General features: G+C 43.8%; 6 protein-coding genes and 1 non-coding gene across 22 annotated transcripts; 4 read left to right on the top strand and 3 right to left on the bottom strand.

Annotated features, from left to right (window-relative positions):
* Window positions 1–794: 794 nt before the first annotated feature.
* ZHX1 (zinc fingers and homeoboxes 1) lies at window positions 795–28940 on the top strand. 5 transcript variants are annotated; one of them, XR_012631326.1, is made up of 4 exons: window positions 795–1058; window positions 2003–2113; window positions 18244–21614; window positions 28076–28940. XR_012631326.1 is itself a non-coding variant. In XM_074887365.1 (3 exons), exon 3 carries the CDS (start codon window positions 18461–18463, stop codon window positions 21083–21085), a length of 2625 nt encoding a protein of 874 aa, XP_074743466.1. In that variant the 5' UTR covers window positions 795–1058; window positions 2003–2113; window positions 18244–18460; the 3' UTR covers window positions 21086–28940. The 5 variants fall into 5 exon arrangements, 3 of the variants coding, with proteins under 3 accessions (XP_074743466.1, XP_074743481.1, XP_074743472.1); XR_012631325.1 differs by having other exon boundaries at window positions 27479–28940; XM_074887365.1 differs by having other exon boundaries at window positions 18244–28940.
* A 7521-nt stretch (window positions 28941–36461) lies between these two features.
* Window positions 36462–44904, top strand: C1H8orf76 (chromosome 1 C8orf76 homolog). 2 transcript variants are annotated; one of them, XM_074887397.1, is made up of 6 exons: window positions 36463–36741; window positions 36843–36938; window positions 39529–39672; window positions 40453–40970; window positions 43277–43409; window positions 44564–44904. In XM_074887397.1, exons 1-6 carry the CDS (start codon window positions 36478–36480, stop codon window positions 44768–44770), a joined length of 1362 nt encoding a protein of 453 aa, XP_074743498.1. In that variant the 5' UTR covers window positions 36463–36477; the 3' UTR covers window positions 44771–44904. The 2 variants fall into 2 exon arrangements, with proteins under 2 accessions (XP_074743506.1, XP_074743498.1); XM_074887405.1 differs by lacking the exon at window positions 39529–39672 and having other exon boundaries at window positions 36462–36741.
* A 6297-nt stretch (window positions 44905–51201) lies between these two features.
* FAM83A (family with sequence similarity 83 member A) lies at window positions 51202–63925 on the bottom strand. The gene is made up of 4 exons (XM_074894482.1): window positions 63239–63925; window positions 60168–60335; window positions 58552–58676; window positions 51202–53521 (listed from the first exon to the last, which is right to left on the bottom strand). Exons 1-4 carry the CDS (start codon window positions 63812–63814, stop codon window positions 52975–52977), a joined length of 1416 nt encoding a protein of 471 aa, XP_074750583.1. The 5' UTR covers window positions 63815–63925; the 3' UTR covers window positions 51202–52974.
* Window positions 63926–66022: 2097 nt separating this feature from the next.
* Window positions 66023–66095, top strand: TRNAM-CAU (transfer RNA methionine (anticodon CAU)). Its single transcript has one exon. It is a non-coding gene; the product is annotated as a tRNA-Met (tRNA).
* Window positions 66096–66754: 659 nt separating this feature from the next.
* TBC1D31 (TBC1 domain family member 31) lies at window positions 66755–90811 on the bottom strand. Of its 6 annotated transcripts, XM_074887299.1 has the most exons (22): window positions 90581–90811; window positions 88533–88679; window positions 87848–87963; window positions 85809–85987; window positions 82684–82835; window positions 82090–82249; window positions 81653–81853; window positions 80276–80452; window positions 79344–79423; window positions 79095–79241; window positions 78691–78824; window positions 77553–77686; window positions 76815–76994; window positions 75578–75810; window positions 74804–74956; window positions 73555–73690; window positions 72536–72628; window positions 70664–70804; window positions 69438–69632; window positions 68870–69020; window positions 67840–67956; window positions 66755–67120 (listed from the first exon to the last, which is right to left on the bottom strand). In XM_074887299.1, exons 1-22 carry the CDS (start codon window positions 90742–90744, stop codon window positions 66975–66977), a joined length of 3336 nt encoding a protein of 1111 aa, XP_074743400.1. In that variant the 5' UTR covers window positions 90745–90811; the 3' UTR covers window positions 66755–66974. The 6 variants fall into 6 exon arrangements, 5 of the variants coding, with proteins under 5 accessions (XP_074743400.1, XP_074743410.1, XP_074743417.1 ...); XM_074887309.1 differs by lacking the exon at window positions 70664–70804; XM_074887316.1 differs by lacking the exon at window positions 79095–79241.
* Window positions 90812–91065: 254 nt separating this feature from the next.
* DERL1 (derlin 1) lies at window positions 91066–108983 on the top strand. Of its 4 annotated transcripts, XR_012631316.1 has the most exons (10): window positions 91078–91577; window positions 93223–93334; window positions 96597–96661; window positions 98867–98893; window positions 100915–101010; window positions 101706–101758; window positions 102934–103044; window positions 104368–105491; window positions 107083–107192; window positions 107421–108983. XR_012631316.1 is itself a non-coding variant. In XM_074887341.1 (8 exons), exons 1-8 carry the CDS (start codon window positions 91425–91427, stop codon window positions 104504–104506), a joined length of 756 nt encoding a protein of 251 aa, XP_074743442.1. In that variant the 5' UTR covers window positions 91078–91424; the 3' UTR covers window positions 104507–107049. The 4 variants fall into 4 exon arrangements, 2 of the variants coding, with proteins under 2 accessions (XP_074743457.1, XP_074743442.1); XR_012631314.1 differs by having other exon boundaries at window positions 107083–108983; XM_074887341.1 differs by lacking the exons at window positions 107083–107192; window positions 107421–108983 and having other exon boundaries at window positions 104368–107049.
* Window positions 108984–121559: 12576 nt separating this feature from the next.
* Window positions 121560–199974, bottom strand: ZHX2 (zinc fingers and homeoboxes 2). 3 transcript variants are annotated; one of them, XM_074887278.1, is made up of 4 exons: window positions 199641–199974; window positions 164625–164696; window positions 128164–130855; window positions 121560–122835 (listed from the first exon to the last, which is right to left on the bottom strand). In XM_074887278.1, exon 3 carries the CDS (start codon window positions 130664–130666, stop codon window positions 128168–128170), a length of 2499 nt encoding a protein of 832 aa, XP_074743379.1. In that variant the 5' UTR covers window positions 130667–130855; window positions 164625–164696; window positions 199641–199974; the 3' UTR covers window positions 121560–122835; window positions 128164–128167. The 3 variants fall into 3 exon arrangements, with proteins under 3 accessions (XP_074743379.1, XP_074743370.1, XP_074743388.1); XM_074887269.1 differs by lacking the exon at window positions 199641–199974 and adding an exon at window positions 198657–198768; XM_074887287.1 differs by lacking the exons at window positions 164625–164696; window positions 199641–199974 and adding an exon at window positions 198657–198771.
* Between the last annotated feature and the right edge of the window lie 37621 nt (window positions 199975–237595).

The following is a 237595-nucleotide window of genomic DNA, read 5'->3' as shown; positions in this document are numbered from 1 at the left end:
CGAAGCTTTGATCAAACTCCTTCCTGTCACTAGCCTCAACAGGATACTGTACCTATGCAGTTTTGTAAAAACATTGTAATTGTGTAAATTTTGATCTTCCATGACCAACTGTTAACTCGTTAACAGTTCCCATAAGCCACCTTCTTTTCTTTCTCAGGGAAACAATCATATTTTAGTGTCTGAACTAAAAAGGCAAAGAGCGATGAAAGAAAGAGTATGTAGAAACGCAACATTTTTGAGAAGCAGGCACTGGGAGTTACCTAAATATTGAGTAAAATATCTAGGTATGTACTAAAGGAACAGGTCCCCTTTCTCCAAGTTCTGTAACAAAGCAAAAAAAAAAAAAAGGTAGGTGGTGTTTTTTTCCTCAGAGCCGTTACTTCTGCGCTCCTCGCCCCTGTGGAGCCTGTGGCAACGTTCTCCCTCAGCGATAGCTCGGGGCGCCTGAGGGACCCTCGGGGCTGGTGGCGGGAGGGTGCCAGCGCGGAGCCGAAGTTTGTCGGCGGAGGAGCGGGCTGTGAGGGCGCCGCTGCCACCCGGCAACTGCCGGCCTGTCGCCCCCGTTCCTCCCCGCCGCAGCCGCTGCGCGTCGGCACCTCGCCGGGCCGAAGGGCGAGGAGACGCCGGTGGCCCCCCGGGCTGCGGCGCTGCGGCGCCGGGGCAGGCCCCCCGCGCCCGGCCGCTGCCTCGGCGGGGCCGGGCCGCCCTCCGGCGGGTGTCCGCCGCCTGACGGGCGGGGCGGCGGCGGAGCGGCTCCGCCCCCGCTCCCTGCCAGGGAGGCTGAGGCACCGGCCGCCGCTGCCCGGCCTCCCCGCGCACCCGCCCCGGGGCAGCGAGGCGCCGGGAGGATGCGAGTGGGTGCCGCGGGCGGCGGCGAGGCGAGGGCCCGGGCGCCGGCGGCGTTGGGAGTTCCCCGCTCACCCGCCGCCCCCCCGCCCCAAAAGAAGTGCAGTAGTTTGTGAAACGCAAGATGGCGGCGCGGCCGTGAGCGAAGGCGGCAGGCGGGCAGGCAGGCGGGCGGCGCGGGCTGAGGGGGCGAGGCGGAGCGGCGCCGTCAGGTAGGGGCTCGCGTCTCCCGCCGCCGCTGGCGCGGGCAGAGAGGGGGCTCTTGTCGCCGGGAGGCGGGAGGGCGACCCCCGCCCCCCCGCCCGGGGAGGCGTGCCCCCCGCACGCCCCCGCTTCCTCGGGGAGCGGGCCAGGTGCTCTCCCGGCGGCGACGGGGCAGCGCCAGCGCGCCCGCCGCCCCGCGCCTCCCTGGGGCAACGGCGGCTCCTGGCCGGCGGGGGCGGGCGGGCCGAGCCGGGCCCGGCGGGGGCGGCCGCCCCGCTGCCGCCCGCGGGGTGGGCGCGGTGGGCCGGCAGCGCCCCGCCCGCCTCCCTATTGTCTGGCGGCGGCGGGCGAGCGGCCGGCGCTGTCCCCGCGGCCGGGGGGGGTGTCGCCTGCCGGGGGCGGCGGGCTCCAGGCTGCCTGCGGGAGGCAGAGCGGGGGGGAGAGCCGGGGCGTAACTTCGCAGCGGAGCGCTCCGTGCCCTCCCCCGCCCCGGCCCGCAGGGGGATTAAAGCCCTTCGAGCCCGACGACGGTCTCCTCTCCCCGCGCTTCCCTTCTCCGCCCTGTGCCAGCTGCGAAGCCCGGAGCCTGCGCGTGGCTTTGCTCGCCGCAGGGCGGAGGAAGATTCGTCTGACTCGTCCGTCAGAAAGGAGAGTCAAGAAGTTAAATCCCGGGGCGCCCGGAGGAGCTGGCGAGTTCCCGCCCGGTGTCACCGGGCTGCGCGCACCCCCGCTGGCGCTCGGGCTGACGGACTGACTGACAGACTGACAGCAGCCGACGAGCCATGAAGTTCTGGCTCCGGAGTTGTCTCGCATCCCGTGGCGTTGCAGAGCGGGGGCGAGTGTGGAGGAATAGTGCGGTGTATGTGCAGGCCAAGTTGGGGAAGATGTCTGGTTTACGCCTCTGGGGGTGTCTGGGTTTTGGGGCGCCTTCTGACGCTCGGCTCTCCCCTAGATCAGGATGTGCAGCACGACAGATCAACACCGACTTCAGTAAACCATGTAATGGAGGCAGTTCTGGATCTCTGAAAGGGCTCAGAGTGTCTGCAGTAGTGAACGTTATCTGGTAGGTACTTGTGCTTGATTTCCGAGCTGGTTGGACTTTCTGGTAGGTTAAAGTTTACTTTGCATCGCATCATGTGAAATAGTGAAGGCTGAGATGTCCCTTGGTCTGCAAGCTGGAATAGGTGCCACTTTTACACTAGAGAAGTAGGGAGAGTGTATTGGGCGTGTCAAAGTGCATATAAACATTGTATAAATAAAAAGTGGATTTTGTTATGAAATTTGTTATGTGAAAACAAATACTCCATTAAAGGTAGGAGTGAAAGAGGAATTTTAAAAGCTGTGCTCTTGGTTTTGACCAGCAGTCTGGTTTTTGTTTGGTTTTGCTTAGAAGGATTTCACACAAAAAAAGAAACCTTGTGAGTACTCACAGAAGCCCTGTTTAAAGCAACCTGCGTGACGCAAGCTAGGGGACTGCCCTGAATTGGGACCTCTTTGAGTGAGTGCACATCACTTAGAAAACCCTTTTGTTACTGTCTTTAGACATTGCCAGCAAGGCAGTCTATTTCACTTGTATTGTTAAATGAATTCCCCTGAGCCGATTAGAAGTAAATGCTGGTTTTTATAACTGAAATGATTTGCTTTTAACTTTGGACTAGTGGTTCTTGTGTCTTTGCTAGACTGAAAAGCCCTCTGTTACCACATTTGGGTAATGTGTCTGTATACTCTTGATTGTCCCCAGACTTGTCTTTGTAAAACATAGCAGTTTGAGGTAGAGCTTTTCTTTGTGAGGCTCTCTCTCTTTCTACTCTCTTCATGTTTCTTATGACTCTCTTCTGGATTATTTCCTCTCTTGCAACACCCTTGATGACCAGTGCGTGCTTTAGCTGGATCCAGTGGCCTGGTGCCTAGCCTTGATTGCTGTCCTTCATCGCTGTTGGTTATTATCTGCACAGACAGTATTTATCACTGCATACCAATATAGCACTGGAGACTGTTAGAGCTGTGTATCGAACAGTTCTGCCTTTTGTAGATTTCTCAGTACTGAAGAATTTCTATCAAATAATGGACTTCGTGTTATCGTTAGGTTTCCTTTTGTTCCTGATGTACTGCAAAGACTGTTTCTTGTGTCTTTTGCTTCACTGAGCAGTCTATAGCACTTCACTTAAGCTTATTGCTGTGGCTGAGCTTTCCCCTGGTTTTTTGCCCCATTTGTTTACAGGTAGTCTGAGGGAAAGGATTAAATTTTGGTTAGCTTCTTCATCTAGTTATTAACACTGGTGACCCTTTTGTTTGGATGTGACTTTAGAAGAGTCTTATTTCAAAAACAGTCATCTATCTTTGAAGTCGGATTCTTTCCTCAAGTCTGAATTCAGGATTTTTTCCAGCTTAATGGAACTGGAACTTTTAAAGCACCCAGTACATATAAACTGGGTTTTATTCTGTTTGCACATAATAAATATCACCAGGGCACAATCACTTGTAGCTAAGCTATGGCTAATCTTTATTTTGGTGATCGGTTTCTCTTTACCTGGCAAGCAGAGGTCTAGTCAAGAGTTCCATGGTGTCAAATTCAGTATTTTTATGTTTTCTAATTTTTAGAAATCCTGAGCCTGTTGCAAAATTTACAGAATGATCTTTTCAGTGTCTGATTATTAAATTAAAGTCCTGTGTGATAACAGTTTTGGGGTCATGGCATGAGGGAAGGTTCTGAACATTTCTGAGTGCATGGACGTGCTGTTCTCTTCTGGGTATTAACGGTCAATATTCCCTCTCCTTGTGCTTTAGATGTGGGGTCAGTGATCCACAAATGTCCAAGATGGTTCACCTCCGAGTTGTCAGTGACTTGTTTACAAGTGTTGCAGTTTTCAGTATAGTACCATTTCTCCTTTTTCTTTTGTTTACTTGGTATTTCCTAAATAGGCAGCAATGTTGATCTTCGTGTTCTACTCCTGTATCTCCCCACTGCGTGTCAGTAGCATCACCTTTGTGAATACATATCTGTAAGAATACGATTTTCTGTTGTTATTTTTTTAAGTTTCTGATATTGTCAAATTAGGCATTAAAGCAGCTTCTTTTCTCAGGCTATCAAAGGGATGTGATTACTTATGTTTTCAGCATTATTAGAATCATTATTATTAATTCCAATTTATTGTCTTTATTCTGATTCATCTTCGCTCCTTTTTTCTCTCTTATTTTTTAAATTTTTTGTGGCTAGTTCAGTACCTTTCCAAACATTCAACGCCCTTTGCTGCATAAACAGTTGTTTCTTTTTCTGTGGAGGTGGAAGCCACCAAAAATGATACATTTCCTTATCCTGTACCAGCCAGATGGCATTTCACAATTCTGTGCCTTGCATCGCTTTAACTGATGGTTCATTTCCAGTTCTGTTGCCTTTCTGTCAAGGAACTGGAAGGAACTTCGGAAGGTCCACTCAAGTCTTTTCCATATCTTCAGAGTTCAATGAACTGTAACGTATTTCATAAAACTGTGTCTCTACTACCAGTGGATCCTTTCAAACCAGCTTCAGAAAACGGCCTAAATTGAGCACAAGTCTGCTGCTGTTGCTTGTGGGAAGATGTGTACCACGCTTTTATCCTTAAGAGCTTTGAGATCATAGTAGACGTTAAAGTGCAATAGAATGAAGTGAAAAGAGTATGATCTAAAGGGGCAAGAACTGGAATGTAGAGTAGCGCATGCATTTATATTGTTAAAAATATAAAAAGGGCAGTATCACGCTAAAGCACAGCAACTAGGAAAATTGCTGATGACTAAAAGAGGAATGAATGCGGCTAGATGGGAGAATGTTTAGGAAAAATGGTGAAGCACTTTCAATATGCTACTTTCTGCACTCCTTAAATGATGTCAAAGATAGCAAAGAACTTAATGTTGCAAAAATCCTTTAGCAGCTTGACCTCTGCTTATGCCTAGCAAGTATAAAGGAGCTCAGTACATTCTACTTCCAAAGAACCAGCTTCAACTTGTGTTTGGAGCCATTTAAGAAAGTGAGTTTGGTATTTTAGGTTCACTCCATGCAACTTGGCCTTCCCCGGTGACATTTTGCAATCTGCTGCTCACCCTCCTTATCCATCAGTCTCACTAGGAGTTGAAGGAATTTAACGTGCTGCCAGGGGACCCACAATTTGAAGTCATTGCTCAAGCAAGCCTTGAAGGCTGGCTGTTTTGTTTAAACAGTGGGCAGACAGGACTGTGTCATGAGGCATGCATAACACCTGTCCTTGCTCTTTGGCAAGGCCAGCATCGTTCTGTGAGCTCCAAATTCACCCCACCAGACAGAAGGACAGAAATGAGCTTTTGAACTTTCTAATGGTTATGATAAAAGTTCCATACATCCAGCACTCTGAATCTTCAAAGCGTCTTATGAACCACATATGTGTGCCCAGGTGGCCAAGAAGGCCAGTAGCATCCTGGCTTGTATCAGAAATAGTGTGGCCAGCAGGACTAGGGAAGTGATCATCTCCCTGTACTCGACACTGGTGAGGCTTCATCTTGACTACTGTGTTCAGTTCTGGGCCCCTCGCTACACGAAGGACATTGAGGTTCTGGAGCGAGTCCAAAGAAGGGCAACGATGCTGGTGAAGGGTCTAGAGCACAAGTCCTGTGAGGAGCAGCTGAGGGAACTGGGGATATGTAGCCTGGAGAAAAGGAGGCTCAGGGGAGACCTTATCGCTCTCTACGTGAAAGGAGGTTGTAGCAAGGTGGGTGTTGGCCTTTTCTTCCAGGTAACAAGTGATAGGATGAGAGGAAACGGCCTCACGTTGCACCAGGAGAGGTATAGATTGGATATTAGGAAAAATTTCTTCACTGAAAGGGTTGTCAAGCACTGGGACAGGCTGCCCAGGGAAGTGGTTGAGTCACCATCCCTGGAGGCGTTTAAAAGATGTGTAGATGTGGTGCTTAGGGACCTGATTTAGCAGTGGGCTTGGCAGTGTTAGGTTAACGGTTGGACTTGATGATCTTAAAGGTCTTTTCCAACCTAAATGATTCTATGATTCTATGTATTGGATAGGAAATCGCTTACAATGTGAATTAGGCAATCGTGTAGGTTTCAAGGGCTGATTCCTTGTTTATAGGTGAGGAGTGCGCTTATTTTAGCATTGTCTTACCTTACAAAGGTGCTAAGAACTTCATAGATGGAAATGCATGTTTGTATAGTCGGAGGCAGTCTTGGTAGAGGTCTCTAAGCTTGGCTTTCCTAAAAATTGAGATATATTAGCCTAAGCAAAACATGGTACTAACATGATTGCCTTCCTCCCTGTTTTATAATGGAAGGTCATGCTTCCTATGTCAAAGTGCTGTTGATTTTAAGCCTCTGCTATTGGCTCTGTGCATTGGTGTAAGGCTCTGTTTTGGTAATTAAGTCAAAATGAGATCTAGGAATATTGTATGCCCTAAAAAGAGGGGACACAATGGTGAAGGAGTCAGGAAAGAACAATTGTTACTACCTGGACTGTAGAAGACTGGTAGTTAAACCTTAGGTACAGCTGTGTGCTTCTTGAAAAAGTCCAGATTCCTGTTTAATCTTTAGAGTACTTTCAAAGTAGAATACTGCCTTTTTATCCCTAGCTCAGCTGCCTTCAGCAACATCAGTTGGAGCTGAGGGTGCTCTGCCAATCAGAGCTGTATCAGGAGTAGTTAGGCACCTGGCAGCAGTTGCCACCTAACTAGGTGGAGCACGTGTGAAAACTCAGGGGTTTCTGTTTCTCAGTAGGATTCTCAGCAATGTGAAACACATTTGTAGCTTCGGTGGAATTTTTGGAGCATTCAGCACTGCACAGTGTCCAGCCTTGTTTGCAGTGAGAATACTTACGGCTCTCTGTCCTCCAGACTTCTCAGTGGGGGTCCGGACTGACAAAAGGTTCATCATACCTGGAGCATCATATCAGTTCAAGTTTTTTGTGCACGGATCACTTTGAGGAATTGGTGCCCGTACAAGATCCCTGCCGGCACTGTAGCTATCTGTTAAAATATGATGCAAACCCACACAACTTTACTCCTTGTATCTTATGAGTGTTTTTCAAATTTGGCTTCTTAATAAGTTTTCCTTAAATTTGTTGCAGTTTGTGGGTAAGTAAAGAACTATTTTTTCTATTTCATTAAAAGAAATAATTTAAGATAGACTTTTTTTGTGAAATGATTGCAGCTTTGGGTGTTTTATCTTACAGTCCACAAACATTAACTTTAAATCTAATTCTTGACAAGTAGCACTTTTTTTTTAATTCTCTAATTTGTGGGTTCCTGCAGGGGAAAAATAAGGCCTTGTTAATATCAGCTGTTTGTTCCTTTCAGCGAAAGGAGGGAAGAGGTGAGAAAAAAGAGTAATATTGAAGTAAAGTAAGTTTACTCTTTCCATATATAGTAGAGAATTAGTCACATGCGCACATCTTTAGAAATACGTATATTAATCATTGTATATAATGTTCAGAGAGGGAGAAGTTTTATGTTTCTGAATACACTGAAATTTTACTTCAGAATCCTTTGCTTTGAAAGCTTTCCAGTATATTAATATTTGTGTGGATGATGACGGTGCAAACACCACACTCTGTGGTCACATGTGCTTACTGACAAAGAGTGAGCCATACTTTCACTGCAGTTCAGGCCAGATGCATATGGGCATGAGCTGGTTCTAAGGGCAGAATTTGTGGATATATGCTCCTTTATATGAGTGAATATCCTATTTTGGGATGTAATCCTCATGAAGTTACTATCTGTGAATTAGTGAACAGGAGCCCTCTTCCTTACCAGGCAATGTTTAATTCCGGATGCTGCAGAGAGCTGACTTGGGAGAGATGGACTGAAGGTGTGAGCTTGCTGGGGGGTTGGAATTGAAGACTGCTTTGTACCAGAGCAGCTTCTCTGCACTACCTTGTGTGGAAAGATTCAGCCATTTCCACCCAAAACAACGAAATGAAAAGCTCAGTCAGCCATTTCATCTTGACATACCCCGCCCTCCAAAACAAATACTAAAAAGAAAATGTAGGTTTTGGCCCATGCATATCCCAGTAATTTCCACTGATTAAATTGATGCTTGTAATTGGGATCTAGACAGGCCATGTTTTGCAAAATACCTTTTTTCATCTCAGTAGAGGAAGTTACAAGATTTATATAGTCCCTTTGATATTTTATTTAACCAGTAACTGGTTGGGAAGGAAAGAGTGTGTTTAGTTTACCTTTGTCCTAGATTCAGTTTTAATATCTAATGTTTAAATGAAGGGGGGGGGTTGATCTTTATTCTTAATGATTCATGCTGCCTCAAAGCACAGTGGTTTCTAGTTGTGTGCTGCCTTTCCCACTGGGGGATGCAAACAAAAGAACAATAATTTCAGACTCCTCCTTCAGTTTCCAAGAGAACCTTAGCTGCTCAGGGATAGCTTTGAATTTTAAAAGCATTTTTCTTCCAAATTATGTATTGATTGCACACAAAATAGCAGTGCTGTAATATGCAATTTGAAACAAATGCATGATGGTGCTCATTTGCTTTTAATACTGCTTTTTCCAGCAGAAAAACAAAAAGTGGATTCAGTTCCCATAAACCAGTCTTGCAAAATCCTCTCAAACATTTATTAGTCTAGACACAAAATATTCTCACCCGGCCTCAGCTTGACGATGGCAAAAAAAAAAAAAAAAAAAAGGCAAGCTAATATTGTACTTGGCTGTCAAAAAAGGGAAAGGGGGAAAAAAAAAAGCTTGCCCCAGGCTAGTGAACCAGTAACATTTTGCTGGGGCCGCCTACAACAACAGATGCATCTTATTCCCATGGGGTTTCCAGGCCTGCCTATTCTCTTATGCTAAACTTGGACACTCTCATAAACATTCTCTTTGAGTACCACACCCCAGTCATCGTATCCTGGGCTCTTCTAATTTGGTTGATTCAAGAATGACACTAATCATGTTCGTCTTGCCTCTCCTTACCAATCTTTGTATTCTCCCATCTCCCCCCAGTTATCACTGAACTAATGCATTAACTCAAAACCAATCCTAATATATGGGAACTGGCATAATTGATAGAACTCAAAATGGTTTAAAATAGGTGATTTAATCACAATTTAAATCTGCATGTAGAGATCCTTGATTTAAATTATTTCTTCTAATCTTGATTTGCATATGCGCTTTTGATGACTTTCATAAATGGTGAATGATTCTCATTGTTTGATACTGTGGTGGTCTGCAAAATTTTGTTTTGCGAAGGGAGAAATTGTATTGGTAAGTGTTTATTTCATCTGTCCTTAACGTACATTCAGAGTATTAATTTTTACTTTTTGCCAGTTTCTTATAAAACAGGGAATTATGCATATCTTCTTCTTCAGATAATGGTTAGTTCATGTAATTCTCAATTTATGTCAAACTGCATTTGGTTGGAAATGAAAATTTAGTTAAGAATTCCCCTAAACAGCATAACATGTCTGTATTATTAATTAAGCTTCTATAAGTATGTAGAATATCAAAGAATACATTTATTTAAACGTGACTATTTTTTTAATGAGACAAAATATGATACTTTTTCATACTTACTAGTTGAAATGTATTGTTTCTGTGATGTTGTATCCATGTCTGTTAAGGTTTTAGCCCTGGCAAAGCTCATGCTCAAACCTGAATTAGAGATTTTACACAGAAAACAACCTGTCCTGCTTTTTCAGCTTTGAGGCAGGACACTTCTGTCATTCAGAAAATAATTCGTATCTTCGCTCAGTGTGGATGTCTACAAAGTGAATGTCTGTCTGTAAGGTTAGTCCTTGACTGTCACTAATTCAGTGTTTTCACTAAGAATTTCCAACGAAGACAACTTGCTTCTAAAAAAAAATTTATATGAACTACAACTGTCCATTTTAATACTGATTTTTTTTTTTTCTCAGTGCTTTTATCCCATTAATAAAGACTTACCTCTTTACAGTTAGAACAGGACTTCAGGCAGTCATTGGTGCTCTTAATGAGGATAACTGGTTTAATGTTGGTAAATTAGGTAGGTGTTACTCATAGCAGGGAACGTGTTCAGTGTGTTCTTGACACGTTAGTGTAAATTAACAAAGTGTTTCTAACTAAAACTGATTTTGATTTTCCTACTCTAAATAATAGGAGGTTTAAACATAATACTGATTTTTCTCTGCCTTCACCCCCAACTCTGATGCTGTCCTGTTTGGTGCTGTGTAATTTTTTTTTAGGCTTTTCTGTTGCTTCTTAAATGTGTTTTTATTAACACATACAGTATTTTGAAATAAAATTCTACTGCCCATTCTCACTTAAGTCAGTGAGAGTATGATTTTGACCCTAGGATATTTATGCAGCTTTGAACGACCTCTATATTTTAAAACAGAACTAATCTGATTTTTTGATGGTGTTTAAATCAAATGCAAAAAAAAAAAAAAAAAGGCAAGCAGCCCCACAGCTATTAATTTTAAGCACAGTGTTTTAGTTAGCTACATACTTTCCACTTAAATCCTGTTGTGCTAATTTTCCACCATTATACTAGCATGTGAGAGACAAAAAGTGAAACTGGGTAGTCTGTTTTCGGTGATCCTCTCTGTCACTTCCCAGCCAGGACTGAACATGGGAGGTTTGTGTTTCTCCTGCAGAGTTGCTCACATGACAGGCAGCTCCAGCAGAACAGGGCAAAAGGTGCAGCCTCTGGCTTGCCTCAGCCAGTGGCTCCCAAACTGGGGGTTGTCCTCCTCAGCAGGGCTCTGAGCAGTTAGGAGAGGGGTCCCACGTCTGGTGGAAAGTAAGTCACGGAGGTGAGATTCACAGTCAAAGTTTGGGGCGTCAGCCTGGATAACAATGAAGTGGGGAACCAGTCTGGTGAAAGACTTGATTCTTACTGAGTTTCTTTGCTGCTGCATTGAAGGCCTTCGTTTAGGTGAGCCCGGAGCAGTGGGGGACAGCGTTACTGCTGGGCTCTTAATCCAACAGTGCTTGTGAAGCAGAACATGTGAAACACAGTAACTGCAAACCTCCGGCTCCCTGTGCCCTGGGCTGAGGTTGTTCTGGTCTGCTGACTCTTTAAGACCCTTCATTACTCTGTGGTAACTTGAGTACACAGTTACCTCTCTGACTTCTGCGGGTGACCATACTTCAAGATGCAGCTTTTTTTTTTTTCATGTGTTATAGTTGGAAGGCTCTGTAGCCCCCTGTCTTTTACTCTTTTTGTCACTGGGCTGATTGGCAGTAAACACTGTTTATCCACTCTGTGAATGCGTGATGGCGGGGGGGAGAGGGGGGATCCGTCTTTGTCGCACACAGAATAAGACATTATCTCCCACAGAAATCAGTGGGAGCATCTACGGAGTACAGTACAGAACTCAGCAGGGGGGGTGGAGTCAGGTCACTGTTGCAAATAAAAATGCTTTGCTTTTCAAAAAGGTTAGCTTGGTACACAGTGGTATTTTACTAGATAGATGAGACCTGCAGAGAGTGTTTATGTAGGCAGCTTGAGCTACCCTCCTTCCTTTTAGTTATAAGCTGAAACATCCAGAAATGGTGAGGAGAAAAATTAAGAGTAGAAGGGACTTCTGGAGATCATCTAGTCCATCCTCCTGCTCAAAGCAGAGTTAACTGTGAAGATAGAGTTGTTCGGGGTCTTACCAAGTCTTGAAAATTTCCAAGGATGGAAATTCCTTAAAAGTTCCCAGCAGATCTCCACAACCTCTCCAGACAACAAAGTTACATAAATTACGGGTCTGTATCCTGGTGTACACAAGTCTGTGTGTACATGTGGAGCATGTAGCAGTGCGTATTAGTGTCACCTGGTGAGTCCATTGTAAGTCCTTGTTTTCAGTTTCTTATGACCATTGAAATGAGAATTTCTCACACCATTTCTGTTTGGAGACTGCTTTTGTTTTCTGTTCATTGAGCTTTGGGGGAACATTCAACTGGTTTAAGAGCAAAATCAACTTCAAGGAGTGAAGCAAGGAAAGGCAATCTCAGTGTAAAAGCAGTATTACCATTCTTTTTCTGAACAGCTCTGTGTCTCAGGGACAGAGGAACTTGACATAGGAACTTGAAATTTGGCAAGGATCTAGCCCTGAGGTCTAAGAAATGCATTCCACAGTTTAAAAAAAAAATAAATAAAATGGCAGAATTATGGGTCATAATGTATCACTACCTTTTTGTATCCAAGGTAGAATTCACAGGATCTTTTGTTACCTGCTTTTGATCATGCCTTTATGCCTGTCATGCACACTTGCAAATGCCACTGGTCTAGCAGCAAGGTATAAAAGTGTTGGGAGTTGCTAATCCCTGAGACCTAGTCCCACTTGTTTAAGGGTAGAGTGCTCCCAACACTTTAATTACTGTTGAGAAGATACCATTTTGCTATGATGACAGGCAAATATTAGTGAAAGTAGATAGCAGCCGATTTGAAATCTGGTTTCCAATGTGAGAAGGGCGCATGTGGTTAGTTGCAATCAGTGGAGGAGGGGGAGAGGAGAGGGAGACAGTTTGTGCTGAGCTGTGTCACCTTCAAAAGCGCGGGGGTTCCTGTGTAGCACGAGGGATGATTAGAGAATGAGTAGGGCTGTCTAGCAAAGGAGACCATCTGTAGGACTGCTGCTTTGGTCTGTGAAGAAGCTGAAAGGTGTCTGGGGACATAAACTCTGGGAAGTAAAAGGAAGATCTTGTATTTCCAGCACTAGACTAGGGCCTGGGAAAACGAAGGTCTCTAGAAATTTTTTGTCTGGGAAAAAAAAATGCAGATTCAAGTTGAAAGGAACATTTTGTGAAATCATGTCTGTGCCAGATCATTTCATTTTAAAGAAGAAAATCCCGGGAGAATAAAACCTTTTGTTTTGATGTTTTAAGGATAAACTTTTTTGATAAACAATTCCTAAAATGAATAATTTTTTTAGTGCTCTATTTTTTTAAAGCCAATATGAAACATTTTCTGGGTTGAATTAAATGTTTATTCAACCCAAAACACATTTAAAAATCTTTTCATGTCAGTAATTTTATTTCTTCCTCCTTTCCTTTTTCTATGTAACAGCACAGCAAGCAAAACAAAACAGAGCTGTAACTATGCAAAAAAAGTATTCCTAACTCTGCTGCCATTTTGTTAAGTATGATAAGCAGTCTGATACTCGCTTTCAAGAATAATTGTACAGACATGTCTGATGTTAAAAGTACCGAGTGCTCACAATTTGAATTGAACACTTCAGTGGTAAAAAAAAAAAACCCCAAAACCTGCTTATATGAGGTTTAGCTACCAAGGTGACCAGATCATGTGAAAAATAAATGTTTATGTGACTGAGGAGCAGAGACTCACACCATATATGTTAAAGGTACTTCTTCATCGGTGCACCCATGATTGTTAAGTACTTGTCACGTTTGATCAGTAGCTTTTATGTGATCAAACATAAAAACTGGTTATGGCTTTGTGTGTCAAAAGCGGTGGTACAAGTTACTGTGCTCGCTGAGAGATACCTGGGGGATATTTTGTAACAGAGAAAGACAATCTAGGTCATTTAGTGGTCACTTCTGGCCTGAAATTCTGAAAGTTACTTCGGTGGAACCTGCTCATTACCCGTTAAAACCAGTGGCGATAGGGGGAATCCAAGAAAACCTAGGCGCAGGTCCTGTGGCAGACTGCTTTCAGCCTCTGTTGGGCTTTGTGTTGTCTTCCCAGTGCTCCAGCATGGGTCTGGCTGTGGCATACCCTGAAACTGTGCGTGAGCAAGCAGTACAGTCGCTTTTGTGACGTGCCTCCCTCATTACAAATTGTAATGTGACAAGGACCCTAAGCATGCCCTTATCTTTGTAGCACACATGAAGTCCTGCTGAAATCAGTTTGACAAGTTTTGCTCCCATGTTGAATTAGAACTGGAACTAATTTTAAAACAGGGATCAGATGTGAATATTGCAGGGTTTAGGTAGAGATTTGCCTTTATTTTGGAGTCATAAGCAGTAATGTCCCCTGATCTTCGCAGATAATGAACAACTGAAGAAAAAGGCACTATAAAATGTAGTCCTTCACCCATCTCGCTGAGAGGCAGTACAGATCAGAGCAGATTAGCCTACACTGGGCTTTGTGCAGAATAGCTTTTGACGTGGATATATCTACTCTGAATAAATGGTAATAGTTAGAAGGAGACTAAACAAAGGATCAACAATTGCATGTTGTCATGGATTAATCAGATGCTATAAGAAGAAGACAAAATGTTTTCTGTGTTGAGAGAGATTGTAGGCAATTTGTAATCTAGGTGATTTCAAAAGTTAGAAACAGTTTCTATTGCTTCATCTTCTCCTGAGCCACTCTGTGCATATTCTTAAAATGACATTATTTGGGTTTGGATTTTTTGTTGGCACACTTTTCCTGCACGCTGGATGGAAGTGTCATACAGCAAGCAGGGAGAAGTGCCTTTTCATAAAGCATACAACCTGAACACACAGTGAACACTTTCTGTAATCTCATTTGTTTTCTTGCTGCATCGGCTACTCCTGTTTGGGAGAAGGAAGAGGTAGGTAAAAAATTTGTGCTAGAAACAGATTCTTTTATGTGTGTTTTCTGCTGTCAACCCTTTGTCTTTTCCTTCTCAAACTATAATCAAAAGGGGCAGAAGGTTTCTGCCTGTGTTTAGAATATTTATATAAATCTTTATCCAAATCTGTTATAGAGACAACTTTAAATGTTGAATTCCACTGTGGAGAATAAATCTATTTTGATCTTGAGAGATCAAGAATGCAACTAATTGACAGTTTTGCCTCAGATTCTTTCACTGAAAAATTATGCTTCTAATGTAAAGCAAACACCTGGAATATTTCATTACAAACCAAATTGCACAATATAATGTCAATATTAACAGCGAGGGATAAAAATACAGTCCAGATGAAAATAGAAAATCTTAATCAATATTTAGTCATGTGTTTGACCCTAAAGTATGTAAGGGACGAGCCAAAGCAGTCTCTGACCCATTAGTGATGATCTTCAGGAATTCATAGAGGATGGGGAAAGGTCTCAGAGGACTTGAGACAGACAAACGTAGTACCTAGTCTTAAATGAGGGAGAGGCATGAGCAGAGGAGCAGAACATGTAGGGAAGCACAGATCAGTTAACGGGATCTTCATTCCCAGCACAATACAGGAAGAATTTACTAAAAATCAGTGTGTAAGATTGTAGAGAATTGTGATAACGTTCTTAAAAAGGTGGATTTGTCAAAACCAGACTATGTCAAGCCAATCTGGTTTCATTTTTTGCTGGAGTAATTAGCCTACTGGAACAGGATGTTGCAGACCTTACTGAAGTCAGGATAGATGGCAAGGTCCCACATGGCATTCTTGTGAGCAGTACAGGAGAGGTGTTCTAGAGGAAGTACAAGGCTGATGCATAATTGATTTGATAAACTACTTGAGTGCGAGTTTTCATAATCCCCTGGTAAACTGAGAGAACATGTTGAGCAGGGTGGTACAGATGGAATAATCCCATTAGCGCGCCAAGGAGAAGAGAACGGAGGTTTCTGTAAAGTCTGTGGAGGAAAGAAGGCTGGGAGGGTTGCAAGCATCTCGCTTTGAGGTTTCAGTGAATGCTGTTGTAGCTCTTCATTAAGCTCTGAATTAAACAGGGTTTTGAAATCACAACATCCTTTTAAAAAAAAATCTTACATAGCATAGTCAGAAGAGCATAGATGCAGCTTTCTTTTTCTGAGATGTGCTTGTATCAAAGAAACGTGTTTCTCTGTTGGTAAACAGTGGAGGGATAGGATAATCTGCCTGTGCACGATGAGCACAACTGAACCACAGCAGATAGGTGGTACAGAGGTTTAGCTGGACGGCTGCAAGTGCTGCAATTGCATATGGACCTGTAGGCTTGGAGGCTCTGTGAATGCTATTGGGTAAATGAGGGGACTGGAGAAAAACACTTATTATTGATTTGTTGGACAAGTTTCCCATTTTATTTATCTCCATCCTTATCTTGAACGTGCTTCAACACTGCATGTCAGGTCAAATGTTGCTTTCACTTGTGCTCTGTGCCATCCCAGAACAGGACCCTTAGCAAGCCCTTATGATCACTCATGCTGACCTGCATGTAGATCCTACGTGCTGCGCTAGGGATGAGGCACTGCAGAGTATTGCAGTCACTTTTCAGACTTCAACTTCAGTCAGCAAAACTAGCTGTTAAGTAGCTTTTGAAAACAGGCATTTCTGGCATTTTTAAAATTTTACTCAAGATCACAGAAAGATTAGGTAATACCACCCAGTTCTTCCCCAAGAGCATTGCTCAACATTGAGTCTTGGCAGTTGTCTTTCTTTTGTCAAGAGCCCTCTAGCCCCATAAAAAAGCAGTACGGTTAGTAATGCTCTACCTCTTGTCCCTCAGGACACTGAGACAAATGGATCCATTTAGCTTTGCTTCATGGTTCTTTCACTGCAAAGATAAATGAGATGGTGTGCAATACATACTTTGTATATACAGTAAAATAAATATCTTTTACACTTCTGTGCAGTTTTACAGACTGTCAGCATTAACTTGTGGAAGAAGGGTATCTTTCAACTTCAGTACTATTAAATAATTGCCATCCTGGAATGATGATTACCCGCAATTTATTGAGCATTGTCGGTGTCCTTAATGCCATGTAACCATATCCTTGGCATAAAAAGCCTATCATGTCAGACTGTGCACTTTGGATGTAAGCACAGAAATAGTGCAGAGGGTGACTGTCAAAAACATTTGGGAGGGATTTTTATGAAAAAGTGAGGTGAGGCATACAGTTTCAAAAACACAGCTTATGGAACAGCACTGAGTGGCAGCTGTGGATGAACAGTTTTGTCTTTTGCCTAAAGAAAAAATGGGAAGCTAAGAATTATTTATCTTCTTTCCTACCCACAAGTTCTGCCCTCCTATAATCAAAAAGAAAGAATCATCTTACTGTACAGTGAAAACAGTGTTTCTTTTCCCCTTCCCATTTCTTGTAACTGCATTTCTTCCTTTTTACACTGTTCTTTTTCCTTTAAGACTTTGTCATGAACAAAGCTGGCCTTCTGTTTTTAGCCTGTTACATGCTGTTCCCTTTCTAAACCTTCTGAAACAGCTACTGAGTATTCCCCTTGAAGTTGAGCATGCCCCCACTTCGGGAAGTAGATGATGTTCCACTGTCTAAAAATTCATGTACCTATGGGATTACTGTTATGAGAAATCAGTGTCTGATTTTATTTCAAGAAGAAAACTACTACAGAATTTATAACCCTCTGCAGAAGTTTGTGCATCATTTCCAACAGACTAGTTCTGGTCCCTGTGGGATAAAATTCTCTCAAGTCTATGCTATTTAAGATTACATTTATTCTCTGAATTTCTATAGGCCTCAAATTTATTTGGTGGTACTTTCGATTTCTTAGAAATGGACAAGGAATTCTAAACATAATTTTGTTTGGCTTCTGCTTGCTATATCAGTCTTTAATGCTTTTTTCCTCTGGTACAGTTCACACAATCAATCATGTCCCTGTTAATGCATAGAAGCATGAAAACAGATTTCAGTTAATTGCCATGTGCTAGCAATCAACTTTTATTGGTTTGGGATTGGTCTTCAATTGGAGAATGACATTTGGGGAGCTAGGAAGAAAGGATAGTCATCTTTTGTCTGTCAAAGTGCCTTAAAAAGGCATTGTTCTGCCTGTTTTCAGTCTTGGGAGAAAGGCCCTGCACTTGCTTATGTTTGCATATATAATGCAATAGAAAAACACTCTTAAGCCTGCCTTTTCTGGGACCCTTCACAACCTCTGACATGAAGGACATGACAGAGTCAGTAGTAGAGATGTCATACTAGGGTTGAGTTTGTGATAGGAAGGACTTGAGTTCACAGGGCAGTCGAGAAATGTTGTCATAGTTTAGGCAAAGCAGTTCAAAGGCAAGACTGCAAAAGTTATATAGGACAACTAACCTCAACATGCCAAGAAAAAGGCTTCTGAAGAAAGGGAAACAGTCAGAAAGTTACCTGTTTTACACCATCCTGTGTTTTATGCCTTTCAGTGCATTGACACGCACTAAAACAAATTTCAGCCTGTAATAAGTGGATTGGATTTTGCCTTTCTTAACTAGCTTCAAGTAACTCTTTTTGGAATGGGTCTGCTGTTTTCAGGGGATGAACAGTGGCAGATTGAACCACAAAGGACCGAATTACCTTAAGCTAAAATACGTAGCAGAATAGAAATTACTCTTTAAATTGAACTAATTCCACTGTCTCTTCTTTGCTACAGGTGGTGGATGTGGACTTTAAAACAGTGTCTCTCAACATTTCATCCTCAACTATCTATTTTTAAACTGATTGCACTACAAAAGGAAAGCTGCTAATGGGATAAATGTTGAGACTTTACAAGAACTGACTTGAAGTACCAAAAGCCATTATTATTAATCAAGAAGAGCTTGAAGCTAGGTCTGTACCTGACCAGTCAGTATCATTCTCACATAACAGGCATGGCAAGTAAACGAAAATCAACAACACCGTGCATGGTCTTAGCCAACGAGCAGGATCCGGATCTAGAAATGGTATCAGACTTGGAGGAAGGACCACCTCTACTCACGCCAGCAGATAACCCTACAGCAGAGAGCGTAACAAGTGACGAGGATGTTCATGAGTATGTGGATTCAGACAATCAGAAAAATACAAATAAAGTAGAAGGTGGTTACGAGTGTAAATACTGTACTTTTCAAACTCCAGATCTCAATATGTTTACTTTTCACGTGGATTCAGAACATCCCAACGTAGTATTAAATTCATCCTATGTTTGTGTAGAATGCAATTTTCTTACCAAAAGATATGATGCTCTCTCAGAACATAATTTGAAGTACCATCCTGGAGAAGAGAATTTTAAATTGACCATGGTGAAACGTAATAATCAGACAATCTTTGAACAAACAGTGAACGATCTCACTTTTGATGGGAGTTTTGTTAGAGAAGAAAACGCTGAACAGGCCGACTCTTCTGAGGTCCCCTCATCGGGGATCTCAATTAGCAAAACTCCTATTATGAAAATGATGAAAAACAAAACTGAGACTAAACGTATCGCTGTTTTCCACAATGTAGTTGATGACATTGCTGGTGAAGAAAAGGGAACTGAAAATGAGCCAAACTCTGAAGAAGTAGTAGAAAACCCACCACCGGCAGTTTCTGAGTCAAAAGCGAGCCATTCGGTTGTTTGCAGTGCAGCAGATGTGGCTAGTGCAGTGGTGACTCCAGCACCAGTGCTTCAGCCTGGGGTGGCACAGGTTATAACAGCTGTTACAGCTCCACAGAACTCCAACCTGATTCCAAAAGTCCTAATACCTGTAAATAGCATTCCAGCCTATAATACTGCTTTGGATAACAATCCTCTTTTGCTTAACACCTACAACAAATTCCCATATCCAACCATGTCAGAAATCACTGTTCTTTCCACTCAAGCTAAGTACACAGAGGAACAGATTAAAATATGGTTTTCTGCGCAGCGTCTGAAACACGGTGTGAGCTGGACGCCAGAGGAAGTGGAGGAAGCAAGGAGGAAACAATTTAATGGCACAGTGCATACTGTGCCACAGACAATTACTGTTATTCCAGCACACATTTCTGCCGCTAGCAATGGTTTACCTTCAATTTTACAGACATGCCAAATAGTTGGTCAGCCAGGACTTGTTCTCACCCAAGTTGCAGGTGCAAATACATTACCAGTAACAGCCCCAATAGCTTTGACTGTAGCAGGAGTCCCAAACCAAACACAGTTACAGAAGAGTCAGATTCACACTGCTCAGCCTGTTGCAGAAACCAAACAAGTAGCTGCTGTTCCAGCCCCTCAGCCTATCAAAAATGAATGCGCGCTGATGAATCCTGACTCCTTTGGAATCCGAGCAAAAAAAACTAAGGAACAGCTGGCAGAATTGAAAGTCAGCTACCTTAAAAATCAGTTTCCTCAAGATTCAGAAATTGTAAGACTTATGAAAATAACGGGCCTGACTAAAGGAGAGATCAAAAAGTGGTTCAGCGATACACGCTACAATCAGAGAAACTCAAAGAATAATCATGGGATTCATCTCAACAGTGATTCGTGTGCCACCATTGTTATTGACTCAAGCGATGAAATGAATGAGTCCCCAACGGGAGTCACTCCACAGAACAAGTCATCATGGAGCGCTTTTCCTGATTTCAACCCGCAGAAATTCAAAGAGAAGACTGCTGAACAGCTGCAAGTCCTCCAAGCAAGTTTTCTTAATAACCCTGTCCTTACTGATGAAGAGATGAATAGGTTAAGAGCCCAAACCAAACTGACCAGGAGAGAGATTGATGCCTGGTTTACAGAAAGAAGGAAATCAAATGTCTTGAAGGAAGAGGGAGCTGACTTGAATGAGAGCAATGCTGGCAGCTCAAAAGAAGAGACTGGAGAAACATCTGTGGGAGATGGAGCAGCAGGAACCAAATCAGTGTGTTCCACTTCAAGCAAAATAGGCAAAAAATCACCAGAGCAGTTGCACATGCTTAAAAGTTCCTTTGTCCGTACTCAGTGGCCATCTCCACAAGAATACAACAAGCTGGCAGAAGAAACTGGGCTCCCAAGATCAGAAATTGTGAGCTGGTTTGGAGATACTCGCTATGCTTGGAAAAATGGAGGATTGAAATGGTATTATTATTACCAGAGCGCCAATGCAAACAGTCTGAACGGCCAAGGCTTTGCGAGAAAGAGAGGAAGAGGAAGACCAAAGGGGAGGGGGAGAGGGAGGCCTCGGGGGAGACCTCGAGGAAGCAAGAGGTTAAATTGCTGGGACAGAGGTGTGTCTGTCATAAAATTCAAAACTGGAACCGCAATCCTAAAGGACTACTATATGAAGCACAAATTCCTTAATGAGCAAGACCTCGATGAACTGGTAGCCAAATCTCACATGGGATATGAGCAGGTCAGAGAGTGGTTTGCAGAAAGGCAAAGAAGATTAGAACTTGGAATAGAGCTGTTTGATGAGAACGAGGAGGAAGATGAAATGCTGGAAGATCAGGAAGATGAGGAAGAAACAGATGATAGTGATACTTGGGAACCCCCCCGACATGTTAAGCGTAAACTTTCAAAATCAGATTGACATGCGATTTGGGGGCCAAAACCCAATGAATTAGGTTTGATGTTATGGTGAAGAGCCAGATGATTTTCCATGGCCTTCAATTTAGCAAGCACCTGCTTAGCATTTTCCTTCTACATAAAAGAACATGGGCAAGATGCTACCTGTGCAGGCAACAACTGTTTGCTTCCTTGCTACAAGCGATGGACATCCTTAGGCCTAGCCTAGGACATGGGGTTATAAATCAGATTCAGTTCAGCTCCTCCTCTTCCACATTACCAGTCGGAAGGTTCATGTTCATCATTCATGTGACTGCTTCTCAATATTTAATTGCCTTATGTTGTTTAATTCCAAAAAAACACAGACATGTTTTTCGTTGATGTAGGAGAACATTGCCTGCTCATGAAGGAGGAAAATACAAAAACCTAAGATGTCTTTTTGCAAACATCGCTTCACCTGAAAGGTTTCAAGGCCTGGGTTTATTTCTTAAGGAAAGAGTTCAAAACAAAAGAGAAGGGGAAAAGTGTGACAAAGGAATCAAATGAACCTAGGGGTGAGGATTGCTTGGTTTAAGAAAATGAGGTGATATTGGCACCTTTTGTGTATCTTCAGAGTGTTTTGGGTTTACAGAACTTGTGCTGAAATGTTCCTTGTTGATAATTATTTAGACTGAATGAGTCTAATGCTAGAAGATGCTTTTTGTTACATTTAATCAGTGTATCCTACATCAATTTAATTTAAATGCCTGACAGACTTGATGCAGTTGATAGTAACATTTGGTTTTAGCTTGTGCATTCTTTCCTTTGTTGGAAATGGTAAGAAAAGTACGTATATTTCTAGCTGAAAAGAATAATTTCTTGAAATCTTACACTGAATTTTAAGGTAAACGTGAGGCGGAAACTGCCTAAAAGCTGTTCAGAGTTGCTTGGGGTTCTGTAAGAATACACAGATACAGAGACGAAAAGCGTCTTCGGGTGCTAGTAAGAAAGATTTTCAAGTTGTGGCTATGACATGATGTTTAATTCTCAAAAAAAATGAGGTTATATGGCTTTTAGATTCTTACAAATGATAAACACGCTTGTGTTTACTTGTTCTTCAGTGATAGCCCAGTTGAATGATTTGTGTGCATGTTTAACCTAAATTCATCCTAATGGATTGAGCTCACCACTATGCTGATTGTTCTTAGGGCTGCTGGGGAAACACACATTTTTAGAGGTGGTTTGATCTACCTGAACTGAACGCCAGAAGTAGTTTAATCTGATACAGAACATCTACATCTTGAACAAGTGTCTTTAAAACAGAGGGAGGGGGGAAAAAAAAGCCATTTAGTCTCAAGACATAGAACTCTGAGTTTGAATTAGCAACTTAAAAACAATGGGCCAAATTCACAGGAGTTAGTTTAGGCAGATGTCTGGCGTCCTAGGAACTGCCACTCTGAGGACAAGTAGATTGTGTTCTTGCTACGATCAGTCTGTATTTTTTAGGGATAAGTTACTTTATACTTGGATGTCAAAAGATAATGATGATGAATTGGTGCTGCTGTTATTGCCAGCATTGTCTGCTTTTACATTGGCACTAACAGAAAGGATACTAGCAACCTCCTTTTGCACATCTGTCAGCATCTCCTCTGTAGGCTTCTGCATCTGATGACCAATGAGAGACAGATTAGTGTAGAGAAAATACGTCCTAATGTTTCCACATTTCCAAGAACCTAATCTGGAATTACTCTTTCTTCCTCACAGTGATAACTGTCAAAAGACCAAGAAAGGCCTTTTAGTCATGATATTCTGAAACAGAGGAGCCCATGTTAGATCTGTTTTTCATGCCTGATAGTGGGTGAAACCCAGGTCAAAGCAAGAAACATCTGATGAAAAAAATATTAACTCGCCTTTCTCTCTGGACACTTGTAGCAGTCCGTCTGCTCCAAGGTTGAACAGGCTGCCTGAGTTACAGGAGGATGTTGTATGTGAAAGCCATTTACTGGGGTGAGCTCTTCTGACTATTTGAGATTGCTGGAAAGAAAAAGGCCATGGCTTTTGGTGTGTGTCACGAATTTGATGATAAAACTATTGCCTGGCTTCCAAGACTCAAATTGGTGAGGCACAAAGTGGCCAGTGGTGCTGGAGAGGACTAGCCAAGAATCCCTTGGTTTAACTTTGGAATGGGGGAGGAGAAAAAACATGTTGTCAGCATATTTCATTGGACTCCTTATGACTGGATGTGAGATGCTGTAAGAGAGATCAGGGTCTGGCCCTTTCAGCATCGACTGCTACGTGTGGTTGGGAGGTATTCGTGTTTGGCTGGTAATGGTATGGATGAGGCTGTTGTAGATGCCAGCAGATCGAAGAAAGACTTACATTAGCTTCAAGCTCCGCTGGGAATATGGGGTCAAAAATCAGTGGTTGCTGAGTGGGAAAGGACAAAGCTAGTAGGGAGAGAGATGCTATTTTTAAGTTTCCAAAAATACTAAAGCAGATCATTAAAATCCTTGGGAATATGCCTCTAGCAAGCAAAATCTGGAGTGCCTTAATCCTTAAGGTTGACCCAGAATTAATTTTCTTTTTAAAAAAACAAAACTAAAACCCACCCAAGCAACCTGTCCATAATATCTCCATTTTTTGTTAGCAGAGACTGCGTTTATGTTAGCATTAAATCCAACCTTCTTTAAAAGATGGGAAAAAATAAAGATCCAAGTTAATGATCTGATTAAACTGGGAAATTTTCCATTTTGGCAGTGTTCTGTTAAATAACACTCGGCTACAATGGTAGGCCTTAGCACATCTGGTCTGAAAAACACAGGAAGAGGAAATACATTGTTTATCAGACTAAATATAGTTGGATTGGATGTCTTCTTTCAGTAAAATGGTCAGAGATGGTGACTGATGTATACTGGGCCAGATTTTCGGTTGCTGTAAATATTACAGTTCCATGTATTCCAGTAGTTAGAATAGTATTTACAGCCCATTGAGGATCATCATCTCTTTGCAGAGTATAAAATTTAAATTAAACCATGTGCTGTGGATCAGCTAATGAGAGATGCAGAGTGTCCACATTTCCTTTGGGCTACATGCACGTTGTAAGCCTTTCAGTTGTGCCAAGGATGAGAAAAATCTGGGTGAGTTCAGCCTAAAGAAAGCAGTTGAATGCATTCATTATTGCTCATAATCTCTCTGTTATTTCTGTTTGAACAAACAGAGTCCATCAATTACCAGTTTATTTCATGTTTACAGCATGTGTATATTTGCACTGTGTACTGGGAGAGAGGGAAGCTCCTTCCGGAGACCTCCTGCGTCAGGACTGACAGGAGAGAAGCATTGGAAAGAGCTATCAGCATGCTGGTCTCTGTGAATTGTGGTTGTGGCTGGTGGGAACTCAAAGCTGCTGGTAACAGTAGTTTAGCTCAGATTCATCTCGGCCAACCTTAGGCTGCTGTGCTCCTTGCCTAGGTGCCCAAGGCACACTGTATAGTCACTTGAGAGGAAAGAAATCGCCTGGTGGGTGGAGAGGATACGGCACCTTCTCATTCTACCAGTTACATACAGGAAACTTCCTGAACTTTTAAGCACATCGGCAAGTGTCTTTGCGATGAACCTGAGCACTGCTGTGCTCATCAGCAGCACGCCCCTGCAGCCTGGCTCCCTCCTGTAGCTTATGCACACCCGCAGGGTGTTTTGGAAGCCAGTTGGACTGAGCTATGTTGACAGTGGGGAGGGAAGGGGCAAGAAAGTATGTCTACCCTGGGGTGAGTGTCCAGTGTGGGGTTTTGTGTATTTCCCTGCTCAGTGAAGAACTGTGTGTAGATGAGCCTGTGGTATGTTCTCTGTATTTGTGTGGAGCTTCACCTCTTAGGTTTGAGCTAGTTATGAACCAGGCTTCAGTGATTGTCATTGATGGTGAGATGAAGAAACTCTGATCTTGCTCAGACCTTACCTCTGGTTTGTTGTCAGTCTTCGTTGGGAGCACTGTTTCAGAGTTCAGCTGTGAGCACCAGTTCCTTTAGAGCTAAGGTAGAGCTTTTCTCTCCATCTGCTGTTTCTGCCAGGAGTACCTGATCTGATGACGCTAGTTACTGCCGTCTTTGGAATTCAGCTAAAGGGAGAATAAAGATAATCCTGTGCCAGAATGGAAAGAAAGAAGGGTTAAAAGAAAGCAAGCAGTGTCACAACCGGGTGAGGCATCCACCATCACTGTATCACGCTGCTTCATGGCATGTTTTGCTCTTGCTTCTGAGTACAATGAAAGAGCACAGTTCCATCTTAAACAGTGCTGTCTTCCCAGTACCAACCTCTCACTGACCCCATGGTTAGTGTTTGTTGTAAAAAGAAAGACCTATTCCTCCCTGGAGGCTTGAATGAACTAACAGAGTGCTGGCTTGTAAGAAGTGGAAAGAAGGGAAGATGCAGAAGCTTGAAGGCTCTTAACTTTTGCTTGCCCTGCTGAATTCAGTTACCTAGAAGTTGATAAGAAAAGCAAATTTTACTCTTGTTCTGACAGAACAAGTAAAGTATTGCAATCACTCATTTTTAACACATAGAAATCTCTGCCTTGTTTTGAAAGCAAAGGAGAGGAAAGATATCTAGTACCTCATGATTAGAATTTAGTGGATTATCTCTAATACAGTATAGTAAATGAGGCCATTCCCTTTTTTAACCTTGTCCAGTACCATTTTAAAAACTGTTTTTTTCATGCCATTATATGCAATATGGTGTCTGGCTGTAACTTTGATTGTTGGGAAGGAAACTTGCAATGTCCTCACATGACATGAAATAATTTTTCTAATGCATGATTTGCTGACTTTGGGCAAAAGCCTATTTTCTTCCTGCTCGCCAAGGAACTGTTGAGGCAGGCAAATGCACTCCCTTCTCCTCAGAGCAGAGAAAGCATTTCTGGAGCCCATACAAAGTGATTCATGGCCTTATGCAGTCCCCGTAGGCCAGAAAGCCCAAAGATGCAGACACTTTTCCTCCTCCGTTTTCCTCTGAAATGAGAGCACGGCAGTAACTCTGACAACTAGTCTCTGGCTGCTGAGTAACCAAGCTGTAGTTTAAGGTGGGGAGCATCTTCCCTTTTGCACTTAACGGAGTACTGTGTATCCAGGCTGGATTTCAGTATTTGCTTCTGTAAATATGACAGTATCGATTTGCATCCCCGACCTGAATCCTGTATCTGTCTATATTCATATCTCCCAAGGAGAGAAGATAATCTTTAAGCTTCTGTAATATTAAATATCCCTGCCCTAACCTGAATGCACAAAAATAGAGTGCAATGACATATAGCTACTTTCTTTGATTTAATTTATTTTTTTCTTGGAAAATAATTTTGTCTACATTTAGTAGTAATGAAAAGATGGTATCAATGATTAGAGAGCAGTGAAACTATTGAGAGTTGTTCATGATGCCTGGGATGCTCGTGTAAACTAGAGATGGGAAGGGCTAGTAGAGGGCTTGGTTCCCTGCACTGAACAGTGCTGGATTACACCTGTACTCTCCATCAAACTTGTAATTTAGATTTAGCAAGTAGCATGACACAAACTTACCAGGTCAAGTTACTTGAGGTTTGGTGATGTATTGAAATCCTGTAGGAAAAGATTTTAAAATGAAAGTTGTAGCAAGGTGAAAAATCCCCTCAATAGCTACGTGTACACACTCAATAGCTCAAATTTTTGTATTGTTTTCTCACTTTTAAAAAGGGAGATTCTGAAGCACAGGCAGGTAACATCCAGTATTTTCAAGTTTAATGGTTGGAGCTCTTGGGAGTTTTTCTCCTTCAGTGGTGAAGAGCATCTGCACTTTTTCAGTGGATAGTCATTGCAAAACTGACTTACATGACATTGTAAAATGTAGAGTGATAACTGAGGATCCCGTAGCACTTTTCATGAATTAAGGTGGGATTCGTCTGCATCTGAGCAAGACACCATAGCTAGTCAGTATACCTAACAAATGCAAGCCTGCTTATCCTACATGCCTGGAGTTGGTCAGATGAACTGCACCCTGAACTCCGTTGACTCTTAACACGTGGCTTGCAGGCAGACAGAGACACTACAGACATCTGAAATTAGGTGAGGTGAATCTTCACCTGGGAGTGTGCTGGCTGGATTGCAGCACTTTGTGTTGTGGTTAGCAATGGTACTTACCTCTGCTTCTGACTTGATGCTTGTTGGGAAGTGTGAGGCCTTTTTGGTTTTTTCTTTTTTGCTTTTTTTTTTTTTCCTGGAGCAGGTAGCACTACAGTGGTGAATAAAGTAACTGATCCTTGGTTATAATACTGTGGCCTAAAAATGATCTGGGGTTTCTCAAGTATTTTAGAGATAAGGTTACTATATGAACATTGGACGGTGCATAACTTAGAATGTGTTAAGACACATAATATTTGTGTCCCAGCTGATGAAAGTATTTCCTTATGCTTATCCAATACTAGATACCTATCATGAAACTTTCCCTAAAGAATCTGCTAGAATGACAGAAGATTCAAGTCTTCATCTGGGATATGAAATGATCAACTGCAAGAGCTCCATTATGATTTCAAAATGTTCCCCCGCCTCCAGTTCCAACTTACAAAAGTGTTTCCTATTTTGCATAGTTGGCTATCTGCATGTATGCTTACAGTCTGTACAGAAATGCACTAAAATGAGTTGCCCTACCTGGGAAGGCTTTATATTGTATAGAAAATGTGGCACTAGGTACTGCTCTTCATGTGCACAGGAGAGTTAACAGGTGTCGATCTCGTTTACAGAAATGATGGCGCTTTGCAATTTTCTATAATATATTGCAATATATTTAAATGTCCTGTTTGACATGTGAAATGAAATTAAGTTAATGCATTGTTATGTATTTGAAGTACGAGGAAGACGATTCACTAACGACCAGCAAGGTTTTTAGAAGGTGTCCAGTATGTAGCCCTCTGTGTGATCTGTCTGGTGTATGTGATGTTAAAGGAAGCAACAATACTGTCACTGTTTAGAATGAAGAGTTTCTTTTGAATGATGCAATAGCTTACAGTGTCTTTCCTTTGTAGCTGCCCAGTGTGGTGAAGGGGAAGCAATTCTTGAAAAAGTTCAAGATAACTGGTTAACTGTGAATGGGCCTAATCTTTCGTGAAACCAAGAAAATTTTTGGACACACACAGGACTTGAATACTCAAAAGGATTGGAACTTAGTGTTGTGCCAAAGTTAAACTACTGCAGTTGGCAGAAGTTCTGCACTGTAAATAGAAGACTGATTAAAAGCTTGTAAAAAAAAAAAAAAATCAAATTTTAATACAGTACATTTTTATTCTGATACATGATGGAAACATTCTGTTTTAGACCTTTTTTGAAGAGGCTTCAGTGACCACTAGATTTTGTCCTCTTATATTTTGTTTGGCCTAATACTATATGTTCTAGTAAGATGGGCTTTATTGCCTGTGTTCTTTGATATGTGATTAAGCTTATAGCTTTGAGTGACCAAACATTTTACAGAGTAAAAGTTCTTAGAAACAGTATAACATAACTGATATTTCTGTGTCTTATTTATCAGGCTCTGCACAAACTTGGAAAGTTGTGCTGGACTTGTACAACTCATATATGGGAACGCAGCATACTTCTGGATATTACAAACCTAAGCCTTTGTGGCAGTATGGATCTTGTCTTTGGATTTATTTTTGTTATTTTCTTGAGGCAAAGAGACAAATGGATGCTGCTGTAAAATATTTGTAATATTTGCCATTATTGCTTTCTGTAGCAATTACTGCTTTTGCTTCAACAGATAAAGAAAATAAATCGGAGATAGAAAAATCCTGAAAGACGCTGGTAGAAGAAAGGATCATGTGGGAACTTCTGAAAATAAACTTTGTACCAAAAATTTGAAAAAAGAAATAATGGAATAAATGTCTCTTTACTGAGTGCGTGTGGTTTTAAGAGGTGATGTGGAAACCAGGAACCATGTCGGTATGAAAATGTCACAAACCAGATCTTCTCAAATGTCTTTTTTCCTGTTTCACAAAACTGAATTTCCCTGATTCCTCAGATGCATTGAATTTGGAGAACTGGCTTGGCTGAACAGCCAGCGTGAGGTCAGCTTCATGTGCGAGACAGTACAGCTGCTTGTTGCTGAACTGTTCTGCTGTGTCAGCAGGCCAGGGACTTCCACGTGATTTTTCTCATTAAGGCAGATGCTCTTTATCGCATTTAAAATATTTGGGGGAGGGAAGAGTAGGGGCGAGTAGGAACCACCTCCCTGCTGAAGTCCCTGTCAGGTGGACATCATGCTTCATGGCTGTTTTTAACATTAACATGTGCCTTTTCCTCAGAGAAGAAGGGTCTGAGAGGAGCACTTTCTGTTGAGCTCTGCATCTCTGGTGAGCCTGAGTTGCTGTCACCCACAGAAGCTCCCCACCAGTGGCAGTACTTGTATCTTGCATCAGCATGACTCATCACACCTGTCTACTTCAACTGTTGGGCTGCAACTGGAGGGCTCAAGACCCAGTCTTCCCTGCAGGACCCGGCATTGTGCCTGCAGACCTATCCCCGCCTGAGAAAAAGATATTTAAGGCGATAGAATCATTCCTGTGCTGTAGCTCATGTCAGTCCTGAAAAATTACATCCCTAGCTGAAGTAGCGACCTATGCACAGGCCTGGAGATGAGCACTAGCAGCCAGTACAGCTTGGTGTTTGGCCAAATAGTTTTACTCGATTTGGTGGAAAAAAAAAAAGGGGGGGGGGGGGAGAAAGAATGCTTATTCAAGAATCCGTCAGCTAATGAGGGAGTTATGAAAAGCCCTGGATTATGCACACAGTCACCTTTTTTTAAACAGTTACCTTTTTTGTTTACAGTGTTATCAGCAATTCCAAAATGCTGCAATTCAGTCGATATTTTCACAAGAGACCAGCTGGCTTTGTGGGTTGTTTCCCCTCTCCCAGCCTCCTCTTCCCAGCCCCTTCCATCTTCCATTTGTTTTCATAACAATACTGTCAACTACTATTTTTAAGAATTTAAAATACCAAGCCACTTTGTGCACTGCCTTATTTTTCTTTTTATGCCAGAAAGTCCCCTCTAGAATGATGTTAAACTGCTCCCTGTGGTCTTGGCGTTGCTTTGAAATGCTGCTGGTGGTGGTCTTCAGTCTGTTGGATGGTGGTTTCTAACATCTTTGGTTGTTAAATGACTTGCTGCACTTCATATACTGTAAAATGAAACCTTTGAATATTATATGTTTCTACTGCTATAATGTTGAATTATTAGCATTGTGACTAATTCCTCTCCCATGTGTGTTTCTTTACAGGCTCAGTGCTGAGCTGATGTTCGTTACCTTAAAATACTTATTTGGTAGAAGGAAGAAAAGATAGAAAAAGGGAATGAAAGTGTGTGTCACACCTAGTTGATTTGTGTCTTTGGGTGAAAATAAAGGTCAGTGTTGGCAGTAATTCTCCTCTTAGTGATTTTCAGTTTTCCTAAATGAAAGCCAAATAGGAAAAAACATAATTGCAGTGAAGCCTGTCTTAAGTGACTAACATGGAAGAGGGCCCACAAAATAGACTCTAATAATGACGTGTTCTGAACTGAAGGACATGGTACAAATAATACTGCAGTAGTAACTGCTCTCAATCTTGCAGTTTCTTTCCAGCAGCTGGCCAGAGCCTCCAGGTGAAGTCCAGCTGCAAGGATTTCTGTGCAAGCATCGCACCCAGCACCCACAAAGTGCAGAAGCAGAGGCCCACGGAAGCCCTGCAATGGAAGTGGCTCATCATTTTTCTTAGTGACAGCATGAAGTTAAAAACGGCATCACTGATGTATGTTTTGTGGTGTTCTTTGCTCTAAATTCATTTCACTTGCAATGATTTGGGGAAGGGATCAATTGTGGGCAAAGTCCATTCTTGATTTCTACATTTTGTTTGCATTTGCTCATTGAGTAGTGCTTCCCCTCTGCTTCGCCTCACAGTTTCTGCGGGACTGATACTTGTACAAGGCAAATATGAAGCCATAGAAGCTAAATTTAATAGCAGTTTCCACTGGTCCTTTCCAACAGTGCAAAAGCTGCATGGGAAACAAGGCACCGGAGAATCAACAAACAGTTTGGTTGTTTCCCTTGTGGAGGCAGCCTCCCCTGCCAGCCAGCGTATGGAAAAGGAGAGCAGGACTGGAAAAGCCCACAAGTTGTGCGGGTCACTCAAGGGCAGTCCTGAAGCCGTGGGTATATTTCTTCAACGTAGCGTATTTTTGTCTAACTCTTTAGATTTCTTTCACTTTGTTCCTGCAAGACAGCAATATTGTAGTAAGTCAGCTCAGTTTAATGGTTGTTATTACAGTAGAGGTCTACAGCAGCCAAGGCTGCTTAAGTGGTGTCCTATAGGAGTTGCCACCTGTGTTACTTAGTTCTGCCCAGTCCTGAAAACCACAGCAGTGAAGTTTTAACCTAGAGAGGTAACGAATCCACTGTGGTTTCCACAGCCTGGTTTCATCATGAGTAGCAATTAAGCAACAGGCGTAACTGTGGCCATGGGAAGTTAATGAGTTTTCAGAAAAAATGATAAAACTGAAAAAAGGGCATAGAAGGAGGCATGCAGACTTTACTGTGCCTAACAGTGAGTCTGTTGGGTTTTTTTACAGTTAGAGCAGTAGATTGGAGATACCACCCTTTGCCATGACTTCTGCATCCAGCTTGTATCTGCAGACCATCAAGGTACAACCTTGGTGCTTGTACTGCATGGCTGAGTGAAGAGGTTCAGACACGTGATTCGCATCAGTACTGGAAATGTGCAGGCTTGCACGGGAAGATCGTTGCTTTAGAATTCTCCCTGGCATCTGATCACCTTCTTCCTGACTCTCCAAAAAGTTTTTTTCCTATTCTCTTTTCAACAGCATTCTGGTCAAACCCAAGGGTGTGCTCATTTTGTTCATCATTTGTCTTGCCAGACAGAAAATAGTTGCAAAACCCATTAATAGCTGAACACATCTGTGCGTAGTGCACCCTCTTGGCAATAATGACTTTACTGGGTTTTGTGAGGCCTGAGGGGGAAGGATTATGGCCTAGTTAATATGGCTTGCCAGGGGTTTGAAAGGTTGCACTGTTTTAAGGTAGAGCAGGCAAATGAATCATCTTTTGGGGGATGTATCTTCTCCTGTCTGTCGTAAGGACCCCTAAAAAGCTTTTGGCTTCTGTTAACAACAAACAATTCTTGCTCTTTGATTTCCATGATCCATGACCCTTCATCTCCCCACTCATTTTCGTTGTGTCTTACTAGAACTGTGGGGTGACTTGATAACTTCTAAAGAAACCAGATTCCATGGCTCTGCTCTTCTGGAGAGATGAGAAAGCAAAAGGACATTCCCTGCCCAGTGAACTCAGTGCCTCTCTGGAGCAGTGCTGGCTGTCTTCACCTCCCTGGTCACCTCTTTCTGCCTGGTTTCTTGCCTGATGCCCTTCTTCTGCTCAGCCCCTGGCCTCTGTGCTCTCATGTTAATACTACCCTAGTTTCAATGTACTCTTCTCCTTCCACAGTGTGTGAGGGTGCCAGAGCACTTTTCCCCTTCAAGAGTAAGGAGTCATTTTAGTTCTGCATTTGCCTTTGCTCAGTCCTGTTTTACCTTCCTCAAGGACAGATCTGGATTAGCAAATGTAGCTTCTTGCTCACATTTGGCTGAACTGGTTTCTCAGCTAGCTTGAGATGGATGTTCATCCTGATCTACCAGCACTTCTTTAAAGATGTACTGAGTTTGAGACAAGTATTCTTTTTCTGAAATTTGGGTCAGTAGCTTCTGGGAGCTTTGGCTCAGGGGGTCAGTCTTTTGTCACCCTCAGTGTGACCACTTACTGTTCTAGGAGGATTGCTCTTGAGCTCTGCAGTTGCATCTCATACCATCATAGTAAGATATGCCAGAGCTCATCTGAGCTTGTCAGAGCTTTAACTGCAGTTTTGTTTGCAGTTTGTAGTAGTGGTAACCTCTGTATGCCCCTAGCCATTAAATGTTACTTGTATTACCCTCCCGAGTTAGTCATGGACAATATCCCCTTATGTGTGACACTATGCTAAGAGGATGAAAGATGGTCTCTGCTGTAAAGAGCTTGCAATCTAAATAAAAAGCAAGAGACAAGGACACAGTGAGACAATGTCAGCAAATAAAGAGCTGCTCCCCTCTTTTCATGAACATGTTTAGGGAGAAGCCTGTATTATGACTGTCAAGAAAACTAATCTTCCCTCAAGGTATGAATATTTCACAGTGTCTGGAAGAATCCACTTAAGATTCAGGAGACACCCATCCTTTGAGGAATGCTCCCTGTGGGCCTTACTGCCCTCTTCACTGCAGACGGCTCTCTTGCTTTGAGGAGGGAACTAGTCTCTCTTTTGCTTTCTTCCAAGAGCAGCTACTTTCCAGCATATTTTAATAAAGCTCTAAACCATGTGAGAGCTGCATTATTCCTTGGTCAATGTGTGTGGGTAATGCCTACCAAGATAGGGCCCTAGTTGCTGACCGAGGTTTCTTGTTTCTACTGTGCTTGATGGTCTCTGAAAACTTTGTGGTGCACATTCTCCTGGCACAAGAGTGGCTGGACTGTGGTGAGGACCCATGGAGGCTATCACAATACAAAAATAAGAACATCAGTAATTAAAGAAGCACTGGGGGAGAATTCTTCTGAATTAATTTTGCCTCAGAGTAGACTGGGAAACAAGGAGAAGAAGGGCTGTCGGGATCTAGACAAGCTCCATCTGCCATGCTGTATTTTCTTTTCTTGGCCAAAAGGCTCAGGCAATAGGGCAGCGTGACAAATTCCTGCCTATTGCTTGAGTTGTCTTCACTGCCCAGGCTGTGGGCTCTGGGCTCACCCTGACTGCAAGATGAAGCACGCTAGCCTGCCCCCAGTTCACCGAGGTTGAAGCTGGGTTACAGCACCTCAGCACCAACATAACGAAGCACGCTCGTGTGAACAGCTACAATAGCTTTGCTGATGCGCAGGAACTTGCTCATCAACCACAACTTACTGGAGCCCATTTGTTCTCTTGGTCCGATGTTCATGTGCAGAGCGGGTGGTTTAGGCTGATGGTGGAGTAATACCTTGGCTGCCTTTAGGAAGAGATTCATCTATGGCTTCTTTTTATCCCTGAAACTGCCTACACACAGCAGCTGCAGCCATGCAGGCTGTCATAGGGCTCCTGTATCTCTGAGCCCCCTCAAAGCTGCCTCTTCCAGAGATGTTTTCTCCTGCGTGAAGCCAGGGCTAACAGCACCGTGGCAAATCATGCCGTGCAGACTCAGGCAAACAGCTTTACTTAAGTACAGTGGGAATTTGTATTCTGGCAGCTACACTGATGACTCGGGTCTTAGGGGAGAAATTGAGCAAATCTCCAGTGCTGACAAGGCACAGGAATTTCCTAAAGTTGCATTTTTTTATTTCTGTAACTAATACATGAGGAGCCTTTTAAATGTCTGAGGGGAGGCAGGGGGAGAGCCAGGCAAGGGAGGAAGGAGGAAGAGAAGCAATTTTATGCCCGTGATTTATGACTGAAACCATGCAGTCAGCTGCTAGGCCCCCTGTGTGGTGCTCAGGAATCACTGCTCTCCTATCGCTGATTTACCAGACAAAGGCATTCTCTGCATTGCAACACAGAGCCTCTGCAGACCACGTTGGTATCCTCAGAGGCCACGATGGCTGAAACCCCCAGCCCTGGAGGACTCCGCAATCCAAGCTGGCAGCCAACCGGCTGCTCTGGGACTTGCCCCTGGGAGTGCCTTGCTCTTTGTGTTTTACTTTGAGCTGGGGCCACATTTCACTTTGATTACTCATGTTTCTTTTTTGGTTTTTCTTCTTTTTGATTTGCTCTTAACTGTCTTGCTGGATTTTCGTGCTTTGCTCATTAGACTGGTGTGTTGCAGCGTGACCAGCAGTCCTGGAGGAGTGGGAAGGGAATGTGTGTGTCCAGTGTCCATGAGACGTGCAGACACTGTAACTGTTTAGACACTAATGCTGACCGCTGCAGGCTGACTCCTGTGCGCTCTGCCTGTCCTGCAGCAGCTCATCACACAGGTCTGTGGACAGGAGGAAGCTAAATGGTTTTGGTGTGCTCATACAAGCAGCTCTGACCATGCTTGCCTACCTTGATGCTTGTAATAAAGACTGAAGCATGTCGAGCAAACTCCTGATTCCCTCCAGACTTACTTGCTAAGCCATTTCCTATGTTCAGGAGGACTTGTTTGCCAAACAGCAAGTTTAAAAGCAAAAGAAACCTCAATCCCCTTTTATTTTTCTGATCAAATCTACCTGCCAAAGTTGAGTTTCTACCCAGGGATTTATGCCAGCTGGTGCTACATCCAGTCATAGATATGCTGGTATGGAAGGATATTTTGGGCATGTATCCACTTAGAACAACAAAAAAGCAAACCCAGAACCTGTATTTTACATGTCTGCTAGAAAGGAAACCTTTTAAAATTATGCATACAAGCAGTGCTTTGGCCTCAAAAGCTGTTCTGGTATAGCCAGCTTCATTAGTCCATTTTGCAGGTTAAGGGAGTACAAGGATGACTTTTCAAGCTCACCCTCTCCAAACCTGCATGGTGATTAGATGGGACAAAATGGACCTTCCTGGATGGATGGCCTGGCAAGGTGGAAACAGCATTGCAGTACACTTAAAACACACACTCTGTGCATGGTAGTATCGTGAGGCAGGGCAGACAGCTGAGGTAGCTACAACTTCACCTAGGTGCTGTTAATGAGGAATGGTGTGCCTGAGAATCTTTGTCTTGAAGAAGCTCTAGGATCAGTCTTCACTTTGTTGTGTCCCCATTTCCCATAGCACTGTAGGGGGCTTTGGGAAACCCTGTCTCAAAACCCCTGAGATTTCACAAGTTCCCCCTTCTGCTTTGGGGCAGAACTGAAATCAAATGGAAAAGTTACCAAAATACACTCCCACCCACCCCCACGTAGGCCCTGGGCCAAGATACTAACAGAACAACTCTACAATTATGCAATTAATTTATCAAAGCACTTTGGTTCACCTATTTGTTACAAGATCTTACATTTCCATTACAGTGACTTGTGACCAAACTCTTCGCCAGTGCCGGGGAGGTGCCACGGCCCTGCTGCCTGTCCAGGAGCGCAAACCGCCCCCGTTTACCGCCCCCCTCCTAACACCAACGGGCAAATGCCAGAAACCGGGAGTCAGCCACACGCTGCCCTGAGGCCGGGCCTTCCTCTGCTCTTGCTTAGCTCGGCAGGCTCGCCCCTGGCAAGGCCGGCGGCGCCCGGGCTGCCACCGCTCCCGTTTCCAGCCAGTGCCCCGGCCGGCTCTCACCTCCAGCCCGTGCGGCGGGGGAGGACACGAGGCCTCCTCGGGACGCTTGTCCCGGGCACACCGCGGGCGGGGCCGGAGGGAGCCGGGCACGGCGGGCGGGACTACAGCTCCCGGCGGGCCGCGCGCCTCAGCCCCTCACACCGCGCTGCCTAAGATGGCCGCCACGCCCGCGGCCCGCGCCGCCCCTCACTCGGTGCTTCCCGGCGGCTCGACTCGGCCGCGCCGCCGACCTCGGCGGACCTCCCGGCGCGGCGGCCCGGCAGGGGGCGCGCTGCGCGGGCTTCGGCCCGAGCGGAGCGCGGCGATGGAGCCGGTGCTGGGCTGGCAGTTCGAGGAGTCCCTCTTCGGCCCGAGCCGGGAGCGCGGCCCGGGCGGCGGGGCCGAGCCGCCCTGCGGCGCCAAGCACTGCGAGCCCCTTGTGAGGAGCCGGGGGCGGCGGGCGGGCCTGGCGGGAGCGGCCGGAGTGGCGGCCTGGGGGCGGCCTCAGCCCCCCCTGACGGGTTTGTGCTGTGCCCGCAGTGGTTTCGCAGCGAGGCGGACGGCGGGGAAGGCGCCGGCGAGCTAACGGTCAGCAAGTTCCGGGCGGACTGGGCCTACCGGCAGCAGGAGTTTGAGGTATTTCCAGGGCTCTCACACGGCCTGGGGTCTGGGTCGAGCCTGTGCCCTGGTGGGTGGAAGCTGTGGGGATATAAACTGGGCTGAGCCTGTAGTCCCCGGTGTGCTGAGGAAATGTGTATGTCTATATAAAAGCCTCCCAGCTGAGCCATGGCCTGAAGGTGCTAGAGTCAGTGGCAGGGTTACATCCAGCTTGATGGCTCCTCGTTTGTGCTGAAAGCATGACTGGCCCACGGGCAGGTGTGGTGACCTGGTGAAGAGCTGTCCTGCTGGCTGAGCTGCAGCCAGGCCACGATGGGCAACAGTGTTCTGGCAGGCTCCCCCAGCCAGATGTCATCTTCCCAGGAGTCAGTGTGAAGTCAATGTAAACTGGCCAGAAATGCTGTTCTGCACCTGGAGCTGATCCAGATCAGGCTTGCCCATCTGAGCAGTTCAGTGGTGAGCAGAGCTGGTGTTTGTGGCCATGAAAGTCATAGTCAGCCAGAGGTAAGCGTGTGGATTTCTCTGCTCCTGGGGATAATACCATGTCCCACAAAGACCGTCGTATCTCTTGTCAACCACCTGGCTGCCGCTCACCTTTCTCAGAGCTCCCCCTGGTGTCAGGTGAAAGCTGACTGTAGTTGTCAAGCTCCTGACAATTGGCTTATGAGCCGCCTCATGAATTGCCCCACCGCTCTGTTGCCTCCCCTCGCTCTGGATGGCTGGTTGTGCCTTTGGGGTGCGTTTACGTTTCTGTTTCTGCTCTTGCCTGATGTAGTCCTAGATCCTGTCCTCACTGTCTACTTCCTGAGCCTCATTTCTGATCACCGATGCTCTCCTGCCTCTATAGTCCTAGTTGCAGGATCCAGTCTTTTGTTACCTTGTTTCCTGGTGGAAACCAGCCACTTCTGCCCTTGTTTCAACTGTAATAGCTTCTTGTTCCAGGCTATATGGTTTGCATTACAGGCTCCCTGATTTCAAAGCCCTCAGGCGAACTACTGACTCCACTCCTTCTGCCTTGCCTGTTGGATTTGTGGATCTTTTTGTGTCTCAGCTGGCACTGACTTCTGCTTTTTAATGTTATACGAGTGCTACTGCTGCCTTGTCTATACACGACAGATGCTTATCAGTCTCAGTTGAGACACCCTGAATGGATTCATTAAAGTGTGCTGAGAAGAAAGATGCCTCAGACTGTGGTCAGACATGGCTGCTGATCCTCAGGAAGAGCAGATTACTCCTTGCTGTGTGCTGTGGTGTCCTCTCAGGGGAGAATGACACCCCCTCAGATCTCCTAGTGGAACAGACCGTTGGTTCCTAACCCATTTCTGTCATGATGATCCATGTTAAAAATGTCTAGTCTTCAGTCTTATTGCTAGCCTGGACCACTGTGACAGGTCCAGAACTAGATTGCACATAAAATTACAGATTTGAGAGCACTGACCTTAGAAAGGGGACTGGAAATAAGTAAATGGGGGTAGTAATCTCTTCACTTGTGAATACTTTTTTATGTCAGCCTAGGCCCCGTGATAGGAAATGCCACGGACAGCAGTGATCTAAGCTGTGCCCATTTTTAAGATACAGGTTCCTGTAGAATCTACTTGGGATTCGTAATGCCTGATTCTTGCCAGGTTATATCACTTTGTCACATTAGAAGGCAAACAGGGGTGTCTTGCAATCCTCCTGTGATCCATTTTCACCAGTGGCTGCTGGACTCTCTGGGCAGAAGGGAGCTCTCTCTTTTGGTCGAGAAGGAATGCAAGCTTAACACCAGGGAAGAAAAATATTTCAGCCATTTTGCTAGGAAGTATTTAGGGTACGTCGCCTGGAAGCTCTTTGTGTTAGAACCATTCAAGTTTGCAAGGAATAATTAAATATTCATTGTGAGAGATGGGAGAATAAGCACTGCTCTTTAGTCTTCTGGTCTGAGCACTCACATGAAGGGGGAGGAACCAAGATTCCAGTCTTAGCTTCACTGAATATGTAATTTAATGTATTTAAATGTTAATTGGAGTCCTGGTGAGCGCCCTGAGCATTAAGCTACTGTCTTTTTCCTTAACCCAATTAATATTTAATTATTTCGTGCAAATTAGAGCCATGCTACAGGAATGATGGAGATTCACCTTCCTTGCGGTATTCTCCAACTTGCTGATTATTAATGTGAGGTGAGGTACCTGCAGGTTCAAACCTTCCTGTGGACAATGTGATGGATTTGAAACAAGGTCTTCCAAATTTAGGTTGAGTGCTCTGATCATTGAGTTGGTGGCTGGGGGAAATATGTCTTGTGTCACATATTGCCCAGGTCGGTAGATGATCCCTTTTGGATCAGGCCTGGTGAGGGAGAGGTGGACTGGTGTGTAGTAAATCCTGCCAGGCTTAAACACGAGTTAGGATTGAGGTTGCTCATCACTGTCTAGATTTGGCTGTGTAGTACCCGGGCCCTCGTCTGTTGCTGGCATAGGTGATAGCTGAGTCTGGAGAAATGAAAATGTGGACTTCAGCTCCTGAATTCCCTTTGTGACTGTAGTCATAAACAAAACATACTGTCAGGCTTGCCTTTAAATGAAAATCTCTCACTGTTTTGTTTGGCTTTTCTTTTTGTCGACACTACTAGAAAGCCCTGTGTGAATACTCAAACTGCTTACTACTCTTACCTCCCAGTAACATTGCAATGAGACGAGATGTCCAAGAGGGCCAGGCCCGGTGTTTATCTCGCTTAGGAAGGCACAAGGAGGCTCTGGATATTGCAGAAAAAATGGTAAATAATGCAATCCTTCTTTTAGGTTTTGAACATGAAAATATTGCCAGTAGTTCTTTTATATGGACCATTTTCTGGAAAAATAATCTTCATGTGTATAATCCTTCAGGATGTTCAGTGCTCAGAGTATTTGGTAAACAGAGGGTAACTGTCACTGCAGATATAATCACTCTTTAGAAATCAGAACACCCTGTACCACAATGAGCTCCCTGTGCAGGGAGGCTGCTAGTCCTGGAAGGGACTAAATATCATGCTCTGCCAGGCAGAATTAATGTAATGTAATAGGAATTATAAGAAAGGGGATAAATGAATGCTTAAATCTTTCCACTATGAAAGTGACAGTTCAAAACTCCCTTTTATTTCCATATACTCGCTGCCAAACTCTCACCAAGAAGAGCATCTAACCACAAACTGGGTTTTTCCCATAAAGGAAAAAGACCAGAGGCTCTGAAGTCTGCTAGAGTTTTACTGCTGCTGTTTATTTTATATAAAAGGTGTTTATACTACAAAGAAGGGTAGCTGTATAAAACTCTGAAGGCAAATAAACAAATGACAGCATTTGGGCCTTGCCTTTCAGACTGGGACAGGGCAGCTAGAGGGAATGCTGTCAGCTTGATCGTGCATGATCTCTATCATGTTGTATCATTTAAAATTAGGAGCACAATTGAACAATTACCTTTAGTGATATATGTGTGTCATTATTCAGGGAGACATTTTCTTAGGCTCTGAAGGATGATTCTGTTCTACTCCTGGTTTTAATCTATTATCTTTTGTTTCTAGAGAAACAGTGCTACTAACACAGATCACTTAACGACGGTTCTCAACCTGCAGTTTGCCGTTTACCAGGGTCTGGAAAATGTAGAAAAAAAGATCACATGTCTGCAGCAACTGATCTGCTTACATCCTTTCAACCCTTGGTACTGGAAGTTACTTGCTGAAGTTTATATGAGCCTTTTACAGAGCTTGTCTCCATTAGTTATTCCAGAAACAAATCTAAATCAGTCTGAAGAGGTTAGTGTAAGGGCTGGTAGTTTCAAAACATCAAATGGAAGAGAGATTAATTTGCAGCCTCACAGATCAGACAGCCAGAAAGAAGGCCCTTGGTCCGTCCTTGCTACAGAAACCAAGAGCGAGAATACAGTGACTTGTAGCAGCAGCCAAGCTGTAAAAGAATTCCTCTGCACTTCAGAAGAACTGGAAAGGACGGACGAAGGGAAACACACAGCCTCTGAGTCCTGGGAGCAGAACATGTTGAAGAAAGTTGGGATAAAGGCATGTGCCTCGTTTATTAGAGCAAGGTAACTAAATGTATTATTGGAATAATGTTAACTTCACCCGATTGAGAACAATTTAAAGCATATTCTTCCCAGCCTTAATATTTTCAGTTTACATTTTCAATTAAATGTTTATTTTGGCATTGGCAACGCTAACTTAGAAGCACTCTGCTATTGCTTCAGATCTAAAAAACAAAATCCACAGCATGCTAGCTGTGAACAACCTCAATCTGAGTGAAAAGAGTAAACCAGTGTCACGTGCTGTTGAGAAGTAAAGCATTTTTTAATGACCTTATTATATGAATCTTTTCAAGTGATTATATACAAAAGGGCTTGTTCTTCAACAAATGCTTCTGTTAGAGCATGGCTGTTTCCTGGTTTGGTATTAAAGATGCAGCAGCAGAAGTGCCCCAAAGGGAAGGCTAGCTAGTCTTCCTTCTGCGAGTGCCACCTGTCTTATTTGCTTGAAGCCTCATGCTTGAGCGAAAATGTATTTTATAATAATACCCCAATCTGCATAATGGATGAGGTTGAAAAATGAACTCTGTGACAGCTGATTGACAGGGCTGCATTAAAATGCTCTTTCCTTTTCTTCCCTCTCTTCCTAAAACTCTTGCACACAACAAAAATCCCCAAACCATAATCTTTCAAAGAGATAATTAGGAACTGGTTTTGTTAAAACAGTCTTGGATTTTTTCCCCCCTCTTGCCTCTCAGTAATGTATTAGTCACTGAGCGTATTTAAAGCCATTTTATGAACTTCCACAAATGTTGACAGAGAACACCTGTTAGGGCAAGATTTAAGAAATGTAAAAAAAAGATATAGTAGCTTCTAACTGTACTCAGGCTAAGAGATGGTGGCTGTAATTGCTACTTGGGAGAAGTTAATAAATTTAGTACTGATATTGAATATTAAAGCTACATTCATATTAAAATAATCTGTGTTGCTTGTTTCGGTGTGTATAGTTCAGCATTGAGACAGTTAAAAATTGTGGTATTTGCTTGCTTGGCTGCACAGTTTCACAAAATGTTATTGTGGTTTATATTTGCAGATACGCTTGTCCAGGGTAAACTTCTCCCCTGCTCAGGGCTTATGCATTAAATAGGTTGTCTAATATTTTCAGGTCTGTTGGATTTTAAGTGAGTTGTGAATGTTGCATAAACATGTACAGGGTAAATTGCACCTGGAAAAGGGATGTTGGTATTGCTTTTTGTAGGAAATAAGGTTCTGTGTTAAAGCATCATGAACTCTTCTAGTTTTGTCAATCAAAAAAAAAATTGGAGAAATGGTTTTGTTTAATTTTCATTCTTTTTTACATTATGTTGATGCAAATTTTGAAACAAAAATGCTTTACAAATTAAAAATACTTTCCATTTTTACTTTGAATTTCCCAGTCAAAACTTCATTGAATTTACAAATGGTTTGTTGGCTCAGACTTATAAATTTTGATGTTTATAATGTTCAAATGAAAACTTTAATCTAAGATCTTCTCTTCATAAAAATACACTCCTTTATTGTAACACCTGCTTCATTTAACTTTGGTAAATGTGATAAAATTTGTTGTCCTTTATGCATAAAGCTTGAGTTAAACATAGTTTCAGTAACGATACTGCTAAGTTCTAGTGGTCTCTTGGTTGAATATACTTAGATATTTCCTCTGCTGATGTGTTTTACAGTCCTTGTGTGAGGAGGATTCTGGAAACTGCCACTGCTCTCTCTTCTCTGGTTGAGCAGTTGGGGATGGGGTCCTTCTGTGACATGAAGCCATGTTGTGAGCACAGTGTCTTAACCTTCACCAAATCATGGTGGTGACTTCTGGGGCACTGCCTTGAACATAAAACTGTGGTGAGAGCTGTTAGAAAATATTCCAGGGTCGGCCTTTGTGGGGAGGATGTTTAAGATTTGTCTAAAACCCCAGAATTTGTAGCTTTTCAGGTTACAATCACTGCCATAAGCAAAAATGCACTGCTGTCTTGTTAGGCCTTAATAAGGATGTGGGACACCTGATGTACTGGAGTTAATGCTAGCAGATCCAAGCTTCACTTTTAAATTGTGTGATGAATACATGGAGAGAAAAATGTTTGCACAGAGCAACCAGAGATACTTGACACGTTGTTTTTCAAAAGTACTTCTCAGTACTTCTGCTGTAGCATGGGTATACCATACCCATAGTAGATTGATACAGATGTATTCACTTCTTTGCAGTTTTTGCAGTTGGCAAAAGTCAGGTAGAAAAGCTGGTTTTAAGTATTACATTTTGGTTGGTTTTAGGTTTGCTGACTTACTCTTTTGCCAGCTGTGCCTTTTTTGAACTACCTTTTTTGTTTCAGGCTTTTACTTCAGCTTACCCAATTACAACAGTCGTCCTTTGCGCTAGAAAATAACATACAAGGTCAAAAAGAGATTGATGACAAAGTGGCACGACTTGGTTTCAATGAAAACTCCTTGCTGTTGATGACCAAGGTAAGGGGATGTTTCACAGTGTGCAAGTTCTCAGGTATACGTAGGCTGGTTGAGGTACCTGAGCCAGTTCAGGCACAAAGTCCTGTCTGTAAGGGTGACACTCCCCTCAGCTAATTAACTGTGCCAGGAAACAAGATAAATTAGCTGGGGCCAGTTGCCCTCGTAGTGCATTATCTGGAACTGACCGTGATAGCTATATAGCACTGGCTGTGTCATGCAGGTGTATTTCTGTTCTGCTGAGATTCTCCTTTCGGGAATGTTCAGGGTTGTTAAGTTTCTCACTGGACGTGTATTTGCAGATGCATCATCACTGTGCGTTTCCTGGGATGCAGATTTTTATCTCAGGAATTTTAGATGCCACAAAGTGAATCACAAGTATGAAATAGAAGTGGAGATTACTTTGATGGCCACAGCAGTATAAAACGCTTCCAGAAAAAGTATTGAACATTTTCAGAAAAAGCCAGAGATGTCCTTTTACATGATTTCTTTGTCCTGTTTGATGTACTGGATTCTATTTTTAAAGAAATACAAAGGAGGAGAGTAACATTGCATGACTTGATTCATAGAGATTAAACATTTTTAGTGCTATTTATAGAGTTTCTGACTTTTATTTTAAGGAATAAAAGGAAGCTAGCGAGATTCTAACTTCCGCCGTCAGTATTACAGCTTTAAGTTAGTGAGCGCCACGCCGTTGCCAGGGCGGCGGGCAGTCGTGTGGGATTTCACCCGTAAGAGGGCAGCAGCATGCAGACTATCTCAGGTTTTGGGAAGCTTGGAAAAGAAACTTCTCTCCTTGCTTCCCTTGGTCCGACACTCCCCAGGAGTTCGGCGTTGGTGCCTTTGCAAGGTGAGCACTGAATGCAGACTTGGTGTTGAGAGTTCCGCTGGCACTCAGAGAGTAAAAATCCCCCTGCACAAGCGTAGCCAGAAGCTGGGCGGGGTTGTGCAGCTCTGAAGGTTGGGCACTCGGTGTTCTGTGGTTATTGAAGAGTGCAACAGGCAGGCAACTTGATCGTGACTTGGAAGCTTCTCCTGGATGGCATGTGGTTCATGTGTCAAGGGCTTTTCTTGTAAAAATCTGTTATTAATGTCATATTTGCTGTTTTCTCTGCAAGTTATTTTCTCGTTTCTCATCTTTCTTACTGTGTTTGCAGGTTATGGGGCAGGATCTCATACCAGAAAAACTAAAAGAGGAATTTCAGGGCGAGGTAAAATGCATAGGCCCTTCAGCGCTGTCATCAGTGGTAACTGCGTCAGCCACAGAATTTGAAATCAAATGGTTTGGTAATCTCCAAGATGATTTATGTCACTTGGATAGACAATTCTGTTCAGATATATATCTCCTACCTTTGGCAACTTAAAGGTTTTGTTGTATTTATTCTCATATCTCCAAATGATTATGGAATTATATATGCAATAAAGTTCATATTACATTTTTAAAGAATTCTTATTGTATGTATTTTAAGAATATATATAAATGTCTGCATTTAAACTCTTAACATCTCATAATTTTCTTTGATTTGTTTGTATTAAAATAATAATGAATCCAGTATAAAATCGAGCTTTCAGTACAACTTTCAGAGGTAGCTTTCCATCATAAACCTCACCATGTTGTGCTTGAAGCGCCTGTGATTTTTTTGAGGCGTGCGATGTTGGTGGGATGGAAGGCTTCCTTTATGATGTCCGGTTTGAAAGTTTCTTGGTATCAAATTCTACGTTGTTGCATTTAGAACCGTGGAATTAGCAGTTTTTTAAATTATTTTTAAAAATATTTCTTGATTAATTGATGTTATGGTGATTTCCTGTTCAGAGATGGATAGTTAGAGATCTTAAATATATTTATCCTGGAAAATTGTCAATAATTCTATATGTTTTAGGAAAAAAATATCAGTGGTAAATATTTAACTTAAAACTGGAAGGAGATTTTCTTTCTTCAAAGGTAAGTGTTTTTCTCAGGCATAGAACTAGCTATAGTCTTGTCTGCTCCCTCGCTAAGCGCACTGGAGAAAAACTGTCAAGGTTGTTTATATGTACTGAAGAGTGTTTAGTCAGATCACATCCTTTGTAAAACCCTGCAAGGAAGAAAATCTTTGCTGTGAAAGCTGGCAGTGCTGTTTCTGCATCATACAGCTCCTTATGTTATGCTTTCAGTTGATAATGACACCACTTTGCTTTATTTTCTGAAGCATTGATGCTCTGAGCTTTGGGCTTCTACAGAAGAAGGCAGATATTATCCTGCAGTTTCTTTTGCTTGAAATAATTTGCATTTGAGGCAAACAAGGTGTGTTCTTCCCACATCTTCTCTTAAACTGTGAGACTTAAATTCTTTGTAGCTTTTTGTAAAAGTGTTCTTTAATGGATATCGTTTAAAACCAGGAATCTCTTAGACATAATTTGCTGTGACTTTTCTTCATGTTTTCCTGTGTTTTCTTTCTGAAGTACTAAAGAGTGCTGAAACTTTAAATAACTCACAATTGAATGGTATTTCACCATATGTGAATTACATTTGTATCTGCAACTTTTAGGTGAATTTTAAAGCTTTAAGATACTGGCTAGGGAACCTGTCACTAACCCTTGGTGTGGTGTAGCACTCTGCTAAGTTGACTGTGAAACCTCTCGGAAAAATGGAATATTGCCTTCAGCCATGTCAAATTATCTTTGATCGTTTGGTGACTTAATGCGATTAAACCACATCCTGGTCAGCTTGTTACGAAAGATGATGACTTGGCAAGTATACTTGGGTAAGCATTAATGTACTAGAATATTTGGTTTAGTCATGCGTGTGCTTTGCTAGGTGGAAATTTTTGTGTACGTGTGTAGAGCACTATATTCGGATGGCAGTGAAACCCGCCTGAAGGGCTGAGGATACTTTTAAGACTAACTGGTGTCATAAGTTTTCAGTAGAGACTGTCCACAATGTGCTGTAAATTAATTACAATGTTGGCATCAACAGTAGGATGTCTTATAGCAAAGACATAGCAAACGTGGAAAGCTTAATGCCAAATATGTCAGCAAAAAACTGGAACAGGGACTTCTCCTGGTTTCTCCTTAAACTTACAGTCATGAGTAGGCACACGCAAAAGCTGTAATTTGTTCTGCCACAACTCTCAAGTAGGTTCAGTAGTTAGGACACCAGAACACAGTTCTGTGGAACCAGGTCTGCATAGGTATTTCATGGGAACTTGCCAGATGATTTGGCTCCACAGTTTAAAAGGTAGAAAGAACTTTGGAGCTGTTTTAGCAGCGAATTAAATGTTTGCCAAATGTTGTCATTTTGTGACTGAGATGTCCGAAATACACAGCAGCTAGCTGAGGTGATTTGGGGACTTTGGCGTGTGTGCAGATTGTTTGACTCGAGGTTGTCTCTTAGACTGGAAGCACAACAGTTAACTCCCCACTGGCTCCAGGAGTGGAAGGCAAATTGCAGTTCTTAAGAACAGGCAGTATTTTCTCAAACATAACAATAAAGCAAAAATGTTGCTTTTAACTACTCAGAGGAAACAACATGAATGTTGTTCTGAACATGTCGCATAGTTACTGTTCCAAATACCCAGTGTTTATTTCACTGAGGCTATGAAATATTCCTTTGTCCCACTTGTGCCTGGCTATCTCTCATCTCAGCTACTTCAATTCCTCCTTTTTTGGCCTGCGTCTCACTTTTTTGGCATGGTGCTTCTAACTTCAATTTTCTGTTTCTGATCATATTTCACAAGGGGTTTTGCATTTCCATCTTGCATTTGAATGCCACATCGTTGCTTCTATGTTCTGCACAATTCTACATCTGTCTGTAATAGATTTCTTCATGTTTCGGCTCTTACGATATTATTATTGGTATTAGCACATGCACCAGTACTCCATGCTGAGTTAAATAGCAAATTTTAGTATTGCAAACTGCAAGTGAGAATCCATTAACAGTTACTGAGGTTTGATTTTGTTATTTTAACACTTGCTCATGTTACAGACGCTTTGGGAAGGACCCTCTGACCCTGGTTCTGATGCTTCTGAAATGATTGCTGTGTACAAACATGATCTAATTGTGTGTCTTGCTATCGAGTGTTTGAATACAGCTGGCTTTGAGGTGAGGGAACGTGTTAGTGCTGTAACTAGCAACATTAACACAGTTTTCTCCATCACAGAATCGTAGAATGGTTTGGGTTGGAAGGGACCTTCAAAGATCATCTAGTCCAACCCCTCTGCCATGGGCGGGGACATCTTGCACTAGATCAGGTTGGTCAAAGCCCCGTCCAACCTAATGATGAACACTGCCAATGATGGGGCATCCACAGCTTCTCTGGGCAACCTGTTCCAGAGCCTCACCACCCTCACAGTGAAAAATTTCTTCCTTATCTCCAATCTAAATCTACCTGCTGTGCAGTGGTCCAGGAAGGAGGAATGCCTGGGTGCTCTTTATTTTCTAAGAGGAACAACAAGGGCAGACCTGGGTTCTCTCTTTTAAAAAAAAAAAAAAAAAAAAAAGTAGCCTGTGGAAGAAACAGCAAACTGGTAGCAATGGATGATGAGAAAGCTGAGCTACTCAACTCTTTTGCCTCGGTCTTTACTGGCAACCTTTCTTCCCACACCTCTCAAGTCAGGGGCTGGGGGAGCAAAGTCCATCCCACTGTATGAGAAGATCAGGTTCATGACCACCTGAGGAACCCGAACATACATAAGTCTGTGGGACCTGATGAGATATGTGCCAGAGTCCTGGCACATCCTTGGTGACGTGGTTGCCAAGCCACTCTCCATGATACTTGAAAAGTTACGGCAGTCAGGTGAAGTCCCTAGTGACTGGGAGCAGCCTGTGGAAGAAGCAATCAGTGAAACACTCCCAAGGAGCACAAGCAGCAAGCACAGGGGACGTCCTTGAGCCCATGCTTCTCTGGGTGCTTTCTGTGTGGGCAGCAATTGCACACACACCCCTGTGCACATGCGGTGTGCTCCAGTAGCAGGCACACGGCCAGGCATCAGGCTTCACAGTCAAGTGCTTTAATGGGCAACACTCGCAGGACGCCAGCAGCAGAAGCATCACTGAGCCAAAAGACCTGCAGGGCTGGTTTGGGCTGGGGAAGGGACATGGGGACGCTCTGGAAAGCCTGGCCAAGCCCAGCCTATTCATTCAGCTTGCTTCCAGGGTGCGAACGCAGGGGCAGCAGTGGGTTCGAGGTGCCTGCAAACACATCCTGGTGTGTGAGCAATGCCTACAGATGGTCCCTTGGGCACTTGCTGTTTTGCTTCTTTCTGCTCCCCACGGTGAAGACATGCACAGCAACCAGCCCTGAGAGGAGGGTCCCCACTGCTGCTAACAGCAGTGGTGCTCTAATGGCAGAGCTGCTGCCTGGAAAGCCCCGGGGCCTTTGCTGTGCTCTGCAGGGACCCATTTGGGGCCCTAATTACCCTCCAGAGTACCCCAGGGCCTTACCCAGGCTCTGCAGGGGCCTGTGCAGGGCCCAAATGACCCTCCAGAGCGCCCCAGGACAATAGCTGGGCTCAGCAGGGAGCTTTGCAGCCCTAATTACCCTCCAGACTGCCCCGGAGCCTCATCTGGGCTTTGCTGGGGCCTGCTGGAGGCCCCTGCTGCCCTCCAGAGGTCCCCCCTTCCACAAAATTTAGAAGTCTACAAAAAAAACACTTTTAAATACAAATTCACTTCTGTAAATATTCTGGAGGTTGATATGGGCTACATTTATTTATGCTTTTTAGCCCCCACCACCCACATCTTGATCCTCTTCGTCTTCCTCCAAAATAGGCAAGAGACCAAACGTGTAATAACGAGGATCATTCCAGTTCTTGTTTTGCAGGTCGACATCTGAATCTTCTTCAGCAAAAGTAGAGGGGATGAATCCTCTTGTGCTGTCCACCAGCTCTCCCACAGAGCAACCATCTTCATCCACCTGCTCAAGGACATAAACAGCTTGTCCAGCAGTTAGAGGAAGCTCTAGTTCAGGCTGCTCACTGCAGCCATCAAAAGGATTGTAGCTGTACTGAGCTATGAATGCTTGAAGCTTTCCTGGTTCTTGTCCCAGAGCCTGCAGGATGACAGACTGTTTGTCTGCTACTGGTTCTTCTGTCTCACTTACGGGGTCCTCCTCTGAAAGAAGGCAAGACCCAGGACTGTGCTCTGCCCAAGCTGACTCTGAGGGGCCTTGAAACCAATTCTCTGGTTCACTCACTTGGGCTCGAAACAGTTGCCTGGCTTCTCCGTGGTCCCTTTTTACTTCTCTCTGAGCACTTTCTGCCACATCTCAGGGCTTTCAGTCTGTGCTCTGCAGCTTCCCAGCAGGCTTGCAGATGGCGGATGGCTCAGTTGGCAGCATTTCCCTCCTCTGCCACTCACGTCTGTTCAGGTCAGTGTTTTCAGCTTGAACCTTTTCTGCCCAGAGCATCTGCCCACAGAGGTGAGAATTTTCTTCAGCCAGTCTGGTGTTTTCATCCGTCATCTCCAGAAGCTGCACCTCTAGCTCCTCACACCTTTGGCTGAGGCTGCTCACATAATATGAGCCCTCGTCGTCTGCAGCCAGTTGGGCCTGGAGCTCCTCAGCCACCTTTGGCACGACTTCATTCTGCTGGTCCTGTGCCAGCAAAGCTCCGGCAGACTCTCTCCTTTCTCCAGCCCTCTGCTGAGGAAATGATTTCATGCCTGGTTCCTCAGCGGAGCTTTGGCTGGGCAGTGGCACTGGAGTGTGCATCAGGTGCCTGATGGTCGCCTGCAGCTGCCTGCATCTTTCTTTCAGCCACTTGGTGAGGGCAGCTAGCTGAGCATTTTTCTGCTGGAACCTCTCTGCCTCCTTGCACGCTTCTGGAGAGCTTCTCTTTCTCAGGAGGTCTTCTCCCATCTCCAGGGCCCCAGGTTGCCTCTCCAGGTCTTTCAGGGCCTGCTGCCAGCAGGCGCTCTGCTCCAGCAGCTGGCTGCAGGTGCTGCCAGGAAGCACCAAGTCTTGGTCTTTCCAGTTGGTGCTATAGAAGAGGCCACCTGAAAGCCACAGTGCTGGGCAGCAGATGGCACCATGTGGCAGGTGCTCTTCCCCAGGGGCCAGAGCCTGCAGGGCAAGGATTTGTGTTCTCTGGCAGTGCCAGAAGGAGGAAATGGATGATGGGGTGATTCCAGCCTGTCCAGGTCCCTCTGGACAGCATCCCTCCCCCCAGTGAATCAACGGCACCACTCAGCTCGGTGTCACCCACAGACTTGCTGAGGGGGCACTGTATGGTAGCAGTGTTTATTCAAGCCCTTCCCTCGCAGCAGATGGATGAGGTATGTCAGCATCCTGCCGTGACCTTCCTGACAGGTAGTTTCTGCAGCTGCCTGTAACCACACGTTCCCCTCATCACTGAGTGATCAAGCTGTTAGGATTTTTGGCATAACTCATTGCTGAAATTTTAAACTGTTTGTTTTCCGTCAAAACTGAAATTCCATTCATTTGCTGTTCAAGTGCAGCAGTCGTCTGAACTAGCACAACCTGTATCCCTGATCCAGGGCTGAAATCAGCTCTTCTTAACTCGTGGGTTACTAGCTTGTGCCTTATCTCCCTTTCATTAGGTGTGTTTTCCAAAATTTCTGTAGGCAAACTATCTTGCCACACAGAGATGAGAAGAGCTTCTTCATGGATTTCATGGGTCATGGCCTGAGGAAACGAAGGCTTCAGAGGTAGTGGTCTACAGATTTCTCCCCATAACCCCCCCTGTGCCACCCCCAGTTGGGGCACAACGCGATCAGGGAACTGAACCAAATTTAGAAGAAAAATCTTAATTAGGCTGGGGGACACACATATGTTTATTTCTGTTCCTGTTGATTTCAGAAGAAAAAAAAATGTTTCCTTTTCACCTGAGCTCTGACTATGGAACTCATTTAGCTTTTGGAAGAGAAGAGAGTAAGGTGCACAAGTCAAGAGAATATGAAGAAACAAAATGACTCTCAAAAGGATTTTAATGAAATTCATCTCTTTTATTTGAGTGGTTGCCATATTTAGATAATTTAAGTAGAATTGTCACAGGAATGAAAATCAGCTTTCCCCTCTTCCCAAGAAAACCGAAGAATGTTGCTATGTACAGAATTTACAATTATATGCAATAATTTATTGTTATTCTGGACTCCAAAATGTGGTATCACAGGTAAAAACGCCCACACTGAAGCTAGAGCAGGATGTGTCCATCCTGTACCTTTCATAATGTTCTGTAAACTTTACCAGTAGTCTTTCAAAATGATTGCATTTCCAAGGATGAGAAACTTTCCTCACTTAAGATCTTGCTGCTGCATACAGTTTTCATCATTGACAGCCTAAATAATTAAATTATATTCCTTTTTGAGCAGGTGAGAAGTCAGGCAAAATGGGCCAGATGTGCAAATGTTTTTAGGTTTGCTGTTGGAGTCAGATGAAAGATGATATAAAGCAGGTGTAAAAAAATAATGTACTGATAAATCAACAGATGTTAGGCATCTAGTGACTTTGGGATTTGGATGGAAATCCTTTGTTTCATGTGTTTTCTTACTATTTTTTGCTTTCCACTTACAGAAGCTTCCTTCATTTTCACGGATTATTTGGCAGAAAGTTTTTCTGGTTTGGTTCAAGCTGATGAACCTCTGTAACTCCCTCTAACTCGGTGGGCACTACAGACACCCAGTTTCTCTTTAAAAATTAGAAACCTTGAAGAACTCTGAAATAAAACGTTACCTCTAACTTAATGTTTAATCAAATGACTGCTCAGAGGATTTCTAAGACCCACATGCTATTAAATGAATTGGAACTCAGTCCTGGTGTGTTAATAGTAGGACTCTGCTTCTTCACTCAGCTTCATTTTCCAATCTGAATCTACAGAGCTGCTCTGCAATAAGGAAAATTGCTCTGAGCCGGTGGGATTGGAGGTTTGTAACAAAGTGTGCTGGAAGGCACCTGAGTTGCTAATGAGTGGAAGCGAGCATACGGTGGCTGCAAGATGTCCTCTGTAACCGGAACTGTCGGTCTCGGTCCATGTCACAGTTAGCAGGCCCCTTCCTAGAAACCCTGCGAGCAGACGTCCTTGCTGTGCATTTAAGCAGACAGCTCAGCGGCAGTGCAGTGATAGAAACTGTGCTTCCCTGTCAGCCCTAAAGGAGTCCTCTGAAATCAAGATTAAGGTGCAACAACAGCACAAAGATAGACTGCTTCTGCCAACGTCGCCTCAGTTTGGCACTTAAAAAGCGGCCTTCTGTCTCCTTATGCGAGTGCATAAAACGTAGAGTAACAAACTGTGTTTTCCCCACTTTCAGGTGCCTGCCGTATGAAAAACAGTAACCACCTAAATCTACTGCTACACAGATATGCTACCAAGGGCAGGTGACAGGCAGCAGCAGTGCTGCACTGTGGGCAGCATTGTTTAGATGTGTTCTTCCTGGGATCGTGAAGCACCCAAGGTTTACATGGTAGCAGGTTTGGCTTTTTAATTAGGGAAATGAAGCATCCATAAGCAGCAAAACAAAACAAGAGGCTTGAAATCATCCTCATTTTGTATTATACAGAATTTCTATATTCATCAGTACACAAGTGATTGCTAAACAGGTCCTCACTACATGCAATTCAAAACAAGGTGGTTATTATGCAAACAGGTTAGCTTTGTGGAGGCATCTCCAGGGTGAGCTTAACCCTGTCCTGTTTGGTTCCTCTTGCCTAAGTCTTATAGGTCTGTAAATGTTCATGTTGTTATATAGAACTGCGGAGTTATCGGCCCCGTAGTGCGGCTGATAGTAGTTAGCCTGGATGGCCGCCTGTGGTGGGGAGGGTGTGAATGAGACATAGCTGTGGAAGGAATTAACTCTGTGGAGAGGTGACTGTGGGGTGAAGTTGCTGCTGAATATGAGAGTTCTTGGGGTTTGCTGGGCCTGGTGGGTGCTGCCAGCTGAGAGGCTGCTGAAGGGATCAGAAAGAGTGTTAGCGCTTCCCTCGTCGCTGTAGGGGAGGCTGCGCTGGGGGGCCCAGCTCTTGCTGAAGAGGAAGGGCATGGTGCGTGGTGGAGACTTCGGTCCCCTCACTGGCTTGGACAGCGCGTAAAGGTGTCGGAACTCTTCATCAAACAGCTCCACAACTTGACCCGTGAACTTGGAGAGGAGGTTGCGGTGAACCTGGCCACATAACCATGTGAAGCTGGGAGGAGAGACAAGGTAAGGGTTAGCGTTAACATCAGCCCTTAGGAACTGGAGATCCCTGCAGGGGTGGTGCGAAAGGCAAATGTGTTTTACTGCTGAAGCTTCTTGTCTAAACACAGGATGAAGATGGTGTTGCAGTTGAATTTCAGGTCAGTTCACATCAGTGCTCTTTGACTTGGATCAAACTTTGTTATTGCAGCTGCCTCTAAAACCTTCAAGAGAAACCTTGTAAAGTTATACAACCTCCTACAGGGAGTGGCGATCCGCATCCACTGCAGCACTGCATGTCAGGTACAAGACCCAAGGTTTGTGCGTCTGTTCCACAGGAAGGAGTTTAGAGCCCTCTTTTGGGTACCTCTCTTCCATGCGCAGTGCTTAAATCCAGGTCTTAACCATGTCTTGTCTGCACACACACAAACTGTGCCTTCCCTCAGAATGCCGTGCCAGCTGCTAACTCTCAAAACTGACATTAAAAAGACTCGTGAAAAATAACCACCCTTTGTTTTCATTTTGCCATACTTTTTCTGCATTGGTCAAGAGAAACACATAAAAACCCAACCTCCCTGTCATATCCCATTCCCACAAAACAAACTGCCACACCTGACAAATGCTTATTCACTACAGAGAAAATGGAATTATAAATATTTCCTACAGCCTTTCAAAAAAAACCCACCTACTTTCCTATAAAGTAAGGGAGAAACACCACACTAGTTTTCATTCTGGTAGTCCAGAGACACACCTTAGGACACCCCATAGCTTTTAAATGATTTTTCTTTTATGTGCTTCCCTGATCCTCCTGGCAAACATAGATCTGTGCTCTTTTACAAAACCACAAGCCAGCTTGATTGTGCTGTGCAGGCTGCCTTGTCTGAGCAGCAGCAGCACCAATAAAACGAGCATGGCTGAGAGAATGAAATGTAATTACTCTCTGAGCTGACCGGGGCTCGAGGTGTGCAGCAGAGGATACAGGGCAGCATTGGATTTGAACCCGATGTTATTCTGTGTTGGCAAAACTCTGCCCTGGTTATTCCTGCGTGACTTTATTAGCTACGCTGGATTTGCACAAGGATTGCTGAGAGCCAGATTTGGCTGTAGGTGTGTGCACTTTAAATCTTGTTCTTGTCATGTTTTGACAAAACTCCTGTGAAACTCAGTGGGACTGACAGCCTGAGCTGACGCTAAGGGAATAAAGACAGACGATTTACATCTACCCGTCCAGAGCATTCTTAAAGAGGGTTGGGTTTGGGGCATACAGTGGTTTTGTACTGTTGCTTCAGGAGCAAGGGGAGGCGTGAAGAAATCACTAGTTCAATCCCACCGGACAGCCCTACAACATACATTTTATGATTGGATGTGAAAATATGCAGTAAGTTACTAGAACAGAGGTACTGCTCATCCACTTTGTTCAAATCACTCTAAATATGGACAAAACTTTGGGAGCTGAGGTAAACAGCACAGCAAGCAAACTCCCTGCTGTGGGGGTAACATCTGCTCTGCTAGCTCAACATTGCCTTTATTCAGTAAGAAGCACTGTCTAAACCTTTGCATGTCCTTCGTCTAACTGTTAAGGAGATAATAAGCCAGGAACAAATATAAAAACACACGCAATTAGTCTGGGAAATCTATGCTGAAGGTTACATACTCATGAAAGGGCTGAGGTGGGGAGTGGCAGGTTTATACTTTATGTGCTAGAGATACATCTAGTTTATAAAAGAAAGAGAGAAATAAAAATCAACTACACTTATAAATGGCTTTTTAAAACCCAACAAAATCAGAGCAAAAAACTTTTGTGCCCAATTCTGATAATTTAACATGTAACTTCCTGGAGTACCTGATGGACAGATACTCATTTGTGGCTCAGCGGTCTTATCTGTAACCCTCGGTCTTATCTGTAACCCTTGTTAGCACAGAAAGTTGGATCCAATTAATAGCCCAAAGATTCTCCATGGACTGATGGCAAATGGGTCAGCTGTAAAGTAACAAGGTGAGACCTGTGTGATTTTAGAGAAACGTTTGTGGACTTCGTGTAGTGAGTCACAGCAATTTACATTCTGTGCACTTTGCTGAAGAACAAAGCAAAACTTGACATAAAGACTTAACAGGTTTTCATTGGCTTCATTCTAAGAGGAAATGAATTGTTTAGGTTTTAGGCCCTGTTTTGCTCCTTAGTTTACAATTCCAAGTGTTCTTTTGGGAAAGGCTCAGAGAAGTCTGCTATCATCACTATCTGTCCAGAAGGATCATTTTTCTACCAGGCCTCTTTGAGTGAAGCACATCAGAAGGAAGAGAAAGCACAAAGTAGTACTGCCTAGCTTGGGGCCAAAGCTGTATCACAAATTCAGACAATAAGATACTTCGCAGCTGTCTTTCCAGGGCTTTGTCCCAAAACCTATGTCCTGTTCTGGATCGTCTCACTTATGATTGTCTGAATGAAAACCACCTCTCCTGTCCAGTCCTCATTTGCCCTGGACTTGTGTTTTTCTGAGCCTACCCTCTGCATTACTGCAGCTGCAGTTCATTAGGGATGCTCTCATCCCTTGTGTTCACAGCGCTACAGTAACACGCAGCATTACACACATTTAATCTGAAACCCAAGGACTGGGTTTTTCAGCTGAGCTCAGGTTTGAATTAACATACACGTTAGTGCTGCCTGCTGGTGGGATAACCTCTGTATGAGAAGCCTGCCCCACCCGAACTGATGCTCTTGGCAAAGCACTCCAGTGCCAGATACTGGCTCTGAAGAGGCCAGTGGCTTTCAGCGTGGCAGCCGGGGAGGTATTCAGGTGCCCCTGAGGATCAAGGTCTATGCTCTCTGCTGTTTTCATTTTGCCTTCTTTAGGAGCAGAGTTCATGCACTAGCTAACTTCAAATTAATTTAAAAAAAAAAGGAATAACATAGTTATCACAGGATGGGGCAGCGTAACACAGAGACAGCAAAAAGAAATACTGCATCCTAACCCTACACCATAGACATTGGCAATAAAAATTGAGAGGAAAACTGTAACTTAAAACACTTACTCATGCCTGCACTTGTGCAGACACATGGCTGGAACAGCCTTCAGGGTCTGGTCTGCCCTGTGCGGCAGGACCATGCTTACCCACACTGACCCAAACAATGGTTCTTTAACGTGGTTTTAAAAACCACTTCAGAGCAGAAGATGCCACAGTCTGGGTGGCGGTTCCTTTGCCTCTAACCAGCTGTCAGCTTCAGTCCTCTTTATTGTCCATTAGGCAAATGTGTCCCCAAACACTCTGGGTAGAAACAGTGAGCCAGGGTCCCTTTTAGAGCAGCATGTCCTGAAGGGCTATTTTATTTCTTCAGCCTGTTCCCCCCACTGCTATTACAAAGCCATGCAGAGCACAGCACTTAGATGGAATTTGCTGTTGCATTAGTTTTAAGATCTGTATTAGTTTTAAGATCTATTCCAACCTGATTTCCAATAAATGCATTGCAGAAGAGTTTGAGTCTGTTTTACACATCATTCTTGTTTATACCCACAGAGGTTGGTGGTTACGGTTTAGAGATAACAGAAAACTTTCAGATTAATAAAGTGAGAGCTAGCAAGCCTGCATAAATGCCGTGCACTGATAGCAAGCTATAACCCATGTGAATCTGCAAACTGGTGCTGAGCATGCTGAAGTTAAGCAGTGTATAGATTTGTTCCTCACCACCCTCCCTGCTTGCTTGCTGGGTAGGGGATTATGCAGTTTGACAAGGCTCTTGAGGTTACAAGATACTGCAACAGCAGTAGAGAATGACAGAAGTGACTCTGCACAGGACTTTGAGGGTTTTTATTCTTTTTAGTACTGAAAAGAGAAACCAAAAGGAAGCTTCTTGGCTAGAGAAAATAGATCTTGTTCTGTCCCTCTTCTCCCACACATCCTTCACTTCTACTCTATATATAAATCTGCTGTTGCATTTCTACACATCTTTGGTGATGGATTAAAAAAACCCTGAAAGATCAAGAAAACCACAGAGCAGCCAATAAAAAAAACCACTGATCGATCACTCATTTTTGTCTGATGGTTGATTTGGAAACTGAACAAAAGCTGGATGCTTGCCTCTGTGGGCAGCTGAGCCCCTGTAGCCTACGCTAACCCTACGTATTCACCTTTACCTTCGTTACTATAGCTATGTAATCTTCCTGATGACACAGTTTTATCAGACTAGAGGCATTTAAGCTTCCAAATCATAAACTGGGATTAAGAAAAACAATCTCATCATTTTAATTAAATAATCACCTCTTGTCTTTTTGCATCTGGATTTCTAGGATACACTCGGTCATTTGTGAAGCTTATCTATGTAGCCATGAGGCTTAGGAACTTCATTTATTTGATGCAAGCTCAGAGTCTCCTGAAATTCCATGACTGGAGGATCTTGGATCTTAATTAAAAACCTAGTTGTTGAAATCCTACATCCTCTACCTGAAATAATTATAGCAGCACAAAAGTGGAGAGTTAACAGACTCAGCTCACAAAAAAAAAAAAAAAAAAAAAAAAAAAAGGGAAGGTACAACAGTCGCGTAGATACATACTGCCTACCTGTTAATGAAACACAAGAAAAAACAGTAAGTCTCTGAAGTGTTTCTGTTTTACCTTTAATCACTAAACTTGTCATACGGAGAACAAATCCTCAGATAAGCTGAGTGACATATGCTACATTAAAGGATCCTGAGGGAGATGGAAATGTATCATGTCTCATGATCACAGCATCTGAGGACCCAAACAATGAGGAAAGCATAATATTAAGCTATACACATTTCTAGTTTTCCAGGGCTATACCAGCAAAGTTGTTTACATTAGTTTCTGAACATTTAAATTAAACACCACGCTCCATAAAGGACCAACATCAGCTTTAAAACAAGTTTAAATGGATTATTGAAAAATAGCACATATTTGAAAACATGAGGGTTTTTTGTTCAAAAAAACCTTCTCACCCATACAAAAATTTCTATGGCACTTTTTTGTGAAGTAATATTAAAAACCACAAAAGAGCACCTAGACATGAACTGCAATGGCTTATCTCACCTGTAAGATCCAGAGAGCACATATCTCCAGTCACAGATAAGAAATTTTTCTTGTATTTGTCCTGAAAATTTCCTGCCTGATTTGGCACAGTAAACCTCTCCAGTAACACTGCGGACTGAAATATTCTGTAAAGGAAAAAAAAAAAGGAGTAAATGACATTTTTCTAAAATTAAAAATCAGAAGGGCCCTTTCCTCCCACTGCCTTTAGCTCTTCACTTCCCCAGCGTCTGTTATGATTTCTTCATGGACTCTCCAGTGTTACATTTGAAGGTCTGGGGCTAGAGGAAACCTAGCCAAGCTCTCTCACCTGCCGCAGGGTTGTTTCAGTGGGGATATAAACCTGCATGGAACTTGACGCAGACGGAGCTGTGCTGCTACCCCAACCAAAATGTTGTACGAGATGTGTCCATAGCTGAGAGCAGTCTGTTACTTCCACTGACAGCCCAGCAACAATTTGCTCCTGCTTTCTTGTTTTACATTGGCTGTGGCACAATACAGCAGGGCAAAACCTTTGCTTTTCCAATCCATCTGGGCCTGCCAGGAATACACGCTGCTCTTCTGGTGCTGCCCAGACGAACGCTGCCCTGCAGGATCGGACGTGAGTACACGTGTGAGTGGAGAAGTGGGTCAGTTTGGCCCACACGATGCTCTGCACTGTCCCTGTACCTGAGCAAGTGCGTTTCAGGCAGGCCAGGCACCCAGACCTGACCCTGCTGTCTGTGCGCACACTTTGCAGAATCAAGACCTCAGTAAATGAGTGGCACCAAGGATTTGGCTCACACATTGTTGAAGCCTGTGTATTGTAGCAGCATACTTAAATAAACAGCACGGGCTTGTTCTTCCTAAGCAGTGGGGCTTTACAGACATGCAAACACTGTTATAAGCATGTTTTATTAATTTCAGTTTCTTTGTACATTTGGGGTGGAATTCAGCTGTTGAAACACAGGTGTCTGGTGCACGTAAGATGCCCTCAGGTCTCCTGCCTGCCCTCCAGCTGCCGTTCCAGAAGACTGTTGCCTCCACAGTATCAGCCATCCCCACGAAGATGCTCCAGGTGCCCTACAGCATCTCAGACAACAACTGAAATGGTCCCTTGGAGGTTATTTTTAAGCTCAGTTTGCTCTAGCAGAGATGAAGGTGGACTAAGCTAACAGCCTGCTAAATTTGAGCCATTATCTTTAAAACAGAGCTTTAACATCAGAAACCACCTATCAGAAACCACCTAGTGCAACCAAAGTATTGCCATGCAGAAGAGTTTTGTGTGCCTGCTACCCGTGGCTGCCAGACCACAGCTGCTGCAGAGTTACTAAAGAGAAGCAGTTGTAATGCTTCTGTTAGATAACTCTACTAAGTGACTTAAGCTCTTTTTTAAGACTTCAGGACCCAGATTCATTTCATCTAAGGCCCTAATGGAAATGCCTTAATTTCCTATAACATCCATGGGAAAATGTACACATCTTCAGAGAGGAATTACGTGCACTAATGTTCCTCTGGAAATCTCTTGCTCCCTTTTAATTACAAGGTGGACTGACCCTAGCATAACCATGCCTCTAGCTCGGAGTGCCCGAAGTTAGGCAGACAAATCTGAGCCTAAGAGCTTCACAGAGCCACAGTACCTTGAAGAGATCCTCAGCAATTTGCAACTTGTCACACATCTCCGAGAAGAGATTTATATTGCCATGATCAAGCAACAGGTAGACAAACACCATGCGCTTGTTAGCTGCCTCCAGGAGGTCACAGAGAATCTCAGTGTCTGTGAACACATCCATCACAATAGCTAGCACCTAGGGGAAAAAAGCATAGGCATTAGCAGAGTCAGTTTACATGATTTAAGGTTGCCTGTGAGGCCACTGAAATGTAGTTTATCTGTTTTTAAAAAATATTCCAACAAACACAAATCTTCAGAGATACATGTGGATATTTCCTCTGGTTTTCTCCCTAAGTTCCTGAATCAGTGAATCAATGAGACATGTTGCTTCATTGTTTTATTGCTCATAAAAAGCCAATATAACACGCAACATACGCACTTCAGTTAAGCTCTTTTAATAAACACAAGATGACCCACGAATTTGTAGGTGAGATTTCAGCACTAGGAAGTACATTGAAGTCCTAATCGGAGAATAATAAGGATGCAGCTAAAATAAGAGACTGCAGCCCTTGCCAAATGGCTGACTAACTTTCTTAAGTCACATGCATTTAGCAAGAATCACTGGATGACGCTTTCTCTGTTATGACTTACACCTGGAACGGTCCTGGCTTTAAATTCTCACTCTGTTGGTGGTGGTGGGGCGGCAGACTGAAACAGCTCCATCTGTTTTGGTTTTTTTAATACTGATTTATAAACTTAACTGTTTCAATTTAACCATACATCCATGCTTTTCCATTCACAGCTGGCAGGACAGTGTGTAAAAGTCTCAGGACTGGGCACAGAAGCCCAGACAGCTACTTAAATGCACAGCCTCCAGCCAGTGTGGATCAATGTAACTGTAAATGTGATATAAAACCACTTCTGTACTCTAGCCCTTACGCTCAGTGTTGGGCACGGGCTCCTGAAGGCGCTGGTCTTCACTGATCTCTGCTATTTTCACGGAAAAGGTCATCTCCCCAGGGCAATTCTGCCCAGCTAATACCTGACTTGTCTTCAGAAGGTGCCTGTTTCTCCATTGACTAGAGAAGGAACCCCTGATAGTTGCACTCTGGATATCATCTTCAACCAAAACAAACTTTACAGTATCTCTGCAGATCTGTCTTACTAATTGCTTCCAACTTGCACTGAATCTTACTCCAAATCCTGTTCCCACACTTGCCAGTGAGTTTATTCCCTTCGCCCCCACGAGAAAATCCCACAAGACTAAGCACATCCTGCGTGGCCAGCATCCTGTTCAGGCAAGCCAAATTATTTGCAGAGCAGCAAGGATCCCACACCTTCCTTCTGCTGCTAAAGCATGGTGCTTCAGGAAGGGCCTTGCCAGTGCTAGGTAACTGGCACAATTATGTCCAATATCTCATATCCACACTTACTGTTAACTCACCTTGCCTTTTTCAAATGGCACAATATGCATCCAGCCTCACTGTAGCTCCAGACCCCTCTCTCTAGTACTGCTTTTTCACCAGCTGTTCCTGGTTTGTATTTCTGCACCTGACTTTACTCTCTTACTTGCAGTACTTCTCGCTTCTTTTGCCCAAATTTCATTTTATGATTTGTGCCTATTCTGCAGATGTGTTAAGATTATAGTACTACTCGCCAATCATTTGCAGTTTGATGTCATCCACAAACATAGTCTTTACTCTGTTGTTTAAGTTGGCAATGGATATATCAAATACTAGGTTATCCAGGATGGGTCCTTATCAAATACCAAATAATAAATGCTGCCATTGAAAAGCTGTACTCAAAAAGCAGTTGTCAAATGTATACTGTGTGTAAGTGTTGCCCCAGCACCCTCTTCTAATGTAAATTAGACGGTTAAGAAGGTCATGTGAACCATGGGTTTATATTACATTTCCCACTTTTTACCTTGCAAGTTTTCTCCTCTTGAGACAGAAAGTTGGCCTAGGTTGATACTTCACTGATGCTTATTTTGCTATTCCAGAGACATTTCTTCTATTGCTGTATCTTTCTGATGCCGCTAACTTAAAATGACTGATCTGTAATTCCCCTGATGTGCTGTAAACAGGGCAGTTGCCAGCGGGGATTCTTCTCCCCTGCCATTACACTCAGCATTGTCAAACCCAGCACTTGTCCCTGCAGAATAATAAAGCCAAAGTCGGCAGCGCCAGTGGGCTCGGCGGCCTGTGCCCGGTAGCAGGCACCGCAGCCTGGTTTTGCTCCTGACCGTGCCCCTGTGAAACTGCTGGTGGTGTCTCGAGTTTATACAAGGGGAAAGCTCCTGGATGATGGTAAACACAGCCCTGAAATGTCAAATAGTTTTTTTCCCAGGAAAACAGGAGAGCTGTCAGAACACACATGAGAGAGGCTTTTTGTGCCCCTCCAGCTGCTCAGCTTCTGGTTTCCCAGCACGTGGGCAGCCTGGTTTGTGGCTGGCACCTCTCTGCAGCCCCCCCATCACTTTGTCTGTTATCAGGGGCATCATCCGCACCTTTCCCATGTGCCAAGTTACGCTGCAGAGTCTCCGTATGGAGCCCACATGGCATTTTTAGTGACACTGACAACATATTAGGGATGAAAGGTCTTTTTTCTGAATAATTTCCTTCTTCTGGGGATGGCTGCTGGCACACCAGACACACATGCCCTTCTCTGGGCTCCCCTTCACACACATCTCCCATGAATCCCCTGAAACAATCGCTAACGGCTCAGAGCTCACTTTAGCTTAATTCTCATTACTGGTGAAATGGTCTGAACAGAGCAAACCATCCTGTTGGTGATGCACTAGAAGGAACAGAGCCCAGCTGCCCTTTCTATGGCACATTTGCTCCGCTGAGTTAATGGGAGTTTAAAAGAAGAGGGAATGTTTCTTTTTTCAATTCACCAACATAAAAAGGTGTTGGTGTGAGGAAAAAAAAAAAAAAAGCACTGCCTCTGCTCAACAATGGGATCTTTACAGCCACTTTCTAAAGAAAAGCTACACTGCAAGGCACAAGCCTGGCTCAGATCAAACACTACATTTACCTGATCTTTTTAAGAGCAGAAAGACAGAGTGCAGAGGGAACAGCAATTCTCTTCCCATACCTGAGTGGTTTTGTTGATGTACCGGCGTATGATGTCTCTAATGTTGCTGTTCTTCTCTGTTTGGAAATACACAGTGGCAGTGGATTTTTCCTTTAAATAAGGCTTCTCTGCTGTAATCCATGTGTGCAGCAGAGCTGGCTCACTGCTGTCAGAAATGGTGGGGAAGTAGGTCCCTGAAGGGAGCGACCCAGCATCGTTCTGCTTTGGTGCAGCCGCCCCGTCGGCAGCCACGGACTCCTGTGCATAATAAGACTCCCTGGCATTATCCTTGATGTACTGAGCTTCCACTGAGGAGAGGAAATCCACCTCACCCTCTTTGCTTAAAGTTTCGAGGTAGGAGTCTGTCCCACCATCCAAGAAGGCATCGGTGGCCAACCTTATACTTTCGTTGTGGCTGAAATCCGCTTTTGTCAACTTCGGGCACTGGTTCTTGATCTCTTCCAGCCTTTTCCTTATCTTGCCCATGTGTCTGGAGTGGCTCATGGCTCTTTGTCGCAGCAGTCGATCTGCCAGGCAGGCACCATGCATATGCGCGGCACAGGGAGTGCAATCGTCCTTCTTGTTTGGAGACTGCATTCTGGCATGAAATCGCCTCGGCTGAATGAATTAACTATGAATAAAAATAAAGAGATCTTATTACCTCAGGCAAATTCACACTCCCTGATTTCGTTGGTACAATTATCTTAAAAAAAAACCTGAAGCTTGCTTCTCAGGTGGTGGTGTACTTCGGCAACAATCTGTTTCCAGATGGGACACAAGTGCAAAGCTGATTAGATTGCTTATCTGAGAGGCACCCACCTCACCCCCAGGGCATATGAAGGATTTGAGTCCAATTACCAGGGCCGTCCGATTCGGTTGTATTTCCCTTCCTGTCGCATCCTGTGAAATGTGAGTGAGGAAAGCACTCAAGCAAAAGCAGGTAGGCTTCCAAGCATCGTTGCACAATCTTCAAAACAGCTTGAGGCTTCTCTGTCTTCCCATAGTACTCGTTGGGGAGCAAAAACAACTCTGACGTTGAACTGGGACAGAGACATCAGCCATATCCATAGCTTCAGAACAGCAGAAAGGGTCGCAGACTCTTGTCTGCACCTACATGCTACCAGGCAGGCTTAAAAATAGACTTGAACTTCGTCACTGTGCCCCGTTCGTAGTATGTTGCTATTACCATGGACGATTCACTCATTTATTTCCTTAAAGCTTTGTGACTACGCCATCCTATTAAAAGAAAAATACCCCTTCCCAAACATCCTGAATATTATGTGGAGGGAGGGTTGTGAGCTGGCCTCAAAGCATCAGAAATACGAACACTCATCACTTGATTGTGCACATTTAGGGCTGTTTGGTTGGTTTCTTTTTTTTTTTTTTCCAGGCAGCAGCTTCTGGAGTCACGTTGTCCCGTGGCAGCTCGGCTGCTGTGTCATTAGCAGGACGGAGGCGCAGGTTCGCAGCGGGGTGAGAGGTGCAGTGCCTCTGGGGAGCCAGGCCGACTGGTATGACTGCGCGGGGGCGAGGAGAGGCAGGGTGGGAAGGCACCCTGCCTGAGGTACGCCATAAATACCTGTGTGCATGCTTTTATGCAGAGGCACGTGTGACACAGTTTTCTCACGCAGGTTGGGTTTTCCCTCACCCTGTGTAGCTCTGTGTCTGTGCACCGGTGTCCCACGGCTCTGGAGGGGAGCACAGGATCGAGGGGACATGCCAGTCTGGGCTCTTGCACGGGGGTATGGGCTGCTGAGGGCATGTCTGACTGGGGGAAACGTCCTGCTGCTCTGACCAGCATGCTCGGGAGCACGGATGTCTTCCGGGCCACTGAGTGTGACACAGGCCCAGTTTTTCCATGGTAGCTTCCCAGATTCTGTGTCTGTGTCTATGTCAGATGCCTTATGGGGGAAAAAAAGAGTAATTATACATGATGATGACACAAACATATATCTATATGAAAAGAGGAAAGGGTATGAAGCAGTTCAGATTTTAATCCCGGAGAGATGGAGGGCAGGAAACACCCACTTAGGGTCTGAGTAGAGATGGTGGTGGGGCCCATCCCTGAGCTCCTGGTGTGATTTTAAAAATTATCCTGTCCCTCCCCCCACCCCCAACATCCACCCGCAGCTGTCTGACGCGGACGAAAGTCACTAATTATCTACTGACCTGTTCTGCGCAATTATGCTGAAAATGATGCCACCTAATTAACCTGACATGCAAGATCGCGCCCTGTCAACACCTATCAGGGCCTCCCCGTGCCCAGTCCCGGCCCCCCTCCCCGGCCAGGGCCAGCGCTGTCACCGCCGGTCCCACATGGTTACCCAGCGTCCCGCATGGTCACCCCAACGTCCCCCACAGTCACCCTGGTCCCCACATGGTCACAACAGGGCCCCACACAGGCCACCCAAGGCTGTCACCATGGGGCTTCACCCTGTCACCCCAGGGAAGCCCTGCTGTCACTCTGGGGTCCCACATGGTCACTCCCATGGCCCACACGGCCACCACAGGATCCCACACCTGGAGCTTCACAGACACCCCAAAGCCCGTTGCCACAGGGCCCCACTCAGCCACCGTGGGGTCCCACACGTTCACTCCGAGGCTCCACCCGGTCACTGCAGGGCCCTCGGGCACGGAGCCCGCTCTAGCACTCGGAGGAAGGGACAGGCCGTCCCCGCGCCCCTTGGCCACCCGCGGCGCGGGCTGAGGCAGCGGCCGGGCCCTGAGCGGCTCTGGCGGGCAGAGGCCGCCGGGGCGGGGCCGCGGGCGACGCCGAGAGCCAGCGCGGGGAAGGTGTTCGCAGCCGCCTCGTTAGCGCAGTAGGTAGCGCGTCAGTCTCATAATCTGAAGGTCGTGAGTTCGAGCCTCACACGGGGCAAAGGCGGGCTGATCTTTTCTTCCTGTGGCGCGAGGAGCCTCTTCTGCCGGGACCGGCGCAGCCCCGGGGCCCGCGCAGTGCTGCGCCGCCGCGCTTTTAGCTGCCACAAAACCGCGCAAAACTGCTGTCTAACCCCTCGGCCTTGCCGTGGCCGTCGTCATTTGTGAAGCTGAAGTGCCAGGCCAGGGCCTGCGTCTCCATGTTGTGGGCTCACGAAAATAATTTCCACAACGTGCATCGTTCAAAACCTCAGTTTTCTGCAGCCGAGCTGCCTGCCAGCACCGCTCGCGGTGGGCCGAGGGGTCCCGCAGCCCCGAGCGGCACGACGGGGCACGTTTACAGCTGTATCGTTTTTACAAACCCTAAATGTGTACACAAGTGGCCCAAGGTGCTAGCCAAAAACGTTGTGGGTTTATTTTTTCCCCTTTAAATACAGAAATAATCCTATGTAAACTCCAAGGCAGTCACCAGAAAAAGGCAGTTTTCTCATGTACTCCTTCTGCCTCCCAGAGATGACCCTTGCCTGTTGGAGTTTTCTGCCTTTGAAAAGGAACGATGGAAAGTTCCCTGCTGCAACTTCTAGAATCCGCTTACACAGCACTGACAAAACCAACGTTTTAACAGTGCTTTGTTTCTTCCACCAGAACAAAGTATACAAATACTGCAAGTAGTGAGTTTATTTTAGAAAATAGCATTATAGTTACTAAGAAAATAATTAGATGATTACAAACACACATCTAACTAGCATTTTTATATAAAAATATTTCCAAAGGCCTTTATAATAAAGAATCTATGATCAGTCCTTAATCACACTATCCATATTTAGCATTTCACTGATTAATAATTTTAAAGTACAGCTGAAGTCCAGAGCAAACCATCTCAAGGTGTCCACTTTGTAGCTTGGAAACGACTTGGAGGACGTCTAGTCTGAGCCTGTGAGGTAAGCTTTTGTCTGAGCCGTCTGACTTCTGCCATCAGCTCCTGTTCTTGGCATGCCAGTTCTTCTCGTCTTCTGTCTAAAGACACTTGAGTGCAAGAAACTCAGACTTAATATTGCACCTAATGGTTTTCCACAAATAGTATGAATGCTTATTGGAAAACAGATCTCTCTGCCATAGAAAGGCTATTTTTTATTAGTACCGCTGTACACGAGGCAGCCCTAAGACCTGTAAAGCAAGTTCTTAGAAAGTGGTGCCTATGTTTTGTTACAAAAACATCAGATGCTGCTGGGTTGCTATGGCAGGTCCATAAATAGGTGTCTCCCATTGCATGCAGAGTTTTGTACATAAGGTGCCTGTGATTTTAAATTGTGCTTTCACTGGCCATAGTGGCTAGGACAGCCCAGAGGAAATGATTACAGACTAATTCCTGACTGTAACTCTCAGTAAGATTTTGATGAAAGGCAGTTCTACATCTTCTCAACATCCCCAAATCACACGTAACAATGAAGACAGAAAAAGCATGGGTAAAATGGTGAGGTCACAATGGGATTAAACTAGGCTGAGGTTTAATAGGATCACTCTCGTAATGTGACACACTCCAGGCACTTCCTACCTGTGCTGCCCCTGGTAGCAAAGACATTTCTTTGAGGTGTGAAACTGAACACGGCAATAAGCCGGTTTACTATCCACTAAACACCTCCACAACTAATAATGACTCAATCGCACAATGAGGTGTTCCAGTAATGCTTCTGAAATTAAACGTGAAAGAAAGCTGGGAGCTGGGTCCTAACTTAGAAACTTACTGTGTGATGATGACTCTGATGCAGATAAATCATTCAGACAGATGTTTCCAGACCTTGGCACCCGCTGGAGTTCCACCCCTCTCTCTGTACGTCTGGCCTTTAAATCACGCAGTCTCTCTGAGGGAAATGGAGAGGAGGATTCTTTTTAAAGTGTGTTTAAATTTCTAGTGAATTTTTCTAGCTTGAGGTGAAACAGTTTTCCTCCAGGAAGCAAAACTGGAACAATCACTCACTCCAGCTAATGACAAGTACAATTTGCTCAGAATTAGAGCAGAAACATTCTGCTCTATGGGTCAAAGCTATGCATCATTGCATTTCATTTTAAGAAATTACAGCTCTGCATGTGCTGTTTCTTCCTATATAATTAATCTTCTGACAAATGGGCCACTAAGATCATGCGGAATATGGCTACTTGTACTTGCAGTTTTAGAAGGAGACGCCCATTTTAATAATTTGCAGTTGTAAATTGCTCCATATTAAAAACATTATGTAAATAAGGGCAAAGTCTGAAAAAGTTTGCCCAAAGCAACACTAATCACCTAATCTTAATACTAATCACTAATCTTGTGTGAGCTGTGCAGAGATGGGTGAACAGGAGAAATATCTGCAAAACCAGAAATGCAGCATTTGAGAAGGATATACTGGCCAATTCTGGAAATGTGTGTTTTTTCCTGTGAACAAACATTTGGCAAAGTCACTTGTTGGTATAATACTGTATGTCATCACAGCACAAGGTTATCTGACAGAGGATTTCTAAGGGATGCAATCTTACCATTGGTTTAAGCTGAGCTAAACCTGTGCTCCTACCAAAAGTCTCATTTATATTGCTGCATCTGATAGATACCAAACTGAGATTCCTTTCCAAGTCTGGCCTGATATATTGGTTTCATGAAAGAATACTGCCAAAAAGTACTTATGTAGAAGAATTAAGCTTAAGTTTATTCCTAATATTGGACACTTGGTTTGTATTCAGTTGCTGAGTGCTTCATGCCAACATGACACAGGAGAACTGCATTATCTATACGCTTACCAAAGTAGCCATCTTCTCTTTGCAGCTTTTCAGCCAATTCTAACGCATCATTTATTTTGTCTTCTAAAAACTGCTTCCTGTGTTCATCTGCAGCAGCAGCAGCCTTCTGCTCTTCCTCCAGTTGAGCTTTTTTCTGTATAACCTCTTCCCACTGTACAACAGAGATATTAAATGTATCTTCAACAGATGTGTTGCAAGGAAAACGCAACAAGTAAAACCATCCAAATTATTACAGATTACACTTCACCCTTAAATCAAAATATATGTTATTAAGCTGAGTGAATGTTTCTTTTTGAAAAATTTCTCATTCAAACACCTGGAGAAAGGTAAAAATCTTGGGTCAGATTAAAAAAAAATGAGAGGAACTTACAGAATTAAGAATATGCATTCTTAAGCCTAAAATATCCTCACCAATTTGCTCTAGTGCTTCCAGAAACTTCCAGTCAAAACAGGAAAGGTGATTCCTAACAAAATATTTCTTCAATATCTTTCAGTTTGATGCTCTAGCATGTTATGAGCAAAAGACAGTTAGATTTGTGCCAGTCCCACTTAGAAATAATGCAGATACCTTTTTTTCTTCTGCTTCTCTCATGGTCTTCAGCAGTTCAGCTTCTTTCACCCTGTTGTCATGCAGGATCTTGGCTATCTCTTCGTAATGCTTCTCACGGTTCTGATCATCACGCCTTAGTTTATGCAATGCTTGCAACCTCCAGTCGGTGTCAAAGCGTTTCTGCTCTGCTTTGGTTAAATTTTCTTCAGCCACCTAATAAAACATCTTTCTTATCAGCAATCCATTTAGTCTATTTCAAGTACACAGCCTTACATATAGATAAGGTAAGATAAACGAAGTGTTCTACAGTATCACTGTTAGATGTCCCTGCTGGGAGACTGCACCTGCAGTGCTACTCCTCCATTCGTTACAGCAGGCTGTCTCCTCTATCAGGGCTTTCTTCTACTTCTTCATCCTTCTTATTCTCTTACTGAGGGTCTTTGTTTTGTTTTGTGGTGTTTCATTTTTTTTAATCTTTTGGAATGAGGCATCAACTCTCTGCATAATTTTGGGGATTTTGCTTTCCTAGCATAGATTAATATGATTTACAGGTGCAATTAACATAAGATTGATACCTGGATGCCAATATTTCCACCCACATCCATCTGCTTCCAAAAATTGAAGGCTGTTTACAAAAATTCAGACCCATATGTTTATTTCTAGACAAAATATAAATGCAGATGCCAAGCATATGGGCGGTGGGTTAGCTGCAACTATTTTTCCAACTGTGCGGTTACAAGTTCTGAGCTTGACAATCTGAAAATCTGAACAATTCCTAATGTCAAGCTACACACATTCATTACTGTGATCTAGAAGACAGCTTCTACAGCTGAATTTCCTGCCAAGTACTACCAACTGAAAGTTCCTTTGAGGCTTACTTTTGTTTTATTACGGTTACAAATAAACCACGTTCCTTAACAGGAGGATGACTTCTTCTGAAAAGCACTTTTGAGTCTTACATGCCTTCTGAATTCTGAGAAGAAAAGTTAATATTCATGTCAGGCCCAGAGAATTTCAATATTATATAGCTGTTTGGACACTTCAGTCAGATTTTTGAAAACCTCAAAACTTTAAACACACCGTCATAATCTATTAATATAGGTATCTAGAAATGAGATTTCTTTAGAAAATATCATCATATTAAATTGAACTAGTTAATTGCAATTAAAATACTATTAACTAGTACTACTTCTATTACTTAGCATACTAACTCCCCAAACTATGTTAAGATCCAATCAGCTTACTATCTGAGCTTTCTGTTTTTCTTCTCTCTCTATTTCCATCAATCTCTGAACAAGATGATCTTCCAGATCCACTTTTCTTTGATGGGCATCCACCTCTTCTTTCATTTCCTTTGTAACTGCCTCTTGATCTTTGATTAGATGCTGCCAAACACAGAAACATATTGTTGCTAAGCTACTAACCTACATTTGTAATTCTGTCTCTTTAACTTTTATTAAAATTTCATTAAATTAATATTTGAATATATCCACACATCTCATCCCACTACATAACTGTCCAAGGAAGTGATAGTCCATGCAGTTTTATCCACTTGGAATTACACTAAGCCTGAGTAATCACAATGGTCTTGCAGGTTGATACTGATGTAATTCCATTCTCTGTATCACAGTGGAGCATAAAAGCAGGATTCCCACTTAGATTTATCATAAAAATATTCTGCACTTTTATGGCACATTTTAGCCAAAACCTCAAAATGTTTCACAAATATAAATTGTGTTTCACGGCACAGGGACTTACAATACACACATCTGCAGCCTGAACGCAGAGATGATTTGCCAAAGTAGCACAAACCAGCAGTAGATCTAGAAATAGAATTTTATCTCTCACCACCTTTTCTTCACATTCATCAGGGCACATCTACACAGTTTCCTGGAGAAAGCATAACTCTTTCCCAGGCCTGTGGGAATCTGTGTCAGCAGTGTACTGAAGCAAAGTTAACACAGACGGCTTCCTAAGCTTGAATATAGCCCCTCAATGACGGCAGTGAAACAGTCAGTTTGGGGGATGGCAGGAAAAGTCTTGTCTACACAGACTCTTGTGGGCATACCTATATCCTCAGTTAAATAATTGCTACCTTTCTAGGCTAAAGAGGATGATCACCGTAGAATTAGTTCCCTTAAACAGCTGACTTTACATGTACTGGAACGCAAATGAGCCTACCCTGGTTTGCGTTACGTAGCCGCAAAACAGCTGGCTGTCTAATAACTAAATGCTAAAAGAAATTTAGTCCAGTTATACTCAGCATGGGTTATAAAAAGTCTATGGCCAAAAGCTTTAAAAAGCCAAATATAAGCAGACACATGCTTCAAAATATGGGTTAGCTATCTGGATGTCCACTTCTGCTTGCATTCCATCGGATCTACACATATGCAAGATGGGCACATGTAGCTGTGATTTCTAAACACTTAACTTACTATTTCTAACCAAAATGGACATTACTAAAGCCTTCCATTGGCAGCCTTGCTTTTCAGTCATTTGTAATAATTATTTATAATAATTAACTCATGTTTAACTTTAAACAGTATTATTGATAAAAACCCTTTATTACTGAACAGTGATCTTTCTGAATTATAAGTCAGTCATTTGAGAAAGGAACTGCACATTCTCCACTAACCATCTATTCCTTTTTGCTTAATGATGTTGGCAATTAGACATTTTTTCATCAACTACATCAATCTGCTATACTGTTCTCTCCAGAAGACGTAGATATATCTGGATATCACAGATGAAAAGGTGGGAGTTTCTGAGATGAGGAACATATTGTTATAGACTTATTTCTTATTTACACATTCCTTGTTTCTTTCAACCAGCTGAGCACACAGCTAAACCCTGCAGCAACCAAATGATACCTCTGCACGGGAAAAGAATAAAATGGGTACAATACAGGTATTTTCTCCCAGAAAAACAGATAACAGTGAGTTTTACTAATGCTTTTATTAACAGAGGATTTATTCTAAAAAAAGGTATCAGAGAGGGGAAAAAAAAAAGGCCCCCTTTTTCCTCACAAAGTCTGGCCGAATGAACAAAACTGAATCTGAGAACTGCAAAGGAAGAACCATTAAATATAAACATCTGTATACTTCCTTAATAATTACCTGTTCGAAAAGCTGTCTTTGTGACTCAAGTTCCAACCGTTGTACTTCAACATCTTGAACAGTAGCTGCTGTTTCCTGCTCTCTCATGGATGCCTTGAGGAGAAAACACATGAAAATACAGTAAAGGAGAAATTCTTCTCCCTTAGAAAAACCAAGATCGAGAAGAATGTCCAAAACCCCAAGCCACACCCTACTTCTAAGTTCTAGTTAACTTTCTGTCATGCCATGAGTAACAGAAAATACTGCGTATCAAAAGTAAAGGGCAAGGTGGAGAAGAGGCACAGGAGTAGTTTTGCATCCAGCCAAGCACGTTAGGGAAATGTCAGGCTTGACCTAGTGCTAATAACCTCCCAGATACAGCTCTGAATCAAATAAGGAGTCTCTGAACCCTGCACGCTACAGAGGACAGTACACAGATAGGGATGTGCCCACTTTGCACCTGGCAAAACCTGTGCTAAGCTGGAGCTAACAAATCTTAAAGTGCCCTGACCATGGAAACAAACATGCAGCTGCCCTGTTCTCTGCAAAGTGTGGAATGACATGAGGAATGGCCCTGAAAAGACTCAATTCATGCCGATGAGGTTCAAAAGCTTCCATTCTCAGCATTTGCATGCCACAGTGCTCAAGCTAGTAACACAGAAGCAGAGCCAGGCCTGGCCAGAGGCCACTGTGGAGCCTCTCAATCAATGGCAGAGTTAATTTGCAATCTGGACATACAGCCCACAGACAGCTGAGAATTCACTAGTCCTTTAAGAAGCTCATTACATTTTTCAACACTGCCAATATACCAATGAATCTGGCTTTTCTCAGAAATTTTGCCAGTTAAAGCAAGCCAGTGGACCATAGCAAGTGCCAAATAAAACTGTGCATTTAACACTTAAAGCAGTCCATCTCATGCTAAATACACCTCTGGGCTCACAACTCACAGTATATCAACCAAAATTTTAGTTACGCATTTTTTCCTTGTTTATTTTTACTAATAAACCTTCGAGAAAAGAATTGCTTGAACAACACTCAGCCTTTCTCGCAATTTCATCATCAAGACGTTTCAGTTCCATTTGACGCTGATCTTGCTGGTATTTCAGAAAACGCCTTCTCGAAGCATCTAGAAATTGTAGTTCCTTTACCTTCAGTTCTCTTTTCACAGCAGCTAGTCTTCAAAACCAAAACAAAGAAACAAGGGAACTTGTATATACAAGAGGTCAGTACCAAAGAGCACAAATCTGCACTGCAGTTATCCACTAGTTACTATGAGCTCATCTCTAATTTATAAAGCTTAGGACTGTTGCTTTCATTCTTGCAAATTGTCCAGTTTTCATTTACAAGACAAAATTAAATTCACAGACACACAGAAATCCTCTAATGGCAACGTCCCCAATTAAGCTTTGAAGTCCTGTGCTCTGATTTGGTTCTACTTTTGCAATGATCCAGAACTGGAAACTATTCCTTAGAATAACTGCCTGTGTCCTGGTACCTCTTTCTGCACAAAATTAGTCCTAAATTTATTTGGAAAATATCAAACTCTTTCAAGGAACAAAACCACAAACTCAGGAATTAGTTTGTAAAGAAAGGCCCACGGCCCTTTTTAAAAAACCCCAACTTGCTCAGTAGGTTACAGAGGTTTAAGAGAAGCACCTGTAGATGTGGCGCTTAGGGACGTGATTTAGTGGTAGACTTGGTAGTGAACTTAATGATTCCAACCTAAATGATTCTATGATTACTTGTAGTTGATATAAAAAAACTATGGAGATGTTGAAATTATCTTAAACCTTTGCAACTGCAAAATGTACAAACTAACTGTTCAGCTTCAGTGCTATCACAACTCTTTGCTAAGCAACTGATATATAAAGCAGTCTTTTTTCTAAATCCACTAGAACTACAAGAATGTGTACAGTCACTGATGCTGTAAGTGATGCCTATATTTGCAGTGTGAGTCTGCCCACAGTGCAAGTCTGAAGTCCCAGTGTGCAAACACATAGCAATTGACTGCTTAAAAGCATTTGCAATCCGAAGAGACCAGACAAAAGGCTGGGAGCTGAGACAAAAGTATGAAGTGACTTGGCCTCTAATCTGCTGTATTCCCTCAGGCAAGGCACTAATACAACCCAGATCACTTCATTCCCACACCAAAATCTGACCCACCAGACCACACTGTTCTCCCACATTACAATTGATACAAATTAGTGGTTATTTCTCCTTTACTCATGGTTAAAAACATAATAGCAGGATACAGTAGCCAGTCCCCTAATGCTTCTAATATTGTAATACCTCTGCTTCTGTTCTGCCAGCTTCTTTTCTTCTTCCAGTAGAATTTTTCGCCTCTGTTCTTCAGCTTCTCGAAGTAATTCCTGCTTTCGATACCAGGCTTCATCTTCTGCTTTCCGTTCCTGTGCTTTAGCTTCTAATTCATGTGCTAATTGTCTAAATGGAAGGAGAGCACACGTTAATAATTCAAGCCAAGTATCAAGAAATTTCTTGATTACTTAGAAATTGATGACTGTAGTAGCAAAGACCTGCTGAAATGCAATGTCATGAAAGAGTATGGCATCCCCTTTATGTACTGATAAAGTACATGAGGAAGGGTTACAATACTGACTGTTACAGGCAACAGGGCATTTCAGATGGGTGCAGATATTTTCTCCCACATATTCTTAACAAAAACTAGTTTCTAAAGGTGCCTTTGCATCACGGTACCCACTGATTTCAATAGCAAGCTGAGAACTCCTGGCCCTTCACAAAGTTGGGCTCTACAAGGTCAACAGAGGTTTAGACTCTGACTTACAAGCTTTCAAGTTTGAAGATTTGCGGCCCAATGTTTTCTGCAAATTAACAAACATTTTTTTCTTTAAGATAATACTACTGATTTAACTTAAAAAATGTGTTAAACCAAGTAACTCTTAACCTGTAGCAGCTATTTAATGTCATCTTCCTGAATTTTCTTAATTGTCTCTCCTGTCAAGCCCACACATTACAACAGAAAAAGGCAACTGTGTCCACCTGTCCCTCCCAGTCTGATACTCTCTTCAACTTTCCCATTAATACCTTTCTCGTAAGTATTCAATTTCATCCTGTCTGATCCTCTCCCGTTCCTGAGTTTGATAATCCACAATGAACGTGGGATATTTATTGAATACAGGGTACTGTCCTTTTGTAAGTGGTATGAAGTCATCAAGCATACGCTGTGGATGGATATCTAGTGGTGTAGCCTCCATAAGATGATAAGCTTCCTTAATCACAACATTAATGTCCAGGTTGTTACGATGATGAAAGAAATACTGTAAGAGACATGCTTCCATTTACATTCTACAAAAGATTAAGCAAGCTTTTAATATACCTATTTGGGAATAATTAGGTAAATTAGCAAGATCAATATTCCAGAAGTTGATTTAAAAAGGGATTATTAACTTAGCCCTACTGATTAGTAAAATATCACCAGCTCAAATGACTTGGCCCAAACTCTTCAAGTTGTAAAATTATGCTCTGGTTCATTTCCTTCTCTTCAAATGCAGTTGCATAAGGGATTTGGAAAGCTAGGTGTGAATTTAGAGCATCCAACTGCCCACAGAGACACTCCTACCACTGGATAAACCTCCCTTGACTTCTGGTGTTCAATCATGAAGCTTCGAAGTTCCTCTTCTCGAAGGACTATTCTTCCTGTCAAAGATCTTCTTCATCAAGAAAATCTTTAAATTGGTTATTATTAAACGTAGTAATAATGTTGTCTGTTTGGTGTCTGTCAAACTGACTGCTCACAAGCACATTTTTGAGGTGGAACCCTTTGTTTGCCTACAGAGATGTTTTCATATGAAAAAACCTCCTCCTCCCATGGAAGGCTAAACCTAAAGCAACTTTTTCATTTAGCTTCAGAACACATGAAGTAATACTGCCTAATTTTGCAAATCTGAAAGCAGAATAATGAAACATGACAGAATGACTGTGTCTTGTCTCCACAGGCAGAAGTCCATATTAGATCCCCAAAAAAGAAGCAGAATTATTTTGTGGTTGATGAACTACTGAAGTTTACAAAATGGCTTTCAGTGGCATTAGAGCTTATGAAAGCTTTTAAACATCTTGTTGCATGAAACTGCAGGAAAGTGCTCAGTATTTTACTCATTTATTGTGTATTTGTCAGGTACTAGATAATGTTGTTCAGAAACATGTAATATATTAATGTGGAAATGAAACATCACCTTCTAACCTCTGTAACAACAGAAACAATGTTTTATACATCTCTGTAGGTACACTTTCATATGACTGAATTAAATATGAAGATGTTTACCTCAAAGTCTGCTGTTTGATTACAGTGAAGCAAGGGAGCTCTGGAACATATAATATAGGCAACAGCAATCATTAGAAAGTATGAAGGATGGTTGGAGAAGATATTGTCAAAGACTTTCAGCCATTCTTCTCTTGTTAGAACCTCAGAGAAAAGTGTTTCTAGAAGAGGCCATGCATAAACCTACATTATTTGGGAAAATTGACAAAATAATCCATTAGTACAATTTTACCATTCCTTTTAAAGAAATAATATGAAAATTTTCTTGCCTTATACCAAGAATCTATTGATTTATGAAAGAAACAGGAACTAAACCAGAATATTTGAAGATAAGTTTTATCGCACTGTAAACATTTAAAATTAATAAGGGGTAATTATAAATAAATTTCTTATTTCACTGGATGTCTAAATCTTCTAAATCTTAGGGATTACAAAATTAATTCATCACACCTATGTCCACTTCAAAAAAAAAAAAAGTACATTTATAATTTGATGAGTAGATTTTCAAGCAATGTGGACTTGAAAGCAAAGGGCTTCTAAGAACTACAGTAGCATGTGAGATTTATGATCATGGAAAAGGAAAAGCTGCAGGAAAGCAATGATACATTCTTCACACTCCCATATCATTCACTGTTACTTAATGAAAACTCCCTCAAAAAAGAATTATGTCAAAATAAAAGATTAATGCATGATCATTCACTGCAGTGATGTTTTATATACAAAACTTGGCTAGAATATTACCTGTGAAGTCACACTGTATTTTATTAAATGCTGAAGTAGTTCTTTGTCATGATGTGCCAAAACGTTTTCCATCATACTAAGGACATTAACTGGAGGATTGGGAAAATACTCAAACCAGTGCTGACAAAAATTAACTGAAAGAGGAAAAAAAAAAAAAAAGCCCAACAAAATCCACTGTAATCCAGAGTGAAAGACTCTTGACAACCTTAAGGTCTGGATACAAAGGCTGCGAATTTAAGAAGTAGATTTAGGCAGCAAAACCTATTTAAGATATTCCCATCTCTCCTAGCATTTATTCCTAACCCATTCCCACAGTACACTGCTCCTCCAGCTGCACTGGCATGAGTGTTCGTGTCAGTACACTGTGAACTGGACTGGGGAACTAATCTGGCTCAAAAATAAAATGAAAAAAAGTCTGTGTGCTGTGGGACTAAGTGGTTGGAGAAAGACGGGAATACTTAAACTGGTATTTCTGCCTCATGAAACTACAGCCTGTATCAAGTAATTTTTAACATACTAAGAATAATTTCCATAAACCTGGATACTTATTCACTAACAGCATGTGTTTGCAAAGTGGGTATGTATGCTTGGCAGCACATATCTTCTGTAGACTTAGCAGCAGCTGCAACAACTAATTTAAGTGTAAAGCACTTTAATTTAGTGTTTCTCCAGAAGACAGCCATAGCCAGCTTTCAGCCAAATGTCTAATTTCGAGTTACCACATGCTTAGGACAACTAAACACAGTAAAACCTTAAAAGAGATCATTCCCTTTTGACTGGGAGTGGGTGAGGGGGTGGGTGGGTGTGACTACTTTTCCCATGTCTCAGAGATTTTTGTTATTAAGATACAATTATGCCAGATACATTTGTTTTTGCTGATTAGACTTTATGAGTACTGTTAAACTGCTAACTTTTTGCTAGAAACACTGCAAAAGGAAGTCTAATATCTTGTTTTATTTACAAGCAGGCTTTTGTTTTAAGCATACAGTTGCTACATATTAATTCCTGGCAACACCTTTAGAAGAGAGCCTGGTGACCTCTTGGGAAATATCTCATTTATTTCATCAGGAAAAGCTCTTTTGCATGGGAAGGCTTAAACACGTTGCAGCATATTTGAGTTTTTAAAATCATTGCTTACCTACTACTGTAGCAACAACTTCAAAGCAGATCAGCTGGTTGTTCTGGAATAATTTTACAAATGGGAATGCTAGCAAAGGAATATAAGGTGTCTCAGCAAAGATAGCAGACCAGTGTGCTAGAGCTGATAAGGTCCTATACGCAAAGGCAAACAAAGGAGCAGGAAACATTGATCCAAAGCCAAACAAAAATATAATATGCATTTTAGAACCACAACATAGAAAGATTGTAAACTTCAAAACAGATGCAAGATTATGAGAGTTATAAAAACAAAACTGCATGAGGGCACTACTGTTTCATTTTAGAATTTTCCTTACAGCTGATTCCAGCTATTGGATACATTTCAGATCCCTATATGAAAATAAAAATCTAAAATATTTAAATAAATATAAATATATATTTTACCTCTGTAAAACTCTCAGCAGTTTCCTACTTTTGATGGGATACGCATTTTGAATGTTCACAAACGCACTGTGGGTACCCTTATCTATTAGGCTACTGAATGCTAAGTGGTTTTCAGGAAGTTGTAATAAGGAACGCCAAACAAACATCCTGCAATTAAAATGCGGACTTAGTCAAGCAAGTTCTCTTTCATAGACCAGTAAGCACAAGCAATTGTATTTGGTGCCAGCATGAACATGCACACAAACGTACCTGTACTTTGCTGGATATTCTCCAAATCCTTTCAGTAAGGCCTGCAGACGTTTCTTGTTTAATCCACCTGGCAATTCGTTCTACAAAATAGAGGATCAACAATAAATGTAAGTATTTCTCTTTCATAATCTCTTTCCTTGCACTCTAATTGATGTTAGTAGCTAAATACTGAAGTTCCTAACACATTATTAAAAAAAAAAAAGCTTACTGCTATCTTTTATATAATCCTAGGTATTTCAACAACAAAAAAGATAATTCAAAAGATCATTCATCCAATTGAACTCAAAGAACAGCTGCCATTGATTTCACTCAGAAGCAAATCAGACCCTCACTGACTAAACTATATATAATTAAATGATGGATATAGCCAAACCATAAAGAATATTGACATAAGGAATAGATCATATTGTGACGAATGTCACAGGGGAATATATATGTAGGTACAGATATGTATATATACACATCTGTGTGTGTCTGTATATATATGTGAGAATATATATACATATGAGATGCAACATAAAGACAGAGAAGATGGCACAGTAATGACAGAAGGGAAATAAATGTAACAGTAATGCATCTTCTAAATAATTCATAAAAAATGAAATGGCTTCTAGGCAGACATTTTAGAGGTGCCAGTTTGCTAGCAGGGAAGTAGATCAGATCTAGCAAATATCCACATGTGTCACAAGTTGCTTGAGCAACTTCAGAGATACCCCAAGCTGACTGGAGGCAGCTCTGGCTGTCACATAATAGAGGACTATGGGCTAAACAGAGGAAATTGTACTAAAACTCCCTTAATACCCTCTCTACTCAAACATCCAAGTGATAAGTGCCTCAACTTATTCTTTAATGAATAAGTGGCTAAATATTTTTTTGCAACAAAATTTAAATGCTTCAGACTGGAGAACAAAATACTTGCAACTTCTTCCTACCTCTTTGTTTTCAAATGATGAGTTCACTTGCAGTTTTAGCAATCTGGTTTGAATTTTACTTCCTTTGGATTTCCAAGGCCACTCTGACCTTCCTGAAGTCACTCTCATTGCCTGTTTATTTGCCTCTGATGTGCACTTGGACCAATCTTTTACTACTTTGAACATGGGTGGTGGAGGCTAATATTAAGTGAAAAATCCTCGGTTAAAATTTTGTAAGACAAATTAAATAATACTATAGTTTGATGTTTACCCAATTTTATATGCCATATTTTTGAGCTTGATGGCCATAGCAAGAATAGAGACATGTTTATACCATAAATAAATATATATGGACTGTATACTCCCAAATAAGTATGCCAGTGAATAAAACTGCTGTAATAAACTAGAAAGACTGTGAGAAGGTTTATGTAGCTTCCAAACTAACTCAAACATCATGTTATTTCCTTGCTTAGCAAACACTAAAGTATAATTGGGATAGCATAAATGTGTATCATGTACTGTTCAGGTTATTTACTTTAGTGTGTTTCTCAATGTCACTAAAATAGTTTGCATTTCTATAGCACTAGTTAAGAACAATACAAAAGACCTTTACAAAGGTCTTAATTAGTTTTCAGTGTCAGGGAGGTATTAATTCAATGTTGGAGATTGGGAAAGCAAGTAACAAAGTGGATATCCCAGTTCATGTCAAACCGGCAGCAAAAGTGCAAATGGAATGCATGTGTGACATCTTTACACATCCGTCCTCAGCTCCAACTCCATCATTATCCGAAGCTGGTTACTGTTTACTTCAAAGACATGGTGATTAAAGATATATGGAATTCTGGATTTAGAAACCTGACTCCCATTAATAAATTACTTTAATAAAATAGGAACTGGTATTTAGAATGTTTGTTGTTTAGGAAGGATTAGGAGTATGATTGTGCCATAATGATGGATGCTGGTACCCAGTAATACAGTAAGAAGAACAAAATCACAGTAACAAAAACACCATTCACGCCCGCAGTTTAAGAGAGCATTAGTTGCAAAACATTTCCTATAGGAAACGGAACAGAATGAGCACAATTATGCTGTTTCCATCTCCCCAAAACGTCATTACAAAGAGAAATCGGTCTGTACAAATTGCTGTAGAAAGAAATACCATCTCCCGCTCCTCCCAAGACCAGAAACACAGTGATATATATACTTTAAAAACATCGTACTACCGGACAGACTAGAATAACTATGAAGGGACTCTACAAACCATTTTTTCTTTATTTGTGGTGTTAAATATGGCACTCTAAGACATGTCTGCAAACTACTGCTGATACAAAAGTTATGTAGACAAGTATCAACTTTTATGGGATTTACTGCTGCTTTAAGAAATGTAAAACACTCTACCTTATTTCCTTCTTGATCCAAAGCTTGGACACTGTATAAATTAAGGCTACCATTTTCCATTACTGATGCAATATACCGTCCATTGGGGCTAACCGCTGCTGTACTAATTCCCTCTTCATGACTCCCAATGTCAAAAAGAAGTTTGCATGTTTCTATATTGATAAATCTCATAATATTATCTTGACTTAACACTCCAAGGACCTGTAAGTTAAAAAGATTCATCAATTAATATTGTCAATGTAAACCAGAGAAGAATACTCAATTCAGCAATGACATTCCATTAAGCTAAAAGAGCAACTGAGCAAACATTTAGCACAGTAACTTTCCTTTTGTATGGTATGGGCCCATATCCCCGGTGTTCCCCAACAGTTCTCAAAGTCTATGTGTTGAATCAACTAACCAAATACTCCAGTCTCAAGTTTTGTGAAGAAACTGACCTGATTGGAGCCCCCATCAAAACTGTCAGGGAGGAATTCTAGATGACGGACAGCTCGTACTTTTGCAGGCATCTGGATTATTCTTATCAACTGCTTTGATTGTAAACACCATAAGTGAAGATGATTTGATTTTCCACCAGCTACAAAAATCCGGCCATCTCTGGATCACAGATGAGGTAAAGTGGTAAAGTTTCTGTCAGAATACTATAATTTATGTTAGTATTAGCTGAAAAGAGAGAGATGACACATTTCCTTGTATGCCCTCAAATCACTTTTGAATCTGCAATTATTCCTGTCATACTCTCCTGAAAGAGCAAAACAACTCCTGAATAATAAAATTTGCTTTTGTAAAGGACAGTTTAAACCTTATTTTAGTGGTCATTAAAAATCAACTTACTTTATTTCAATTGCTATGGGACTGTAATAAAAACTGCTATTGATTCTTGCTGAAAGTATCAGTCACAGCCAAGTTCAAAGGCTTACCATAGTATATAGCTCAATACTTCCATAAAACATTACCAGTAAGGAAAGAAAACCTGTTTAAATATGACAATTTTTTAGTCTGCCTTTAAAATGTTTAAAAGAGAAATTTACCTGGTAACTGCAAAGACCTTATAAAGTAATACAGAACCTTCTACAGGAGTTGGCAACCGGTATTTACAGTGAAGAGTATCAAATTCCCATGCAAAAACAGAATTATCTTTGAAACAGCTGAGGATGGTGTTACTCAATGGAAGAAAAAAAACCTGCAAGAACATGGAAAAGAAAAAAAATGGAATATGTTGTTAAGGAAGTACCCTTTAAACGGGACCAAAGTGCACCGCAAAATAAAATACAGGAAGAAAGCATGACAGTATGGCTATTACTCTAATAGCGTAATGCAGCGGCAATGCAAGGCTTCGCTCCCACAGGCAGCGGGTCCCCTTCCCCTCTTACAGCCTAGGCAGGCCCGCTCTCCCTTGCACTGGTTCAGAACTTGTTGTACCCTTTTGCTAAACCAGATTAACTCACCAAAATAACACAAACCTTTATCTGTGTTATTCTTGTAACTGTTAAACTGCCTTGTGGAGGTTTCTGATGAGTGACAGAGAGGATGGAATATAAATGGTAGAAACATGAACCCAGGAGCCAGAGGGGATGAGAGACATGAGCCAGAACTGCTCACTGAGCAACTGCTTGTTACATCTTCTACAAACTAGCTTCAGCATTCAAATAGTACCAAGAACCTACAAATGCACTCTATGAAGCACTCATCTTCAAACTTAAACTCCTTAGTTTTATGTAAAATAAAAGTAAAAAATACTGTAGAAAGTTTAGCAATGTATTCTCCAACAATGAAATGCAGATTTTACTGTGAGGATGAACGAAGATAAAACCAAAAAGCTTGTAAATGTATTTTTCAATTATTCTGAACATGTTTATTGTTTACGTGTAATGTCTTTTGGTAAGAAAAAAACCTGGATTATTTATATTTTTGGATTTCATCAGATACATTCTTCCATAATGATAAATTATTGGTTTAGATCAGAGGTTCTATTTTGGCAGCATCACATGCAGCTCCAGCAAATTCCCTGTACCTATAATTTTGAAGGTTAAACTGAAAATGTCTTCTGGTATCTGAGCATTGAGGGACTACCTGGAGTACTCACTGGCTGAGATCAATAGTAAGTACTACGAAGTTCAGAGTTTTGGTCTGAATGGTCTCCCACAGCCTTGAAAATCTGAAAATCTGGATACATGGGATGGGATTCATCTTGCTGAATGTTAGTGACTGAAAGTTGGATATTCAGGCCAAATTCGTCACTTGACAGTGAGCAAAAGTTATGTGGGGAAAGAGTCACCTCACCTACCAGTCATTTATCTTCAGACAGACTGAGCTGCCTGTCCTCCTTCAGGGACCCTGAGGAAGTCTAGACAATGAATTGAGAGCAGATGCCTATCAAGCAGATGGATGAAGTTTAAATTTTAGTAAACTGGAGTACTGAACAATTCCTCATTTTCTGCTTTGCCCTAGAAAATTACCACAAGATAGTCACAAGCAACTGCTGAATAAGCAGTGATGCTTTGAAAACAGTCATTATAGATGTCTTCTCTTAGCTCTTCTTTCTCATTTTTTTTTCACCTGCTATTCTTACAGTGTGCAGCTCAGTCTCTGTCTTTTTAAATGAACTTTGCTCCATAGCAACTTAACAGAAAGTGTATGTTGGAGTGCAGCTGAGCTTAAGTAAAGAGGCACCAAGAAGTACACGGCAGAGATTGGTGTGACACTACTACGATGGCTCAGATAGCAAGCAAGAATCCAACTTTGGACAGTGAGTGTCAGGGCTGTGGTCTAATAATAAATCTGTTCTTTATCAAAGCACTTTGTATGTCTTAAATCACGGCATGGGAGTAAGTATCATCTCTATTTTAAAGACAGGAAAATGAATTCTGGATAAATTGGATTATTTGCATAACGTCCTATCAGAAATGGTAGAGCCAAACCAAAGTTTGATTCCCAAACAGTGATTTTTTTCATTCAACCACACTCACTACTGTTTGCATTTAAATGTTGCTTCCATACTGTAACATCCTGATCCTACCAAATTCCAAGAGCCATTTATCAGTAAGAAGCCTCTACACAGAGCCTACACAAAAAAAAAGATACTGAACACTAGTAAAATCTCATCCACTAAAGAAATGCAGTCATCTTTGGAGAGAAGACATGATAATTATTTTAGCAACATGCACTGCACAACAGTTTTAATAAAACAAACAAACAAACAAAAATTTATGCATGATTTTCCACAGTAATTGCTATGTGACAAAATTTCTGCCTGACCTAGAACACGATGAAGACACTTAAATGAATAGCCTTCCTCTCTGCAAAATCAGCATGGCATTTTAGTGACCAGCCTGACGAGAACTTCAGTTTGAAGTGGTATTTGTAAGACTATTCACTGCAGGGCAGCACGTGTGTAAGCAATGATCAGGCACTGCATCAGTACTTTCTGTAGTATTTGCCAAAGTTTGACATTTGGTGGCGCAGGCAGACCTGTTTAAAGCAGCATAACGCTAAGAAAGACCTATTTAAACCACTCCCTGACACAAACAGGCCATCCTTCTCCTCCCCTGTGTTGTTCCAGCATAAGTGTCTGTGCAGCAAATTGAAGCAAAGAAACCACTAGGCTGAAAAGCAGCAATTTCTTTTTACTGAGTTACTTTTCAGCTTTGTTTGTTCCCACATTCAGTGCTTAATGTGCATAGAAGGAAGTAGCAGCTTTGGAATAAGCAGCTGAATGGGGCAGGTGGTGGCGACTGTCTGAAGTTACCGTTATGATGCCAAAACTGTTTTTTTAGCAACACCCTTAAATCCCAGTGTCATTCAAGTTGTAATCAATCTCCAGAGGTCCTCTAAGCCCACCCCCAGGTCAAAGCAGGGTCAATCTAGAACACAGCTCCAACTTCCTTGGGTTAGCCAAAACTCAAGTTTTGAGTATCTCTAAAGACGGAGGTTTCTTAAAAGTTCCCAGCAGATCTCTGGGATCTGTCATGATCCAGTCATGATTCCAGTGGTCTGGGTGACGTGATAGGATGACAGTTAAGGAGATATTCCCAGAGAACATAGAAAAGATTCAGTTGTATTTTAAAAACTATTTTCAAGTACTGTGATTTTAACACGCGGTGTTACTCCTACTGAGGTATGCTTGTTCACCCTTTAGCAATTGCTCTTTACTCACCTTCTGTATACCCACAGACTGACGAACATTCAGCTTTCTTTTTCTTTGAAAGGTGTCCAAGTCCCACAGCTGTGCTGTATCAGTGGATGTAGTGATGGCATACCTGCCTGAGCCATGGACAGAGATAGAAGACACTGAAGAATCATGTCCCCTCATCCAACTAACTAGCTCCTTGGTTTCTGCAGGAGTTGATGAAAAAAATGAAGAGGATATGAAAGTCATTCAAAGTGAAACAACTACTACTTTACTCTTTATTGCCAACACTATGCTGTGAAAGAGACTTTTAAGCATACCTAGTATATGACCATTTACCATCACAGCCCAGCAAACACGGAACAAAGGTACCAGTCTTCATACAGCTATTATACCTTAGAGAAACGTAACCATATCCTCATCTTCAAGTAACAGATTTCATAAGTTATTCTCAGTTCTACACAGAAAGCCAACTTGCACAGACTTGTTCAATTTAGCCTAAGAATCAATCTTAAAAAGTAATGAACACAGTGATCAGGTTAAGTTCAGCGTGCCTCACTGGCAGATTATCCGATGTGAACACCCACAGTAATCTCTAGAAGTTGAGACTGAATGCTCTACTTAGAACTCTCCACTTGTTTCTACTTGTGGACAGTATGTATGAACGATTATGCAGCTATTTACAGGTGCAAGGAAGAAAGGTTTAATGAGAACAGGCTATGACTATAGAAAGGCACAGTCAGAAAGTAACACCTCATTAATTCTTTTAGAGTCCAAAACATTTTTATGCTGTGTATACTAAGGAAATGGTTCCTCTGACTACATTGTCTCCCACTTGTGATGGCATGACCACTAATCTTCCCACAGCAACCAAACTGTATTTGTGGCAATTACACTATTTACCTTGGGTAGTTTGCCTGACAGCCCATGGGGTGGTTCCAGCTGACCTACTGCTGTGGTGGCATCAAAGATGGGAAATGGCTATAAAGCAGCTTATAAAGCCTAACAGTCAAACTTTCTGCTGTACTTAAGAGTCAATTGAGTGCTTAAAGCTATTGTCACCTGGGAGGATGACATGGGATTACAGAGTATGACTTCTAAAGAAGGGGATGCAACCTGCCAACTAAGTACTATCTAATACACCTCTAAGGATAGTTCACCAAATACTGACTTATGTGAACAACATTTATATTTTTAAACATTCTTCAGTATCTGGAAACAGCACCATATAAATATGCAGGACTCTGGAATAATGAAGATTTTTCTAAGTGCATCCAAAATCTAAGTTTGGTTTTACTGTGGTTGACAGGAGGAGAAAAAGCATAGAGGATTTCAGACCTTAACTCTCACTCTTCCTCTATTTTGGGAAACAGTGTGTTACATCAAAATCTTCACTGATAATATCAGACTCAAACCCTCAAATTGCAGATGAGTGATTCCCATGGCTTTTTAAAAAGATTTAAATCCAGATGTTATGAGACACTACAACTTGCACTTTTTGATAGGTTAAGATTCATTTACAAAGAATGAATTAACAATGCCTTTCACCATTTAACTTATCAACATAGAGACACACAGCTGGCCTGTGACTTTAATATTAAATATGGCTTTTGAACAAGGATACACATCTACTTGTATACTCAAAAGTGTTGACAGTTCTTTTAGTGTATATTGTCACTTTGTTCAAATATTTTACTGTAACTATAGTTAATAAGTGGTTCAGTTTCAAACTAACATACTGTCAGCTGATTTTGGTTTGATTTTACATAGAGTACCTCATTCTAAGCAAACATAAACAGAATTGCTTAAAAAAGGTAACACACATAATTGCAATTCTATGCTAGACTTCAGTTAAGCAGACACCTGTATGACTCCGTGGGAACAAGAAACTTTGACAAAAGAAAGGGTTCATTTACTCACAGGATTATAACCCAGACGGGCCCAAACTTTTCTTTTTGGCATGAAATACACAGTAAGATTTCCATCAAAAAAACTTACAAAAAACTTGAGATCAAAATTAAAAATATATAGGTTTTCACAGCAATCCAGATAGCAATTCTCCTTACCTGTATCAAAGCACTTAACGGAATAATCTGCCAAAGCCACCAGGAATTCTGTCTTTCTGCGAAGATTAAATGCCAAAGCAGTGCAAGCCTGCATTGTTCGCTGAACAAGGTTGAACCTATTTAAAAATACACATTCTCATTGTGTTAGGAAACTTTTGGTCATAACGTCAAGTGAAGTAATAACTTAATTAGTTTCAATATATTTCACTGAGACAATAAAATAAATTAACTCAAAAGGAGGGAGCAAATAATATCTAATAATAAACCAAAAATCAGTGTTAATATTTTAAAATTCAGTAGTGTGAAATTGAAAAGACTGATTAATCTATTTCTGCAAATGACAATACAACGTCTAGTTTATTGTAATTCATGGTTCATATTAATTGATGGTTATCATCCAAAGAATAACTTCCTGTAGTAGTATTTAAGTTCTATGACATTGTTGTCTGTTCAGTTGAGTTACAAACTTCTGATCTTTTGGAGCAGCTAAACTAATAAAATAATATTTAGGGAGAACACATGAGAGCTTGTAGTTTCAGCTCTGAGCAAACTAGCATCTATTTCCACATTCATGGAAAACGGAGGGTTAAAACCAGACCTGTGGTATGCTGTCCAGGCAAGTTCCATATCCCTGAATGTTACAGACGACAAGACAATTAAAATGCCTTGATACAAATATTCTTACCTGTTTCCATTCAAGTCAAAAACATATATATTCCCTTGGTGGTCTCCAGCGAGTAGAGAATCTCCAGAACTGTCAAAAGCCACATTCAGAAAGCGTATTGTCTTTGAATGGTATCCTTTGACACTATGAATTATGTTTACTATAACTCTGTGAAGAAAGCAAGCAAAACAACCGTGCTTAGAATTGCTTTATCAACATGTATTTCTCCAAGACCTAGGATTAAAATGTTCCTAGCTTATGGTTTTACAATTCTAATTATTCATAGTGTTCTATGAAAAATCTTCTTCCATGAAAGACACATATTTCTAATATAAGAAATATACTAAACAAAGGAGTTTGTTCACTATGTTGGAGACATGTAAAGAAGACAGGGGAGATCAACCATTCACCATCCTTTTATGTGACTTCTGTTACCTGATTTTCATTTATATTATTAATGAATAACACTAATGTATATGCTGATGGCTCATCTACTAATGTATCTGAAAGCCTAATTCCGCACTCAGCAAGGAAATTGCTCTTCGTTATCACTGTAAAGAAACACACTAAGAAAGTGAGAAGCTATGAATTACTATAAGAAACCACTTGGATTAGATGTGGAGGGAAGTAAGTTTTAATGCCACTTCTTTCCAGTGTTCAAAAGCATGAAGAAAGCCATTGTTACCATTATTCATCTGAGATATTATGGAACAAAGTTGATGTTTTTTCACATTTTATCCTTGTACCATGCTGTCAGCAGAAAATAGAGCCAGATGCAGAACCAAAGACCATGTGCAGACCATGCACTAAGCTGTAAGAAGGTTTTTCCCAGAAGGAGGGCATTCAGATTTGGGAGATCTGCTACTCCTGGATTTTTTGGCTAACACTGTGCAAACTAATTACTTTCTATCATCACTTGGATGTAAATTCAGAGTCAAACTAAATATCTAAAACCGTACAGGATATTGGCAGGCTCTTTAAAGACTGCAGGGCACTTGCTGAATACTCTGACCATGGTTATATGAGATGCTGACCTGAGACACCAGTTTCTAAGAGCATGGAATATGCAACCCAGCACTTGCATGCAACTGTTGGCGTACATTACAAAGTGTGAGTGAATATTTTAAGAAGGGCCATGCAGCCATGGTACAGACTAGAGACAAAAATAACTGCACCTTAAGCCCAATTTTTACTGCAATAAAAGGGCCATAAAAATGAAATTAGAAAAATGTTAAGCTATTTTAAATTATAATTAAAATTTAGTGATGTTAAGGTCTTTAATGTCACAAAAAAACCCCACAAGCAAAGTATGACTTCTGATTCTAAGAACACCCTGAAATGTAAGCACTTATCAGTGTAGTTACAACATCTTCCTCAACACTGCTCTCTGCCTTTCAAAAGTTCCTTTGCCACTAAACTAACCCAGGAGAATAATTCAGAGCTCACGGAGCTGCATCCAGATTCCTCAGGTCAAACACCACAGAGGTACTCCAAAACAGCATTCATACTGCTGCTCTTCAGCTTGGGCCTGACAGTATTTTCATAGTATTTCATGTTCTAATTAAACTCTGAGAATTCACCCATGGGATTTTGTTCAGCACATTTAAAACCCAAAACCCTAAACTGGGATAAGTGCCTAGCCCTTGCCCAGCCAGGCTGTGAGCACCTCTGAGCACGGAGGTTTCACAGCCTTCCTGGGGATCTGCTTCACCTTCAACAGGAAGGTTTTTCCCCGTTATCTAACCGGGCACCCCCGGGCCCGCAGAAGCTCAGGTGGGCTCTGGCTAGTCCTGCCCCCTCCACCCCCTCCCCTCGGGCGCGGCGGGCAGCGCGGTGCTCTCGGGCTGCCCACTCTCTCGGGCTGCCCACTCCCTCGGGCTGCCCACTCCCTCGGGCTGCCCACTCCCTCGGGCTGCCCACTCCCTCGGGCTCTCCTCCGCGGCGCAGCGCCGGGAACAGCCACGGCTGCCGCTGGTCCGGCACCGAGTCCCAGCTGCGAGCTGAGGCGGCAGCGCTACGCGGAATCGACCCTGCCCCGCCGCCGTCCCCCGCCCCGCGGCGGCCGTTACCCCTGCCGCGCCGCCGGGCTGGGCTTGCGGTGCCAGATGGGGCCCTGCTGGCGGCTGCCCAGGTCGGAGCTCTCCATCCTCGGCCCCGCGCCGCCGCTCCCGCGCTCGTCCTCTTCCCTGAGGGCTGCTCCAACGGCCGCCGTAGCGGGGGGCGCCGCAGCCATGGTACAGCCCGCTCCCGCTTCCCCAAGCGCGAGCAGCAGGGAGGCGGCAGGACCTTCCCCCCCTCGATATCGGCCTGCGGGGAATGGAACGGCCCCGCGCGGGGCCCCGCGGCCTGCCGGGAGTTGTAGTTCCCTCCCGCAGGGAGGGAAGAGGGGAGCGGAGCGCGGCCAGAGTCGGTAATAAATAAAGTGGAGGCCACGTCTGGTAAAACCGCATATTTTTATAATATAACGTCGCGTCCTGTGAGGCACATAGTTTTATAACATAATACAATGGGACATTTAGCAAGTTTTTTTAGGCTTTCGCAAGCGCAGGATTTATTGCCGGTTCAATCTCGTTACCCACGCCCTCGCGTTACTGAACACAGCCGCGGGAAAGGGGCCGTTGCAGGCCCAGCCCGCGGGCACGGCGGCACCGTCACCCGGCAACTGCGGGTCGCGCCCCGTTTCCCGCCGCGGAGGCGGGACTTCCGGCGCTGCCGTTGCCCCGGCAGCCGAGGGGGCGGGGCCGGAAGTCGCGGCGACTCGGCCGAATTCGGCGGCGCCACGTCTGGCTCGGGGTTCCCCTCCCTGCCCAGGGCGGCGGCGGGAGCAGCGGGTGGAGCGCGGCCGGACTCTCGCCTCTCCCTCGGTCGGCGGTTCGTAGCGAGGCCTCGGCGGCCGGGGGCGGCAGCGGCGACATGTCGGACCTGGGAGACTGGTTCCGGAGCATCCCGCTGATCACCCGCTACTGGTTCGCCGGCTCCATCGCGGTGCCGCTTATCGGCAAGCTGGGCCTCGTCAGCCCCGTCTACCTCTTCCTCTGGCCCGACGCCTTTATCAACCGCTTCCAGGTACGGGCCGCACTACCAGTCCCGGCGTGCCCTGCGGCGTCCGCGCCGTGGGCGAGCCCGGTCCGGGTGCGCTTGGCATTCTGGGAGTTGTAGTGAGCGGCTGGCCGGGCTGCGGGTGGGGGCTGCTCCCTCCCCCGGCCTCCGCCGCCGCGCTGGGAGGGAATCGCGCACCGAGGCAGCCCCGAGGAGTAACGCAGATCATGTCCACCGGGAAGCCGGGCCTACTTTCCTACTTAACCTAGATAAGGCCTGCGAGCTTGGGCCCGGGTTTAGCTAGTGCTCTGCTTCTGCAGGCCCCGGGCTCCTCAGCAAGGTGACACGGGGCCCCTGGGTGAGCCAAGGAGGGCTGTGGCCCTTGACAGGCCCTGTAGTTCGTCTTGTGTCTCATTCTGGTGCCTTTTTTGCCTCAGTTTTTGCGGGGAATTGTTCTGTCTGGCACTGGTGGTTGTGCCAGGACACTCTGTAATCATAAAACCTGTGGCAGTGACTTCAGGTGACTTGCCTGGTCTCTGTTGTGTGATTGTGTGGGCATGAATTTGGGAACAGGGGTTACAGGCAGGTGTGCAACTGTCCTCAACTGCAAGTGACTCTGGAGATACTAAGGCAGAGCTAAAGATGAGTGTCTTTTGCATCTTCTTGCTTGGAATTTGGAAAAGCTTGTGTTTGGGATTGTCAACTTCCGTGCCTAGGTACGTTTGACATAAAATTTAACGACTGAAGTCCTGAGGTTTCAGATGTACAGTATCTGTTGCTGGATGCATTAGCAATATCAAAAGTGGTCACAAACTGAACATAGTCTTTTTCCTTGCACTGGGAGATTACAGGTTCAGTGTTTTGGTATGCAGGTGTGTAGGGGGAGAGCTCTCATGAGATGGACTGAAAATGAACCTGAAGGAAGAGAAGAGATCCCAACCTTTCAATTTCTATGTGCTCATTATATCTTCAGTGTAAAAGACCGCGTGCAAAAAAAGGAAAAGATAGCTCTATCTGTAGTTTGTTTCATGTATTGTCTCCAAAATGTAGTAGCTTAAAACAACTGCTTTTTGCTCTAGTTCTGTTATTCCTTCTGGAACTATGATGTTCAGGACCCAAATACTCTGTTTGGAAATGTTGCTGGTTAAAGAGCTCATTCATAAATGGCCAGACATTTTCTGTCCTTGCTACATGCTGCCATGCAGTTGGCTGTGCCCAATATTGATAGTTGGGAGACTCTAAAGCAGGTGCAGAATTCTCAGAATAGCATGTGCTGTCTGGAATGGCACACTAAAGGCCATTGTGTGAATTCCTTGGCCTCTGTACAACAGGTAAGAATGGATTCTGTATGGATGCTTTTAAAATAGGGTAGCATCCTTGCAAGCATTTTCCTTTTGCGCTGCACTAAAGATTCAGTACTGTGAAGATGTGATGGAAATGATCTGGGAAGTTGTGTGTGATTTCTTTTGTAATCCTAACAGCTTTGCTTATCAGATTTTAAAAAAAAAAAGCAACTGTAAAAGCTGCTGAAGCAGCAGTAACTGATCCTTGGGCTGTTTTTAATCTCCTTCTTGATCTTCCAAGTAATTGATAACAAGTGAAAAGAAAAAACCTGTGCATATGAGTTCACTCTACAGTATATAAATATATCTTTCTCTTTTGATTTGGGCAGATCTGGCGGCCGATAACTGCAACTTTCTTCTTCCCAGTGGGACCGGGAACGGGATTTCTCTACTTGGTGAATTTGTATTTCTTGTATCAATATTCATCACGATTAGAAACAGGTATGTTATCCACTAAATTGTATGCACATGGTGAACTCTTGATAGAGGCAAAGCATTGTCAGATAGAGCTTCTGTTAGGAATGTTTGTGGCAATGGGGTTCTGGCCGTTTCAGACAGAATCATGAGAAAGATGCCTCATCTCTGTGCCCGCTTATGTTGGTCAATGGGAGACTGCTCTGGAAATGGGTTTTCTGTGACTGGCTCCTTCCCTTTGGCAGGGAGCCTTTTCGTTTTGGATCTGCACTTGATACTTCTTTCAGTAGGAGGGCCTGGTGCTTTTAGTTGTTGGATTTCAGAAAATGAGTGATAGAGACTGAAAGATGATACATCTGTTTTCTTGTGTCTGATGTCCTTTTACAGGGAAAGATGGTAGAGCATATGTGATAATGAGTATATCCACCTTCAGAAAATAACAATGTCAGTTTTTCCTTTTTTTAAAAGACAATGATGCTTACCATTGTTATTCTGTCCGTTATGTTGAATTGAGAGTTACCTTGTACAAATGAAGTGTACCCCTCTGTCAAATAGAAATGTGAAAAAGTTAAGGAACTAGTTGGATTTTCAGTTGGGGGGAAAAATTAAGAGTGGAAGAAAGGAGATTGGGTAATGGATTATTTATCTCAGAAGAGAGATTGTTGTTACAAGGTAGCTTCAAAACTGGTTTCATTTTGCATTGCGCCGTTCATTAAAGCTAGACAAAATTTTTTTCAATTGAAATGAATAATTAAAGTATTTGCAAAGCCAAGCTCCTCCTGAAAGTCTTTGTGAACAAGAATTTCAGTGTAGTCCTAATGGAGTTTTAGAACTGATGGTATAAGTGGAAATGCATTGCAAGGTGATGTTTGAGAAGTCCCATGACAAAGAGATCCCCGGTAAACCTGTCATCCAGAAAGTGTTGTGGAATCCCTTTTAAGTCATAAGAAGAGTAGCAGCGAAAGGGAGGAGTGGTGCCAGATTGTATTTGATTATTTTCTTAGTGAAATTTAGTAGTAGTTTAATAGCTAGGAATGATTCCTCCTCTTTGTGACTTTCTGCAGTAGATGAGGAACACCTGAGAGTACTAGCAGTTATGGTGTTCTACTGTGCAAAGCTGTGTGTAGTAAGGGTTCCTGATTAATATACGCAAATTATAAGACATCACTGCTTGTACCATATACTTACAAAATGCTCTAGTTGTCTATGTGGTGGCATAAGTCTCATGCAAGAAAGTCAATTGTTTCGGCAGTAAATTTACATTCCTGCTGTGCACACATCTGGATTTTGAAACTGGGAGATTAGCTGTGTTGTGTGAATCAATGCATTTCTTTTATATTACAGTCATTTTTCTGGCTACAAATGAAATTCTTGGTTGGGTTGGTCCTTCCTCTATGAAAAAGGCTGCGAGTGGGAGGTGTAGAAGTTGCTGATATGTTTACAGGTGGAAATCAGTGTAGGTCTAGGCCTCCTTTTGTCTGTGAAACTGAGGAAGTGAAGCATCTATTTTGGGGGCTGTACATGGCTTTTGAGCATACACTGGTGTTACATGCTAGCTTCAAATTTAGCTGTCAAAAGTATACATACGGTTTTTTACTGTGTTTGTGCTTTCCTCACAAGCTGACCTCTAGCTTCCTGATGAAAAGGAGATTGATATGTTTTTGTTTTGTTTATGTTGGAGAAGAACACAACAAATACCAACAGAGAAAGCAGAACATGCAGAGTTCGCTCCCCAGCAGTACGAATCATGAGATTATGAGTCTGCAGCTCTTCTCTGATGACTGGATTATACCCTGTGCCCTACTGTGGGCTAGAGCTCACCTCGATGCTGTGCTGAGCTTTTTGGCAGTCTGTAGCTTAGTTTTCTTAGATATTTGTGGAAAGTCAACTTAAGTTGTCTAATATTATTGTTAGTAATCTCTTAGATAATGAGAAGTGAAAAACTTTAAGGGAGTAATATCTGCTTTGTTTTCTTCCTATTCTGGAGGAATTCCTTTGCTGGAGTTTCTACAGGGTTGGTCAGCTTCCCCTCTTTATTTGTGTTAATTTTTTGTATGGCAGCAATAAGGAGAAAACTCCAGTTTATGTAGTTCTTCAACTTTAAACCTTTCCAAAAGATTTTTCAAAGTTTTTTTTTTTCCTCCATGTCATGTAACTTGCATGGCTGAACTTAAATAATAAACTTGAAATGACTAAAATACAATTTTGTTTTACATAGGCTGAGTTACTCTAGCTATTCTAGAAAGATAATGCTTAAAAGTAGATTTTCTTTCTTTAAATTTCTGGGGACATGTGAAGTAATTGTAGGGAGCCAAAGAGTGCTAACATTAAGCAGTGGCCTTCTTTCTAGGCATTTTGATGTTATTAGCATGTAATTGAGCTTGTTCATGATGAGCTGTGTTTGTCACTGTGTGGTTTGGGTCTGTTTCAGCAGTGTTCTCAGGCTTTCCTTGCCTGCATGGAGCTATATGAAAGTTGACAGGAGTCTTGCTCAAGTGCTGAGGTCTGTGCCAGCCTTTTGCCACTGTCTGCAAGAGCGAGAGCTCACAATTTTTATGTTTGTAAGGAATTGTTGGGGTTTTGTTTTTTAACCCTTCTGTCTGCCAGGTCCCAAACTTAACTGGGCATCTAAAGATAATTTCATTTAGTATGACCTGCAGGGAATGTTACTCTATTTTTTTTGTTTCCACTGTCCTTTAAAAATTTGACACATATTTGAAATGGGACATTAGGCAAGCAGTTCAGCTTAGAAGAAGGAACAGAATGCGCTGCGCATGTGTGTCATGTATGTTAATTTTTCTGGAGTGTAAAAACTGTTGTATCTCTTGAGTCTGACTCGATGATGCAAAGAGGATGCAATTTGCCTAAGTAAGGACTGGTTTTCACATGACTCGATCATTAAACTTGGTGTCTCTGCTTTTGCTGTGCAAGTGTGTTTCCTTATTGTGTGCTTCTAACTGACAGCCTCTTATGAAGGATGGGGTCCAACTCCATTTTGAAGTCTTATGAAGTTAAAACTACTTATTTGCAGAGTTAAAGTGTGTTCTTTTTTAAGTAGAGATGCAGTTTGTGCACTTAATGCCTTAATGGCTGAATGTCTTATTTTTCTGTCTGTAGGTTGTTCTGTTACAAAGCTTTTTAAAATTAAAAAAATAAAAATCATAAATAGTAGACTGCATGTAAGTCGTCTGTTAATAGCTTTTTTTTAGACTCCCCAAAATAAAAAAAAATAATCTTAATTTCTTATGAAGATTTCAGTACCTTTCCTAATAATTCTTTTTATTTACAGGGGCTTTTGATGGAAGGCCAGCAGATTACATGTTCATGCTCCTGTTTAACTGGATCTGCATTGTCGTATCCTTCTCATCATCAAACTTTTAGTATGTTTTGGTTCTTCTATTTCTGCCTGAAATATGTTCAAAGACCAGGTTTTAGTAACAAACAGTTTTAAAATGCAGCAAATGTTCACAGGTGAGTTCTTAATCTTCCTGGAAAGGTAGCGAGTGGCTTGCAGGGAGAATAAATGTGCTAATACAAGTATGTAATCTGGGGACTAGAGTTCTGCTTACATAAAGCTCAGCTCGTGCTGCATGAGTGGCTGTGGTGTTTGCTGTATTATTTCACGTAGTCACTTTTGTGGATTGCTGCGTGGGCTAAGAGTGAATTTAGTGTGTTTAAGATGCCGTGTGCAAATAGGTCTGATCTCTGCCATTCCCTGACTTGAAAATTCAGGTACCTCGTGGAGAGATCCTTTACCTGCTGGGTACAAGTCAGCTTGACTTTCACTGCTGTGAAAGCAGTGTTGCGATATCTGCACTGAGCCAGCTTCCTGAAGAAGCTGGGCTTGTTGGTTTGAGAATGTTGGGAAACAGTTTTTCCATGAGCTGTGCTGTTCTGCCTGCATTTTCTTTTAGGTCTTGGATACAAAACTTGGAGGAGTTGTTGATAGACCACATGGTTGTGCTACCATTCAGAGGGATCTTGAGAGGCTGGAGAAATGGGCTGGTCAGGAATCTCATGAAGTTCAGCAAAGGGCTTGGGGGTCCTGCTGGACACCAAATTGGCCATGAGCCAGCAATGTGCCTTTGTGGCAAAGGTGGCCACGTCTGCCGGCAGGTTGACGGAGGTGATTACTCCTGTCTGCTCAGCCCTTGTGAGACATATGGGGGCTGCATCTAGCTCCAGGGTCCCAAGTGTGAGAGAGACATGGACATACTGGAGTGAATCCAGTGAAGGGTCATGATGATGATTAAAGGGTTGGAGCATCTGTCACATGAGGAGAGGCTGAGAGAGCTGGGATTGTGCAGCCTGCAGAACAGGAGGCTCAGGGGTGTCTTACACATGTGGATAAATACCTGGGGGAGGGAGTAAAGGAAATGGAGCCAGACTTCTCTCAGTGGGACAAGAGAGAACAGGCACAAAATGAAGCACAGAAAATTCCATTTAAATGTAATAAAGATTCTTTACTGTAAGGGCAGTCAAACATGCACAGGTTGCCAAGAGAGGTGGTGGAACCTTCGTCCTTGGAGATGCTCCCATTCTGTCTGGGCTGTTGCTACCCCCTCCTAGCAATTTGCAGTGGCACAGCATGTGGAAAAAAGGGAGCAGTGACATCAGTGTGAACCAGATACAGCCAGGAAAGCTAGTGTGTAGAAATGCTGTCACCTGTATCAATAGATTAACTTACCTCTAGTCGCATTCCACTGTATGGAGGGATTTACTTTTCCTGCTAGTCCTGTTGAGCCACAGCAGTAACTGGGAAAACAACCTGGATTTAATGATGCTGTTAAGAAAACCATTCATTGTGTTTGCAAGCTGTTGGCTCTGAGCTATTAGATGAATCTGATTGTGACTTGATTTTCAAACTGGTCATTTAAAAGCTTCCAGTTGCTTGTTCCCTATATGATGTAAGGAACAACCTGGATGCATGATCTGGGAAAATGCTTGGTGCCGTTTTATACACATTCATGAACTGTGAAAAGCATTCTGATCACAGCAAAATTCTTCAGCAATTGTTTCTACCTAGCATTTACTACAGTGAGTAGATTCTTTGGGTTCCAAAGTAGGAGAGTAGTATTAAAAGCCTGTATTGATGCATTTCAAGAAATTATTTATTTTCTATGACTCAGTGGCAATATATTGATTTTTTTTTTATGATCTGATATTTGTTTAGTGAGAAAACCAAAATTTTAGTCTTAAAAACTAATGAAAGAATCCAGCTGTTAAACTTGTAACGTGCTTTTATGCAAGGACTGATTGAGTTTGTAGTTAGTTTCATCATGGAGGGGAGGCCAGTGCATCCATCAGCCCTCGGGGTAATGTCTTGGGGTGGTAGCTTGAGAGGCTACTGAAAAGCAGTTATTGAAGCTAAGTGTGTAAGTCTCTAGATCATTGGAGATTTTTCATTTTTTCCAGTGGTTAACTTAATGCTACACAGGAACGCTTTTTTAATTTTTAACATTAAAGGCCTTTGCATGTGCGTTCAGTGTGTGTGCAGCTTCATTTTGTTGTTCAAGTCTATCAGGTTTTGCTGTGTTTTCCTTAGTGGTGCAATGACAGATAACTGGCTTGGCAATGGACATGCAGGTAAGTGAGATGCAGTTTCTTAAATAATAATTTTATGGAACGTACTGACTACTTAATGACTTTATAGAGAGCATTTATCAACATAACTGCAGAACATAGTTAGGCTAGGCTGGTTTAGTTTATCTCAAAATGGACTGCTGTGTGTGTATTGTTAGTTTTTTTAGTTTGGGTTAGCCTCAGCTAACATCACAAGCCTGTATCTGACTGTGCCACTCCTAACCTAATTAAGGAGTCAAGGAGTGAAAACTGACTCTCCGTGCAGTCAGGAAGTGTTCAGGCCTTTACTAAACTGGACACAAGATGTCACCTATGCACTGTTTCTTATAATGAAAGTGGATCTGCATTCTTTTTATCTAAAAATGATTCTTGGGTTCATTAGTCTTCTCAATTTTAGTGTGCCTTTTACTTGCCAGCAGAAGATCTTTTTGTGAAAACTGCAGCTTCAGCTTCAAATCAGAACTGTGAAGTGTAAAATCCTCACAAGAATGATTAAAATAGTGGTCTAAAGAACCAGTTTCAATGAGGTAGTTCTTATTTCCCCAAATATTAAGGGGGGGGAATGGGGGAGTGTTTCTTGGACGCAACAGAGTACCAGATAACTGCATGTCTTCAGCCTGCCTCTGCAGTTCTCATCATACTCTGTCCCTGTCACCCAAAGTCTACACCAATATCTCTTATATTCCATACAGTATTGTCTTAGCATTTATTAGATGACCTATCAGGCTCCCCTGGTAGACAAAAGTAGTGATAATGCATCTGCAGTCAGGACCAAGTTCTGTTAAGGGCTGTCCATAAGTTTGTACTTAAACGTTTTTTGATGTGAAGACACCACAAAATTCTTCAAAAGCATGCTGAAATCACCCATACATTGTATGAATTTTAGACTGATTGTGTGGATCTGTATCCTTTTAAAAAGGTACTTTAAATGGTTTTATATCTGCATACAAAGTATTGCTTAAAAGAGATCACTTGTTTGATGTACAGTTGTGTTTTTCTTAGAAATAAGGTTTTTTTGCTTGTGCTGAGTGGTTTGCTTGAAAGTGAGAAGATAAAGTAGGATAGCTGGGCCTCTATTCCCATGTCAAATACTTCCATAAATTAGATATTATTTTGTTTTTCCAGTAAAATAAAAATGATTTTAATAAAGATGCTAAGGTTTTTGTGTGACGAGTCAGACTGCTGGTGCACTGTAGGGCTCGGGGAAGGCTGGACTGATGCTGGTGTGCCAGCTTTAACGTGGAACCTGTTGAATAGTGGCACCCTTGAAGGTATAAGTTTTAACCTCTCTTCCAAACATGAGCTGGCTCATAGTGTTAAACCAGTTCATGGAAGTGTTGCTGGCACAGTCTGTCTTCAGTTCAGAAATCAGCAGATAGCTAAAACAGTGCTTTATATTTGTTTCACTAGGAATAGTCCAATTAGCTAATACACAGTCACAGTAAGGAGATACTTGAAACAGTTTCATCTCCTGGCATGGAGCAGGGATAAAATCTGAGCTCTACCAAGGTGTCTTTGCCAAGGCTGGCTGTGGTAGTCTGAAATAGTGATTTACTCTGTGGTGCTCTGAGGGGGACGTACCTGGCAATTCCATGTAGTAACGCTTCACCTGGCATATTAGTTTAGCCCCAGATGAGTGTATTTGGATTATTCAATGGAAATTATTGTGTCACAAATACGTCGCTGACTCTGCTGTAGGTGTGCTACCAAGCAGCTGGGAGCAGAGGAGTTTGCCACACAGCTGCTCTTTCACTTGTTGCAAGTTGGAGCCCTTTGCTTTCGTATGGTCTTGAAAAAGAGAATGACCAAGTAGGTTCTGTGCTTAGCTTTCTCAATAGCTTTTGAACAGTTCCATGACACATGATGGCAAAGATTGTGGGGCAGTCTTTAAAGATTTTGCTGATGTATCATGCTTACAAGTAATTTTTGAAGCTTATAGCTCCTGCTGCCTATTTAAGTTTCTTGGGCTTCTATGAAAGTGACGGTAACTTTTTGCCTTTTTTTTTTTTTTTTTAACATTGCAGCTGCTGATGATTCCGCTCATCATGTCAGTACTTTATGTGTGGGCCCAGCTGAACAGAGACATGATTGTATCGTTTTGGTTTGGAACAAGATTTAAGGTATGTCAGATGGGATATTGGAAAGGTTTCTGCTCAGAAGATGCACATGAAGGGAGTGAGAGGAAAAATATAAATATTCTGTCTTATTAAAGGTGTCCCATGCTTTCACATAGCTATATACTCCTTGAGATGCAACAAAGACAAATTTCTTCATGATCTTCTATGTGATGTCACTCAGTGTGTCTTTACTGAAAAGATGTCCTACAACTGAAATTCATTGATCTGAAAAGAGGAAAAAAATTCCTGATAAACATTAACCTGGATAAAAGTTGAATGTAGTAACACCATAGTGACAAAATGATGGTATTTTAAATTGTTCTTTCCTTGCAACCTTGTCTGTTTCTGCCAGATCTTGTAGTGAAAACTCTTTTCATCGTTGTTTCCAGACCTTTTCAAAATCAGAAATGCTAGGGCTTTGTTTCAGATTTAAGCTTGCTGTGGAACACAGAGTAAAAAAGACACGTGTACTTGTAACGTTTAAATGAGTGTGATTTGTCTAAAAATGTTAGTGGCGGCTCAGTTTGGAGTATCCTATTTCATTAGGTAGAATCTGCTTAAGTTAATATATCAGGATTTGTGTAATGCCTAAAACATTGAGATTATAATCATGCTTATTAGTGCAGTGGGAAGTTGAGCAGGTTTATATCCTTAACTTACACTTACATCTTCTTTGTCTTCATTGCGTTCTTTTTCAGGCCTGTTACCTTCCATGGGTTATTCTGGGATTCAACTACATCATTGGTGGATCGTATGTATTTACTTATATGGCCAATTTGAAGTTATAAAAGCTTTTATGGCTGTTTAATTTACTGCTGAATTTAGAAGCAATATTAAAATAAGAGGCTTAAAGCTGTATAATCTGACTGATAATGCTCAGTGTCATATGGTGGTCATTTAAGATAAAAGCAAAGAGATGTGCATGTGAGAACTAGAGAATGTAGGTGAGGGGAAAGTAATAAGAATTTGGTTTATCTTCTAGCAAATCTGTGCATTAGACCTTTTCCTTACCAAGAGTAATGCAGAGTGAGGAAAGATGTCATACCGTATGACCAGTCATCATTACTGGTTTTAGAAACAAATTTAGCTTTACTCTGATAGTACTGTTACTACTTTCCCTTACAGTCTTGCCCTACATGATCTTTTTTTTTTTTTCCATCTTGTGGAACAAGGGAAAATGGCAATAACAAGCCCACAGAGTGCCATATGGGCACCTGCCGAATTTGTTGATCTGTCTTGGGTTTCTTTGATTAAACTCTGTAATGCAGAAATCCCCTCTGTGCATGGTCTTTCTCATTGCTGCCCTGCGTTGGCTGGGGCCTCTTGGTGCCGCTGTAACATCATTAGTGACAATAACAAGTTCTGTGCTTGATTTATAAAAGGCAGAGATAGTACAGCAAAACCAAATTCCCTTTTCTGGCTGTGCTTCCTACTGACTCATCCGTCACTTGAGAAAACTGCTTGCTGTTAGATACCTGCTGTTTCTGTGCATGACAGAAGATACTCAGGGGCCTCCATTCAGCAGTGTTTTTGCAAAATTGGGAACAAAACAGTTCAGTACAGCAGGAGACAGGTTGTCCAGCGAAAACAGCAGTAACTTCTCAAGCTCTGCAGACTATTATTTTAGACACTAAGAGCTGTACGGTCTAATTCCCTGATGTAAACAAGTATTTAATTGCATTTTCAGTACAGACTGTAGAGAAGGCTTGGAAGGGAAGGTGGAACAACCTGTTGATGTGTTGGCACTGAAGGTTGGCCCTTCTAAAGAAGTGGTTGCAAAGTGCTGAGGGAAGGAAAATTTTCTGTGGCTCACAGCCCCAACAATGCCTGTGGCAGGTGAACAGTAGTAACTGGCAGAAGATGGTCACTCCTTTATTTTCAGAGAAGACAGCAAGTGAAACAATTTTTTTTTCTTTTGCCTTTCAGAGTCATCAATGAGCTGATAGGAAATCTGGTTGGACACCTGTATTTCTTCTTAATGTTTAAATATCCAATGGATTTGGGAGGAAGAAATTTTCTGTCCACTCCTCAATTCCTGTAAGCTGACTTTATTCTTTAGCTCACTCACTGTTTGGTCTAATTTTCTGTATTGTTCATCAGATATGTATTTGCTGGGATTGTAAGGTGTAAAATACTTTGCTAAATCAACCTGCTTCAGACTATCATATTGACTGTGCTGCTGAGTTGTCAAAAATGTTGAGTTTCTTGTAAATGGCCAATGTGAGAGTTCTTTGTTACGCTGATGGATGGCTTGTGTCCTTCGCCCATTCTTAAGAGTGAGAGTAGAAGTCATAGTTCTGCTAGTGAATTGAGCTGTGGTAAAGAGAACTCCCTAACAATTAACACATGGTATAAAAAAAATTGTTTTCTCCTGTAAATGATCTTTTACCTGTATTTGCATGTATCATTACACTAACTACCAGTTCAGCAACCTGTAACAATAATAGGAGTCAGTTGTAGACTTGCTCAGGACTACAATATGTATTCTGCTTTGCAGTCTGTACCAGTCACCTTGACTGCGACTGCAGGTCTTGTTTTCTGAAGTGCTTTTTCTTTTGATCTGTTCATTGTTTTGGCACTGAAATACTACAATCAGAAGCCAAAGTTTGTAGCTTCAGTTGCCCTTGCCCTCATCCTTTTGGGTTGTAAATCCTTTTGATTGGACTAGATGATCTTCAGGGTCTTCTCCAACCTTGATGATTCTGTGAGTGTGTGATATTGTAGAGCTGAAATGACTCTGCATTGATGGCATCCCTTGCAAAATGAGAAGGCTGTATTTTAGAACACTCTACTTACATGGTAGCCTAAGTTGGATGATAAAGTCTTGCAGCTCTGATTTGCTCTGGCCAGGTCACTTGAGCTTTGGTTTCAGACAAGCCAGTTGCTTGATTCTGTTTCACGTAGTCTGTTTGGTCCTCAGTTCCTCAGGAATGTTCACTTGGGGAGCAGCGAGATGATTAGATGCTGTGGTAACAGGAGCTTTGCAACTATTGGAGAGAGAGATATGCTCAGAAGTGGTTTGGATTTTTTTATTATTTCCCCTGGAAAAAAAGGGAGAGAAGCTAGGGGAATTAAGTTTGTATCACAGCATTTTGTCTCAACAATGAGACTCCCTTATGTGGGTTTTTTCCCTGTGTTTGGATTATTGTATCTAATCGTATCCCAGAGATGGAAGTTCCCCTGAATTCCCATTTCACAATGTGCTGAGGGTTTAGATTTGGAAAGAATTCTGTGAAGTACTGTTGTGAAAAGCCAGTTTTAATGCAAAGTCTAGCAGCTAAAAGGAATTGCATGGAAAAGTAGTCTGGCATTTACCCCAAAGGTACAGCTGTTTCTCAAACTCTCTCCTTCTTGTCCTAGGTATCGCTGGCTGCCAAATAGGAGAGGAGGAGTGTCAGGGTTTGGTGTCCCACCCGCTAGCATGAGAAGAGCTGCAGAAGATCAGCAGGGTGGTGGAAGACACAACTGGGGCCAAGGTTTCCGGCTAGGTGACCAGTGAAGAACTCCTGCCCTTGGAAAACAGCAACTCTTCGGTTTTAATTGGATGTAGAACCGATCTTCCTGGTGCAGAGAATGCTTAAGAACTGAGCTCTCTGTAGTACTGTTGGATATAACTGATTAGAAAGAGTGGTTCAAGAGAAAATTAAAAACTCCAGAAGGGAAAAATGTAGATCTTTCTCCAGGTTAGCCAGTAGTGTCCCAATTTGATTCTGCCATTAAAAAAAGCCTTCTTTATACAGTATTGTCTGTCTGTCACAACAGGCATCCATTATGCCATCTTGTTCCGTGATGTGATGGAACAGGCTAATGGTGTTCTGTCTCTCCTGGTACGTTAAAAGCTTTGTTGACTGTGGTAAGGTAGGAATTCTTTGTGAGGCAGATGGATCAAACTAACCCCAAGTTTAGGAAGCTGACTTTTTCCATAGCTGTGCTTAAGTCCCAGGGTCTTTGGAAACATTTAAGTGATATCTCTGATGCATTCATAAAGCAAAGTGCAAATGTTTGATTTCCATTATTAAGCAGTGTTTGAGGGGAGTTTTTTCTTGCTGTGCAGCATTTGTCCTACCTTCTACAGCATGGGCTGGGCAAGGCTAAGGATAAGAGGGCTTTCATTTGAAATGGCAATAACAGATATTCACAGAATTGAAATCTCTGAACTCTTTGTGGCATGTTACAAGGCTTGCTCTGTTTAAACTGAAGTTGTCTGGCTTGTTTTTTTCCCTGAGATCTGTGAATTCTTGGCTTCAAGGTTTCTATTTTGATTGCAAAATTGGGTAGCACAAATACTACTTAAACTAGAAAATGAAACATATCATTGTGGTTAATGTAAAGGGTACTGACTGCAGCATTCTGTTTGTTAACTGAATCTTCAACTTTCTCTTAAAAGCTTTAAGACATCGAAGAATCAAAGCTGGAAATAAACTTTTCCAGGGTCAAGACACAATAGAACAGATTGCTTTACTACAGGACTCTTTCATTGTCAAGTAAGAAATTATGTACACTGTTTTAGTATCTGTACCTTTTTGGTAAAACTTTTTGATGTGGAAAAGGGAATGATTCTGTACAGTAGTTTTTCCTTGTACTGGGTTCCCGTGGGCAGAGCACAGGGCTAAGATGCAGGAAGCTGTAATGCTAGCTTGTTACTGACTCACCGCATGGACTTGAGCAAACTTCTTACTTACTTCAGTTTTCCCAGCTGTAAGGAGGACTCATGCATCTCTCATAGCATTCTTAAAACGTAGCTGTCCCCCACTCCCCTAGGTGGGAGCTGCTAGTGAGCAGTGTAAGGGTTAGGTTCACATAAATGACAATGCTTAGGCTAGGAACAGAATTACTCTTAAGCTTAACCAAGACTTCTGAGTTGGAATGTTGTTGCTCACTGTTTGCTTTATAGTTGGAGGAAGAAGAGCATCGTCACTAGGATGAGATTCAGGTCTCTGACTGAATTTCCCTTTAGCATTCGTCTGTCTTTTTACTGGGTAGGTAGGGCACAGAAAGCTGTTCTGCCCCAACTTAGGTATCTCAGGTATCTATAAGTAGGTGAAGTGAATCTGGGCCAAAACATTTTTCTTTGTTTCTTCATGAAACCTGGGTTCTGAAGGTTTAAAAACTTGTAAATAGTACATGATGTGAAACTGAGTGAAAAATAAGCAGACTGGAAGTTTTCGGCTGGCTTGAAAAAAATGCATGCTCCATTTCTTCACTGCAACTCAATTTTGTTGATTTGGCTTGTGGGAAAGTGTGAAAAACTGGTAATGATCATATTGTGTGCTTAGGTTTTACAGGAACTTGGAGTTCAGAAATCACCTGCCATTTTTGTCAATTCAGTGATGGCTTTTAAAGATGCTCTTGTCTCATTCTTTTTATAAAATGGTAGGTAGAAAAGAGGACTGCAGTGCTGTAAATACTAATCTATCATTGACCGACAGCTGTTATTTGATGCTAACTTGAAAAGTCCAAGAACCATCATTTTTATAGGAGTCATGATGCAGCTGGTCTTTTTAGTCATAGTAATATCACTGTCTCCAAAGCATTCGTCTTCATTTTGAGTCAGGACCTAACTGTTAAGTGAAGATGCAATTGTTTGTGACTCAGCTAAAACTCTGGCACAGTCAAATTGCAGATCATCTTTGTAAAGAAGGCCAGAAGGAAGGCTTGAGTGGGAGGAAGCATGGCAAAAGTCATTGTCCTGGCTCAGTGCACTGTGCTGGGTCTTGCTTTCTAGTACATCCTCCTTCTCTAAATTAAGAGGAAAAGGTTTGCAAGGAAAATAGAATTCTGATAAGTCTTGATTAGCTTTTGAGCTGCTTCAGGTCAATTTACCTCGGTTTATGGAAAATTCATTTCAGAATTCCATATTACGAGCTCAGTTTGTTCGTTTCTCACTTGTCACTTGACCTGAAGCACTGTTTGTCCTCCAGTGTACACTGACAATGGCAGTCTCTTGTTAAATGAGTACCTTCTTTCTTATTTTGTACAGATAATTTCCCTTTTGTAATCAATTTTTGTTGGCAAAGTTTTAAATTAAAGTTTTAATCTCTGTTACTGTCTCTGTTTCGCTAAATCATATTTCAGCTTAAGACAAGCCTTGTGATCTGCACGTCTCCAGGAAATGTCTGACAGCTGCAGTGTGACACCACCTCCTGCTGTTGATAAAAGTACTCAAGAAAATGACCTGCTTTTGGGTGGGAGTCTTGTCTTCTTTGATCAGTTGCAAAATCGTAAAGGCATTTTCTTTGTCTCTGTTTATCACCATGAGTTTTGACAGTCTGTGTCCTTCCTGGGCTATTACCATTTTACAGCTTTTTTTGTATACTTGATCATTCATCCTTTATTGTCCTCTGGGAGGAAGTATCCTTCTACTCACGCTCCAACTTTGTGGAACTGATAAGAGATCACTTACTTTTCCACAGGTAGGCTTGGTATTCTGCAATACCCTCTCTGTCCAGCCAAATGTGCACAGTTGCCAGAATCCGTTTGAGGGTTTTATCTCAACTGATTTGGAAACACATTGAGCATCCTCGGAATGACTCTTCTGGACCTCATCGTTCATCTGACTGCACTTTTCCTGTTTGTTAGGATAGAGGCACCAGAGAAGATCATGGACTTCATAAGGCACTGTGTGAATTTGTTGTGGTCATTGAACCTGGGAAGGCTTGGTCCATACTAAGTACACCAGATAGAACAGCGTGACAAGTGTCTGCCTTTCAGTTTTGCTTCAGCTGCGTAAAGAGTCAGCAGAAGAGCCAGGAATATGAAATCAAATGCTTCTAAAGTGCTTCATCTTTCATTGCTATCTCTTTGTCTTGGCGACAGCTCCTCCCTCAACACAACTCAGTAATGTGGTGTTTCCAGTGACTTAATGAGAAACTGGACCTGTTGCTTCATTCCGTCATCTAATTGTTGCATTAAGAAAACGAAGAAGCTTTAATTTTCAGAATAGCATATTGTTTGCAATACTACATAAGATTCTTTCTCTGTTTATATATCACTATGTACCTTATCAGGGAGGAAGACTGCTTTGCCTTGATGGTTAAGGTAGTGAACTGGAGAGATACTAATTTACAGTCTGAAGCTCCTGATATAACAAGTCACCTAATGGCTTTGTAATCCTGTTTTGCATCCATAAAATGAAGGTGCTTGATATTCTCCTCTGTCTGTGCAAGGCTTGGGATGATGGATCAATTTGTACTTGCTGTAGTATGGGAGAGCACTAATTTTGGTGAAGATGTTCTTGGCATTGCCATCACCTGCAGTAGTAAATGGCTTTTCTTGTTCTGTGCATCGCTAGATTCTTATTTTGCTATGGATGATCGTAACAGTGTGACTGGAAATTCAGAATTGAGTCTATTGTCATGATTTTATTAAGTTAAATATGTAATATGTGCATAGTAAGCAGAAGTACTTATGTCTAAAAGGTGATGTACTGTTTCCTAGGACTGAAAAGATGACAACACTTCAACTGCTTGTATTTTTCAAGCACACTTTTTTGGTGATGAAGGGAGTTCTGTTCGCAGCAGTGGCTCACCCTTTTATCATCTGGAACATGATCTAGGAGGAGTGATTACAACACTTGTGAGCAAAAGTTGCATAAAGGAAGCTGTAACTGTGGGATGTTGGCAAGGCCTTTGCAGAATCTTGTTGATGTTGGAGGGGAGAAAAAGTCATGATGAAACCTTAATTCTGGTGCCTGGAGGTGGTTTGGGTTTTTGTTTTGTTCCCTCCCCCCAGAGACAGAGCCCCAGCAAAATGCCATTAGACCTCAAATCAGCTCTTAAGGCCAAGTTTCTCTAGACTACTGACCAACCATAAGTCTCATGTGATGAAGACCATGGCAACTGGGAGTCAGTGTTTAAAATCAAAACCACCACAAAGCAGTCTTCTTGCATCTGAATGTTTACATTTATTTGTTGAAAGAGATGTGTGTTTAGTCCTGGACTCACCATGGATTAAAAGACAGTGGGTGGATGCCTGTATTAATGATTTCATTGACTTGTCATTGTAACTGGAGGTGTGAGGATGCTGCCTGGGCCAAGGCTTGCCGAGCTGTCTGGTTAATCTCTTCATGCTACAGAGTTCAGGTCACTTTGCGGTGGCTAGTTAAATGTAGAAAGTTTCTTTTCAGTAATCTTTCCCTTTGCTTTCAAGTTAGTGTATTGGTTAGCTGTACTTAACCCTAACAGACCCCTCAGCCTCTTTTAAAATCAGAATGCCTACTCCTAACTGGAAAGGTTTTTTGTTGCACTTGTCTTCATTAAGACTTACTTGACTGGCACTGCTCAGTGTTAGTGCTGTAAAAACTCTAGCAGGCAATCAGGTACAAAGTTTATTCACAGTCACAAGAGAAGACTGAAGGGTCTTCCTATTGCCCATCCCTCCCTGTGCAGTGGGGTGGTGTGCTTCTCCTCTTGTATGAGACCGGAGGGGCTATTGCCCTCTTTTGTGGTCCATGTTGTGCCCCTCCTGCATAGTGCTGTTCCTATACAGAGGAGAGGGTCTCTGATCAGTGCAATCAAAACTGTTTAGGTTGCCTGATGCTTGGACAGTGGTGTGTGCTCATAGCCCCAGGCTGTTGGGAGCAAATACTGTGACAGAGGAATGCAACTTGGGTTATGTCATTGCTTCTTTTTTTTTTTATGAAAATACAATTTATGTATGGTGTTGGTGGATGTATGAGGTAGAGAAGCCTAAAGTACTGATTTTTTGAATAAAAAAATACTTAAAATCACTCAGGAAGGGATCTAAAGATGCTGAGAAGTTGATTTTTAACTGTACTTCAGAATAGGAAGAAAAAAATTTATCAAGGCTTGTATTCATTGTCTGATCAAAGAATGTTTTTCAGAGTGCTTTTTTTCCCAAATATGGGCTCAGAAATTGGCAGTCTCTTTGTTTAGGCTGCAAAGAAAAGCAACACCTGTCTCTGTCGTCATCTACTGAATCCTTAACCCCACAGTGGGTGGAGGGGCAAGATGAGACACTAGTTAGTATTTGTACCTGTAACTGGACTCAGCGGAGAAGCCTTTTGCTAGAAGGAAGCCTTGAGCACATGCCTGTAACACTGCTTTACCTGTTCGCTGACTCTCAACTGCCCGTGCTTATTGCTGTTACAAGTTTAAGCAATTGCAAAAAGAAAATGGCAATGTGTGTGCCTTGGGTATTGGCCTTGTTTGTTTTAGGGGCTCAGGCTAAGGAGTTAACTGTAACTGATGTTAATGTTTCAGTATTTTCACTTAGGAGCTTTTACGTACAGATTAATTTTCTTAAAAGCTGATTCAAATTCCAGATGCTAGAGAGTTTGGGTTTTTTAGTGTATAGATGAATAGGAAAGTTAGTTTTGTCCTGTTCTCTGTTCTGTCTTGCCCTTCTTCCCCAAGGTATGTAATTTAAGGTAAAAATCCAATTAATGTTGAAAAAGTATGCAAATATTCTGGGGCAGCATCAAGAAGTTTGAACGCCCCGAAGCTTTATGCAACTGATGGCATAAAGAGCTTTTACTGTTATTTCAGCCTTTGTGTTGTGTAAATTCAGAAAATCTTGCAGAGACTGATAATCTTAGAGGATCCTGGTCAGGATCTATGATCAGGAGAGCAAAAATTTTGCAAGAGTTCAAACTTTTGCTGAAATTAGAAGTGCTCTGGATGATGCAGTACAGCAATATTTACTTTTTTTTTTTCTACTCTACAGCTCTGACTTCAAACCTAAACGCAGTCTTCACTTGTTCACAGGGACAGATGGGTTCCTCTCTAGCTATGTCAACATCTGGTTTGGCTTCAGTAGTCCAAGGTGCATGTAGCTAGGGGCGGGGGCTTCCCAGGGAGACCAGCACACCTAAACACAAGAAAAATAATCTGTGGCGACTGAGTCAAGAGGAAGGAGAAGACTCTCAGGCATGACCTGACAGTCAGCTTTCTTTGACTTTCCTTAGTTGGCTGTGTTGAGCTGGTAGAGTTGCACAACCCAGAAGGGAGTAGGACAGACAAGGATGAAGATGTTGCCGAATAGTTTTGAGGAGGCCCTGGTTTGGCATCTCTTGGGTACAGCCTTTCCCAAGGAGTTTCAGGGAAGCCTCTTGGGATGTTAACTGCTGTTCCTGTAGGCTGTAGAGGGGAAGGTAGCTCCTGATCTGCAAATAAAGGGGCAAAACCTTGGTGTGTGCAGAGGGAAGGTTCCTAGCTAGAGAGCAGACTTGTGTGTGCTTGCAGCATGTGGAAGTTTCACTGGAATAGTATCAGAAAGAAATTGTGTGTGTGTAGGGGGAGTTCTTGCAACATGAGAATATTTCATTTGGATGATGCTGATGAGGATGAAATGTTTCAGGTTTTTATTTCTAAAATGACTTTTCAGCTAGGTTAGAATATATGATAGGTTTCTGTTTGCTTATAGAGCTCAAATCAACCCTTAAAAGCTGAAATTGGAACCTACTGTTTTGATTGGAGCAAATCACTTCTGCAGCCTTTGTTTCCACAAATGTTGTGGTGGTTTTTTACTGCAACAAGTTAAAAGAAATTGGTATTTGTGACTCTTGCCTGAGATGGGACTTGCATGTTGGAAAAAGGCCTAACTTGGATCATTGTCAACAGCTTTCTGTGAGCAGGGAGTACCTCGAGAGGTTGAAGAACCTATAGCTTCTGGGTGGAGAGTTTCTGCATTCCTGGTGAAAGCTTCCTAGCGTGTCTGCTGCTCTCACTGTGGTAGTTACAATCCAATTTTTAGTTTTCCTGTATATTTCAGTTGGAGCAGTATTATTTCATTTAAAGCTCCCTTCCCTCTTTTTGGTCTGAAACTGCACTCTAAGAATTAGGGCCAAATTTAATGTTTCACAATAGCACAGGAGGAAGAAGAGAGGGGTATTCTCAGCTCTACTGCATTGTACCCGCACCCGCTGCCTGTGTTCTGCAGAGGCAGGGAAGACTTACAGGAATGATCAGATGCACCTGCAAAATGTAAATCCTCATCAATTTAGAAAGCCTGAGCAGGCTGTAACAGGGACTCTATCCGTTGCCTGCCTTGACACCCATCATGTACAAAGAGCTCCAAACCATTTTCAGAAGTTGAGTCTTGATACTTAAAATCATGTGCCCAGTAGCAATATTGGTTTTATAGCAATTTATAATCTTTTTTTGCCTCCTCTGTTGGCTGTCATAGAGGCAGTAAATTACCAATCTCTCTTTTTTTTTTTTTTTCATCCCCTGTAGGTGATAACTAGTTTAATACCTCTTCCCTTGCTTACATCCATCTCTGTTTTCCAGATAGCAGCCACTTGTTCTCTCAGATGGTCTGATGAATGTAACTAGTTAAACTCAGAGTAATTGCCCTCAAATGCCACACTGGCTTTTGGAGCCTGCTGCTGCTATTTCAGAAGAAGAGCATTTGTGCTTTCAGTCTTACCCATTTTTTTTCTAGCTGTATTAATTGAGTGTCTAATGAATTCTCCAAACATCCTCATTTCTACTCTTCAGAGCCACCCCATGAAGACATACATGGGCTGTTTTGGGAGCAGAGGGGAGTGTGAAGGGCCACAGCAATGGCATGTCACTGCAGAGATACCACTCTTCCCAAGCAGAGGGAAAGCTATCATTAACCAAATGGTGAGCTCGGCTTGCTTCTCACCTGGACTGTCTGGCACTGGGAGATCTCACCAGGGTGGAGTCCTTGGACAGACCATTGCCTTCACAAGAGATGGATTTTTGGGGTTCATACAGCCACCTGTTAAGAAACAGCTTTTCTCATCTCTAACAATGCATTTTCCCTCTCTCTTGCACCCATCACTCTCTCCTTTTCAAATTATGAATTGTGCTGTATAATGTATTTTTTAAGAAAGGAGAAAAAGCAAGGGCAATGATACAAGTTGATGGTATTTAACCTTCCTGGGCAAGGTGATAGTATCATTGAAGGAAAAAAATCCTCTATCAATCAGAGATGTACGTGGTGTGGTGATATTGCACTTGAAGGTCTAGTAAATCTCTTAAGAACTGTATCAGTCTAATTTCTTTAAAGCAGACAGATAACAATAGGCCCTACAGCTGTATTATTTGGTTGAGTAGCTAAGTGGATAGGGGAACGTTTTAGCTGGATGCAGTCCCTGTGCTGAAGGATCTCAGATAGCTCTGTAGCTGCTATTAGAGCACAGCTCACCGAGACCAAGTAATTACTGTATAATTTAATGCCAATACAAACAACATAAGCTAATGCATTCGCTCCCCTATAGAAATGCTTTGTCCTCTAAATCTGCTCCTGCCAGTTCCTCAAAGTCATCCTACAGCTTTTCGTGTCCCCTCGTGCATCTTAAATGAGATCAATAACTTCCTAGGCTGGCTCTAGTGGAGTGGCTCACTCCACAGAGCTGCTCTGTGAAGCCGAAAGCAATGCAATCCTAAGGAAATCCTGCTGAGTAAGGAGAGTTTCTGTTCATGTGTAATCGAGTCGTGATAAGGCCAGCTAATAAAGATAAGGTTCTCAACAAGTGGCACGGGACAATGAGCAGGGAAATGAAGTATGGAAAACTCTGTGATTAATCATGACCCCTGGCTGCATTGTTCAAAGAAAAAAACACCCAAAGAGATGTGTGGGCATGTTAGTGAAGGGGAGGGAAAGCTGGAGGAATCTAGGGGAAAGAGTAGCAAGCAGGAAAGTATCTACCTCTGTGACCATGAAGGCAGCACCCTGACCCTGTGTCTAAGAATAGTTTAGTCTTGATGGCTCCGTAGCTGAAAGGCAAGAGGGAATTCAATCCCACTTGTATGGGTTGGTTTGTTTTTTAATTCGTGGAGAATATGGGCTTGTTCCTGCTCATTCTCTGGAGGGGCTTTGGTGGAATGCAAAGGGCCGGGCAGTAGAGGAGGTCAGGAGGAGCACCCTGCCCTGGAAGAGCCCATCTGCAGGGGCTGGAGCGGCAGGGCAGGGCTGTGCGTCTCCAGCCAGCCAGAGCGCGGAGCAGGACAGCACATGGCATCTCCTTTATATTTGGTGATCTTTAACTCAGCGCTGTTGCCGCTGCCAAGATCGCTCATGCTGGATACGTATCTTACTGTATTTCTGCTGTTTTTTTGACCCAAGATGTAACTTAATCTGTGGGCCAAATCACTTGCCTGTAAAGCTTTGATCTTTTCCCCTTTCAGAGGAGTACCTTAAAATTGCAAGCTGTGTTAAAGTAAATGCTAAAAGGTAAGCTTACTTTTAGATGTTCCTGCTGGGCAGAGAGCAATTGTAAACCATACATTGCCCAAAGGAGGGCAATTCTGTGGATTTGCATTCATTTCTGAGTATGCCACTGTGTGTCAGGCTTCAGCTTTGCTACGTTTGCCAGAAAACAGCCACTGACTGATACTTCAACCCCAGTAAAGAGCTGGTGAGCACGGGTGGGAAAGGAGAAGGTTGGAAGAAAGAAGTATATTGGTGTCCTGCTCTGCAAGCCCTCTGTCTGAATAGCAGCTGCAACAGATAGGATATGGGCATAATTTTTTTTTTCCCCACCCCTGTACATCTGTCTTGCAGCCTGAACAGTGATGGCTTTAAGAAGCTGGTAGTCTGGGTCATATTTGAAGCATTGATCTAGTGTTGAACAAGCATAACTGTCAGTTAAGAAATTGCTGTCTGCACATGATAATTCAGGAAGAACATAATTCTAAAGAAGTGCTGATCTTTCTTGTCCAAGAGTTTGTTTCTTGGCTTGCTTAGGTGCTGGTGGCTGTGATTCAGGAGTAGCGAATTAAAATCAGTTATGCAAGACATGGGAAGTAGGGCAGTTCTAGCCTTGCATCAAGAAATGGATGGTAAAAGCCTGATAAGCTCTGAGTAACTTATATTTAGTCTCATGCTTGTTACATTTTTTAAAAAAAAAGTTATTGATGCTGTGAAGATGAATTAACTTCAATGTACAGGATGCTGAGGAGACATCAGTTTTGGCTCTACCATCGGAGAACTGGGATGAGGCTCGCTGAGTATTGCTGGAAGAGTCTGTTAACGGGCCAGCAGGACCTGTTCATGTCAAAACTGCCCCATGCCTGTGTCCTTCAGTTCTTTTGCAACTGTTCAGGTAAATCAGCAGCTTTTGTCAGAAAGTTGGGGTTAGGAGGAGAGCTAGGAGTTATGACTCTGGCAGGATGAGGCTGCGGATGGCCACATACAGTGGCTCTGGGAGAGGTGGGAATTGCTCTTTTTCAGAAGGGGCATCAACACCATGGTGAAAATTTAAACACCGTGGGATTTTGCTTGTTGAAGGTCAGTGTGGCAGCATCTGCAGCTATCCTGAATTGGTGGGTGGTGCTTTCACTGAGTGAAACCATTTCTCTCCTGCCAAGGGCCACCTGGAAGTTATTTGTGAGCACAGGAGGAAGGCTCTAGCAACCTGTTTGACTTCAGTTCCCAAGTCACTTGTATGAAGGAAAAAAAAAAAAATCTCCTTTTAAACAAATAAGGGTGTGTAAGAGACTCAAGAAAACAATTCAACCCTCTGGAAGGCCAAACACATCATCAATAAGCCTGTTCTGCAGTATGACTTGCTGCTGCCCAGCTGAGGACGAAGCACTAAAGACATCCTTCAGTGCCACCTCCCCACCGCCTGCTCGCTCAGAGAGAGGCGTACTTCATCTTTGTTTAGATGCTGAAATGCCCTTGAAAGCAAAATCCCCCAAGAGGAGGTGTTTTGGAGATAAATTTGCATTTGGCAAAACCTTGTCTGTGCCGCGGGGCTGCAATGTGCTGTGACAATGGTACCCAGCACTCTGGGATGGCGCTTAACGCAATTACACTGCGGCGCTTCATGGCCAACACTGATGCTCGGTCCAGTGTCCTTCCCTCAGATGGCATAAAATTGGTGTCTGTGAGTCTGAAAAGAGAGTGGCACTGCCCAGGTTCAAGCGTAGGCCAAGTATGAAGAAAACAAAACAAAAACTCAGCAGCCTCCTGTGATTTAGATGGGCAAAACTCATGTGCCGGAGGACAAAACTGTGCTCTTTGGATAAGCGCTTATCGTTCTTGAAGCTGGCACAGCAGAGCAGAGCAGCCCATGCTTCAAAAAGCAAAGTAATTAATTCTTCTTGCTCCCAGCCGCAGCAGTCTCTGTTGTGCAATGCTACACCGCAACCAGGCATGGAGAAACTTTCTTTCCAATCAAAAGAAGTATTCATTTTTTTGCTCTGACACAGCAGGGCTGGTCTTCCTTTTAGTATTACTGAAGACAATGTCTGCCTTGCCTTTCCATGACCTTCAGCATGTGGCTTCATGCTTAAAATTTCCATCCCCCCACATTCAAACACTGGCATTAAAGAGAGAAAAAAAAAAAAGATTAAAATTCCTTTTGTTTAAATCCCTAATAGGGAGCCTTAGAGCATGCTGCCCTTCAGACACAGGGATAGGGCTTGGGTTGTGCTCCTGGGCTCTGTTGGCATCGTGGAAAGCAGGTCAAACCCCAGCCCCCTTCCCTGACCCAGGTGCTCTCTGTTTGCTGTTTGCCTAGCTGTGGTTGAAACCTGGTGGTAGCTGAATTAGGGCTGGAGAAAAGGTTTGGAGCTGTGCTTCCCTGTCTGGGGTACTTCTGCTCTCCCTCTGTATAATGGGGCTAATGATGCCAAAACCACTGGCATCCTATTTGTCACAGCTGCTCCAGATGTGTCCCTCATTCTTAGCATGAGCAGTGCCTCTATCTCCAAATGTGTCACAAGCAATAACAACAACATCAGTTGATCAAATTTAGTGCGGATTTAAATTCCTGGCTGCAGGGAGCTGCCCTGGCTTTTCAGAGCCAGCTCCCCTGCTGAACATCATCCCCTCACCTGGGGACAATTTTGGGGGAGAGCATGGGGGTAACATGGCCCTTCAGGTGAGGCAGCAGCTGATGGGGCTCAATGATTGAAGCTATGGCCAACCCAAGTGAAGGTAAATGTTCCAAAGTGCCTTGGGAGGACCCGGAGCAGACTTGTAGGCAACAGACCATCAGAGAGCAGCCAAATAAGCCTGAATTTGTGTGAAACCCTGGCTATAATGAATAGGCGCTGGGGAAGATCCCTTTATGAAGAGGTTTATCAGTCGGGTGATAAGACATGATGCTGCTGTGTCTTGGGAGCGCGTCGAGGCAGGAGGCAAAGTGAAGTATTTCCACCTTGCTGGAGAACCTCATGGTCATTTACCAGCATTAGCTGATGGCCCCAGCACTGAGATGAGAGGGGCTGCTGGGGTTAGAGGATGACAAAACCCCAAAAGATGTCAGATTGGAACATTTAGGTACAGAGGTATGTTAAATGCCACCATGTGGTAAAATGCCTTTTGGTATTAGTGACTTCAAGTGAGCAGTTTGGAGAGGCCAAAGAGGCTCAATGGCTCTGTTGCTGTCAAGCTGAGGAGAGAGCAATGCTCTTAATACTGAGAGGGATTTAATCACACATGCATGCTAATGTGTTATAAAGCACCCTGGGGCATGCTATGAGCTCCTGCTTTAAAGGGAGGAGAAATTCCCCCTCTGTGGGAATAAAAGAGCAGCTGCAGCAGTGGCCATAAATGCCAGCCAGGCTGGGGAGAGCACTCAGCACCTTCTGCGGCACCCCCCCAAAACAAGGGTCGTGGGAAATGGGAGACAGGGAAGGTGTTTAGGGAGAGACTTAAAAGTGGAGGGAATTAAGGCAGGAAGATGAAAGCTGCTCCTGGAGAACTGGTGGGGGGAAGAGGGATGTCCTGGTGAGATCATGCAGGATGTGGGTCCCTGAGGAGCCCCAGTCCTGGCTCACTCATTTCTGTCCTTGTGTCTTTGCCTCTTGGAAAGGGAAAGGCTTTGAGTGAAAGAATAAGAAACACAGATGAAACGGCAATGATTTGATGCAAATCTAAAATGAAGCTTCCTTGCTGGAAGTCAAGACAAGGCCAAGCTGAACTCCAGCTCTTGCCTTTAGCACGTTTATTCTGCAGTCTTGTGAATAACTACGTATGTGTTTCAGTTTCTCTGTCCATAAACTCGGGTTAGTGGTATTATTCCTTTAACTATCTCATAGATGTGTTACAAAACCAATGATTTTTTAGATTAAGATTGCTGCATGCTAAATTTTACATGATATATTGCACTGGGATGATCTAGACTTTTAAGAAAGAAAAATAAAAGACTAGGGAGAGGATGAGTTTGTGTACCAAAGAAGCTTCATAGATGTCCCACTTACTGTGCCTGAGCCAGTTCGCTGGCTGTGTGGTTCTCACAGTACACTTAAATTGTAAGAATTGTAATACAATTAGAACTATCATTTTGGAGCATCAGGTCTGATTGAAATAATACAATGGAAAAACCCTGCTTTTGCTTACTGCACTCTAGATGTGTGCTGTGTGATTAGGTCTGACAATTACCCGGTCACTCAGCTCTTACCTCCATCCTCGCTAGAGCTTGCAATAATCTGATTGGGATATGGTTCAACTACATAACACTCGAGAAACCCTGCCTTGTTTTTTTATGCTACTTTTTCATTCCTTTGCCATGTATCTCATATTCTCTTGCTCTTGATGCATTCACTTTTCCTCCTGTACTCTGAATATTTTCAGAATTATGTTCAAGAGTCATAACCACTTTCCCTTAGTTACTGATCAAACGAGTACAGAAGTCCTCACTTTTGCTGATCTAAATGGTCTCAGGTCTCTCTTTTTCCTCAGGAGATTATTTTAAAAGTTCCTTTCCATCACTGGGTGCTCTTTCCTTGCTATCAGGATGTCAAATGGATTTCCTAAAATATTGCCTTATATGCCTTTGTAATTAATTCTTTTTCCCCCTTCTGTAAGCTAGTAAGATTTCAGGATGTGTCTTTTTGCTACCTAACAATATCTGAGGGCTACAAGAAGATAGGGAAAGTTTCAGTGATTAGATTTCAGCTAAAGATGAATATAATGCGTAATTATTACTTAGCTTGGTTGCTGTTTTCCTTGTGTATTTCTCTAGATTTTAAGTTATCACCACATAATTATCATTATGGTAAATGGTCACAAAGATTTCTTGCATAACCCAGCACTTCCCCCTCCAGCCTGTGATGGTCTGTGTGGTGCTGGGACACCCCTTCTTCTGAGAATCATCCCTGCAGCTGCTGGGCTTCACCCTGCAGATGCAGACTCCCTGCACCACTCACTGGCTGACTTTCAAAGTGTTGCATTAAATGAAATTCCTAAAGGTCAACATCAGAGATTTGAGGTAAGAAATGGTGCCACTGCAGCAATGTGGTTGAAAAGTGAAGCGGTTTTGGTTTTTTCTTTAAGAAAAGGGGGGGGGGGTGTGAAAAATGAATCATTTCAGCTGCAGAGAGGTTCATAAACACTGAAGTTTCTGCCCCAAAACTTCACAGTCAGGTTGGATGGGGCTTTGAGCAACCTGATCTAGAGAAAGATGTCCCTGCCCATGGCATTGGATGAGATGATCTTTGAAGGTTCCTTCTGACCAAAACCATTCCGTGATGCTGTTATTTTCTGCTGTCCGAGTGGTCTTTCACCGTGACCACATTTAATAAGGTTTCTGTCTGACCTGTCCTAAATTGTGTATCTGTGTTGTTATTCACTTGGAGTGCCCTGACAGCAATAAGGAGCTAATGGCAGCTCATTCACTGAGCAGCACCCTTTCCAGCATTTTATGGACCAGGCAGGAGAAGTAATGCGGGTGTATAATGGAAACCCATCCTCTTGTCAGCATGCAAGCAGACTAAATTAAGACCGTAGAGGCCACCTAATTCAAGTTGTTCCTGGCTTCTAAGCGATGGAATTTTCTACAAGACACATTTAAAAAAAAAAAAAAAAAGCAAAAATCTGATTGTTTTAGTTTTTCTGTGGTTTTGTGTTAACTGGCTTTCTTCTAATCAGAACATTTCAAGAGATGGTGCTGGGTTTGTGTGTGTGGCGGTGGCCACACACAGGACACAAACTTAGGTTGAAACACATTGTGCAAGATGTCAGTCAAAACGTGAGCATCAGGGACTGCTGTTCCTGGGAACCCTGCCTGAGAAAGGCTGTCCCAAGACACCCCCTCGCTGCCGGGCTTTGCGGGCCCTGCTCCCAGCGCACAGTCCTGCTCTCAGCCACGCACCGTGGTGCAAATGCCAGGCTCCTGTGCCAGGGAGGCAAGGCTGGGCGGGAGGAATCTCAGTGTCAGCAGCCTATTTTCATCCGTGTGCAATGAAACCCCACAGATAAGGCCATCCTTAATGGCTGCCACGCACAATGTCCTGATTGTGCCTCACCACTTGCACTCTCCTAGAAATGCAGTCACTGCGTCGGTATTAATTAAAAACAAAGCCTGCTTGCAATGCCCAGTTTGTGAACCTGTTCTGGCAGCCACACTGAAGCAATCCCTGTGGGGACCTGGGTTGCTTTAAGCTAAAGAAAAGGGGCCACCGGATCAGCTTTCCCTGACAAAACCTGGCGCCTGAAGGTTTGATATCACACCCCAACCTGCCTGCACAAAGCTACCCAGTGCTGTCGTTCTGGCGATGCTGGCAAAGGCTGTGCCAGTCTTTTGCAAGCCTGTTTGTTTGCTGTGGAAGAGCTTCAGCTTTATTATCTGTGCAATGACAGACTCCAGGGCTGCTGCTATTGTTTTATTTCAATTGCAGAGATCTTAAATTGCCCCAGTCCTGGCCCCTAACGCCACTGTGTCTGGGGCTGTACAAATACAGAAAACCCAGGTGGGTCTTGTTCTTCCTAAACCTCCTGCTGAGCTCCCTGGGAGTGCTGCTGGTTAAGCAAAGTAGGTCAGCGCTCCAGACACACAGGCATACACACACATCAGAAAGGAGAGATGCAAACTGGAATATTAAGCTGCCAAGTGGCTGTTAAAAACTGTGCACAAGGGCAATTAAAATATTAGCATCATTTCATGTAAGCAAAACAGACAGAAGTGGCAATTAGTTTCAGTTACAACTCTGGAGTCCTGTCCTCTGAGGCATTTTCTTTTTGGCCACCTGGCACTTGCATCCATCGATGTGACAACCCACACGGGTGTATGGACGTGACTGCATGGGCATCCGCCTCCACGCACGCAGGAGTACGATGCACAGTGTTGCATGTGATGGGACATGTGCACATTGTCAGGCAGGAGCAGAGGCAGCCTCCCCACCTCTTGGCATTGGCCTGTGACATGAAAACACAGCAAGCACTGCCCCATCCAGTCACTCCTCTTCAGAAATGAATTAGACAATTTTATTGAAAGTTGCTGAGCCCTTGCCCCCACCCACTGGAAACCTCCCTCAACACTTAAATGTGCTGATGATTATTAAAAATAACTCCATACAGCTGGGTTATGGGGACAGTCCCTTTCATTCATTCAGGTTGTGACTGTAACCAAAAGCCCTGTTCCCAAGTGGTATCTGACCCCCATGCACAGGGAAGAGCTAACACTAGGAAAATAAACATCAGTAGTTCACCAAGTTCACTTTAATCTGTTTAGTGTTGGCCAAGCTGATTACTGCACAACCACTTAAAACCCTAATCAGGGCTTGGAAGACACTGAGCTCTTGTGCATCAGGGAGAGCTGGTGGGGGTCAAGTTTGGGTTTTAAATGGAATTAAAAAAAAAAAAAAAAAAAAAAAGAGACACAAAAAAAGTTACCAAAATGTTTAGCCTTTGTTTTATTGAGTTACAACAAATGAGCAACAAGTTAGAAAAGTTGGATTTATTCAAACTCCCTAGCATCCTCTGTGCAGCGTACTGAAAGGTGGGTAAATTTTTCAAACCCAGCTTGTCAGAGGAATGCACTGGACAGCTCTTGCACCCGCTCGCCTACACACCCACGCTCCTGCTCTCCTTCCTCCTCCTCACACGTGCATGGACAGACACCCCCACACAAATCCAAATTAGCAGTATTTGGAAAAAAGTGCACCTGGGAACCTAGGATTGATCTAGAAATTTAGTGGCAAGGGTTAATCAGAAATTTCTGTTGTGCGCTACAACATCTAAAGCTGGAGGGCAGACTGTTGGTTATGGTGTCCATCCTTATACCAGCCCAAGAAACACAAGTTCGGATTATGAAGCATCTTAATTTCCTCACTCTAACCCCTCTGGGGGTTGTACTGCATGTTTAAACAAAAAGTGCTAAAAAAAGAAACCAAACAAAAAAGGCATTCTAGCCAAATCTTCAGAGACGCACAGCTGGGACTGGCTTGTGAAAAGTAAAGTACAGGAGCTGGAGAAGACTTGTCTTGTAGGAGCACAGAAAAGCAGAGATTTAAATACTTCAACCGGTAGCAGGTGGCCATAAAACAAAACAAAAAAATCAAAACAACAAGGAAAAAACCAAACCCCAACCACTCCAGAACAACCCTCCCCAATCCCGTAATGTGTTTAAGTGGGCCAAAATGTAAACCAGGGTCGGGATCTGGGCTCAGATGTTGATCCGCACCAACAAGACTCCAAAAGACTGCAGATCTGTCTTAAAATGCTTCAGAAAAAATTCTACCTCCCCCACAAAAGACACTTCCCTCCCCAAAACCAACCCCCAAATTTTGCAATGGCATTATATGCAAGAATAACTTGCACCTATCAAAAAGTTAACAAAATTTCCACATTGTACAAATCTGTTCCAGTAGAGGAAGAGGCTGGGCAGGAAAGTGGGTGGGAGAGAAGCTAAGGAGAAACCTATGTACAAGGACCCTTTTCTTTCTTTCTTTCTTTCTTTTTTAATGCAGTAGTAGAACTTTGGCACTATAAACGATCCTGTGATGATGCTCCACGAAAGTATTTCTTGCTGTGCCTCTGCAAGCGCAGTTTGAGACTTGGGAGTCACAACACGCTATCTCACCCCAGGCAGGAAAATAGAGGTTTCTTCTATTTTCAGACAGCATTTCCCCTTCAACATCAGGGCAGTGCAGCTGAGGAGTACCCCTGCAAAAATTATAAAAGCAGCGTATTATTTTTGAAGGCACTATGAACAACTATTTGAACTGTCAACTGTGTCCACCTGCACATGCAGTAGCACTGCATTTTGTATTAACCGTACCCTGAAGCCTATCCCTATCACAGCCTGATGCTGTGGTAGCGTACCAGATTTTTGCTGTATGTAACACCCAGCTAATAACTCCCTACAGATTTCTAACAGGGACATACAGCCCAGCCTCGACTCTGCTGATCTCTCCCTACTATACACCGCAGGCAGATCCTCACACTGGCTGAAAGACCATGTGCACATGCGTTGGGGGCAGCTACTTTGTGGCACAGGACAGGTGGTGCTAAAGACAAGACGACTTCAGGTCTCTCTCCCCCCGTAAATCCTCTCATTAAATACTTTTTTTTTGCATGACTTTAGAAAATAATTATACAAACTGCAAGGCAACAGAAAAAATTGCACATGCCTGTGCTCTGCAGAGCAGCTCCCTGGCTCTGCTGCAACTCCTGTACCTACATAAAGACTGCACCATGGACCAGAGATTAAAAAATAACCCCCCAAAAAACAACCTTCAAATACTCACCTGCCTACACATATCCCCAGTTCCCAGCACAGAGCAAGGGCTCTATGATAAGGATTATGTTCAGCATATTTTTCCCTATTGAGGTGTGTGTGCAAGAAGTGCAAGCACCCACTCAGGCTGGAGCTGCACGCAGCAGCACAAGGCAGATTTTCTGCGCCATCCTCCTCACCCATACTGCAGCAGTGCTTACCAAAACCTGAGCTAACCCGTTACTTCATACCTTTTATGAATGTTACTACTAGGTCTGCTTTTTCCCCCAAAGCAGTGAGCTCTGTCTGGCATCTGCAATGCAGAAAGCAATGTGGTCAAGCCCAGTAAAAGGCCATGGGCTTGCAGCAACACAAAAGGCAAAAGTCCTCCCCATCCTTGTGACCTTCCCTCAGACAGGCCCCTGCTCCTCCTAACTCACTGGAAGATTTTAACTGCTGCTCTTAAGTCCTTCATTGCATTACAGGTTGGTTCTCTGACATGCCTCACTGGTTTGGGGGGAAATGGCAAGTCCTCTGTGCTTTGGCCTCACTCCCTGAAATGCTTTAGGGTGACCTGAGTTCTGCAAACCCACTGATCAATCCTACACTGACTTCAGGATGGAGCCTTGGAGCCCAACACCAGTAACGCGCATTATATTTAGCATTATGGATGAAACCCTAAACCACAGGGAAAATGAGAACTTAGACAGAAAGGGAGGGAAACCCCAGTGCTGTTCATTTTTACGAGTTCTAGACACCAGGAATGCACTGGGCCACCAGCAACTGAGTGATCTCAGCTCCTGCAGTGGTGCAAAAGGGGTTGGAGACACCAAGAAGACCCAGATCACCTCTGATGCCCAGTACGATGCATACAGCAGAAGCAAGGGTTGACTTCCTTCAGACTTTTTTTTTTTTTTCCTCTGGTGTGCAACTCCCAGACATGGTTTTCCTTTGGCACATCTCCACAGAGCAGTGGTCACAGCCATCGAGAGCCAGGGCACACATCTTTTGGGGTGTCCACCTACCTTGCTCCCACCATGAGCCATAGATGTTGGTGCCTACATCTTGCAGGATTTGGGCTTAAAATGGAGGTCATGAGATAACTAAAAAAGAAAGTTTACGGTAGAGAAGGTGGTGGTGGGGAAAAAAAAGTATGCTTCTGAGAAAAAAACCAAAAGCTCTGGGCTGAGGAAATACTGATCTTGGGAAAACCCCATGGGGAGACAATGCTGTGAAGAAAGCCAGCGGTAGCTGCCAACCACTCTGGCACGCTCTGGTCCCGCTCTCATGTCTGAGCTGCGATTTGCTGTATTTAATTTAGGACCAGTTTCTGTTTGTCAGGCTTGCGCAAATGGGAACAACAGACCTAATTTTGACCTGTGCTGTGGGAAGGCAGGAATATCTCTACTGATGAAGCTAAAGCACTCTCTTGATAGAGCAGTTGGGCCCTGTTACATGAGGGATATGGGGCTTCATTGTGCAGCATCTGGAGCATTTTCAGTGATGGCTTTAGTGCACCCTACAGGACCCACCCAACATCTTGAAGGCTCCAGCACCCTACGGGGACAGGTTTCCCAGCCTCGCTGTTCAGGAAACCTGACCTGTTCCATGGAATAAACCCAATTTTGCCAAAAGCTTCAGATATGGAGTTAGTAATGGAGCTTTTTCTTAGTCCAGGCATGGTATTTCAGAGCCTGGCATGAACCCTGCTCTCACTGAGGCCAGGAGTTCATGAAACTCCCACTAGCTGCAGCAGCATCTGCCAAACACCAATCAGTTTTGAAAAACTCAGTTTTTTAAGGTGTAAAGTCTGTCTAGGCTGTAACACAAATACTCCCTAATAGTTTCAGAAACTCCTAAAGCTACACACCAAGAGCAGAGAGTGACTGAGATGGTCTGGAAGAGCTCAGGTTTTACAGAAGCTGCACACAAATTCAGCCAACAACAGGAGTATGGAGATCAATCGTCGAAAAACTTTAAACTATGTACATCAAGCTGAGAAAACAGCAACACCATGAATATCAAAGGAGCATGCTTCTGTCCAATGTAGGGTTCAGCAGTGAAGGTTTCACCTAATGACTATGGCTGTGTGAGAGTCAAGAGAAGGAGAAGTCCCTTGTCAGCTCTTCTGTCCACCTCTTACGTGTGGACAGGACCTCTAAGCTACCAAGGAGTATGATGTCAGGAAAAATCAGACTTTCATATGACAACAGGCAGAAACAAGCTCTCCATCAGGTCTTACGCAGTCTTTGCTTCTGTATCATAACCTGGATGTCACCTAAGATAACATCTTGTTAATTTAACACCAAAGTTTTAGTTAAAAATTATGTAAGATGGGCTTCACAAAGGTAAGAGTGAAAGTTTATCCTGAAGGAAAAAGGAGCCAGTAGCTGGAATTTTTTCACAGGTCCTGTCAGTGTGGGTTATAAAGCTTCCAGCTTTTGAGTCACAATGCCTGTGACAATGCCTCCATGTGGGCACCAGAGAGCAGGCACTTAGTATCTGGGCTAAGACTTACAGGAAGAGTAAAGGAAAATGAAAAAGACTTTGGGCTTTTGTCAAATCCCCAGGCCAGCATGCTGAGAAACGGGCAAAGAGCAGAGGACAAAATGGTCCTCTGATCTTACTGCATGGTCTTCGCAGTGGAAGTCCTGCTCCAGTGCATCTCTTCCCAGTAGGTGCATTTTACAACCAACCACAGGAAAGCTCCTCATCAAAAGGATAACCTAGCGAAAGTTTAACTGAGATCAAAGTTCTTACTAAAATTCCTCTCTGGTAACACTCGAGTACCTCTACAGCCCTGGAGCTTTATGGTCAGCATCTGTGCCAGGGCACAAAGGCCGGAGGTTCACCCCAACGTACCCTACGCTGCCTCGCAATCACAAAAATGCAGGCACCAAACTCACACTTCTGGAAGGGGGCTGTTGCAGAGCTTGGTTTCATGGTACAAGAGGTTTGTAAGAAATAGTGGTTTCAGGCAACCCCCTGCTCTCCTGCCCTCCTTCCCATTCCCTCTGCCAGCCCTTGGTCTGCTCCCTCAGTACGAACATTTATAGCTGGAAGGGGGAAGCGATCTGGAATAACTACCCTGAAAAAAACAAAATCCCACAATGCATTTATTCATCGTGCATTTGATTTTAAAAGGCAGATCAGATCCTGGCTCTCCTTTCTTATGTGGCTGCACAACAGTGGCACCCCAGTGTGCCTCCAGCAGATGTTCCCATGTCCTTCTACCTTTAATCTCTGCCTTTGCCACACAGGTAACACAACCTGCTCCTCACATCCCTAATTACCAACTTCTGCAAGCCGGACAGTGCCTTGCACTGCAGTCTGGAGCTTTAGGATACTTAGTGATACAGATGCTGCGATAACACTTCTCAAAATTAGCCGACATAATTCGTAGTTCAAAATAAAACCACTGCACGGTTTCCCTTTTCAATTCAGAGAAAATGTCCAGGAGACTTCTGGACAAGTATTGCACAAATAGAAAGTGGAGGGCTCTAGGCTAGCCAGCAGGGCTTGCCAAGAAAAAAACTGCATCTCTGCAACAGATAGTAGTTCAATTCAAGTACTGCCAACTGCAATAGTAAAAGTCTTCAGTGCAAGTGTGGAGGGACTTCTAAACTTCTGTCAGTCCAGGTTTTTGTATTTCCTTTTTTTTTAAAAATAAATTATGTATTTTTAAAAAGAAATGCTAAAGTATATTATACTTATTAGACACTAAAAAACTACTAACTCCTTCTAAAATAGGTGTTCTCTCACTGTGGTTGTTAATGCGGGGTGACAAGCCTTCTGTGGGATGTTTTAGCTTAAGACGACTCCAGTTTGGGAGAGACAGACTTGGTTACACTGAGCACAAAATGTTACAGGCTCCAGTGAACTCAATTCAACATGCAAGTCAAGAAATGCTGACAGTGCTTACTGTAGATTTATACCTGTGCAATTGTGATCAGAAACAGGCTTCAGGTCTCCAAAATAACACATTCTTTCACATTGTGAAAGATCGTATAAAGCCCCCTTAAAGAAAAGCCCTGCAGCTTGCTTTTAAATTCAAGATCCTGTGAAGAAGAGCTGCTAAAACACCCACACAGCTTAGTCTGGGGCATTTCCTAAGCCTCTGAGCAAGCAGAACAAAGTCGGGTTGGAGACAGTTCTCACCTGCAAGAGGAAGAGAGCACATTTGCATGAGTCGCTTCAGTCCCCACAACATTTTTTTTTTGCTTGCTGTTGCATAAAGAAGCATCTCTGGCTTGGGCCCTTCCCCCAGTGACCTTTTATTCTGAGCAGGGCAGGATGCTGCAAAGAAACTACCCGAGGTGCAAAAACAGGCACAGCCTCTATTCACGGGAGATCAATGATCTGTTAGCAAGGGGGTATTAGCAACTAGTGTTACTTACTACTTCTTTGCATGGCTCAGCTGGTATGTTTTACATCAAGTGTAGCTGAGGTTATATAAGTCATTTAAAGGCAAAAACTTTAAGGCTTAATCACTTATTGCCAAAAAAAAAAAAAAAGTAAAAAAAAAAAGTCTCCCTTATTCAGGACTTGATCCACATGGAGACAAGAAACACGGCAAAGGGCACTAACCCCTGCCCTACCATGCAGTTGCTTTAATTTACAAGCAGGATGGGTCTCCCTTTTGTTCAGGCATCCAGCAGGCACAAAGATCCAGCAGGGATGGGCTCCAGGGATTTATACTGAAGAAGGGCTACAGGATTCTGGAAGCACACCCAGACAGAGGCAGGCTCAGACAAACAGGGCACCATCAGCATTACCTGTCTATACGTGGGAATTGTCTCCAGATATACTTTCAGAGTCAAAGTCCGCCAGCTCTGCCTGGCCTTCGGGTGCCGTTTGGCTCCAGCTGTCCGTACAGTCCGATGCAGCGTCATCCTCACCCACTGTCACCTCCACCCAGTTGACCTCCGCTGGTTCCTCATTCTCCTCACTGCCGTGGCCATCGTGGCTGTTGCACTCCAACCTGTCCGTACCCTCCGCTTGATTCCCCAACAAAGAGTCTTTCAGTGGTTCACAGTCTCTTTTTGCTCTCACCACTAGTTTCCCCCCATTCTCTTCATTCAGTTTTTTATGCTCCTGGTAATGCTGCTGAGGCGCTTCATTACCATTCTTTGGACTCTCGATGTGTTTTGATCCCTTTTTCTGGCTTTGCTCATTACGACCATCAACAGCGTACTGTTGCTGGTACTGGTCTATCCATTTAAGTGACCCTGTTCTTAGTGAAGACCGGTTTTCCTTGAACCAGCGAACTATTTCAGTTCTTGTGAGCCCAGTCTGAGATGCTAACTGGTCATACTCCTGGGGCGACGGCCACTGGGTTCTTGCAAATGTGCTTTTCAGTAGATGAATCTGCTCTTGGGTTTTCTTAAATGTGGTGGAGGACCCAGATAAAGCACCAGGGAGCTGAGAGCTACTCAAGAGTTCTGCCTGGCTTATTGCACCGTTGGGGGTTCCTTGTTCTTTAATTTTTCTGTATGATCCCATTGAGTCCAAGACAGCTTGCTCCATGCTGTCCCTTATCTTTCTCCGCTCAGAGAACCATGAATCTATCTCCCTCCTACTCAGCTTAGTCTCCACTCGAAGCCTGTCCAATTCTCCTTGGGTAGGAAAAGAGCACCTTAGGAAACTCTCCTCAAGGGCCCTAAGTTGCTCTTGGGTTTTCTCTTTGAATCTCTGGGGAGTAAAATCTGTGTATGGGTGAAATGAACGGCTGTGTCGACCAGCTGAAGGTGCTATTTGATCTCTCCCTAAAGCATCACCAGGGATGTGCACAATACCCCTTTGACTTCTGTACCTGTGGTCACTGAACCACTTCTTGATCTCGCTCCTGGAGAGACCCGTCGCCTCTATCAGCCGGTAGACTTCTGCATCATCAGGAAACTGGCTTGCCATGAAACTGGCCTTCAGCTCTGCTATCTGCTCCTTTGTCTTTTTTCGCTCACTGGCTGGTGTCAGTGGTACAGTAGTCAACTTGGCAGGAATCTCAGGCACCTGAACTACATGAGGACGCTTGGCCTCTGGGGCATTTGATAAGGTCTGTATTGTCCTCTTTTGCCCCTGGTTCGGGGCAACAGCAAGCGTAATTGGTGAACAGGAAACAGTTGAACCATTTGACACAGGAGTCAAAACCAGACCAGTCTGGCCCAGTATCTGACAAGGCAAAGCTGTCTGGATGATGGGCTGCGGCATTTTTGCAGTTGTCAAAGGAGCTGGCAGGACGGTGATGGTTTGGGGAACTGCCTGGATAGTACCATTGAACATCTTCTTTCTTGCCTCCTCCACTTCTTCAGGAGACCAACTTATACCATGCTTCAAACGTTGCGTAGCAAACCAGATTCGGATTTGTTCTTCCGGATGTTTTGATGCTGCTGTCAACCACGACAACTCTGCTTGTGTTGGGTAAGGAAATTTATTAAAGGAGTTGATCATGGTTGCATTAGTGTCCAGTGCAGAGTTGTATTTGGTACTGTTCAGAGGTACCGGGACCTTGGGGACAAGGTTAATATTTGGTGGCAGCTGTACAGAGGGCATAACATGGGCTAACACATCATGGAGAAGGTCTCCATTTATGCAAGCAATAGCTTCAGTGGCTTCAGTTATGATGCGGGGGAGAGTGCCATCCACATGGTTTTCCGTAACTCCCTCTTCTGGCTTTTTGGCACCCTTCTTGGTTTCCCCTTTAGGCTTTCCCAGTTTTGTCACTGGCGTTTTACTTGCACTAATTCCCCCATGAAGTGAATCATCACACTCTGCATTTTCTAGCCCAGAGCTCGTGACAGTGACATCGTTAGCAGTGGTCTCAATGGACTGCTCTAAAACAGTCTGATTATTGCGTTTAATTAATTTCAGTTTAAAGTTAGTCTCTCCCGGGTGGTATTTTGTGTTGTGGTCAGATAAAGAATCGTATTTTTTGGTTGTGAAGTTGCATTCAGCACAGACATACAGGGGGTTGAGAATGACATTTGGATGCTGAGTGTCAACATGCTCTGTAAATTCATTTAAGTTTTGTGTTGAGTAAGGGCAGTATTTACACTCATAACCACCCTGGGGTTTCTTAGACTGATTTTCAGCTGAGGGTTTTGCCTCAACCACTTCGCAGTCTTTGACTGAGCTTTCTGAAGGCCAATTTTTTTTAGAGTCCTGCTGCGGTGCACCAGCCCCCTTCTCTTTAGGAGCCTCTACGCCCTCAGCTCCTTCCTGCTCCATGACTTCAGAAGTTCGCACCATACAGGGAGTTGTTGACTTTCTTTTGCTAGCCATGGCAGCCACTGGCAGCAGGCTGTCGTCCCAAATGATGACTTTTTTTTGACAGGATGAGCAATCAACTCAATAGATCTTGCAAACAGCTCCAATCTTCCTTGATTATTTTACTCTGTTTTCTTTAATAAAGAGTTTCCACCCTGGCTGTGACCCTCAGCTCCGCCAGTAGACCTGTGAGCTGCATGACACCTGTGAAACAAAGAATACGTTGTTAGGCACCGATCTATAAAACACAGATTTAGCAGAAAGCCACAGCTCAAGATATGTGCATTTACAAGGCCATTTTGGACAATGCTGAACTCCTCCTCCCCACCATCATCAACTTAAGAGTCAAAAATCTCCTCACAAAGAATAAAAGCAGTGGGTAATTCGCAGTGAAGTGCGCCACAGCGAGCAAATGGCTTTGAAACAAATAAGATGATCAGACAGGGCATTTTAATCTCCACTAGACTTAATGTATTTAGCTGGAAAAGAAAGAAGATACTGCTATAAATACTGCATCTTTTTATAGAAGCTGCAGTTTCTATTAATTATTATTTTGAAGCCTACAGATTTGAAACTGAGTGTGATTTATATTAAACTTAATTACTTCCCACTGTCACTTACCTTGTAAATATGTCTACTAAATGACTGTGGTTACTAACGATGGGTGATTTCTAAATAAAGCTATAGGGCCTGCCTTGGTTGCAAAAGTAAAGGCAGAAAGAAGAGTTAATGCAAATCAACACTTTCAAAGGTCTTTGTCTTACAGAGAGGTGGGTTCAAAGAAACTGCAGCAGATCTATGGAGCCTTATCAAGTCTCTTCTGAAACAAGTGTTTCCTTAAAACACCACTTTTCACTCAATATTGACAGACAGCTAGCAAAGGCCACAGAAGCCCTTAGATACCTTTTAAATAGGGTCCCTTCCTGTGACCCTGCTGATATTCTCATCAAGCCTCAATTTGTGCACATCACTCCCTACAGAATTAAAAAAATCCTTTGTTAAGCATGATTCATGTGTCGAAGTGGTTTTGGAAGTTCCTAAATGCAAGAATTCTGTAAAACATATTTTCAAAAGGATCTGAGGTCAACATCAGTCAGAGCAATCACAAAGAAAAACTATACCAGCTGTTTTTAGGATCCACCCATGCTCATCAGGAATAGGTGGAGGGAAGGAGGAGAATGTAGTTGTCAAAACAGTTTCATTAATTGAAAAGTTAAAAAAAATAAAAAAAGTCACTCTCTTATTCGACAAGATGCTTTTCCTCATCAATCCTTGACTTCAATTTGCTAAGCTTCCTGATCAGATGGGCTCTGGATTCATACTACTTCCAGTCCTGACAGAAAACTCATCTTTTACAATCAAGGAGTCCTTGGTATGGGGTGAAGAGGCACTGTGGTTTACAAACTGGAGGAGTATGGAAAGTGGAGATTTGCAGAGTGAGCAAGACCTGTGCTGATTTTTGTAGAAGTGTATTAAATGGAGAATCTGAACTAGAGGTCTAATGAAAGATGTGCCAGCCATGGCAGGGGGGATGGACTAGACGGTTTTTAAGAGTCTCTTCCAAACCATTCTGTGATTCTATGATGTCGTGTCTAACCAAATGCAGATTTTCTCATTGTGAATAGCATCCAATACCCAGCAGATATGAAGATCAAATGAGATAAAATCCCACTGCAGTTATATCTGGACACATCCAACATCAGCAGACAGTTTATAACCATGTGAGTGCTGTCCCTGAACCTGCTCCTCTCGCTTGTGCATTAGCATGAGAGCCAGAAAGAGTTGTTCTAAAAGCAGCCACTAACTTCTCAGTTCTGTTTGCAGCTGATGAATACTTTGCAGGTTTCTAGAGCATATTTCTGCTATGCTGCCCATCACAGATCACACCACTCCTGTTTATGTGGAAACTCAAAATACACTGTCAGAGGAAGCAGCTCCAGCTGGGGATAAGAGCAGGGATGGCAGCTTCCAGCTCCGTGTACTCAAAACCCAGCATGAAGCAATTCTCCATACACACAGCACTTCATACTCGAATTCCCCATGAAGCACCTTCACAGATAAGGGTCTTGCAAAACGCAAGCTGTGAAACGCTAAATGTGCACCACAGAGAAGATGCTGTGCAGAGATGCTATTCATTATAATGCAGATGCCCCAGCATAACTGCATGCTGCTCTGCGTTCATAGCCACCACCACCCCTGCACCTCCAGCCCTGACAGACCAGGGATGCTCCTGCACACCCGCTCTGATTCAGTGAAGCACTGAAGCATCCAGTTGGCTTTCAAGTGTGCATTTAAGCTCCAGGTGCTTCCCTGGGAAACAGAGCATCTTTGCTCAGCTCTGTGAAACAGGGATGGGGCTGCCCGTGGGTTTACAGCTCTGCCTCGGCCAGGATGACAGAGTGTCATTTCCTTCTAACTTGGGATCACCAACATTGTCACCATCATTCCCCAAAGCATTAGCAAACACCTCCTCTTCTGTTTCCTTTTTCCCTTCTCCCTTTTAATAATAAACAAGCAGATGAACAGTGGAAGAAATGATGCCTGATTTTCTACAGATTTGTGCTGACTGACCTTTAAACTGCATTATGCTGAATATTCTCTATTATTTCCACGTATTCCTTCAAAATTCCCTTCTACTTCCCCTCCCAATCATCCTCCCACAGAGTATTTTGGCTGTGATCTGTGGCTTGCTGCGTCCCACTGCAGATGGGATCAGAAGCTAGAGACAAACACGCAAATGTCCAAACACCCATCTTCCTGGCCACCCATTTTTAATGCTGCTTGCAGAAAATGAACTAGCTTTGAAACTTCTTCTTTTGTATCCAACTTGGTTGAAACAGGCCACAAGGTGAGAGAAAGGGGCAGACCGGCCTCTATAAGACTGGCTGCTGCTGGAAACAGGGTGAAGGTGATCATGTCACCTCACTCTGCCCTGCAGATCCCACCATGATCATGACACTGACTTTCATAGATGAGGGAAGGGAGGCGCAAGGCAGTACCCTGGGACAGGGTGGTGGAGATGAGGATGGAACCATGGCTCCTGGGATGCTCCTCCACAGCTCACTTTCCCTCCCAGGCCACACAGCTGCACCTAACTGTCTGCTCCTTTTCTGATGTATGACCTTCTGCAAAATTCATGTGGCAACATCAGCAAAAGGAAGAAAATTCAAAAGACATCAAAGAGAGAGCAAAGCTTATTTATATTTCACTGAATATCTGCCCCCACAAAGGAAGAAAGAGCTAAGAACAAAAGATAAAGGGATGGGATGGAAGAGAAAGAGTGGAGAACGAGAAACATCTAGGTTAAAACTCTGAATCAATCAAAGGTTTCTTAAAAGTTGGCCTAAATGTTTTGAATTCCCCAGTCTCTGGAAGCTCAGCAAGCTCTGCTGCATTGAGTTGCTGCACTGAGCTCCCACCTCTCATGAGGACATGAGGATCAGCCCCAAGCAAGGATGCTCTGATACAGAGGAATGGCCAAGGTCCCTCCAACACATATATAAATGGGTGGATGGATGAAAAATTCTGTCTGCTACAGTTTTACTACAGAGTTGTACAGATCGTTGCTTCTCTTCCATCTTCTATTCCACAGAGTGGTTTTCTGCATGTCTAATTGCTGGTTTGCTAACTCTACACTTTGAATAATTTTTCTGCCACATAAGAATCACTATCCACTGTAAAAATAAAGACCAAGTCAAATGCTTCTTTTTGGAGGTCAGTAACAAAACCAAACGAGTTTCAGCCCAAGATGCACAGTTTGGAGGGGGCTCATGACTAGCTAGACACCATCTTTGTCCCTTCAACCTGTGTCCTGAAAGAGGGGGAAGAAACGAGGCCCAACACCTGTATGAAGAAGGAGAGTTTATTGGTACCTCCAAGCCATGGTCCCTGCTCAGTAAGGATGTCATTTGGAATAAATCAATACACAGTTGCTAAGGAAGATGGACGCCTCCATGGCACATCTCTGGGAGCTGCATCATGTACATTGCAGGGGCTGCCACATCTCATCCGAGGACATCAAAGAGAATACCAGGAGCATCTCACAGCTTTCAAACAGGAGCTGCTTGCTGAACATCAAAGCCCCACACAACAACTTTAAATACATGGTGTTGCTCCTGACAAAGCTGTTAATGATGCCACTTCAGCTCCTCCAATTCAGGACCGAGGTGGCTCTCCCAGGCTGTTGTTCTGCTGGAGCTCAGTGCACAGGGGAAAACACAAACCTGACCCCCAAACCTCCAGATTTCACCTGCATATGGCTGTTCCTCCAACTAGTGATAACTACCAAAATTTGGGGGGGGGGGGGGGGGGGAAGGAGGAGAGAAGATACCCTTCAGCAACAGCCAAGGCATAGCAAACAGCATGTCCTGATGGGAACCCAAGCTACACTTCATCACCCGAGCTGTGTCCATGGCCCACACATCACTTTGAGGGGCAAAATTCACATCTGAAGCTCGATGAACAAGGCTGCACACCATGGACAGGTCAACCTCTATCCCTAAAGCTGGCCTGGTTCACTCTCTATGTTTCATTACAGACAGAATCCTGGACAACCGACCTCCTTTTTGGGCTGCTGCCACCATGGGGTGCCCACAGCCGTGGGGTGCTGCCGTCAGCTGCCCTGCAAGCAGCCAGTCCCCCTGGACATGGGGACGGAAGACAGTCCTCACCCCTCCAGCTCACCTGCCACATCTCCTGCTTGTCTTGCTGTACTGTGGGGGCAAGTAAAAATAAATAAAAAATAAAACCATCTTTTTTTTTTTTTTTTTTTTTTTTAAAATGAGCAAACACATAAAGCAGCAAAAGGCAACCAGGTGAAAACCAAAAACACTCAGCTCTTAGCAGACAGCTGCTGTCATGAACGAAGTCCAAACCAAACCACAGAGAGCTCGTGTGCAGGAACAAGAGCTTTTGATTTGCTTTGCTTTGGCAAAGCCATCTGCGACAAGAGTGTATAGGTCAGAAGCAACGCGTTCTTCTAAACCTATCTCCCCAAAAGTGCATTACAGCAGTTATGGGTGAGGCCCTAGTCTGTTTTTTCTTCAATTTCTGAAATTTGTTTGATTTGTTTAATTAATGAAATAACTCAGCCACAGTCCTCTGATCTTTCAAACCCCTGTTAAAATGGCTCTGGAGCATCCAATGCGAGAACGAAGTAAGACTTATTTGGCGACTCTGGACATGACTCAGGAAACACCAGATTTCCTACCTGGTCACCTGGCCCCAGACTGGGGAAACTGTGGAGAACCACACAGGGAAAATAAATCATGCTTTTAGGCATGACTGGTACTGGAAAATGTTTGCCTGTGTAGCAATGTCACCTTCCAGCAGCAAAAGATAACCATACAGTTCAAGCAAAGGGATGGAAAAAATAAATCAAAAAGCTTTTTCTTGCTGAACATTGAAATCTTTTTACTCTCTCCCATCTTCCACTTGTGCCCATAGCTAGTTTTATTCCCTGCCCCTCCCCAAAAAAGCAAATATTTGGGTAGAGACTGAACTTCTTTCCTGCAGTGCTCTTCCCACATGGGCTCCTCTGAGGTGGTGGCAGAGCAGGAATTTTCCATGGCAGCTGGGACACAGCCCGGTCACACAAAGCATCTGCCAAAACCCTGCGAGCTGGGGCTCGGGAAAGTGTCAGAGCAGTGGATAGATCGGGTGAGGTGCTGTCTGTGTTCTCTCATACCCCAGAACATGAGTAAGTCTGAAAAAGGCTGTCCAAAGACAACCATGTTTGAAGGGATGTAAAATTAAAAAGCAGGGAAAACCTTAACTTTGGCAGAAAGAGAAAAGAGCACCAGAAATACCACCACTTCATGCTGCATCTTTCTTCCAGCTGAGGGCTGGAAGAAAGTAATACAACAGAGGTTGAAACAGGTGGAACCCTGCACTCAATGCAAATGCATCTTTACTTTTCACAGATATACATTGCTTTTTTTTAAAACAAACAAACAAACCAAACAGGAAGAAAAACGCTTTAGCGACACTTGTGTGATTTGCCAATAAAAGCTTCCTTATCTTTCATCTCACTGCATCATTTGCTCTGCCCTGTGCTAGCAGAGGTCCCAGCACCTGGCCTCATCCGAAAATGAACAGTGGGAAGACCACCACCACGAGGATACCTGCAAATAAGTGCAGAAATACAGGGGGTTTCGTCTGCAAGGGCCAGCTGACGTTTAAAGAGGGTGGAAGCATTTTATTACTTCATTGCTTAGGAGCTCAGTCTCCATGAACAGCATCTTCTCCACTACACAGCATAAGCAACAGCTATTTACACTCTTGTAATTAAACTCCCCCTCCCGTCCTCCAACCCTCCCCCACGTCTGAACATGATGTTTAATATCACAAAGGTACAAACTCCTCATTACAGCTTTCCCATGCCCCTTCCCCAGCTTGGGGATGCAGCAGGAGTAACAGAGGAGGTGCACAGCACAGCACCAACCAGCGCTCACTAGCAAGGACTTGCTGGATGCAAGTCTTTCAGTCCCTGGGGTTTTTGAGCTACTACCCTACTTTGTCACGCAGTAAGTGGATTTCTACAAACCTCAACACGGATGCCACACTCTGCCCTTAGATGCCAGGCAGGCCCTGCTGACCACCACCTCACAAACACCCCACGTTGGTTTTAAAGCAGACACTACTGGCACCACTTTTTCCTGAGCTGAAGAATTTGCCACCCCTTCCAGGACGTGTGACCAACCACACCTTGATGGACCTCAGTGGGTCTTTTAATTTCTGGCTAGCTTCAATGATAGTTGTCTCCCTCCCTCAAGCTTGCGGGTCCCTGGCCTCTCCAGGACTCAAAAGCACATGTCCCTGGGAGCATCTCCTCTTTTAACACTTGACTTCAACCTGTGTGGCTGCCCAGAAGTCATGCCCATAGAGTTTAGAGCAGAGCAGAAACTAACTGATACTACATGACAGCATCATAACCCTCCCACAACCATCTACTCTTCACCCACAAAGGCTGCAGCAACACAAACACACGCAGCACAGAGCAGAGCTATCCTGCCCCATCTCAGAGGTGCTGAACTCACATTCATTAATGTTGTGGTAATATTACACTCAGACAAATCCAAGGATGGGAGGCAAGATACACATTTCATGGTGCAAAAAAGGAACATGCCTAGGGTGATGTTTTTCCTTCCTTACAACTGTTTTTAGCATGCAGCTGCTACAGTAATATCAAAAAGCACATCAGCTAGCACAGCAAAAAAATGCTGTTGCTCTCCACTGTGATAAAACACTTAAAAACATTGCTTAATTACATGCAGGAGAATAAGCAGAAGCAAAGCAGGGCAAATAATTCCTGCATGATGGATCGCGACTGTAACGATTTACAAAAGAAAACCACAAAAAGGGAGGCAGGTTTTGTGAACTAGAGCAGAGCTTTTAAAACAGCATTTAAGTCAGAGCAGTCTAGAGCTCCAACACTTCTGCAGTTCTTTGTAAGCTGAATAAAACACAATTAATGGGGAGGTATACCGAACATTACAGCAATAATTTTTGCAGATGTGAAAAAATAAATCTGAAAGTGCTATACATCTTTAATTTGCCTATGTCAGTGTAGACATTTCTAATTAGAAAAAAACCCACGTAGTTGTAGCAGGGTGCCGCGGCCATGAGTTTTTGTCTACAGTCAAGCAGCAATTGATAATTTTTCTTTCTTTTAAGGACCAGAGGCTCACACTTTTCAAAGGCAATCAGCAAACCAAACTGCCTCCAGGACTCTTGACTCCCCCAGCAATGTGTCCTGTGAAAGTGGATGTCAACACGTCTGTGAATGGGGGCAGAAGCAAACCCAGCACACATCCCGCCTCTGCCTTGCACCCCTACAGCATGGTCACCGAGAGACTCTATAAAAATACATGGATAAAACAAAAATGAGGATTTTTGGTGGAGATGGGCTGAGGGTAGGATGAAATGGGGTTTCAAAAGACACCATCGGTAGTAGAAAACTGGAGAACTGCGTGCCTAAGCCAATCCACGTGAAAGCTGCCTCTTTACGTTAACAGCTCAGCTGCAATGTGACCACTATGTAGAGATAAAGAAACTTATTCTGGAAAACACAGATATTCTGGAAAAAAAAACCCTCCGTAGGCTTTACCAGAATAGGTTGTGTCAGGCAGTACCGTGCAATAGGCATATTTCAGAGTACACCGCTCACAGGCTATTCTTTTGAACTAAAATGTTCTCATTCATGCTGCTGCAAAGCCAAAGACATGGGAAAAATGGTGGGTTTTCTGTGCTGCATGTTGTACAAACGCAAGAGGCCAACTCGTTCCCAGAAAAGGGGAAGCTGAACATTGTGTGCTCTGAATTTTCTATTATAAGTACTCATCTGCAAGCACTGGTTTGTATTTTTTTTTTCTTTTTTAAATGTAGGCTTAAGTTTAGTTGCTAAAAACTGGAATAGGCCTGATTTTAGCTTTTTTGCTCTCTCGAAAAGTGATAGAATAATCTACTCAAGATAAAAACCAGTACCTTACAGACTGGTTCATGCCCTGAAGCAGTATTTCTATTGTAGCAATGGTCACTTGTGCCACCCAAGACAGCTGCCTTAAGCTTAGGCTAGGCAGAAGATGGTCCCTCTCCAGGTGGGTGTACACCAGGATGGATGGGGCAAGCAATGGGAAGGAGAGTGAGCATTTGAGTGCCACAGTGAGGACAAAAATCCAGGTTTCCTTGCTTCCTGGCCACTGCTTTCTCCTCAAAAGAAAAAAAAAAAAAAGGCTGCCAACCCACAGCTTGCACATGAAATGGGGCTTTGCAAGGGCTGTAGCTCCCACTGGTTTCTGAAGTTGGCACAGCCTGGGAAAAGCTTTTCTCCTTGTAGCGTGAGCTTCTGCCAAGGTACCTGCTTTGGTGCCCTGCTGAACACATGGCTTAGCTGGTACCCTCCACCAGAGTCACAGATGCTCAGGGACAGAAAGAGACCCAAAATCCCAGGGCCATCTATGACTGTGTATGCTCAAAACCCAAACGGTGCTAGTGGGTGCACTCCTGGGGCCTCGCTCTCTCCTTCAGGAAGGAAAAATATGAACTGACCTCTTCCAAGCAAGAAGATGTATGAACCACCCATGGAAGACACAGCCAGATACATCAGCAGATGTTCTCAACACGCACAGGGGGGCTGAACCTCTGTCCAACACCCTCCACCAGCAGCTTCCAGGGGCATCGAGCTCCAAAGATTAGTCACACCCTCTGTCAAAAATTATCTCCTTTAATCAGTGGTGCATTTACTCCTAGGGTGGGTACTTGAATGTTCATAAGAGAGAAATAAAGACCAACAGATTTCTTAGGAGAGAAATAGAAACACTATAAAAACATTCATTCTAATTAGTTTAATTACTTGTCTGTGCAGCTCACAGAATCCTCATCACTGGACTGGATTAAAGTGACTGGATTTAAGTAATTATTCATGTTGAGTTTTTATCCAGCACCATGTGGTGGGAGGACAAGAGACTCACAGATACAAAACAAAAATTATCAGTAGACACTATCTTCAGCTACGTGGGTAAAGCCTGGGTGTATCTGTCTTTGATTTTATGCAGGAGAAAGATAGTTTATTCTGTTTGAATGTTCAGCTTAATTTCTTTTCAGGTATGCTTTTAAAGAGGGAATTTTTTTTCTGGGAAAGGCAGGGGTGCTAAAAGAAATATTCTTTGCTTAAACAACTTTTAGTCATAATTTCCTATTTGTTAAGATCAAACATCTTAACAGCAACGTCTGGTCCCCTTTCTCCTTCATGTTATCCATCATTCCATGACACTGCTGCCTAGACAGGGTACAGCTGTGTACTTTTCCTATATTATGTATCTTATATATTATTACATATTCTCTCTCTTCAGATTTATTATTATAGGGACATGATAAGTTAAATGCCTCCAAAGCAGAAAGAAGATGGGCTATGACAGAATCAAGACACTTGATTTCTTTACTCCACGTGCTTACAAAACTTAACAGTACAGAAGTTATTCTGCTTTAGTACTTCTCACACCTCATCTCCCTTGGCAAATTTTTCTGCTCTGGGAACCACAGCACCCTGCCTTTAGTCAGCCGAGTGTCAATTTTTTTCCAAGTAAAATTATCAAGGCACTCATGAACTCTTCCGCAGAACTGCAAAAGGGAAAACAAAAATCACACGCACATTCTGGGCATCCCCTTGCATGGCTGCAGGGTAGAAATAAACTCTAATTTCTCAAAAAAATCCTTCTCAGTTCTCAAGAAGTAGCCCATAAAGCCCTGCATTTCTTGGCTCAGGCAGCACATGGCACACATCACAGCAGGAAACAGAAAGAAAAGCACCCAGAGGACCTGACGGAGGGGAAGGAGTGAGGGCTGAGGCCAGGAGACAATTTGGCGACCACTTCTTAGAAGGGTTTAGATTTGAGGGAAAGAGAAAGGAGAAGAAGTCTATGTCACCAGGATGTCAAGTCTGAAGAAGACAGGCAATATGTGCAGACTTATGGGATGCCTGGCCAACACTGTTTGTCCAATACGGGGAGCAGCCTTTGCATCAGCCTCATCCAACACAACAGCAGCACCAAAGGAATCTAGAGTTCCCAAAAGAGAGGAAGGAGCTCAATAATTAACACAAAACATTAGTAACCTGCGTGTGTCTATAGCTGCACACCTCCCCCTTTGACTCATTCACTATGTGTTAGAAAAACGCAGATGGTTTGTGATTTATAAAGCTGATGAGTCACTGTACCTCTTTCCTTTCCCCACCCCAAGGGCTTCTCTGTGTATCTTCGCATTCTCTGATGAGGAGTACAGATGAGAGAATAAAACACTACAAGCAGACTAGCATAACATCTCCCTCCCACAGGATGATTTTAACTGTGCCCCCGAAACACTGTTATTCTTTTCTCCTGCCCCCATTTCCCTCTCTACTCATCTATGCTCCGATGAACTCAATGGCTATCGCTTCAAGTCATCCAGATTGACGCTGCTTATGCAGTCTGAACCTTCGCACCACCGGGAAAAGCTTCAGTACACAATAATTTCCCCTTTTAAACATTAGGTCTGGCTTGTAATAACTAAAAATACTCACTTCCTGAATGAAAGTCTTGGGCTACGGTGCCAGATTCTATCAAAGGAAGCTCAAAAGCTGGGTCTGGGGTACAAAGCAGCATTTTGGAGCTCACTACACTGAATACTTGTACACCAGTGTAACAGAAACATTCACCCCAATATTTCCAGAAGCAGGAATTTCAACACACCACCTCTGAAACCAAACCATCCCTGGAAACTGCCAGACAGATTTTCAGAGAGCCTGAACACTCAGTGTCCTCCAAACTCAGCCAGGGGATACTGAACAAATCTGATGTCCAAGGGACTTCAGAACAGCTCTAATTTTAAGCACATGAACTGTCAGCTGTTGGCCTAACTCACACAGTGTAACACCCTGATGAACCAAGGAGGCAAACTTCAGGCGTCCCACATCAAAATGCCACATTTCTGTCTGGGGGTGCAAACAGACCCCCATGCATGTACTGCTGCTGGCTCGGGGGAGCACATTGCAGACACCCAGGCTGTCTGTGTCCAGTCAGGTCTCCCGCTCACTAGCCAAATCCAGATGAATAACCTTAAACTGCTAATAGATGATGCACATGTGTTTCCCAACCTAGATCTCTATTTAGGAGACTCCTGTGATACACATGAACTCTTGTATTGCATCTCCTTCCTCAAATCTGACACAATTTCTTCCCAATTATAGCTGCTGTCCACTCTCCCAACCAAGACAGAGACAAAAAGCAGGTGTATAAGGTCAGCAGGCCACATCTCTGCTGTCCTAGCACACAGGAAAGGTGGCTGCTGCTGGTTAAGAGGAACGAGATGCTCAGAAGAGTACGTGCCTATGCAGTGCTTTGCATCAGTCTGACCTCCTTGGCTCCCTCTGGCCCTGGTGATGAGCAAATTTGGTTCTGCTGAGGGGCTTTGTAAGTATCTTAGGTGTAAATAGCATTCACTCTCATCTTGTCACAGTTTATGTTAAGTTTTGTTGTGCTCTACTTGCTTAAAGGAAAGACTGCTTCAGAAGTGGCCTTGTATCAGATCATGAAAAGCATAGTTTCACATTTGGAGGCTTTTCTTCTCCAAAAGCAATGACATGACTTTCACCAACTATGTTAAATACCGATCTTTTCTGGATCCTTTCCCCTCACACAGGAGTTTGCCTTCAATAGTTAATGACCTGTGGTGATCAGAGGATCCCACTGGCCCAGTATTCAGAGGCTTTACAGCTGTTAAGACACCTATCCTCACAGCTGGCCTGTGAATTTAGACACTGCTATTAGCCCCATTGCTCAGGTGGGCAATTAAGGCATGAAGAGAGTGTGAACAAGGCTTTGTTAAATGGCCAAGTCAATTTACAACTTGCTGCCATCAAAACACAGGAGGTAGTAACAGTGCAAAAATCATGCCTTACCCAAGGTCTTCAACAGGGCTGGAAACCACATCCACGTTTTCCATGCTACAGGCTACTGCTCCATCCTCCAGTAAATTCAGGTTATCCTTCCAGCCTGCCAGCTGAAAATAGGTGCTGATACTCTTGGATTATGTGCCAGCAAACAAGCACCAAAGTCACAAAGCCACCACAACTTGCACCAGTAGGCTCATGGGAGGAAGCAAAAAAACTGAAGATCAAAGGTCTGAACTATCTGCCTTCCCTCAGAAATCACTCATCAGGCCAGGTGTACGTACATAGCAGAGAAGCCTGTCTGCTTCTGACGATGTCAAACCTCCCTCTGTCCTTACACAAGTTAAAAGCTACCCTCCTCTGCAGCTGCAGCAAAACACATCACTAGCAAAGCGCACCGATTTCTCCCAGTCTTCCTTTGCTTGAACGCTACAGTTAAAGAACTCTTCCCCTTTCTAATTTTTTTTGCCTAAATTCTGGAAAAAAAAATCTAGTATTTTAGGGAGGGTTCACATGTGATGAAGACCTTTCCATGACAATGCCATCTCATCCAAAGTCTGTGGGCACCATCAATACACTTATTCTCTTCTCTCTGGTGGCCCTGGAAGAGTTGACCCACGCCTCTTTCAGTCAAGGGCATATTTTTTCCTGCTGTTGGCAATATCACATTATCCCTTCATCAGTTCCTCGGTCAACTCTGAGGTCAAATACTGAAAAAGTGACCCTCTAAAAGATGCTTAGCTACTCTGTTTTCCATCACCCTAATCACATGCTGTGCCCACTGATATTGTTTTATTATATCTGCTGTACTTCATCTCCTGCAATTCCCATGTAGGTAACTCCTGCACATCATTTTCCCCTTATTGGCTTCAAATTTTACTTCAGCACTTTGTTTTCAAAGCACATTTAATTATCTCTCCTTCTCTTAGTAAGCGCCCAGACCTCATACCCATACAAAACACTTCGCTTTAGTATAATCCTATAAACCGCGTGACAGAGAACCTACCACACATTCAGCAGAAGAGGCAAAGAGACAATAAATAGAAAGTCCAGCAAGATCCTTTGAAACATCTGCATGCTTTCCTTTCACTGCAGGTCACAAAACACTTTCCCCAGCTTACTGGGCATTTAAGGCATCTAATCAAGACCAAAAGCCACCAATTATTGTCTGTCTTTGGAAACCAGAAGTCAGCTGAAGCACCACTGATGTTCCAGGTGTCTACACCACATGAACCTCAAAATTAATAGTTGTTTGGAGCTGAAGTTCTCCACGAGATAACACTGTTCTAATTTCTTCTGTCATCCAACAGATACACTCCCTATCAAATACCTATCTTAAGAAAATCATAGATTATACACATAATTTTTAAATTAAAGAAAAAAAAAAAAAGAGAAAGCCTTTCAAAACTGTGCTTGCTTATGGGGAAAAGGCCTGTCTTGCCATGCAGTATGCTGAGACTTCAGGTGGGTGTGTACAATTTACTCCTATTAGGCAGGCAAACAAATGCATTTTGCCCCTGGGGATCACTGGACGGAATGAACTTCCTCTTCCTCCCCGCAGCACTCACTGCTGCTGCGACCTGTCACAGGGCAGAGCCGCTGCCCTCTGTGCACAGTAACAGCTTTGCTGTTGGGAGAATTTGGCACAGCCACAAAGGACCTTTGTTCGTGCCAGAAGTTGGGCACACAATGCAATCCTTCCCCCTTGTCACACAGAGTTGTGTTAGAACAAGCCGGGTTAGAAACACTCCATGACTGCAACCCACAAACCCAAACACCGTCCCCCTCCCCAACACCAGATCCTTCTTCCCACATCAAATACTGCAGGACAGAGGAGACAGAGGAGCAGTCGCTGCTTTTGGGGGCATTAATTCCTGCAAACTCTAACCAGATTTGCAGCAAAGATGGGTCTGAGAGAATGCCGAAGCTCTGCCCTCAGTCTCTTCACAGGACTTTTGCTACCTGGATACTACAAGACCACCTGAATATAAGGCTCTCCAATTTCCAGGTATATGCTTGTCCTCAAGAGGCTAGAAACTTGGAAGATAGATCTAATCTAACAACATCCTTTGTGTCACATTTCCCCATTTGTGTTTAATCTACCAGCCTCTGTGTGTGCATATATATATATATATATATTTATTTCAGTGCAGCAGCTCTGAGGCACTGCTCTGAATCCAGCCTGTCTCACCTTTCCCTCAACTGGCCCTTACAACGAGGGTCTTTGGGCCAGGATAGGAGCTGCCAGCACCCAGGAGCTCTGGGAAAGGATGCCAATATGGGGACAGAGGGTGAACACACCCTGACAGGATGCTGCTGGAAAAGAGTGGGATTTAGCAGGATGCAAATGTCTCTGCATTTTCATTTCACCCAGGAAATATAAAGAGGAGATGATTACTGGATCAGTCACAAATTATTTAATATACCAGTTCAAAAGAAGCAGTGCTTCTTTTGGAAATATGCAGTGGAAGAGAGTGAAAAGGATTTTTAGAAGTAAATGAAGTTTCATAAAACCTGATTATGTATTAAGAAAAAAATAATAATTGACATACTCATAAGTACGATCAGACTATCACAATCCATACCTTTGCAGACTTTTGCCACAGAGCGCGCCACAAAGACGGACACATTTTGTTTCTTCCACTTCTCATTTTAAACATCAAGGGATGCAGAACAAACCAGTTCCTACTTCCAAAACTGAGTTTGATCTGAACCATCCAAAACTTGGATGCTTTGGCATCTGCCTGGAACACCCCTTATGCTCCCAAACCACAAAGGGACCATGTTTCACCCAGACAGATTATTACTATGCTGAAGAATAAACTGCCAAAGAAAACAAAAACCAAAAAAACAAACAAACAAGAACTGGCATAACCTCCCATTCATTTATTTCTTACCAGCAGAAGCGTTTGTCAGCAGAACACCTTGAAGCATGACAAAGTGTGTGCTTGGCAGTTGCCTCCTCCTGTCTCCTCCCACACGTTTTAATCCGGGTGCACTCACTATTCCCTGTTTGGGACCAGAGTCACGGCAGGCATCGGCCTCTTTGTCTCCCTGGTGCCTGGATTCCCCCTGGGGCTACTTCATAGGCGTCCAGATGAACAAACTGTAACAATTATGCTTGAGTAATACTTGAGAAATGCAGAAAAGGAGGAGAACTGCTCCTTAAAACTGTTTCTCACTGAAAAAAGTATTTGTCTAAACCGCCTCTTTTCTTTTTTTAATTTTTTTTTTTTTAAAACTGGGTTTCTTCTCCTGTTTCTGGGAGGCCAGGACCAGGTCTGCAGCAGTGCACCCAGAGTTTACGCTCGCTCCCACCCGCTCCAGCAAACCCTCCTCCTTCCTACTCTCTCCTCTGCACTGCAAAACAGGCTCCAACCAACCAGTCACTGAAATCCAGCGTGACACTAATATTCAGTATTTGTTTGCCAAAACACATGTGCACTCCTTCCAAGGGAAGGAGGGGAAAACCAAAAAAAAGATCCTTAATGATATAATTTCAAGAGCTGCTGATTCCGTGACCAGCTTGCATTAATTTAGTTCATCTCCCGGTTTTATAATGTTTGTGAAAATTTCTCTCTTGAAAAGAAACAACCATCAAACACCCCACCATGAACTCAGTGCAATGTGGCAGCTCTTTCCATGGCAACCTACCAGCACCAAGCCTGCTTTTCTGCACAGACTTCGCTGCACAGCGAAGGAGGGCAGGGAAAGAGCCTGCTGAAAAGCTCTGGCTGCTGACTTCAGCCTGGCAATCCTGCCACCCCAGGGAATCGAATACATTGGGGAAAGACAGCACTTCTACAGCCTCACTGCTGAAATGCATCTTGCTCCAACTGTTAACCAGCTGCTCGGTCATTTGCAGGTTAGTTGGTTTGCTTGCTTTGTAAAGCACAGTCAATATATTTGGTTTCCTAAAGAGCATGGAACCTTTGTAGTCCCAAAATCATTCTCTGCACCCGAAGGGAGTGGAATTAAGGCAATGGGGCCATGCTCTCAGATGGTCTCCACACGCAACAGCAGGGTGCTCGCTGGGGGTATCTCCTTTTGGAAGACTGGCAGAAGCACTGGCAGGACAACCATGCTGGGCTCACCGCTGCTGCAGGCAGCCTGGCTGGTGTGGAGGGCAGGCAGGCAGGGTGCTTGTGAGCTCCTTTGCTGCCTCCGATAGCCACCACTGGATGTTGCACCTGATGTTCTGCTAGGACCAACCTGACACTGCTGCAGCACCAACTAAACAAGGATGAGGTTCTCAAGCTTGTCTCTGCAACCACAGGTTTTCCTCTAGAACGCTCCCCCCCATGCTCTTTGATGAATACTTTAGAAATTCAGCATCTCCCAGACATGTGGGACCTATCACCTGCAGCACTCTGCCTTCAGCACTATGATTACCTAGACCAGAGTGGTTCAGGGTTATTTCTCCTGAGATTTTATGTTAAAGTTTAGTTGCACAACAGTTTCCGAGGTTTAGGGAAAACCACATTCCACAGAAAGAGCTGATGCTATTATTTGAAGTTACCTAACCCCAAAATCCAAATAAGAACGAGGGAAGGGGAGAAACAGTAGTCCCATCAATACGGTTGGAGATGGCACAGACCTGAAACCACATCTCAGAGGAGCATTCATCAGTCATTACCTCTCTCAAATCCAGCCTGGGCTTCAGACCTCTTTCCCAGCAAAAGCACTGGCAAAACACACATTTATATGAAGAGCTTCAATTCCAGCAGATCAGCTGCCTTCTGATGGGGAAACGCTCACAAACACTCCTGAAGCAACTACTGTCTCAAGACTTTTGTGATATTCAGGGAACTAGATCAAGAGTTACTGCATGCTCCCCACCTGAAAGAGGAGCCCGAGAAAAAATATTTAATTCTTGAATTAATTTTTTCTCCCCAAAGTTCCTCTTCTCTTCATGATTTCTTTGTCTCATGGAGCTGATCTGCTTCTCCTCCAATGCCTTTTGCCTTCTTCACCCTCACAAAAACATTCAGCGGGTGAAGGAAGCTTGGGCAGAAGAAACGAGACAGCTGCTCACGTAACTCCTGATTTGTGTGGCCTCTAGAAATGCTCCTGAGAGGCAGTCCCTGTGGAGGAGGGCTGCTTCTGGCTTGGGGAGGAACTGGGCTCGATATGACCCAATGTACTCAATTCCTCTGCTATCTCCTGTGGCCTCACAACAGTAAATTAAAGGGTAAAATTCAGAAGGGAGAGAAACGGAACAAACAAGAAACCCTTAAAATCTCGTCCTGCTCATGCAGGCCATGGGCCTCTGCTCTCCTTTTGAAAAAATTCATTTCTAAAGCAAAGTTATCCCATGAGCGGTACTGCAAAAGGAGGAAAGACAGCCAGGGAGCATGAAAAGGCTGCAGAGCCTGTAATGGAAAATCCTCACTCAGTCACTGAGCAGTCCTCTCATAACACATATTAAAATAAAGCAAATATGATGAAACACAGCTCAATTGCACACAACACTGCTGAGAAATTGGATCCGGCTGCTGAAATCAGCTTCCAACCCCCCCTTCTCCAAATACTGGTGGTTCACATCAGTTAACTGCATCCAAACCACCACTGGGCAAGAAGGGACGGGAGACACAAGACAGGACAGGTCACCTTGTTTGATCCATCTTCAGAGCAGGGCCAGTGTCTAAATCTTCGCTGGTCTCCTGTCATTTGCCAAGGTTCAAATGCAGCTTCTCTAGACATTTTCTAATGATGAAAGGTGGCACTAAATAAAAGAGTTCAAGGGCGACATCCATAGGACTTGGTCTTGGCTGTTGCATGAGCAAGTGAGAAAAGAAGCCTTAATATTAGGTCTAGGAAAGCAAGTTAAAACAAGGCCTCTCTGCTTTCTTCTCATCACTTGCTTTTAATTCTACATCTTATTCTTTCAAAACTGAATTTGAACAAGAATAGACAGATTTTACTCCTTTTGTGGTATAACTCAGTCTAACTGCTGAGGTCAGTGTTTTCAGACCAACGCATAAAAGCAGAAGACCCGGCTAAGGAAATTCAGTGCTGACTGATTCATCCTTTAGAAAGGATGAAGAACAGCCATCCCGCACGTCAAGTTTGTTCCTTTGAAGGCAAAACAATTTAGTGTTGGTATCAGATGGCAGGAACTGAAAAAAAAACCCCCTTCCGAGAATCTTTTCAGGGCTTCAAATGCTGAACAATGGGATAGTCCCTGTGATCCATTGAGCTTGCAGTGAACCGAAGTGATGTGAAAAGCATCCTTCCCTGTTCACTTCTTGACATGGTGGCTTAGCACTGCTGCTCACCCCATGTCTCCTGCCCCAGACATGCAGAGAGACACTGGGGCAGCAAAGTGGGAGGAGAACCAGAAATTATTTAACCCACCAAAAGGGGCTTCAGACGGGATCCACATCTCACATTTCAGAGGAACCAAAGCACTGCCTGAGGCTTGCTAAAACAAAACCACCATCACCACCAAGAACCAATCACACCAAACTATCATACCAAAAACCCATCAAAAGCATACTATGAGCGAAAGAGTGGGAAAAAAAGTGCAGTGAGATTTCATTCAGATCTGGAGTAAGAAATTAAGAGGGTGTTAGTGAAAAAAACACAAAGGCTTTTCTTCTTGGACAACCGCATTTCGAGATGCAGGTGTATACACACATGATGTATATCAAGCTATACAAAACCAGCACAGGCCATCCCTGTTTCCTTAGGGTGTAAATAAAACCAGGAAAGAAACACCTTTCAATCCGGCCCTCTGTTTGCTTCTAGTCCCAACTGACTCAAAAGAAGGGCTGTCTGAAGATGCTCAGTAGCAGGTCAATCTTTCCCAGCAGGTAGGAGAGCTATAAATCAATTGCTTTAAAATAAAAAAATAAAAAAAACAAAAAACAAAAAAAACCCCTGAGGCTTGCTGGGAAGAAGTAAAATTGGGGGGAGAAAAAAAGGTAAAGATGAAAAGCACCTGTAATCTCTTTAATGCAGCACTGAAGTTCTGAAGAGATTCACAGAAATGATAAGAAAAGGAAAGAAAGAAAAAGAAGAAAGCAGCCCATTGACACCAGCTACAGATACATTTTTTTTTAACGGGCATTAGGTCAGCAGGGCATTTTCCATCTGCCCTGGTTAGACCAGACCTTTGATGATGTTACATGTGTGATTTTAATACTGCATTTATCCTGGCGGGACTGCAAGTTTCTTTTGTGTATGTGTGCGCGCGCACGTGATAGCGAGAGTTTTCCTGAGAGGAAGAAGTGTGACCTGTAGGCAGATGATGAAAACTGCAGGTGTTGGGTTGCACTTCAACTGGTTTTTGGGTTGCTGACAAGGGGAAGGGGGAAGAGAAGGGATTAGGCAGCAGCAAAGGGCTACAGAGCTTGGAGACAAGGGAAGAGGAAGATAAATAAGAAACAAGTTTGACCTCAGCCTCCTACAGTCCTCCTGAATTCAGCTGAAATGGCCAGCCTTGCTGCTGCTGAACCCTGCCCAGCAAGGGCACCTTCCCTTTACCAGCAGAGCCCTGGTCAGGGGCTCCAGGCTTTCTCTCCCATGCCAAACACACAGGAGCTGCAACATCTCCTCACTCCTGCCCAACTTTTAGCCCAACCTACGGGCATGCCCATCTCAACTCAGCACGTTGGCCAAGGCAGCAACGATAAAACACACTTACTGCTCTACTTTTGCTAGCAATTTGTATCTACACATGATGAAGACACCGCAGGCTTCCTCCCTCAAAAAGACTACAAAAAAGATCACGAATCCACATTCTGCTTTTCTTTCAAATTCCACAGTGCTTTTCCAATCTAATTCAGTAAGGACTGTGTAAACAGACTGGAGCCTGTAAGAATTCCCAGTGAATTAGCTGCTTGTCTAACACCGTGGAAGTTAAAGAAGATTAGCTAGAAGCTGAAGCTAACATTTAAAACGTAGACTAGGGACAGATGGAGCAGGTTTGGAAGCTAAGCTTTCAGAAAACCCTACCTTACAACCTTAGCAATCTCTTTAAGTTTAATTACTGCAGTTTTAGGATAGGTTACCACAATTAGACTAGATTACACTTTCTCTTAAAGTGTAAAAGACCCCTGGAGAACACCACTGTACCAGCACTGATTTGCTATACACTTAACTGCATGCAATATGCTTAACTACACACAATGCCTTTTAGTTATATATATTCTATAAACTCAAAACAAGCCCAGAAACTCTTTTTCTGCCCATTACTTTACACACAGCAGTGGTATTACCCAAAATGGTCACTGTTTCAGGAAGCCTGAAGTCTTGAAGAACAGCTGGTAGACATGAAGAACAAAGCAGAAGATATCCATGTATCTACGGGGAACCTCCACCAAAAGGCAGCATGGGTGAGTGATGCTACAGATGGATGGTGCATGGATTTACTTTGCCCTTAGGAAGGTGAAGTTGGGGTAGGAAAAAGGCACTTGAGACCCAAACAAGAAGCTTAACATTCACAAGCTGCTGTAAGAACAACCTAGGGGTTAACAAATTCCATCAGTTTTACTCTTCAAGAGGCAAGATAGAAAGGGGGATACATTTTCAAATTTAATTTTAAATTCCCTGAGAATTATATTCCAGGAAATTACTCCGTTATGTGAATATTGTTACTGCATGACATTTTGGTCCCATTATCTCAGACTCTTTTTGGCACGTATGTCAGATGTGATTCACCATATGTTTAATGACATGCAACACACTGGTTCAAATATATCCTACTAATGTAACAAGCCAAGAGAACCTTTATTTTCTTATGCTTCAAGTTACAACTTAACTCAGAAATGCCTCAGTCACATAGTCCTCATCCAATTTTAAGATCTCCCATGTAGATTTATGGAACTTTAAACAACAAAAGAAAACCTCCTGAGACAGATAAAACTGCTTTTCATAAATTTGAGAAAGGCAGGATACAGTTTAACTGTTAGCACTACAAACATCCCAATCTCAATACCTTCTCCAGCATTTTTGAGCTATTCACGTAAAGTGGTTTCTCTGTATGATTACTAGGCAGGATTTTTATAGCAAGAAAGTTTTCCCAGATCAACAGTTTTTCCCCAATCATGACTTCAGTGCTACAAAACCAAACAAGCCCCAATCCCTGTCTCAAAGAGTTCACATGCTATTTCCCTGCTCAAAGGGGAGTTAGGAGGATTATTAGCTGTAAATTGCTTTGAAGGTAAAAAAAAAGTTAAGTGCTAAATATTGCTGTCTCCATGAGTCAATACATACTCTTCAAAACTCTCTACTAACCATTTATACTATGATAAAAATAGCAATTGTGAGCAGTAAGCTAGATGCTTTACAACCGGTGGCTCAGGAACAAGACGCAACACCAAGCGTTACTGACAATAGCCCCTTGCAGGCAAATCTGTTTTAAAGTTAAACTGAACAAATTTCAACTCATGCAGTCAGACAAACCTTGTTTAAACCCTTCAGGCAAAAAGCTGAGCGTGCTTCTACCCTGCAGAGGGCAAAAAGCAAGTGGTGTCCACCAGAATGACATCAGCCTTTCTGAAGGGGGGACCACCCTCTTGGACTTTCTCTGAAACATGGCTCACCTTGGGTTGGCTGCTGCTGTGCTGAAGGGGCACAGAGCAATTTGGCACCCAGCCTCTGCTGAAGTGGGTCTCAGATAAGGAGCAGCAGAGGAATACCAGTCACCTCCAGTAACTCACACGGGAAAGGATGCATAGGCTGGCAGTGCGCATGGATCTAGCCATGCTATCAGTCAAACTTCTGACCAAATAAGAAAAAAAATCCACCAAATTCACTCACAGGAATACAAAGGTCCCCTCTCCCCCCAAGCTTCTAATTGCCTGGAATAAAATCTAGCCTTTTTAAAGCAGCCACAGGCTAATTTTCAGATGTGTCCAATACCCAAATCTCCAAACAGTTTAATGGGACTCCCAGGAGTTCGGTGTCCTGGAAAAAAATGTTAAGTCCTATGCATTTCATATAGGTGTTTAACACAGCACTGGTGCTTAATCCCCGGCAAATATGCCAGGTCTGTGCTGCCATCCCAGCCAATGCTCCCACCAGTGGGAAAAGCCAGAGAAAGCACCAGGACATACACTGTGGTCTTCACATAATGCCCCAGCTTGTCTTGCTGAAGCAAACAGGACAGCTGGCTCTTTCACTCAAGTAGATTAGGTGGTATCTAAAAAGGAAAGCACAGCTAATTATGTCAACTCTTTGAACATCAGTGTTTCCCCTGAGGTGACACCGGGGATTGTCCCTCCTTTTAGAGATCTCAAGGCTGACTGAGAAAGGGCAGAGGTCCAGAGCAGTGTTGGACAGTGACAGCAAGATTAATCCTGCTAGAGCCTCCTGAAAAGCAAAGTGAGTTGACTGATAGCAAGTGAGGTGGCTGCACAAAAGAGGGTGGTTTCTCTCCCAAAACAGACCTGCTGCTGGACAGTCATGGCGATGACACAAAACACGAACATGCTGTAACGTTCACCGTGCCCCTGGAGCTTCTACCTGAGCAGACACTACACCAGGACCAGGTGAGGTCACAGACATGCACTGCAGCAGACAAGAGCTGGTGTGTTTTGAAATCATCATTTATTGCAGAATTCTGGGGTTTGAAAGCAGCACAGAAGCAACATACTTTAAGGGAGGCTTTCAATAGCCAGCAGGTGGCTGGCATGGCATCACCTCAGTGCTCAGGGTGCTGGGAAGGGGTCTTGGAAAGGGACTCTGCAATTTTCCAGCAGCTGTCATGCTATCGATGCCATACATCACTCAGAGCTCATTATGTTGATGTTACCGCCACTAAATTTACAGGCATATGTTTCAGGCAGTTGCGAAAGAGGACATGACACCTGAGCCCAGTGCTCTGCCCTGCTGACATATCCCAGAGCACAGTAAGACGACTGAGGTTTTTCGGAGGAGAAGCAACAGTTTCAACACATATATATGACTGGCCAGAGACCTGATGGGAACGGCTATGTATTCGCTGGGAGACAAGTGACACGTTGCAGAAGCCAGGTGTCAGAAGCAGGGACTGTGATTTGCAGGGGTAATTCACCAGCTAAACCTACTAGTTGTTTTTTTGTTTTTTAATATTTGCTAAGCAGGAAGCCCCAGCCACTGACAGAGGCACAATAAGCCCCCTCCTGCACCAGACCCTGCACCTCTGGGTGAGGAGAGCACGGAGGGATGAGCAGAAAGAGGTGCCAGGCAGGTATGGAGACAAGCCTCCATGAGCCTGAAGCCAGCCAACACACTGGAATGATCACAGGGCTCCACGGCCTGTAAGCGCTGTGCTACACAGTGCTCCTAACCCAGGGATGCTGCTTGGAGATGCAGCCTAGAAACTCCCCACCCTTATAAATGAGATTTTTTCATGTTTATTCCTTTTGCAACTAGCTGATGAAACCCTCAAAATACCTTGCTACTTGCTTTGTTACTCAAATGCTCTTTTGGAGTCACCTACCCCTCTACCAAAACCAAGAGCAGCTAAAAGAGTTTCCTTCCCTGCTGCCACCACAGCAGCTGTTTGGAAGTCACCATCTCCCTTCTCTCCAGTTACCATGTCCCTGAGTGCACACTTGTGCATGGACCAGACACACCATGACTGCAGAGCAGTGCTGGGGCCACCCTGGGGGCTGAGCACAGGATTTTTTTTTTCACCTGGTAGGCCTCAGGCTTAAGGACACATTGGAGATGTTCTCTGCTCAGAAGGGAGATGTGCACCACTGTCCCCTCGTGCCTGTCTGTGCCACCACCATGGGCACACACCACATGGCGGGGGACGCAAACCCAACCCCCAGCCTGACCTGTCTGCTTCCTACACACAAAAACCCTCTCCGTGATCCCCAAAGGTGATGTACGTTACGGCAGGCTCTGGAAGCTTTACACTGCTTTTAACACACAGGCATACCTCTGATCTCACCTCACTTCTGGTGGTCAGGGCTAGTGCGAGGCTAATGTACACAATCAGGAGTTCATCCAAATGGCACAATTACTCAGCCAGACTTGACTAGAAAGAGACACTCAGAGATCCTCATGACGTGCATGAAATGCACCCTCCAGGTTTTCACAGACAACAAAGTAAGGTGCTTTTGGATCTTCCCTTATAAGAGGTGGCACAATTTCTATAGTAACAGACCAAAACTTACTGCTGCAACAGGCAGCGCTATATATTATGCTACTGCTGCAGAAGTTTCTTTCCTTTTGATAACATGCACCAAAAGGAACATGTTCATAATGAAGCAACACCTATTAAGGATGCGTTCCCTTTCCCCCTGCAGGCACATAAGGGCTGCTTCTCACCTACTCACAAGCGCTTTCTCTAAGTGCCTTGGGAGTATTTTTAGAGGGGCTGATCCTGGCTCATTGAAGTCCTCTGAAATTTTGCTGCCGACTACAGCAGAAGCAAGATCAAAGAAGAAAGCTGCTTCTTCTCTGCACTCCTCCAGTATCAGAGGGATGGCCTGTCCATGGTCACTCAGTGGGCTCTTTCACTTAAGAGAAAGCCATCAGAGAGCAAGGTCACATCACGATGGGGATTCACTGAATGCTTTACAACAGAGCTAACAAAAAAACCCAGTTCCTCTTTGTATTTATATAGTATTTAATAATCAATATATATTAGATACAATTATAAAATATGTATTTCTTATTAATACTATATAAAAATATATTTTATAACAATAAATACAAGACCATTCCCCATCCTACTGGAGCTCGAGTCTCCTCCTGTAGTAGATCCCGAGCACCGCACTCGCTTCTCGCTCTTCCTACACACACTCATGGCAGCGTCTGAAATGTAGCCGCCCCGAGTGCTGCGGGGTTTGATTCATCTGTAGCAAGCCTGGCTGGATTTCAGAGCGCGGCAAACGCAGTTACAGTCTGGTTTGAGGCGTGCAAGCAGAAGACCGTGCTTGGAGAAGTGCAGACAGGAAACATGCCAGATTGTTTATACCTGAGTCATGACTAATGTTGACAGTGAAAACCTAGACAACTCAGGGACCACTGCTGTGCTCAGTTTGTATGTGATGCTCTACCCTAACTCCACCAACAGCAAAACTGGGACTAAGCACACATTACCCATGCAAATATAACGGTGAAACTATTAGTGATGCAAAGCATGTGATACCCAGCCCCCATTGCATTTGCTGGGTTAGGAGACAGGAGCATGTCCTCCAATACAGGAGCAGGCTCACAGGTTCAAGTGCTCCTCCTTTCAGGATTATCAACCTCCTGATTTCCGACAGACACCCTAGTGAGCAAGCAGCCCCTGAGAAGACAACACTATCAAAACCAGAGCAGAGATAAAATAAAGGTCTGGAACAGGTGGAGACAGGAAGCTTCAGGAAAGTTCACTGCAATTTTTTATCACTTCCAATTTCTCTCCTTTCAATTCACACAACTCTACTCAATCCCTTGATGTTTCTTGCTTACCAGGCAGACACGGAAGTAGCAGTGTATGTTTTAAATCGGCTGAGACCAGTGATGAGGAAAGCTAGCAAAGCCTGGGTTAGCTTTAAATGTAGGGAGTGAGGGTTTAGGTGAGGGGAAGGGACCCTATGCTTGGTTACATGGGGATTTGAGCCAGATCACTGACTTGCAATACAAGGTGAGTGCATGGATCCCCAACCACCATTAAAAAAAAAAAAAAAGACCCTTGGGCTTTATTTTGGGGCATCCTTGTTACTGCAGCATCTCTGAGCACTTGCTTAGGAGACATGTGCCCTTTGCTCCCACACAGGGCTTTTTGCCAGCTTTGATCCACCCTTACCCTCCGGGGTGGGAAAGTCAGACCCACCAGAGTGCATGTTGTGCCTCTCTAGACAACATGCCAGTCCCAAATTACTGTAAATTGAAAATCTATATAGGACATTACACCCATATGGAGAGGCTGAGTAGTTGAGGCTGAGCTAGGGACCCAGCAGGTAAATTCTTTTACACCAGTCCATGTTTACAGTGGAGTTTTTATTTCCTCTTGCAAATCACATTTCAGCTTTTCCTGTACAACTCCAGCGCACATCTACTCAAAATACAGGTTCTCACCATCTTTTTTCCCCTCCTGACTAACCTGATTTCCCTCCTCAGGAACTGTTTTCCCAGACAGATCTGACCATCCAGACCTGCCACCCATCACAGCACTCAGGAGCAATACTCATCAGGCATTCCCCAAATCGCTCACCGCTGGGTCTGCTCCACCACACAGGCCTCTGGCACAGCCATCCCTCCCCAGGAGGCCACTGCCTGCCCCTGTGCCACCTCCACTCAGGGACGACAGTGCTCCTGACCTTCCCTGCTCTCCCATCTGCTCTATTGTCTGTATTTTGGCTATCAGCCACATCTCTCTCATCCGTAACCTGGGGGCATTTCTCTTACAGCCCAGCACATAGCCCAAGTGGGATTGCTATACTGCAGCATTTTTCTCTGTTTTCCAAGATTTGGATGCATGATGAAAATTCTGGGTAGAAATGTTATATTTCTGCCTTCTTACAACTCCCATTTCAGCTACTTAACCCCCCCACTCTACAATATTCAAAAGCATCGCTGCTCAGACCCCTGCCCATGCTAGTCACTGTCACCATACCCTTCCCACCTCCTCCAAGGGAACGGCTCCACAGGCTCCCCTTGGTCTGGGTGATTGATTCAAACCTCTCAGCCCCCCTTGCCCCTCTGTAGTTCCCTGATCATGTTTGTTAACGTGGCAGCGCTTGCCTCCTCCGCACCACCGGCAATGCCAGCTTCATCCATCTGCTTGTCAGCTTCCCCCACGACAGTCACCGCCTGTCCCTCCACACTGCCCCTCCAGCGCGGCAGGACCTCCTGCCACCCATCTGCAAAGCCTGTCCTGGCTGCTGCCTTGCAAGCCTCATGGAGACCTGTAATTTGCTATGAAATCAGTCAAATTTGATTTTTGCAGTATTTTTCTGTTCCTTGCTGGTAGGAAATAAAGGATTCCTTCCCAGACCTCTCGGGACCAGCAACTGACAGGTGGCTGCGAGCAAGCGCTGCTCTGTGGTTGCCACTATCCACTCAGAGACCCTTCTCCCATCACAACTCCCACCACATCCTGGGATCACCTTTGGACTCCTTGATGTTGCCATCAGGTAGCAGAGGACTTTAAACAGAGATCAAAAAACTTAACATACCAAGAATTATGGGATGCAACTGGGAAGGATGCTTTAAACAACTGCCTTACACACCAATACTGTTTGCAATATTACTGCAGCAATAATATTATCACTATAATTCTGGCTGCAACAGCACACCTTCAGCATAAGTATGAAGGAAAGCCTTAGTTCTCTTCCTGGCCTGACTCGAAGAGCTTAGGCAAATCTTCTGCACCTTAGTTTACATGCCTGTGGACTATGTTTGCATCTCCCTCCGTAATCCTGGATGCCCACCCACGAGCAATGTGTGGTGGAGATTAGCTGCGCTGCTTTGGAAGGGGGACCCAACACTGTGTGACCAAAACAGTGTAATGAGTGAGGACATCCTCCAGCCTGGGACACCATTACAGACCACCTATAGAAAGGGGTATAGAAGATCTCTGGTGCGGGATGGCACTACCCTTGCCTCATTTTCCTTGTATATTTTACATCTCAGTGACTGAGGAGAGACGGACAACTCTGAGGGTTATTGTCTGCGACTTACCTCAAACATTTGTCCTAAAGCAGGGTGAAACATCACTGCAAATGTTTCTCAACTGAAGCCAGAAGTGGTCAGACTGCTACTATAGAATAACTGCTTAACTTATAGACAGCTGGGGTGAAACACAGCTAGTCCGTCTCTCAAAGTCTACCCTCTTGCATTTATAAAATGGGATAACAGCACCATCCCAGCCTCTGGGAGAGTGAGAGGCCAAGCGCATCAATCCCAGGGACCTGGTGAGACACCATGGCGATACGTGATGGAGGTACATACAGTCTCAGACTCCTCTGCATAAGTCAAAACACTCAACAGCCTTCCCCTCCCCTCAGGAAATAAAGGTGTTACCTTCCAAATAAGGTTTCAGTACAGCATTAAAGAATCCGATGTGGATAGAGACAGTGTGCAATAACAAAGTTAATCACAGAAAATAGGGGCTGGGAGGGAATCCCATGAGAGCAACACATTTATTTCATTATTATATCACGGATGACATTAAGTATCCACCGACTCCCTCAAGGCAGAATTCTTGCATAAAAAGCATCCCCATTTACCAAGCACGATAGAACCTGCAACTGTTCTATAAATAAAGGGTATTTACAGAGAGAGCTGTTAAATATTTATTTTTCTCTGGAGACCAGGTTCTCTGTTCATTTGTCTCCACTGCAGTATCATTGGGTATCAGGGAGCAGAGGAGCTCACCTAAAAAAAGACTAGGAACCAGTCCAGAGCCTGATCTGGACACAGCACCAGCCTCCTCTACAAGCTGGTGAGGGAAAAGCATCCAACCTGACACAGAGGGAACATGAAGCAAACAAAATGGGAATGATCTCATCCGGCAGGCAAAGGTAGAAGGAGAAATGCCAGCGACAAAGCAGCAATTAATAAATGCTATCATACCAGTCCGTCCTTACAGTGCTGGCTTGGCATTATACATTAAAGAAGTGACAACCTTCAATTGCTAAGAGTAACTGCAGATTTGCATTACATTTGCTTTGTGTCTTGGGAACAAGCATACGTTTCTCACAACTAATGAACTAGTGATTTTTCTCTTCCTTTTTAAATTTTTTTTTGGAAGCTGACCATTAGGGAGGGGGGAGGAAAAAACCCAACTGAAAAAACGTGGCTCTGAAATACACTTCACTGCTAACCCTTTGTAGTAGTAATTGTAATAGTTCTTACTCCAGCTTGCCAAAAGCTGAGTTTTAATTAAATATTAAAAAGCTATTTGTTAAAACAATGTTGCCATAGCAACTAGAGAAAGCTAAAATACCCCGGCATTTCTGACTCACAGCATATTAATCAACCACCAGCTATTATATAATGAGCAACCCCCTGCAAGCGCCCGCAGGAGCCACAGCACTGAATGCCAGAACCCGCAGCCCCCAAGCCGGGCAGCACTCGCTGCCGGACTCTGCCCTCTGCACAATCGCTGCCTGCCCCTGGCTCAGGCAGCACTGGGTAGTTATCCAGGCTCAGCCCAGGAAGCACGTGCCCAAATATTTTGGGGAAGCCATGCTGGAGCGCTGGGGGTCAGTACGTCCCCGTGGGGACCCGAAGAGGGACGGCGGTGCCAGGCAAGGGGAGGTTTTGGCAAGGGGCGTGAGGATGACAGCTCCCCACATGCCTGTCGTGGCAGTGAGGGGATTAGGTGGCTCCTTTCCAGCAAGCCCTGACCATCCACCTCCAGTGCTCGTCTCACAAAAGCAGTGCTCTCACCAGATCTATTTCTGTAAATTTTTTTTTTTAAATTATTGGAATTATTTCTTGCAGCAGGTGCCTTCCTACCATCAGGCCAACCATGCAAAACTCCGAACGAGTGGAGATTAAACCTTGCAAGGGTAAACCAGCTCTGCCACTCACCCAGAATAGCTTATTTTATAGAATAAAAAAAAAAAAACCCACAAACCAGAAAAAAAATCCCAACAAACCCCCCCATCACATCTCATCCCCAACCAAGCTGAAAAAACCCTTCTGCACTCTGTATCCATGCACCGCGAGGATGGAATGGCAACCTTAGCTCTACAGCAGTGAAATCCAGCTGACCCATGGCTGCTGCTAGCACTCGCTGCCAGCCCTTGGGAGGCTCTTCCCTGGGGACACAGCTTGTGTTAGAGGCAGTGGGACTTCTCCCATTGCCTTCGTCCATGCCATGGCATCACCACGTGGTCTGCAACAATGGGAATGGCTGCAGAAGGGAGTTGAGTGCTTGAGGTCCAGAGCAACGGTGGCTTGGGGGAAAAGGACTGGGAGGGAGAAGTGCAGCTGCATTGCTCAAATGGAGCTGGGGACAACATTCCTCCCCCTCATCGACTCTATTTTGTGCTTTTAACCCCTGTTCCTCTTTTTTTCCAATGGAAAATAAATACTTAACCACGTAATTATTAACCAAAAGGAATGCGATGAATATTACAGCATTTGTATGCCAGCTTCGGTTTCCTGCTGCTTTGTTTGGGTGTCACAGGCTGTGACTATGACAACCACAAGCAGTTATTGCACTGATGTCATTTGTGACATCATGCTTAATGGAAAAGAAAAGGAAGAAGAGACACTACCAAAAATAAGAAGAATGGAACAAAACCTGCTTTCGCCTCTTCAAGAACCATCAACTCCTGTCTATGGAGTAAGGTCCTGAAGGACCGCCATGCTGGAGCAGCTGGAGAGCCAGGCAGCAGCAACCCTGTCCTCACCAAAGCCCAGGCAGTGCTGAGCACTTGGGAAAACCTGCCCTCTTCCCTCCTCTCAGCTGCAGGATGAACTGTGAGCTTGCAGTCACACGGAAGAAATCTCCTCATCCCTTCCCAGATGGGAACCACCGGCACGATCCAAAGCCCAAGCCTGGCTTCCAGGTCTGAGAGGGAGAAATGGAGGCTTTTGGCTAAGCCTCATCTCTCCTGACTAAGTTTCTCCAGCTCTCCAACCAACTTCTCCCCATCTCTATTCTTCAGTTATAGCAGTATCCCCCCCCTTTTTAAAAATAAAATGCCATCTGTCCAACATTTTTGGACAGTCGTCTGACCGAGCACAGGGAAAGTGTGCACTGATTTTGCGAGGAGTGCCCTGTTTAGAGAGGTGGCCTTTCTGGTGACATGTACAAGTGATAGTTTCAGCCTTTGAGGGCTGCCCCAGCTGGAGTCCAATCTCTCACCCCAAGTAAGAGCAAGGAGGCAGTACCACTGCTGTGTTTTGCAAAGCCATCACCATATGTAGTGCTGGTGCTCATAGGACACACTGCTGTCAAAGTCTTTCTTTGCTTTGACAGGAAATGTTTGCAAATTCACTGCTCAAGCTCCAAGAAACAAAAAAACCCAAACCCTGAAGGCCCCAAATCCATCTAAATCTTATCTGGGAGAAAACAGTCCACAGCAACAAGTATCTCCTTTATAGTTACACATCCAGAAGCCTTGACATAAACTGGTTAATTTTTCCAAGTTACTTTACCTCAAGTTTTTCCAACACACAAAAAGTGCTTCTCTGCCACCCCAAACTACTGCTGCATCAAACACTGCCACCTCTCACAAGGGACAGCACCTCTGGGAGCAGTCACAGGCAAGTTTCACCGCTGGGTGCTGGGAGGAAAACAGAAAAAGGGAAATGGCAAAGCCTCCTTTCCTCTCTCTTCATCAAATCTCTTGCTAAACACCTGATCCTGAAACATTTTGCAGGACAATACTGGAAGGGGATGCAGAGAGCAGACGTACAGGAATTGAGCTCTTCCAGCTCTGGTCTCTCCCTGAGCTTCTGAGCAGGACACAGTTTCTTGGTCAGCATTGCCATGCTGCAGTCATCTCATGCTCCCCAGTTCCTCACTCAGCCTTCCGTCATGCAGCCAGAGTGCTAGGAGACAGGTAAATGGGAATTTACAGTCTCCTTTCACTGCTGAGCAACGACTACATCTCGCTGCAATAATTTCAGAGCCATCTGAGACCGTGCACGAGCTACCTGGGCAGCTTCCAAGCAGCCTGCTCTTGTTTTCTCTCTCACTCTCTTAACACAGCCATGATATACCAGAGACACGCGCGGACCGCATGCTGCCCTCAGCATCACTGCTTTGCTTTGACTTAACACCACAGACAACATTTACATGCGACTAGCGGTCAACCTTTGAAGAACAGGAGCGGGTCTCCTTGTTTATTCCTTTTCTGGAAGCAACCACCACGGGGGTGCATTAGGACACAGATTCATGAGGATCTCAGAAATGCTCCCCAAATTTCAACACTGCCTACTTAACAGAAAAACAAGCAAACTTTTCTTTTGAGATGAGCAAAGAGCATTTCTAGCATGTGCATATACTTTGAGAGACACAGTATGTACATGTGGCATCTTTCTGCTGAATTTTCTTCACTTAAATCAGTATCTACTCTTCCCATCACTCCAGAGCCAACACAGCTGTAAAAATAGAGGCCAGAACCCATCCTGTGCAATGCTTTGTAAGTGACTGACAAAAAATAAACCCCACAGCTCAATTAGCAGGTCTCATGTGACAGTTTAAACACCAAGGAGTTAGGAGAAAATGTCTGTGATTCAAAGGGAGAATATGAACTATAGACCTTAGTGAGGGAGGATCAATACAAAACATCATCATAATTTCACATGCCTTTTCTCCCAGTAACTGCACTCATTGCCAGCATCCTTCACAAAAGGCTGAAAGTTGGATTCCCTATACAGATTTCTGCTTACCAGTTTCTGAATGCTTGTTAGATATTTATTAAGGAATTTTTACCATGTCTTTACAGAACACCAATGGACTCAGCCTCTCCTGTTAACAAAACATAGCCTTTCCTTTTTTCAGGCTGATTTCAATTTGGGGTTTTATTCTGCTCTAGCCCAAATAGATTTGTGTTGCTGTAGCAGAAAACAGGCTGTAAGCCACTGAAATAAAAATGGAAACAAAATTCTGCTGATTTCCAAGTAACCACAGATTTCCATCACCATAGAACAGGGTAAAAATGGGACAGGAGTTGGGCTGATTTTAAAAACCTCAAAAAAACCCCTTATTCAACCCCTCTACTAAGAAAATTTACTTACAGAAAAGCAGCGAAGCCCAGAGCAACAGCATCCAAACCCCCAATCCAAATTTTAGCCCTGCTATCCAGCCTTGCACCAGGCTAGAGGAGCTGCCCCAGGAATCCACACAAGCACACAGCCAGAACTCTAAGCAGGGTTTGCAGAGGTCAGTCTAGTGCAGCCCTGACTGGTCCACCTGGAGAGCTGTAAACCAGCCACAGCTGCTGGGAAATCCCAGCCCAGACCCTTTAGCAATGCACAGGAAAAGGCTGTAGTACAGCTGCTCCTTAAATATATATCTTTTTATATGTATATATATATGTAAAAGAACTTCTGGCTGAGCTGCTTTGGAGCAAGGGAGGGAGTCAAACATGGAGGTATCTCCTGTGGTGTAGAAGTTCCAACAAAGTTATTTTATCACATCAGGGAAAAGCTGAATATTGGGATAGATTTCTGTTTTGATGACAGGGATAGTGTGCTGTGTACACACACAAAAACAACCTCATGGCCAATCTGTGCTCTTCTCCCCTTTCAGAAGACACAGGCTTTTTTCCTGAGGAACGCCTTCCCCTCAACTCTCCAGCAAGATTTTGTCTTTCAATAACTGGTAAAGCTTGGAAACAAACAAGCTTCAGATGGTGCTAATGGTCCATTCTGCTGACCATATTCTCAGTTAAATGCACTCATGTGGTTCATATCTGCAGTGAGATAATTATTCAGCCTATGTGGCAATACAATGCTGACTTTATTTTGTGGGTGGGCAAAGAGGTGCCAAAGGCACATAACTGATTCCAAAAGACTGGATTTGCTTGTTGTAAACATTTCTTAAAAGTGTCTTTTAAAAAAAAAATTTAAAAGTCTTCCTTCTGTTTGACCAAGCTTGGGTTTCTCATTTAAAGGAAAACAGAGAAGAGAAAAAAAAAAAAAGCTACTCACAGGACTGTATTTCTTACATCCTGGGAACCTCAGTACTTATACCTCTCTGAAGGTGAGCAGAACTTCTGATACCTACGGAAGAGGGAAAAGCTATGTAAGTCAGGGAAAAAAAAAAAGAAGAGGCCACAATAGCAGCCACCCTTCCACTTTGACTGGCAATTTAGTTTTTTTGCCAGCACCAGGGAATGCCGACTGACAGGAATTGCAGCAATTCCCTTTCCTACTGACCACCACTGACAGAAACAGAATTTGAACGATTTGGTCCTCCAGCCCTGTTACAGTAACACGATGAACCTTGGGAGACTCTTGGGGAAAAAAAATATCCCCATTTCTTAGGCCAAGCAGACAGTGGAGAGCACTCACACACTGATGTCCTAAGATACTGCTGCTGTGGTTCGGACTGGAAATACCCACAAAACATCTGCTACAGCAGACACATACCAGAACAAGCTCTGTTTGGTATTGGGAACTTTGACAAAATGCCATGAAAATTGCCTTTCTCCTCCTTAAAGTGACTCACCTGCTGTGTCCCAAAGCTAAAGTTGGCTTTCCTCATTTTTGCCTTTTTTTTTCCCCTAAAGAAATGGGAGAGGAAGGTTTAGCTTCAGCAGCTGCAACAGCAGAACTGATATAAAAAATTTCCCCTTTGGCAGTGGCTGTATACACACCTGAGAGACACTGTGCCTGCAGGTCTGCAAAGAATAGGTAAAGAGAAAATAAATGGTCATGGGACTGCTATAAGTAAAAGAAATACACGCAGCAAAACACCCTGCTAGTCCCTCAAGAAAAGAGGCAGAAGCTTATCAATTGCTTCAGCAGCACCAAGAGCACAACCTGCATTTTCAGCTCAAGCTGAAGTATTTGAGTTTGAAACTTCAGGCTCTTGTTATCTGGCCAGAGGAAGGTCAGCTGGCAAACCTAAAGAAATCACTCGGAGTCTTTTGCTCCTTCCCAGCAGCTTAGGAAGGTATTTTTTGGGCTCTTTTCAAAGGAAGGTATGACTTGATTTCCTGATAGAGTATCATGGCTACTGGATGCGCTGGGAGGCCAGGAGCTGTTATACAACCAAAACCATTTTTTAAGAGCTTAGAATAGAAAAAGCTGCATGTTTATTCATAGATAAAAGGGAAGCTGCTTCCCGCTTTGCTCTGTCTCAGAGTAAAGCAAAAAAATGCTAGTTTCACTGAATTGTAAAAGAGAAATAAACATACGGGATAGCTGCAGATTTTGTGCTATTTACACCTCCACCCCTTTTTGGACTCAGTAGGCCACCTTCTGCTGCCCTTCCTCCCTCTTTTGGGTCAAATCCTCCATTCTCCCATTGTAGGCTGCAAGTCTGGGGCCAAACTGTTTTTGTATTTAATGGCCTTAGTCCAGTTATCTTATACTGAAACCACTATCTGAAATCCTGCCTTTTCAGTGCTGTGTCCAACATGCAAAAGTGACCCTACATCTTGCCAACAGGACCAAAACCACCCTTATGAATAAAGCACTTTTAAGGAACAACAAAATTGCCTATAGTGCAACACAGTCCTGTCTTTCCCCTGATCTCTAACCTCTGCTTAGAAAGTTAATTAAAATAAATACATATTTATGGTGTTGTCACTTCTTAGGACTGTATAATGAGCCTCACAATTTCTGGTGCTTTTCCTAAAGACCCAGCTGGTGAAGTTTCTGTGAGGATCCCTGCTTTCGGAAACATAAAACAGGAATAAATCTCCAGGGTTATTAAATCCAGTCCCTTGCTGTTGTATTCGTACCACACAATCCTCTTCAGAAAGTATGCAAAAAGTTTCTACTGCTTGTGGCTATGAGAATATGATTTGGGTTTAACATAAAAGCTCAGAAACAAGTTGGTAATGTATGTATATACATATATATACATGCATATTTCAGATCTTTTAAACAATTTCATGGTTGTGGGAGATCTGCTACCGCTTTTGAAAGCCTGAAGTTAGGCAATAGAGAAATGAAGGACTTGCAACCACATTTCATACAGAAATATCAAATTTTTTGCAACAGGTTACTGTTTATTGCAGGCCAGATGAAGGCAGGGGAAGCAACTCCTTGGCATGAAAGCATCACTTCCCTGAAATGCATCACAACTCTGGGATCAGGTGAATTCAGACCAGATCTCCCACTCCACAGGAGGGCATCCATGCAGTCATGTCCTCACCTATATGAGCCATGCCACATAAACACCCGCACAGTCACGGACAAGAGCCAGGGACATCTGTATTGACTGGCTCCAGCGCAGTGTCCCAGTGAGTACATGTACGAAACAGGTGATGGTGGTTTATGAGTTACCACACACCACCCGGTTCACAGGAATTGCCTGTGTGTGTACATAGCCCACAGCACGCAGAGGGTAACTCCAGCTACCCCAGTCATCCTCATTCTCTGCACACTGAGCGGGAGACTCAGCCACCAGCTGCTTCATTATTCTAGATGCTTTCCAAAAAAAAGTAACATCTCATGGCAAAACAAAACAAAATAAACAAAAAGATTTTTAAAATACTTTTTTAAAGTATGTAACTTCATGAACACCAGCAGTCTGCATGGTTTCTGCAACCTAATGACCTGAAAATGGGATTAGTTTGCTTTGTTTGCCATGACATTTCTCACAAAAAACAGATTGTCGAGATATCTTTAGTGAGCTAAAATGTAAAACCTTGAGATGCTGGTAGGGCAGGGAAGAGAAATAACGGTACTTTTTAGATGCTTGACAGAAAAGTTCCTTTGAGACTCTCTCAACCTACAGAAATGATCAATTTTGCAAAAGAACATTTTACAGAGAGAAATGGAGTTGGGAGCCCTGAAAGCACTTGCTTTCCCCAGCTGCGCTCAAGATGAAGAAAAATAAACCCCAAACTCCTCACAACCTCTTTTCCTGAAAGATCTCAACTTGGTGGTTTAAACCCTGCGGCCAGACAAAAGCACTGCCGCGAAGCAGATCGTGCCAACCCTCCGCAGCCCCACGAGGCTTTGGTGCTTCCCCCCTGGCACTGCTGAAGACCCATCTCCATGGCCTGCCTGCCCCAACACCCAAAATTTGGTGGCACAGGCAATAGGTCAGGGCAAACTTTCTTCATCAAACTAATGAGTCCTGGAACGCTGCTTTCTTCTGCTGCTGGCTCTCAGTGAGGCAGGAATACGACGAGGCTGGGGTGCGGGCTGGGGCACTGAGAGCTGCCTGTCATGTCCCACTCCTCACCCCCCCGCATTTCTATCGTACTAGGCATTTATTAACTTTTCAGTCTAGCTTATACCTAGATTTCCCTAAAAACTACCATGATCAAAATTACCAGCTTAGCAATCTGAATTACTACTAACACTAGACTAGAAATGCTTTCTATCGAATTAAATATGCACAGCTGTGTCGGAAATGGGGGGTTTGCAGCCTGTAGATTGCAGACTGTTATTACAGCATGATTAGCAGATACAAATGTTCCTGAAAGTCGTCTGTCTCCACATGCTGAAAATCCCAGTTATCATGACGCATCCCGAGTGCCCCAACCACTCCCGGCTGCTGGTCTGGTCCTCATTAAACATTCACCAAACCTCGCAGTCTTCAGCACAAGGGAGTAATGTGCTCATGAGCATCCTTCACTTCAAGACCTTTTTATAAAGCTAATAAAATTAACCCATCCCTGTCCCCATCCCTAAGACAAATGCATAAAACACAATCCAGAGTTTCCATCAAATACCTAAATATGCAGTGAGAAAGCCATTAAAAAATCCCGAAGTGCTCTGAGGTCTCTGCGTAAGCACACACACACAGTGCAGATGGTGATGCTCAGAGAGGCCCGCGGATATCCCCCACACCTCTCCATCCTCAGTGGACTTACCCCTACCCCACTCAGAGCTCAGCTGCCTTTCTCCAACCTTTGGAACAAAGCTGAAACAGAGATGGACATTTTCCACCCCACAGCTGTTGCTGCCAGCAGCCCTGGTGCTCCCTGGGAAAACCACTGGCACCGACCTGGAAAACACAAAGTAGGAGGCTTCTGCCAAGGGTCGTCTTCTCCACCTCAGCAGTGTGACAACCACTTGCACGAGGTCTTAATCCACACTGCACCATTGCAGGTACATGTGAGCAGAGGCTCTTCCAGCCGCATGCTGCAGCTCTCCAGCCTTTGCTTCCCCCAGGAAAACTTATATAAACTTCTATAAAAAAAAGGAATGGACCAAACCCCTCTTTGCAATGCCTTCTTAATGCTACCTGATGCTTTTGGAAATATTCGGGAGCATAAAAATAAGCAAAGAGCAAATAACAGCAAAATAAGAGTAAATAAGAGCAAAAAGCAAAAAAGCTGTCTTGAAAAAAAAAAATTTAAAGGAAAAAGTTTCGTAGGTTTAGGCAGATTTTCACTGTTACTGCAGCACTGCCACAGAAACTATTCCCCCTCAGAGCTTTAGAATACTTCAGAAAACATCCTCTCTGTCAGGATGAAACTGATCTCATATCCCTTCACCAGGGAGAAGCATGAGAGTGACAGTCTGGGGCAGCAGACAGCCGAGCCAGGCAGCCACTGAGGCCACCTTCACCCAACTGCCACTCCCAGGGGACTGCTCTGACTCCTCAGCCGCAGACTGCTCCGGGCTGAGATGTGCCTGTCCATAATTTTACTTGAAGCTGGTAAGAAGACGCGTTTAGCTGCTGGTAGCAGCCGCGGTTGACCTTGGTTAGCTGCAAGGTGAGACAGGGGCTGGCAAGGGTCCTGGCCTGGCTTCCCTGGCACTGGACAGACAGATGGACAGTGACTCTGTCACTTCGCATCTCAGCACTTTCTTAAAAAATATGCAAACAAACAACAACATTAACCCCCATGGTCCCAGTGCAGGGGGATGATCCCCCACATCTCTGCAGAGGCTGTACAGCCCTTCTGCACCTCACCGTCCATTGTTAAGTCTACTTCACTGGGAACCAGAGCACTGAAGCAAAATGAAAGAGAATAGGAAAGCACTGCTCAAAGCAGATTATATTTACTTTTCAACACATTCCCCAGCTGTGGATGTCAGCATAGTGAAAGGTATATTACTTTCTTTCCTATCTCCTTAACTGTTCCTAGCTTCCTTCAACAAATCAAAGTGTTTTCTTGAAGGGTGAGAAATCTCAGTCTCGTATACTATTTTAAATTCGCAGCAAGGGCTTAAAGCAAGAAGAATGTTTTATCGCATAAGAAAATTCAACCAGAGAGAGCACGATGTCCTGTAGGGTTCTGGCCAACAGCACGTTCATAACTAAATTATTTGGCTTTTAGTAAACTTCTTCACACTATTCCTCTTAAACCTTGCATTTCAGACTGTCATCCTCTGGTTAGTTACCTACTTGCCCATAGTAATAAATGTGTTGGAAAACAGTTGTCAGACCCTCCTCTGCCAGAACCATGATTGATAATTGTTTTCCAACACAGCGGTTGCTCCAGTAGCACTGTTGTAGGATGCTTCTGCTGCCCAACACACATACAGCAGTAACTTTTATTTTATTTTTAAACAACCAAGCTGCAGACTGTTCATCTGCATTTTCAACACCACGGGATGTCCAGTGATAGAATCATAGAATCATTTAGGTTGGAAAAGAACCTTTAAGATCATCAAGTCTAACTGTGAACCTAACACTGCCAAGCCCACTGCTAAACCAGGTCCCTAAGCACCACATCTACATGTCTTTTAAATAACTCCAGGGATGGTGACTCTACCACTTCCCTGGACAGCGTGCTCCAATGCCTGACAACCCTTTCAGTGAAGAAATTTTTCCTAATATCCAATCTAAACCTCCTCTGGCACAACTTGAGGCCATTTCCTCTTGACCTATCTCTTGTTACTTGGGAGAAGAGACAAGACACCCACCCTGCTACAACCTCCTTTCAGGTAGTTGTAGAAAGTGATAAGGTCTCCTCTGAGCCTCTTTTTCTCCAGACTAAACAACCCCAGTTCCCTCAGCTGCTCCTCATAAGACTTGTTCTCTAGTCCCTTCACCAGCTTCGTTGCCCCTTTCTGGACACGCTCCAGCATCAAAATGTCTTTCTTGTGGTGAGGGTTTCAAAACTTGACACAGTATTTGAGGTGCAGCTTCACCAGTGGTGAGTACAAAGGGACACTCACTTCCCTAGTCCTGCTGGCCACACCATTTTCGATACAAGCCAGGATGCCATTGGCCTTCCTGGCCACACTGCCAGCTCACATTCAGCCAGCTGTTGACCAACACCCCCAGGTCCTTTTCTGCTGAGCAGCTTTCCAGCCACTCTTCCCCAAGCCTGTAGCATTGCAGTCCCTGTGTTCAGATCCATCCAGGTGTCATCATACAAGTTTGCTGAAGAGACGTGGTGTACATTGTACACAGGGGACACAGCCAAGAATCACACGCTCCTTCCTCTCCCCGCCAAAATACCAAAGCTCATAACAGCAGTGCTATAGAGGAAAAGACCAACAGAGAGAGAGAGAACTGAAGTGAACACAATACAAATACATGCAAACTCACATCAGTCCCCACGGACTAAACATGTGCCAATTTGGAAAGGTTTGGGGTCATCACATTCAAGACTGCCTATAAGAGACATCATGCAGGCAGGTATGGCAAGAGATGTGAGCAGCAGCAGCCCATCGGTACAACTGCATGTGTGCACAACACTTTAACCCAGACTGCAGCCAGAAACATCACTAGCTATTTTCACTGCTTAGATCCGCTGTCAGAGTGACACAGTTTAAAGCCTCCCAGTACCACTCTTAGGTTTGGCCTGGTCTCTCCCAGTTTGAGCCTGATTTCCTCACCACATGACACAGTCCAAGAGCAGACACTCTTTTCTCCTGCTCTTAATTTATTCCCTCTTTTGTTTCCCTCAACCCCCAAGCTGAAAAGAAAAAAGAAAACAACAAAAAAAAAAAAAAAAAGACTGATCAAGGCCAGCCAGCGACTACATTTTGCTGTTATAAAAATAAATACAAGAGGAAGGGGTTTCCCTTTTCCGGCTGTTTAGACCATTCCTACTTTTGGCTGTAAGCACGGACGTGTTTGCAAATTCCTGCCAAACACAGCAGCCGTCTGTGCAAAAGTGGTACAAGAAACGAAATGAGCACAGGGTGTAAATATAAAGCAAGAAATCACTTTGCTCCTTTCAAATAATTGTGTTTGTGTTTCATTCACTTGTGAAGACCAGCACCATTAGGTGTTACTGAGTCTCTTATTTTCAGTAAGAGCATCCACATGTCTGTATCTGGAAAGTTAAGTGAGATGCACCTGGGTCAGCAGCCACTCCATTCATGGCAGGTGACCTATTTTCAGCTACAAGTAATCAAAGAGCCACAAAGAGACCATAGGAGAGGTTGCCTGGAGTCCCCTACACACTGGTCCTGTTCGGTGCTGAGCTCCAGCTGCTCTCCTCACTGCAAACTCCCGGCGCAGCCCGTTTGAGGCGAACATGTCCCGGGGCACGTGCCTACCTGAGCACTTGCTCCTCGGCTGCGCAGCCCCAGCACCGGCATCGCCACGCTCCAGCACTGACAGCTCACACAAATGCAGCTGAAAAGGGAAAGTCAGCGTACACCGACCACTGAAAAACAGCATCTGACCCCAAGGACTGGAAAGGCTTGTGGAAATCCCCACGAAGCAGTTGCTTTTGTGGCCTTTTCTCCCTCTCCTGGGGATAGCCAGCACAGCCTGGGCACTGTGTCTGCTTATTAAGAACCAGTAACTTTGGGCCCATCCTTCCCCTCTGGCTAGATTTTAACTTTTATTTTTTTTAAGGCAGAGAATACAAAGGGATGGAACGAAACTTTCTCCTTACAGCCTGCCAGTCTTGTGGTCCCACAACTCTGTCCTATCAATTTATCACCTTCACTGTGGCGATGCCTGCATTGAGCCAACTTGTTATGCCTCTGGGTCCACAGCCCTAAACAGCCTGGGATGTTTTTGTAAGCTAAAGCAATACAGGTTCAGACACTGAATGTCTGATTCCCGTAGATCGAAGTGCCGTATTTGAATCAAATTAAGATTTGGATTCCACCTACACTGGAATGCATCTGTAGCAGCAGATGCTTTTTACAGCTTTCTACCTGATGCAGGATCCAGGGCATAATTACATTTCTGAGAGCGAATCCTGCTACTATTTGGATACACCTTTGCCACTCACTCCAGTAGGAGCAGGTTTGAACCAAGGAAGATAAAGCGCAATTCACATCCTACCGTGAAGAGCTGTTCAGGAGAAATGCACTTTCACCCTTCAAAAATCAGACAAAACCAGATTTCATACAAAATTTATCCTAACCTTCCACATAACCAGCAACAAGATATTAATTTCTTCCGTCTCACGATATATTTAATGAGGGGGAAAAAAAGGTACATGTGCACACCCCTTTCTCCAGTGCTCCTTGTTATTCTTCCAGAACAATTCTTCAAAGCTGCTGAGATCACTGTATGTTACCTCCTTTTTGAAGGATCAGATACACTGCATCAAAAAGCATGCAGGAAAAGTTCTAGGGCATGAAACCAATTTTTGCGCACTTTTATCTGGGTCAGCTTTTCTATTGATTCTGCAAATACCATATCATTTTTTTAAAGCTAAGGTTTTTTTAGTTTAAAAAGAAGAAAAAGAGAACATCAGAACTTAAGTCAAACATCCATGTGAGCCAAGGATTAGTTTTGCTGGGTGACTCCAAATCAAAAAGGTAGATTTTTTTTTTTAATAATAAAGTCTAACTAACAGTAAAAGAACATCTGGATTGATTTCTAAATTCAGTAAATGCCCTCTTTCCATACTGCTTCTGCTTTTATTAAATCCCATTTAATGTCTTTCCTGTTAGGTGTACAGAACTTAGACAGCTGACAACACCTAGGAAAGCTAACGTGAGACAAACACATTAAAAACACGCACATACGTTTTACCATTAATTCATCCCTCCCTTTCTCTGCCCCTCTGCCAAGTTTTCTTCCATAGTTATGAACTATTTGGCACAGCCTCTAGCTTTGCTTTATGTCGTTTCATCAACCCCAATGTGTGCCCTGAGGCACTCTGAAATAGAAATAATAAGTAAGAACTGGCCTCGGGTGACAAAAGGCTAGATCCTGTTTTAGGAGGAGGTGACTTGCTGCAGACATAGTGAAGGTCTCATATCAACTTCATCTGTACACAGAGGTGGGAAATGGAGAAAGGACATTTCTAGGAGGATGCCTACCAACAGATGACAGTTTGTAGTAGGAGTGACTCAGAAAATTTGCTTGCAACTCCAGATGACAGCAGAAAAAAAATAATAAAGTAGTTGGCAATTTTAATTAACTTTTGGTGAAAACAAAGAACTAATGAACTGGCTCTCATGTGCTTTTCCAGGATGAAGTCCTTTCACTTCTGAGAGAGACTTTTTGCATATTTTGGTGGTGCTGTGATGCTGGGAATAATACCACATTGCCCAAGAGCCTGAGTAGCAAGTGTGCTTCTGCTGGAAGGTGGGTGCCTTGTTTCGCAGGGACCCGGGCACATGGCAAGCAGGGCCACTTGCACACGCGCTTCCAAGTCAGAGCTCAAGAGAGGTCTGACTAAGCCAAGCATTTCTTTCCTGGCTCTGGGATGTCTGTTTGGCATGCTCAAGATCCAGAGGATTGTCAGGATGGATCCCTCAGCCTTTTTATATTCCATTTTCCCAGTCTGGAGAGCTGGGATGGAAAGATGAGTAATCATTTACACCACACCAGTTGTGTAACACAAACAAAACCCCCAGCCTAACAGCGTAACGATTTCTGATATGCAAATGATTACACACCAGCATTTTCTCACCACAATTTTACCCAATTATGCCTTGTCTTCATTAGGGACATCACACTGGTCCTGCACTAGGTGCTGGATGCTGCCTCCAGCATTGCAAGTCTATAACCAAAGAGCCGCAGACAAGTTGCCCTCACCATGGCAGGGCTGAGGTCCAAGGGCCCAAGCGTGACCCTCCTTCCAGCACCCCACCATGCTGTACTCCATCCACAGCTGAAGTGCAGTTCTTAATATACTTCTAACGGCAAGAATTATTGCTGTATTACACCCTGACTCCTCTCTTCCCCTATGCATTAACTGGTTGCTCGAAGCTTTGCAACCTTTCTAAGAAAATGCCTTGAAGAATAAAACTGGGGAGGCTCAGATTAAATAGGGAAATGAAAATGTATTGCTAGCTACTCCGAAAAACTAGGCCAGGCTTCTCTAGACCAAATCTCCAGGTATCTCTAAGGCAGTAACAGTTGGCACAATTCTTAAAATACGCACAGGCTGATTAAAGGTTGGCATACAGCACTCACTACACTTAAAGCATTAGCAGTGAATTTTAAAATCAGACATGATGATTTTTGAAAGAAACTTTCTCCAAACACAGGACTGCTTGCTGAATCCCCTCCCTGGCTTGCTCTCCCACCTCAAAACACACCAAGAGGTCACCTTGGGAAAGCCAGAGGTACCAAACTTGGTACCAGCAGAGGTACCAACACCTTGGATGTTGGTTCAAATTCAAACCAGTGGCTGTTTCAGTGTTGAAGTGGGGTTGCAAACCCCAATTTTCTGTGGCTCCTGCCCACCAGACACCATACTGCTCCTTCCCCAGGGGCTGGGCTGTGGTGCTGGCCTTGCTGGGAGATGTGGTGCAGATGGCAGAGGACTGAGCAGGGACAACTCACCGATGGACCTCTCTGCCGGAGGAGGTAACTGCAGAGCAGATTTTAACACAAACACATATCCCACCCTAACAGGACACTTTCCCTGGGGGCATGTTTTTTAACCTATGCACCACATCCCAGGCCCTCTCCTTCATCTGCTCCTCTCATGTTGAAAAACCTTCGTTAGTAGAGAGAAGCCAAGCTCTGCTTGCCCTCCTTGCTCTGGTTAGTGACTCTAAAAAGCAGGACTGAGTAACCAGCAAGTACCTTCCCCTCCTCTCCCACATAACAGGGGGAAAGGAGGGCTGCTTTCCTTCAGTTGCCTTCCCCACCCTCCTATTAAGTATTGGAGCACCCCCCACTGTAATGTATTTAATATGGGAAGTGTTTTCATCCTCTTATTATGGATGAGGTAAAGCTAGACTGATAGTTTGGATTTATTTATGTTATCTCAGTTTAAAGAGACAACAAGAAGAGGCTCTATGCTGGATCTTGTTCTCACTAACAAGGGGAGAGTGTGAAGCTCAAGGGCAGCCTTGGCTGCAGAGACCATTAAACGGTGGAGTTCAACATCCTCAGGACAGCAAGGAGGGTGCACAGCAAGCTCGCTACCCTGGACTTCAGGAGACTGCACTGATGAACAAGGAGATCCTGGACAAACTCAAACACAAAAAGGAAGCCTACAGAGGGTGGAAGCAAGGACAGGCAGCCTGGGAGGAATACAGAAAAACTGTCTGAGCAGCCAGGGATCAGGTTAGGAAAGCTAAAGCCCCAACAGAGTTAAATCTGTCCAGGGATGTCAAGGGCAACAAGAAAAGCTTCTATAGGTACATCGGTGATAAAAGGAAGACTAGGAAAAATGTGTTCCTTCTCTGGAAGGAAACAGGAGACCTGGTTACCCAGGACATGGAAAAGGCTGAGGTACTCAATGACTTTTTTGCCTCAGTCTTCATCGGCAGGTGCTCCAGCCACACTGCCCAAGACGCAGAAGGCAAAGGTGGGGACTGGGAGAAGGAAGAACTGCCCACTGTAGGAGAAGATCAAGTTTGAGACCATCTAAGGAACGTGAAGGTGCACAAGTCCATGGGACCTGATGAGATGCATCAGGAAACTGGCGGATGAAGTGGCTGAGCTATTATCCATCATATCTGAGAAGTTGTAGCAGTCTGGTGAAGTTCCCACTGACTGGAAAAGGGGTAACATAACCCCAGTTTTTCAAAAGGGAAAAAAAGAAGACCCAGGGAACTGCAGGCCAGTCAGTCTCACCTCTGTGCCCAACAAGATCATGGAGCAGATCCTCCTGGAAACTATGCTAGAGCACACGGAAAATGAGGAGGTGATTTGTGACAGCCAGCATGGCTTCACTAAGGGCAAATCGTGTCTAATTAATTTGGTGGCCTTCTATGATGGGGTTACAGTGCTGGTGGATAAAGGTAGAGCAACTGACGAAATCTACCTGGACTTGTGCAAAGCATCTGACACTGTCCCGCACGACATCCTTGTCTCTAAATTTGAGACATGGATTTGACCGATGGACCACTCAGTGGATAAGAAATTGGCTGGATGGTCTCACTCAAAGAGTTGTGGTCGACAGCTCAATGTCCGAGTGGAGAGCAGTGATGAGTGGTGTTCCTCAGGGGTTGGTGTCGTGACTGAAGCTGTTTAACATCTTTGTCGGTGACATGGACTGTGGGATTGAGTGCACCCTCAGCAAGTTTGCCAACGACACCAAGGTGTGTGGTGTGGTCAACATGCAAGAGGGAAAGAATGCCATCCACAGGCACCTTGACAGGCTTGAGAGGTGGGCCTGTGCAAATGTCGTGAAGTTTAACAAGGCCAAGTGCAAGGTCCTGCACATGGATTGAGGCAATCCCAAGCACAAATACAGGCTGGGTGATGAGTGGATTGAGAGTAGCCCTGTGGAGAAGGACTTGGGGGTATTAGTGAATGGAAAACTGACTATGAGACAGCAATGTGTGCTCACAGTCAAGAAAGCCAACCATATCCTGGGCTGCATCAAGAGAAGCGTGGCCAGCAGGTTGAGGGAGGTGATTCTCCCCCTCTACTTCACTCTTGTGAGACCCTGCCTGGAGTACTGTATTCAGCTCTGTGACCTCCAACATAAGAAGGACATGGACCTGCTTAAGCGGGTCCAGAGGAGGGCCCAGAAGATGATCAGGGGGCTGGAGCACCTCCCTTATGAGGACAGGCTGAGAGAGTTGGGGTTGTTCAGCCTGGAGAAGAGAAGGCTCTGGAGAGACCTTATGGTGGCCTTCCAGTACTTAAGGGGGGTCTACAGGAAAGCTGGGGAGGGACTCTTTATCAGGGAGTGTAGTGTCAGGATGAGGGGTAACGGTTTTAAACTGAAAGAGGGTAGATTCAGATTAGAGACAAGGAAGAAATTCTTTACTGCGAGGGTGGTGACACACTGGAACATGTTGCCCAGAGAAGTTGTGGATGCCCCCTCCCTGGCAGTGTTCGAGGCCAGGCTGGACGGGGCTTTGAGCAACCTGATCTAGTGGAAGGTGTCCCTGCCCATGGCAGGGGGTTGGAACTAGATGACCTTTAAGGTCCCTTCTAACCCAAACCATTCTATCATTCTATGATTCCATGATTCTATGAAATTAAGGCTGTGGCTTCACAAGATTGCAGATCTGGCTTTGTTGCGCCCATTACTTGATTGAGACGTCCCAGCAGTGCAAAGCACGGCCTGGCCATGACACCCTGTCAGGCCCCAGCAGCTGGGTGGATGGTGCCCCTGGCAGCATATCACCCCTGCAGTCACCAGTGTCTGCCATTTCTGTACTGGTCTGAGGGCTGCGGCGTTGCAATGCCCATGGGAGTGGAGTGGGCTTCGGCTCCCATTGCCACCAGGCCACTGTTGCTCACCCCACGCCTTCGAATGTGCATTTCAGCCTGCTTACTAACACCTCCTAATTTAAATATTTAGGCCACTTTGCAACAAACATAGATGCTTTTGTGCCTGTGCTCTTGCATGTGGACTTTGATCAACAGGTTTTGGCCACACGTCCCACAACGGGTTGTAGTAAGTGAGGCAGTTTATTCTCTTCAACAGAGCTATCAGGCAAACAGGTTAATGTAATGTAATATGCTGAACCTGAATGGACTCTCTCAAACTGGATTCAGAAATGTCTATGGGCAAATATAGTCACAGGTCAGCAGACAGCTACTGGTAATGCTCAGATTTATATAGAATCACAGAATAGTTTGGGTCGGAAGGGACCTTTAAAGGTCACCTAGTCCAATCCCCAACATATATACAACTTCTCAGCGAAGGAAACAGTGGCTTTGAAGTGTCTTGTGCAAAGCAAGTTAAGTAAACACCTTTAAATAAAGCTCATCAACCCTCCAAATCCAGGCAGGGTAGTTATGGCTCTCTTCAGCCTGTCCTTTGTGTATCTTCAAAGCAGTCTGTGAAATCAGTCTTAACTTTGCCAGTCACTCTCTTTTCTTTGCGACACTTTATGACAACTTCCGAATAACTGGGAAGCAGCACAGCAACATCAACCAGAACATCCTCAACTGCCCAAAGGCAAACTGCACAGCTTGGATTTAATTTGTATTTATATGCTTGCATTTTCCAGATTAATGTGTGGTCTAAGCAAAAACCTCAGCCAGAGTCTCCACTGCCTTCATCCAAACTCAGCCATGAGCTCTCATGTGGCCCAGTGAAATAACCCACTTGGGCCCTGAAATCCCTTTTCTTTAGGGCACTTAGCCCTACAAGGAGCTCTGTAATGCTCTGTTCAAAGATGAACAGTGCTCAGAAATTTTATTCTTGGTGGAAGGTATTTAAAATGTTTTTCTACTGTCCTCAGTGGGGTTTCACATTTTGCATGTGTGACAAAGCAGACATCATCTGCAAGAAGCTATAAACCCTGATGTACAAACCTACCCTAAATCTAAAGCATCTGTGGACCAAATTTGACCCCCTAGAATCAACATGCTCACCTCTCCTTTTCTGTTAAAATAAGGGCAGAATTTGGCCCTGGAAGCTTAAGGTTGCTCCTCAGTTTGCAGCAGAGCCTAACTAGAAATCTGTCAAGTTTCTAGTCCACACCTCAAATAGCCTTGTCAAGTCATATAATCAGCAAGAAGCAGCCAAGGCAGAGTTTTATTGTCAGGGAATGTAAACAAATAGCAGGCAGTGCTGCTCATCTATCTCAGGTTGGTGCATATAATTTTAATTAAAGCATTTATGTAAATACAGATGCAAATTAGGTTCAGTATAGCATCTGGCAAATTACTATCAGAGCCCTGAGGCTACTGGCAAATTATCAGCACGAGCTTTCATGATGTGAAGGTACCAAATCCAGTCTTGGTCCAGACACTGTATATTTTATTTGGCTTGAATTGGCAGTAAAACACCATATTGGTACATACATAAGAAGTTAAATAGTCTTCCATTTGAAAAAGAGCTCTTAGGAGCTAAACGAACATCATTCACATCCATCCTTTACATGGCCTGTGTCTAGCAAGGAAAAAAAACCCTTTCGCATTTCTGCAACACCTATCAAAGGAACTCAAAGCGCCTCTGAAATGTTAATTAATCCATACTCGCCTCAGGGGAGATCTATTTTAAAGATGGTTATATGGAGTCTGCATTCATGTCTCATTTGCCAAAGGCTCGCAGGAGGGAAAGCCACAGAGATCGAACCTGGACCTAGAAGCCTTGATTCCCTGCTCCTCCACATTCTCATCACAAGACCTCCCTCCCCAAAAATCACAAGAACTTGCTCACACCAAAGAGGTGTGAACCTCTTTGGCCTAGATATCACTCCCTCAAAGTAGTGTTAACTTCAAAACCTTGTTAAAACTGCAAAGGCGATTACATGACAAGAAAAATAAGGGAAAACAAATCACAAAGGGAGAAAAAAAAATCACCCAAGTTTTGAAAATGCTGAAAGGATCTTATCTTTGGTAAATGAAAAGGTATGACCAAGATAATGTTCACAGCAATATCAGCATCAACTTCTGCCAATTATACCTTCTCTCAAGGTGCAATTCCATCTTTAGGGCCTTGCAAGTGGAGATCAATTCCCCTTCTTTCAGAACCCTCCATTAAGACCAACACTTGGAAAGAAGCAATAGCTCCTAAGACTTAAGAGCACACTTAACTTGATCAACATCAATGATGCTTAAGCACATGCTTAACATCTTCCCTGCAATACCCTTGCGAATTTCCCAGGGTATGAATTTCCCACCGGCACTGAATGAAGTGAAATCACATTTCCAATTTATTCAGAATGGATGCAGAAGTTGACTGAAAACAATTGTTATTACTGGTGACGAAGAACAGGAGAAGGAAACGCAGTAAGGTTTGGAGTCACACAGGTACATTCCCAGCATAACAAAATGTGACACATACATGACATATCATTACTATGACAACATTGTTTGGAAGACATGGGTAATCAGCACTTTGTAAGCATACGGTCATATACTAGCCCCTTCCTGTGCTCAAAATTAAAAACAAAACAGAGGGACAGGAGCTAAAGGCGTCAAGCCACAGACTGGCCTGTTTGCATTCCTTTGCCCTGATATCAGTTATGATGACTGCAGATTCATTTAAATGCTTTGTTTATTGACTTGTTTGTCTGTCTTTAGCATTTTGTTTCCATAAAAACCCCCAATAAACAGGTAAAAATAGCAAGTGGTGCTTTTCAATGTTGGGACGCTGGTGTGAATTCCTACAGTAAGGGTCAGTTCCCAGCTGCAGGGAGAGTCTGGAAGAGGGGGAACGGGGAATGGAGATGCAACTAAGGACATTACACTGAAGTCCTGTCTCCTGTGATCTATTGGAACAGGATAAACATGAGAGCTTCATGCCCTGGGAAGCTGGGCAGCCCTGCTCTCCATGGCTATGAAGAGAACTGGCATATATATATATAGGAAACTTGCTGGAGAGCTGTAACATTTCAGGCTCAGCTTCTCCATAGCATGTTTGCATCTTGACTGGACCCTGCTCCAGCAAAATCGTTTTCTGGGTCCCCTCTGCAGGAAGAAAAAATGCCAAGTTTCACTGGGAGGGGGGATGCTAAAGACTGTTAAAAAAGATGAGACACTTCCCATTCTTATTTTGGGAGAAAACCAAGCTGAAATCACAGCCTTGCCACGTATGCGTTTCAAGTCAGAATCCACATTCCTCACAAAGGCCAAGTTGGCAATCTTGATGCTTTCTTGTTGATAATCACATCTCAATAGACTTTTATCTGATCTGAGACTTAACTGGGCAATTCCAATAGACTGAATGATTGCACTAGTTTTGCCAAAGGCAGTAAGTAACTTTAAAGATACAAGCAAACAGATAAATAAGAGACTTGCAAGTCTGATGTGGCCTTTGCCATCTGTGCCACTTGGCTGGCACACCCTTAGGGACCTGTTCAGAAATTGGTGCATCCTATACCGTACTGAAAGTCGAGCTATTCAGGTAGCAACTCACAACCCAGGGACACAGGTGCATTAGAGGAAAAGGGGAGGCAAGAGAGTATGGTCCCAACCAGGCTATGGGAGAGGAGGTTCTAACTCTCCGCCTGACCTTGTGCTAATTCTTGTAACAAAACTTTTCTGTATCACAAACACTGGGATGGAAAATATGCAAGCAGATACCAGCTGCTTGTATTTTAAGAGAGGTGGGATTAAATAAGCACCAATAAACCACTCTCTTCTCTGCTTCTCCAATGAAGCTGAGGATGACCTTGAGGTGTTTTTCTCAAGCAAAGAAATGTGTAACTGTAAAAGGCTGGGGAGGAAGAAGGGAGCAGTATTTCACCAAAGGGCCTGTAGTAACAGTGTAACAACTTAAGGTCTTGAAGGGAGCTAAGGATTAAAACTCAGTGTGGAAAGACAGAGTAGGTGGTAAAAACCCAACAGAATTATCTGTCTTTCGAGACTTGGGGGGTGAAGCTGTGCTAGGAAGAGGGAAGAGGGTTGCTCTGCTCAAGAGGTAAAGTTGGGCCTTGTATCCTCTGTCTGCATATTTTTCCACTTTTTATTTTTGAATCTTGCAACATTATCCAGCAATAGATGGCACACAGGTAGAATAACAACTGCCATGCCCCACTCCAGAGGTGGCAGGAACATCAGAACCACCCCACAAAGAAGGACAATGAGAGAGGACCTGCAACATTAAAATGTGCCTTCACCTCCATTTTACTGAGGGGAATCTGAAAACACCCCTTCAAAAACTTACAGGAACTAAGATGCCAGAAGCACTCCAACAGCAGGCGAACACCCATATCTCACCTTGCCAAAACACTACATGGCAGAGAGGGCTATTGCAGCAAAGCGGTGCTCTACAAGAGCCTAGCATAAGTCCCGCGCAGGCCGGAGAAAGGGTGGCTTCCCCAGTGCACGCACGCCATGTCTTGGGGCTGTGCCAGCATGGCCGTGTCACTCAGGAATCACACCTCTCCATGCTTTTTGGGCAGTACAGCTTTGCTGGCAGAAGTCGAATCCATGTAGACATGGATTAACCCCAAGCTATTTTCAGAAGAAGGAGAGATATGAGCTAACTTCCTAGCTTACATTACAACCCGTGCTGTAATAAAAAGTTCAGCCTTTGTGCCTTTCCACACAGAGCTGCTCAATTCACTGGAGGTGGGGACCACTGGATGCTGTCAAGTAAAAGTCAAGATGCTGATGCCACAAAATAAATGGTTTTATAAAAAGCCCGACAGGACAGTTTTCATTGATATGCAAACTCTAGATGAGTGCTGGTTTGGGCCCTATCATGTCACATTAGTGCAGATGCACCCAACTATGTAAGCACGACAATAGCAAGGTGAATTTGTACTCCTTAAGCTAAGGCAAGCACAATATGTAAACAGCATCAGGGACAAAAATGAGAAACTAACACATCTCAAAGGGCAATTAAACTCTTCTGAAAAGGCCTAGTTTAGCAGGTCTTGCAGGACACCTTCATCCCAGACTCAACCAGGAGCCATTTTAGTTGGGTTCCCCCATTTCTACCCATGAACTATAAGGCTGGTTTTGCCCTTTCTTCCTCTTAATTTTAGGCTCAGATAACATTTTCTTGAATCAGAATTTACCATGAACCAAAGCTGTTGCTGGCTGGAGTACCCATCAATCTAAATGCACATGAAAATTTAAACTAACACTTCCAAATCTGGGTACTGCCTCCTAGGACACAAGGCAAACACGGATATAGCTAATGAACAGCTGTTTTCTACCAAAAATGCTGGAGACTCACAAGTCCCTGTGAACTACTGGTACCCCATTGATCGCTTAGATGCCAAGAAATCACTTTAAAGGCTAGACTTCAGAAATCACTAATCATAAATGTGAGCAATGATTTTTATCTTGACAAGACATGAGTACACTGGCAGAAAAGGAAAATGAGTAATGAGTTGCAGCATCCTCCAAAGCACGGTCCAGTCCTCAGTCTGAAAGTGTTGAAATCAGGAATCTGCCCAAGAGTGCGAACAGACACGCTTTTTCCTTGGAAACACAACCCGCAGCTGAGCAGCATGCAGAAGACACATCTGGAATTTCTCTGCTGCCAGCAGCTCTTTTATGTCATGTTATGACGCCAAGAACCAAAGGTTGTTCTCCACACAGAACCCCTCCCTCTTCCAGTTATTTCGTAGGATGCAGTTAAGTTTCTACTTACTGAAAATGTTAATTACTGTATTTTCTCACATCATTGATACTTGATCATTGATGCCTTTGGCAGAGATAAGACACAGCCCCCAACATTCTGAATTACACTCATCCCCTATGCTCAGGAACACAGATTTTGCAACATTCCTCACCTGTGATTCAACCCTAAACTCAGAAAGAAGGAACAGGGCCTGCTTTGGGCAGGCTCCTCCTAACTATCAAGGAAGAAGCGATGAAAGGGCTCCCAAAACTTAGGTGGAGCTTCATGCCCTTGCTGGGTTGAGGGGGCAGATCTTCCACAAGGAAGAGAGCAGCTCTACAGATGGAGAGGTAACTGCCCCATTGGTAACTAAAAAAATAATGAGCTGCTCTGCAGCCTCCACTGCAGCTGTCTCTGGAAGAGTTGCACTAGCCAAGGTACAGGGACTCAATTCCTGCATTTACCCACTTTCTAGTTTTTGGAGGAATTGCTTCAATAAAGAATGACAAAGGTCACTCAAGATCTGGATGTTATTCTTGTAGCAGCTGAGTCCCAGAAGTTTTCCCCAGAGGCGCTTATGCTAGTTTTGAGGGCAAAACAGATGGCATTCAGCACACTGACGGGATTGCCTGGAGATCAATGTGACAATGGAGTCCAACCAGAGCCTGCTGTAGTCATACAGGGTGCAATATGACCACTAAATTGTGGCTACCACCAGGCTACCTTGAGCGGGCTTTTTACCTTGTCCTAGCAGTATGAAATTAAGCTGTTAAGATAAGCCCTTACAATACTGCTTTGGTGAAGGACAGGACTTTGAAATTCTACTGTGGGTCCACTGTAACTTTGCTCCATCAACTAAAAGGAATGGCTCCAGGAGAGAAACCAAGCATCCCCTGTAATCTGATATAATCTGGGATAAAATATTCACACTCTGTAAGAAATAATAATGAGAAAGTTTTACCAGGGAATGCTTCTGATACAGGTCTATTTTGCTGCCTGGCTCTACTCCGGCACTACCCACCAGCCCAGAAGCTCAAACAGTATTAAAGTCTGGTCATTTCTGACACAACCTGCATCTTCCAAACACAGATGAGCCTTTTTACTCTAAAGGCCAGCTGCATATGGAAAAGACATTAAACTCTGTACAGACCAGTCCTCACTTCTGGAGTCATACCTGTTCTCTTTAAAGCATATCTCCCTACTTTACCAAAAAAAGCCACCAACATGTATTAACACTAGTGTTTGCTCTGCAGATGGCTGTAGGCAAGAAATATAGATTCTAATCTGCCTGGTGCACCACCAGCTGAGCTGCAGTTGGGATTTAGCGGACAGGCTCTTTATTGCTGGTAGATGTAAGTGATGGGAAGAGCACAATTTTATCTCCAAAATCTGGATGGAGGGGAAAAATAGCTTCCCTGCTGCTTTTTGGTACCAGAGGGAGCTAAAACAACTAACACCTTTCCAGGGAAAGCACTACTCAGTGCGCCTCTCTGTGATCATGTAGGAGCTCTGTTTGGGATGGGACAAGAATGACTTGTAGCAACGGCTTCAGATGAGGCTTGGTGAGTGTCCCCCTCTTTCACACTAACCAGACTTTAATCAAAAGTAGCATTACAGTTTTGGGCAAAACCATTTCCATTTTCTGCTGGCTTCCCACTGCTCAGCTCCAGGCAAACTGTTCAACTTTTGTGCCTCAGCTTCCCGATTATGAAAGTAATAAAACCTCCCCTGGAGGCATCATTTACACCTTGGTGCTTGTAGAACATGATGCAAAGGAAAGCACTACAGGAGCTACAGATTGTCAGTAGAGCAGCCAAGACTCTGCTCAGAGGCTGAATACCAGACACTAGACTAGGTTAGTCTGGTTATGAATCTGACATGTTACAGGGAGTTGCCTGGAGTAATGGCTCACCAAGGGACCAACTGAGCCACTAATACTTCAGCGAACCACCAGGCTGCTTGACCCCTACAGCCAGATGTGCAGCGCAAGCTCGGAAAGCAAAACTAAAGAGAAGCTGCCCCCTTCTTCATATTCATGAGCTCTTTAATAATGCTCAACAAAACTTGGAGGCATGTTCTCTGCTGTTGCTCTTGCCCTTTTGCACAGCGAGCAAGTCATAAATATTTCAGGGGAAGAGTCCAGAAAATTTGCAAGATTGGTCCTAGCCTTTTACAGCATTAATGAGCAGGCCATTAATAGTTAATGAAGCAGCTGCTGATGATCTCAGAGGTAAAGGCAAGATGAGAACAGCAGTGTTTGCCCATTCACTACAATGTGATAATGTGAAGGAACGGCTTGATCCTTTTATCAAACCCTCCCCATCACGGCAAGACCCAGGAGCTGATCACAGGACCTCTGGCAGAACCGCACCCGACCCCCCTTCTCCACTGCTGTCACCCAGCAGGGATGGAGACTGCTGCAAAGGCTCTGAACCAACTGTCCTGATGCTCTGGGCACATCTGCAGGAGTGAAAAGGCCGCAGTGCTGCGTCTTAAACACAAGTGCAATGTCTCAAACACTTATCCAGGTAGGACCACACAATGCATGTGGGCAGGTGCGTGTGTGCACCCTGTAGTCATACATATGTAAAAATGCCAATAAAAGGAGCTGGGGTTTGGGCCTTTTAAAGGTCTCAGCTACTTGTTCGAAGCTGCACCTTGAAAGCCAAATTCACAATACAATTAGGCAGCCAACTTCAAAGAACAGCTCCTGTGATTTCAGCCTTGCATGGAGCAAAGACTTCGGTGAAAAGGTATTTTTGCTGTACTCACTCTTTCATGCCTCTGAACTGACACTGTCTTGTCTGTATGTTTGAAGCCAGGAAAGCACGTCACCTTTTGGTAACTCCTTTGCTGGGAGCTTTACCGAGGAAGGGCATCATGCAGCTGCTGCCTGTCAGCCAGGCTGTCAAGAGCAACTCCAGCTCTATAGCCTAGACAGGGGCAAAATGAAAGTCAGATGGCAAGAAGAACTGGGTAAAAGTTTGGACATTGCCAAACTCCATTTCCTTCTTTTTATCCCTGCTGGCATCACCAATTTTTAAGGGATCTGTGAGGCTGGTTTCCAGCTGCCTCCACATTCGTGTGTATGTGGGTCTGTCAATCCCAGCACTACATTTTTTTTTAAATTGCTGGCTAACGTCCGTCACATTTGACAGAGGTGAAATTCTTGAAGATAGTAACTTCCTACTGGTCTCATGAAAACAGACAGGGTGTGGAGAAGAGATCCCCACCACCAGTGCCGTGAAGTGCAGAAGGGTTAGTCTGACCCCTCTCCCACTGCATGCAGGAATTCAATCTCACAAGTCAAACACGCTGGAAAGTGGTTTGCGTCAGTCCCACTGGCCCCAGGAATAATCAGCTTCCTTGATTTCAGCTCACGTCACATCTGGTTTGTCACAGATGAAGCTTTTACTGCTCAACAACTAATAGGGGTCTGCACAAAAAAGCAAGGATTGTTAGCAGAGAGATTCCCTGAAGACCCCCAGGTGGATAGGGACAGCACAGGCCCATCTTCTTCAACAGCAAGCTCACGAACTGACTGGGGTTTGGATGCAATCTGAGTATCTCCCTTTTACGTAAGTGTCCTTAGCATAGAGTGCAAAAGTTTGCACTTCATCTGTTCGGGCTGCTAATGCTCAGCGCTGGCATTCAAGAGCCTTGCACTCATTGTGAAGAAGGAAAGGAAAAGCTCAATTTCACAGTTATAGACTTAATTTCACCCCCAAAACCAGAGACGTTAAATAGCACAGGAGTCAAAGGCAAGTGCAGCATTGGGCCCTTTCTTAAATAACTACGCTTTGCTTAATCTGTCTGCAGGTACTCACTGAAGAGACAAAAAACTTCTCTCTAAACACCCTACTCTCACCTAAACAGTGGGCTTCCAACAAGCACCTCCTGGGATAATCAATTTCTAGTTTTTAACAAAACTGGTCCTTGGCTTTGCTTGCCTTCAAACAAGACTCTGCCTGCCTACTTTCAATGCAGATCAAAGGTGACCTTAATAGAACCTCACTGTATTAAGACCTATAAAATAAGTTTATTATGTTAAATTTCAAGTAATTATTTTATTCTGTAATTTGATTAAAAACTACCATTTGCCAAATGTGCCTTGGAAAAAAAAATTAGTACTTGGATTTAATAATAAAGTACATAATTAGCAATGAATGTACAGTGCTTCCTTTTAAAACCCATAGCATGTAACATTCCTTCATGCTTTAAGTGGGGAGCATCTTAAAGTCATTATAAAACTTGATTTAAAGACTTTAATACCTTGAACTATTTAAATCACATTAAGGATGAAGCTTCACGTATGAAGAACCCTGTCAAACTCAGATGTGCTGTTCCTCACCCTCATACCATCTATTTTACATAATTTAAGAATGGGTATTTTAAAGCCACAGACAAGTCAAAATAAAGTTTAATGACCAAAAAAACACACCCAATTTCAAATGTTTCTTAATCAGCTTCCTATTAGCTGCCTGTTTCATTTAAAAAAGAAGAAAAAACAGAGTAGTAAGATTCTTAATATTTTTCCTCCTCTTCTAGCTACACTGTAAAAGTTTCAGTACTAAGTGTGTGCTAAACTTACTGTTTCCAACTTTTTGAATACTTGTTTTTTACTGATTTTAAAACACAGCAATGGGACAAAGGCCATTCACACGCTAGCCAAAAAATCAAGGTGCAACCCCAACGAAGCCAACTGGCCACAGTGAAAGGTGAGGAGTGTTTCAAGATGAGTATCTGTAGGTTGTAAAAGACCAATAGTAAGGGGTGGCAAATCACAGTCCTTCTCCACTGCTGTGCAGATCAGCGATCATGAATGTGAGCAGAAGAAGGGTCTCCCAGCTGATCTGTGCCAGAAGCTCAGTGTGGGAATCCTGAAAGATGCTATGGCAGTGCCCAGATGTGCAAACCAAACCCAACGTGACAGTGACCTTACGACACACGGTAGCAGCCTCCACCCTGAGATTCAGTAAAAAGGTCAGGATGAGAGTGAGAAGGAACAAATGAAATCCCCATCTACACAGACATGAACAAAATACAGGCAGATTAAAAAATAAAGTAAAATAATAACAGCACGTTAGATGAAAACATAAGCCAGTCTGAGCAGTCCTGCGAGAGCTGCACCTACTGCAGGGTACTGCTTGTGCCAGTGTGAGGCAAATAGCAAAGGATGCATCGAGTCCAAGGCAGCTAACTGAGAAATATGACCAAATTCCAACCTTGGCTGCAGAAATCGATATAGAGAGGAGGTCAGGTACTAACTAACCTTTCCTGTGCAAATACACTGTTTCCAAAATGCAGCAAACTACAGCTCACACTGTTGCACACAAAACATCTAAAAGAAAAGTTAGAAGTGTGGCAGAGACTGGGTGGTAATCTCCATCCCCTCTTGCTGCCTGCTACCTTCTCTAGGTAAAGCAGCCTGAAAACAGCCACAAATCCTTTGTCATACAGTACTGCATACTGTTTATTTCACCACCCATTTTGGGATGTGGCAGTGCTAATGTTAAATACCCAATATCCTTCTTGAGAAGTACCTTGGACACTTTTCAGGGGGTGCTTCCCATTTAAGAGCGCATTTCAAAGCAGGTCCCTCACTCCATCAAGAACCAGAGAAGCTCTTTCCCTGTGGCTGGAAAGGAGCCTTCCCTGCCCTGCAAGCACCCTGGCGCAGCAGACTCCCTGCCGGGATGCGGATGGATGTGATGGCAGGGTGGGAATAGGCAGGTGGGGGAAGAGGGGAAGGAAGAGTGTACCAGGAAGAAATTAAAAATGCAAAACACGCACTCAACAACGTGCTTCCTCCTAAACTGGGCACAGAGTGCAGATAGGGGTTTGTGAGGTTTTTTTTTTAAAAAAGAACAACACATATTTAAGTCCCCTAGAAATTTCGTGGGAGAGGTGCTCAGCAGGGAACTGAAGCCAGCTGACAAGGGGTGTGCTGATGCCCTGTCATCCCCCATGCCCCACACCTGCAGACCCCAAGGCTGAAAGCACCCACTCATGAGCACTTTGCAGGGAGAACGAGACTGTCCACCACTTGCCAAGAAGCAATAGCAGAGCAAACAAGAAGGAGTTCAGATTTTAGAAGATTAACTTTAAATCCACCCACTTGGTGCTCTGATCTGCTGCTGGAGAAGAGATGGGGCCGGAGCTAAGATCATCCCTATGTATGAGCTCTTTTTGGCATAAATAATATCGTGACACTCCTCTCCTGGGTTGGTCACGCACAGAGTGTTTGCATGCTCACCTGGACCTTCATACAGAGGGTAAACACATAAAAATAAGGTAAAACGTGAGAATAAGGTACTTATAGATAAGGCTAAGATCCAGGATAACAGGACAAGCAAACAGAATTCAAGGCACTTCAAGTATATTTAGGCTTGGAAGCAAAACACTTTAGAGAGCTAACATTCTTTTTTCTTGTGTCTGATTAACTGTGGATTTTGAAACTTGTGTTCGCCTTGAGCAGTATTTCCCAAACCACTTCATCCCCTCGACATAACCGCAAGGCACACAGACAAGATGCCGGCAGATACACAGAGGAGAGGCATCCTGTAAAAACTGTTTTAGCAACAGCAAAATTGTGAGGATGCTCTAACTCTAAAGAAAGACGAGATGCTAAGTTGAGAGCAGTTAAGAAAACAGTTCCCTCCAAACACATCGTTCTTCCTTGTCACACCAATTGCTTTAAAACACATGTGGAGCCTATTCCTTCCTTATGCCGGAGGATCCCAGACAGACAGAGGGAAGTAAAGGCCTCCTAAGGCAGCAGTTTCCTCTGAATTTAGTCATGACCATTTGCACCTGGAAAACTCCTACCCACAGCAGTTGGACAAAATCCTGCAGGTCCTCAGCAGCCACCAGCCCCTGCGGCCAGCAGCCTGGCATGGCTTCACCGGACTCTGCTGCGTTTGCCGACTTTCCTGTGCAGCATCCCCAGGTACTTTCCCTGGTTTGAAAACCCCACATGAGGTTTTTTCAGCATTTTATCACTGCTCGCTTCTCAAAGAAAATTAAACCTAACACTCAAAATGGTAACACAGTGGAGCTGGTGCCTTCCTGGCAAGATGCTTGTACTTCAGCACAGGTTGGGGAGACCTGTGCCTTAGGTTAAAGCCCAGGTAAAAGGGCTTTTAGCTCTCAAAAAAACCTGGCTGCCCAGTCCTGAGAGACGAAGAACAGATCCCAAAAATCTGCAACCACAAGGTCACGACTCCTCTCGGTACCGAGCATTACATGACAGTAATGAAGAGCAGCATCATAACTGTGACAGGCTGCAAGAGATACCATGGGGATGCCAGTGACAAGGAAATAAGTAAGTGATAAAGGACTCTGTAACCACTTTTGGCTGAGCAAAAGGAGGGTGCTGGTGCAGTGGTCCCACAGGCAACCAAGCGCTCTCCCTAGAAGGGAGCCAAGCGTTCAAACAACTTCCTCACCTTTCAATCACATGGAAATAAATAAGTCCAACTTAACACCACTCTTCTCAGAAGACTGGGAAGGGGAATGTCTTTGGAAAAATGCAGAAAAAACTCAGCTTCAGGGGGGACCATGATCCTCTGGGATAACCCCATCTTCCACAATTTTCAAGGAAACTGTACTGAAGCCCAGATGACAAGCACCGAAGCCTGTAACAGCAGTGTGCTCCCAGCATATCATTTAAATAAATCAGTTTCTGGAGAGACAAAAGACAAGGAAAAACTCCCTGCGGTGTCTGACAGTTCATGCTTAAGAGGATGCTGAAAAAAAAAGCCACAACAAAACATATTTGCTTTAGAGGTGGGAGGCAGGAAGAGGGGTGGGAAAGGCATCTCCTCAAAAACACTTCAGGCCAGAACCATCAGGACTTTCCTTTATTGCCTGCGAGAGTGAATCAGCAGTGCTCTGCCAGCCCGGCAGCAAAGCTCCTAGATGCCGGTGCTGTCTGCTTCGTACCGGCTTCCCCCAGCATGAGAGGACGCAAAACCTCCCCGCATCGCTTCCCAGGGCCTCTGTCCTGGCACTCTTTGAAATCCAACAAAACTTACTACCTCCAACTGTTTACTCTGGGATTTTCTTCCTGCAAATAAGATTTAAAAAAAGAACAAGTATTTTCCCACTTCTGCTATCTGAGTAAAGCGTACCATAAAGTAACTGAAACTAATAAGCACGAAATTAGGTTTAAAAATATTTTTTAAAAATTGTCTAAATTGCAGAGTGAGAAAAAGGAACACATGCATCAGACGTAAGGGAAGGGGCACCGAGTTCTTGAGAAATAGTGATATTTTATTAAATCCCTCTGAAAGTGCCTTTAGCAGGAGCTCAGAACCTGCTTTTTCTGGGAGCTATTTAAAAAAAGCAAAACCAACACAAACAAGAAGACTGTTTAAAAATAAAGGAATCACATTTTTCCTTACACATCTTTGCTCACAGGGCTTCTTCCTCCACTCATCAGACTGGACAAGAGGTTAAATAACCCTGAACTTGAGGCTTCCTTAGTTATTGTCACCGACTCAAAACAAGCAAGAAAATCTCTTTCCATTTGTGGGTTTTTTGTTTTAAGCTCTAGCAAGTAAAATATGCAGTTTTAACACCAGAAAATGGTGAGAACAACAGACAATCCACAGGTAATTTGAGGTTGCAGGTTTAAAAAAATATTTAGTATTTAAGAGGGGAAATAAGGTCAGGACAGGACCAGTGGGAAAAAAAAGTGGAAAGGAAAACTGAGATTTCAGGCCCATGATGGGGCACAGAAACCAGTGTGAGAAGTTCCTGTCCCACCCCTCCCACTGCTTGCATGAAGTTAATTGTCCCCTCCATTGGTGTCAACTGGAATCACACTGTAAATCACATCACCAAAATGCTTCAGGTTAAAAAATAATATTAAAAAACCATATCTCTCTCACTTAAGAAAGGAGAGAGTGAAGCAGAGGTTTGCTTCTCACCAAGATTGTTTCCATGCAAACCCACGGCTAAGGGGACAGCGAGTGGAGTAACACAAGGGAAATAACTTCATTTTTCAGCTTTGCCACATTTTTTCAGGACAGAAGATCAATTTCAGGCTGTGGAGGAGTCTCCCAAGTGAACTGAACTATGCTGTGGTGAGGTAACACAGGTCTGGAGGAAACTTTGTGACATACACAACAGAGCCACCACTTGTGTGTTTGGGCCAGGATGCTCCTGCTCCTGTGCCCCAGAGCCCTCAACACCTGCTCCTGCAGGGAGGACGGGGCTTAACTTGGGCGTAACTAAAGTAGTAAAAAGGGTCTTCCACAGAGGAGTGCTGATGTGCAGGTATCAAGAGCTAAACGAGCACACGACAGTAGACATCTCTGCATGGAAACATCTCATGTCAGGTCTGTACCGCTAATGCTCACCATGTGGTTGTATCAGCCCAGGGCAGGACATGTCATTGATGTAGCTGTGCTCCAAAACCCGTGAGCACGAAGGCTGTTACCCTAGCAAAGGGCCATTTTTTGCTAATGCCACTTATCAAACTCATTGCACAGAGTTGGGAGGATTAACCCACCACCAGCAAATTCACCCAAGGAGCAAGTTGTTGGCATAGTTGTGGGATGCTGACTCATCAAAGCCCTCATGCACTCCCAGGTGCTGGGTACCCTGTGTAATGAGATACTAAGTAGTCTGAAATACATAAATGGTTACTTTTTTACAAAGGCCTGTAGTGATGGGACAAGGGGCAATGGTTTTAATCCAAAATAGTGTAGGTTTAGATCGGACGTAAGGAAGAAATTTTTTACGATGAAGTTGTGGATGCTCTGTCATTGGCAGTGCTCAAGGTCAGGTTGGATGGGGCTTTGAGCAACGTGATCTAGTGCACGGTGTCCCTTTCAACCCAAACACTTCTATGGTTCTATGATCCTATGAATGCTGGGGCTATCCTTCACGCCAGAGCCCTGGGGTGCACAGCCAGAGAGCTTCCCCCAGCTGCAAAACGAAGGGCAGCACAAGACGGATGGAGACCTACATCACTTCAGAGCTTGTGAATGTTGTAGATGGCAACTAGGGTGAGCCTGAACCACAGCCCTGCTTAACCTGTAGTATATGGGGGCAAGAGGGGATCTGCAAATTCCTCCAAAATATCTGCAAAAGTTAATGTGAGAGGCAAGCAAGTGGTGAGCAGGCTTTGCTTTGCTAGATCAGGTTCTCACTCGAAAGTCTGCCCAGGGTCCACAACCTGGAAAAGGTATAAACCGTAGATGTATCTGGGGAGGCTCGTTGCTGGAGTGACACTGAATTCCTTGCATGCACCCTGCTTTCATCACCCAGCACGAATCCTGCACACCAGGCCGACGCGCTTGTGAAAACTCATTGAAATGCCCCCCCTCCTTTCCTGACGTGCAATTTCTAACCATGCAGGCATTACAGATCACCTTCTTCCCCATTTGCTTCCCAACCCTTCCTCCCTTCTCCATCAGCCCTCCAGATGGCAAACACACCCCTCTGCCAAGCGTCGACACGAGTCTTCCCACTGCCAGTCCTGCTCGGGCCATCGCCTGCCAGAGGCAGCTCCAGCATGTGCCGTCTCATCTGCGAATTCAAGGGGATGTTGCACCATAACCCATGTTCTCAGCTACCAGAATACCCCCCCCCCCGCCCCAGGAGGACTTTTTTTTAAGTCCCGTCCTGGTTACCAATGCCAAAACCACCTCTGCTTGCCTGTGTCGTTTTCCCTCTGCTCACTAACAAAAAACAGCCATCTGAGTCTTCTTCAGTGCTAAATACACAAAATCATTTCACACATCTCCCTCAGTTTGACCGGATTTCCCAGTTTCACCAGCAGACTCACAATACTGGCCATTTTATGTAAACTCAGCTTATGTAAAATTCAATTTTCACTTTAGAAACAGGTTTTGGGTTTCACTGTTCTGAGAAATGCTTGCCAATTGCATCGTCTTATATCCAAACACACAGAGTTTCTTGAAACAACCCCAAGTGCAACTTTTTTAAAACAAAACAATCAATCAAACAACCCTTTTGACTTGCAAAGGCATGGTGGTTTTGGGGAGGGAGGGCTGGGCTGGTGATTTCTGAACTGCCTCCGGATAGCAAGGCTGGAACTGAGCTCTCTTCCCTTGGTTTTCCATTTTGTTACACTTTTGCAAACCAAACTCTCAAATACTACCCTGTACAAAAAGTATTTGTAACATTCTGGAAATCAACAACTCTTTTGGCTTTTTCAGAAAAAAAACAAACTTACTGCTACCCTGGGACTGAACCATATCATGACATTCAGTAAACTTCAGACCTACCTATTTTGAAGGATTGATAAAATAAACTAACACCACAAATTAGTTCCAGCTGATGTGACACATGTAAACACACCTTGACAGAAGGCCAGCAATTACTTTAATGGCTTTAAGTTAAAGACTTTACAGATTATTTTAATGCCTACTTTTGTTTATTACTTACTTTCAATATGAACAGATACCATCACACAGATGTGATTGTTACAACCTTCAGTTTGCAGTAACTCTTAGGGCAAAAACACACTTGCTGAATTATCCTCACACTTGAAAGAAAGTCAAAAATATATTTACACTCTCTCCACACAAAAAGCAAAGGCTGCTTTACTGCAACCTGACAGCCATGCTAAAATCTTGGGGAATTCAGTTGTGACACTGTCCGTTTCTAAACAAATTCTAATCAAAACACTATTTTGATTTATTTTTCAGTGGATGTTTTCAATCCTTAAGTGGACACACAGGAAAGTAATTTAGACATGGGTCAAAACATCCCAACCAGAAGAGACTCCAAATAATATTGCTGAGGATCATGTGAGTTAGAGCAAAACTAGAAGGAATAAAACCCAAAGATGTCGCACATGCAAATACAGTGATGTCATGCCTGGCATTAAAATCTTCATCTTGTACGAGCATGAGCCAAACCTGCTGTGTTCTCATTCCAGCCTGCAGCAGTTTGAAAGTGGTTTGAAAATGTAAAAGGAAGCAAGTAACTTTGCTATATTTAATGTTAGCTTTCTTTTTTGGACTTGTAATAAAAACACAAGAAAACTACTTCCCCCTAACAAAAGAAACAAAACGTGACCCTGCCAACTTGGGCTGTCTCATACAATGGATTCTTGATTTTACAGACACTGTCTAGAAATTGCTGATTGTAACTAGGGTAAATAGGGAAAAAGAAGTGGTATTTTGAGAGGAAGCGGTTAGAAGGAGCATGCTCCTTTCAAACACCAATGACAGAGATGTCCCGTGGGATGAAACTCTGACAGGAGAACTTTTGGGGTTGGCAGGCAGGAAAAACGTCATTTTATGAAGGTGAGTAATCACACAGGCTTTGGCTGATAACTGAGCTATGCACATCTATACGCGCTTTCCGGCACTGAGTTCATCACAGGTGCAAGAAGAGAGGACAAACACAGAAGAGCTCTTGGCCATACATTTCTGCAGAAGCCTGAAAGGGGATAAACATGCACACGGCTGCCAAAGTAAAATACAGACCAGCCAACAACTTTAAAAATGTATGGCTTTTTAGCATTTATGTTCTTCCCGATTGCTGGCCGGTACCTTGCTTTCCCTGACCTGGGGATCAATTTGCAATTCTGTGTTTCAAAGAGCTGCTGAGTTCATACAACAGACTGAAGCCACATCTACATTAGAAAGGTTTCACCGGGACAGGAATATATTACACTGGCAAAGCACTTTGGTCACAGACACCTCTTAAACAACAAAATTACTCCACGCAGCACACAGCAGTGTTACTTCACATGCCCTTTCCCAGTAAGGCTACGTATGAGAGCTTTCTGCTAGAGACATCAGACCCCTGCTAGTCACACCTCCGCCTGCACAACTATCCCAGCCCCAGTCAGGCGGGATAAACCCTGTGCAAAATTTAATCTGTAGGTCTTTTTAAAAACAAGATAACTCATTGACTAACTACATGTGGATTATTTGCGGGTGAGCTGGATGATGAAGCAGAGAGGGGCAAAGATTTACCATCATTTGCTGTAAAAGAATTATGTTGAGGCATTTGTCATTTTAGGTCTCAGCCCCAATTTGGAAATGTTTTGGGGTTTTTTTGTTGGGATGACTACCATTGCTTCACTAAGGATGTGCTAAAATCCCTTCCTGAACTGGGACCTTGACACCTGTGGGATGAAAAAATCAAATAGGAAAGACCAGTTTTGCGTAGCTGACGGCCTTACACTGTGACCCCGGCATTGCTGAGGGTGATCCCCGGTGCCAGAGATGCAGCTTCACCAGGCACCGCACGCTCCGCCACCCTCGCCTGCTGCTCCTCACCGCCCCACCTCGGGACCCAGCTGGCAGGAGGCGCTGACACCCAGCAATCCTGATCATCAAGTCACCTTCCCACCCAGCAAGAGTCCTCCTCTTCCCTCCCATTCCTACTTCTTTGGCTGCTTTTCCTCCTTCTGCTCTCCACCTTCCAACCTAAAACTTTTGCAGAGCTCCTCTGCACAGCAGGGCCCTTGCAAGCTCGCAGGGTTTAAAAAAGAGTACCTGCCCGGAGAGGATGGGGAGCCTTCAGCCAAGAGGTGCCTGGGCAGCCCAAGGGGGGAGGAAACCAGGGCCATGTCCCCCCGCCAGACTATCTCCTGAAGGAGGAATTCCCAGGCACAAAGTGAACAGGAAAGAGGCTCAGGAAAGAGCAGGGCAGAGGGATCCCCCAAAGTCAGGCTGGCACATCCCAACTCCACTTCCAAGTTTTATTCCTAGCAAAGAGGGGAGAAAAAACTGTCTTTTGCTGTCTCCCTCATCCCAGAGGGAGAAAGAGAAGGGAAAAGAAAAAAGTAGGCTTTGGAAAGCAGATAAAACAAAAGGGAAAGTCATCCCTCCTAAAAAAAAAAAAAAAAAAAAGTGGGTGCAACGTGCCAAAGGCCGAGTTTGCCCAAATCTCCCCATTCCGGGGAAAATAAAACGCCGGCGGAAGGCAGAGACCTTCGCCGAGGCTGAAGGAGGGATGGAGCGGGGCGCCCGGCTCTGCCCCGCCGCGCTCCCGGCTCGGCGCCGCCCGCCCGCTCCGCCCCGCCGCGCTCCACCGCTACCGGCAGCGGCGGGGCAGGAGGCAGCGAGCCCCCGCGCCACGGCGTCACGGAGGAGCCGACAGGGAGGGGGGCCAGAGGGGAAAAAAAATAAATTAAAAAAAAAAAATCAAAAATTAAACCAGAAGAAACCGCTGCCAAGTCCGGCCGCGGAGCCACGCGTGGCAGCGGCGCCCGGGCCCCTCCTGCGCCTGCAGCACCCCCGGGGCGGCTCTTCCCCCCCGCCCCTCCCGGGAAGCCAGCGGCTCCTTTTTAAAGCCCGCACTGACAAAATCGCCCTGCTCGCCTCTACGTAACGCCCTGTCGAAAGCGGACGCCATATTTTGTGTTGCTGATGTCGACATAGACAAACGTAGACATGTTTTTTCCCTCCCCCCCCCCCCCTTCCTCCTGCCTTCCCCCCCTTCACCCAAACTTGCGATCGGGAGGCGGTGGGGAGCGGGGAGGAGGGCGGGGGGGGGGGGAAAGAGGCTGAATGGCGAAAAATTAAAAATATATCTAAAAAAATTAAGAGCCCACCCTGAACAACCCTCCCGGCTCCCACCCCCCACCGGTCTCCCCCGCTCCCCCCCCCTCCTCCTCCCGGCCCCCGCCGGAGTCCCGGGAACCGGACAGTTTTTGCGGGCAAGGAAAAGTTGGGTGCGAGCGGCCGGGGCGGGAGCGCCGGCGAGTGCCTGTGTGCAGGGAGGGGGCCGGGAGCGCCGCGCCGCCCGGCGGGGGGAGGGGGGGCCCGCCTGGGAAGTTTCCTACCTGCGCCCAGGGCGGCGGCACCGACTGTCCCGGGCGGAGCGGCACCGGGGCTCCGCGCGCCGCTCCGCGCCGCTCCGCGCGCCGCCGCGGCAGCCCGCGGCCGCGGGACCCCGCGCCCCCCGCCCCCGCCGCGCCGGCCCGCGCGGAAACACGCGCGCACCGCCACGCGCGCACGCACGCTCACGCCGCCCCGGCCCCGCCGCGGAAAAAAAAAAGGGAGAAAAAAAAAAAGGGAAAAAAAAAAAAGAAAAAAAAAGGGAAAAAAAAAAAGAGCCCTCGATCGGTGGGGATCTACGCCAAAACCCACATGATCTCTGACGTCAGCGTGCGTATTTGCATACGATACCACCGCCGGCGCGGCCGCCGGGGTCCCTCGGCGCGGTGGAAAGTTGCGAGCGGGGCCGTGCCCCCCCCATCCCTCCTCCCGGCTCCGGCCGCTCCTCCTCCGGCTCAGCCCCGCGAATTTTCCACGCACCCCCCCCGCCCCCCCCCGCCCCGAGCGGTGCGCGCGTGGGCTCCCCGGGCGCTCCACAGCCCGTGTGGTGACACCGCCGGCCCCTGCCCGGCCCTGCCGGCGGCATCGCCGGGCGCTCCGCCGGTCCCCGCCGCGGCCCCGGTCCCACTCCACGGGCGGAACCACACGGACCCCGCTGATCCTCCGGGCGGAGCCAGGGCTCGCAGCGGGGGCGGCCCCCCCCGGCCCCGGGCGGTGCGAGCGGTGTCGGCGCCGGGAGGGTACGGCCCCTCCGTCTGGGGGCTGGGGGTGAGGACCCTCGGTCCAGGGTCGCGTGGGCTGGATCTCCCCGTGTGGGATGGCAGAGGACGTGGGGACGGGACCCCCACCTCAGCATGGCGGGGCTGGCCCCCCTGGTGTAGGACGGCGGGGGCTGGACCCCCGTTATAGGAACGGCGACGGGACGATGAAGGGCTGGAGGAGGCTGTGCCGCTTCCGTGGGGCTGCCCCTCCGGAGCGGGACGGGTTACCTGGGGAGGTGGGAGGCATTTCTTCATCCTCGGCTTGTGATGGAATTTGGGTGGGCTTCAGGCGATGGTTGCGTGTTGCTTTGCAGAAGGTGGTGTGTATTTCCAAGGGATGCTGCAATCTCTGCTGCATCGCAGGAATCCTTTCCCCCATTTAAAACTGTCGTTGAACTCTCGTGCCTCTTTGCCTTTCTTCCAAAAAGATGTAGACAGATAGGACCCAGACTATTTTCTGTTTACTTCAATGAAGTAATTAAAAGAAAGAATTTACCGATTGTATCTTGCTACTAGATAGCGGATCTTCCAACAAGTCCAGGCTAATAGGATTTACGAGTAGCATAATCTCGCTGTAACTTCAGGGGTGTGCTATCTACGACGAGGTATCTTTGATTCGACCACATTAAATTAATATTTTAATTGTATACTTAGAGCTCCAAGGGCTTTGAACCTCCCCTCGCTCCGGCTCTCGCCCTGCCCCGTATCACCAGCCTGGTGGCAGGCAGGGTCGGCGCCAGGCTGCGGTCCTTAACCCAGCCGGGCAATTTCGCTGGGCAGCGTTTTGTTTCCCTTCCCCGTGTAGGGCTGGGGACCGGCTTGTAGTAGAGTGTCAGAAGAGGAGCTCTAAGTTATTGCAACTGAATAATCGCGGAAGAACGTAAATATGTCAAAGCAGTGTCAAGAGATTTCTTTGCAGGGATACCCTTATCTGAGTAGGCGTGTTTTTGACTGCCTGATTGAGTACAGTCTCTGCAAGTATTTGATAACAGAATGGATTCCTTCCTCCCTGCCACCAGCTCTGAGATTTCCGCTAACTTTTCCTCTTCTTTCTAGATCCAAGCTGTTCGGACGGGACAAGCACGGGCATCCTCTCCGCACTTGCTGGGGGCACGGAGGATGACCATTAGAGTTTGCTGGTGCTCACTGAACTTCGGTTTTCCTCCCTCGATTTTTTTTTTGTTTTGAACGGAAATTCTCTTTTCTTATAAATCCTAGTAAATGTATTTTGTTTAACTTCAGTAGCTGTTCAGCCCTGGAAATATTTCTGATTTTTGAATGCCGGGGGGGGGGGGGGGGGGGGAAAGACCTATTTTAGGGGGCAAAAATATTTCCCCCCAGGATACACTTTTTCCCCTACGTCTCAAATTCCTTTTCTGTGATTTGGGGAAAAAAAGACAAGCCAAAGTGTTTTAATAAGACTACTATCCTCATGAATATAAAATATTCTTGAAAAGGCAGATCAATGGAAAAGCAGGTGAAAAATCATCTGCTTGCTCTTGTCCTAATTGACAGTTACTTTAAGGCCTCTTTAACTTTTTTTGCATTGCCAAATGCAAAAGGCTCTTTGATTGATTGGGTGATACGGCGGCTAATGCTGCCTTTCAAGTGCAAAAAAGGGCCGTCAATGGGAGCTGAGTCCGGGGTTTCAGACTTTAAGCCCGGGTTGTAACAAAGACAGTTCTAACCTGAGGTCAAAGTGATCCATGTAGAGCCCCCAGTGAGATTCATCTGCCCAAAACCCTGGATGATGTTACACAAATTAGGAGCTGAAAGGTCATTAAAAATGGGGCATAATTCACTGTATTTAAAGTGAGGAGGATGTGGGTTTAAAATTGTAGCAGTTGCTATTGCCGTCCTAAATGAACAAACTAAGGCCAACTTTTGGGGACTGTGTGTTCAATGTTACCGTTAGAGAAGCTGCTCAGACCATGTAGGTAAGTCTAAGGATACCTGCTCGTGTGTGACTGCATTTTCCCACGTCAAAGTGCAAAATACAGTGCACAGAGATCTGTTCTGTGAAAGTTTTTCAACTTGGTCATCAAATTCCTCCTCTCTTTGAATCTTGAGCAGTGGGACCAACCGGCTGTGTGGCATCTGTGCCCAGATGTTGTCTTTTAGGAGACTTGTGGTTAGTCAGTTAGCCCTGACTCTGTCAAATTTAATTGAAGTTAACTGAAAGGGTCCAAAGTTTACTGAGCGATGAGAGAACAGTGTTTATGATTAGAGTTTATAATTTCAAAAGCCTTGATTCCTTGGGAAATCATGCACCCCCTGAAAAGTATCAGTGATGAATGCAACATGAATACTCTTTCTAACTCTAGGTATGTAACTCACTTGTAGAAACCTAATATTAAAATGATGCAGGGTGACACAACAAAATGGAAATTGCTTTTACAGAAGATGCAGAAAGGAAGTTTGTAATTTTAAATTTCTTTTGCACAAGGCTTCTCTTTTCAATTAATAACGCAACAGAAGCCACACTGATTACAAAGCACAGTGAACATACATGCACAATTTCCCAGGAAAGTGAGGGCAGAGCACTGGCTTGCTTTAAATCTAGTGCCCTCTCCATTTCCTCTGTGCACTTCCTCTAGATTTAAAGTGACATCTGCTCCATAAAGCCCTCAGATGAAGTTGCAAGCTCGCCTGTGAAATAATGCCTTGGTCAGAGATAATGAACTGTGTACTGATATGTATATATATTTTTTTTATGGTGAGGAGATGAGTGTCTGACATATGTATTGTCACATACGTTTCAGTCTTTTTCAGCTTAATGGTTTCTTTCTGACTGTTTAATCCTGTGAAATTGCAGGCTGAGTCAGCATTACAGATCTAATTCCCTCTCTTTGAGGTGCAGCTCCGAATTTTGCTCTGAAGACATTGCATAAATATCCTCGAAGGGAATGTGCATCCTTTAAGAGCCAAAACAGAGCCATGTAAATGAAAGAACTGGAGAGTCATTTTCTGTTGAGTGTGTGGATACATGTTTCTCATTTTTATGCTTGCCGAACAGTGTAAGATCAAGTGGAGTTTTGCCTATAGGGTGCAGCAGCAGATGGGTGGGCTGTGAGCTTCAGGATGTGTTTGCTTGTCCCAGGTGAGGTGAACCAACCCTAGGCTGGTGGGCCAAGCTGCTGCCTTAGAGCTAGTTTCAGGAAGAACCAGGCTCAGCTTCAATTGCTAATTTTACACCTTGCTTCTAACACCTCTTCCACCCTGCTCTTCTTATCCTGCACAGGTACTGTGATTCCCCTGATCCGACTTGGTGTTATTAATGACAGCTCAATAATGGAGTTTGGCTTTCTATACAGTCAGCAGTAGAAATTAAGGCAAAAACAAATTAAAAAGAAGTCACCAGATAAACACTGCTACGTTTTTTTTTTTCGTCTTTTGTGGAGAACTTGATCTCTGTGCTGAGGGCAGGAGGGTGGGAGTGAGGCTTAGCGGGTGGTCAGTGTGTGTTATGCAGACCAGTGGCTGAGAAACAAAGCTCTTCAGCCTCCTGTGTTTGCCACTCACTCCCCAACCTGGGTGGTTTCGTTTTTTTCACCCTAGTAAAACAACTCCTGAAATCAAGCTTTCTCCTTTGCTAAGACGATTTGACGGTCCTACCGGTGTTGTCAGTCGCTGAGGTGTGCAAATGCAAGCTGAGGTAGTGAGCACCGATCAGATGCGCTGTCTGCAAAATGAGATGTTAATATAAATGCACAGAAGAGCAAAGCAATATCAAGGTCTGATCCAATTATAAGGGCTGACCTTATGATTTGTAGTGCCCTTAAGCCGAGGGAAGCTGTCAGAAGGCAAGATGCTTCCCCTCAGAATGCAGGGCTGATGGGGAAGATTAGTTGCTAAGCCTGGATGGAGAGAATCCCCTGAACACAACCTCCTTAAGCATTTGCACTCATCGCCTGAGCTTAAGATGGGTCCTGGCAAGAGGCACGCAGGCATCTGTCTTTTTCTGTTTCAAAAACTCCAGGAGAGCTGATCACTTATCACGGGAACCATCTGGCTTATTCTTAGAGAGATCAACAGTTAGTCACTGAACGAACAAGGAACATGCTGCATTGAAGTCTGTTCTCCTCATTAAATATGAGGACTCAGCCCAAGGTCCCCAAAACACCACGTGCGTTGCCTGCTGCAGGCAGAGGGGAGAGAGATTTAGTTCTGCCTTGAGGTTGCTGAGCTGCTGCGATGTGGAAGAGAGCTGCTGCAGCAAGCTGGGGGATGCCAGCATCTCCACAATGAGCTGTGGTGGCTGCGGGGATGGGGACCTGAGGCTCTGCTTCCTCAAGGTCACCTCTGCCGGGGACGGAGAAGCCTGAGGGGGGAGCAGGGCTGCACCATGGCTCTCTGGAAAGCTTGATGCTGTCTGCTCTGCCTCCATTGTTTGCTGCTGATCTCAGTTCCCCAGCGCAGGGGCAATAGGTGGGACTGGGTTATTGCTCTGTGAAAGAGATGCTAAGGATGCAGGGCAAGGCCAATATAGGCTGCTGCCTGGGTCAGTGCTGCTGGGCTGTGAGAATTAGGGGGCCAAGGGGTTTCACTTTCACCTTTGAGGGGTAATAATAGTTCACCATGTCCCTGAAAGGATGTGAGTGCAAGCACATGCATGTGACTCTGGGCTCCTCATGTACTGTATTAAAAAGGGCCATAGAAGTACCTAAGCCAGCTGAAACTTTTGAAGCCAGGGCACTACACCTCCCCTTCCGTCAGGCAGTTTGTGTTTTAATAAAGCCTGTGACACCCTCTGCCTGCCTTCTGCCGCTCCTCTCAGGCCCTTGCAAAGGGTGGCTGGCTGAGCACCGCTGTGCTTTGAAATGCACCGGTGCGCAGGGGGGCTTCGTTCACCCACCACTGCTCTGGGCCTCCTGCAGCTGGGCAGGGTCCACCCTTTTTTGGACCCATCAACAACCCCCAGAGCTGGGTGAACTCAGAGCAGCAGCTCAGCCATCCTCCCCTGCGGATGGCCTGCAGATCCCATGTGAATCCCGTAACCTTTGCTGAGAGTGGCGGTTTGGGAATTTTTCTTTTCTTTTTAATGTCTTTTTCTATTGCTCTTGCTAATTACTAAAGCAATTTTTAAAATTTAAATGAGGGCTTCCTCCCTCACAGCCCATCTGCTGTGAAATCACAGCGCACATCCTTTGTGACAGTTCAAGCATCTCCATGGCAACGTGCTGTGATGTGATCAACCCTGAGTTATGACCTCACTGCAGGACTGGGCAGGCCAGGCTGCTTTGGCAGGAGGAATAAAAAGCAGCTTCTGTATTAACAAAAGTGGGATCTCTGCTACAAGCTGATGGGATTTGTCCTGGAGCAGACGGGCTAAAGCTCTCCTCAGAGCTTTTTACAGGACCTCAGTGATAGGGCTGGAGGGGTATCCACTTGAGAAATAATGTATGTCTCTCCTTAGAGAAAGCTGCTTTCTTTGAGAAGTCTTTTCCACTAGTTTATGGTACTATTTCAATAGAAATCCTTGGAATTTTAAAGACATTTTAACTCCACCCCCCTCCCCGCCTCCCCCCTGGCCCCGTGGATCCATAGATTGGAAGTGATGGAGGCCAAACTCTCTTTTTCCTGTTTGGAGGCAGGTACTGCATGGCTGGTGGCAATGCATGCTTCACCTATGCTCCCCCATGGCTTTGCCCTGACCCCATCCAAAAGATAACAGGGCTGGGGGTGAGTGGTTTGGCTTTCTGAGGCATTCATCTCTCACCTCCCCACTGAGCCTGGCATGAAAGGTGACAACTGTCGCAAGACTTTGTGGACAACTGGAATGGATTAGTGACCAAAGACCACCCAGCAGGTGTCATATCCAGTGTTACCCATTTCCAATTAACCAAAGACCTCGTCAGAGCCCCTGGTTTGAAGTAGGGGATTTTTTAATTTTTTTTTTTTTTTTTTTTTTTTTTTTTGTGTGTGATTCCTGTGGATTTTGGATCAGATTTTAACCATCAAACTGAGCCTGCTCTTCCAGGAAGCTATTTGCACATGTAACTAATTCACCAAGACAGCTTGTATATTTATCTGTACTTTAGTATGTATTTCAGAATGTGTCTTTATCTGTCCCTTAGATTAGAATATAGCATCTTTATACTGGTGGTGCAAACTGAATTGATAGGGATATTTGGCAATTCTAGAGGGACTGGTGGTACAATTTGCCACCTCTCTGGGGAGCTGGAAAGGTAACAGGCAGCCTAGTTTGGATATTTATTTGTTGCTGAATAGACATGGTACTGTTTATGAGGACTTAAATGATATGTGCCTATTAAATGATATGTGTTAATAAAGCTGAAAGGTGTTTTGGGACAGGGAGGAGAGAATCTGGGAAAAATGATGCAGTTTCTCAAGTGGCACACTGTGGAGAGGAGAAGTATTAGACTTTCATAGTATTAGACTTTCAAGTATTAAGATTCTGTGGCAACTTCTATATGATGGTAGGGTCTAGGGGACCACAGTGGATCTGTTGTTCCAACGTCCCTATGGTGATACAAGAGCACACAGCTCAGCTGCTGTAGGTTCCTCTATCCCTTGTGGTGGAGCTGGCGGTCCTCACACATCTGTTCCTCCCCTGTCCCTTTTTTGAACATACATAATCAATATAACCCCAGTATCTTACCGATCAGGCCATTTCATTTTGCACTGATGACTCTCTGCTTTACCTGTTGAGTGAGAAAGCTGGCAAGTGATTGCTGCAGCTCTGTCTTTAAAGCCATTTTGGAGAGACAACCTTGAAGAACCACAATTTTTTACACTCACAACCAAAAAGGGGGGGTGGGGGGGTGGGAAGGAATCAAGTATAATGATTTTCTCCCTCCAAAACTGTCTTTAAAAATACTCCCTGGCTCAGGTTCTTTATGCCATTTTACAGCCTCCAGCAAGTTTTTACAGCTCAGCTACTTTCCAACCCCAGAAAATGCAGCGCAGTCCCCGAACTATCAAAGTGCAAATGGCTTGACTGTAATCTAGGAAGATTCAAGAGAAACAGGTCAAATGCTACGCTACACATTTATGGCAACATATTTTAAAAGCAGGAGGGTAGAAGCAGGTTTACCCTGGGCAGGTTTAATGTGAGAAGACCAAAATCTTCTCTTTCCTGAAGGTGATTGTAACCAGTTTACTGGTCTTTGGCTGTGCATGCTCAAAAATAAAAATACTTCTGTAGCTCTCTCCGAACCAGGGTCTCAAGGTGCTTAGAAGATTAACTTCACAAGCTTTACAGCATGGTCATATTATCAGCCCCTACGGTGATGCCAATTTACCAGTGGGAAACTGGGGCTTGAGGAAACTGGAGATCAAGTTCTCTGGCAGCTTTGGCTGTGGCCAAGTGTTCAGAAAAATCAATACCAATGCCGGGGATTCTTGCGACTTTTGGTAACTCCACACAAGGAACCCATGGCACAGCCAGATCCCCTGAGTCTAAACATGTTGACTTATCTATGCGCTTCATCATTCACCCCATCGCTGACACCAGTATGAAGGCTCAGTTTAGCTCACTACCCATTGCTGTAAATATTTATAAGACTGGCCTGGATCTCAGCAGTGGCAGTAGGAATTTTCCTGCTTTCACAGAAAGTGTACCAAACCACTATCAGAAATATAAAAGCAGTATCACAGTGCTCACAGAAACAAATTGGAGTCTTTATCCTGTCAGGTCTCAGCCAGGACCTCGTATCATCTTTGTAAGAAGTCTGCCCTTAGGTCCTCAGCACATAGATTTTTCCCTGCATGCTGGGGTAGCTTCAGGATTTTGTTTTGCTGCAAGGCCATGCTAGTAATAACTCCTGTAAGTTTTAGAAAGCTGGATTTGCAAAGCTAGCTGCTAGAGAACATGCTAAATTACAGGTTAGGCTATGTGTATTTACTACAACTAGAAGGATTTTTTTTTTTTTTCCAATCTTGAAAATCCCAGAAGGGCAGCTCTCTCAGTGTAAAATATTTTGTCACAGTGACCACCTTAAATGTCACCCTGGTTTGGTGACAAATTTATGGTGACATTTTTCAACAGAGATGGTTAAACTCAAGTGCTGCCTGTAAAATACCGATTTTCCTGCACTCTGAAAATGTCTGGGGGAAAAAATGATACTGTATATAAAATTTGATTTATAAAAACCATATGCCTGTTGCTTTAAACTCTGGGTGCATTTACATTACAAGACACAAATTAAATTTAACATCATTCTTCCAACCACTGTGTTTCATCCAGGACTGAGCAGACAGGAGGGGAGTTGAAGTTGCAGTAGATGAGTGGCAATACAGGGGGAAACTTGGGAAAGACAGGGAGGAGACACACCAAGAGGGTGACTGATAAAGGTGTATACCTTTATAAAGGCATGGACATGCATTTTCCTGGCTATGACCTGTAAATTACCACCTGGTTTCAGAACTACTCTTTCCAATACTAAAAATATGAAGATAAGGGATCCCTCTCCCCAACCCATTCAATTTATTTGCAATGGTTTTTAGAAGTCAGCAATAGAATGAAAAATAAGTGTAGATTTTCTTAACTATTTCCTTAATGCTATAATATTGGTGCAGATCTTTCAGAAAAGTGCTGGGATCTACTGTCTGGAGGGGAGGTGGGAGAAGGGTTTCTCCCTGTACAGGTCCTATTCACTGCTTTTGTTTATGTCTTAACACGTTAATGAAATACATTTAAAAATAAATGCTATGCTAAGGATGATGTGATGGATACTGAATTTGATGGATAGTGATACAAATGAAGATTAATATTAGTCATATCTGTATGATTTAATGAAGGATATAATGCCACCTGCTGTGTGGTGAAAACAAATTACTGCTTCTTTGGTTGTTTTTGACTAGTTCTGGAAAGAAAATGAATTTGAACAAAACTAATTTCCTTTTAATGCCTTATATGTGTAATTAAAGATTCACATGTTGCAACTAAGCATAAATACTGTGTAAAATCACACATAGGAGAGACCTACGATGTTAACCCACCATTTCCCAGAGGGTACAGCACCCAGCATCTTCTAGTTGAGTTCAGTAGTAGTTTCCTTTTCCTCTTTGGGGACCTGGGAGACATCCTCATACACTTCCCTGCTTTGTTACAGGTACAAAATAAATCCTCTTGGAGGCAATAATGGCCTTTTATTCCTAGAGCAGTGCCAGATGGAGATGTATATTCATACACTTAGCGTGGGCAGGTCACCTGACTGGCCCAGATGCAGGGCCACGCTGTGTTGGTACATCTCTCTGGTGGTTGCTGCACGGGCAGCTCTGAAGCTGTGGACACCATGTGAATCCAAAGAGGGAGTGATGATGCCTCGGAGCAGGCATCTCTGCTGGGTGCAGACCACAAGCGGCACCAACAGAAGGCATCAAAACCCGGGCAGTGGCTTGGATCTGTTGCCACTGTGGACCTTTCTGAGGACTCAGTGGGGTTTTTTGGCTAATGGGTTATTTTGCAGCTCGGGACGCCCAGTCTAGCCAGAGCTCCTGCACTGGAGCGTGCTATGTTTTCTTGCCATATCTAAAGGCTGAATGGCCTAGCTGCTGGATGGCATATTATGTATGGCACACTGGCAAACGACTGTAACAAAATAACTTTGTCCCCCAACAAAGTTAATTGAATGAGATTTAATGTTGCTAAGAGATTTGGACTGCATCCCTCAAACTTCAGGAGATTAGGCTGCTGAGCAGGAGGCACTGCAGAGGGGTTGGCACCGTGCCAGTAAACAGAGCTTTATCAGGATGATATGTTAATATTTGTGTGTACTGAAAAATTAAAAAAAAAAAAAAAGAGGGCAGGGTGGTGGACTGCCTCATCTGCTTCTCTGGCATAGCGATTCCCATTGAAGCTGATGGTAAAACACTAATGCTTCGGCAATAAAGACAAGTGATTTCAAAACAGCTTGATTGCAATGGAAAACAGATGCCTAATGCAGCCAAACCCCCTTTATCTGTGGTCCCAGCAGATCTTGCATGGAGAAATATTTGTCTTATGAGAAGGCCCAGAAGCCCAAGCTGAAATCAGAGCTGAGTTTGGCGAGGGGCTTCTTCAGGATGCAACAATGCTGACTCAGCAGGTTGGGGGTAGATACAAGCTGTCTCTGCCTGGGGACCAAGCTGGCCATACACAGGTTCACCATCGTTCAAAAACTGTGTAGCCATGTTAGTGTGAGACTGCATGTGAGGTAACAACCCATGATGAAAAACTCTACAGAAAAAAAAAGCAACAACCCCAAACATAAAGACTGTAGAAAGTACAGAAGACTACAGGAAAAAAAACACAACTACAGAGACTACAGAATAAAGACCCAACAAACCAGCCGGTAAGAAAGACAGGCAGTGGTAAGACTCTTGGTGTCCTTCATCCGACACAATACGGACAGGGAAAATGCTGAGAGTGCAGCAGTGGATCTTGCAGGCTGAGAAGGCGCTCCTGAATTTCAGCTAAAGTTTGGACAATTAAAACGTTGAAGCTGATTTCAAAGTGGATTTTTGTGAATTAATTGCTGGAGACAAGTTAACTGGAGAAGGTGATAGTGATGTGTGCAAGGGTTGGAAGAAATATTTTCTGAGCGTGGGTATGTGCGAGAGGTTTGAGGAGGGCCACTGGCAGTGCTCCTGCCTGGTCCTGACTTGCTCACTGCTATTGGACTCTCACCTTGGAGATCTGGGGAACGTGGATCTGAGTGCACTGGGTGCTGGAAATGCACATGGATGGTTGTAAAGGGTGTGACCACTCTAGTTACTGATGACCTGAGTCCTACCAGAAACTCAAGTGGTATTTTCAGCTGAGGACTGCTGGAAGAGTGGTCTGGCTGGTGACCATATCAGCAAAGTGTAGTGTGTGGTTTTCTCACCACATGAAACCTGCAGCACCTGAATGGGGCATGGGAGAAAGGGGGAAACCTTGAAGTTTCATGAGATGGAGGACAATACAGTTTCTATCCACAGAGCTTAGTAATTTCATCTATGGTTGTAACACAAGAGCTACAGCTCTCCCTTATTGCTAGTAAACAAGTAGGATCTGGCCTTTACAATTGGCACTTTTTTCCTCTCTTTCAACCTTTCATAAGCCTTTCATAAGCACTTTGCCTGATATCCTGGTCCCAGTGAGGCAAAATGGCAAATATCTCATGGACTCCAGTGGGACAGGAGCTAATTCTCAGTTAGAATGACGTACAAGCCCTATGCACTGGCTATACTCTGAACTTACACACCCAGAAGTCACATCAAGACAACACAGAGGTCATGGGAAATCGACATTTTCTGTATAAAGCATGGGAGTACAATTTGTAGGCTGACGCAGATTATCTTTAGATCACCAAGGGGATGCATAAGGCTGGGGATCCTTGCGCAGCTCAGCCTGGATACAGGTTCAAGTCCAGCCTGATTAAATATTGTCTGATGTCTCCATGATGTGGTTTGAATTTCTCTGCCTTGATTTTACTGGGCAGATTTTACACCCATGAGATATTCCCTCTTTGCCAAAGCATCCCCTGTCATTGGGAGGAGGTACAAGCATGACATTTGTACCATTTCTATAGCTGGGCTACAAGCCTGCCAGTTGCTACTAACATTCCCTAAAAAACCCCAAACTCCAGGAGAGAGGGACAAGGAATGCATCAAGAGTTTATTGGCTTTGCTGCTGATAGATGGGTGAAGATAAGTATTTGTGCAATGGCATGTCCTGTTATCTGGCTCTGGGAATAAAGTGATGATTCAGTCCAAGTGCTTTATCACAGATACACATCAGAAAAGAACTACATAGAAAGATTATCGCAGGACTGTCTTGGCTTTTGCAGATCTGAATAATTATGTGGATCTGATTAGTTATACATTTTATATTCCTTTAACGAGGCTTTTCCATCTGAATAGTCAGTTCTTCAGACAGAAAAACTCCTCCCACTTCACCTTATTTTTTATTGCCCTGGGCTGCATGTGTCTAATTCATTTTTGTAACCCAGAAATGGCCTCTCTGGTTATATTTGAGTTAAGACCTGCCTTCTTGAGTGCTGAGGAAACGTACAGGTTTGCAGAGAGCACTCTGTGCTGTAACACAACAGCAAAAACTAGGAAGACTAAAGCTAAACTCAAATTCTTCCTGGTGGAAACTTTATTGTAGTGAATGAACCATGTCACTGAAGAAAAGGCTGGGTTTACCTCCAGACACCACATCTCCCAACTCCACAGGAGTTCAAATGAGCTAATCCTAGCAACTTCAAATGATGTAAGGTGACCTTCACTCCAAAAGCCTTTTCTCCTGTTGATTTTCTCCATTTGGGTGTCTTTCCATGCTCAACTGGCAGCATCAGCAGAGAGGGAGGAAAATAATAACAACAGCAGTCACTGCCAGAACAAAAAAGAAAGTGTGCAATCTTTTTTGTATTGTCCGGAGGGGGAAAGACTATGAGCAGACAAACTTGTGTGCTGAGTTTAATCTTAACATTCTTTCTAATAAACCCCATTGGTGTATTTAAAAAAGGAATCTAAATTGGTGAAAACAGGACTTATATTAAAATTATTGTCTCTGGTTTAAAAAACACCTGTGGAAAGTGCTTTTGTTCATATTTTTCTTTCTTGCTGGGCTGCAAGGATTGATTTGTTTGTTCGAGCATAATGTTGGTAGCTGAGACCATCACAAGGGCTGGCTTCTTGAAACCAAAGCTCTTCCCTCTTCCCCTGTGTAATCAGCTGGGAAGAAGCTCACTGGCCCCGTGGGGAAATTGTTCCATCACTAACAGCCTCCTTCTGCTGGGGCTTCAGGAGCTGGGGGAATGTGGGGGAACAGAGAAGCCGAACCTCCTTCTCCTCTGTCTGGTTTTAATGTCACTTAGAAAGAAGCTATCGGAAGTTCTTAGTTTCACATTTTGATCTCATTTCCCATTCGGCAGCTCGGTACAGATGTGGATTTTCCGAGCCATCTGATCTGTTTGGATAATAAAAGCCCGCTAGGTCTTTTGGGGAAAAGCTGATATACTGTTGCCAACATTTTTGTAGATGTTTTCCAAGCACAATTTTCCAACTGAACCCCAGAGGGTGGGCAGGCTGGGAGCTGCTGGAGGGCTGTGTGCTCATTTTCATCCATTTTTAATGTGCTTAAAAAAAGAAAGAAAGAAAACAATGCCCTTTCCTAGTGACCAACTTCTCTAAAATGATTCAGTTTGGGGGTTTTGTACTGAAGAATTTATTTTCTAATAAAGTCTTGATTTATATCTTTTAATCTAGGTTTCTGTTTTTCTGTCAAAACATTAAAAGACCAGCAATCTCTTCCACATCCATATAATGATGAGAGATCTTCACATACTCTGAATCAGGAAAAGCATATTAAAATCCTGTACTGTGTTCTTCAGAAAGCATCTAGAGCAGTGAGTTCCCTTTGAAATCTGGTGGTGGTGGTAAACGTGTAACACTTCTAGAAATAAGGTCATGGATGCTAGTCCATAAACTTCCAACATCACTTTCCTCTCCTGTGTTTTATAGGATTTTCTCAAGGAACCAAGCTAGTAGTATTGCATCCACCACCTTGATGAGCAGTCCTGGAGCATGTTACATTTATCTTGTGGACTTGAAGTGGTGAGGGGCTCTGACCTCTGTTCTGGCATGTCTGGATATATTTACAGGGTAGGAAAGAGTGAGTGTTGAGAATAAATGTGTCAACTCTGGACACCCTACTGCTGGGATGCTCCTGGATCTTGTTCTCTGGAGACCCAGCTGGTACACGTGGGGAACACCCAGGACATGCTCTGCGTTGCACTGTGTGTCACCTTGCAGACCTGTTGTGGGACGGGCATTCGGATGAGGAGATGTACCCTGGTTCTCTGTGCTGCATGCCTGCTTCTCACTCCCTTCTGCTGTTCTGAGTACCTCTACTCTGAGAAATATCCTCACCTTCTGAAATTGATCTTTTTCTTTTAAAGTTTCTTCTCTTCCTCTGTTTTCTGAAGTTCTACAAAATAAAATAATGTGAATTCTTCCCTCATCTTCTCTCTCTTCTTCTTTGTTATGATACCTTCTCCTGCTGGAAGTGCAAGTGCAGTCTGCTGCCAGGTCTTCATAATTGCTGTTCATGAGCTGGAGAACTTGCACGCGAGGTTTTGCATGTGGATCTGGAAATCAGTGTGACAAAGTGAACCCAGGACTCAGCAATACAAATTTTTCAAAACTAAGACTGAGGACACTATTGCTTTATAAATCTGCATGCCGTGAGACCCATCAGAGAGCTCTCATTGACCTCAGAAAGCAAATGCAAGCCTCATCTCTGTAGAGCAAATGGCATAAAAGCAGGCATCCGTTCTCCAAACCTGATTTGTTTTGCTGTTATGTGTGAGCTGGAGAGCCTCCTGTGTGCTACTGAAGAAGGAAGATTTATTTTTAAAAATTCTAATATCATCAGAAGATTTTTCTCTTAGAACTGAAAAACAGCAAAGAAACTTTAAACATCAGGGATGAAGACTGTTTCAGGCAACCCAGCCTTAATTTACAGAGATACTTTAATCAGCACAGTAACATTGAGGATCATGATGCTCTGGCCCTTTTTTCTTCCCTGAACAGTTCAGTTAACAGTTGGGCTAATTGGTAGCTGTCAAGCCTGTACTGAATGTACTGAGGGTTTCTGTGATAGTGCTCCGTCCACTTGAAGGCAAATGGTATAGTTTGGGTTTCAGAAAAATGTCAATTAGAAAGCAATTTCCATGCATTCACAGCTTACTCAAAGTGTTATAATTTTGCCTGATGCTTTCCATTCTGCTTGCTCTTGCAAAGTCAATCTATTTATTTCTGTTATCTGCTTCATTGTAAACTCCTAGAGAACAGACCGTCTCCTTTATTGCATGTATGCAAAGTGCCTGCTGCAGTCTGGCTTGCTTTCTTGTTGGGACTCCAAGGTGCTGCTACAATTAATGTGAGGATGGAAAGTTTGAATAACCTCCTTGTAGCTGCTCTGAGTGATGAATGTGTGTGAGGAAGTCTCCTAGGATTTTTCCTATAATAAAGTATTATTTTTCACATTAACAATTCCAAAATAGCTGAACTTTGACTTGGCCTTTTCAGTGCATGTTTCCCAGAATGTGTGTTCACTAAGCCGTTCTGCTGTTGAGAGTGAGATTTTGGCCCCTGCGAGCGGTGCACAGTCCCAGGGAGGAGTGGCCAACCCACTTGTCTTTTGCTGCTTGATTTTGAGGAGTGAATCTTACATCTTTTTTTGTTTGTACCTCTATAAACTTTCAGATCACACTATAGCTTGAGCACATCCCTCCAGGAAGCATTTAAAAATACCTGGTTTTGAAGATGCATCTCACAAATAGATATTTTTAATTGGGTATGGAAAAATGCTTGGTAAAGGACAAATACTCTTTTTACAAGTATGTACACAGAGGTGGTTGTGTAAGGATAGAGCTGGTTGACATTAGTGACTTTTTAGTTTTCTTTGCAGTTTAATGGTGAAGATATAGCATTGGGGTAGGACCTTGGAGAACTGGGCTCAGAAAATAACATTACCCCATATTTTTTTTTGAAAATCACTCATGGTCTTTTGCTACCGTAATTTCTTGTCTGTAAAGTGGGGACTGCAGATGAGGGGGATGCCATCCTGGACTGCCACTGCTGCTTCTGAAACTTCTGTGCCAACCCTCTCTGGAGCCAGGAGTTACACAGGTCCTACCCATCTGGAGGAGTGAGGGGTTGTGAACATTTAGCAGATAGTTTCCAAGGCAGAGCTTGGTAAATGGTGGACAGGGCTATGTGGTACGTCTGGCGAGGGCACTTGGTGGAGGTGTCTGCTAGATCTCTGCTTAGTTTGCAACTTGTCTCACCTGCACCGTGAAGCAGCTGATTTCAGCAGGTTTTGATGCTTCATTAAAACATTATCAATGTAGTCTCATAGTGCAATAAGTTGTGTGACTCTTGCAACTATTATCCTCCCAGAGTTTCTTTCTGAAAGTATTTAACAGGGGCAGGAGAGCATGGAAATGTGGGGACATTTGAGCTGTGGTTGACCATCTGGTTTGTTCTTGGCACCTATTTAATGTTCCTAAACTGTGTCTGGATCCCTTTGATCAGACCAGTGTAAGGAGGCCAAGCTAATGTGCAGAACCACATCACTTTTAACCATGTCCCACTGAAAGGCTGAGAAAAGCTGAAGTGAGAAAGCCCATGGCAGTACAAGCAATAGGTGGGGTTGAATGAAGCAACTTGAATGTCAAGTAGTATAGAAAGTCTGGAAAACCTTGGATTAGGCTGTTACTAGGGTATGGCCTAAATTGCCAGATGTGAGGAAACCCAAGCAATATGTAATGAGGACTTTGCATTTGACTTACCCTTCAGGACTCTCAAAGTTGTAGATGATCATGCAAACCGTATGTGGTGCAGAGAGGACAAATTTGAGTTACTGAGGAGAGGGATTTGCTGCTTCTGGGCTCTGGGGTCAGGGCTCTTCACTCAGATTAGCCCAGAGAATTTTTTTTCTTGGTATAGAATAAAGATTATACTATAAAAGCCAACAGATGCTTAACTGTCATGTTATGAATGGCATCACTGTAATTAAATGCCTCAGCTTGTTGTCTTAAACAAGTAGTTTCTTTGAGAATTCATCACTGGAAAAAAAAAAGCTGTGTTTTGGAGAAGGCAAAGAGGGAGACTTTACTTTCTTTTCTCCTAATTTTTATTCTGCACCTAGAATTCCCTGATTCCCTCAGCAGGACATTCTGCCTCATACATGGGGATGATGTGGGCAGCTTTCCCTGACCTCAAGCCCCATTTTCTCTCAGGAGCTTTATGGAGGGAGCGAATACCATAGTCTCCCTTTACAGATGGATGCATCAAGACAGAAATCTTCAGGTTCAACACCATGACTCAAATGCTGCATCACTGTGTGCCTGCGAGCCTTGTTTTTAAGGTGACCTCCTGTTTTGTGAACTCACACCTCCCATTTGGGAATTCATGGTGGGGATGGGAGCCTGAGGCTGGGATTTGTAGACATCTGCCCAGACGTTTGTCATGTTGTCATGTTGTGCTGTTGTGGGAAGCCTTCTTCCTCTGGTATCTCCTAGCTGTGAGTGGGGAAGGGCTCAGCCCTTTCTCCTGACATGTGCAGGGTGCTTCTCCGGCACATGAAGACTCTGGTCCTTGGTTTTTCTGTCTGCTGCAACACCATCCCCAAGGTAGGCACCGACCAGTGGGGCTGCAGGGCATGCTCAGTGGTTGCCTTGGTTTCCCTGCTGAAGCTGGATGGCTCCATGCCTGCACAGGACATTTCATCTCCTGCCAAAACACCACTCGTAAATGCAAGAGGTGGCGGAAACTTTGGTCTGAAAGTCCCCTGTGGAGCTACATCCCCACTTGGGGGCCATTTAGGGGCTGAATGCTTCAGCTGAGGCAAAGGATGAGTGAGTGCCAGGAATGCCTGAATGTTAGACATTGTCACTAAAAGCGAGAAGCTCTCATTTCTTACATATTTATACCTAAAATGATTTCCCCAAGTGAGGAAGAAAACAGCCAGGCTCAGGGTTTCTTACAGGTGCAGAACAGCCTCTTGGTTTCCCTCTTCTCAGTGTTTTTTTTCACTCCTTTTTTCTGTCACTGTTCAATGAGGGCCTGATCCTTCCAGCCGCCCCATGGAGGGCTGCCCCAAATTCAGCACTCATGTCATTTGAAACCAAAGGGCCAAGGATTTCAGCTTGAGACCCCAAATTATTTAGACTCCCAATGCCAAAGATGAAGGGTGGCTCCTTATCAGTGATGTTGTGCTTGTGTTGGGGCTTTGGCACATGAAACAGTTAAAACTTTGGATGAGAGGTGTTGAAGCACTTTGCAGATCATATGGGAATCTGCAATCTGGGAAAGGGCCCTCATCTGTGAGTCCCACAGCTGGTCAGCCCAATTTCCAGCCTCTCCAGCTCCCTCTGATGAGCAGCCTGCCCCCAGCATATCCCACTCCCCGGTTTGGTGTCTGCAGCCTTGCAGAAACTGCACTGAGTCCCATCACACAGGCCATTAGGGGAGACAAGGAGTGCTGGTCTCAGGGCTGGTCTGAGGGACACTGCCAGGTCCTGTCTGCCAGCTGGACTTTGCACTGCTGGTCACACCTCCTTCAGCCTGGCAGCACAGCTAATTTTCCAGCCATCTTATTGTCCTCTTATCCAGCCCATGTTGCACCAATCTGATGATAAGGACAGTATGGGAGACTGCATCAAAAGCCTTGCAAAGGTTAAGGTGTACAACATTCACTGCCCTCTCCTTGTCCATAATGCCAACCACCTCATCACAGAAAGCAGATTTTTACTAGCTCAGGCATGATTTAACTTTGATGAAAGTTCAGCCAGCTTTACACTGCACTCCCTTCACCCTCCAGGATGTTGTGTTAGTGGGGATTAGATTTGTTCAGTCTCCATGCCTCCCCTGGAGTTGGCATACCTTTAACATACGCTCATGTGGCTACAAAAGCAGTTGAACCTGGTACTGAGCAATCAAGTCCCAAATATTCCCTCCAATTATCCAAACCACTTGTACTCCGGGAGAAAGTACAGATGATGACATTCAAGATGGAATAATTATGTAGCAGAGTCTTGCAGTATTTATGTGAAGGGTTATTACACCACAGCTCCAAATGTTAGCAAAATCACCCCAAGTAAACAGCATGCAGGGTTTGCATGTCCATCTCCCACTCTCATAATGCTCACTCATGTTTATGGGCAGACTGATACGGGTTTTTATTGCTAACGTCTTTCTCATTAATAGCCTGCTTGAATTTTATGGTATATCTTTTTGGCACAAAATCAATTGAGAGTTTGCAATTATGCTTCCGGATAGAAGATGCTGTTTACATCATGTTGCTCTGTAAATATTGGACAAAGAGATCTATGTGGGAGCATCAGGCATGGTGCTGGGCCAAAGACACCAGAGGGTTATTTGCAGGACATTTATGGCCTCAAGGACAGAGTTTGCTGCCAGAGTTACAGTGTCTTCCCTCCACTGGATGCAACAGCACAACTCTGGAGCTGCAGAAAGAACAGGAACTTCAAACAGGGTTTGCCCTGAGGCACTGTGGACTGAGAAATGCATGAGCAACGTGATTAGCTGAAGAAGGGCAGGAGCATTATGGGCAGTGATATTAGTCCTGCCTGCCCTTGCAGAGGTGAGACCTACCTTAGTGTAGAGCTCTTCCTGCGCACTTGCGAGGCCTCATATGGGCACACTTTGTGCAATGTTAGGCAACATGCCACATGAATCACTTTGCAGAGGCTGGAAAAATGTAGCAACATATGGAGCTGAGTTTGGGGAAAGAATTGAAAACAAACCTCATAACTTGAGTGGTTTCCTTCCATGGCAGCTGTTCACATGTGCTCTCGATGCTTGATATGGGCCTCCCTGCTCACTGGGGAGATACCTGGAAGTTGTCAGTGGAGAACTTGCTCTCCAGAAGACTTTCACCACCTCTGTTTGCAGCTGCTTGGGATGAGGACTGAATTCTGCACTGACCTGAGGAAAATGGAGTATATGCTTCCCTGTACAAGCTTTGTGAACTTCTCGGACAGCATCTCTGCAGCCTATGAGCTAGATTACATCTAAACCCAGTAGCTATTAAATAATCTGAGGGTGTTCAGCATGACTTGATGAAAAACCTTATAACCAGGCTGGGACACAGTGGAAACCAGTTTCTAGCGGACACAGCATAGCCACATCCACATCTGATTAAAGCACCATAACTCCAATGCAGCCAAGGTGGCATCATAGCTCCCACCAGGAGATTCAGCTCTTTCACCAACAACCACAAAACCTTGCAAGCTGAGTAGAAATCAGGTGGGTGGCAGTCCTTGATCTAGTTAGGATGCTGCAAGGATAAAGCTCAGAAAGAATAGGTTATGTTTGTGGGCTAGCTGGTTTCTTTGAACCTCAGTTATCCAGCCATAAGAGAAGAGAGGAATAGTGCTCTCTGTCTTAGCTGTTTGCACTTTGACTTTTATAATGGGCATGTTACCATACCCAAAGAGATCTGGGGACAGAAGCTGCAAGCAAGTTAAACCATCTTAGGGTAAACCAACTTCAGTAGAGAAAGGTAAACACAAGACTTAGAATAGAATAAACTCCACTGAAAGCAGGAACTCAGAAGGAGTTTGATGGACTAAAATCACAACATTGGCAATGTTGAAGATGTATCTGTTTAGGGCTGTCAAGCAATTCCCATTGGGGCATTTCCTTCGGCCAAGCTGCCACCCAAGCTGTGGATATGCACACCTGGCTCACTTGTCTCCATCTTGGAGCCCTGGCAGTCACAGAGGCAATCCTTGTGCTGTAGGAAAACCATGGCTAAACACTTCTTTCCTTGGCTGTTTTTTGCATCCTCTCTCAGGGCATTGGCATTGCACTGGACACAGCATCCCCACTAAGGAATAGGGCTGGTAGGTGGTTTGTCACCCTCTCTCAGGGGCTAGTTTGAGGTGTGGGCATCCTTGCAAGTAAGTCACTAATTTCACCATTACTGATGCAGTGCTCTTGGGACGTCCTTTCCCTATCTCCTCCATGGGAAGTTAGTTATACAAGGCCAGCCCAGCACCTCCTCAGGATGTGGACACCAAAATGCAGAGCTGTGACACATGGTGACATCACTTACTGTTTCTGTCAGATGGGACTAGGGGAGGCAGTTTCTGGGACTGTCACAGGGCCAAGGACTGAGGAAAAGCGGTGGTGGGGTGTCTCCATCTCAGTGCTGGGTGGGCAGTACAAGGGGTCAGAGGTGTCTCCCAGGCTCTGCTGTTGCCTGGGGGCTCTCTTGCTGAGCAGCTGTCATGCACATCCAGGGACAGGATTAGCTCCCATTTGGGAGAGGGCTCACCAGGTTCCCTTGAGCTTCAGAGTGGCTTTTATTGAGAGGTAGGGATTTTTGCTCAGGTTGCTCCCCAGAAAACCATGTGGCAGCCCCACTTTTATTGGGCCAGGCCAGGGTCCCCATTGACCCTCACAGCTGGGTTGGGTCTCAGCTCCTCTGTAAGAGCCTGGGGGACAGACAGTCCCTGCCTTTTGCAGATAGGTGGAAGAATTCATCCCCTAAAGGCAATGTGTCTATCCTGAGCTGGCCCCTATGTAGTCACCTGAATACTATGCAATGGGTTGTATGATGATATAGACCAGACCCCAGACAGACCTCTTGAGAGATCAGATGAAGAGCAGTTCAAGAATACATTATTTCTTTCCACTTCGTATAAAGGGAGTTGAAGGTGATGAGCAAATGTCAACACCTGTACTGGAAGTATCTGTCATTAGGTGAACTGAATCCCACCATTGTGCCTGAGAGCTTGTTGAGGTCTGAGCAAACTCTACTGGTCTCACTCTGCTGAAAAGAATTACATATTCATTTTGTTGGCTACTGTTATATCCATGATTATTCTTACTCACTAGGGGCTCTGCTCCAGCAAAACTTGAGTATTTAATACCTAAACGAGAGGGGGATAATTATGTACTTAAAGTTATTTAGTAAATGCTCTGATGGAGTGAAGGGTGCAGAAGAATTAGCTGCAAAGTTGGTTGCGGTAGAGGGAAGCCAAGGTGGAATCTGGCCAGGGATTCTCTCACTCATTTCCTTATCCCAGAGCGCTTCACTGAGCTTAATGGTCAAAATATGGCCAAGGCTATTCTTTCCATAGTCTAAATTTTCAGCTAAAATAATCTGTACTCCAAGCACTTTTTCCTGTAACGCAGATAGACTGTGCCTTCTGCCATTTGGGACTCGTACAGACCTGGTAACTCTGATCATGGTTGTTACTTATTTTCCTTTGTTTGTCAGTATAATTCTCTGTTTTTTTTTTTTTCCCCCAGTCACTTTCTGTGTCTGAAATGTGAATTTGTGCAGGAAGATGTTTCACCATGGCTTTTTGGGATAGGGCAGAGCTGGCCTTTCTGGTGTCCAGCTTATTTTCAAACAGTTGGAATGACTCCCACCTCTTTTTGCAGAGACCACTCAGCCATCCATGCAACAGCAGCTGAACTGCCATGAATTACAACCTGATGTACTAAAGATTCCTGAAATTGAAGCCATTTTACTGTAATATCCTGTGTTGCAAACGGTGGTAATTCATTCTCAACAGCTTATGAGGCAGCTGCTGGAGCTCCGTGTTAGGACTGTGGTTTGACACCAGGGGAGGTGGTCCTGCTTCTTCCTCACCTCTCCAGGGCAACTGCTTGTTTTGCACTGCATGTGCTATAGGTGCAGGAGGGGAAAAGCCTACTGACCCAGCAGAGACCCAACCCACCAGAACTGCAGGCACTGTTTTTCTGATTCATGGACAAACATACACAACAAGGGGGAACCTGTCTGATAAAGAGCAGGGTCTTGTTTAACTCTTGTGAAAGCAAACCTACCTTTCACAGAGCTGCCTCTTCTGCTCCTGACAGGGCCACGTTGGCCTCAGGTGTCAATGCTCTGCTGGTGTAAAATGAACAGTTATTACACCAGAGGCCTTCAATCTGCAAGTGCAAATGTGACATAAATGGATCTAATGTGCATGGGGCTTGTAATGGGTGACAGCTTAAGAGCTGCACTTTGAAAATATGGTCCTGTGTGTCCCATTTTCTATACTTGGCTTTCGTTTACTTTCTCATACACGTGGGGAAGATTAAGAACAGAGCACTTACAACTCTCTAGCAATCGTGCATTGCTGATCCTTTCTCTTTCTACACTAAAAAGAAGCAGGGGCTATCTCAGAGCTCCACCATGGCTTATTAGCCAATATGCTGCAGGAACGGCAAGGAGATTCCTGATTTTCTGCAATGCCACAAGCTGGATCGGATAGTTTTTATTGTCACCTGAAGTCTGAAATCTGTGCACCCACAAAATAAGTGGGGCAGACTGTGAACAGTTCTGAATGGTTCTCTGCATGTACCATGTCCCTCCCTTTCTATTGACTTTTGCACATCAATGAGGGGAGCACTGAATCAGAAGAGACAGATACCCAAAGTGCAAGGTTTTCTGAACACTGGAAACTCTCTTTGCTTTCTGCTCTGAGTCTTGCAGCAGGCACATGAGAACGCTGTGCTTTTAATATGCATCTGGAGACTTTTCATATGAGGGAGGGGAAAGAGTAAAATGTATTTCTGTGAGAGCTTTGCAGGTGTGAATGAGGCAAGAACAGTGTTTAATTGTTCTTGTCTACATGTCACATACTTAAAGTTACTTTTCCCTTTCAAAGACATAATTTCAAGCTGTTACTAGGTACACTTTCCCAGGAAGGCCAATTTGCTGAAAAGACTGAAGCTATATGGTGCCTTCACACTGATAACAGAACAGCTGTTTCTCTGATTGCCAGTCCTTCCCCTGCCTTTTCTTCCTGAAAAAAACCAAACACAAATATTACAAGCTCATATTATTTGCAACCAATGAGACAAATGACTTAAGAAGAGTGGTGTTGCTTTTATTTCTGTGTATGCTAGTTTAGGAAAGCTGTTGATGCAAAGACAGTTGTTATCATCTTTCCCAGTACAGAGAGAAGCCTGGATCTATTCAGGGAGGTTTTTCTTTCAGAGTTACTACTGCCCCTGCTCCCATCCCTCTGGGCCCCAGTCAACCACTGAGCTGGGCAGAGGATCAGGCTGGAAGGATAGTCTGGCCATTAAAGCAAGGAGTCACAGACAAGTTGATGGCATGAAGTTCTGGAGGTCTCTAGTCCAAGCTCCTTCTCAAAGCAGGACAAATTTAGTCCAGGTCAGCTGTGGCTTTGCTTCTCTGAGTCTTTAAAATCTCCAAGGACAGAGGTGCCACAACCTCTCTGGACAGTATTGTCCCATGCTGCCTACTGTGAAACACAGTCCAACCTGATCCTGCCAAGCCTGTCACCCTTGTAACTACCCATTAGGTAGCTGCTGACCTCTGTTAGATCATCCCTTAGACTCCTTTTGATCAAACTGAACAAGCTCATCTCCCTCAGTGTCTCCTCCTAGGTCTTGTTCTCTAAGCTCCATGTCTCTTCAACTGGGGGACCCAAAAACCAGACCCAGAAATCCAATACCCAATAGAGAAGGATAATGACTTCCCTTGATTTGGAGCCTTGCTGCTCCAAATATAACTAAAAATGCAGCCTGACCTTTTTTCCTGTGAGAGTGCATCGCTTGCTCATAGCCAGATGGTGTCCACCATAACTCTTGGGTCTTTTTCAGCAATGTCCCATCACTGCCCAGTTGATGATGGAATTATCAGTAGATGGAAGTTGCCACTCTTAGCTAAACTGTGGCAACCATGTGCATGTGCTGCTGGGACTCTGAGAGAGAACTCCATGGCAGGGAAGTTGGACTAGATAATCTAGTCCTCTAGGAAGGACCAAATTAGTTCTTTTTCTACAGGAACGTGGCTAAAAGTGGTAAGTTTCTATGTATTGACAAACCTTTTGCTACTCCCATACACTAGTCAAATTTGTGGACTACAATCTGATATGAAAACTGGAAGCAAAAGTGTTATTTGATTTGGAATTTTTAGGGAACTGTGTTTGGCTTAATTTGGTGTGATAAGTCTGCATCTTCCTGGTTTAGAAATTTAAAAAGAATCTCTCTATATATTTTTTGTTGTTATTCTGCTCAGTAAAATGAATGTTATTCATTACATTTAAACAATGGTTAACTTGCCATTGTCCTTGGTAATTATCTCTTCTCCCTTAAGAGTACATAAACACACATGTCTGTCGTATATAAAGGCCCATGCCAAACTTACATAAGTAAATCAAGGAAAGCATAGTGTGAGCTGGTTTTGTGATACTCTTAATGACCAAAGGACTGTTTCTCTTAAAACAACTCCCACTCACAAAAACATCCAAAGTAGGTCTTGCAATAAGCGTTAGGTACTTATGTTGAATTCTCTTCCTGGAACGTAGAATTTGTTAAAATGTCTTAAATTATTTATTTACAGATTTCAGTTCAACATTTAAATGCCCATTTTGATGAGCTAGTGATGAGATGTCATTACTTGTTCCACTGCCACCCTTCCATTCAATAATTAGCTACCCCACTCATAACATTTTTGCTTGATGCTATCAAGCTGGTATTCACTTTGATTGGATAGAATAGTCATTGGCAGAGGCTGTGAGGAGACACGTAATTCTATTTATGTTCATCCCTTAATCTATTTCTGCAGTTTAAGGGACCTAATTATTCTCTCTTTCACCCATGGTTGTAACTTAATTTAGTAAATTCTCATGCTATATTTTGTGAAAAATTTGAAGATTTTCACTCCTGAAATGAGTTGCTGTATTCTTTACTGATAAGAAAGCATTCTGCCAAATGAAACGTATTCATGACTTATTTATGATTAAGTGTATTAAAGTTTAAATCAGCAATGAAAAAATTACCATTTTTGGTTTTATACAGGAAGAATAAAATTCCCCAGGAAAAATCCTGTAATATGAGAAAGTGTGCTCTTTGGAGCATTTCTCATCTGATCAGATGAAGATGTGTACAGCATTAATGTCTGTATTTGAGCTTATCATCTAGAGGCTCTTTATACTCAATAAAGAACAATAGATGTGTCCATGATGCAATTCATGTAATCGCAAAGAACCTGTCTAAAGTAGTTGGTGTGAGCTGCTATTTTCTATCCAGTGACTATAAAAGGATATTGTTTGTCCACCTGTATGCATCAAATACCATTTGAGATGCTGTAGTGCATTTGACACACCTGCATAGGACTGGCATATATGGTGTAGGACCTAAAGAAGACCTTTCCTCTTCCGAAACTGTAGGTGGAGACAGGCATCTCAGGTGGCACTACATGCCTGTGTTAGGTGACCGAATCAGGACAGTCTGCATAAACATGGTCCAAGGTGTTCTGGGATATCAGCTTAGGAGATCATGCTTGACCTCTCATGTTGCTCAGGGAGGAACTGGACATCTCAGCACCATGTCATGCAGCCCTGTCTAGATCTCCTGGTTCCCCTGGAGCACATCAAACAACATTAGACAGTTATATTTGTTTAACAAAATCAACTGCTGGAGCTGACTGCAATGTCAGTTTATACTACTAGTGAACATGTGGACAGCTAAGTTTCTGCCTATGAATCTGGAGCTGAATTCTCTGAAAAAGTTAGGTACCTCTAATTTCCAATCTTTGTCACAGATGGTTAGTATTCAGGGACAGGTATAAATGAAATCTTCTCATTGATCTTGCTTCAGAAAGTGTCTATTTGCTGGTAGAGCTTAGTACAACGTAGCATTGCTGACATATCCTTTCCACGGGAGAGATGTCTCCTGTGCATCCTCTCTCCACAGGAGAGATTCTTGGGTGGTGACTCTCCAAAAACCTCTGAATTACCACAGTTTGTCTATTTGTCTGTTCTAACGTGAAGTTTTGGAATTAAACATCTTACAGTAAGAACAGAAATCCTCCCTCAGGATCTGCTGGAGGCTCCTACACACAAAGATATACATGAGTAGTTAGCTTTGTCCCTGGGAGGTGGTCTCAGTGACGACAGAGGACTATACTCTAGGTAGCCCCGCTTGAGCAAGAGAGTTGGACAGATGACCCCCCCAGAGGTCCCTTCCAGCCTCAGTCATCCTGTGATTCTGGGATCTCATGATTATACAGAACTGTACTCTGCCCAACTGCAGTGGGGTCAGTATAGCTGGGGTTTAAAATTAGGTGCCTGCCTGAATCTTTTCTGAATCAGGATTTATCCAAGTCCAAGCAGAACATAAGGATTCCGTGAACTGGTGTAGAAGGAGCAAGGCCATGCCTGGCTTCCATTTGGGTGCTGCGATCCTGCTGATTTCACTGAGATTTTTGTATCTACAGAGCAGATAGTAATGCAAATGCTTCTTTGGATCTGGATCTGAGATCAAAAAGGATGACAGCTGGAGCCTACCTATCTACCGCTAATACTGTCTTTATCCATCACTACTAAATTAGTTTATACATTAAAGCTATTTTAACATTTTTTTTCTCTCTGAGATTTTAGCAGTTTATTATTAAATCTTTTTTTGGATAATCCAGTCTTTAAAAATTAAGTTTAACATTGAGATTTAATGTAGAGTTTAGTTCAATTTGCATCTGACTATTGTATGATATTTTAAAAGGTTTCTGCTGAAGTACATGGGAGTTGTGGTGGTAAAAAACCAGGATAGCGAGCTAGATGGATTACTGCTTTATCCAGGACAGCAGCCCTAGGACAATCTTTAACCAGCCCACTGAACTCCCTTGTATATCACAATTACAGCTTGATATAAAAATGTGACTTATGTGTAGTCTGTCTGTCACTTTGGTTGGCACAGGGCAGACTGAAAAGACCAATATCATCTGCATTTGATTCACAGCAATTTTCACAGGGTCTAACAATGATCTGGATGACCCCTTGAATTAAGGTATGGGTTAAGGGAGAGACACCACGGTGACTCCAATGAAACAGACACCCGAGAGATGGAAGTGACAGAACAAATTAGTAAATTAACTCACTCTCCAGACAAAAATTCTAAATTAACAGATACTGGCATTAATATGCCAATAAACAATGACTTCTTAAATAAAAGAGAGTGGAGAATAAAACTAATGTAACCAGTCTATTTACTCAGTTTCACCTGATAATTTTTTCATGCTAACTTCTATAACATTAAAAATAAAGCCTCATACACCAGCCAAAATCCATGTTTAACAGCATCGTGGCACACTGCAGCTGATGTGGGATGCTGCAAAACCTGCTGTGGCAATTGGTTTGGATGGAACATTCCTGTAAGAACAGTGAAACAGGCTGCCCGGGGAGCTTGTGGAGCTTCCATCATTGGGGAATTTTCACAAATAGGTCAGAGAAAGATGAACTGGGAGGCTTCTTAGGCAGGATTACTTCTGCTTCAGTGTTGTGTCTCCTGGGTTCCCAAGGCCTCTCTGGGAGAGTGACTGTGCAGTCTGCAAAAGAGTTTTTGAACTGCAATATTTCTTTGAATTCATGTATTATGAGCCCCCAGACTGATAACCCAGTGAAGGCTGACACAGTCAGTTTCTAAGTCCTATCACAGCCTCAATGTTTAATGAATAATAATTGACTTAAACATTACATTTTCTTTCATTTTACTGCCATTGGACTTGAAGTTTTATAGTAGTATGCTGTTTTCTTAATTTTTTTCAATAGCTGCTTGCTTGTACTAACACTTCAGTATACTCCTCTAGTTCTCCCTTTTTACACCACTTTCTTCACGTTACACTTCTGTAATCATAACCCCATACTGATACTATTTTTTTTTTTGCTTTTAAAATCAGGACATGATCATGAACATCTAGGGGTGCTGTGAATAAGAGTACAAACATGAGCTAACTCATTGATTTCAGCAGAACTGTTTAACATTAAGCATCCTGGGAGCTGGCAGGAATTGTGTGCTGAGCCTGCAAACGCTTTGACCTCGTGGTCTGAGCTTTGCCTATGGATTCATCTGCCTCTGGGGCACACTGACTTCATGGGGATCTGCCTGGACATGGGGATCTCCAGGTACAAGCTGGGTGGCAGCACTGGGGTCTCGTGAAGAGGAGAAACTTAAGAAGGAATGTAGTCCCCTTCTCAGGCAGGGTTGCTTACTTTTAAGCAACATACAAAATCCAATTTTTCTTATTTTTGAAAGACTTGGACAACAACTTGGGCGTGCCCTTTCCCTGGCACTTCTGCTGTCTCTTCTACCTTGTCATGCTGGTTATGTTTTTGTGAGTTGTATCCTTTGCATTTCTGTTTCCTTTGATCTCCTTGTTTGTCTGCTTAAAATATGCATGTTCACAGAAGAATAGCAAGTAAACCCCTTTTGCCTTTTGTATGTTCTTCTCTTTTGGGTGATGGTGTGTGTCATGTCTAGGATGGAGATCGCTATTGTCTCAGCTACCTGTTCACATAAAAGAGCCTAGCTTTTTTCTTACAAATCCTAGAAAATCAGGGAATTGTTTTCACAGATTTTTTAACCTTACACATAATGCTAAGGCTAAAAGAATCAATATTGATTCTTATATTGAAATATAAAACAATATAAAAATTTTTACTATTTTTTTTCTTTTGTAAACTCTTTACTGGATTACAGCTACTATGGAAGTTAATATACCTAGTCCACTAGATAAATTTTAAAGCTTATTTAAGTAGTACATAAAATATAATGATACTGACAGTACCTTGGGATTTGCAGCAAAAACCCTCCAACACATTCAATTTAAGAAGTCGTCACAAGTCTTAGATTTATTGTAGGTGTTCATAGCTCTTTGTGAATTTCTTTGGAGGGAAGGATAGTTATTCCTGCTTCACTGACACTACAAAATGTAAAACTTCCTCAGCGTTTTGTAGAAGTTCCACTTTAGTTTTTAAATCATTCCTAAGTTGTGTTGGATGCAACACTGAATATTTTGTTTTATTTCATTATTCCTTGGGACTCTCAGTTTGCTCTGATTGACATTGCTGGAATTTCCAAAGATGAAATTACAGAGTAGAGAGAACTATGCACAGTGCAGAAGGGATGATGGATTTTGCTCTGACTCATTTAAAACAATTTTCTTTGCCCTAAAATTGCAGGCTGATTAAAAATGGTGATCTAGCTAATTCTCCTCAGGAACTGAAATCAGTGAGTTGCCCTGATTTACACCTGTGAAAGAGCTTCCTTGAGCACTTGCAAAGAGCATCATCCAGGATCAGTTCAAAAGCAGACTTCAGTAGTGAGGGAATTTGTCATGTAGCTCCAGAGACTTTCTGGAAGTCTCCCCAAGTACATGAATTTTAATCTACTAAAATTCTGGGACAGGGAAAATATTTTTGAAATTAGCCAGAGGGAAAATCACTGTCTCTCCAGTCTAATCAGAGAAATCACTGACTGCAGAAGAAGGATCCAAGACTCAGCGATCGTAATAAGCTTTAGACTATGTCAGGATTGGTTCTTCCTCTGTTAATATTGATCATTTGACAGTCATTTTTATCTTGAACCAGGACACCCTGCCTCACTTTGTCATCTTTGACCCCAACCTCAGTTCAAGAATGGGTTTGACCTTCCAGTTCATTTGCTTAGGAAACACAGGGAGTAACAAGCCATTCTGTCAATAAAACATGTTATATAGCAGTCTGACTGCAATGGCACTCATTCTGGTTTGCCTCTTGTACATTGGATGGTAATGTTTTCATTCTCATCTTGTTGGCTACCTGTATTTTATTATGGGTCTATCACAATTTTTTAAACTGGTTAGTTTCTTACTCGCATGCTTTTCAGACCTTTCCCAGTTATGTGTTATGTGTGTCACCCAAAATGGGCCAATATATGTCCTACTGACATGTGTGCTCTGTAGTCATCAGAAGACAGCTACAGCATGGCTTTCCTGTCTTTGCATTTCGTCAATAGAGAAATTCATGGTCTTAGATTTGTCTATACTATTGCCATGAAAATGGGTCACTTTAGGCTGGAAAGAGTTTGTACTGACATTTTAGTCAATAAAGAAATAGTCGTTGGCTTTATTTGTGTAAGGTCAGTGTATAAGTGGAGGATTGACTCTCAGCGTCTTTTGGTGGATATGCGTTTGATATTTTTGTTCCTAGTGAGCTCTTCCACCTCATCAGGATAGCATGACTGATTTTCTTGCTCTTGACTTATCACGTGCCTCCTGCTTCCATGAACTGGAAAGAAGGAATGAGTTGGAGGCAGCTGCTTCTGGTTCATTCTTTCTGGACACCAGTTTCCCCAGAAGAGTGAGAAACTGGAAGAGACCTGTGTTTGATATGGCAGTTTTCTGCTGCTTGGGAATCTGTGTGCTGCTGGAAAACATTAATGAAGGCAAAGCAAACTTGAACTGTGCACAACACTCACTATCTGCGGACTGGGCATGTGGACACTTAGATCAGCTCAGCTGGGCATAGCATCATGCAATCTGTCATTAAATGATCAGGATTCTGGAGTCTTGGGAAGGTGAAAATCTGTCCCCAGGGGACCCCAGGAGGCTATGTCTGCATTGTGGCATGGAGGTGGGATAGCAGGTCCTGGCTTAGTGCTGGTCTAGCTGGTCCAGTCCCCTGTATCAATAACAGGCTGCAACGTGAGCTGCTGGGATGGGTCTTGGGGTCCTGTCTCTGTGGGATTCGCACCCTGGCTCCATTTCATGCACCAGGGAGCTGAATGATGTCAGATGACTTGTGTGAGCTAAAAAATGGGTGTCAGCTTACTGCATGGCCAGTGGTTAAGTTTCCACGTGTCCCTGCAGCGAAAGAGCTATTAAGTAGATGAAAGGGGACTCTTTCATGGGACTGCTGTGCATCCATCCACTCTGTTTCTCTTCGGTTTCATTGGCAAACTGCTTTCTCTCCAGTGCTAGTTCTACTTCTTAATTTGTAATTTTATGCTTGACTCAATGTATATTTGTCTTTCAGAATGAATGCTACCTGTTTGTTCCTTTTTCTTCTAAAATGCAGTTGGAGGCCTGAGGCACTGTCACAGTGTGCTTGTGAAGCTCTGGAGGAGGAAAAGTCCAGAGCTAGGGAGAAGGCTGCAGCAGAGAGCCCCGGGGAGCCCAGGCCGGGATAGGAGCGGCTCCATCTACTGGAACTACCAAGGGAGAACTACTGTGCTCCTGCTTAAATGAGGAGCTGGCAAACTTTAGTATTTCTGTGTACATCATGTGACAAGAGGTCCTGTTTGGTCTGTTTTTTAATTGCTGTAGTGGAGTGCAGAGAAATAACCTTTTCTCTGGATTAGACGGATCCACACCAGGACAGAAGCCCCATTCTCCCAGGCAAAATACCCACCAATGGCCTTTCCTCATAAAGCCACTCTGCCAAGGTTGGGAGCCAGCAAACATTTACACACCTGGTTAGCATGAGTCTGCAAAAAGCTCATTTTATTCAGGCTGCTGTTTAGTTTTGTTAGTCCCAGACTTGGCCTCGTAACAACTGCTACCTATAGCAATGCATTATTGATCGTACCCATACACGCAATTAGAATTTATTATTGCAACTACTACCTTGCTGACTTGTCCATTTGTAGTTTCACACATGACAAGGATTTTGAAAGACAGCAACAGCCTAGCTGGAATGACACGAGAGCTGTGCTGGAATGACACAAGAGCTGCATTTGCAGCAGCACAGCTGACATAGCAGTAGTGACACAGCCAAAATTAAATCACCACTCCAGGAATACTTGGCAGCACAAGCCCAGATTGAAAGTACCCAACAGACCTGGTGATGTCACAGGTACCTTTTCCTTGACCTAAACCACTCCAGAATAATGCGGGAATCTTATTTCATAAAATGTGACGTTCTTCAAAGTGTTCTCCTGTGATTCATTTGTTTTGGGTGTGGTATCATCCCTCTCAATTCCCTGTGTACTTATACAGTCATTAATCTTCTCCCAGTGGAGAATTTCCATCTTCCTTGTAATTATTTGGGAATGGAAAAAAAAATTCTGGATAGGTCATCTAGTAGGACAACCCCTTACTGTTTGAGTAAAGGGAGGACTGAGACTGCAGAGTTTTGGCACTGTGTGACCTGGAGTCTGTCGGTCTCAGTGAGTTCATTGACATATTTGTGCAACAGATCCAACCTTCTATCTGTTTTCAGAAGTGATATCTCTAGTAATTATACTTTCAGGATTCTGGTAAAAGTTAGTTTCGGAAGTGTGTCCTTCCAAGACAAGTCAGAGTTTCATTACATACAAGGAGAAGTGGACCAATGCCTCCTCATCCAGGGACAATCCAGCCATTCTGCTTTGAAAGATTCTTTAAGGTTCTGGTTCAAACTTTCATTAAAGCTCACTGATACAATTTGCAAAAGTTGCTCTTATATCCTCCTGTCACTGTTGGATGTGATCAATCTTTTGGTGCCTAGCTCTGTGAAAGCTAGGTGTTACTTTCTGACATGTTAGTTGATCTGGGGACCTTTTAATGAAGTAAGGCACTGGGGAAGACCTACCATTTGGATTCACGTGCTCCACTGTGGGACTTGGCCTGATCACAGTGACCACAACACTATTTCTTCCATGTAACACAAATGAAGCTTTGAGCAATTTTGATATGGTTTTGATTATTTGAAAATCCTTTCCTAGCATTTATAAGCACATTTGATGGCAAATAATATGGGTGGAGACTAGTTCTTCTGTTTCAAGGAAACTATGATTTTCCATTCCCAACTGGAAAGGGAAAACTACCCTTTCCAAGTAAGTGAAATTCCAGGAAAGCAGATAAGTGAGACAAAATGTTTGGTCTTAATTTCAATCTTTTGTAATTTTTTGTAACTGGATTTTGTTTTGAAAGCCCATTTCAGGAGACAGAAAATCAAAACTGTCACTCCAAAAGGACAAAATAAGATACATGAACTTCACAACGTGTCATTCAATTTCTTTCTAGGGCAAATGCTATTTGAATGAGCAGATTTTTGAAAATGCATAAATTATGACAAAACCAGATCATTTTGGCCCCCAACTTTAATAAAACCTTGTCAACCAGTTGCTACTGTAACTGTACCCTTGGGCTGAACGTCCAGTGAGATCTGGAACAGGCTTGCCAAATACACCTGGAGAGTCTAATCCTGAAGTCAAAACAAGCAAACAGTAGCAGAGTTACATCAGACCAAGATACTTTGGAAAAACCCCACTCTTTTAAAGGGGGTTCAGCTACTGTGAAGGCTGGAGCTTTCTTTTCCATTTTTGTTTTTGGGAATTGTCATCCTTGTAATTCCCTCTTGTAACTTCCTGAAACAACTTATATGGCTGCAGTGGAGTAGGGACTCTATAGCAACTTCATTTATATTGAAGAATGGATATAGAAAAGTTAAACAAGAAAGTGAATAATTTGGTTTCTAGTAGAGTATGCTGTGACTATTATTTTCATGTTGTATGTGATATATGATGCCCAGTCCATGTAACTTCTTACATGGATTTTAGTACCAGGTACCTCAAACTGCATATCAGAAGTCAGCATGAGTCTAGGACACAGGAAAATGTGTATTCAAGTTACCTGGATGAACATGATCAGGACTCTGTCAGATACTGTGTTTTGGGTAGGCTGAAATTGTGAGATTGAAACATGCAACTTGACTGCTTCTTTTTGTGAAACAGAGTGAATCTCTATAGCTTCGAGCACTAACATAGCTTTAGGAGTATATAAAACCCAAGACTATAGGTCCTTAAATCCCTTGAGTTTCTTATTTTATTGCCAGACTTTTCCTAATTTTCTTCATGTCTGTGCATGTGTGTGTATGTGACTGTGAACTACATGCAGAATGACAGTAGCAGCAAGCCCAGATTTTAGCTTTGGTGATCAATTTAGAAAACGATTATTTATTTGATAGCACCTGAAAATAAATGAGGTATTTGAAAGGAAATTGTATGGAAAAGGAGATTACAGTGCAACGAAGGATTTGACAGTTCAGCAAGGAGAAAGTGTGGGGAAGAAAATGGGTTATGGAAATTGGAATATGTGGTTACTGAAGCTAGTGTGGGTGGCTAGAAATAATTTTGCATGTGAAGTGTATGTACATCCCTTTTCTGAAAAGCATGTGAAAAAAGTGAATTTTTATTTTAAGGATAAGGGCTTCTCTTAGAAATGTTATTTGAGATCTGTAGATGAACAAGAACTCAGTATTATTATTTACTGAGGAACAGATTTTTGGAAATAGCCAAGTAAAATGTACTCCTCATGATCGCTCATCCTTGTATAACTCTGCAGCTTTTGTCTCTTGCACTGACATTTTCCCTTTCTTTACTGGACAAAAATGTGAGCAGCTAAAGCCAGTTGGAATATTCCTTTGGAAATACTGCTTGAAAAAAAATCACTTCGTTGTCAAATTAAAAATAGATGTGAAAAATTCCTGGTTTTGTTGAAACAACTAACCAACCAACCAAACCAATGTAAAAGGCGAATAATTATTTCTGTTTGGTTCAAGATAACTAAAGCCCAAACATTTTTGTTTGTGAATTGGGTTGAGAGCCAAAGATTTCCCTTTTTGAGCAGATGAAACCCAAAACTTTTTGTGCAAAACAAAATAATCTTTCACTGGACTATTTGTGAGAGTGCAACCTTTTGGCTGTCCTAATAATGCAAATTCTTATGCATGCCCTACAGAAATGGGTGGACATGGTCATACAAACAGATACCCTAGCAACAACTGTGAGTTCAGACTTTGCCTGACACATAATTGTTAATCAAACAAACTCCTTTTCTAAAATATTTGATTTGGATGCCATAAAGACCATAAAACATGGTACAAAAATGCTCAGCTGTGTGTTTTACATTTTGGACATGTTGAGATGGCTTTTGAATTTCAGTGGGCTGTAGAGAAGGAGAGTTTTACTTGCAGAGCTCTCAGATATGCAGCACAGGTCTGCCTAGGCCAGATAATATTAATCATATGTGAGGAAATTGAGATTCTTTGCCCATTTAGAGATCATCCATCATTTTCAGAATTAAGAATCCGAGCGGTTCTCACATGAAAGTTAAGGAAGGTAAGGAGAGTCAGCATAATAGTATGTGATTGCGAGGTAATGAAAGGTGCTGAGACTCATTACTTAATTACAAGAGGTTGAACTGCCTGCCTGGTAGGGAAAGGTCTTTGGCATCTGAAGTGCTGAGACAGATTGCCCGGCCCAGGGAGCACGATGCCGTTCCCCCTCTATCATTCAGGAAGAGCTCAGGTGTCTTGTGGTTAACCAGACCAGAGACATGGGACTGGCAGGGCTTACTAATATTAAGTGCAGGGCTGCGTGAGCATGGGGATGGTGTTTGCAGATTTGAGTCAGTCTGGGAAGTGGATTAGCTGTGGGTGCCCCATGCAGAGCCAGAGCTGATGAGCCCTGAAAGCGCTGTGTGCACTGTGTGCACTCCAGTGCATCCGGAGGATGAGGCAGGACCAGACACAGGCACCTCAGCACCATCTGAATTAGGAAGACAGAGCCTGAGGGTCTGAGGTGCACGGACAGTCGGGCTGCCTTGGCTCAGGGAGGTGCACCTAAATTAACAGGTGCCAGGTGAGTCTCTGCTCAGGCTGAGGGCTGTGTCCAATGCTGAGATCACCCCCACATACCTGAGACAGTTCCTGTGATTAGCTGCCCTAGAAGATTAAAAAATTTGTTTCTATGACTATAGACTGATTGTATATTAGCACACACACAGCAAGTTTGCAGCTTCAGTTTCAGATTTTTACACCTCACTCGACTAATTATATATCTTTGTAATGACTGATTAAGCAGAACAGCCGTTTAATGCATCTGACCAGACTGAGACAGTTGCAGAGAGTGTAGCTCTTAGCCTTGACCCTACTGTAGCTGTTCTGTGTGTGAAGGTGCAAGGGGCCCCTTCACCTTAGGAGATTTTCAGCACTTTGGGACTGTCCTTTACCTGTGCTGCTCTGGGAGAGCAGAGCAGCCGACCCATTCCAGGAGTGGAGAGCAAAGTGCCTTTCCAGGGTCCACTGCCTTGAGCTTTCCTGCTTGACAGCGTGAGCTCTGTACTGCCCCTTACAACCAGGCTAATGCCCAATAAATGTTGATAGCACACAGTACCCTTGCTATCACTTCATAAATGTTGCGAGGATAGATGCAGGAAATCTTCATGCTGCCTCCAGAAAACATTGTGCTATGTGTTGCACTTTGGGAAAGGGCAATGCTGAGATGAGATGAAATCAAAAGCTTTCTCATCAATGTTATCCACAGTGAAGAGCTTTTTGTTACTTCTTGATGCATGTTTTGCTGACACTGTTTTAACAGATGTGATCAAACTCCATTTGCCTGAGTTTGAAAAATACACGTCTGTGCCACAGGTAATGGGGTGTAAATCTGTAGACTGTGATGACCTCTGTATTACAGAGCTGGGGCAGGCTCTGGAAAGAACTAGTGGCCCATTTGCTAGCTTTTTAATCTCTATCATGACTATCTGTCTGTCAGGGGAAAAGACATTGAATTCAGGAAAAGCGTGTTATACTTCATCATATCTAGACATGAAGGATCTTGAACAGTGCTTATATCTCCCAAGAACTGTAAAAGATAGTATTGCTCCTCATTTTGGCCACAACTGAGGTACCTGAACAAATAAAATAATAGTGAACAGTGGTTACTAAAAGTAAGGACAATAAGGGCTGCTGTCATTCAAGGTCTGTATGATTCCTGAGAGTTGCAGCCCCCCACACCTTCTCATCTGGAGGTTGACAGTCCACTTCAGAGTAATCCCTCCTAGCCCACTGCAATGTGCAAAACATGGGTTTCTACAACCAGCTGCTGGAAAGATCAGAAATGTGCACCCACACCTGGGACAGGTAAGGCCTCTCTGAAGGAGCCTGGGAACTGTGGAAGCCTCTTGTGAGATCTCAAGGACTTGTCTGGTCATCTGCTTAAATTAGACAGTGCACCAGCTGTTAAACAACTGGTCCCACACCTGGTTGCGTTAAAAAACCCCACCTCCAGAAAAGGATGCTCTTTTCTCTCCTACAGACATATTACAAATGGATGGCTTTTCTAGCCATTGTATGCTTTTTTAACCGTTGTGTGTTCCTGACCCTGAGGTTCCTAGCCCTCTTGAGAACGGGGAGAGCATTGCCAGCTGCCTCCCTTTCCTGAGTACTGCCTGCTATTTCTTTGACAGCAGACCTCTATACTTCAGCTGACTGGGAGCAGGGCTCCTCACAGCAAGGAGAGACCCAGAACAAGAGATGAGGAAGAGCTAAGAGCCTGGACATGGAGGACTGTAGCCGCTTGCTTCCCAGGGCTGTGCTTTAATCATCAGATGACAGCAACTCAAAATAAAAGCTGGGAAGAGTTAGGGATGCCCAGCTGTTAGCCCTTTCCTCCTTGCACATAGAAAATGAAATGTTGGTGGATCCAAATGACATCTCTGTCATGAGCACCAATGAGGAAGGTTTTACACAAAAGCATCTCTAGGGAGCCACACAGTGGCACCATGCTTTGCACTTTTGATGGATATTGTTGCTTGTATAGAGTCATAGAATCATTTAGGTTGGAAAAGGCCCATAAGATCAAGTCCAACTGTAAACCTAACACTGCCAAGTCCACCACAAAACCATGTCCCTAAACTCAACATCTACATATCTTTTACATACCTCCAGGGATGGTGACTCTACTACTTCCCTGGGCAACCCGTTCCAATGCTTGACAACCCTTTCAGTGAAGAAATTTTTCCTAATACCCAATCTAAACTTCCCCAGGCACAACTTGAGGCCATTTCCTCTCATCCTATCACTTGTTACTTGGGAAGAGACTGACACCCACCTCACTACAGCCTCCTTTCAGGTAGTTGTAGAGAG

Source organism: Strix uralensis, chromosome 1 (genome assembly GCF_047716275.1).
Source record: "Strix uralensis isolate ZFMK-TIS-50842 chromosome 1, bStrUra1, whole genome shotgun sequence".
Lineage (NCBI taxonomy): Eukaryota > Metazoa > Chordata > Aves > Strigiformes > Strigidae > Strix > Strix uralensis.
The sequence above is the reverse complement of the archived record's forward strand: the minus strand, read 5'-3'. Positions and strand labels throughout refer to the sequence as shown.

Bases quoted from the DNA above. Each gene is read 5' to 3' on its own strand.
- ZHX1 (XM_074887380.1), top strand. From the start codon at position 18,461: ATGGCAAGTAAACGAAAATCAACAACACCGTGCATGGTCTTAGCCAAC.
- C1H8orf76 (XM_074887397.1), top strand. From the start codon at position 36,478: ATGGCCGCCACGCCCGCGGCCCGCGCCGCCCCTCACTCGGTGCTTCCC. The intron at 36,742-36,842 runs GTGAGGAGCCGG...CTGTGCCCGCAG, and splicing joins CCAAGCACTGCGAGCCCCTT to TGGTTTCGCAGCGAGGCGGA. The intron at 39,673-40,452 runs GTAAATAATGCA...TTTTGTTTCTAG, and splicing joins TGGATATTGCAGAAAAAATG to AGAAACAGTGCTACTAACAC.
- FAM83A (XM_074894482.1), bottom strand. From the start codon at position 63,814: ATGCAGTCTCCAAACAAGAAGGACGATTGCACTCCCTGTGCCGCGCAT. The intron at 60,336-63,238 runs GTATGGGAAGAG...TTTTTCCCCTAG, and splicing joins ACATCAACAAAACCACTCAG to GTGCTAGCTATTGTGATGGA. The intron at 53,522-58,551 runs GTGAGATAAGCC...CTCTCCTCCCAG, and splicing joins GTGCTCTCTGGATCTTACAG to CTTCACATGGTTATGTGGCC.
- TBC1D31 (XM_074887299.1), bottom strand. From the start codon at position 90,744: ATGGCTGCGGCGCCCCCCGCTACGGCGGCCGTTGGAGCAGCCCTCAGG. The intron at 77,687-78,690 runs GTAAGCAATGAT...TTCCTCTTTCAG, and splicing joins AGTTGTTGCTACAGTAGTAG to TTAATTTTTGTCAGCACTGG. The intron at 76,995-77,552 runs GTAATATTCTAG...CAAATAATGTAG, and splicing joins AATACAGTGTGACTTCACAG to GTTTATGCATGGCCTCTTCT.
- DERL1 (XM_074887341.1), top strand. From the start codon at position 91,425: ATGTCGGACCTGGGAGACTGGTTCCGGAGCATCCCGCTGATCACCCGC. The intron at 91,578-93,222 runs GTACGGGCCGCA...TGATTTGGGCAG, and splicing joins CCTTTATCAACCGCTTCCAG to ATCTGGCGGCCGATAACTGC. The intron at 93,335-96,596 runs GTATGTTATCCA...TTTTATTTACAG, and splicing joins TTCATCACGATTAGAAACAG to GGGCTTTTGATGGAAGGCCA.
- ZHX2 (XM_074887278.1), bottom strand. From the start codon at position 130,666: ATGGCTAGCAAAAGAAAGTCAACAACTCCCTGTATGGTGCGAACTTCT.